The 288,358-nt window shown below is 37.4% G+C and overlaps 1 long non-coding RNA gene across 1 annotated transcript; it reads right to left on the bottom strand.

The window, feature by feature from the left end:
• Positions 1-57,221: 57,221 nt before the first annotated feature.
• LOC129011545 (uncharacterized) lies at positions 57,222-279,529 on the bottom strand. Its single transcript, XR_008493353.1, has 4 exons — positions 279,449-279,529; positions 238,128-238,180; positions 59,587-59,954; positions 57,222-57,591 (listed from the first exon to the last, which is right to left on the bottom strand). It is a non-coding gene; the product is annotated as an uncharacterized LOC129011545 (long non-coding RNA).
• Positions 279,530-288,358: the final 8,829 nt, after the last annotated feature.

The following is a 288,358-nucleotide window of genomic DNA, read 5'->3' as shown; positions in this document are numbered from 1 at the left end:
TCAGGTGTAATAGAGGAAGAAATCACTTGTGGCCTTCACCCAAAACTATGACAGTTACTGAAGAATAAAAAGTTTAAAAGTTAAATAGTAGTTTGTTCTGGAAGATTACACTTCTCTTTGGTGTTCTAAAGAAAATAGACCATCATTCAGTAGTGCCACCACTCGTTAAACAAACTTCAAGAAGCTAGGTACATTAAAAGGAAGCTGTCATTGCTATGTACTTTTATAAGTAATTCAACTTCTTTAAACTGTTTTCTAAAGTGAAGAATGCAAAGAGTAGGATTTTGTGCTGTGCTCTGAGTCTATTCTCTGTTAACCTTTCTCTGAAAAGACATGCCAGACATTATTTTCAGACAATTGTTCTGTTCAGAGAAACACTAGGAACAAATAAGCATTTACACTTGAAGTGTGAAGAACATTTTAATGGTATTAGAAATAATTTTGTTTTGTGAGCTGCAGGTCTAACAAAAATAACTAAAGAAAAATAGTCCAAAATGTGATGAAAAGATATTTAGATTTATCACTGAACTTCGTCTGCTGTGACTCAGACCTTTCCTTTCACCAACTGATAATAAATGTCATGTATCCTTCACAGTCGTGTCCCGAAAGAAAAAGTAGCTCTGCATTGAGGGGTAAGGTTCTTCATCTTTTCAAAAATGACAGACATTCCAAATAAAAGATTGAAGGTCTAAGATGTTTATCCTTCAATGTTGAAAAAGAAAGTTTCAGAAACTTGGATATTCTCTCGCAATGACAAATTATCTTAATGTAACCGAGATAGATAGTATCTTAGCTTCTCGAGTAATAAGTGAAATTACAAATCATATATATCAGGTAATATTAATTCATCCTACCAAGGATATGCTGAAAATCTGTAATGTAGGTTTCACTAGCTGCTTTAAAACAATAATAGACGATATTATTTAGGTTCACAGCAAAATTGAGCATACGCTGTAGAGATTTCCCATGCACCCCCGCCCCATCTCCATTGCCACCTCCCCAACTATCAACATCCCCCACCAGAGTGGTACATTTATGACAATTGATGAAACTATATTGACACATCATTATCACCCACATTCCATAGCTTATGTTAGGGTTCACCCTTGGTGTTGTACATTCTATGGGTTTTGACAAATATATAATGACATGTATCTACCATTACAGTATCACAGTCTGCACATTTACTGCCCTAAGAATCTTCAGTTCTTTACCTATTCATTCTTTCCTCCCACCAACCCCTATAAACCATGGATCTTTTTATTACCTCCATAGTTTAGCCTTTTCTAAAATATATCTTTCATATATATGGAATGATACTAGTCTTTTCAGATTAACTTCTTTCACTTAGTATTATCCTTTTAAGTTTTCTCCCTGTCTTTCTAAGGCTTAATAGCTTATTTCTTTTTAGCCTTAAATAATATTCCATTGCCTGGATATAGTGCCACTTATTCACTCACCCATGGAAGGACATCTTGGTTGCTTCCAAATTTTAGCAATTACATATAAAGCTGCTATAAATCTTCATGTGCAGGTTTTTGTGTAGACACAAATTTCAACTCCTTTGGGTAAATGACAAAGAGTACAATTGCTAGATCATATGGTTAGAATATATCTGGTTTTTTTTGTTTTTTTTTTTTTGTTTTTTTTTTTTTGAAATGGAGTCTCACTCGGTTGCCCAGGCTGGAGTGCAGTGGTGCGATCTCGGCTCACTGCAAGCTCCACCTCCTGGGTTCACATCATTCTCCTGCCTCAGCCTCCCGAGTAGCTGGGACTACAGGTGCCTGCCACCACGCCCGGCTAATTTTTTGTATTCTTAGTAGAAACAGAGTTTCACTCTGTTAGCCAGGATGGTCTCGATCTCCTGTCCCATGATCCGAATATATTTGGTTTTTGAAGAAACTTCCAATTGTATTCCAAAGTGGTGGTACCATTTTGCATCCCAACCAACAGTGAACAGACTTCTTGTTGCTCTATGTCCCTGTCAGCATTTGGTGTTGGCAGTGTTCTAGAGTTTAGCCACTCATATAGGAGTATAGTATTTCATAATTATTTTAATTTGTATTACTATTGTTTTGCTGTTTAAGTAAATAAACAATTAATGAACTTAAATTTTGTAATTGAAAAGACAAGCATACAGACATAAAATAATGATCTAATGTCCAAAAAGAATATGATTAAATGTCTTTCTTGGGGACATATTCCACCTAGGGAGGGTGATATAATGCAACAATAAAGAACATGTATTTCTTGTGGTGGCAGGTGCCTGTAGTCCCAGCTACTCGGGAGGCTGAGGCAGGAGAATGGCGTGAGCCCAGGAGGCGGAGCTTGCAGTGAGCCGAGATCGCGCCACTGCACTCCAGCCTGGCGACAAAAAAAAAAAAAAAAAAAAGAATATGTATTTCTTAAAATGGAGCTACCCTTTTTCCCAACAATCCCACTACTGGGTACCTACCCAAAGGAAAAGACATTGTTTTATCAAAAGGACACCTGCACTTGTATGTTTATTGCAGCACTATTCACAATAGCAAATTCATGGAATAAACCTAAGTGTCCATCAACAGCAGATTGGATAAGGCAAATGTGATACATATACACCATGGAATACTATGCAGCCATTAAAAGAATGAAATCATGCCCTTTTCTGCAACATGGATGCAGCCAGAAGTCATTAACCTAAATGACTATACACAGAGACAGAACATAAAATATTACATATTCTCACTTATAAGAGGGAGCAAAACAAAAGGTACTCATGGGCATTCAGATGGAAACAACAGACGCTGGACATTCCAAAAGGGAAGGAGACGGAGGGATTAAGGGTTGAAAAACTACCTATTGGGTACTGTATTCACTGTCTGGATGATGGGATGGATAGAAGCCCAAACCCCAGCATTATGCAATACACCCATGTAGCAAACCTGTATGTGTACCTCTGCACCCCTTGAATCTATAATCTTTAAAAAAGAATATGTGTCCTATGTTAAGATATTCTGGATTCAAATATATCCTCTCTCACCTGACTCTGTTTGGAAATGGACCTTACCTCAATGAGCTTCAGTTCTCTAATCTTTAAAATGCTTTTTAAACCAGTTTTTCACACCTATTTTCTGTAAGATGGTTTACAGTCTATGTCCCTGATGAAGAAACTTTCTTTTCCCTCCCTTCCTCTCTCCTTCCACCCATCATATCTTCCTCCTTCCTTTCTTCTACCTCTTTTAGAAAAAAACAAATATCTGATGCAGTATTCTGTAATCTTTTCTATTCAGGCTAAATATCTTAGAAATAACCCCTTCAGTTCAGTTTTGCAGCTGTATCCCTATGCTTTGTGCTTTCTGTTCTCTTGTTTTCTATCTGTATTTGCATACGCACACACACACACACACACACACACACACACACACACACACACCAGCCACTAGTGTTCCAAAATCAAATCGACTTCCCAAATAGGAGTACCTTAGAATCCCATTGGGTCTTTATTCTTAACTAAGAATCTTCTAGATATCCTGACAGACTATCATAAAGTTCACCCATGTAATAGGCTTTCTTGGGAGTGCATCTGTCCACCCAAAAAGAACACACTAAAAACCAAGGGTTATTTGGGAGATGGTGATAGCATTACATTCACTTTGTGGTAACTCACTGTGCTGTGCACTTACAACAAAATGCATCAAATTTAAAACATTTATAATCTGGCTCTGTCTCTTGATCTACCAAGCATCTTCCCAATTGTCCAAGTCAGAAGTTTGAAAACCACTTTGCCTTCTGCATGTACCTTTTCTCAGTTCTATTTTCCCTTGTGCCTCTGAAATGTCTTTTGACTCAGACACACTGCCCAATGCCAGCCTGCTCTGATGGGTCAAACTTACATAATCCCAGCAGCATCTCATTTCAATGCCCTCCCAACCAATTTTGTCCTTTGTCTCTCCCGCCTCTAATTTATCCTGTGCATTACCATTAGAATCATCTTCTCCCATCCCACAGCCAAATATGATTATCATGCCTCAGCTTTTCCATTGCCAAAATTCCAAAATGAGTTTGAGGCACTTCATTACCAGACCTCAATCAACTCTGCAGTCTCTTCTCCATCCCAGTGGAAAGTTCCTCCATTCCAATTTCCCCAAACATCCCCAATGCCTATCCTGTGTAATTTAAACTCTAGCCAAGTGAAATGACATCTTAGTTCTGTCCATGCAAAACTCAGTATTATTGCAATTAACTAAAATGCCCTGTGAGGAGGATGGGCTCCCACTCTTGCTCAAAGATCCTAGCAAAATTACTTGTCACATCTTGTGCAGTACCACACAACATACATATAAGTATTTCATCATTTTTATATGCCATTCTCTCCATTAAATTATAATAAGCTCTTTAAGACCAAGTCTCTGTCTTATCCATCATTAATATCTAGCAAACAACAAAGAGTTGGGTTTCACTGCACATCTACGCTTATCAGTGTTCCAGGAAAGGGATTGCCATCTCTCTTAAAACTACATTTTACATGTTAGTCTCTTTGTCTTCCCTGATATACTTTGTCTCCCTGCCCTCAACTTTTCTTTTCTATTTTGAAATCTGCTGGCTCTTCCTTGCTCCCCAAGACCCTTTCCAATCATTCTGAGCCAGAGTAGGCTCAGAAAACTTTGTCCAAGCTGTAGTCTTCCTGGTTTACCTCTTGTGGTCACCTGACTTTCCTTTTGTTTATTAGCGTAATTTTCTCTTTTTATTATGCTCATTTTTACTTCATTATAAAAGAGTTAAGGCACAGTAAGATTCCAAAAATGACACAATAAGTACTCAACCCAGCCTATAAAGTAAGTGCTCAACCCCAGCCTCTCAATAGCATTCCCAGTTTAAATGAAATCCCTTACCTGATCTAGACCTATTCTCCCTTCTGTCTACAACTAATCACCATCCTAACTTTAGTGATCATTACTATAAAATTATATAACTTATGTTTGAATATGTTATTTGTTCAATTATGTATAAATCTTATCATATAGCATGTCTTCTATAAACTCTGTCTTGCTGAATATTGTGTTCAATCATATTCACATGGGTAGCTCAAGTTTATTCTTATTGTCATGTAAGACATAACTTATGTTACATATCATACTTTACTCTTATTTTGATTAACATATTTTTAGTTTTCATTGTTTGCAAATATTCTTTTAAGAATATTCTTGTGGCTGGGCGTGGTGGCTCATGTCTGTAATCCCAGCACTTTGAGAGGCCGAGGCAGGAGAAATGCTTGAGCCCAGGAGTTTGAGACCAGCCTACACAACAAAGTGAAAACCCATCTCTACTAAATATAGAAAAATCCCGTAGTCCCAGCTACTCAGAGACTGAGGTGGGAGGATTACTGGAGCCCAGGAGGCGGGGGCTGCAGTAAGCTGTGATCACTCTGCTGCACTCCAGCCTGGGTATCAGAACAAGACCCTGTCTCAAAAAAATAAAAAAAATCTTGCCTGTTTTCCTTGGATACGTATGTAAAAGTTTCTCTGGCCTATAATATGTACATAGAATTGGTATTCTAAAGAAGTAGATATTCTTACAATTTTTCCCTATCACACAATAAATACTAAATATTTTATTGGAATTATATTGATTACATATTAATTCAAGAGAATTGACTTTTTTACAATATTAAGATTCAGTATTTCTTAATATAGTCTAATACAAAATGCTATAGTTTTCTTTCAAATATTGTACACAAGTTGGTTAAATCAAGCATGTCCTAAGTGACATAATTTTTGTTGCTCTTTAACATCTTTATATAAAATTACATTATACAAAGTTTCATATTTAAGATATAGAGATCAATCGATGCTTTTATATTGATCATATATTTAGCAAACTTGATCACCTTATTAAGTATATTAATTACATTAACTTAACTGATCACATTGAATATTTTATTAGATTTTCCTCCTAGGACAAAATTATATTGTCTGTGAAGATGGGCTATTTTCCCTTTGTTGTCAATTCATAAATATTTTGTTTTATTTATTTATTTTTCCTCTTGCTAGGATCTGCACAACAGCATTCAAGAGAAGCAGTGTTGCCAAGCATCCTGGTCTTCATCCAAATTTTAACCAGAATACTTCCAATGCTTCAACTTTAAGTAACACATTAGCTAGAAGATCTGCATAGGAACTGGTTATCACATTAAGAAATATTTTTGCAATTCTGAGTTGGTTAAAACTTGATTTTATGAAATCATAAATGTGTGACTGATTCCACAGAATCTAGTGACCTCATCAAATGTTTTTATTTTTATGGCAAAATATATTAATGTCTAGCTAATATTAATACATTATTGAACCTATGGAGCAAAATTAAATTTATTCATGAAGGATTATTTGTTTCATACACTGTCAGATTTTGATTGCTAATATTTGTCCTGGTATTCATATTTATGACAGTGAACGAGAATGCTTTATTATTCCTTTTTAAAAAATACCTCATCTGATTTGGGTATCAGGTATCTACTAGCTTCATGAAATAAATTTGAGATAGTTTCCCATAAAAAGTCACAAAAAGTGGGAAACCATATTTGTTAGAAATATCTATTTTAATGTATGTAATAACTTACTGTAAAAATACCTAAGTCCTTTTTTTACTTTGAATATTATGTGTTTAGTTGTGATCAAATTGATTAAACATTTTTAATATCAGTGGTATCAGGTACATTCACACTGTGCAAACATCACCAGCATCCATGTCCAGAAATTTTCATCTTCCCCAACTGAAACTCTGTCCCCATTAAATACTAACTGAAGATTACATTTTTAACTAATGATTTTCTATTGATTTTAGAATGTTGGTTTTAAGCCGGACATGAAAATATCAAGAGGAAAAATAATGGAGGACCTTTTATTTGAAATCATTTTATTTAAAACAGAGGTCAATTTATTTGTACGATGTTACGAAGATAACCAGAATCCAGAAAGTGTCTTCCACAAGTAAGCGTTTTGCTTATCTAAGATACAGAAACTACTGTAAAATCCTGAAGAAGAGAGGGTCCCTCAAGATGAGCACCCCCTAGAATGTCTATTATAAAATATTCTGCTGGAGCAGTCAGTGAACAATTCACAGGGCCTACGAACTGGAAATTAACTTGAGTTAGGAAAAAGAAATAATATTTCTTGTTAACCCAATTTAGAGTGCTGAGGTTCAAAACCACTGCATAAGAATTTTAAAAAATAGATTTCTCATGATAAGATATTCTCTCGAAGGCTGAGGCAAAATTCTTTCACAACATGGAAATTTCTACTCAAAATCCTAACAGGAATGGTGGGTCAGGAAAGAAGGTATTAATCTTGTAACAGCTACACTGGAAATACTTTCTTAAAACCAGTTCACAGGCTGATTACTTTGACACCCAAAGGTAGCCAATATGTGTTAAGAACATTAATATCAACCATAAGTCTCCAAAATTATTATCCATCTCTAAATATTGGTGTCTTCTCAAACAAGCTTCATCTTTTTGGGATGCAATCTTGCCTTTATATACCTACTCTGCTTGAAATTCTGGATGGTCTATAGGCTGGCCATGGGGGACTCAAAACAGAAACTTGCTGTGTTGATGCTGATAATGAAGCTGAAACTCAATCGTCTATTCCCAGCTTCAGGGGAAGAGACGTAGCTCAGAAATGTGTGGTAGAAGTTGGGTTATATGGCAGAACTGTACTTTTTTTTTTTTAATCTCTCCTTAACATATTTTTACCATGGGGCTTTAATAATTTGTTTGAAGTGAATTTACAGAGAATTAGTCATACCTCTATCTGAATAGCAGTAGAGGTTACATTCTAAAGACAAAACAATGTTAGCGTTACTCATTGGTACTATGATTAATATGAGTGCTTCTGTCTTTTTAGTTTCTGATATTTTCCTAGTTCACTTGTCTTTCTTCCAGGTCCAACATGATTGATAAATAGGCTCCTATAGTGCATAGTTCATGAAAGAGCACACACTTTTGTGCAGAGTCAGCAAATTTTTCCTGTAAAGTTTCAGATGGTGAATACTGAGGGCTGTATGTTTCTGTTGCAATTACTCAAGTCTACTGTTGTAGCTCAAAAGGAGCCCTATGAAATATTTAAAAGATTAACAGGGCTGGGTTCCAACAAAAATTTATTTATAAAGTGGGCAAAGGGTTGAATTTTGTCCAAGAAACAGTTTGTCCTCCTCTGCTTTCGTGTGAGGTGTACTCTTATGCTCTCACCTTCCTCTATGGGAAAGGAACGAGGAAAATTCATGTCTGCTAACTTCCATATTTTCCAACAAGCTTCTTGGGTTGACTACTTAAGTTTGACTTAATTCATTATTGAAGACAATGATGCTTGAGAGCTGTCTCATCCAAGTGACTTCTTTAAAGGTGTAATTTTGGCTGGGTGTGGTGGCTCACACCTGTAATCCCAACAATTTGGGAGGCTGAGGTGGGCAGATCACTTAAGTCCAGAAGTTTTAGACCAGCCTGGTCAAATGGGAAACCCCATCTCTACTAAAAATACAAAAAAATTGGCCAGGTTTGGTGGTACATACCTGTACTCCTAGCTACTCGAGAAGCTGAGGCAGGAGAATCTGTTGAACCTGGGAGGCAGAGGTTGCAGTGAACCAAGATCATGCCACTGCACTCTAGCCTGGGTGACAGAGTGATATTCTATCTCAAAATAAATAAATAAATATTTAATTTTTAAGTCTAAGTGGTTAGACCTTGGAGGACTGATTCTATTTTGATCTTTATTATTAGATTATTTTAGTTTTGCCTTAGGGTCAGAAAATCCAGGAGAAATATATTGTTGCAGAAGTCGCTGGTCATCCTGAAATGTTTATTACACCTGAGTGTTATTTGTAACATGAAGATAACACACGACACATTAGGGGACTAGGCATCATTGCAGAGTTGCAATGTGTCTACATTGAGTAATGTTTAGCTTATATGGTACTGTTTCCCCCATAGCCAGGATGCACGGGTCCAGGAATCAAGGGGTGGAAGTGGAAGTGGGACCACTCACCATCACCCCTAGTGAACTACTAGCAAAATGTTTGCTTCCTGTTCCCATGGCACAACATTCTGCTGGCCTAGACATTTTAGTTCCAGATGGAGGAATGCTGCCACCAGGAGACACAACAATGATTCCATTACACTGGAATGTAAGATTGCCACCTGGCCACTTTGTGCTCCTCCTGCCTGTAAGGCAACAGGCTCGGAAGGGAGTTACAGTGTTGGCTGGGGTGACTGACCTGAAATATCAAGATGAAATCAGTCTGCTACACCACAATGGAGGTAAGGAAGAGTACGCATGGAATACAGGAGATCCCTTAGGGCGTCTCTTAATATTACCATGCCCTGTGATTAAGGTCAATGGGAAACTACAACAGCCCAATCCAAGGAGAACTACAAATGGCCCAGACCTTCAGGAATGAAGGTTTGCATCACTCCACCAGGTGAAAACCATGACTTGCTGAGGTGCTTGCTGAAGACAAAGGGAATACTGAAGGGTTACTAGAAGAAGGTAGTCATTACTACCAGCTATAATCATGTGACCAGTTGCAGAAATGAGGCCTGTAATTGTCATGAGTATCTCCTTCTTATTTTGTTAAGAATATGGTTGTGCATGTATACACTTGTACTAAGAAAATATCTTCATTTTATTTCTTTTCTTTGTCCTTTATCACGTGACATAACATTTGACTTCATATCAGCATTTAAGTGTTGTTAACTCTATGTAACAGCATTTAGGTTAAGGATTAGTACACTTCTGGTTGTACTAAAGATAGCTATATTATGTTAGGTATAATCATACCTAACATAATATAAAGATAGCTATATTATGTTAGGCATAATCATACCTAACATAATATAAAGATAGCTATATTATGTTATTGTCTTTATTTAAAGATTATGTATGATTTCTGGAGATGTGTATGGGTTCAAGTTGACAAGGGGCAGCCTTTTGATGGTTAATATTGAGTGTCAACTTCATTGGATTGAAGGATGCAAAGTATTATTCCTAGGTGTGTCTGTGAGGGTGTTGCCAAAGGAGATTAACATTTGAATCAGTGGATTGGGAGAGGCAGACCTACCCTCAATCTGGGTGGGCACCATCTAATCAGCTGCCAGTGCAATTAGAATAAAACAGGCAGGAGAAGGTGGAAGAGCAGACTTGCTGAGTTTTTGAGCCTTCATCTTTCTCCCATGCTGGATGCTTCCTGCCCTCGAAAGTCAGACTCCAAGTTCTTCAGCTTTTGGACTCTTGGACTTACACCAGTGGTTTCCCAGGGGCTCTCGGACCTTTGGCCACAGACTGAAGGCTGCACTGTCAGCTTCCCTACTTTTGACGTTTTGGGACTCGGACTGATCCACCACTGGCTTCCTTGCTCCTCAACTTGCAGACAGCCTATTGTGAATTTTACCTTGTGATCATGTGAATCAATTCTCCTTTATAAACTCGCTTTCATATATACATATATCCCATTAGTTCTGTCCCTCGAGAGAACCCTGACTAATACACCTACGCCTTATTATCTAACTGGTCCACAAGTGATAATGGTGGACCAGTTAGATAATAAGTGATGGGTAGTGTTTTTAGAAAGCATACTCACAACCTAAATATTAAACTCAGATGACCTGACCTGCAGTCATTAGAGTTCATAGTTTCCAAACTGTATGCCAAGGGGCCTGGCAGGCTGAAGTAAACTCACAGGGTGCATGGGGTAGTTTTAAATTTTCAAAGAAAAAAATAGTGATTCTCAATACTTGTCTATCTCTATCTAACACTCTGTATTCCTGACTTGTCCTTTTGAAATCTTTTACACCCAAATGTAAGTCTTTTTATTTTTAGCTCAGTAAGATTTTCTCTGTTTATTTAATTATAGATATTTCTGTTAGCTATTCCTTTTTGTAGTCATGGAATTTTCATTATTTAGGTATTAGCTATTCTAAAGTTACCCATAATATTCTATTTTTTCTTCTTTTATCATTTCCATGTCTTTGTCCTTTGGCTTTTTCTGAAATAAATCAATGGGTTACTCTTTTATATAATTTAAATGCTGCTGCTTTCCTTTCTAATACTGCCTGCTTATTATTTGACTTATTTCACCTGTAACTTTTTCTTTGGGAATTTGAGAATAGCTTTTCTCAGAACCAGACCTTCAGTTTTTCCTAGAGCCAAGACTTCCATACAAAAGCAGAATTCCATGCCAATGTGGCGAGTAATCTTTTGGATGTAGCTGTCTGAAATTACGTGATCCCATCCATCTAGCCTACATACAACTGCTAAAATGGTCTTCATAAAACACCATTTTAATTACACCATTACCTTGTTCAACAAGTAGGTAGTGACTCATTGTAAATACATTTGGGTTGATGGTTATCCATGTTCCTGACGGTGATTCTTTGAGCACCACCTAGTTAAACTTCATTTCATCTTTCAATTTCATTTCTAATATATTTAGAAAAATAAATATTCTCTCAACAAAAAGGCTCTATAAACAAAAGTTATTAATGAAAGTAAAATTAAATGTATATATGTCTCAATAGGAATCTATTTTGTGGAAAAAAACATAATTTTAAAACTTGTTTTTCAACATAGAAATTATAATACTAAAAATCTCTCTAGATATAATACTATCAGTGCAACAAAAAAGAGAAAGGCATATTCGAACTTTGTCCTTAATTGTAGAAAATGTTTTCCATTCTAGAAGCAACAATTCCTGCTACTACTCTGGGATCCATCTAATTTATAGATCCTTTTACAGTCATAGCTTGTAAACTTTAGCAATTTTTTCTATAATGGTCCCTGTTCAAGAAAGCATCACTTCTAAACAGGATTGAAAAAGAAAAAAAACCGGGATGATATAAATTCCCCAGATAGCAAATTAACTAGCTCTGGTCCTGCCTAGTTTTGCTTCAGGATGAAAGCATGTGGGGGGAGAAGAATTTTGTTAAATGTTTCAGCTTCATATCAAACTAAATGCTGTCTTGAATGCCTTCACTGTGTAACATGGTATAGATCTGCTTCAGTATTCAAGAAGCATAAATTCTCCATCTGGATTATATTGTAGGTGTGAAAGTTTATAGTTGAAAGACATGTACTTGGCAAAAACTTAAAATTACAGGAAGCTTTTTGAGTAAGTGAAAGTTGAGAAATTACTAGTCAGAAGATCTGAATATCTGATTTCTTCATTTTGAGTTTTACAGTTTTCTTTACAGCACTTGGAAACTTAAATGAAACTAAAATCACTATGATTTTACATTTATTTTCAAAAACTCCTCTTAGGAAACATTTTCCTCAGAAATAAAAGACTATTTCTTTATAAGAATGCTATTAAATACACAGAAAAACTTGTACCTTACAATTTGGAAAATATTGAGAGTCAAGACCAAAAAGGAGGGGAAAATGAGAACATATGAAAAATCAGGCATTCACAGGAGTGTATGTTTCCCAAGCTACATTTCTGTAAGTTTCAAAACTTTAAAGCAGAATGGCTAGGGTAATATCCTAATGCCAGTATTGGAAGGTTCACCTGAAGACAAATTTCCCTCAAATCCTTGCACTAATTCAGAGCTAAGGGGAGCAGATCCCTGCACACAACAAAGTCAATCTCTCAGGCTTTATGCTGCTGACCTGTGATCATATCCACTTTTGTACAAATGATTCCACATGTATGACAACAATCCACTATACTCCTCCAACTTGTATTTCAACACCCTACTCATACATCTCCAATTGGATGTTTCAGAAACACCACAAACACAAGTATAGAAATTAACTAGTTATGTATTACATACAAATTTAATCTCTGTACCAATTCCTGTCCAGGCAAATTTATAGTTAACTTGGAAGTCATCTTGAATTCTTTTTCCCTGATCACCTAAAATAATTCACTCACCCAAAAAGTTCCCATATATCTCTCACATTTATCTTCTGCTATTTAAAACCTAGATCACTCCATTAACTTGCAGTCTTATAATTTCTTACCCAAGTAAATAGCCTGTAAATTAGTCTTCCTGCTGTCATGTTCCCTTTTACATTCTCACAGTGGCTTCAATGTTGTCCAACTTTTTTTTTTATTGTATTTTTATGGTACATGTGCACAATGTGCAGGTTAGTTACATACGTATACATGTGCCATGCTGGTGTGCTGCACCCATTAACTCGACATTTAGCATTAGGTATATCTCCTAAAGCTATGCCTCCCCCCTTCTCCCACCCCACAACAGCCCCAGAGTGTGATGTTCCCCCTTCCTGTGTCCATGTGTTCTCATTGTTCAGTTCCCATCTATGAGTGAGAATATGCGGTGTTTGGTTTTTTGTCCTTGCAATAGTTTACTGAGAATGATGATTTCCAATTTCATCCATGTCCCTACAAAAGACATGAACTCATCATTTTTTCTGGCTACATAGTGTTCCATGGTGTATATATGCCACATTTTCTTAATCCAGTCTATCATTGTTGGACATTTGGGTTGGTTCCAAACCTTTGCTATTGTGAACAGTGCCACAATAAACATACATGTGCATGTGTCTTTATAGCAGCATGATTTATAGTCCTTTGGGTACATACCCAGTAATGGGATGGCTGGGTCAAATGGTATTTCTAGTTCTAGATCCCTGAGGAATCGCCACACTGACTTCCACAAGGGTTGAACTAGTTTACAGTCCCACTAACAGTGTAAAAGTGTTCCTGTTTCTCCACATCCTCTCCAGCACCTGTTGTTTCCTGACTTTTGAATGATTGCCATTCTAACTGGTGTGAGATGGTATCTCATTGTGGTTTTGATTTGCATTTCTCTGATGGCCAGTGATGATGAGCATTTTTCATGTGTCTTTTGGCAGCATAAATGTCTTCTTTTGAGAGGTGTCTGTTCGTATCCTTTGCCCACTTTTTGATGGGGTTGTTTTCTTGTAAATTTGTTGGAGTTCATTGTAGATTCTGGATGTTAGCCCTTTGTCAGATGAGTAGGTTGCGAAAATTTTCTCCCATTTTGTAGGTTGCCTGTTCACTCAGATGGTAGTTTCTTTTGCTGTGCAGAAGCTCTTTAGTTGAATTAGATCCCATTTGTCAATTTTGGCTTTTCTTGCCATTGCTTTTGGTGTTTTAGACATGAAGTCCTTGCCCATGCCTATGTCCTGAATGGTAATGCCTAGGTTTTCTTCTAGGGTTTTTATGGTTTTAGGTGTAAGGTTTAAGTCTTTAATCCATTTTGAATTAATTTTTGTATAAGGTGTAAGGAAGGGATCCAGTTTCAGCTTTCTCCATATGGTTAGCCAGTTTTCCCAGCACCATTTATTAAATAGGGAATCCTTTCCCCATTTCTTGTTTTTGTCAGGTTTGTCAAAGATCAGATAGTTGTAGATATGCAGCATTATTTCTGAGGGTTCTGTTCTGTTCCATTGATCTATGTCTCTGTTTTGGTACCAGTACCATGCTGTTTTGGTTACTGTAGCCTTGTAGTATAGTTTGAAGTCAGGTAGCATGATGCCTCCAGCTTCATTCTTTTGGCTTAGGATTGACTTGGCGATGCGGGCTCTTTTTTGGTTCCATATGAACTTTAAAGTAGTTTTTTCCAATTCTGTGAAGAAAGTCATTCGTAGCTTGATGGGGATGGCATTGAATCTATAGATTACCTAGCGCAGTATGGCCATTTTCACGATATTGATTCTTCCTACCCATAAGCATGGAATGTTCTTCCATTTGTTTGTATCCTCTTTTATTTCATTAAGCAGTGGTTTGTAGTTCTCCTTGAAGAGGCCCTTCACGTCCCTTGTAAGTTGGATTCCTAAGTATTTTATTCTCTTTGAAGCGATTGTGAATTGGAGTTCACTCATGATTTGGCTCTCTGTTTGTCTGTTATTGGTGTATAAGAATGCTTGTGATTTTTCTACATTGATTTTGTATCCTGAGACTTTGCTGAAGTTGCTTATCAGCTTAAGGAGATTTTGGGCTGAGACAATGGGGTTTTCTAGATATACAATCATGTCGTCTGCAAACAGGGACAATTTGACTTCCTCTTTTCCTAATTGAATACCCTCTATTCCAAAATTGACCACACAGTTGGAAGTAAAGCTCTCCTCAGCAAATGTAAAAGAACAGAAATTATAACAAACTGTCTCTCAGACCACAGTGCAATCAAACTAGAACTCAGAATTAAGAAACTCACTCAAAACCGCTCAACTACATGGAAACTGAACAACCTGCTCCTGAATGACTACTGGGTACATACGAAATGAAGGCAGAAATAAAGACGTTCTTTGAAACCAACGAGAACAAAGACACAACATGCCAGAATCTCTAGGACACATTCAAAGCAGTGTGTACAGGGAAATTTATAGCACTAAATGCCCACAAGAGAAAACAGGAAAGATCCAGAATTGACACCCTAAAATTATGATTAAAAGAACTAGAAAAGCAAGAGCAAACACATTCAAAAGCTAGCCGAAGGCAAGAAATAACTAAAATCAGAGCAGAATTGAAGGAAATAGAGACAAAAAAAAAAAAACCCTCAAAAAATTAATTAATCCAGGAGCTGGTTTTTTGAAATGATCAACAAAATTGATAGAATGCTACCAAGACTAATAAAGAAAAAAAGAGAGAAGACTCAAATAGACGCAATAAAAAATGATAAAGGGGATATCACCACCGATCCCACAGAAATACAAACTACCATCAGAGAATACTACAAACACCTCTACGCAAATAAACTAGAATATCTAGAAGAAATGGATAAATTCCTCGACACAAACACTCTCCCAAGACTAAACCAGGAAGAAGTTGAATCTCTGAATAGACCAATAACAGGATCTGAAATTGTGGCAATAATCAATAGCTTACCAACCAAAAAGAGTCCAGGACCAGATGGATTCACAGCCGAATTCTACCAGAGGTACAAGGAGGAACTGGTACCATTCCTTCTGAAACTATTCCAATCAATAGAAAAAGAGGGAATCCTCCCTAACTCATTTTATGAGGCCAGCATCATCCTGATACCAAAGCCTGACAGAGACACAACCAAAAAAGAGAATTTTAGACCAATATCCTTGATGAACATTGATGCAAAAATCCTCAATAAAATACTGGCAAACCGAATCCAGCAGCACATCAAAAAGCTTATCCACTATCATCAAGTGGGCTTCATCCCTGGGATGCAAGGCTGGTTCAATATACGCAAATCAATAAATGTAATCCAGCATATAAACAGAACCAAAGACAAAAACCACATGATTATCTCAATAGATGCAGAAAAGGCCTTTGACAAAATTCAACAACCCTTCATGCTAAAAACTCTCAATAAATTAGGTATTGATGGGACGTATCTCAAAATAATAAGAGCTATCTATGACAGACCCACAGCCAATACTATACTGAATGGGCAAAAACTGGAAGCATTCCCTTTGAAAACTGGCACAAGACAGGGATGCCCTCTCTCACCACTCCTATTCAACATAGTGTTGGAAGTTCTGGCCAGGGCAATTAGGCAGGAGAAGGAAATGTTGTCCAACTTTAAAAATTGTCTGATTATGGCACTTTATGGTTAAAACCCCTGCAGTGGGCCCCCAATTACCACAATATTGAAGGTAAAGTCAATGACAAATACCTAGAAGACTTTAAATGTATGCCATTTATAAACATATAAATAATATACACAATAATTATATATAACAATGTTGCCTAACTTGTGCATATAACACAAAAAATAATATAAAGCCAAACTACTTGGCAATAGTATATAATGTGAGGAAAATCATCGAAATTGAAACAAAGAGGTTTTATGTTTTAAAACAGAATGAAATTATTAATTATGTATTATACTATCTAGGGTATCCACTACATGTGGAGATCGTGAGTAAAATTTTTTTCTTTCCCTGACCACCTAAAATAATTTTTCTGCTGAAAAAAACTTTTCAAGGACATTTTAGTTTCTATATCTGTCTCACTTTTGTGAGGAAAATTTCCAAACAAGTAGAGGAAAGAAAGATAAAGATAGTTATACTTGATTTAACAAACAATATCCTCTGAAGTATCAAGGAATAGAGAATAGAGAGGTCTAAGAATAAAGGATGGAAAAAATCTATTCCAGGTAAATGCTAAACAAGAGTCAGTTGTTACAGCTGTAATAATATCATATAAAATAGACTTCAGTAGAGGTGATGTGGTATAACTATATAATGATAAAAAATCCATTAATCAGAAAAAGAAAAAATATTTAACTTATACACTTGTAATATTATTGCCACAAAATATATTTAGCAGAAATTGAAAGAGGTATAAAGATGGTACAAATCTATCATTAGACTGGAAAATTGTAATTTCCCTTTCTAAGTAGTGGAAGCAAACCATAAAAAAAGATGCAGTAGAACAGCAATATTGTATTAGAGTCCAGTCAAGAGACAGAAATCACAGGCAACATGAACAAGGATATCCTAATATTACCAATTATTAACTATAACTGAAGGATTATGATGGATAAAGTTAACTTTGAAGATTATAGGAATAGCAGATACAGGAGCACCCCCTACTTCTATGACTGAGCTAGAGTAACTAAAGAAGGAAAAATTCAGAGGGCTAAGATTGAGACCTTGTCTGAGAGGGCAGAAACAGAGTCACACAATAGCAAAGGTCACTGGGTGCTGGCAGAATCCACTGGGAAACCTCCATCTGGGTGGCCAAGAAAAGCCAACTTTCAGGAGGTGTCATGGAACTGATCTTGTTGCGAAGCCGCATAAGGAGGTGGTGAGCTGGGTGAGCTGTCTCATGAGCAGGTGCCCCACACACAGCCCCACATACTGCAGGAGTCTGCTGAGAGGTACTCACCAGGACCAGAAGGAAGAGCCCTTCTTCCTTCCATGTCCCTCAGGCCTCTGCTAACATAGCTTACTACCAAGCGAATGTAGCTCCCAATGGAGCTTAAAACCATCTGATAATAAAAAGAATGTTCTAAGGGGGCCATGGAGCATGGATTTGGAGTAAAGAGGCAATATATTTGTAACTGGCACAACAAGCCTGATCTAATAAAGACATAAAGAAAACTGCACTTCATTTTCAGTCTTCCATGGAATATTTCTGAAAATATAATTATAAAAGTTTTATGATTTAGAAATTAAAAAAATGAAAATGCTTATGAGTCAGAGCAGGAATTATAATGGACAATTTAAAATATTTAGAATGGACAGATAATGGAAATAATATACATCAAGACTTCAGAATACAGCTAAAACAGTTCTTAAAAAGAGATTAATATCTTAGTTTAAAAAGAAAAAGGCTCATAATTAACAAGCTATGCATCTAAAATATAAAGCTAGAAAAAGACTATATAAAACCTGAACTAAGTGGAAAAGAAAATAAAAATAAAAGCAGAAATTATTGAAAATTTTAGAATAAAATAAATTTTGAATGAAATCAAAAATAATGTTGCTTCAGTAAAGCTAAACATTGGTTCTTTGAAATGCAATCCTACGGTTTGGGAGGCCAAGGTGGGTGGATCTCCTGAGGTCAGGAGTTTGAGACTAGCCTGGACAACATGGTGAAACCTCGTCTCTACTAAAAACACAAAAATTAGCCAGGTGTGATAGCACATACCTGTAATCTCAGCTACTAGGAGAATCACTTGAACCCAGGAGGCAGAGGTTGCAGTGAACTGAGATCACCCCACCGCACTCCAGCCTGGACAACAGAGCGAAACTCCATCTCAAAAAAAAAAAAAAAAAAAAATGCAACCCTATGGAAGGCTAATAAAATATATATTTTAAAAGAGCCAAAGAGATGAATAAATAATGTTATGAATGACACTCTAAGAAAAGGAAGGAGAAGAACTGGGAGAAACGAGGAGGAGGAGGAAAGTGAGGAAGAAAGAAGGAAAACTTAAAAGAAGAAGTTAGAGGAGGAGGAAAGAAGACATAGGATAAAAAGATATGATGGCATGATAATGTTTTTTTCTTCCTTTTTTAAATGAAGAGAAAAACAATAATATATTGTTAGAATTTGCCCTTTCAAATATCAAGACATCATAAAATTAAAACAATTTAGGTAAAGTGGAATTGGCACTGAAAATGGACAAATAAATTACTGAAATGGAATAAAAGGGGGTCTAGAGACTGATCAAATATGTGTAGAAACTTGATTTAGGATACAGTGACAGTTACAAATCCATGGGAGAATAAAAGACTATTTAATAAATGTTGATGTGGCCATTGTTTTATGTATGGAAAAAGATAAAATTCAATTCATCTATGACATAAACATTTCAAATCTAGAGAGATTAAATATATAAATATGAAAGCATAATTAAGATTTTGAGAAGGGGAATGATGTTTTAAGGCTATTTGCAAAGCACATTAAAACTAAGTTGTATTTTTTATTTTAATAAAAGAGAGACCATAAGAAGATATGAATGACAAACCACTGATTAGAAAATATTTGCAACCAAAGCAACAAAATAACCTCCAACAAATTAGTAATAATAACTTACAAAGAAATACATGTGGAAGACAATGTCTTGAATGATGGAATGAGGATCTCCATGGGCCTTCTCCCCAGTGAAACAACCATAATTGGTTACAACTACTTAAAAAGTAAAATAAAGTTTCTGAAAATTAACCTATACAACAAGTTTTTAAAAACATAATCAGGAAAATCTACTAAATCTTGATAAACACAATGAGGGAGTCTCTGGCACCTGTGCCACCATCCACTCCTTCTCCACCCCCTCCACACAGCAGGATGAAAACTCCATTCTGGTCACATTTGGCCCAAAACACGTGACTTACTCTCACTCCAGCTGCCAACCAAATGCCTCAGTGTCTCCCCAGGAGTAGAACGCCAGCATTTCTTATGCCCCCAACTCTGTGTTTCAGAGATGATATTCCAGATGACAGTCGCTAGGAGTTGAGCAAGCTCCTTCCTTCCTCCCAGCCCCTGCCCCCAGAGCAGCAGGCCAGGAACAGTGAGGCCTAGACCCCCATCATGCCAGCTCACATCAAAAGACACAGCAAGGGCCGGGCACGGTGGCTCACGCTTGTAATCCCTGCACTTTGGGAGGCCGAGGCGGGTGGATCACGAGGTCAGGAGATCGAGACCATCCTGGCTAACACGGTGAAACCCCGTCTCTACTAAAAATACCGAAAATTAGCCGGGCGCGATGGCTGGCGCCTGTAGTCCCAGGTACTCGGGAGGCTGAGGCAGGAGAATGGCCTGAACCCGGGAGGCGGAGCTTGCAGTGAGCCGAGATCGCGCCACTGCACTCCAGCCTGGGCGACAGCGAGACTCCGTCTCAAAAAAAAAAAAAAAAAAAAAAAAAAAAAAAGACACAGCAAGGAATGCCAGAGGCCGCTGGCCCCACACGTAAGAAAGAATGAAATAAAATAATCCTGTACCATATAGAAAAAATCTTTTGTACTATACAGAAAAATTAAATGGATCATAAACCTAAACATAAATGCTGTAACTTCCAACAACAAACAGAAGAAAATCATTTTGAGCCTGAAGAAGGCAAAGAGTTCTCATATAGAACACCAAGAGCAGAAAACATAGACTCGGCAACCTGGACTTTATCAAACTGAAAACTTCTGCACTCCAAAAGACACTGCTGACAGGATGAAAACAATAGCTACTCTAGAGAAAATATTTGCAATTCATATAGCTAGCAAAGGACTGATGTCCACAACGTATCGAAATAAAACACTGTATCTCAATAACAAGAAGGCAAATAACACAATTAAACTTAACCAGAAGATTTGAATGGCAATTTTAATAAAGAAGATATAAATGACCACAAGCTCATGAAAATGCCATTAGTCATCATATAAATGCAAATTAAATTCACAATGAGATACTTTCCATATTCATTGATTGCCTAAAATTGTAAATACTGATAACACCAAATTTTGGTGAGTATGTCTAGCAACTGGCACCCTCTTAAGAGTGTAAAATTGTACAAGTGTTTTAGAAAACTGTTTCTTATTAAGTTAAACATCCACTTACCATACAACCCAGTAATTCTCATTCTAGCTATTTTCCCAAAAGAATAAACACGTATATTCACCCAGACTGATATTCCAATATCCACAGCTTCATCTATCCATTAATACTTTCTATAAAAAGTAGCCAAACACTGGATACAAATTAAATCTCCACTAATGTGTTCATGGATAAAGACTTATGGTATGTACCTACATTGGAATACTATTCATCAATAAAAAAGGAATAAGCTACTGATACTTTTATCAACATATACATCAACAAAAATATGCTGAGAGAAAGAAGTACATGTTGTATGGTTATGTTCATGTGAATTCTAGAATAGACAAACTAAGCTTTAGTGACAGAAAGCAGAATAGAAGTTTCCAGTGATTAAGGTAAGATTAATTGCAAAGTGACATGAGAAAATGATTTGGGGTGATGGAAATATTCTATAACATGATTAGTGCTGGTTATCTGAGTATATTCATTTGTAAAACTACTCAAGCTATTCTCTAAAATAGATGCATTCGGTTGTGTGTAAATTGTATCCCCATGAAATATTTTTTAAAAAAGAAGAAATAAGCATGCAGACTGCATAGATAGCAAAGTTTGTTTCTTAGCATTCTCTACATCGCAAACATAAACCTTTGAAATTATTGAATTAAAAATTTTTAAATTGTGTGAAAAACATCCCTCAAGCTAAATAACATACCGCACAAAAAATAAAAAAGCTTAAAAAATCTTTTAAAACTTTGTTTTAGGAACATTCAATATCCTCCTTCTAGCTATTCAAATTTATATGATATATTATTGTTAACTACAGTTGACCTATGGTGCTATAGAATACTGGAATGTATTCCTCCTATCTAACTGTTCTGAATGTTCTCAACACAAAGAAATGATAAATGTTTGAGATGATGGATATACTGACTACCATGATCTGATCGCTATACCTTATATGTATTGAAACATTACTAAGTCCCCATAAACATGTACAATTCTTACGTGCTTAATTTTTTTAATTTAAAAATAAAATGAAGGGTACATCTAACCAAGCTTCTTCAGAAGAAAAAAAAAAATCTTTTAAGACTGCTGAAAAACGGCCGGGCGCGGTGGCTTACGCCTGTAATCCCAGCACTTTGGAAGGCCGAGGCTGGCGGATCACAAGGTCAGGAGATCGAGACCATCTTGGCTAACACGGTGAAACCCCGTCTCTACTAAAAATACAAAAAAATTAGCCGGGCGTGGTGGCGGGCGCCTGTAGTCCCAGCTACTCGGGAGGCTGAGGCAGGAGAATGGTGTGAACCCGGGAGGCGGAGCTTGCAGTGAGCCGAGATCGTGCCGCTGCACTCCAGCCTGGGCGACAGAGCGAGACTCCGTCTCAAAAAAAAAAAAAAAAAAAAATGCTGAAAAACAAAACAAATATTTTTCTGGACTAGAAATCGTGATAACTAAAAAGTGGGAGGTGCTTATTATTGTTCCTGACGTAAATGTTGCATAGAAATATTCAAAGGTTGTAACACGAAAAGTTGAAAGTCTGAAAAATACATTTTTAAAAAACTGGTAGTTATTTGTTAGTTGTATTGTTCAGTTAATGACAATAATCAATGTGAAAAAATTTTAATAAATGTCATAAACTAATTGTATAAAAAATCACATGGCATATCAAAATTAACCTCCCAAATCATGAAAAAACACCAGAAGCTAAACAGTTTGAGCATATATTACTAATACTTATGACAATGGTTACATCACAGTGAATTGAAAAACAAAACCATGTATATATCATATATAGTAATGTTTATACAAATAAACAAAAACAGGAAAAACAGAATGCAAGCTAATAAATATGTAAGGAAAATTAAAGTTGGAATATCATTCTATTACAAACTAAAATTTAGTAATTGATTCAGATAAGGATTATCCATTGGTGCTAAAGTCATTGGGGGAAATACAGTTGCAGAATATCCACATGGTTTGAAATTAACATCGCATAAATAACTCATGAATTGAAATGCATAAAGAAGGAAATTCAATCTTACAATAAATAGATCCATGATCGCCACTTTAACCTAGTGATCAAGTTTTACACCACTAATAAGTGCAATCACTAAAATGATACAATAATATTTACATTTTTATTTTGCAACTAATCTTTAACATGTTTCTACCACAAAGAAATACTCAGATAAATTCAGAATGCAGGGACTTTAATTTTATAGGGATATATTGCAGACAACTTGACTGGTCTTTCAAAACTTCAGTGTAAGAACAATGAAAAACCTAGGACTATTCATAGTCCAAAGTGAATAAAGAGACTAACAATCAAATATGTATGTAAACCTGGATTAAATCTGGATAAAGAAAAAAATTGCATATATATTTTGAGATAATTGGAGGATTTGGATATGAACTACAAATTACATATTTTTAAATTAATGTTAACAGTCTTAGAATAATGCTATTCTGGCTATGTAGGAGAATGTGATTACTCTTAGGAGACACAACTGAAAGCTCTGGGTGTGTGTGTGTGCGCGCGCGCCTGTGCATGTATGTATTTCTATGTGTATAAGAGAAACAAAACGTAACAAAGTTTAACAAATTGTGACTGAAGCATTTTATGTTCACTTTTCTACATTCCTTAAGTTTGAATTTTTTTGAAAGTAAAAGTTTTTTCAACTTTTAGTTTAGGTTCTGCGGGTACATGTGCAGGTTTGTTACGTGGGTAAATTGCATGTCACTGAGGTTTGGTGAACAAATGATCCCATTACCTAGGTAGTGAGAATAGTACCTAATAGGTAGTTTTCCAACCCTCCTCCCTCTAGCAGCCCCCATTGTCTATTGTTGCCGTCTTTATATTCATATGTATTCAATGTGTGTGGCTCCTGCTTATAAGTGAGGATATTTGGTTTCTGTCGCCACTTTAATTTGCTTAGGATTATGGTCTCCAGCTGCATACACATTGCTGCAAAGGACAGGATTTCATTCCTTTTTATGGCTGTTTAGTATTCCATAGTGTACTTTCCATGGTGCAGCAAATATTCCAGGTTGCTGCAAATACCATGGTGTACCACATTTTCTTTATCCAGTCCACCACTGATGAGCGTCTAGGTTGATTCCGTGTATTTGCTATTGTGAATAGTGCTGTGATGAACATATTAGTGCATGTGTCTTTTTAAAGACAATTTCCTTTTATGTATGTATGTATGTATGTATGTATGTATTTATTTATTTTATTTCCATAGTTTTTTGGGGAACAAGTGGTATTGGTTACATGATTAAGTTCTTTAGTGGTGATTTGTGAGATTTGGTGCACCCATCACCTGAGCAGTATACACTGAACCCAATTTGTAGTCTTTTATCCCCCTCCCGAATTCCACCATGTCCCCAGATTCCATTGTATCATTTTATGCCTTTGTATCCTCATAGCTTAGCTCCCACTTATGAGTGAGAACAAACAATGTTTGGTTTTCTGTTCCCGAGTTACTTTACTTAGAATAATAATCTCCAGTTCCATCCAGGTTGCTGCAAATGCCATTAATTCATTCCTTTTTATGGCTGATCGGAAAAACCGTTCTAGACATTGGCTTAAGCAAAGACTTCATGGCCAAGAACCCAAAAGCTAATGCAGTAAAAATAAAGATAAATAGGTAGGACTTAATTAAACTAAAGAGCTTCTGCACAGGAAAAGAAACAGTCAGCAGAGTAAACAGACAACCTACAGATAGGGAGAAAATATTCACAATCTATTAATCTGACAAAGGAATAACATTCAGAATCCACAAGGAAATCAAACAAATTAGCAAGAAAAAAACAGTACCGTCAAAAAGCAGGCTAAGGACATGAATAGAAAATCTTCAAAAGAACGAATACAAATGGCCAACAAACATATGAAAAAATGCTCAACATCACTAATGATTAGGGAAATGTAAATCAAAATCATAATGTAACACCACCTTACTCCTGGAAGAATGGCCATAATCAAAAATCAAAAAATAATAATGTTGGCATGGCTGCAGTGAAAAGGGAACACTTCTACACTGCTGGTGGGAATGTAAAGTAGTACAACCACTATGGAAAACAGTGTAGAGATTCCTTAAGGAACTAAAAGTAGAACCACCATTTGATCCAGCAATCCCACTACTCCTATCGACCCAGAGGAAAAGGAAAGGAAGTCATTATACGAAAAAGATACTTGCACACATGTTTATGGCAGCACAATTCTCAATTGCAAAAATATGGAAACAGCCCAAATGCCCATCAATCAATGAGTGGATAAATTCTGAGATAGATATATATATACACATATATATACATATATACACATATATACACATATATATACATATATACACATATATATACATATATACATATATACACATATATACATATATACATATACATATATACATGTATACATATATACATATACATATATACATGTATACATATATACATATACATATATACATGTATACATATATACATATATACATATATACATATATACATATATACATACATATATACACACACATATCATATGTATACATATATCATATATACACATATATATCATATATATCATGTATATCATAATATATATCATATATACTCATATATGTATATGAGTGTATATATACACATATATATGATATATATGCATATATATGATACATGTTATGATATATATGATATATATCTGATATATATGATATATATGTATATATGATATATGTATATATATATGATATATATATGTACACATATATATATATGATGTAACACTACAAAAGTTTTTTTTTGTTTTTTTTTTTTTTGAGACAGAGTCTCGCTCAGTCACCCAGGCTGGAGTGCAGTGGCTCGAGCTCAGCTCACTGCAAGCTCCGCCTCCTGGGCTCATGCCATTCTCCTGCCTCAGCCTCCTGAGTAGCTGGGACTACGGGCACCCGCCACCATGCCCAGCTAATTTTTTTGTATTTTTTTAGTAGAGACAGGGTTTCACATTCATTCAGGATGGTCTCGATCTCCTGACCTTGTGATCCGCCCTCCTCGGCCTCCCAAAGTGCTGGGATTACAGGCGTGAGCCACGGCGCCCGGCCAAAGTTTTTTAAATAAATAAACTATGTAGATAACACAAAGAAGATACAATGTTATCAGAATGCTATTATAGCACTATATTTTAAAGTATAAATCAAGACATAAAATATTTGAAGTAACTTAAAAATAATATTAATATAGTTCTATTATTGCCATATTAAGTTACGGTTACACTGGTGGCAAAGCATATCTACACAAACTCAAAAACAAATTCTCAGAAAGCAAATAGTGCAATAAAATGTATTATATATAAAATCTAACTTTTTTACGTAAAAATTTTAAACAAAACTCTAAGAGTTTGAGTATACTTTAAAGTATTTTTTTTTTCTAATTAAACTAAAGGAGCAGGAAAATATCTGAAATAATATATGAACCTTTATTAGCACTTGCAAATAATTTTAATAAAAAATATTACTATAAAACCATGAATTTTCTAAATTTTGCTGTTTAATGAGAAAGTCTGAAGTTTCAGTCAACATTTTTTAAAAATCTGGATGTTTTATTTAGCAGTATCTTTAATTACTATATGTAACTCTCTCTTAGAAGGCAATAACAAATAAAAAAACTAAACCTCTGCCAATATTTTCTTGATTAATTTAATATTTGATTTTACACATCAAAAGTCGGCCGGGCGCAGTGGCTCATGGCTGTAATCCCGGTATTTTAGGAGGCCGAGGCGGGCCGATCACCTGAGGTCAGGAGTTTGAGACCAGCCTGGCCAACATGGCGAAACCCGGTCTCTACTAAAAATACAAAAATTAGCCAGGCGTGGTGGCACGTGCCTGTAATCCCAGCTACTCGGGAGGCTGAGGCATGAGAATCCCTTGAACCTGGGAGGCGGTGGTTGCAGTGAACCCAGATCGCGCCACCGCATTTCAGCCTGGGGGAGAGAGCAAGACTGTCAAAAAAAAAAAAAAAAAAGAAAAGTCAGTCAGATAATTAAATAAAATCGCTGATGAGCTGGTAATTGAAGTGATACAATTTGAAAGAGTATTTGATAGATGAGCAGCCTGTAGTGTCAGAGTTTGGATATATATTTTTTTTCAAAAATTGTAAAATAAACATTTGGAAAAAGTTATAGTTCCGTCTCAATAAATGATCAGTAATAGAGGTTTTAATACTTTATTTGGCTTTATAAGAAAGACATGTTTCAGTTCTTAAAGCCGAGAGATAATTCAACTGCTGTTAATAGTGCTTGAACACATAAAATTAAAGGAAACTTTGAAAAAGAAGTAGTGACAGTACTAGAAAACAAAGAATTGAACTCATAATTTAATTAAACAACTGGCATCTGTATGGCCCTTTTTTCGTTTAGTGACAGTATAATGTTAGACCTCAATTTTATAAATATGAATGTAAATTAATTCAGCCCAAAGTAGTGGACTTCATTTCAAACAAAGGAAAATAATGCACATATGATTTCACTTTAAACTTAACCTAAAGCGGCTCAAATTTATACATAAAGGACATCAAACTGGTATGCAAAAAAGGTCTGTGAAATGAATTTAATCTATCAAGTTCTGAGAAGCTCAGGTATTGAACATGGAAAAAAATCTCATTAAATATTTCTCACAGTGGATCAGAATTTGTTTCTTTTTGATTCTACCTTCAGGTCCTGAAAGAGTGAGCAAGCTAATATATGAATGACGGCATAATAATAACATTTTTTATATCTCCCATCTCCAAGGAACTCAAATTCTTTATAGGAATGATCTCATTAATCCTAACAGCATCCCTGCAAGGGAGGCAGGTGATAAGAGCTATAATAACCACTTTATAAATGAAAATAGTGGGAAATTTTACAGTTTCATATAAACGAAAAAAGAGTGGTACATTTTGACTTGGAGTATGGCAGTTTAGCTTCCGGACTGCTGCTTTATTAACTTTGAGCATGGTTTTCTTTTGAAATAGTTAAACTCATTAAACAATGCCTCACTTAAAAAAATCTATATTTCCCTAAGTTTATAAGATTTCAGTAGTTATTATATTTAACTAGAATATTTAAATTGTAATCGTAAGATTGTTTACTAAAACTGTGAAAAATTAACAAGACCTAAAAGGGCGAAATAGCACATCACGTACACAACAGACCATCAGAAATGAATGTAAGAAAAGAATATTCCTGACAGTGCAGAGGCTCACGCCTGTAATCCCAGCATTTTGGGGGGCCAAGGCGGGCAGATCACCGGGGTCAGGAGTTCAAGACCAGCCTGGCCAACATGGTGAAACCCTATATCTACAAAAATACAAAACTTAGCCGGGCATGATGGTGGGTGCCTGTAATCCCAGCTACTCGGGAGGCTGAGGCAGGAGAATGGCTTGAATCTGGAAGGTGGAGATTGCAGTGAGCCAAGATCGCAAGATCGCACTCCAGCCTGGGCAACAGGGGGAGACTCTGTCTCAAAAAAAAGAAAGAAAAGAAAAGAAAAGAATATCCTTATACACAGCATGTTTTACCTCAAAATAACCCCAAATAGATCAAATAATTACTACATACATAATTTTTCATCTCAAAATAAATGAGATAAACGTTCATACAGTTGCCAAAGTAATAAACCTTATCAGATCACTTCTAGCTGTGCATTTTCTTGTCGATTATTGAAATAGTAAAGTTCATGGTGAACATTTTGAAAAACACTAAAAAACTACAAAAAGAATTTTATAATTACAGAAAGTATAAAAATGATTTTCCATTGTTAAACAATTCAAAATAAATGATTGTAAATATTGGCATGTTAAATTCCAACTCGACATCAACACACGTATTTCAGTCCATATTTTATAAAGGGTATATTTTGCAATCATGATGAACATGCAGAATACACACGGTAACCTAACATTGCAGGTATTTTTCAATTCTTTGAATATTATTGAAATGTTAATTCTAATGTCTATATACTGATATAACATAAATGCATAACATAATTTATTTAAAATATTTCTTTGGGGAATAATAGATTGCATCTACTTTTTGTATTATGTGTAACGCAAGGAAGAGTCTCTACAAGCCTCAATTCTTTTGTGTATTTCACTTTATTTCTGTAGATTGTTTCCTAAAGTGAAGTGCAGAGATAAAAGTCATAAACTGACCCCACATTTCAGAATTTTAAATTCCACACTGTTGTCAGAAATGTGATGGGTTTACACTCCCAGTACCCATCTGAGTTTGTCTTTATAGGCATTTATTACTTTAGTTCTTCTTTTAAAGATTGTTGAAATGGGAAAATAGTTATCTCCCCCTACTTTTTAAAAGAATTTTTGATGTCTTTATTTTGTTATCAGTGAAGTTAAACCTCCCCCACACCACCCTCTTATTTTCATTAAGTATTTGTGATGCTAATTTTTCCATTATCTGTTTAGTTTCTTTTATCTACTGTGGTGTGTTTTTAATACATTTTGGAAAAGAATGTATTGATTTATGAAAATAATATATACTCTTTAAAAAAGTCAGGATATAAAAAGGGAGACAAAAAAGAAAGCTATGAAACCTTACCACCTAGAAACAGCTTGAATGATGATCTGAAATCTATGATTCCATAAATAAGCACATGTGTGGATAGACACACATATTGATAATGAATGAGGAAGCTGTGAGCAAGAGCAAGAAATAATTTTAAAATAAAAAGATTACATTAAACATACTTAAAATATATTAGATTCAATTTTAATTGAATTTAAGAAAAGAAATGCAAACTCAATTGATACTGAAGAGATTCTATACTTGGATATAAATGTTTCTTTACCACAGGAGATATTATTTCCTTAAAAATCTGTTTAAGGTTGAGAAAAGAGATTCTAATATTTGTATTGAGTTTGAAGTCATTATGGTTTTAACTCATAGATTTTAACTACTATAATATTGATTTGATATTATGAAAATGAGATTTTTAGTAGTCGTATATTTCCTGCTACCTCCCTGTCTCCACTTGCCTATTTTATTGCTTGGATTATTTTCTCTTTGTCATGTTTTGTTGCGTTTATATTCTGTTCAGATATATGATTTTGTTTCTGTATCTGGATGAGTTGAAGTCTCAACACTGGTCACTTTACCCCATCTAATTTCATGACTTTTTAAAATGTCTTACTCCTTTATTGATTGACTAAATTGTTATTATAGGGTTGCTTATTTAGTTGGCATATAAACAGTATTATTTAATCCTGTTTGAAAATGCCTTCATACTTGATATTCAGACAACAGCTTTCTGTGGTATAAGATTTCGGGGTCACATGTCTTTCCCTCCAAATAATATAAGCTTTTGTGTATTGTCTTGTCTCCTCCTTGTGGAGACATTTCGCTAGCCTGATGCCTTCTGTTCCAAATGCTGTTTTATCTTCTAGTCCTAGGAATTCTTTCTGTATTGCTGCAGTTCATTACTTTGAGCTGGATACATTTCCATGCATTTGTGTGTTCATGATCTCTACTGTGACTTTCCAATGATCATATCCACTTCTTCACTTTATCTTTCTTCTTTGCGTCATTTCTTTTGAACTTCGCATTGTTCTTTGTCACTGATTCACATTTCCACGGTTGCTATTATATTTCTGTTGATTCAAATTCACATATTAGATCTGTAATGGCATGGTTTAGAATTTGTATTTATTGCTCATATCCATGTGCCTTTTCTTGTTATGCCTTTTCATCTCAATGTGAAGGGGTGGGTCGCCCCTCCACACCTGTGGGTGTTTCTCGTTAGGTGGAACGAGAGACTTGGAAAAGAAAAAGACACAGAGACAAAGTATAGAGAAAGAAATAAGGGGACTCAGGGGACCAGCGTTCAGCATATGGAGGATCCCCCTGGCTTCTGAGTTCCCTTAGTATTTATTGATTATTTGTCGGTGTTTCTCAGAAAGGGGGATGTGTCACGGTCACAAGACAATAGTGGGGAGAGGGTCAGCAGACAAACATGTGAACAAAGGTCTTTGCATCACAGACAAGGTAAAGAATCAAGTGCTGTGCTTCAGATATGCATACACATAAACATCTCAATGCTTTGCTAAGCAGTATTCCTGCCCGCATGTCTCACCTCCAGCCCTAAGGCGGTTTTTCCCTATCTCAGTAGATGGAACATACAATCAGGTTTTATACCGAGACATTCCATTGCCCAGGGACGGGCAGGAGGCAGATGCCTTCCTCTTGTCTCAACTGCAAGAGGCATGCCTTCCTCTTATACTAATCCTCCTCAGCACAGACCATTTACGGGTGTCAGGCTGGGGGACGGTCAGGTCTTTCCCTTCCCACGAGGCCATATTTCAGACTATCACATGGGGAGAAACCTTGGACAATACCTGGCTTTCCTAGGCAGAGGTCCCTGCGGCCCTCCGCAGTTTTTGTGTCCCTGGGTACTTGAGATTAGGGAGTGGTGATGACTCTTAAGGAGCTTGCTGCCTTTAAGCATTTGTTTAACAAAGCACATCTTGCACAACCCTTAATCCATTTAACCCTGAGTGTGACACAGCACATGTTTCAGAGAGCATGGGGTTGGGGGTAAGGTCACAGATTAACAGCATCTCCAGGCAGAAGAATTTTTCTTAGCACAGAACAAAATGGAGTCTCTTATGTCTACTTCTTTCTACACAGACATAGTAACAGTCTGATCTCTCTTGCTTTTCCCCACACAATGTTTCTCAGGCTGGGTATGGTGGCTCATGACTATAATCCTAGCAACCCAGCAGGCTGAGGTGGGAGGATGGATTGAGAATAGGAGTTCAAGACCAGTCTGGGCAACACAGCAAGACTTTATCTCTACTTTTGTTTTTTTTTAAATTAGCCTGGCGTGGTGGCTCAGGCCTTAGTTTTATCTACTTGGGAGCCTAAGGTGGGAGGATCGTTTAAGCTCAGGAGTTTGAGGCTGCAGTGAGCCATGATCGGGCCACTGCCCTCCAGCCTGAGTAGCTGAGACCCCATCTCTACAAAAGAAAAAAAAAGTCAAATAACATTTTAAGAACATTAAATACCCTAAACGTTCCCTAAAAGTATTGAGAAGTTAAATATATGAAGGAAATGTATTTCCATTACAGACTTCCAAAAACTATTTTAAAGAGAGCCCCTTTTCCTTCAATCTTTATTTCCTGTAGCATCTACTAAAATTTACCTCAGTTTTAAAGAGAGTTCACTTCTCTCCAATATTTATTTCCTGTAGTATCTGCCTGCTGAAATTTATCTGAATTTTCCCGTAGCATCTACTAAAATTTACCTGAATTATTATAAGTACCAAAAACCATAAAATAATGAGTAACTGATATACAAAGATCCTGACTACATGAAGATAGTGTGTGACATCTTGCTGTTTAAATACAATAATGAAAATAAAATAGATTAGTGCGGATAAACTAATTCTTATGGAAGAACTCTACTAATGAAAATGATTTCCTTTTTTGATTTATGATTTTGTATTTATCACCAGACGAGTTATAACAAGAATGCCAGAAAAAAAACGAGCTCTTTGCATTTTTAGATCCCTTAGCTACAATTTTAGAGCCTCTTTAAAGATAAAGACATAAGGACTATCACATATTTTATAATAAAAATATAATTGTTACAAAGCAACACCTTTGATAGATTCTGTTCATTTTAAATTTCTTTTATTTTACCATATTTATCTTAGCTATTTCCCTGAAATCTACATGATTTATTTTTTCTGTCTCACTGAATTTGTTTTAGAAAGCCTGAACGTAAATGCCTGGGTTTATATCCAACAGTATTTTTACAAGTTTTTGGAAAGTAACAATTGTGTCTGTTCTCTTTTAATTCAGCATTATTTGTGGTATCAAAGAGCTAAGTTTCAGAAGAAAACGATGATGTGTCCTACTCTGGGGATTTAGGGACTCCAAAATATAGTGAAGAATATGCTTTTGTATTAATTATGGCTTTGACATTGCTCCAGATGTACATAATACCTGATGTGTAAGCCAGATGCCCTATGCGTTCCTGCCTGCACCTGTCCACCGCTGCTAAGGAAATCAGAACCCCACTGCTGCAGGTGGGCCATGGCTGACTTCCAACATCTGTCTCATGATACTTTTGCTGCCCTCTGGGGAGACGTGTAGGATCACTCTACAGAAACATTTATGATTTCATTATAGAATGAATCACCAAGAGTCAATGGGGACCTGCTAATTGGCATTTAGAGATATGAATTTATTTTAACTGCAAATGAAGGTATTTCTGTCTCCTTCTCATATAACCATTTGCAGAAGCTATATATCCTCTCAAAACTTTCTCACTAGGGTTGCCACTTTTAAAGCTTCCTAATGGTTTTCCAACAAAAAAGGAAATTATTTTTGCTCAGGAATTTCTGAAAAGCATTTAAAGAAATGTACACATGCCTTCAATTTTTTAATTCCGCATAGCTTCTACTGAAATTTCAACCAATGGTTCAGTAAGTTTTATTGTCATGCTGCCCTCCAAGAATTCCAGAATTCAGACATTTTGCAGTCTTCTAATACATTGGTTACAGCAGCACATTTACCTTTAAACTAAATGTATTTTTCTGGTATTTATATAAGGTAAAAAATAATCTCTCTGACCTAAAGTTTTTTCCGTGGTAATTATTTCTGCAGCTGTTTCCCAAATACCTATAACCACTTAATAAATAAATATTTATGCACAGGATGTTTAAAATTATCATCATAAATATGGTTTTAGTTTGAATGGAAAGAATGGTTATCTGCCAACCTCTATAAATAAATAAATTATCTGTGTAAAGAAAATTCTGTAAAATGTATTGCTTCAAGCTATCTTCCCTTGTTGCTTTATAAAATTCTACAGCTTAAAACATGTATCTCTTTTTTTTTGGCTAAGATTCTATAATTCTGGTGATTTTTTATTCTAAGAAAATATGATAAATAAGCCTATAAATTCTGAAAGAGAACATCTTTAAGAACAAACAAGTTGATAAAGACCATTATTTTATGAAAAGAAAATACTAGAAAAAATAGACATTTTCCATTTTTTTGTTAACTAAATCTATTTTTTGAAACTAATAAAATCTAAAAAATCTTGAAACATTTATGATACAGTGTGATTTTGAACTGTATTTAATTGTATTAAGCAAACATTAAAAGAGCCAAAATTTTACACTACCAATGCCTCTAATTGTTCTGTGCATTATGAATATATAATACATCTTTACATCCTATAAAATTGATAGATCACCTTATTTTTAGCTTGTGAAGAGCTTTTGTTTACTGTTATTAAAATTGTAACCTTTATTCACACACAACCGTAAATGTATATACTTAAAAAGTAAACAAAAGAAAAGTTTTAAACAAAAATAAATATGGGTACAATTTCCCAAAAATGAAATGATTTTTGGCAGGCGTGGTGGTTCACACCTGTAATCTAAGCACTTTAGGGGGCCGGGGCAGGTGGATCACAAGGTCAGGAGTTCGAGACCAGCCTGACCAACATGGTGAAACCCTGTCTCTACTAAAAATACAACAATTAGCTGGGCGTGGTGGCACACGCCTGTAATTCCAGCTACTCAGGAGGCTAAGGCAGGAGAATCGCTTGAACCCAGGAGGCAGAGGTTGCAGTGAGCCAAGATTGCACCACTGCACCCCAGCCTAGGCGACAGAGTGAGACTCCATCTCAAAAAAAAAAAAAAAATGATTTTCGTAACAGATATACCTCAGGAAATAAATGTCTAGTTTACCACCATGGCTAAAATAGAAACACTAGCACAGTTATGGAGTTGTACAGTGAACTTTAGCTAGTTTCTATGTTTCTTATTGATAACTTAGTTTTATAAAATTTGAATTTAATATGGGGATTCTCAGCTGTTAGTATTACAATTCATTTTTCTCAATATCTTTCTGAAAGGTCTGGCTCCATTTATTAGAAGCAATGAAATTTTTACATCATTTCTTTCATTGTTCTGTAATAAACCCTAAATCACAGGATGTTAAAGTCCAATGTCTAGAATTCATCGTTTTTATTTAATCTGATGAATTGAATATATTGATTATCCAAACATCAATACATAAGCCATGTCCAGTATAAGAAAATCACAAAAGTAATGAACTATAGAATTAAAATAAACACTAAAAATCACATAATTCAAAAGTCATTTTAATATTTTAAAGTATTCCAAAGTCATCACTCTGAATACCAATTATATTAATAGCTCTATAGATATATATGTTATAATATGTTGGGCTAAATTTATACTGGCTGGCTGTATATCTTATTTTGAATAATTTTGAATATGATTTTATGCCTCTACTTTATTTATTTTGAAAAAACTTCAGGGAGAAAAAAAATTTGTTGTATTTCAATACTGGGCATGAGCTCACCAGAAAATATACATTTTACTTGAATCTCCACAAATTGGCTTCACCTTTTTGAGAAAAGATTGTTTCTGGTTAAGAGTATATAACAAAAGTGACTTTGCTTAGAACACCCCAATTGCTATGCACTATGTCTACTTAATAAATAGAGACAATAAATAAATTATAGCATTCTTTGTCACATTATATAATAAATGATGCTGATACTTCTTAATTCAATCTTTATATTTGTATATAGAAAACCTAACCTTATATACTGTATTAGTCCATTTTTATACTGCTGTGAAGAAATACCTGATATTGGGTAATTTATAAAGAAAAAGAGGTTTAATGGACTCACAGTTCCACATGGCCGGGGAAGCCTCACAATCATGGCAGAAGGCGAAGGAGGAGCAAAGGCACGTCTTACATGGGGGCAGGCAAGACAGCGTGTGCAGGGGAACTGCTCTTTATAAAACCAACAGATCTCATGAGACTTATTCACTATCACAAAAATAACACGGGAAAAACTCACCCCCTTGATTCAATTACCTCCCACTGGGTCTCTCCAATGACACATGGGAATTCTGGGAGCTACAATTCAAGTTGAGATTTGGGTAGGGGCACAGCAAAACCATATCACATACCAAAGTTTTATTTATATATTTCATAGACATGAATATCACAAATCACTTAACAGTATTCCTATATATCTAAAGATTGTCCTTTGGAAATTTGTGATCTAGATGAGATAATAGTACTAATGAAACAAACTTCATTTGAACTTCACTTCCGTAAACTATTTCAAAGGACTGAGCTTTATTAAAACTGTTGGGAGGGCGAATTTGTATAGATTTGAAAATAGTATATGTGCGTTCTATTGCTATTTTTATTTTTATGCTTCTATTCCTTTTATAAAGTTACTGTTTAACACTAAGCCTAAAGTCATATTTTCTATTTGAACTCATAATCATTAGATTCTCAGTGTTTTTGATTTTACAAATACTTCATTTCCAAAGGAATTGTTTTACTTTATCTTTCAAAGTGTTTTAGTTTCTTTCAGCACTCTTGTCAGCAACAGACAATTGAAATAAGAAACATTTTCATTGTCAATGATACTGATTTCAGCAGGAATTAAATAATGCACAAAATTATATTTTGTTAGAAGAGGAAGTCTGTGTTCATTTTATTGTTTCTTTGTAAGTATAGGTGATTTATAAACCTTACACTTCATTTATTTCTCTGTACACATGATGTTTCTTGACCATCTGTTTTGGTGTTTCCCACTGTGCTATATTCTGGTATAAATAAAGATGTCAATAAGGGCTTGACCTTGAGGGCTTCACACAATCTGTTAAGGAATCCAAAAATAAATATATAGATGAAATCCAATGGACAAAGTGTGACATTAGTGTTATACATGCTATCGGCTCACAAGAAAGAGAGTATCTCACTCTTCACAATAGAGCAGTAGAAGACTTCACAAAGAGTACATCTTCTGAGTTGGATTCTTAAGAGAGACTTGGAGGTTGACAGGTAAAGAAAATGGCAGATGGGGTCCAGGTGGAGAGAACTCAATTGTAAACATGCAGAAACATGAAGACCTTGGCCCCTTATAAGAACAGCAACAGATATGGATTGCTTGGCTTGAAAAGTGTAATCGTTAAAACACTATAGTAGGAGGGGCCATGTAGGTTTATGCCAGATGTCAAGCTAAAGAGTTAGCACTAGATTATATAGGAAATGTGGTAAAACTTTAATGATTTTATATCAAGAAGAAAAAGCTGAGATTTTTGTTTTAGAAAAATCAGTCTGAGCTGAGGAAAAGATGGCAAAGAAGAGAAAGGATAACTAAAAGTAATTTACACAGATAATTACAAAAAATCTAGATGAAAGAGAATATAACTTAAAATAGTAGATGATATTGAGAACAGGAGACTCCCAAGAGATTTGGGATACACTTTGGAAATAATAGCTATTAATTAGAGGGTTTATTTTTCTTGCATTATCAATCAGACTGAGGAAGGTAAATTTAATTACCGATCCAGCTAACACAGAGACATGTGTTTGGCAAATGTTCTATGGGTATTTAAAATATCTTACCAAGTTTATTCTCATAAAAATCCATAGTATATTGAGGGGATTCATAAAGAGAAACATAGAGGCATATGGGGATCTCATCTAGTAAGTCAATTTTCTGCTGCAACTTTAACTTTTTTTATGCTTATTAGCTCTTGAGTTTTGAAGATATTCAGTATCTATCCATTCTAGTCATCTTTCTCTCCCCTTTCAAACTGTAAACATCTAAATTTATATCTGATCTAAAACATTTTTCACAAGACTTGCTGAATTAGGAGGCACACTGATCCGACAGATGTATCAAATCAATTAGCCTGGAGGATTAGAAACAATATTTAACCATTCAAAGTCACCTGTCACAAGCCACTGTGATTCAGTCACCTGTCATAAGTGCCATCAAATGAAAAAGGGTAAATTTTGTCCTAATTATTCTACCTTGTAATAGTACTATTGTGGTACAAGTGAAGTACCAAAATGTTTTGTTTTGTTTGGTTTTGTTTTGTTTTCTTATCAGATAAGGGCTGGCTAGAGGTGGTGGGAAACTATTTACACCTGAAGTTTTTCTCTTGCGTAGCCAATAGATAATAAGGCCATTAACTCAGATTGAGATTAAACAGAGGGTTATTGCTTCGTTTACTTCCCTCCTTAGACTTGGGGACTTGGGGGCAAATATGTCCAATTTAGAGGACTATTTTGAGATGTTTGAGATGTATGAAAGACATGTACTTAAGTTGTTTAGCGGTAATTGTGTAGTTGAACAGCAGTCCGATATGACACCAAAAGCACAGGCAACAAGACAAAATATAGACAAACTGGAGTTAATGAAAATTTGTTTTTAATTGTGCATAAAAATATAGTATGAATACAATAAAAAAGCAGCCCACAAAATGGAAGAACATTTTTGCAAATCATATATCTGATAAAGGATTAATATCCAGAGTATATAGAGAACACCTCAAACTTCAAAACAAGAAAAGATGTAAAAAATGGACAAACGTATATACCCAGTACTGGGATTGCTGGATCGAATGGTAATTCTGCTTTTAGTTCTCTGAGAATTCACCATACTATTTTCCACAGTGGCTGAACTAATTTACACTTCCACCAACAGCATGTAAGTGTTCCCTTTTGTCTGCAACCTCACCAGCATCTGTTATTTTTTTACATTTTAATAATAGCCATTCTGACTGGTGTGAGATGGTATCTCATTGTGGTTTTGATTTGCATTTCTCTAATAATCAGTGGTAATTAGCTTTGTTCCATATGATTGTTAGCCACATGTATGTCTTCTTTTGAGAAGTCTCTATTCATTTCCTTTGCCCACTTTATAATGGGGTTTTCTCTTACAAATTTGTTTAAGTTCCTTATAAATGCTGGATATTAGACCTCTCTCAGAGGCATAGTTTGCAAATATTTTCCCCCATTCTATAGGTTGTCTGTTTACTCTGTTGATAGTTTATTTTGCTGTGCAGAAACTCTTAATTAGATCTTATTTGTCAATTTTTGCTTTTGCTGCGATTGCTTTGGTGCCTTTGTCATGAAATCTTTGCCCGTTCCTATGTCTATGTCCAGGATGGTAGTGCCTAGGTTGTCTTTCAGGGTTTTTATAGTTTGGGGTTTTAGATTTAAATCTTTAATCCATCTTAAGTTGATTTCTGTATATGGTGTAAGGAAGAGGTCCAGCTTCAGTCTTCTGCATATGGCTAGCCAGTTATCCCAGCATGATTTATTGAATAGTGAGTCATTTCCTTATTGCTAGTTTTTGTCAGTTTTGTTGAAGATCAGATGGTTGTAGATGTGCAGCCTTATTTCTTGGCTCTCTATTCTGTTCCCTTAGTCTATGTGCCTGTGTTTACACAAGCACAATGCTATTTTGGTTACTGTAGAATTGTAGTGTAGTTTGAAGTTGGGTAACGTGATGCCTCCAGCTTTGTTCTTTTTGCTTAGGATTACCTTGGCTATTCAGTCACTTTTTGGGTTCCATATGAATTTTAAATAGTTCTTTCTAGTTCTGTGCAGGATAACATTGGTAGTTTCATGGGAATAGTGTTTAATTTGTAAATTGCCTTGGGCAATATAGCCATTTTAATTATATTGATTTTTCCTAACCATGAGCATGGGATGTTTTCTATTTTTTTGTGTCTTCACTCTTTGCTTTGAGCAGTGTTTTGTAATTCTTATTGTAGATATCTTTCACCTCCCTGGTTAGCTGTATTCCTAGGTATTTTATTCTTTTTGTGGCATTTGTGAATGAGATTGCCTTTCTGATTTGGCTCTTGGTTTGACTGTCGTTGATGTATAGGAATGCTAGTGATTTTTGCACGTTGATTTTGTATCATGAAGCTTTGCTGAAGTTGTTTATCAGCTGGAGGAGCTTTAGGGCCAAGACTACGAGGTTTTCTAGATATATATTCATGTCATCTGCAAACAGAGATAGTTTGACTTCCTCTCTTCCTATTTGGATGCCTTTATTTCTTTATCTTGGCTGATTGCTCTGGCTAGGGCTTCCAATACTATGTTGAATAGAAGTGGTGAGAGAGGGCATCCTTGTCCTGTGCCAGTTTTCATTCTACCATAAAGACACATGCATGTAAATGTTCATTGCATCAGTATTCACAATAGCAAAGATGTGGAATCAACCTAAGTGCTCATCAATGACAGGTGAGGTGTCAGATGCCCACAAGCTAGAGAACCAGAAGCTGAAGCTGACCAAAGCAGCAGCTCGGGCTGAGATTGAACAGTTCTGCCTACAGAGGGAGGAAGAGTTCAAGGCCAAGGAAGCCATGGCACTAGTATCCCATGGCAGCTGCAGCAATGAAGTGGAGAGGGTGACCCAGGAAGAGAGACTTTACTCCAGATCTACTTCCCACTGGGCAGGTATGAAATCTCGATTAACCTCTTGGCCTTTGTCTGCAACATCTGGCCAGAAATCTATAAAACTACTGCATAAATGGATAGGAGAAGAAAGACTTGCCTGTTTCATGGATTGGCATTTTACATGAGCTCATAAAATATGAAGCTTTAGCAAAGCTTGAATTATATTCTTATGAAAAGTCATTAAATTATTTCTGTATGTTATGCAGTAGGTCCCTTCACACTTTGGAAAGTAACAAATCTAGCTTCTTTGTACCGACTTAGAAGATATCTAAAGATTTCATCTTTTAACCTCATATGCCTTAGAAATGTAATGGGTATATTGTCTGTTTCCTATGCCTTTTGGCTCAAGCAACATATATGTCAATGTTGCTTGAGCCAAAAGGCATATCTAGTAAAAGATTTATTTGAAGGAAGAAAGATGTTAAATATTTTTCCCCCTAATGCTCTCTTGAATTGCTGAAAAAGTAGTAGTTATTTGTAACATGTGTGAAATGGCAGCCAGCCTTCAAGTAGTTCATTCCTGCTGATGGTTAGAAAAATGAATACTAGTATAATTGTTTGGGTTCCTTTTAGTTTCTCTTAATCAAAATTATCAGATGACAGAATTTAAGAATTTGTTACATGTTATTAGTTGGTGTACCAGTAATCACTTGAAAGACTCTCTGTCACGCAAAAAAAATGGACAAAGACTTTAATAGACATATCTTTACAAAATACAAATGGCTAAAAAGAACATAAAATGATGTTCAACATCTCTAGTCACTAGGGAAATGCAAATAAAAACTACAACATACCACCTCACAACATTAGGGTGGCTACTATCAAAATAACAGAAAATAGCAGGTAATGGCAAGGATATGAAGTATTTGGAACACTTCTGCACTGTTGGCGGGAATGTAAAGTGTTATGGCTGCTGTGGAAAACAGTGTGGTGGCTCCTTAAAAAAGTTAAATACAGAATTACCATGTAATCCAGCAGTTTTACTTCCAGATATATATACCCAAAAGAAGTGAAAGCAGAGTCTGGAACAGATACGTGTACACCTATGTTCATTGCAGCATTATTTATAGTAGCTAAAACATGGAAACAACCCAAGTGTCCATTGACAGATGAATAAATAACAAATGTGGTATACACATACAATGCAATATCATTCAGCCTTAAAAAGGAAGAAAACTCTGATATATGCTAGAATGCGGAGGAAACTTGAGGGCATTATGCCAAGTGAAATAAGCCATATTCACACACAAAAATGACTGTATGATTCCACTTATATGAGGTCCCTGGAGTGGTCAGAATCATAGAGACAGAAAATAGAATAGTGGTTACCAGGGGCTGAGGGGAGAAGAAATAGGAATTGTTTAATGGGTATACAGTTTCACTTTCACATGACGGAAAGAGTGCTGCTGATGAATGCTGGTGATGGTTGCAGACATTACAAATGTATTTAATACTGCTGAACTGCACACTTAAAAATCACTAAGATGGCAAATTTCATGTGTATTTTGTCACAATTAAAAAATTTGGGAAAAAGTAGTCAGATATAAAGTCCATCAAAGGAACTAAGAAGAAAGTAATCAGAGAAGTAGAAGTGGAAGAAAAAGAAATCAGCCTTAAAACCAAAGAGAGAAAGAATTTGGATAAATGCCTATTGATCTGAGTCATATTAAAAATCAGAGATTCAACATTACTCATCTGAGGTGCATGGTGTTACCTCTCTGAATGAAAAGGAGGCAGCTATATTTTTTGATGTCGTAATTAACACACATATTTGTTTAATGAGATTTACTTGCAAAATTCTTGAATGATGGAAAATTGAAGCCTACATGAAAGTATGATAATCTTAATGACATAACATTTTTTTATTTTTAAAAGGATACAAGTGCAGAACGTGTAGGTTTGTTACATAGGTATACATGTGCCATGGTGGTTTGCTGCACCTATTAATCCTTCATCTAGGTTTTAAGCCCCTCATGCATTAGCTATTTGTCCTAATGCTCTCCATACATTTTGCTTAACCAATAGCTAACAGCCCAGTTAGAATGAAAAGTTGTGAGAGACAAAATGAGTTTGTTAAGTTCACCAGCAACCAAATCGCAAAGATTGTAATGGTAATAATAATTTTTTATAAATGAAAAAATAAGTGATATAAGCAAGATAGCTGGAACTGAGATGGGAATTTCTGTGGCCTCTGATTCACTACCAGGAAATGAATGATTCTCTAGTAATCAAAATGAAAAAGGAAATCGTTGGGTTTATAATATATACCACCACAGGTTCTATGATGCACAGCACTCACCAATTCAACCTTCTTGTGAATTAATTAGCAATGTGAATACTCAGCATATATTAATGGTTTACAAGTAAGAAGTTACAAACAATCTGCAGGTTCAAAGGATCTCAAAACAGCTCAAGGGACTAGCATAAAACATGGTGATCTTTTAGAAGAGCACACATGTTATAATTAGATGCTGTCAAAAGCAGTGATTAGAACAGAGAGCATTAAAAATCTATTGTGTTTGGGTTTTGAGGACATTACCATTAGAGAAAGTTAGGAAAAGAGCTCTTGAACTCTTCTGACCTCTTTTTTCCAGACAGAAGAAAAATATAAAAACAAATGCTTAGAACACACAGAATACTCACTGAACAAAACATTTTCCAGCCCAACTTCAAGTAAAAGCCCATTCAGATGAGTGCATAGCTAGCAACATTGAATAGAGTTATGAAGTATGCTCGGATAAGAACAGCACCAAGTATCCTCATGGAGTGAGATGGCAACTGAATTGCAGGTCTTGTGAGTCCAGTTCTCAGAGAAAAGTGGATTCATAATTCTAAATTGTTCCAGAAAAGAAAACTAATGAGAAGTTTGTTTTCCATGTAGGTCCTCATTGTCATACTTGTCAGAAGGAGAACTAGAGAAACACAGTATATTTCTCCTCTTCTGAAATTGCAGACATGCCTGTGTATGGGACCGTTCTGTGGCCAGCCAGCCCTGTGTACCCTCCTAAATCTTCCTAAGGTTCTCATAATCTAAAATTCATAAATTGTGACCTAATCAGAGCCCATTTACAACATTCACTGCTGGGGATTTGAACTCTTTTAATGAGAAAAGTGCCTCCTTCACATTAAAAGGCCAAGTTACAGTAATTTTCAACATCTCCTGCAAGCATACCTTGATGATGGCCATGTAATTTAGTTACCTCAATAAAAGTAATGGCAAAAAGCACAATTACTTTTGCATCCACCTAATACATGACTTTTTCTCTCTGAATCTCACTTGCTGGATTGTGGGGATAGCACTGTGGATTCAGTTCAGTCTTTGGGACATGAACATTAGGGTTCCTATTGAGGTTTCCTTATGTTGGCACATGAATAAGCAGAATGTGCCCTCTGACCCAAACTCCCATGGAAGAGTAGGCACCAACACAGGTGGCTCTCAGAGCAGTGTTTTTAGGGTAACAGAAGCTATCACAGCAGGCGTACCAACCTGAAGAGACTGAATTGCTGCCCTTGAGACCCTGAAGTTGGCCAGCCAGCTCTTTTCTGTCTAAATAGAACCTTCTATAAGAAGAGGCTATTTCCATTTGACCCAGTCATCCCATTACTGGGTATATACCCAAAGGATTATAAATTACGCTGCTATAAAGACACATGCACATGTAAGTTTATTGCAGCACTATTCACAATAGCAAAGACTTGGAACCAACCCAAATGTCCATCAATGATAGATTGGATTAAGAAAATGTGGCATATATACACCATAGAATACTATGCAGCCATAAAAAGGGATGAGTTCATGTCCTTTGTAGGGACATGGATGAAGCTGGAAACCATCATTCTGAGCAAACTATCACAAGGACAGAAAACCAAACACTGTATGTTCTCACTCATAGGTGGGAATTGAACAATGAGAACACTTGGACACAGGGTGGGGAACATCACACACTGGGGCCTGTCATGGGGTTGGGGGAGTGGGGAGGGATACCATTAGGCGATATACCTAATGTAAATATAGAGTTAATGGGTACAGCACACCAACATGGCACATGTATACATATGTAACAAACCTGCACATTGTGCACGTGTACCCTAGAACTTAAAGTATAAAAAAAAAAAAAAAGAACAGGCTATTTCCTTGTGAGGTCTCCAAAAGTTAGAATGCAACCAGAACATTATTTGGTGCACAAAACACTGGCGAGATATATATTTTTATTTGTATTTTTCACGTTTAGAAAATGAAATTAATAACATTTATCTCTTTCTAATATGTATGCCGTTGTGTATATGTATGTGTGTGTATGGTGTGTGTATTTTTGTGTACATATGCACATTCCAGCCAAAACCTCACCAGCTGCTGTTTTATTATCCCATATTTTGCCATTTGTTGACAACAAATAGTTTATCCATCTGGCCATAAGGAGAACTTTCATAAACATGAGCATCTGACCATAACATTAGTCACATTGCATTTGTGTTCAAAAACTGTCCCCCAAACCCTTCTTTCTTAATATTTCATGTTGTATTTTTTAAAAAGAGATTATATAATTATCTTCTACATGTCCAAAAGACCTATTACCACAGTTGCCAGGTGATTATTGATTTTGGAAGCAACTTTCACATTTTAAATGAAGAATGTCATTTAACTTCAGAATAGAAGGTAGGCTTAACGTTCATTATAAAACAGCCATGTTCCACTGTTTGAAAATAGCATAGAATGCTGGGTCAGCCTTCATCACTTCTGTGATTTGATGCAGTGAACTGTGGCATAAACTTCAAAGGAGCAGGGACAACTTGGAGGCAGTTCAACAGATAGCAATGGAATCGGAGTTTCAGAGCTGGAAGGGATACTCGGATCAATGCATTCTCCTAACTGCACAGAGGAGAAATAGACAGATTGGAAAGATAGCTAAAGAAAATATTCTCAGAAAAGGGGTTATTTTTTGTGTTGAAAGAGAAGGCAAAAGAGTATCTTCCAATTACAAATACGTAGATGAAAATAGAGTATAAGGATGTCTTTGCCACTACCCACCACACCACATACATACACACACACACACACACACAAAATCACAATCATAATCACATGTAACAGCAATATATACCCAAATCAAGATAAAAAGTGGAAAGGAATTATGCTGTAAGTTGAGCCAAATGCAAAATAAATGAGTAAATACCCAAGGATGTGAGCTGTTGTTCTGACTATCGGAAGAACTTAAGCATTGAAATCTTTACTTTTTAGTGGTGAAAATATTAGCAATTAGCAAATATTTTAGATTTTGAAACACTTTTTTTTCTTTTTTCTTTTTTTGAGACAGTCTTGCTCTGTTGCCCATGCTGGAGTGCAGTGGCGCGATCTCGGCTCACTACAACCTCCACCTCCCAGGTTCACCCCATTCTCCTGCCTCAGCCTCCCAAGTAGCTGGGACTACAGGCGCCCGCCATCACGCCCAGCTAATTTTTTGTATCTTTAGTAGAGAAGGGGTTTCACTGTGTTAGCCAGGATGGTCTTGATCTCCTGACCTCGTGATCCACCTGCCTCGGCCTCCCAAAGTGCTGGAATTACAGGTGTGAGTCACCATGCCCGGCTGATTTTGAAACACTTTTTTACATATTTCATTAAGTTGACACAATAAACATATGACACAGGTATTAATATTCACATTTGTCACACATGAAAACTGAAGGTCAGAGAATATGTAATTTAACAAAAACTGCACAGTTTGTAAATGACAGTATCAGAAATTAGGTGTTCTGATTTAAGATATTAGTCATTTCTTTGTGTCTAGTGAGCACTTCTTTGGAGGTAAAGAATAGTGATTTAAAATGATACTTTGGAAAAAACGGGGCCCTTTCATGCCTTTCTTAAAAACAGCAAATGTGGAAACAGGACAAACTAACTGGAAAAGGGGGTTCATCTAGCACTGCCTTTTCCTAGAACAGCCGGCAGAAGTGCTTTGGTATCCCTTGATGATAGCATTGCCCTGAGTGTGCGACAATAAAAGAGATAACAACAATATCAACATATCAAGAGATAACATGCATAACAACAACCCATCCTAAGCCAAGGCTGGGTTTTAGAAAGGTTGCGGAATCATTAAAAAAAAAAAAAAAAAAAGAAAAGAAAAAAATTTAGGTTTTCAAATGATAAATTCAGTTGTTTGGGAAAAAAGACTCAAGCCTACACAGTTAATTACAGGTAAATTAGTGTTGTCTAGTGGAGGGAACATAGGTTTGAGCACAGTCAGATTCATAATCAAATCCAGGCTTAACTCCTCACTCTTGGGTGCATTGCTCTATTTATTATTTGCTTTCATTGAACCTCAGTTACACCATCTATAAATGGTGGGAAGTGCCTGTTTCAAAGGGCTAGTCTGAGGCTCAAATGAGATTGCCTGTGTAAACTGCTTTCTACCAGCCCCTCCAGGAGTGCCATTCTGTTATTTTGTGTAGTTATGCACAAGACCTCAACCCCATGCAGACATACTTAGGGTTAGAGGGTTAGCGTTAGAAACAGAGTTAGGGTCAGCATTAAGGATTTAGAGATCTTTGTTTTCTTTTCTTAATAATTAGAATGCACAATTGCTTTATTTCTTTTGTGAGTGTCATATGACTTACATGCCTAGCAACAGTGACCAACACAACTAAGTTGTTTAAAAAATATTGTTTTTAATGTTAGTGAATTTTCTGCTGTCCAGATATTGTCTAGTGCCAAAAATTGCATGTCATAGCTTTTCTCTAGAACTCACTAAGTAAAAGATCAGCTACAAAGTATTATTTCTACATCTGGAGAATTCATGTGTGACATGAGATTTTCTTTTAAGTCCTGCATATATGAGTGAATAATGATCCTCCCACATCTGAACAAGCTGTGCAAAATGCTCCAACTCTATACCTCCTGTACTGCTATTTTTCTACAGGTAGTGATGTGCTATAAAATAACAAATTATTAAGAATTTGATTATGATTCTTATGGATCTTGAAAACAGCCTGAATTTAGATTATTTAAACTTTATTTCTATTATTTAAAACCTATGCATTTTCAAGTACCCTTTGGCTAAGCTACCAATGAGGGTAGGATTTAATATTTATTGAGCATCTACTGTGAATTAAATATTCTTTAGGTATTAGCATTGAATTCTCACTAGATCACATATCAGTATTCTAAGTTATAGATAGACCTAGTAATGGAATGGCCCAAACATAATGCAAGCTCATTTCTTGCTCACGTAAGCTACTGGGTGGGTTTTCATGATTACAGCTCTCATCCAGGCCATCATTTAGGGTGAGTTCCTTTCATCTGATGGCTCTGCCATCCCCTGCTGCCTCATTATCATTTGAATCCAGTTAGAAGAAGGGAGAATGTCATGTTGAAGATTTTTATGGCCAGGTTTAGAAGTGGCACACAGCCCTTCCACTCCCATTCTGTAGGACAGAATTAGTCACATGTCCATACCCAGTACAAGGGATGCTGGGAAATGTTTTCTACCTACGTCCAAAGAAAGAGTACCTTAGGCTCATAGTGTAAAATAAGCAATTTGTGGTAATGACCAGGTTATGGACCCAGGCTTATCTAACTCCAAAGTTCATGTTGTTTCTGCGATCATAAGCTGCCTATCAGATTTTAAGACTTAGGTTTCTACCACACTACAGCTCAAAATTTGTTGTACATTTTCTCCTGTTCATCCTGTTACTGAAGAAGCCATAATAAGTGACGCCTAAATTCAATATTCTTAGATGTAAACATTTCTATTGCAAGTGTCTACTTCTCTTTTGATCTTTTAAGTGTGCATTCTAGAAGGGGAACAAATCTACCAATGTTTGTATCAAATATCAAATGGGGGTTACCTAAGACCCAAAAGGCTTGGACCCTCATCTCTCACTCAGGAAAATGTGAGTGTGCCCTAAGAGTAGAAATGCAGGCATTCTACATGAAAATAAACACCACCAGCAGTTAACTACAAGAGTAATTTTGTGGAAGCCACGGAAATGCAGTTCTCAGCTCTGATTCAACAGATTCATTCCTGCAGGGAGCACAGCAGGCATGGCCAACAGGCAGCCCCAGCAGACCCCCTTCAGGATCTCCGCTGCAGGCACATGGAGACCACACTTCCCTCAGGATTCTCCCAGGCAGACACGGAAGGGACACGAAGGAAGTCCAATCCTGCAGATCCACAGAACCCTCTGATGGGAATCTTTGGCTCAGGAACTCCACATCACTGTGACCAAATGTTCTGAGAACAGCACTAGGGTCTGAGAGCCTTCTTGTCAGGTCTCCCTTCCTCCCATCTCTCATTTAACATTGTCGGTCTCAGGCCTGCAATGCTGTGCGCAGGCCTAACAACCCCTCCTCTTTTATTCTTATGTATTTGTCTCAATAAATCTCTTGCCTGTCTAATCCTTTTTGAACATTTATTTCTGGAGGACTTAAATTGACACAAATACTAAGTTGAACTTCATATTTGTAGATGCTAAAAGCACATCAATTTATAAATATACACACTCATATACATACATTTACAGCGAGAGAGAGGGATGTCTAAGCCTAAAGTAAGCAAAATGCTTGAAACAAACAAACAAAAAAATAGGAATAATCTCACTAAAGTCAGAACAAAACAAGCGTAACTACTATAAAAGCCGTCATGTAATGTTGTAAATGAAGAACTAAGCAAAAATAAAACAAAATAAAATGAAAAGGATTACAGTAATACAAATTCAAAGTAAAAAGACTGTTAATTTTACCTGATCTGATTATGCCTGAAAATCACAAATGGTAATAAAAATTACTGCAAACAGTAAGTTCATAAAAATTGCAGAAAACAAGAGTAATACTAATATTAAAAAATCAGTTGTTTTTACACGTGCAAACAATAGCCAGTTAGAAAGTATAATAGAAGGAAAGGTCCTATACTATAAAAGTAAATTATAAAGCCCCTAGGAATAAATTTAATAAGGCCTGTGTAAATCTATATGAAAACAATTTCAATTCGCAACTGAGAAACAAAACTTAAGAATTGAACAAAAGACACAGTATGTGTTCATGGAGAGGAAGATTTAACATCATACAATAATTATTTCTCTGTTAAGTTTATTTGCTTCTTTGAAATGTACCCAACAAAATACCACAATCATATTATTTAGAATTAGGACAGTGATTATAACATTAATATGGATAAATAAACAATGTAGTGAAGAAATATTTGAAACAGAAGAGCAATGAAGAATCACTGGTTTTACTAGATATCAAAATATTATAAGGCATTAATAATAAAAAATAATATGGTATTGATGCATACATAGGCCATCAAATGTAATTCAGAATCTAGAAAACCTAGCAAAATCCCAATTCAAAAAAAATTCCTTTTAAAAAAAAGGGAATTTAAGTATGAGGTAAAAGTTGTTTCTACCTTTTAAAATCAGTAGGGAAAAGAGGACTACTAAAATTGGCAAGAATAACTAAATAGACATTTGGAAAAAGCATGAAGTTAAGTTCATATGCCACACTCTATACCATGATAAATTTCCAATGATCAAAAATCTATATGTGAATTAATTAAGCTGTGAAACTACTAGAAGAAAACATGACTAAATTCTTCATAATATTGAAATAAGAAAAGTCTTCTTTTATTCAGACTCAAAACTCAAAAGCCATAAATCTGATAAACTTAACCACATGAGAATCAAAATTTCCTTCAGGTAGAGAGTTTATGCAAAACAAAATCAAGCTAAGTGCAGCTAACTGTCAGGGAACAGGGAAAGGGACTGAGGAGTGCTCAAATTTCCCACTAGGGTCAAGCCTGTCTAATTAAATTAATGAGAAACCAACCCAAATCCCAATAGGAAGGAAATGAACAGACAGTTCACAAAAAAGAAAATGGAAATGATGCCGAAACGCATGAAACAATGTTCATATTTACATATAATGAGTGAAATGCTAACTAAAATTGAATTCAAATATATTTTTCTCCAGATATTTTTTAAAAATCTAAGTTTTGATAACTGACTCTGGGCTATCGTTTGAATGATGTTGATTGCTCCAAAATTCATGAAACTTGACCCCCAATGCCACAGTATTAGGAGGTTTGGCTTTTGGGAGTTTACTGAGTCACAAGGGTACTGGCCTCACAGTGGGATTAGCTGTTCTCATCAAAGGACTTGATAGAGAAAGTTAACCCCTTTTTGCCCTTCCACTCTTCTGCCTCACGAGGATGCCACAAGAGAAGGTGCTATCTACGGAGCAGGCCCTCACCACACATCAAACCTGCTGGCACCTTGATCTCAGCCTTTGCAGCCTCCAGAACTGTGATAAATAAGTTTTTGCTCTGTATAAAGTACCTGGTCTCAGGTATTTTGTTATAACAGCAGACTCAGACACCCTCTTATGAGGTTATAGGGAAACAGGTGCTTTCATATATTGGCTGGGCTAAATTAGTACCATCCTTTCCGAGGGCAAGTTGGCAATGTCATCATTATGAAAATCGACCCAGAAATTACATCCTGGGAATTTAACTGCACAAATGTGACATGATGTAAGCCTCTTTACTGAAGCATCTTTTATGGCCACCAATAGGAAACAACTCAGATGGTTAATAAATGATGACAACTTCTCACAATGCAATGTGATACTACTTAAAGGAAAGGAATGAAAGAACTGTATCCAAACATGGAAATATTTCCTTCCAAAATACTTCAAATAAAGACCAAGATATACAGTAATGTGTGTAATATGATACACACACCTTCTAGATATAAAAAAGGAAATAAGAATGCACATGTGTGTATATGTGTACCTGCAAAATGAAACCCCGGAAGAAAACATAAGAAACTAGTGACCATGGTTACCAACAGGGGGAGCAGTAAGAGATGTGCAGATGAGGGATGAAAATGAAGGCAAGACCTTTTATTCTACACATTTTTATAACTTGATTCTGCATTCAAATTTTTTGATCATCTATTCAGTTTCTATAATCATAAGAAGAGTACCAGAGCAAGCAAAGGTTAAAATATATATATATTCATTCATTTCAAAAATGTTTATTCAACAACCACAGTGTAGCAAGAGCTGAACCAGGCAATGAAGAATAAAAGATGACAATTCCAGTATTTAAGGAGCATACAGTCTAGTGAAAGAAACTGACAAGCAATCATGACCTAGATTTAAAACTTGAATGATTGAGCAAAGGAAACTGCACCAGTAGAAACAGAAAAGTCAAAAGGGAAAGCCACTTTAAGAAATAATATAGCTGATAGGAGATATTCTACAATTTGATGAAATGAAGGATTTATGCAAATTGAAAATTCCATCAGTTAGTCGATAAAAGACTGGCATTTATAAAGGACTCCAAAACTGGATTTTGAGTGTTATTTTGAGGCTGAAAATATAGGAGAGAAAGCAAAAAGAGAAGGGAATTCATAGGAAATCCTAGCCAATGTCCACATGTATTGGGCTTAGGACATTTTTCCTTTCATTGAAGTTTCCATTCAAGATTCTGCCCTGAAAAAGTAGCCTCAATAAATACAGAATTGAAGTATTTTTCATATACAACTAAACAAAAGGCTTAAAACTCGTAACAGTCTCTGTCAAAACATCTATCTCTTTAAAATGATAATCATAATTTTAAAAACCCACAGTAAGATAATCTACGATATGATATTCCTGAAGTTGTACATCTGACATCTGGTGAGATGTCTAGTACCATTTTATGATTTATGATACAGGAAATCTGAAGATCCTTTGGATACGGTATGATTCATGTAAAAAAGACACTTTGATTCAAATCCATTTACTCTTATTTTTGATCATTCAGAGAAATTATTTCATGTCGAATATTAATTCTTCCAAGAAACATCTGGTAGGGCACGATGCTAATGAGGCCAAAGTTGCTGGTTCAATCCGTACACTGCAGACAGGCACCACGGAGGGAGAAGCTTTTTTTGTATGCACCTCTAATCAAGTCCAGCTGTCTTCCAATTTTGACACTGGGCACAAAGGGACCCAGGTGGGAGAAGGCAAATTCCTGATGAGGAATCATCATCCACAAAAAGTAGCAGAAATTTCTTAGTTAATCTTACATCTCACAACATGACAGGCTGTGGGCTCAGTCATCTACATTTGCCTTGAGGGATTTTTTTAATGTAAGACAGTATTATTCAAGTAAGTATATCACAAATGATTCATTCAACCAGGATAAAGGGAAAATGCAAGGTAACGCATGCTCAGTGCAACTGAATTCCTCCAATTTCTCCTAGGCACCGTTATTGTCAACCAGATAATGCTGTGTTGCTCCTGTTTTAAATCTGAACATAACTTTACCATGCAGGAAAATAAACTCACAAATAAAAATACATTTTCAGACTCCATCAAGAGTGCTGCCAAGCATAGAGTTTACAAGTATAACAATGGCAGCTGTTCCCACTAGTAAGAACAGCTGGGAAAAACAGAACTAGAGTCATTATCTCTCAGATTATGATCTGCTGGAACAATGCCCAAAATATCAACACTGACACTGAGTGACAGCATTTAGCCTCTGATAACCTCATTTAAATTTTCATTTCACCTCACTAAAATGCATTAACAGTGTCACATATTCAAGAATAAACAAAACATCTCAGAATTATTCCAACAATATATGTGGAAAGCTGTTTTCTTTTAGAGACTTTGAACTGCCTGTATTCAAGATTAGCAAATACCAAGTCACTTCATTCCGGAGAGACCACCATCTAAAGGAAGCACACTTTTTTGGAAGAGAAGTAATAGAATGGATACATATTGTTCAAGCTATCCATGAAATACAATCCAGGTTTGATTATTACAGTTAGAAAATCGGCACCACAATGTCCAGAAGATCAGGGACAGAGAAACATCCTGTCAATCTTATGCTCTATGGGCATGAATGAGGATTATGAATTCAGAAAGTAAGTTACATTTACAAACCACTCGTGTATACAAAATACATCTATGTGTGACTCTGCAAAAAGCAAGTAGAATATAAAATAATACAGAAATAATAACCTCTCTCTCTATGAAGGAGAAGCTATAGGAATGACAAAGATAGAAGGCAAACGAACAAGAGGATGTCCTAGAAGTCAAGTACAAAGAAACCCTGCTGAGGAGTCAGCAGTGGTCCGTGACATGTGATGGATGACTCTTCATTTGTACTGCATATGGCCTTAACATCTTTTTGGAAAGTATGAGCAAACAAATGTAAATACTATAATTGTGAGTGCACCATTATAGAAGATAAAACTCCAAAGAATGACTTAAAGGAATCAGAAAAGAACAATGCATTGTGTAAAAGAAACGATATTTATTGTTTCTTGTTATTGAGAATATCATAGAGCAAAGAACACTCCAGCCAATGTCAGGTAGCTGCAGAGATTATTTTACTACCTGCAGAACAGTTATAAAAGACTAGATTCTATAAGTATTTGATATTAAAAAATTAAAATCTATCTGGAAAATTGAGACAGAAAGAAACAGGTGGCATCTGTAAGCGTCATGCATCCCCTTCTGCTCCTGGAATTCCATGTTTAATAGAAAATTTTAATTCAAACACTCTAGGTGACTGACGAGGTTACAGTGACATAGATGATATCCTAAAGCGTGAGTTTCAGAATCAGGAAGAACATGGGTTTATCCCATAAGTCATAGTTGTCAATGTTTTTCAAGTGGTTCCTACATGCTCAGGAAGTTTTTGGTGGGCTGCACATGGATTGTTTTCTCACAAAATTCTCCTAGCCACACTAAGGTTTCATGTTATTGTTATCCTCATTATATAGATGAGGAAAATCTGCCACAGCCATGTTAAGTAACTTGGCTAAGGTCATGGAGTTGGTAAGTGGCAGAGGTAAACTATAAAGTATCTCACTTTCTCCAAAATGTCACTATCTGGATGACTACAAAAGTCACTACACTTCTTGGCCTCGCACTATGCTTTTCTGTACACTGTGAATGAATTTCATGCCCTACTCACAAGGGTGTTATGGGATAACATCAAAACCATTGCCTTCTATAAAACAGTGACTCAATGCCGCTGACATCTTTATGATCATCATTAAAGATTATCAAGCACTTGAAACAAAGAGAGAAACAATAACCTTCTTAAATGTCTAAAATGAGGGAACCCTCTTGATTGCAGGTGACTGATATCTGGGGACTCCTGTAAAGCCATCTTCTGTTTACACTGTATGGAAAAGCAGCTACTTGTCCTGAGTTCCTCACCTTCCTGCTGTAACCTCCCACTGTGACTTTTCCTTTCCTCCACATTGATCAAATAAACCAAGAAATTTCTACATATTAGAGGTGCTAAAGAGAGAAGGCAATAAGTCCAGATATGGGGAAGGGGCTGGATAGCTGCATATATAATTATTAATTAACTATATTTATTTCTGCAGGTACAAAGACAGCCTTAACGTTTCCCTCAGTTTAATTCAACTTTAGTCAGGTTTCTTCCTGACTCTATGCCCCTGACCTCCCTTTTCATAGAAAAACTTTAGAACACTTGCAATTGGAAACTCTCTCTCTGCCTCTTTAAGATATAAATCTTCTCCCAACCTCCTGCAAGTTTTACAACTAAGGAGTGTCTTTTTCAAGGACCTGGGAGCCGTCACTGAAATGGCATCATCAAGGAGGAGTCCCTATCTCCCAGTCTCTGTGAAAGGGCAGGAGCCAAACTTCCATCAGCACCAGTTGGGAAACACAGGTGGCCTGATCCCACTGACCAACCTCCTGTCATGTCATTCAGTACTTTTCCACTAGTTCACTCTGGTGTTTAAAACCTTGCCCACCTTTCATTTTAAGGGTGTGGAGTTTAGTCTCTCTCCCAATTGCAATAGTCCTGAATAAAGTCTTCCTTGCCTGTTTAACTCTGTCTGGTGCAAGTTTCTTTGACAGTGGTGGATTTTACATTCACTTGAGAGAGCAGAAACTAGGCAGGGAGAGGAAAGAAAATTATGTAGTGGATTTTCTGATGTGATAAAAAAATGGAGGCTGCCTTAGTGTGAGCTTTTTATGTAAAAGTGCCAGCACCTCCATGACATCTCAATTGGGTCATGAAAGAAGTCATCCCCGAGCATGCGGACATCATTGGAAGAGCTGAAAGTGGGATGGCGGGTGGACAAGGCATGAAAAATAAATGACAGCTTTAAATAAGAACAATTATAAAATTTATACTCTACAAGAATAGACTTTTATGTAGATTAAAATGCATTTAAATGCAAATTCAAGGCATATTTTTATGTAAATTTATATGTGGTCTTCTTGTCTATTTCATATATTTGGCTGTGACCTTATAAAGACCTTAGCAACAATTCCTCCCTACTGCTTTAGAACTGTTAGGCAAGGAGAGGTCTATTGTGAGTGCCTCTTCAAGTAACTGGGTGAGGTTTGGGGAGGAAGAAGGGTAACTTTCTAATGATCTGAAATTCTGAAATACTTAGGAGTATTTAGACCAGAGTAATATATTTAGGCCTAAATACTCAAAAGTTTCCCAGGATAGTTTCCATCCTGATGGGCTAGTATGGAATTCAGAGCTCTCAGTAAACATTAAAACCCAGTGCCTACCCAGGATCATTGATGGAACCTGGGGAACAGAGCTGACCTTTCTTGGGGCAGATGAATCCTTTGAAAGTGTCTGACACTCCTTGAAAGAACAACACGTGCCTATACCATGTCCCTTCCACCATGAAAGCTTTGGGTTAGAACTCAGATGAATTTATATTTAAAATCCTAGCTATGAGAGCTTGGGCAAACAAGAAAACTTATCGAAGCTTCAGGTCCCCAATATATAGATTGATTGATAGATGACTGATATAGATAGATAGATAGATAGATAGATAGATAGATAGATAGATAGATAGATAGATACATAGATAGATAGATAGATACATAGATAGAGTTCCTTTATTTGAGAGAAATAAAAATCTCTACTAAAGAGAGGTGTTGTGATATTTACTGCCATATCTGGCACAGAGAAGACACTCAATGTAGGCAGCTTCTATTGTCATTATTATTGTTACCATTATTGTGATTTTTCCCATTTTTAAAATTCCCATTTACCAATAATAAAAGCCCCACATCACTTGATTTTAGGTTCCTGGATATGTGTGTGTTCCTCAGATATCTAAAGTGTGATTTTACTTGTCAGAGAAGTGAATTTCAAGGAGCTTTGGGCCTAGATAAATTAATTTCTACTATGCAACATTTATGATAATGATATGTACAAATGATTTGCTCAGTAAATGCATTTGAATGACTTCCCAAGTTTGATGCTGTATTAGTCTGCCAGGGCTGCTATAACAAAGTACCATAGACTGAGTGGCTTAAACAAAAGAAATTTATTTCACAGTTCTGGAGACTAGAGCTCTAAAAGCTGGGTGCTGGCAGGGTTGGTTTCTTACAGAAAGGCCTCTCTCCTAGAGTGTTGGTTTCTTACGGACAGGCCTCTCTCCTGGTCTTGTAGATGGTCATCCTCTCCCCGTGTCTTTATATAATCTTCCCTCTGTATCCAAATTCCCTCTTCTTATCAGGATGCCTATCTTGTTGGATTAGAGCTGACCCTAGTGACCTCATTTTAATTTAATTATTTCTATAAAGACCCTGTCTCCAAATACAGACACATTCTGAGGTACTGACCCCAACATGAATTTTGTGGGGGACACGGTTTAGCCCATAACACATGACTTAATTTTATATATGCCTATTTTACCTAATTTTCTACTCAGTGGCTTTTTCTTTTCTTTTCCACCTCATCCATTATAGTTTCCCAATATTTATAACGTTTGATCGTTATTAACTATTGAAACACCTTTAAATTTAATCTGATACAGAAATGCCCTAGTCCAGGTACCAGGTAGAGCAGGCACCAGGTAGAGCAGGTTGGGATCTCACACAAGAATATATGGTAGAAAGAATTAGAATTTTATTTCATAGAGAGTAAGTCCCAAGTATTTTATTTCTTTATAACCTCCACAGTGTCATGCAGTACAGTAAACGCACAGCACATGCCTGTGGGAAAGATGAGTGAATCAATGAATGAATTAGCAGGATTCAAAGAGCAACAGCTGACATTTATAACCCCTCATCTTCTAAGCACACAGAGTAATCATGTTGCCTTGTCGAAGACTCTTTAGAGTGGCCTGGCTGGGGAATCTTTAGTTTGAGAGACAGCCTAGGGACTCACACTCATCATGGAGAAGGCTGAAGTGCATCTTGAGATTTGCCAGTGTTTCCAGAGCAATCCGAGCATTGCTCCAGCAGTGTGAAGTTGTGTCAGGGAAATAAAAAGCCAAGGTCTCCAGTAGACCCTGGGGAGAATGGAGACAAGAACATCGCACCATTTAAATGATTAAAGCAAGAAATTTAACAGTGAAAAGTGATAAGGCATTGCATTTTCCCTTTAAAAGGACGAATTCTGTTTACTTTGACCAAGAGTAGGCTTAATTTTAAAACAGGGAGGTGATCCAGCTTATACCAAAATACCAATATATTCAAATAATAAAATAAATTAGCCCTTCTGATTAAAAAAAAGATCTTATCAAAATGCTAACTACTGTGGCATATCTGCAAAGAGAACCTTGCATAAGTTCAAAATTGTCCAATTCATAGAGAAAGCTGTTATCTAGTTTTTTAAACACCTGTAGCTTCCCTAACTCCACAGTTTATCCCATCTATAATTTTCAAATCCCCACCTATTCATTTTCCACTATCTCATTTCCACTTGAAAACTGAATAATTAGGAAAGAAGATAGATACATACATACACGATATCTAGATAGACAGATATCCATAGATAAATAAAAATCCCAATCTCTAGCTAGATAAAGAGTATTGTTCCCAGTACACATTTCAGTTATCTTAAATGTTTGTTTTTTTGTGGGTTTGTTCTTTGGGTGGGAATATATTGGTTTTGGTTTTTATTTTTAACAAAGACAAAAGAGAAAGAGGAGAGAAAAGACAATTGCACATTTCTAAGTGTTTTATCAGAGCCTCAGTGTAGAGGTTGTGTTATGATCCCGAGTGGTAATTTGTTTTCGTCACAAACCACCTCACAGTATGATACAATTTATCATGATTGTCATCCTAGGCTCAAGGGAGAGCAGAAATAGAATTCTAGCAGCTCTGTGCATAAGGACCTATGTACTCAAGTGCATGGTTAATCCTCAGTGAAATCGTTGCCATCATTGGGTGCCAGCCACTGGCTACTGACCGTAATTGGCCCCAACTGCCCAACTTTTAAGTAGTTGGTTTGAATTCACATCAATTGATAAATATTTAGGGCAAAAATCACTCAAGTGCATAAACATACCACCCCAAACTCAACAACACATTACTGTATGCATTTCCGATTCTTTATATAGACAGGGCATTTTACAGTTAGTTCTCCCCTTTTCTTCTTTTTTTTTAACTGCATTTTAATGCCCCAGGTTTGTTTAAACTTCTGTCAGAATGTTGATTTGGACTGAGATTTTATTTTTAATTCAGGAAAGAAGAGGATATAATGTCTTTAAAAGAAGAAGGAAATTCGGTGAGTTTTCTGCAATTAGCACCATAGAAGTCAGTTAAGATGCCTTCTGGAAATTTCCAATAGATAGGGGGTAAGTTAGAATGACAGCAGGCAGCAAATGAAAACAGCACTTGGCAATTTGGGAATCCTTTTTTTGTGACAAACTATTTGGTAGGCAACAATTTTGGCTTTCTCTAAACTTGTATAACTCACTGTTATTTTGGCTGATTTTGATCATTAGCACAATTGCACATAGAGAACTGTCAGTAAAATTAACTTAAGGCTGAATTCACGCCTACTTTCCCACCTCATTCTACTTAAGTACTTTCAGAAATCCCATCTTTACTTCTAGAAACATTGAAGCAACAAGAGCTAGAAAGGAAGGTAGCCAGACTGCTACACCTCCCCTCCTTCCCATCATTATAGATCAAGCACTTAAAGTGAAGTTTAGACCTCAAGTCTCTCTCTCCAACTCATGCTTTACTATATAGACTGGATTTTTTACTTCAAGTTTATCTGGCTAAAATATAAGTACATATTCACATCACTAAATAGAAAGACAATGGTCCACAAACATGCTCCACTTTCTATGTTTACTACCTTAAAAAACTGTATCATTATCCACTTGCTCAATTCATAGCCTAGGTCCTTTTCTTCCTTCTCTTTTTCTATGGTAACACTTATCTAATCACCTTTTTTTTTTTTTTTTCAAATTTTCCTTCTTCCATATCTCTTGTATGTGCTCATCTTTTTCGTGTGCCAACACCATCCAATTCAGACCTCAGTCATTCCTCACCTGTTTATTGCAATAGCTGTGAAGAAACTTGCTTCCTTGGGCCACCCTTTCACGTTAATTCTACGATGCAGTTAGTCATCTTTCCAACATGAAAATCTCTTCACGTCACTTTTACAAAGACTCCCCATAAAATTCAAATGACATGGATAGTGAACAAACCCTTCATGGCTTGTCCTAGCAAACCTCTCCAGCGTCATTTGTCACTTCCTTAGCTAACCTTGAGCCCCAGTATTCGGCTACTCACAGGTCCCTGGACCAGCCATGATTTCTTTACCCTCTTGTCATTTTCCCTATGCCTGGAGATTCGACTCCTTCCCCTGCTTCAGTTCTTTCTCAGTTTCTTGTAGAAGTCAGTTCTTGCAGAAAACCTGTGACAGTAGAAAACTTGTGACTGTATCTCCAGCAGGGCATTGTGAATCCTGTGTGCTCTTTAAAGAATTTATCGCAAAGGGGGCTTACTTTTATATACCATCTCCCTCTATCTTAAAAGCTCCTTAAGAGGAGGAATTCTGTCTTTTTAATCATCATTTATTACTGAATCCTGAATATATAATGAAACACCAGGGCCATAGAAATTTCATGCTTTATAAATATTGCTCAAAGAATGAATGAAGAGATGGCAGATGAAGATGTCTTAGAAATCAATATTACAGTTGTGTTGCTGTTGCTGTTGCTCCAGTGAAGTCTTGGGGAAATTATTCAACCCGATTGGATAGCTTTAGCACTTTCATCTTTGGAGTGAATATTTAGGGAGGACAACCCACTCCTTAACTGAATGATATTGAGGTGGTAACAAGAATTCCATCCACATTTTTACTTTCCAGTGTTTGGGGCAAATTTAGTCATTTTGTAATCATAAGTAGAAATTCAATAACTTGTTTTCTAATCAAAACTAGAAATCCATATAAATGCAAACAGTGAATCCTTTACCAAAATTACATACAAGTCAGCATTGAAAATAAGAAGTGGTTTTTTAGACCCTAGGCCCTTAGGAAAAGATGGCTTTTATTTTTTAAATGGATTATGTTCTGCAATAAAGCATACGTTTTATATTTTCCTAGGCTACAAACATATGTCATAATGTACACTGTCTATTTGTACTATAAGTCGTTTGCTTTAAAAAAATAAAAAGGTTGATTTTTAAGCTTTCTATCTAAATATCTATTTGGTTCTCGGGCTTTTTGCTTTACTTCTGTGAAGAGATAGTTCATGCCACTTTGGTACTGTCTAATTTTCTTCCTGTGCTTCTGAAAGACAACTGTCTGTCTCCTTTTGTGAAGATATTCATCACGAAATTATAACATGGTATAGGTTGAGACATGCCAGGATATTTCACCGACTATGGGGACACTCAGTAACAGACCTCTTTATTATCCCAGCAGTCAAAGCCCGGTTTTAAAATGTGAAGTACCTCTGCAATGCCTACTTCCAATTTACTGGGGAAGAGGAAAGAAAGATTAGAAAGAGATTAAATGTACGGGTATTTAGTACCATAAAAAAGGAATTAGAAAAATTGAATTTCTTAGAATTAAAATTATTATAAGAAAGGACCAAACCATGGTAGTCCTTGGAATGCCGCCTTCTCATTTTGAACTTCTTGAGATGGAACATGAATTAGCGACAATCTAAGAAATTAGAAATTAGACATCCTGAGCCTTAGAAACTTTTGGTTTTTATATCTATAAAAAAAGGACACATCCCAAGTTGTACTTACATTCTTACTTAATCAAACATGTTTTTTAAGATATGCAAACACAATTAGAAGGTGAGTAGGTAATTTGGATGCCTAGTAATCAACATTTAGTTATAATTTATGATGTCTTAATTAGTTTCCTTATAATTTAATTGATGAAAATTATTTACATGTACAAATAGCCACTGACTGTGAAAGCTAGTGGAGCCAAGATCCAACTTAGATTATTTTCCCAACCAATAAACAAACAAACAAAACAAAACGCTTTTAGCAACCAAATTATTTTTGTGTCTATTGTTTAGGACATCCGTTCTGTTTACTATTACTGTGTAAGAATTCTGTACTAGGGAATTGAAAAACTGTTATTTTGAAGAACGGAGTTTCTCCCCCTCAGTACTATTGACATGTGGGACGAGAAGATTCTTTGTCCTGGGGAGCTGTCCTGTGCATTGTAAGAGGCTGAGCAGCATCTCGGCCCTGCTTCCGCCTACTGGATGCCAGGAACACACCCCTCCCAGTTACAACCAAAAACATTTCCAGGCACTGCCCCCAGTTGGGCCACTGCTCTAGTATCCTAGTGTTCTAAGTTGGGAATGTGCCATTTGTCATTATTTAAAGCACTCAGTGATAATACAACACTTAGTAAAAAAAAAAAAAAAAAAAAAAAAAAAAAAAAAGGGAAAGATATGCCTGTAATGCTGTGCTAGATGGTCCAAGAGAAATAGCAACCCAAAGTGTAGAAAGAAGCAGTCCTGGGTTGACCTAACAAATCTTGTCAGTCTCTACAGGCTCTTACGCCAGGCCCTTCACTTTTTTTTTTTTTTTTTTTTTTTTTTGAGATGGAGTCTCTGTTGCCCAGGCAGGTGTGCAGTGGCACCATCTCGGCTCATTGCAACCTCCGCCTTCCACGTTCAAGCGATTCTCCCATCTCAGCCTCCTGAGTAGCTGGTGTGCACCACCATGCCCTGCTACTTTTTGTATTTTTAGGAGAGACAGGGTTTCACCATATTGGCCGAGCTGGTCTCGAACTCCTGACCTTGCGATCCTCCTGCCTCAGCCTCCCAAAGTGCTGGGATTACAGGCGTGAGCGACCGCGCCTGGCCGCCCTTCACATTTTTATTCCTCAATTTGCTACCATAAAAATAAATAATACTAATAATCCTCTTATAAGGTCGGGGTCCCAATCAAGGGAGCTAAAACATTAGAAGGACCAATGGACTACACAGATGGACGAGCCTGGAGGGCGTCATGCTAAGTAAAATAGGCCAGGAACAGACACACAAATGCTGCATAGTCTCACTCATATGTGCAACCTAAATAGTCAAACTCACAGAAGCAGAGAACAGACTGGTGGTTACCAGGGCTGGTGGACTGAGGGGTCAGGGGAAGATATTCATCAAAGGGCAAAAAATTCAGTTAGACAGGAAGAATATGTTCAAGAGATCTATTGTACATTATGGTGACTGTAGTTAATAACGATGTATTTTATAATTTAAAATCGCAAAGATAATAGATTCTAAGTGTTTTCGCCATACACACAAAAATGAGTATGCAATTTAATGCAAATGTTTATTTGCTTAACTATTCTACAATGTATTCATGCAGCAAAACATGTTGTACACTATACACATATATTTTTATATGCCAGTTAAAAACTAAATAATAATCTTAACCAAAAAAAAAATGCCAGCAAAGATACTAGCACATAATGAGTATTCAATAATTGGTTTGTTATTAACAAAACACAATCCAAAAAGTAGTTCAAAAATATTTTTTGCAATGATGTTTGCAGGTAAAATTTCTCTTTTTATAATGGATCAAATGATTTTAGATAAACAGAGTCAAATTCTCCCACACAGCCCTTATAATTTCAGGAATTTATAATTAGTATAATAATTCCTCTTAGTCTTAGTTATTAAGAGGTAGTGTAAGCTAATGGTTAAGAACATGAATTTTAGAATCAGACAGATCTAGGCAAATAACCCTTCCTCCAGTGTGATTTTCTCTGCCTCACTTAGGCATAAAACTAAACAAATTATAAAGCTGTAGTTTTGTTTTTGAATTTACTTTCTACTGATATGGACTTGGAGGTAGCTCTAAGACAAAAAAAAATACTAATGCTTAAGAAACATTGAATTAATGGTGTTGCTTAAAAGTTAAGAAACAATAGAAAAGGAAACTAAAAGAAAAATGTGTTAGGAAAGTAAGGAGAAGGGAAGGAAATGTACATTTAGTGCCTACTACATACCAGGCACTGCAGAAGCTTCTTCTGCAAGGATGATCTATGGTGAGGTGGTAATCCTCACCATAATACATGGTTAGCTTCCTTTTACGGAAGAGCATCAGAGGGGTACTGTAACTTACTTGACAGTACACAGCAAGTAACCAACAGAATAAGAACCAGCACAGATGTCACTCTGACTCCAGAACAGCTGTTTTTATCTACCACCATGGGCTGTCTTGGTACACCCCAGCCCTGACAGCTACAGAACTGTTCTTTATGTCCAGCTCTTGCTGACACTACACAGAGAGAATACTGAATTTTAGCAGGTAACAAAAAGCAATAGTTATCCTCACAAATGTTATCATCTTAAGGGAAGTAACTGTATCATCACGATTATTTCATCAGTTGGCTTGAGATACTAGCCTATTTATGGAGATTAAATTCTATTTTAAAAAGGTTTCAGTGGGAGGTCGAGGCAGACAGATCACCAGGTCAGGAGATCGAGGCCATCCTGCCTAACACTGTGAAACCCCGTCTCTGCTAAAAACACAAAAAATTAGCCGGGCGTGGTGGCGGGCACCTGTAGTCCCAGCTACTCTGGAGGCTGAGGCAGAAGAATGGTGTGAACACGGGAGGTGGAGGTTGCAGTGAGCCGAGTCGTGCCACTTCACTCCAGCCTGGGCGACAGAGTGAGACTCCACCTCAAAAAAAACAAAACAAAAAAAAGTTTTAGAAGTATTATTGTCAATAATTATAAAAATAAAAAAGGAGATTGCAAGTTTCTAAAATCCAAAACATTTCTATAAATGAAAGAGTTAAGGGGTCAAAGTACCAAAGTGATGAATTTTTTGTGTGGTTGGGATAGACTCCTTAATGTTAATACAGTTTTGTTGGATTGCAGAAAAATTTATGACACCATTATCTTATACAAAATATCTGCCCATTTTATAGATACAGCAGTCCCCCTTATCCTCAGCTTTGCTTTCAAAAGTTTCATTTACTCGAGATTAACTAACTGCAGTCTGAAAATATTAAATGGAAAATTTCAGAAATAAACAATTCGTAAGTTTTAAACTGCATGCTGTTCTATGTAGCGTGATGAAATCTCACAGTGTTCAGTCCCGTTATGCCTGGAGCATGAATCCTCCCCTCTTCCAGAGTGTCCCCACTGTGGATGTTCCCTGCCCGCGAGTCACTTAGCTATCTCGGTTACCAGATTGACTGTCCAACGTCTCCATGCTTGTGGACACGTCATCCTTATTTTACTTAATAATGGCCCCAAAGTGAAAGAGTAGTATTAATTTTTTAAAGTTTCCTGAATTCACAATCCAGGAAAAAGATATTAATGTACTCAGAGAATTCGTTGAAAATGCCATTTGCAAACCCTAGTCCTATTCTCTGAGCATGGTTTCGCATAGACGCTCAGGGTACTTTTGAAATGAGCCACGCCACCAAAAGAAAAGTGACATTTGCTTTGTTATATTAAAACAACTTGAGAAGCATGCTGCAGCTCCTGAGATGAATTTCCTGGGATAGAATGGAGCAAGTTTTAATATTAGCTCACACATATATTTGCACTTTATGATATTTATTACATAGGCTCAACTAATAAAAAAGTAAAAAAAAAAAAAAAATAGAACCAACTGAGGCTTTGTAACTCAGCTAAAATGTAACATGTCATTATAAGTGGTTTGTGGAATGAACTGCTTTTAGACTGATACCCTTTAATGTTCATATTTGTTTCATAAATTTGTCACCCAGATCCCTTGGTGAAATCTCCGTAATGTACACTGAATAAATAAAAATGATTCAAGATGTAAGTAACTAATAAAATCTTGTCCTCATTATTTTAAGAGGATGTCACTAACTGACCAAGAATATGTCACTTCATCAGCTCTGAAATCTTTAACAGATCAGTAAAATAAATCATACCAAGTGCATGAACTGAGAGTGTGGTTTCTTAAAAAATGCATCAAGTAAATTTTATTTTCATCTACTCAGATGGGTGATGAGTACTCAATAGGAGTAAAGATTGTTTTGGAAGGTGCAGATAAATTTCAATAACAATATCTATGTGCCTGCAGTGTTGCTGGCAGTAGCTTATCCGAAGTATCTCCTCTTTTTTTTTTTCAAACTAAAGATCACGTTTGGGATGAAAACTTTTACAAAACACACCCAAGATTTATTTTATGTCAATGAATAATAAATTTATAAATAGGGATTTTTGTTTCATGCAGTATTCTAGAAACTTGGCCCTAGTTTGTTTGAATTTCTTCCCATCTAGAAGTGAATCTATGCTCCCACCCTTTGAACCTGGAGTCTCAGACTGGACATGAAGTACAGCAGAAGTGAGGCTGCGTTGGGTTTTGTACCCAGATCTTAAGACACTGGCAGCTCTTGAACAGAACGACCAGCACGTTGGTGGCTTTTCAAGGTGTATTTCAGGTTACCTCACTTTGCTAGATTACCCAGCCTGTGTCACATACAGTCTTTTTTTTTTTTATACTTTAAGTTCTAGGGTACATGTGCACAACTTGCAGGTTTGTTACATATGTATACATGTGCCATGTTCATGTGCTGCACCCATTAACTCATCATTTACATTAAGTATACCTCCAAATGCTATCCCTCCCCGCTCCCCCCACCCCATGACAGGCCCCAGTGTGTGATGTTCCCTACCCTGTGTCCAAGTGTTCTCACTGTTCAGTTCCCAACTATGAGTGAGAACATGCAGTGTTTGGTTTTCTGTCCTTGCAAAAGTTTGCTCAGAATGATGGTTTCCAGCTTCATCCATGTGCCTACAAATGACATGAACTCATCTCTTTTTATGGCTGCGTAGTATTCCATGGTGTATATGTGCCACATTTTCTTAATCCAGTCTATCATTGTTGGACATTTGGGTTGGTTCACAAGTCTTTGTTATTGTGAATAGTGCCGCAATAAACATACATGTGCATGTGTCTTTATAGCAGCATGATTTATAATCGTTTGGATATATACCCAGTAATGGGATGGCTGGGTCAAATGGTATTTCTGGTTCTAGATCCTTGAGGAATCGCCACACTGTCTTCCACAATGGTTGAATTTTTAAAGCAGAAAAGGGAACGTAAACATATTTTGGAACTCTCTTTCTCTCCCAATTCTAATATACATGTCTATACGTTAAATATACATATAAATTATAAAATCAAGTATTTGTTTCAGGTTCAGAATCAAGGTTTTCAGGTTCTACCATGGGACTCTGGATATTTACAGGGGCAGAAGAGATGACAAAGGTAATAAATTCCCTCATTCTTGGCCACAACACTGTAAGCACTGCCTTTCTCTTGAAAATAAGGAAGTCTTGGGTAGAGGCCCACATGTGGAGGACCCAAAAACCAGCACCAACTTGTAGCCATCCTGTGAAGGATGTCATCCTGGCTGTGGATCCTTCATCCATGTGAGCCGCCTGCCTTTGCCAGTATCCTGTAGAATGCATGTGAGCTGTCCCCACCAAGAGCTGACAAAGATGCAGATACAGAAGCAACATTAATTAATGTTGTTATTTTAAACATGAGTCTTGTGATAGTTTGTTGTCCAATGGTAGATTAAGAAGAATATTTGTAAAACCAACAGATACACTAAGCAGTTATTTTCAAGAGAAAGGCAATGCTTACAGTTTTGTGGTCAAGAACAAGGAAAATCATTACCTTCATCGTGTATTCTACCCATGTAAATATCCATGGTCCCTGGTGGAACCTGAAAACCCTGATTCTGAAGCCAAAACACAATACAAGATTTGATTTTACTATATATATATGTATATATGCACACACGTATACACAAATGTATGCACACTACCATATATATACTACTATATGTATACTATATATGTAATTAACGTGTATGCATATATATTAGAATTGAGTGAAAAAGAGATTCAAAAATATTGTTTTCTGCTTAAAAAGTAAATGTAGACTGTATATGGCATAAACTAGGTAACCCAGGCAAATGAGGTAACCTGAAAAACACTTTGAAAAGCCACCAACCTACCTAGGTGTCTACAGTAGGTCTATGTGAATCCTCCCAGTCCCCGGTTCTAACAAATTGACTGTCTGAGGTTTTGAGCAGAGACAAGAAAAATATATGGACTTCCCAAAAATAAGAGTTCTCAATACTAGCACGTAGGAAGTAAGAAAAAAGAAATTTCTCTAGCTCCGCCTCAGAACAATTAAGTTAACATCTCTGGTGGGGTAGATTAATATCGCTACTAAAACAAAGCTAAACAGAACCAGAAGGGCCTAATATAATATATAATTATATATATATAATATAATTATAATATGGGACCAAATCTAATAATCATTAGTCTAGGATTTCTAAAATATTAACTGCTTCCTTCTATTTTCCAAAAAAGTGAAAGCAGGGGAGGAGTAGAAAGTGTTAATTTTCCTTCCTTCTCTCTCACTTTTCTCTGAGCCTAAATGATTGCCTGTCTTAGCATAAACAGTTGAGCAAACGGAAAAAAAAGTAAAATGAAGAAAAGTAGTAAATGCTAAAGGAAAAAACAGTGGCATCTACTAACAGGTATGTGTGCTTTTAAACCTGTAAATTCCTCTAATGTCAAAGAATTTAAAATAAAGTACCCTGACATAACCGGAAATTGTTTTTTACTCCCCGTCAGATTGAGAACATTTAAAAGAATGGGTAATATCTAGTCTTGGGGAAAGAATGGGGAAACAGAAACTCAAACACAGGAGATTGAAACATAAAGTGGTGAAACATTCATGGAGGCGATTTAGCAGCAAGTATCAAATGTAAAATCCATATTCTGTGGACTCAGTAGTTCTGCTTCTCAAAGCTCCGGCCTATGGAAACACTAGCATATGCACACAAAATGTTCACTTCTGCATTATATCTAAACTCTAAAAACTGGAAGAACTCAAATATCAGCCAATACTACAAGAACCAATCAACTGTGGTATATTTCTTCTGTGGAATATTATATAGCCATTTTTGAGAATGAGATATAAGTGTATACACATTTTATGTACCCACAAAAATTAAAAATTAAGAAGCCTTAAAATAGAATGAGATAGATTCATAGGTAATGACAAATACATATCTCTAAAACATAGAATTAGGAAAAACAATACATCTGAACCAACACATACTATGTATTATATTTACTATATATAAAACATATACATGTGCATTTGTGTGGAGTACATACCTTTTTGTACACATATATATATGTAGATGTAAATGTATATAAAACTAATTAGGAGAGCCACTCTAAATAATACAAAGTGGTACTTCTGCATAAGGAAGAGAGATTCCAGAGAGGGATGAGAGAAAAAGTGGAGAGAGGATTAAGGAGGATTGTTTACGTACTGCTGGAGTGATTCATTGTAAGATTTCTTTTCAATGAAAAGTAAAAGCCTTCAAAACCGGGCTGTTGACAGAGGGTCTGTTCCTGCTCATCCTTACTGGGTCTAAGAAATTGTGCTTTTGATCTTCTCAGTTTTCACAGCTAACAGTTACCTTGCCCATTTGCCTCGCTTGGGATTCAATCAATCAACAGTGTTTGTGCATAGTTCCCATGTCCTGGCTGCCTCTTGGGTTTCTAGGATTATACAAATTTGACACAATTGTGACCCATTTCTCTACTGCTTTTTTAAAAATAATCAACTTTTGTTTCATCAATTTCCTAATTTTCACTACTTTCTTATTAATGTAATTTAGTTATCAATGCCTGCATTGAGAAAGTTGTCGAATAATTCGATGCAGTGTTTATAATTTCAAGCTATTTGCACCATTGTTTCTATCTACCAACAGTGCATATTGTCACGGTGACATTTCCATTGTTATAATTGCTAGTCAGTAAGAAACAGAAACATTGCGTCCTCCAAGATGACTTTGCCATGTGTATAAGTCTACTTCATTTGTATTCAATGTTCTGAAAATTGTGTGGAAAACACGACTTATAGAGAACTCCGCACTGAAATTAGCTTTGGAAGCATCATATTCATAAATGTGCATCATCTGGGAAGCATTTACTGAGCACCTTCTGCAGGAATAAATATGCTATAATTATTCTGATAAAGGTTATGAGCAAAAAAGTGAAATCCCTGACATCAAACAAGTTTGAATTCACTGAAAGACACTGATTACTCATATCTAAGAGGCAACTCTTTATAGACATTTAATTATTGTTTGCTTTGAAAATATTCACTGGACTCTTATTATGGGTTGGGTATGATTCTGAGTCCTGAAATAAATCAGGGAATAAAACAGGAAGGAATAAATAACTCCCTTCCTTCATTGAAGCTCATATTGTCCTGGGGGAGGCAGGCAATGAGAAACAACTAGATGATAATAATATGTAGATGATACATGAGAAGAAAATCAGTACTATAAAAATAGGGGGAAAGAGTTGATGATTGGGAGTACAGGCAAGAGAGGGAGAAGCAATGGGCATGGGTTACAGTTTCAGAGTGGTGAGGGTCACTCTCAGCAGGAAGGTGGAGTTCAGGAACTACCTGAAGGAGCTGAGGGAGTTAGCCGTGCAAATGTCACAAAAGAGATTCCAGGTGAAGGGGACAGATGAGGCGATGTCCAAGGGAAGCTTTGTTCCTGGAGTGTTTGGTGAACATTAGGAAGGCCGGTGTTTTGAACTGCAGGGGTAAATTGGGATTACAGATGATGAAGTAGGTAGAAAGCAGAGGTGAGGCCAGATCATGTAGGTCTTTGCAAGCCACTGAAAAAATGAATGCTTTTATTCTGCGGGGGAAGAAAATCGTTTGAGCAGTGGAGGTACACTACTGAACAAGATACTTAAAGGGATCACTGTGGATATTGTGTTAACAACAGAACATCAAGGAACAAGAGTAAAATTATGAATTCCTGTTACTTGGTTGCTGAAATATTCCAGAAAAATAAGTGATGCTGTTTGGTCCAGGGTGGTAGCAGTGGAAGTGGTAAGAAGTGGTTCAGATTCTGGACATATTTTGCAGACAGATTTGACAAGATTCCCTGGGGACTGAACAAGGGGTGTGAGAGAAAGGAATCAAGGATGTTGACCAGAAAAATTGGAAAGATGAAGTTGCTATTAACACCGATAAGAAGAAACAGAGGTGGAGTTGGTATAATAGGGAAGATCAAGAATTCAATTTTGCCTTGCTGAGTTTGTGCTGCCCATTTGGTACTCAAGTGGAGAATGTATAAGAAGAGCATGATATACAAGGCTGGAATTCAGAACTGACTCTGAGTTTTTGATATATGTTTGGGAATCCTTATCATGCAGATGGTATCACAGGAAATAATAATGAATAAAACCCTCAAGGAAGTAAGGATAGCTGTGTTAGTTCATTCTTGCACTGCTATAAAGAAATACCTGACACTGGGTAATGTATAACAAAAGAGGTTTAATTGGCTCATGGTCCTGCAAGCTATACAGGAAGCATAGTGGCTTCTGTCTCTGGGGAGGCCTTGGGAAACTTACAATCATGGTAGAAGGTAAAGGGTAAGCAGGCACATCTTGCGTGGCTGGAGCAGGAGGGAGAGGGAGAGCAGGGGGAGGTGACACACCTTTTTAAACAACCAGATCTCAGGACCACTCACTCACTCTCACGAGAACAGCACTGAGGGACTGTTGCTAATCCACTCATAAGAACTCCACCCAGATGATCCAATCACCTCCCACCAGGCCCCACTCCAAATTGCGAATACAATTTGACATGAGATTTTGGTGAGGACACAGATCCAAACCATATCAATAGCTATGGAAGAGAAAGATGATTTAGCATAAGCCCTGGGTACTCTAATACTGGAAAGCCAAGAAGAAGAGAAGGAACAAACAAGAGAATGAGAAGCAGCAACAAGTAAAGGAGAAAAACCAAAAGAAAAGGGAATCAGGAAACCAAGCAAAGTAAGTATTTCAGAGAGGAGGAAGTGATGAACAGCTATATATTCTGTCACTTGGCTGAGTAACATAAAGACTGAAGAGTTCCTATTGCATGTAGCCACAATGAGGTCAACTGGTGCCTTTGACAAGAGCAGTTTTGGTGTTATGGTGAAGGCATATGCCTGGCTGGAGTGAATGTCAGAGATGATGGGAAGAGTGTAAAGTACTTTTTAAGGAAGGTTTGCTAATCTGAGAGACAGAGGTCTGAGAAGCTAATGGCAAAGGGGACTAGGATCAACGGAATGGTGTTTTTAAGACATATTTCTATGCTAATGAGAATGATCCAGTAAAGGGGAAAAGAATGATGCCGATTGGAGAAGGTAGATGCCCTGGAGCAGCCTCTTCAAAGGCCAAGGGAGGTGGGCGCTCATGCACAGTGGAGGAATTGATTCTGGATAGGAGTAGGAGTAGCTCAGCTATTAACAGAAAAGAAAGCATACAAGCGGTACCACAACTGGCAGGGAGGCTCAAGACATGATACGGTCTGTGGACATTCTCTTGATTACTTCATTTGTCTCAGTATGGTAGAAATCAAGGTCATCAGTTCAGAGTAATGGTGAGAGAGAAGGTAGGAGAGGTTTAAAAAAAGGAAAGGAGGCAAGAAAGAGTAGTCTAGCTTGGAAGAAAGATACATCCATGAAATAGGGAAATAGAAGGTTGTCAGGCAGTATCGAAAGCTCACTTGGGGTTCCTGGTTATGGATTTAAAGTGAGACTATCAAGAGGATCTGTGTTTTACTTTGGCCACATTGAACTGCATAAGAGAAAGCACAGGTTAAAAACAGAGTCAGGTTTAGCTAAGGTGGTGGCTAAGCCAAGAGAACACACAGAACAGGAGAAGCAAGAAAGTTGAGGACAGGAGCCACAAATTAACAGGCAAAACAGATACGTAAGGATAAATAACCTCATACACACACATGTGACTCAGAAAAATTTGTGCAATAAGTTGTTCAAACTCAAACTAAACTCGAATAGTAATAATCCACCTTCAAAGTGATTATTTTCACTACCAGTATACCCAGTCTCTCAAGGTTCTGTGCCTCAAAAGCATATGAAGTCTCCCCTTTGCCATTCACCTCACAGCCTACGGCACAATCTTTCCACCTTAGGCAAAGGTGACAAATCTTCATCTTTTGAACATTGATTTTCATGTTGGAAATACTGGAAGTCTTTTTAAACCAAACCTAGTGAATTAAGCGAATGATCAAGCCACGGAATTCTACTTGGGGTCCCAAACGAGGTGTGATTCCAAAGTAATGAGACTTATTTCCTTGAATGACTCATCAACTGGCTCTGAAGAAAATTCCAAAACAAGAGTTACACAATTTGGAATTAGGGACAACTTAACTGAGAAAGTGCTTCTAGAAAGAATGAGTTTTAAGTTGGGCTTATGAAGGGATGGAAAGGTAACAGATTGGAAGATATTAGGAATGACCTGAACAGGTAGTGCTTACATTTCTACAGGCATTTTAACTGTAAACTTTTGATTTTATTTGCATGTATCACCATTTATCCTTAAAACAAATGAATAAAGTAGGTAGCAAAGATTCACTGCATTATAAAGAACATGGAACACTCTATTCTGTCAATACTTCTAACTTGTAAATGAGGAATCCAAAGTCTTCAGAGTTTTAGAAACTTGTTCAAATTCACAGAAATAGTGAGGAAAACAAAAGCCACTAAAAGATATGTCTCCTGGTCCTAACTAAAAGTAACTCAGAATACTCTCAAACGGGCATGGTCCTCAACATTTGGCAGAGGAAATGAGCAAAAGAGTTTCTGTTTCTTGATTTCCCACTGCCACTTGTTATAATGTATGCACAGAGTGAGGAAAGTGAAATATTTTCTTCCATGTAGGCTCTAGAACAATGGTTCTCAACTGGGAATAATTTTGCCCCCAAAGGGACATATGGAAACACAACTCTGGGAGTAGTGGAAAGGGTTGCTCCTGGCATCTGGTTTGCAGAGGCCAGTGATTTGCTATACATTCTACAACGCATGGGACAGCACCTTAATAAGGAATTATTTGTCCCCAAATGTCAGTCGTGCTGAAGCTGAGATGGATATATTTGAGAACATGAAGATATCTCATAAACATATAGTCCTTATATTTAACATATTAGAAACTAGGAAACACTCATGGAAACTAGCCCTAGGGTTCTGGGTTTTCAACAGGTATTTGAGCAGGAATATATTTGTAAATTTATCACTGAGCAGGCAAACTACCATCCATAAGTAGCCCATTATGTGTAGTTATTTTCCAAGGAATAAATTTCAACTTTGGAAATTAGGTTTCCTGGGTATAACAGTATTCTTCTTTAGAACCTAAGACAGCTGGCCCAAGGTGTGAAAAATGCTGATGAAAGATGGTGTTGGTGGAATCATCTACAGCAGACTGTGGTGAGAAAGGATAAAGGTAGGCAGGTCAATTGGGAGAAAAAAGTAGGTCTTCGCTCAAAGTCTAAAGAGGTTTACCAAGAAGAAAGGCACATTTGACAAAGTCAGGAGGCCCAATAAGGCATGACTCAGTCAAGCATCTATTGGAGAGATCAAATAACATATACAATGAAATCTCAAACTTAGTGAATATAAGATTACGTACATTACTGGGCAGGCTCCTAAATTGAAATTAGGCATCTTTTTCATCAAATTGTTCTTCTATGGATGCTAAAGAATATTTTAGAGAGGAACTTAATACAATGTGGATATAAATGACTTCCAAAAGGATAATTATGGATATTGACATTTAATATTTTCAAATTTTATTTTCTATTAATTAGGAAATAAGGTTTTGTCCCTTTCTAGGTGTACTGTAGTTAATTTTCAGTTTATGAATCCTTATTAGTATTGCTGTCTTTGGCTCTAAATTTCATAAATAGAATGTATTTATGTATGAAACCAGCAGCAAGAGAATTTGCTTCCCAAAGCCATATTTCAGAACTCAACAGATTGTGTGGCTGTTGAAAATCGATTTTCCCTCACCTCCTGGTATGAACATGCAGTTTTTATTTTCCAAGGGGAAACACCTGCAATCAATTGATGAACTGCTGTTTGTGGATCCAACTGTCACCGGGGCCATGCAGTGGCAAAAGCCTCATTAACATGATAGGAACTTGCCCACAAACGCATCACTGAGATGCGGGCTGTGAATACATATATTATTGTCTTTGCAGATTCTACTTTTTTTCAAAAAAAGCCTAACTTTTAGAACTAGATGTTCTGACTCTTTTGAAATAAACACCTTGATTTGGTAGTATGTTAATGGCTAAGACACACTGTTATTTTCCTTGTCAGCTAACAGTAATTTTCCAATTTCTTCTCCCCAAAGTAAGAGCAGAAAAATTTCACTGAATCTTACAAAAGGTATTGAGTCTGAGAGTCTGCTCAATTTAGGTACGGCTTTTGACAGTATTCTGCATTGTCACTAAGACAGTTTCTTTAAAAAAAAAAGAGAGAAAAGTTTTCATCTTATAACATTATGACTAATTGCGTAAGTGTACACAATTGCTGTTTTCACAAAGCTGCATGGGGCAGCTTTACAGCAAAATATTCCCACTTCTTGGAGCATCTGCATACCATTCTTACACATGAAAGCATAGAATTTTGGTGCTATAAGTGAACTAAGAAATAATCCTCTGTTTCACTAATTTTTGGAAGAAGACATGGGACCCAGAGATTACACAAACTACCACAGTTCACTTAATTAGTGACAGTGTAACTTGAATCTGGGTCCTTTTTTATGTCACATAGGGACTCAAATAAATCCCAGAATAGTTTGTCTTATTCAATGGCAAAGCTGAAGCTTCAGTTGATTAGACACCAAAAATTCCCTAACCTGGTCAATTTGGGAAATTACATAACTTCGTATACATCTACTTCATACATATTAAGTGCCCAACAACCTTTGAATGAACTGAAGTATTTTTATGATCTTTAAAGAATTTTTCAATGAATGTTTATTAAGCACTTCCATTTCCCTGATATTTTGCTTAACCCTCAGTATACTATGGTGAAGGCAGCAGCACTTCTACCCTTGAGAAATTTGAAGACTACTACAGAAAACACAAAATTGTGAAATGCAAAATAATAAGATAGATGTTAAAGGAGAAGGAGGTGATAGGCACAGAGGCCACAGACAGGACGGATGTTCAGTTTCATCTAGAGGGGTTGGAGAGGCCTTCACAGGTGAAACAATGATGTTAATGTATTTGAATGACTTTTCTAAGAAATGTGGAGACTTTTTTCTAATATACCACATTGTGTCAAGGTGTATTATTATGTAGGTTCCCTTAGAGTTAGGTTCCAAATACGAGATAAGAATAATGCTTTAAGAGGGCAATGTGAATTTGTTTCTCTTTTTATCATACAAATAAACAAAGATGTAAAAGAAATGAAAATGAAAATGTTTCCCTCTTTCCCATTCTCCACATTCCTGGTAGTATTTACAGAAAAAGTCTTTCCTGCTGTCTAAGAAAAACTCACTCGTTATAATTGTAGAAAAATTAGACCATCAAGTGCTATTATGAAAGAACATATGCGGAAGACGCAGGAAAAACGAAGGCAGTACCTCTAGGGGAGAGGAAGGATGATGAACTGGGGATCTGAGGGAACATGGAGCAGGAGTTGGGGATAAATCTGAGAAATGTGCTTTAAAAGGAAGAGTAGTCCCCATGAGACCAGTCCAGGACCACCAGTCAGAATACACACAGCCCACAGGAGCTGAGTCTTAGCATTCATCCTATGAGCTTTCCCACCACAGCTCCCAGGGACCAGAGAACTCTCACTACTCCTTGTTTTCTCAGCAAGTGAAGACTTGCCTTTGCGGGCTTCCAGCATCTCATCCACAATTTCCCACTAGAAGTGACGCCAGTCCAGGCCTCAAGACTTTTCTCTAAGACAGTATGACTTTCTGGTGTGGATGGTTCTGCTCTCCAACTTGGACATCATGTACCACAAGTATCTAAGACACTGTAAACCCAAGCGCGCATGGTGCCTTCTGTGGAGACACTATTTTTCCACACTTACACTTTCACCAAACAGAGGAGGATTGGAGGCTGGATTGAAACAGCTTGAGATGCCCTGGGGCAAGCTGGTGGTCTAAGAGTTACGGGGGAAAAAAAAAAAACTGTATTATCCATAGGCTGGGAAAATGAAAAGGGCTTTGACGCCTCACTGAGCCCCTCCTTTCCTTCTCCTTCCAGTAAGTGGGCTTCTCAAACCTCAGACCTGAGAGTGCATACATTTTGCATGTAAAACCCTGAAATTGTCATTAGGTTGAAACTCCTCTTCATTTCCATTCTTGCCCATGAAAATACTTTTTCAACATGTCAGATTCACGGCTACTGAGCAACTCATGGCGTAATACAATGCATGCCCTCTTGACATTTAAAAATGTGATTTCTGAATCCTTGAAACTGAATTGTCTAAGACCCAAATGTTCTAAAAAGGAATCACTAACTTAGAAACATTTGCTACCTGGGCAGTCACTCCTTGGCCTGGCTGAGTAGTCCCTTCATTGAGAGATTAGCTCCCGGGAAAGCGGTTAGAACTGTGCTGTGTTTCTACAGTGACCCAGAATCTAAGAAAAAAGTCTGGGACCCAGAATCTAAGAAAGGATCTGGGACCCAGAATCTCAGAATCTGGGTGCAAAAGGGAGAAAGCAAGTAGCTCCCGTAACCCACAAAAACTTGCAAGAGCAACTACAGTGCTTCCTTTCTATAAACTCAATTAAAACATTTATGGGAAGGTGCTAGGAAGTGGGCTTCATGTCTTCATTCTAAGGAAATGCTTTCTGAAATGCTGGCTTCGGAGCCAAAACTGTGTGGATTCAGAGTAACTTTGGCAAGTTTTCAGAATTTCTACACTTTAATCTAATTGTTTGTAAGAGGGAAATATTAATGCCTCAGGATAGCTGTGAATAAAATTTTTTTAAAACATCCTTGCAACAATATGGAAGAACCTGGAGAACGTTATGCTAGGAGAAATAAACCAGACACAGAAAAATAAACACTATATGATCTCACTTATATGTGAAATCGAAACTAGTCAAACTCACAGAAGCAGAGAGTAGAATGGAGGCTGCCAGCGATGAAGCAGAGGGGGAGATGAGGAGGTGATGGTTAAGGGTACAGTTTCAATTATGCAAGATACAGAAGTTTTAGATATCTGCTATCCAGCATAGCGCCTACAACTAAAAGTACTGTAGTGTATACTTAAAATTGCTAAGACTGGATGCTAAATGTTCTTACCATAAAAAAGAAAAATACATTTCTATGTATGTACTAATGTATTTATGTCTATTTTTCATGTCTATGTATATGTATGTTTGTGTAGATATGTGCATATGTGCCTATGTATACATGTACATATGTACCTATGCATGTACGTACATATGTACCTATGCATGTACGTACATATGTACCTATGCATGTACGTACATATGTACCTATGCATATATGTATATATGTATGTTGTTAGCTATAGGTGTTATGCTAAATACCAGATCTCCAGAATTCATTTGTCTTGCATAACTGAAACTTTGCATCCCTAACCATCACTTTGCCATAGCCCGCTGTCCTTCATCTCTGGCCACCCCGATCCTACTCTCTGCTTCTATGAGTTTAACTATTTTAGATTTCTTACATAAGTATTATGTGTCCTTATATCTGTAAGTATATCTATACATATATGTGTGTATATACATGGGTGGGTATTATGTGTGCATATGCTTGTTTATATATAATGTAGTTATAACAAGCTCAATATTCAGTAAATCCCACTTTCCTCTCCTCTATTATTGCACTTGCTGGTGTCCCCAGAAATCACAAAGCCCTTTGGAAGTACCATCTCCCACTGCTAACAAATGCAAGACCTGAAACCAAAAACCAGTTTCTCTGCATCAGTGGTTCTATTCCATGCCAGCAGGCATCCCACTGGACTGTGATTACCTGCTTATCTGCCACCCCACTAGAATGGGACTCTTCATAGGTAAGGGTGGCAGTTATACTATATCTCCCGCATTTCTCACCATGACCAGCACTTGGTAGGTGCTAGATAAGGCTGGCTGGCTAAAGTTAATAATCAAATAACTGAGTGAGTGAATCAATCAATCAAGAGTAAATTACTTAAAGGGGTTCATAATCATGTTGGAGAGGTATTAAAGAATGATTCAACACAAAATGATAAAGGACCCATGAGAGTCTATCCTCTAAGAAGTCTCTAGTCAGAGATGTCAGGTCAGCCCTTGGAAGGATTTGAATATCTTGCAAGTTCAAACCTCCAATGCCTGCAGGGCCTAAGAAAGTAACAAAAATAACAAAAGAGAAAGTTCTGGATACAGAGGCAAAGGAGAGCGCATGCATACATTCCAAATATTTTTTAATCGTTTGTTAATGTTGCATGTGCTTTTTGCTTTTCATTTGCTGGGCAGGCAAGTCCAGTACATCGGTAGGGACTGACTCTCAGGAGGTGACTTGCTAAAGGCCTTTTGCAATGTTAAAATAGAATTCATCTTGTTTGCAAGACAGCTAACAAAGCAAGTACCTCCACAGCTAATGTCACTCTCTACCCCTGCTCCCTAGGTTATGGCTTTGTTCTTTCATTACCATAAAATCATAAATGGCTATATTCAAAGCTCAGGCTGACACCATATGACGTCAGGCGGCCGTGTCAGTGTCCTCACGGACTACTCAACTGTACACCGTGGCCTCTCAACAGTTGACTTTGTCTGCATCCCCTATCGTCTTCCTACATGACAGCTTTGTGAAAAATACTAATTGATCTTGAGATAGCTGCAATACAGACACAAAACAGCTTGGGTTGCTCCATCACCAGGGATTCCTAGAGGCAGGGAAGAGGTAAGGTGATTAATGATACCAGCAAGGAAGGTTTTATCTCAAATGAGATGCTTATGTAAGACAATCTGGCTTTTGCAACTTTCCTTTTCTGCTTGTGTTTTATTGGAGGTCAGAAGAAAAGTGCATTTGTAGGTGAAGATTTTCCCCTTGTGCTTTAATTTGTTTTATGGCTCTGTTCTCTAGCCAAGTGCCCAAGCACAGAGGAGAGGAAAGGGCACTAGACTTAGAGTCAAAAGGTCTGTATTCAGGCCTCAGCTTTGCGAACTCGGGCAGATGAGTTGACATTTCAGAGCTTCAGTGTGTTCATCTTAAAAATGAGCTAGCAATCTATGCCTTGCCTTTTCCTGGGCACTACACCAGTTCTGCCTACACTCCTCATTTTGTTATTTTAGCATTAACCTCCTCATAAGTAAAAAGTTGAACACATACTCAAATATAGATATATAATTTTGTTAGTCTTATACATGTTTTATCACTTAAACATGTCGTGTTTGCTAAACATAAACAAAAATAGAAACTTTTGGACGTTAACATGAAAATAAAAGCTGTGATATGTCCTTCCCACGCCCACCTTGCGTGTCCCATGGGACACATACCCATCACTTTGGAAACAATGATCTGCATGTGATAGATTGTTTATATTTCTTTAAATGTGACTTTTTTGGAGTCTTGACACTCAAAGTATGGTTCATGGATGCATCCGCATCACCTAAGACCTATTAGAAATGCAAAATTGCAAATCCCACCCCAGATCTGCTGAATCAGAATGATCTGCATTTTAATGTAATCTCCCTGGGTGATTAGGTATGCACTGACATGGAGCCTCTTTCTTGAAATAATCTTCCTTACTTATTAAGAATGTTTGCTTACCTTTCAAGACTCCAGGTATACATCGTGTTAGTCTGCAAATCCTTCCTCCTGTCCCCCCCAATACTCCCTTACACCTCACAAAGTTAGATTCAGCCACGGTTTTGATTCAGCATACCTTTATGTGTCCAGAGTATACCGGCAACCTAGATGCCTACTTGATGTCAGAGACATTCTCTTAATTATATTTGTCAGCCTTCTTGGTGTTCAGTAGTACTCATTAAAATAAAATTCAAGGGAGCCTGTTGTGAGAATCAAATGAGACAATGTGTGTGGAAACGCAATCATGTATTTACTCTTTCATTTAAAAAAAAAACTTGCCTTAAGCAGCCACCAGGTGCAAGAAATATTCCCAGGCATGTGGTAAAAAAGAAGGCTGAGGCACAGTCCTACCTTTGGGACTTCAAGGTCTAATGTGTAAAAAGTCCTGATTTGTATCCTCTTTCCCTGGTCATTCCTGTGACTGTTGCAGCCCCAGGCATTTCAGAGAGTAACAAGCACTCCGTGGGAGTTCAGGTGTTCACCCTTGGGATGGCCTTTGGTCTGGAATGTCCAGGTACCTTTTTCAGGGAAACCAGTCTCTGAGATTCCCTAGGACCCCAGCATAGCTCACTATGCCCTGGACTCTTTCTTCATTCTCCTTCCCTCGGGGTGCAGCTCTTTCTTCTTGGCTGAACTATTTTCAGCTGCAAAACAAAGGCAAACTTACTTATATCTTTAGTGGGGAAACCCAATAAATAAACCCAAATGGATGTTTAAGAATTTAAAAGAGCGTAGTAGAGGAAAGGCAATCTCCGTAAAATGTTATTATTCTTTTCAGTTGATAGATCCTAATTATAAAGGCCTTTACATGTGGTTCAATGAAATTGCCTCCAATTACAAAAGAAAAATGCTTAAAATTAATTTGTTATACCACTAAGGAGTAAAATTTTAGAGCACCTGATATCATGGCCTAAATAAAAACCTGAAGCCCAGAAAGTATGCTCTAAGAAACAGACAATGCCATATTCGGTGCACCATCTGTCATGATGGAAGAATTAGTCTCTAAGTAAACACCTTAGTTAATTCCAATGGCTCAGAGCAATTGATGCACCTTGTCTGCTGCCCAAGCCTCAGCTATAAAGAAAATTTTTACTTCCTGGTTACAAATATAGGAATTAAAGTGTAGAAGAAAAAACTAATCCTCCTGTGAACTCTCACTCCTATATTATGCAAGGTAAACCTTCAGTCCATTAGTCATCAGCTTTTATATCACCTTTAGTAGCTGCTGTCCCTGCTTGAACTGTCATACCCAGTGTTCAACACAATAGATGAGTTTTCTTTAATACTTTACCTGTCATCTATAATTTTAATGCACTTTATTATTTATTTATTTATTTATTTATTGAGATGGCATCTCACTCTGTTGCCATGCTGGAGTGCAGTGGTGTGATCTTGGTTCACTGCAACCTCCTTCTCCTGGATTCAAGCAATTCTCCTGCCTCAGCCTCCCGAGTAGCTGGTACTACAGGCACGTGCCATCATACCCAGCTAATTTTTGTATTTTTAGCAGAGACGAGATTTCATCAGGTTGGCCAAGATGGTCTCGATCTCTTGACCTCATGATCTGCCCACCTCAGCCTCCTGAAGTGCTGGGATTACAGGCGTGAGCCACCACTCCCAGCCTATTTCTAAAGTATTTATTCATCAACTGAATTTTAGCCTATCACAACTGTAGTTTATTTCCTGAGTTACCTGTAAGTTGCTTAAACTAATTAGTAAAATGAAAATGATGATGTATAGTTCCATGTGAATCGCATTCTCTGGAACTGTTCAGTGTACAACCTGCACTACATGACATGGCTGCCCTGTTTTTACTGTTTCTCAATTTTACTTTCAAGCTTATAATATCAGTGTTATTGGTTTGTATCTCTTCTTTCTAATTTATATTTCTAGACTGATTTTATAGGTAAAATATTACTCTTGGAAAAAAGACTGGTTTTTCTCATGAAAATGCTTAACCACAGTAACATGAATGGTGTCACTGTAATTACCATTTAAAGAGGGAAGTGGAGAATGAGGCAGAGTGGTGGGCTCATTAATTTCACTGCCGCTCCAATATTCTGATCCAGCTCAGAGAGTGAGGCCAAAAGCCATATCAATCTGCGCTATGAACATTTAGCACAGTGAAATGGAATGTCACAAAGCAAAGAAAGGAACAGGCTGCTCTGCCACCATGTTGACCTCGAAGCAACAAAATTGAAAAGTTAATTACCATTTGGATTATCATTCTATAATGATGTCTTTATTATGGTAATGATTAAATTTTAAATAGAGTTATACACATTAAATCAGATTCTTAGCAGATTCCACTGCTTGAATTTGTAAAGATGCCCACTCAAACTTGTCCTTTGAGAGTAAAATGTATATAGTCAATTATTTTGGATTTGCTTATGAATAAATATTCTGCATAAAGAAGTCTATAATATTTGAAAGTTATAATTTTGGTGCTTTTGTAAAAAAACATTTTTAAAATCTCATGCCACATACTATATTTTAATAAAATAATATATTTAATAAATATATTTTACAACCTTTACATGAAAATTAAAGGAAATATATATGGAATGTATGGGGAATTATTTTAAATAGGGAAATATACAATCTGTTTATTATTTTCACCAAGTGGCACAGTTCTTAGGAGATAGAAACTACGATAAATTAGTGAATTAAACATTTCTATAATTTTCAACAAAGACCTAAACAAGGTGACAATAAAGCATATATCAATATGTTAAGCAACATTTGATGACAAAATTAGGATTCAATGAATATTGTCCCTGAAATTTTACTATTATGATTTTATAAACAAATGAAATAACCATCAGAAGCATATTCTTTGGTTAGTAGACAGATGTGCTTACATATTGTGCATTTTTGTCTTATACAGGTATCAAAATTTATACACATTCATTCACCCACAAGCACATGAAATATGGGTTAAATTCTAGGGTTTTTATGGTTTTAGGTCTAACATTTAAGTCTTTAATCCATCTTGAATTAATTTTTGTATAAGATGTAAGGAAGGGATCCAGTTTCAGCTTTCTACATATGGCTAGCCAGTTTTCCCAGCACCATTTGTTAAATAGGGAATCCTTTCCCCATTTCTTGTTTTTCTCAGGTTTGTCAAAGATCAGATAGTTGTAGATGTGTGGTATTATTTCTGAAGGCTCTGTTCTGTTCCATTGGTCTATATCTCTGTTTTGGTACCAGTACCATGCTGTTTTGGTTATTGTAGCCTTGTAGTATAGTTTGAAGTCAGGTAGCATGATGCCTCCAGCTTTGTTCTTCTGGCTTAGGATTGACTTGGCAATGCGGGCTATTTTTGGTTCCATATGAACTTTAAAGTAGTTTTTTCCAATTCTGTGAAGAAAGTCATTGGTAGCTTGATGGGGATGGCATTGAATCTATAAATTACCTTGGGCAGTATGGCTATTTTCACAATATTGATTCTTCCTATCCAGGAACATGGAATGTTCTTACATTTGTTTGTGTCCTCTTTTATTTCATCGAGCAGTGGTTTGTAGTTCTCCTTGAAGAGGTCTTTCACATCCCTTGTAAGTTGGATTCCTAGGTATTTTATTCTCTTTGAAGCAATTGTGAATGGGAGTTCACTCATGATTTGGCTCTCTGCTTGTCTGTCATTGGTGTATAAGAATGCTTGTGATTTTTGCACACTGATTTTGTATCCTGAGACTTTGCTGAAGTTGCCTATCAGCTTAAGGAGATTTTGAGCTGAGATGATGGAGTTTTCTAGATATACAATCATGCAAATCAAAACCACAATGTGATATCATCTTACACCAGTTAGAATGGCAATCATTAAAAAGTCAGGAAACAACAGGTGCTGGAGAGGATGTGGAGAAATAGGAACACTTTTTCACTGTTGGTGGGACTATAACCTAGTTCAACCATTGTGGAAGACAGTGTGGCAATTCCTCAGGGATCTAGAACTAGAAATACCATTTGACCCGGCCATCCCATTACTGGGTATATACCCAAAGGATTATAAATCATGCTGCTATAAAGACACATGCACATGTATGTTTATTGCAGCACTACTCACAATAGCAAAGACTTGGAACCAACCCAAATGTCCAACAATGGTAGACTGGATTAAGAAAATGTGGCACATATACACCATGGAATACTACGCAGTCATAAAAAATGATGAGTTCATGTCTTTGTAGGGACATGGATGAAGCTGGAAACCATTATTCTCAGCAATCTATCACAAGGACAAGAAACCAAACACTGCATGTTCTCACTCATCGGTGGGAATTGAACAATGTGAACACTTGGACACAGGAATGGGAACAACACACACCGGGGCCTGTTGTGGGATGGGGGGAGGTGGGAGAGATAGCATTAGGAGATATACCTAATGTAAATGATGAGTTAATGGGGGCAGCACACCAACATGGCAAATGTACACATATGTAACAAACCTACACATTGTGTACATGTACCCTAGAACTTAAAGTATAATAAAAATATATATATATTAAAAAAATAAAAAATACTTTATTTAATAAACAAAAAACCAACAAAAAAATAAAGTTCTTACTAAAAAGAAAAAGAAATATGGGTTAAATTATGAATTTTATAATAAAAAATAATGATTTGAATGTTCTGCAAATTTGTATTTCAATGGCCTTGGGCAGATTTTTAATCTCACTCTCCTTAATTGTCAACTATGACTAATGAAATCTACATCATGAGAGAGGGTTGAGAAGTAAATGTGTGCCTGTAGGTAAAGCTGGCAGTGCAGAAGTGCAAAACAAACCTCCCTGCTCTCTGTCTGTGGCCTTGCTTGCAGGATTGAGGTCTAGGCAACGTGACAAAGAATCCCTTTCTTCATATCAATGGCCCACAGATTTTCAATCTGTCTTTCCCTGTCACCCTCTTTTTTGCATTACTTCCTATAATGCTGAAGTACATGTGAGGTTCAATCTTCCCTTAGAATCACAAACTTGGGTTTTGCTTTATAGAGTAAAATATAGCAGGCCTCACAGCATGCTTTAGTCCAAACATATATATAAGCCTTGTTAATTTGACAAAAAGGAAAAATACTTGTGAAGAATTTTCCATGTGGATATTTGGACCATGTCCCCAAAACTATTTTCATCTTGCAAATTCAAAACTCTACACTCATTAAACAATATTGGCATTCTCTTAATTCTGCCTGAATATACAATGGTATAAAATAGATCTTATTTAAGTTAGATAATAAAGTGGTAAGACACTCAAAGCAAATATGCTATATGAGCTTTGAACTTGAGAAAGAGGATTTAGGGTATCTGGTGGAAGAATATTCTAAGCAGCAAAGCATTCAAAAGGAAGCAGAGCATAAAGGTTTGGAAAATTTGCAGCCTGATGATGCAATAAAAAAGAAAAACCCATTTTTGGAGGAGAAATTCAAGACAGCTGCAGAAATCTGCATAAGTAACAAGGAGCCAAATGTTAATCACCAACACAATTTGGAAAATGTCTCCAGGGCATGTCACAGACTTCACACCATCCCTTCCCATCACAGGCCTGGAGGCCTAGAAGGGAAAAATGGTTTTGTGGGCAGGGCCCAAGGCCCTGCTGCTTTGTGCACCCTCAGGACATGAGGTCCTGTATCCCAGCCATGGCTAAAAGAGGCCAACGTAGAGCTCAGGTGGTTGCTTTAGATGCAAGCCCCAAGCTTTGGTAGCTTCCACATGATGCTGAGCCTACAGATGCACAGAAGTCAAGAATTGGGGTTTGGGAACTTCTGCCTAGATTTCAGAGTATGTATGGAAATACCTGGATGTCTAGGCAGAAGTTTTCTGCAGGGGTACAGCCCTCATGGAGAACCTCTGCTAGGGCAGTGCAGAAGGCAATTGTGGGGTTGGTACCCCCCAAGAGTCCCCACTGGGGTACTGCCTAGTGGAGCTGTGAGATGAGTGCCACTCTCCTCTAGACCCCAGAATGGTAGATTCACCTATGGCTTGCACCATGTGCCTGGAAAAGCCACAGTCAATGCCAGCCTGTGAAAGCAGCTGGGATGGGGTGGGGCTGGGGTTGTATGCTAAATAGCCACAGGGGGTGGAGCTGCCCAAGGCTGTGGGACTCCACCCCTTGCATCAATGTGACCTGGATGTGAGACAGGGAGTCAAAGATCATTTCAGAGCTTTAAGATTTGACTAACCCACTGGATTTCAGACTTGCATGGGGCACAGAGCCCCGTTATTTTGGCCAATTTCTCCCATTTGGAATGGGTGTGTTTATCCAATGCCTGTACCCACATTGTATCTAGGAAGTAACTAACTTGCTTTTGATTTTACAGGTTCATAGGCAGAGAGACTTGCCTTGTTTCAGATGAGACTTTGAACTTGGACTTTTGAGATAATGCTGGAATGAGTTAAGAGTTTGGAGGACTGTTAGAAGAGCATGACTGTGTTTTGAAATGTGAGGACATGAGACTTGGGAGGGGTCAGGGTGAAGTAATATGGTTTGGCTGTGTCCCCACCCAAATATCATCTTGAATTGTAGTTCTCGTAATCTCCATGTGTTATGGGAAGAACCCAGTGGGAGGTAATTGAATAATGGGGGCAGTTACCCTCATGCTGTTCTTGTGATAGGGAGTTTTCACAAGATCTTTTGGTTTTATAAAGGGCTTTTCCCCCTTTGCTAAGCATTTCTCCTTGCTGCTACCATGTGTAGAGGGATATGTTTGCTTCCCCTTCCACCATGATTGTAAGTTTCCTGAGGCCTCCCCAGCCATGCTGATCTGTGAGTCAATTCAACCTCTTTTCTTTATAAACTCCCCAGTCTTAGGTAGGTATTTATTAGCGACATGAGAATGGACTAATACACCAGCCTTCAGAAGTGGCAGAAATAATTTCTGTTGTTAACAAGTCACCCAGTCTATGGTATTTTGTTATAGCAGCCTGAACAGACTAAGGCAGAAAATTGGTACCTGGAGTAGGCTGCTGTTTTCACATATACTTTAAAATGCAGAAGAGCTTTGGAACTGGGTAATGGGTAGAGGCTCGAAGAATTTTGATGTTCATGCTCAAAAAATCCTACATTGCCATGAACAGCCTCCAACTTGTGAGAACAGCAGCACAGGCTGCTCCCAGCAAAGCCAGGAGAGGAGGGGCACCCAGATACTTGGGGACCCAATTCCTGCACAGCAAAGCTGCAAAGGTGAAGCCTTCACCTTAGTGTGTACAGTAGACAGGACGTCTGTGCCAGTGGAGGGCAGAGCATTGAGCCAAGGGAGGTTATTCTTAAGCCTTAAGGTTTTGGGCATGCTTGGGACCAGTCACTCCATTCTTTCCTATGTGTTTCTTTTGAAATGGAAATGCCCATCCTATGCCTGTTTCACCACTGTGTTTCGGAAGCACGTAACATGCCTGAGATCACAGGTTCACAGCTGGAGAGGAATTTGCCTCAGGATACCTCCAGTCTCACTCATATACGATTAACGTGACATTTAGATGAGACTTTGGACTTTAGTCTTTCAAGTTGACCATGGAACAAGTTAGGACTTTGGGGGCTATTGGGATGGTATTTGGCATGCAAGTGGGACATGAATTTCAAAAGATCAGAGGTGGAATGATAAGGGCTGAATATTTATGCCCCCTCAAAATTCAAAAGTTAAAATCCTAATCTCAAGATAGTATGGTATTAGGAAGTGTGGCCTTTGGGAGATGACTAGATCATAAGGACAGGGTCTTTATGAATGAGATTAGTGCTTTTCTATAAGAGACTTCCAAAGACATCCCCCTCACCCGTCCATCATGTAAGGATACAAAAAGAAGCCAGCCATCTATGAGAAAGCAGTCCCTCACCACACATCAAATCTGTTCGTGTCTCCACTTGGACTTCAGGCTTCAAGAACTTTGAAAAATAGCTTTCTGTTGTTTATAAGCCACTCAGTCTATGATACTCTGTTACAGCAGCTACAACGGGCTAAGATGTTGATCTTTCCATGACCTACTTTCTGTAACTAAAAATCCTGAACGGGAGAGAGAGGAGAGAGAGAGAAAGACAGGAACCTCCAGAGAGGAGAGAGGAGACAGAAAAACAGCATCTTTATTATGGTATTCACCCTCTCGTCAGCTCTTGGAATATTTACTTTTAGTGTCTGCCCCTCACACTGAACTTAGTCTCCCAAAAGCAAAGACTGTTTTATGCAACTTCATATGTTCGATGAGCAGCACAAAGCATGATACATAGTGACGTTCAACACGTGCACATCTAACGCATACAATAATTGTAAAGCTGTACACAAATTTGTAATTAGAATTTCTACATAGTTTTCACTTGGCATTAAAAATTATGTCCCTAAAAGAAGGCAATAGCCTACTATTTTTATAAAGACCTGAAAAAATAATTTATTTATATTTGTCCACTTTTATTTTATAATACACTAATCTGAGATAAATTAGTATTCTGAAAATCTCTATAGCATGTTACTTCTGAACTGGTAAGCATGAGTTTCTCAAAGCAAGACTCCATTCTTAGTTTTGGGTCACAGAAGATTGCTTCTTTGCCCTGATTACTGCTGCAGACAAGAGCTGATGCCAACTGCTCTGCCACCATTCCTCAAATGCTGCAGTCAAAATTTCATTGTGGTCACATTTTTACTTCCAAGTGCCCACCTCTGCCCCCATCCTTTCTATTGTGTAACTAAGATGTACTCTAACATGCAAACATAAGTATACATTTATAGCTTAGTGTACTAGTTTCAGAATCCCAGCCAAACTTTTTTTTTCTTGATGAACTGTGACTGGGTCAGAAAAATGCAGACAGACAGTGACCCATTTGTCCACTTAATATATGTGGCAACTGATGTAATTGTAAATATAGCAGGTTAGTGTTTGAGGGAGGAAAATGCAGTATTGTCATAAGAAGGATCATGTCCACTTAAAGCTATACCAATTACCCAAGTCTGCGCACATCCAGTCTGCATCACTGAATTGCTGAATATATGTATAAGCAATTCAGAAAGGACTTAAAAGTTTTTAAATGTTTCTTCTCTTTCAATGAAATTCACTCACACATGATTCTTAAATGGTCTTCATAACCAGTTTGAAACTGAGCGCATGTTTGGGGTCAAGTTCAGTTTGGTATTTCGTGGTACTGAAAAACAAAATGAACTTTTAAAAGAAGAATAGGATTCTAGTTTCTGTTAATGGTGTGCAAAGTGCCAGCATGCAAGCATGTTACGTAAAATCTAAAAGATAAATTTAACTGATGCATTTTCCAGTTAAACATTAGCTTTAACATGGATACTGAGACTCTAATGTTTCACAAGGGTAAGTTTGTAATTGAGACACACAGTATTTAAAACAGGTGGAGACTATGCCTAGCTCCCCTTGGAAGTTTAATGCCACAGCAAATAATTAAATAGAATTTATTGGGCAAATAAGGAAAAGCCACTCCAAATTAAGTCTCGCAATTATTACTGTATAAGGCATTTATGCAGCGCTTCTTGTTTTTATAATAATTGCTATCACTGTCATAATGTTTCACAAATATCTATTCCTCTACTATGAGAAGTCTCATTTCATTGAAATATATCCAAGATCAGACAGTAAATCTGGATATCAAGCACACAGGGAGACAATGCCAAAACCCTGTGCTCATCAGGTTTACACAGAGGATGCTTTGAAACTGGGTTTCAATCCAAACAAGTTTCATGCATAGAGTAGAAACTGCTTCCTTAAAAGACCTGTATCCATGGCCCTGAATACAGATATGTCTGGTGTTTGCTTTCTTCGGCACAGAAGCCATGGTCCTGTGGAACACATGTTGGAATCTTAATGTTAGGGCATCAGCAAGTTGTAGTCAGGGCAATTAAAACAATGCATGGAGCACTGACCCAGACCCTGATGACACCTAAAGTTTCCACAACGCAGCAATTTCAAATATTTAATTCAATTTTCACAGCAGTTGTCTAAAATAGATGATGTCAGAGCACAGTCTGAATTCAAGGAACTCTCAGTTTAGGAGATCAGAAAGTCAAAATAAACATGTATTTAAGATGAATGTGTTCTGTGACCCTTCCCCAGAATGTGTCGGGTCGTGTGTAAAACTGTGTTAAGGTGGATAAAGTTTATAGAAACCCTACAGTAGAGTAAAAAAGTCAGGGTAAGCTTTCTGGAGGCGAGTCAGGTCAAATGAATTATATGAATGATGGGCTGCAACTTAGTAGAGAAAAGGAATGTGCAAGAGAACCGTCTCTAAAACTCTTGTCAACATCTGCTTCCAAATCCAGTGTTTTACATCACAGAGAATGGTTAATCAGTGATGTAGGCTCTGTAATGTTGCTACCTGAAACAGTCTAGGAAGTCTCCATTTACCAGGACCTTGCTGAGGAATACTTTGAGTGACTATAAAAAATGGGAATTTCATTCTTTTAAAAAGTCAACATTGGCCGGGCGCGGTGGCTCACACCTATAATTCCAGCACTTTGGGAGGCCGAGGTGGGTGGAACATGAGGTTAGGAGTTCAAGAACAGCATGGCCAAGATGGTGAAACCTCATCTCTACTAAAAATACAAAAATTATCCAGGCGCGGTGGCGGTTGCCTGTAATCCCAGCTATTTGGGAGACTGAGGCAAAAGAATCACTGGAACCCGGGAGGCAGAGATTGCACTGAGCTGAGCTCACGCCACTGCACTCCAGCCTGGGTGACAGAGTGAGGCTCTGTCTCAGAAAAACAAAACAAAAAAGTCAACACTACTGGTGAGAAAATCTTAGGTGGGCTTTGTTCATGAACAAAACACCAAGCACTCCCTTCCCAATTCTACAAGGCTGTCAAGATCATGAGCCTCATGGACACAGGTGGACTGGTGGAAGAAAAGTGAGAAAAACACAGCATCAATGAGTAAGCCTCTCTCCCAGCCAACACCCCTCCAACACAGGGCTGGACCCCATCACTGTGGCAGCACCTATGGCAGCTGTCAGCATCATTGGACCCACAGAAAAGGCCATGGACCCCTAGGACAGAAGCCCCTCCCAGGCCAGAAAGCAAGTGTTAGGCTGGATACCAGGGCCTTCCGAGAGAGAAGACCTCATGTAGCCTATCCCTTACTGTCATCCCTGTGTTTCCTTAACAAACTTACACTCTCCCCTCTCTCCCTAACCTGACTCATTGCACTCTGGACCTTCTTAGTCATCAGCCATTTGGCTACATCTTCAATATCTTCAACCCTTTTGCACAACAGTCCCTCCACTTCCCTTGTCTTACAGAAAACCTACGGATCTCTGAAGATAACATTTCCCTTCAGCACTTTTGTTCTTTTTTCTAAGGTCAGAAAGCAGGAACATAATTCTCGCTTTGTGCATTTTCTGTGCTTTTTATCCCATTGCTTTCTCCGTAAAGTGTTTGGTTTCTTTAGCGTAGGACCACCCTGCACTGCCCCCTCTCAACCTCCCCATCGCTGTCATCTCCAGCCCACTGAGGCATTCCTCAGTTGATGAAGATGCCTCCGCGTGGCTAGAGGCTTCCTCTGCATCTCTGGCTATAAATCCAGGCTGCATCAGCATCCATATGAAGTTGCCCTGACAATCTTACTTTCAGATTTAATGACTTCCTAGACTAAAATTATCTTCTCTTTATTCTGTCACAACCACCCTCCCCTACCATCCCACCCTGGACTGCTTCTGGTCTAAATCATAAATCAAAATATTCCACTTTTCAGCCACAGCTTCCCATCATTCCATCCTACATACAACGACCTCCACAGAACTGAGCTTCAGTCTCATAGAGAGAACTTCATTCTTAACCCTTCTGCTTTCTTTCTTTGCAAGAAAATATTGTCATTCCTTCTTTATCAACCAGCTAGCCCATCATTTAAATCACGCATTTGTAAGTATCCCAAACTCTTTGGTTTCTTGTGTTTTCTTTGTACCCACTTATCAAGCTCCCAGTTCTCCTTATGGGAAATTATACAACTGAGAAGACTGGTGTCACAGTCAATTTAGGTTCATCATTCACAACTGCAGTTCACTCTCGATGGTCAGCTCTCCCTCCCCTCTCCACAAAGACTGAAATCAATACCACTGCAATCTCAGCAACCCTCCAACCTTCTCACCCAGCCCTTCTTCAGGAAGTGATCTTGTATTCACTGAGAACTGCAGGCCATAAGCCGAGGATGCTCTTACCTGCCCATTGCCACACCTACAAACTACCAGGGTTTATATGCAGCTTTTTCCTCTGGGGAGAAAGTGTTCTTCCTATTAAAGCCCACTCTCTCCATAGGGCTCCTTTCAGAAATACTATGGTATCAACTATGGAGGTTCTCTCATGCATTTTCAACTTCCCCCTACAAATAGGATTAAATTATTCTCATCAGCATGAAAATATGTACCGGTTTTCTCCGTAAAACCACGATAAAAAAGTGTCTGTTTGGACACAACTTCTGTTTCCTTCTTTCATAACCAAGTTTCTGAAAAGTCTGTTTTATAAATGCTACCTATGCTTGATTTCTCTTTCACGTAGCCACTTACTGGAATAAGTTCTCTAGTGCTACCATTCAACAAAATCTAAAGTCAACAGTGATATCTCTGTTGCTATATCTAATGAACAACTTTTCCTCCTCATTTTACTTGTCATCAGCATTATAAAGAGCTTCCCACTTCCTATTTGGAGAAACATTCTCTTCTTTTGTCTCCCATGATGTATGATCTTGGCATTCCTCCCATCTCTCAGATAGCTCCTCGGGGGTTTTTTTGGCCAGCTTTTTTTCCCCCTCTCGATCTTAGAAAGTTGCAGTTTCTTAGGATTGTTCCTGAACTCCGGTGTCTTTTCTTGGTAGACCACCTTTTGGGAAATCTCCTGTATTCCTTTAAACACCGTTTTGTGCATTCAGACCAGACCACACTGCAGAGCTCCACATCGGTTTCCTCTGCTGCCTATTTGACATTTCTATTGGGTCTAGAATCATACCAAATTTATCCTTCACAAGACAGAAATTCTAATATTCTTCTGAATGCTGATTCCCCTTCAATATCCCCCGTCGACCCAGTTGCATATGCCAGAAACTTTGAGGAAATTTTGCTTGTCCCTTCTCCTTCAGTTTCTTATCAACTTTTATCAAATCTATAGCCTATATATCTCTCTAACCTGCAACTTCTCTCCATCTCTGTCATACAACCTAGTTCAGCCTACACTCTCCAGTCACCAAAAAAGAAGAGCTTATAAAAAAAATGATTTTAATAATGCCATTCCCTGCCTTAAACTTTCCATTGATTCCATTGCACTTCAGACAACATTCAAAATCCAAATCTGGCTCCTCCCTACCTTTCCAACAAAATTAGCCATGCTGCCTTTCTTTCTGATCCTTGAGCCTCCCAGTTCTGTCTATTTCAAGGACTTCTCACATAATCCTTCAACTTGGAAATCTTTCTCTTTCCTGCTTGCAACCCCACCTCTCCTATATACGACTAATCTTATTTTCTTTGGTCTTAATTCAAATGTCACATGGTCCCTGCATATATGCTTCCAGGTCATAGCAGCATCAGCATCAGCCTTAGAGGCCAGCAACCTTGGTTCTGGCCAGGGTTCTTGTAACGCAGAGGGCTCCACTCTTGTCCACCCCTTCTTTCTTCCCTGCGCATGGTGCATGGAATCCAGACAATCCCTGCCCAAATGACAAGAGACCCAGAGCCGGCTCTCAGGATTTCCCCCAGGTCACCTTCCATTCCAGAAGGTGAAATCATGCCTCTGGTGTGCATACCTCCAGGACAAAGGGCAGCCTAGTAACTGCTATTTTCAGTGCAGGGGAGAAGGTAAAGAAATGAGATTGAACTACTGCTGTTACTCCTGTTCAGTGGGTGTGATGCCTATACAGGTGTGCAGGAAGCCATTCATGGTGTGATGTCTACACAGGTAGATAGGAAGCCATTCATGGTGTGATGTCTACACAGGTAGATAGGAAGCCATTCATGGTGTGATGTCTACACAGGTAGATAGGAAGCCATTCATGGGTGGGTGCGCTGTCTACATACATGTTCAGGAAGCCCTTCATGTGCAACAGGAGGAAGCAGGAATCACGCAAGGGGCTGGTGCAGAACAAGGTGTCACCTTGTCACCTGGATGCGTATGGAAGAGTGAGGATTAGGCTAGATTGAGTGGCATGTAACATGTTATCATCCGTAATGTGAAGTTAAAGAAATGTCCTAGAGAAATACTTTTAATTGGCTTGTTCATAACTTTTCACGGAAGGAAAAGTAGTTATAAATCCTAAGTAAGAGACCATAGTCCAGATCTGTAATACATGGAAATGGTACGGAACAGTAGTAACAGAAAGGAGATGAAGTGGACAGATTTGGAGGACAATAAGAATAAAATGACTGGTCCCTAGCAACTGCTTAAATGTAGTAAACGCAATGCACAGCCGTGTGCTACTTTCCTGAATCATAAAGTACAATTCTTATTTTACTGGATGCTTTCTCATTACAGACCATATTCTTTAAATTAATCTAGTGCCCAGACTGTATATTAACTCTCAATTCTACAGATGGCTTGGAGGCCTATAAACAGTTACAGAAGTTGACTCCTCTAGCAAAGAAATACATAGATTAATGTTTCAGCAAACTAATTAAGGTAGGAGAGTTTTGAGCCAAAATGTTACCCTAGAGGTTTTTTAAGAAAAAGTCAGAAAAACTCATCACAATTGTTGCTTATAAGTTGCTTATAAACTTATAATCAGAAGCAATTCCAGGGTAGAAAATAGAGATTAAATGAAAAAAGTTAACATCCCTAAAGTAAACTTATCGCTGCTGATAACTACCATCATTACTCACAAGACAGAGACTTTGAATGCCCCAGCCACTCCAGGGAGGTCCATTTGCTGTTCTAGGAAGACAAGACACTAAAGCTTTGAATCACTAAATGGCAGACTAGTTAACTAAAAGAGCGATGCAACATCTAAAGTTATAACCACATATATGACAATTAAAGGAGGAAAAAAGATCTTGGCAAAAATATAAAACCTGGAATGACTCCAGCTTTCTCACTATTGGAAACCTCAATACATTCAGGTTTATGCTGCCTAAAAAATTCTACACGCTAAACTGATTTCAAGGAGATGCAAAGGTTTTGAAAAAGAAAATCCCAGATTATAGAGGAAATCAGTGCCAAGGGCTAATAACAGGGAAGCTAAAATAAGAATTAGAACCACGGCTATTTGAGAAACGTTTCAGGTTATTCCATAAAAGCAAATGTAAAAATATTACATAGGATAATAAAACAGCTTATAATAATTATGTTCATGCCATTGCTGTTGTGCTTAGATTAATATTCCTTGAAGAAAATAGCTGTGTTGCTATCAAATATGTTCAATCTTTAAAATGTTCTCTTTTTCTAACTAGTATGACGGGTTTTACTGTATTATGAATTGAACTTGGGAACAGCACCTCATTCCCTCTTCTGGAGGCTCTTGGTAATTCACCTATACCCATTCTAAATGTTACTGTCTTTTAACCTAGCCTGTTCTCCACGCAATTGTGCCTATAATGACCAATGGCAATGTGTCTGTGTCTCTGATAACTTTGATAACTATCACATACTGCAACAGATGGACTTAATCAAATTTATAAGTATTAAAAATACATCTAAAGTAGATTCTAGTGGCATGTGTAGGCAAACATTATGAATGAGTTTACACAGAGCAAGTGTGTAATGTTTCATCTTATTGAATGAACTCAGCCAGCCTAACTAACTGGTGTCCCATAAGAACCTTGTAAACCCGGTTCCTCCGTGGGTGGTGGCCTCCTGTTCTCTTACTAGACTCCAGTGCAGCATGATTCTTGACACCATCTACCCCATGTCCCTCAGCTAAATTGCAGCAGATGTGGCCCTAATCTCTTCCATGTGAAGGGAAATATCATTTATAAGTGTATTGGGGACTTCTGCATCTTATGCAACAGCAGCTGGAAACTTTAATTTTCTCCACACAAAATGCATGCAATATGGGTGTGAAATTACAGAAGGTTGTATAAGTCCCTAGTTCTGGCACCTCATTAAACACTTTGCAATGCATTCTCCATTTAAAATAAAATTTTAAAAAGTAGCCTACACACATGAGTTTGAATGTATGTGTGGATGATCCTAAAATATTTTGATGAGTATTCATTCACATGCAATTCCTCTTAATTTTAGTCACAGGCTATATTAAATAAGATAAACATGAGTTGGGGGATTAGGATAAAAAGTTTTGGAGTATAATAAATGTCCATAATATCAAATGTTTTTGCAAGAATGATGCTACTTTTTTGCAGTCTTGAATTCCAAAAGTTCACTTTTTATCCTGAAAAAAAAAAAAAGGTTATAATGTCTCTAAAAATGCATGCTCTCAACTAGCAGAGGCCAGCTCAACACATTTTTAACAAACTAAAACAGTGCCAAAAATATTGTCAAACCAATGCAGGTCTCACCTTAATGGAGCTTAGACTGTGAAAATAGCACAATGGAGTCAAAGCAAACATGGGTGTGACATTTGATGATTCTGCTCTATGTGCTTGATTAGAGACAGAGAATGAATAGAAATGATTCTGGTGACTCTCCCCTCCATTCTGCTCAGTAAGTGCTTGTGTTGAATGAGAGTGAAACAGGGGATTGAATCTGTTGCTGTCCCAGTTGCTGTCCCAGTTGATCCTTGCTATTTGCCTCTTAAATTATGCTCAGTTTACTACCCAATTGTCCCTAAACACAAGTGAATCAATTACTCAGCTGAAGAATGAGGATTTGATAGAATTTTGGAGAAAAAAGTGGTAAAAACTTTTTCTAGACAGCACTTTCCTAAGGGATTTTTGAGGGTAATTTTATAATATGCATGTTTTCCTTAAAGTGTTGATTTTAAAACCCAGTCCTCATGGAAATAAATCCAACTATGTAAAGATGCAATACCTGCAGTACAACTTGTTTATTATGATCTACGCTAAAATTGAATTCCTTGCACGACATGAAGAAAGCCTGAACACATAGCTCCTTAAAGCTTTTGTATTTTCTGAATGATATAAATTGGATGATACATGAAAGAGAAAGATAATTTGTAAATATTTTTGTTAGTTTTTTAAATCACAGAAGTAATAACTGCTCATTTTTTAAAACTTAGAAATCAAAAAATGGCTTACACAAACACAGAATAAAAACCATTAGTATCTTGATACATCTATTTCCAATAAGATAATATAATACACATATAACTTTTATATCTTTAATTTTTCAGACAACCATATAACTGGAAAATTTTCCATTTGGGATATTTAGGGATATTCAGACTCAACGTGATTTTAACAACTCTTTATTAGTATATCTTAAAAACATTACAATTTAACCAATATCCTACTGTATTTTTAGAGTGTTAGTATTTCTATAATTATATTTACAACGATGAAATTTTATCTATGTTTTAAAAAACGCTTTTATTTATCCATCATGTTAAAAATCTCTGGATATTTCTTAGGACAAATTCCTAGAACTGAAATTGCTGGTTCACAGGGAATGAACATTACTTAGTCTGTTGATTTTTGGATACCAATGCCTTCCAGAAAGTTAAGTAAAATTTAAACTTACAACGTTGATTGACTAAAGTGTCTCTTTTCCATCATCCTCACCAATTAGGGTATCTTAACTATTTTAAACCACTGTCAATAGGACAGGCTGCCATTCCCAGGAGGATGCTGACCACATTTAACAGAAAGGCAATCACATACATAGCTGTAGTCATCAAATAGGTTAACTGCTGTAACAAAAATACCCAAATCTCAGTGAGTTCAGCAATAACATTTTACCACACCAGTTCAGTGCACACGTTGGGTAGGTAGCCATGTAGTCCTTTAGGGACAACTCCAGCCTCTGTCCATCTTTCTTCTAATACCATCACCCAGCACTCTGGCCAGCTCTCATGGGAAGAGACTCACATAGGAGGAATTTCTATGCTCAAGGCCAGGAAATCAGCTGGCCACACTTGCTTACATATTCCATTAGGTATGACTCAGTCCCAGGGACACGCTCAGCTTCAAAGAGGCTCTGGACACAGTCTAGCTGTGAGCCAGAGAAGAAAAGGCAATTGATTTGTTGACTATCAAGCCATCTTTGCCACACATGTTAGCATTTGTTTACATTTCAATGTAATTAGAAAGTTTTTATATTTTAAAAAGATAATTTGGTCCATTCACATTTAGATTAATCACTGTATCACTGATATACATAAAATTGTATGCCTGCCATTCTGTATTTTTCTTTCCTTTTCTTGTTGCATACTTTTCCCCCCTTTACTTCTGCTAGTTGGATACGAACATTGTCCACTTCATTTTCCCTCATTCATTTGTAACTCTACTATACTTTTTTATTCCAGTAATGGTTAATATTAGCATATATTGAATTAATTTGAACAAGATAACCTCTAATTATTCACAATGGCTTTCTAAATTATCTACTTCACCACTGCCCCTACCAATACAATAAGACCTGCAGAATCCTCTTACTTTCTTTCTCCTACCCCCACCTCCACTCTTCATGAGATCTCAGAAATGTCTGTATCCTCACTTTCTCATTCACTACTTCCTCCTACTCCTAGATTTTGATTAAAAATTTCAGACATTATCAATATTTCTATGAAACAATGAACATTCACTTTCAAGAGCTTTTATGTTTATATGATGTCTATCGTTAGCTTTTATGTTTTAACTCTATATTGTAGATGGATTAAGAGATCTTGATCTCTGTTCTGGTCAATTTGTCATGTATTGATGTTATTTTCTTAGTACTTTCCTCAAATTAGGTACTAGGATGACACACTTTTGACTGGAAATAGAGTTCTTCTCTTGCAGTCCTTTGCTGTCAAATTATAGATTATATACCACTTCTTATAGTTATAGTTATCTCATTTCCTTTGTAAGAACCTGTTCTTTGTGCATCAACATTACTGACCTATTGGGTTGGATAATTCTTTGTCATGGGGGCTGTTCTGTGCATTGTAAGATGTTGAGTAGTATCCCTGCCCTCCTTGGCCACCCACTAGATGCCAAGAGCACCATACTCAATTGTGTCCATCAGAAATGTCTCCAGGCATTGCCCAGTGTTCCCTAGTGTCAAAATGCTCCCAGCTGAGAACCACCAACCAAGAAGCTTATAAAACTTGTTTCTATCTGAGAGTTTAAGAAGTTTTAGCACAACAAATATAATTGTTTGGGTTTTTATAAATTTGTCTATACATCTTTCAATGTTTATCCTTCAATAAAAGGTAAGTCTGTTTAAAATTATCTCTGCCTCTATGGATTGGGGCTTCAGGTCAACTCTGAGCCTCAGGTGAAGCCCTTAAATAAAAATACTCTGTTATCTTTCACATTACCTCAAACACAAACACATGGAACCTCAGCCTTCTAATTCAATCAAGTTTTGCTTTTGTGAGATCAGTAAAACCCTGGAAATTCACATGCACTGGAATCTAAAATAGTTGAACTCATAGACTTAGAGTAAATGGTTGCACCAAAGGCTGGGGGTGAAGGGATTGAGGGGATGTTGGTCAAAGAACACAAAATTTCAATTAGACAGGGAGAATAAGTTTAAGAGTTCTGTTGCACACCATGGTGACTATAGTTACTAAAAATACTTAAAAATTATTAAGAGAGTAAAATGTCCTCAGCCTCCAAATCGATAAGTATGTAAGGTAATGCAAATGTTTAAATACCTTAATCAATTGTGTACCTATACCAAAACATCGTGGTACTTACCATAACTCTATACAATTTTAACTTCTCAATTTTTAACAATTGTATAAACAAAAAAGAAAAGACAATTCACTTGAGGTCAAAGCTGACCTTCTCCCGATTGCCAAGGAGGAGGCGACTCTTTTCTCCATCTCCTAAAAATTCACCAAAACCAGTAGCTCTCTTCCACAGCAGCTACTTGTCTCAAGAAAAACAAAACAAATTGCTTCAGAATGAGTAGTAGAGTGCAAGCAAGTTATGTTCGAGTTGCCATGTTCCCAGAGTCACCTTCAGAATGTATTTTAAAAGACTTGTTCTTGAATTCAAGAATTTGGGAAAACTCGGGAAAGGCTTAGGAAAGAGAATATTCCACGTATGAAACTTGCTCCAATGTTATTATTATTATAATACCATAATAACATGATATGATAATAACAATAACATTAAACACAAAGAAAAATGAAATATAATTCACTTGCAACTGAACTCCAAAGAAATCAGTACTGACTTTAAGCCAGTATGAACATGGTGAGGATTTTTAACATTAGAAATAAGATATCTCTCCAGCATTCAAAATTCCTCCAGAGGAGTACATATCTATCTTAACATAAAAATATTCCACTGACACATCCTACCATCTCCACTACAGATAAAAAGAATGTACCATTACAAAATGGAGTAAGACCTTAAATAGAACCCAAAGAAATCACCAATGTAAAAAGTCCCATTCCTAAGGAATAATTTTCTTGGTTGATAAGTTAAATATATTCAAACAGGTGCTAAATGAAAGCGGAATGGTTTTATAATATAAAGTACAAGTCTAGGTACAAAGGACAGAATTTCTCATTTATCAGTGACAGAGGCAAATAGAAAATCTGACCTCAGTCTTATCAGATATGTCCTTATCAGAATAAGCAAGGAACTGCTACAAATACCAAAAGCAGAAACAACAAGGACAAAACTTGGTGCACTTGTTTGACTGATAATCTAATCAACCACACAAGATTTTTTTTTAAGTCAAGTAAATGAGCCAAAGGAACTGCATAAGTCTCACTGCTTAGCATGTCCTTATCGTTTTAGCAATAACTGTTACAAGTTTTCAAATGAGCAATAAAATATCTGCAACAAAACCCAGAGTAGACTTGAAATGGCTTGGCTCTGTGTTCCCACCCAAATCTCACCTTGAATTGTAATAATCCCCACATGTCAAGGGCAGGACCAGGTAGAGATAATTGAATCATGGGGGCAGTTTCCCCCATGCTGTTCTCATGATAGTGAGTGAGTTCTCATGAAATCTGATGGTTTTATAAGGGGCTTTTCCCCCTTTTTCTTGACACTTCTCTTTGTTGCCACTATGGGAAGAAGGATGTGTTTGCTTCACCTTCCACTATCTTTGTAAGTTTCCTGAAGCCCCCAGCCATACTGAACTGTGAGTCAATTAAGTCTCTTTTCTTTATAAATTACCAATCTTGGGTATGTCTTTATTAGCAGTGTGAAAACAGACTAATAGCGTAAATTGGTACCGGTAGAGTAGGGTGCTGCTGTGAAGATACCCAATAATGTACGAGCAACTTTGGAACTGGGTAGAGGATGGAACAGTTTGCAAGGCTTAGAAAAAGACAGGAAGATGTGGGAAAGTTTGGAACTTCCTAGAGACCTGTTGAATGGCTTTGTCCAAAATGCTGATAGTGACACGGACAGTAAAGTCCAGGCTAAGGTAGTCTCAGATGGAGATGAGGAACTCGTTGGGAAGTAGAATAAAGCTGATCTTGCTATGTTTTAGCAAAGAGAATGGTACCATTTTGCCTCTGCCCTAGAGATCTATGATGGTTTACAGTATCTGATGGAAGAAATTTTTAAGCAGCGAAGCATTCAAGAGGTGACTTGAGTGCTGTTAAAAGCACTCAGTTTTATGTATTCACAAAGATATGGTTTGGAATTGGGACTTATGTTTAAAAGGGAAGCAGGGCATCAAAGTTCAGAAGATTTTTCAGTCTGACAACGTGACAGAAAAGAAAAACTCATTTTCTTATGAGAAATTCAAGCCAGCTGCAGAAATTTGCATAAGTAAAGAGGAGCCAAATGTTAATCACCAAGATAATAGGGAAATGTCTCCAGGGCATGTCAGAGGTCTTCATAGCAGCCCCTCCCATCACAAGCCCTGAGGCCTAAGAAGAAAAATGGTTCTGTGGGCTGGGCCCAGGGCCTTGCTTTTTCATGCAGTATTAGGACTTGGTGACCCGTGTCCCAGCCATGGCTAAAAGGGGTTAATGTAGAACTCAGGCTGTTGCTTCAAAGTGTATAAGCCCCAAGCCTTAGCAGCTTCCATGTGGTGTTGAGCCTGCGGGTGCACCAAAGTCAAGAACTGAGGTTTGGTAACATCTGTCTAGTGTTCAGAGGGTATATGGAAACACTTGGATGTCCAGGCATAAGTCTGCTGCAGGGGCAGAGCCTTCATGGAGAACCTCTGTTAGGGCCATGCAGTAGGGAAATGTGAGGTTGGAGCCCTCACACAGAGTGCTCTCTGGGGCACTGCCTAGTGGAGCTGTGAGATAAAAGCCACTGTCCTCTAGACCCCAGAATGTTAGATCCACTGACAGCTTCCATCATGCACCTGGAAAAGCCACAGTGACTCAATGCCAGCCTGTGAAAGCAGCTGGGAGGGGACTGTGCTCTACAAAGCCACACGTGCAGAGCTACCCAAGGCCATAGGAGCCCACCTCTTGTATCAGCATGACCTGGATGTGAGACATTGAGTCAAAGGAGATTATTTCAGAGTTTTAAAATTTAAGTACTGCCTCCTTAGATTCGAACTTGCTTGGGGCTTGTAACCCCTTTGTTTTGACCAATTTCTCCCACTTGGAATGAGTGTATTTTCCCAATGCCTGCATCCCCATTGTCTCTATGAAGTAACCAACTTGCTTTTAATTTTACGGGCTCATAGGCTAAAAGGACTTGCCTTGGTTCAGATGAGACTTTGGACTGTGGACTTTTGGGTTAATGCTGAAATGAGTTAAGAATTTGGGGGATTGTTGGAAGGGCATGATTGTGTTTTTAAAAGTGAGGACATGAGATTCAGGAGGGGCCAGGTGAGGAATGATATGGTTTGGCTCTGTGTCCCCACCCAAATCTCACCTTGAATTGTAATAATTCCCACATGTTAAGGGTGGACCAGGTGGAGATAATTAAATCATGGGGGCAGTTTCCCCAATACTGTTCTGATGATAGTGAGTTTTCACGAGATTTGATGGTTTTAAAACGAGCCTTTCCCCATTTTGCTTGGCACTTTGCCGCTGCCATGTAAAGAACAACATTTTTGCTTACCCTTCCACCATGATTGTAAGTTTCCTGAAGCCCCCAGCCATGCTGAACTGTGAATCAATTAAACCTCTTTTCTTTATAAATTACCCAGTCTTGGGTATGTCTTTATCAGCAGTGTGAGAATGGACTAATGCAAGACTGTTTTCAACAACTCATGTAGTCATTGCTATATTCAAATAAGCCAGAAATTAGCCATAGAGGGGTAGAGCTTGCACAATGATAGGACGGAACAACAGAACATGCAGCTGTCATGGGCATAGCGTTAAAGCTTACACCTCAGGTGATCACGTGCACCTCAGGTGATCCACCTGCCTCAGCCTCCCAAAGTGCTGGAATTACAGGTGTGAGCCACTGCACCCAACCTGTTATTGTCACTATTAATAACAACTCCACTGTATGAATAATGAAACTAGGACACTCAATGACTCTCCTTCACCCATTGACAGTAAACAATGGAGCATTAAGTCAGGCTACACTTTCTCAACTTCAAGGCTTGTGTTGTGTCTACAGATAGCTAGATTATCATATAGGCTGTCATTGTTGAAATATTAAAAATAACTATGAATCTCAGTTTAATCAGTATACAGAGCCTAGCATTACTCCAATGACATTCAGGTGGTATATAATGTATGTTGCAAGGAGAATTAACAATCAAAATTATTCGACCACTTGAGGGGTTTCTCAGGGAAGTGTGGATGCGGGAAAACTGAAACCCACCTTGTGCTTTGACATAAAGAGCAAGTCTCAGCCCAAGCTTCCTTGATGAGCATCAATCAACACCAGTTATTTTGCAGTTCCTTGTTGACTTTGCTGCCTAAATGTGGCCTAATTTCTTTTAGCGTTTTCTATTGTGTAGGATTATCCTCTGTGTAGCATCTCAAATTTCTTGGTACACAAAAATATAATACAATTAGGAAAATGCAAGATTTGGTCAGAAAGAGGGAAAATAAGGGTTATACACTGTGTTTCCAATTGACTCCAACCTCATAAAAATGCTCTGCCATGGGAGTGCTCTAGGTTGCCCAGTCCCCATTATTCAATGAAATAAGCTCGCCAGCTGGGCTGACCTTCTTGCAAAAGGGCACAGTAAGTCGTTACTGACGGCAAGCAAAGACAAAAACAGGCATTTTCCTGAAAAGCAGACTGCTCTCTCCTGAGAATCTTCAGAGGAGAGGGCATCTGGGCATTTCCTGCTATTTTTATCTCCTGAGGCTAAACTTAGTACAAATGAATTAGAACTATCAATTAAAAAGGAGTGGGGCAGGAGAGAAAAACAGGGAAAATCTATTAAGCATTCATAGACACAAAATTGCAGAAATTATGAAGATGAGCGACCCTAAAGAAGTATTTTATGCAACCTGCATGCATTCTTCAAATTATGCAAATGAATTTAATAAAATCAGAATTCATTTAAAATGTACATAACCTCAGCACCCCATCTCTCCAAGCTCATAGCTCTCCAGGCACACATTTACTCATTTCTCTGTTAATCAGTGAAGGTAACTTTTTAACCTCCCAGGGTTTGGAAAATAGAGATCCTTAAACCAGAGCAAAAGCTGTCTTCCACTGAACTGTGACAGGAAACCAAAATGAATTGCCTTCCATTTGAAAGTTCATAGAGAAAGAAATAAGTTAAAATGCTTTTCCTCAAACAGAGAAGATTTGTACATAAAAACATAAGCCCATTGTGCCCCATTATCTAGATTCACAGCTTTGCAAAAGGAAACCACCTAATATATTAAAATATATTTTGTTTGTAATTCCTTGTGTAAGAAAAGAGGGGGGAAAAGAACCATAAAGGAATAAAGAAAAGAAGGAAGAGAAAAAAATTTAAAAAGAATTAGTAATATGTGCAACTATTTACTAATTTGCATGGAATCATAGCAAGGTGGTTTTGCCTAAGTGTTTTTGTAACAGGTAAATAATAAGGAAATATGTTTTAATTACTTTCATGTATTATAAATATCATAACTTTAGAATTCACATTCAAGCTGAAATTTTCCATGTTTTAAAATATACGTGTGGTTTATCATGAGTTTACAAAATTATAACCCATTACAACATTATAATCCACTTCTGTAAAATCATTCTATAAAATCTATAAAAACATTGTAGTCCACTTCTACAAAAGTGCACAGAGAGGTGAAACATGCCCCTGTGCCTTTGTTTATGCTATCCATTTCTTGGCTATAAATGTCCTCATTCCATGCAGAGTGCAGAGGTAAATACTATTCTGCTTTGGCTAATTATCACAAAACCCTAATTGGGAGAGTTCAAACCAAAATACCCAGTGTTTTACGATATATTCACGATATTGTTAATACAGATAATAAGTAATGTATATTCTAGGTATGATTTACAATCATGACCAAAACTTTCATTACAGTGGCCTATAAAATATTAGCTTATAGTCACTGGAATGCAGTTTTCATCATTTTCTTCCTATGACTGTAGATCAGTTATGTGAACACAGCATCATACTAAAAAAAAATAAAATGCAGTTAAGTAAAAATGACATGTTTAATACCCTTTGGGAGCTCATATTTAAAATGGAAATAGAAGCTTACCCCCCTGAGAAAGGACAAGAGGAAATGGGCTTAAATTTATAGAAAGAAGGGACAAAGCATTTTTCCTCCTGCTCTTTCCTCCCCCACTGACCCACAAGGTTGCTAACTGCCAGGTGACCCAGAGAATAGAATGAAAAAAACAAAGAAATTTTCTAACTGACCATGATCTTTTCCTGATGTAGAAAGGAAAAGGGTTGCACATCTGCCTGATCCTTCCTTTTTCTTTAGACTATTTTTTTTGTGATTGGGCCTGCATCAAGAGAGGCTTAAAGGGAAATATCCATTCTCTTTAAAACAAAATTGGAAAATTAATTGTTAGCAACAGTTAGAAGGCTCTGCTGGAGATCATAGCAATAGATCCCTAGATATTGTAGAAATTAAGAAAGTTGTTTGCTTAGAATAACACTCCAGCAGTTTCACAATCACTTCATTGGCTTCCAGACCCCACTTTCATCTTTCATCTCTCTAAATGCAATCATCAAACCAAACCAAACCAAATTAATTCCAACATAATTTGCTTGAAATACTCTCAATATGTCATGAAGCCAGACAAAATAATTATTACATAAAAAATAAACTGTTTGAAACCAACATGGTGATGGAGAACTATCACAGGGTAGATTGAATCTCATTCCCACCCATTTTAACACTAGCTGTGAGAAGTTCCTTGAGTTTCTTAATTAATTTGTAAAAGTTTCTCCTCATCTATAAAAGGAATATTGTATTTGAGGATTGGGGATAATGGATGAAAACCACTTAAGAGTTGTAATATATATAGCAAAGAAAAGTAATGAAAAAGGAGAAGAAAATAACTCAGAACAAAGCTTTGGGAGATAGAAACGGAACAAAGAGAAGAGAAAACAGCCAAGATAAATGATTCAAAGGGAGGAAAAGGTGTCAGAAAAGTAAAGAGTCAGAAAAGTAAAGAGTCAGAAGGTAAAAGAAAAACCAAAATTAAATAAAGCAGAGAATTTAAGGTTGAAAACCAAGCAACCTCCTTTATACTGGATTAGTAAATTCCCACATAACTTAGAGCAAATCTTTCTCTATGTATTTAGTTTACATTTCATATGAAAAAGCCTTTCTATCCATCCAGGAATTGACAAATATATTTTCATGTTTATTTGCATCCATGCCCGAAACAGCTTAGTCACCTAAAAGGTTTATAATAATTATTCCGTCAAGATATAGTGGAAAAGGATCACGAATACACATGAAGTAATGCAGTCTTCAGTGGGTATTTTTAAAGAAAAGCAAAGAAGACCACGAAGAGAGAAATACTGAGGTTTCCTTAGATAAGGGAAATAGATATGTACATCAGGTACGGGAGGGGCAGGTTTGAAATTCAGAATGTTCAGGAATGTGTTGAAAGAAAGGGATAAAATAGGGATATGAAGTCGTAAGGCCCAGTACAAACTAAATGAGCCTGGAACTGAGATAGATGTAGTCTCTGAATCAGCTTCACAGTCAGATTTCGAATAATGCTTTACTAAGCATAGCTTTCTGTAACTCTAAATTGGCCTAATAATTTTCATCTTGATGGGAGATGTGAGGTTAAAAGAGCTTTCTGAATATGAATGATTTGTCACAGTGGCTGGGACATAGTACATGCTCCATAGATGATAGACTCTCTTGCCATAATTATTTTTAGCATCAGCACAATAATTGATCCCCAGTCCAAAAGACGGGTAAGAAATAGAAAATGGATATATGAATGGAAAGGGGGCCACAGATAAAAGCTGTCTATCTTCAGATTCTAAGATGATCACTGCGGTGAGGAGGGTGGGACTTAAGGAGCTGTGGAAAGGTGTGGAGGAGATGAACACAGGAGAAGGGTAAAAGTGCTCCTTGAGCTTTGCACTTCACAGGGTCTGTGCACCAAACCCAGGCTTCTGGGGGCTCTGTGATGAGGTGAGGCCTGAGAAGTTGCCATGCAGCCAGTGAGAGCCCTTGACCAAGCAAAGTCAGAAAAACTGAGTCACAAGTCACTCGATAAGGCTGGTTCAACAGTACAGAGCTCAAGAGGGAAAGTGAGAAAGGGGAACAGCGGAGTTCAAAAATGGTAGACACACAGACTCAAAGGAGGTGGGAAATGTGGTTTTCACTCTGACATCACCCTGCTTCCTTTTAAAAATCTGTGAAAAATTGAGGGTTTTTTTTTTCCTGGACCATAGAACATTAGAGCAGGGAGGGATAAAGTTACTGTTCTATACATTAGAAACTTGAATTGTAAAAGTAAAATACTAAAATATTTCAAGGGAAAATGAAGAAATCTAATTTTTTTTGTTCAAAAGAGGAAAGATAATGCATAAATCTGATTTTACAAAGACAGAATTAGATAATATCCTCATATTTTTAATTTCTGAAAAGACTTTTCACATTTTGATTCACAAATGTGCAAACGTATAAAATGCACCTTATTTTAAATATAACTTTATTATATTATCTTTTTTCTATTTGCACTAAAAATTTTATTCACAAATAGAGTAATAACTTGAATGAAGTTAAATTTTAAAAACTAAATTCTTTTTTTTATTATACTTTAAGTTTTAGGGTACACGTGCACAACATGCAGGTTACATATGTGTACATGTGCCATGTTGGTGTGCTGCACCCAGTAACTCGTCATTTAACATTAGGTATCTCTCCTAATGCTATCCCTCCCACCTCCCCCCACCCCACAACAGGCCCCAGTGTGTGATGTTCCCCTTCCTGTGTCCATGTGTTCTCATTGTTGAATTCCCACCTATGAGTGAGAACATGCGGTGTTTGGTTTTTTGTCCTCGCAATAGTTTGCTGAGAATGATGGTTTCCAGCTTCATCCATGTCCCTACAAAGGACATGAACTCATCATTTTTTATGGCTGCATAGTATTCCATGGTGTATATGTACCACATTTTCTTGATCCAGTCTATCATTGTTGGACATTTGGGTTGGTTCCAAGTCTTTGCTATTGTGAGTAGTGCCACAATAAACATAAGTGTGCATGTGTCTTTATAGCAACATGTTTTGTAATCCTTTGGGTATATACCCAGTAATGGGATGGCTGGGTCAAATGGTATTTCTAGTTTTAGATCCCTGAGTAATCGCCACACTGACTTCCACAATGGTTGAACTAGTTTACAGTCCCACCAACAGTGTAAAAGTGTTCCTATTTCTCCACATCCTCTCCAGCACCTGTTGTTTCCTGACTTTTTAATGACTGCCATTCTAACTGGTGTGAGATGGTATCTCATTGTGGTTTTGATTTGCATTTCTCTGATGGCCAGTGATGATGAGCATTTTTTCATGTGTCTTTTGGCTGCAGAAATGTCTTCTTTTGAGAAGTGACTGTTCATATCCTTTGCCCACTTTTTGATGGGGTTGTTTTTTTCTTGTAAATTTGTTGGAGTTCATTGTAGATTCTGGATATTAGCCCTTTGTCAGATGAGTAGGTTGCAAAAATTTTCTCCCATTCTGTAGGTTGCCTGTTCACTCTGATGGTAGTTTCCTTTGCTGTGCAGAAGCTCTTTAGTTTAATTAGATCCCATTTGTCAATTTTGTCTTTTGTTGCCATTGCTTTTGGTGTTGTAGACATAAAGTCCTTGCCCATGCCTATGTCCTGAATGGAATTGCCTAGGTTTTCTTCTAGGGTTTTTATGGTTTTAGGTCTAACATTTAAGTCTTTAATCCATCTTGAATTAATTTTTGTATAAGGTGTAAGGAAGGGATCCAGTTTCAGCTTTCTACATATGGCTAGCCAGTTTTCCCAGCACCATTTATTAAATAGGGAATCCTTTCCCCATTTCTTCTTTTTCTCAGGTTTGTCAAAGATCAGATAGTTGTAGATATGTGGCATTATTTCTGAGGGCTCTGTTCTGTTCCATTGGTCTATATCTCTGTTTTGGTACCAATACCATGCTGTTTTGGATACTGTAGACTTGTAGTATAGTTTGAAGTCAGGTAGCGTGATACCTCCAGCTTTGTTCTTTTGGCTTAGGATTGACTTGGCGATGCGGGCTCTTTTTTGGTTCCATATGAACTTTAAAGTAGTTTTTTCCAATTCTGTGAAGAAAGTCATTGGTAGCTTGATGGGGATGACATTGAATCTATAAATTACCTTGGGCAGTATGGCTATTTTCACGATATTGATTCTTCCTATCCATGAGCATGGAATGTTCTTCCATTTGTTTGTATCCTCTTTTATTTCACTAAGCAGTGGTTTGTAGTTCTCCTTGAAGAGGTCCTTCACATTCCTTGTAAGTTGGATTCCTAGGTATTTTATTCTCTTTGAAGCAATTGTGAATGGGAGTTCACTCATGATTTGGCTGTTCGTCTGTTATTGGTATATAAGAATGCTTGTGATTTTTGCACATTGATTTTGTATCCTGAGACTTTGCTGAAGTTACCTATCAGCTTAAGGAGATTTTGGGCTGAGACGATGGGGTTTTCTAGATATACAATCATGTCATCTGCAAATGGGGACAATTTGACTTCCTCTTTTCCTAACTGAATACCTTTTATTTCCTTCTCCTGCCTGATTGTCCCGGCCAGAACTTCCAGCACTATGTTGAACAGGAGTGGTGAGAGAGTGTGCCAGTTTTCAAAGGGAATGCTTCCAGTTTTGCCCATTCAGTGTGGTATTGGCTATGGGTTTGTCATAGATAGCTCTTAATATTTTGAGATACGACCCATCAATACCTAATTTATTGAGAGTTTTTAGCATGAAGGTTGTTGAATTTTGTCAAGGGCCTTTTCTGCATCTATTGAGATAATCATGTGTTTTTTGTCATTGGTTCTGTTTATATGCTGGATTACATTTATTGATTTGCGTATGTTGAACCAGCCTTGCATCCCAGGGATGAAGCCCACTTGATCATGGTGGATAAGCTTTTTGATGTACTGCTGGATTTGGTTAGTCAGTATTTTATTGAGGATTTTTGCATCAATGTTCATCAGTGATATTGGTCTAAAATTCTCTTTTTTTGTTGAGTCTCTGCCAGGCTTTGGTATCAGGATGATGCTGGCCTCATAAAATGAGTTAGGGAGGATTCCCTCTTTTTCTATTGATTGGAATAGTTTCAGAAAGAATGGTACCAGCTCCTCCTTGTACCTCTGGTAGAATTCGGCTGTGAATCCATCGGGTCCTGGGGTTTTTTTGGTTGGTAAGCTATTAATTATTGCTTCAATTTCTGAGCCTGTTATTGGTCTATTCAGAGATTCAACTTCTTCCTGGTTTAGTCTTGGGAGGGTGTATATGTCGAGGAATTTATCCATTTCTTCTAGATTTTCTAGTTTATTTGCGTAGAGGTTTTTATAGTATTATCTGATGGTAGTTTGTATTTCTGTGGGATTGGCGGTGATATCCCCTTTATCATTTTTTATTGCGTCTATTTGATTCTTCTCTCTTTTCTTCTTTATTAGTCTTGCTAGCAGTCTATCAATTTTGTTGATCTTTTCAAAAAACCAACTCCTGGATTCATTGATTTTTTGAAGGGTTTTTTGTGTCTCTATTTCCTTCAGTTCTGCTCTGATTTTAGTTATTTCTTGCCTTCTGCTAGCTTTTGAATGTTTGCTCTTGCTTCTCTAGTTCTTTTAAATGTGATGTTAGGGTGTCAATTTTGGCTCTTTCCTGCTTTCTCTTGTGGGCATTTAGTGCTATAAATTTCCCTGTACACACTGCTTTGAATGTGTCCCAGAGATTCTGGTATGTTGTGTCTTTCTTCTCATTGGTTTCAAAGAACATCTTTATCTCTGCATTCATTTCGTTATGTACCCAGTAGTCATTCAGGAGCAGGTTGTTCAGTTCCCATGTAGTTGAACGGTTTTGAGTGAGTTTCTTAATCCTGAGTTCTAGTTTGATTGCACTGTGGTCTGAGAGACAGTTGCTTATAATTTCTGTTCTTTTACATTTGCCGAGGAGTGCTTTGCTTCCAACTATGTGGTCAATTTTGGAATAGGTGTGGTGTGGTGCTGAAAAGAATGTATATTCTGTTGATTTGGGGTGGAGAGTTCTGTAGATGTCTATTAGGTCCGCTTGGTGCAGAGCTGAGTTCAATTCCTGGATACCCTTGTAAACTTTCTGTCTCGTTGATCTGCCTAATGTTGACAGTGGGGTGTTAAGTCTCCCATTATTATTGTGTGGGATTCTAAGTCTCTCTCTAGGTCTCTAAGGACTTGCTTTATGAATCTGGGTGCTCCTGTATTGGGTGCATATATATTTAGGATAGTGAGCTCTTCTTGTTGAATTGATCCCTTTACCATTAAGTAATGACATTCTTTGTCTCTTTTGATCTTTGTTGGTTTAAAGTCTGTTTTATCAGAGACTAGGATTGCAACCCCTGCCTTTTTTTGTTTTCCATTTGCTTGGTAGGTATTCTTCCATCCCTTTATTTTGAGCCTCTGTGTGTCTCTGCACGTGAGATGGGTTTCCTGAATACAGCACACTGATGGGTCTTGAGTCTTTATCCAATTTGCCAGTCTGTGTCTTTTAATTGGAGCATTTAGCCCATTTACATTTAAGATTAATATTGTTATGTGTGAATTTGATCCTGTCATTATGATGTTAGCTGGTTATTTTGCTCGTTACTTGATGCAGTTTCTTCCTAGCCTCGATGGTCTTTACAATTTGGCATGTTTTTGTAGTGACTGGTACTGCTTGTTACTTTCCATGTCTAGCGCTTCCTTCAGGAGCTCTTTTAGGGCAGGCCTGGTGGTGACAAAATCTCTCAGCATTTGCTTGTCTCTAAAGTATTTTATTTCTCCTTCACTTATGAAGCTTAGTTTGGCTGGATACAAAATTCTGGGTTGATAATTCTTTTCTTTAAGAATGTTGAATATTGGCCCTCCCTCTCATCTGGCTTGTAGAGTTTCTGCCGAGAGATCAGTTGTTAGTCTGATGGGCTTCCCTTTGGTGGTAACCTGACCTTTCTCTCTGGCTGCCCTTAACATTTTTTCCTTCATTTCAACTTTGGTGAATCTGACAATTATGTGTCTTGGAGTTGCTCTTCTTGAGGAGTATCTTTGTGGCGTTCTCTGTAATTCCTGAATTTGAATGTTGGCCTGCCTTGCTAGATTGGGGAAGTTCTCCTGGATAATATCCTGCAGAGTGTTTTCCAACCTGGTTCCATTCTCCCCGTCACTTTCAGGTACACCAATCACACGTAGATTTGGTCTTTTCACATAGTCCCATATTTCTTAGAGGATTTGTTCATTTCTTTTTATTCTGTTTCTCTAAACTTCTCTTCTCACTTCATTTCATTGATTTCATCTTCCATCACTTATACCCTTTCTTCCAGTTGATCGAATCAGCTACTGAGGCTTGTGCATTTGTCACGTAGTTCTCGTGCCTTGGTTTTCAGCTCCATCAGGTTCTTTAAGGGCTTCTCTGCATTGGTTATTCTAGTTAGCCATTCGTCTAATTTTTTTTTCAAGGTTTTTAACTTCTTTGCCATGGGTTCGAACTTCCTCCTTTAGCTCGAAGTAGTTTGATCGTCTGAAGCCTTCTTCTCTCAACTTGTCAAAGTCATTCTCCATCCAGCTTTGTTCTGTTGCTGGTGAGGAGCTGCATTCCTTTGGAGGAGGAGAGGCACTCTCATTTTTAGAGTTTCCAGATTTTCTGCTCTGTTTTATCCCCATCTTTGTGGTTTTATCTACCTTTGGTCTTCAATGATGGTGACATACAGATGGGGTTTTGGTGTGGATGTCCTTTCTGTTTGTTAGTTTTCCTTCTAACAGTCAGGACCCTCAGCTGCAGGTCTGTTGGAGTTTGCTGGAGGTCCACTGCAGACCCTGTTTGCCTGGGTATCAGCAGTGGAGGCTGCAGAACAGTGGATATTGGCGAACAGCAAATGTTGCTGCCTGATCGTTCCTCTGGAAGATTTGTCTCAGAGGAGTACCCAGCCTTGTGAGGTGTCAGTCTGCCCCTGCTGGGGGGTGCCTCCCAGTTAGGCTACTTGTGGGTCAGGGACCCACTTGAGGAGGCAGTCTGTCCATTCTCAGATCTCCAGCTGCGTGCTAGGAGAACCACTTCTCTCTTCAAAGCTGTCAGACAGGGACATTTAAGTCTGCAGAGGATTCTGCTGCCTTTTGTTTGGCAATGCCCTGCCCCTAAAGGTGGAGTCTACAGAGGCAGGCAGGCAGGCCTCTTTGATCGGGGTGGGGTCCACCCAGTTCTAGCTTCCTGGCCACTTTGTTTACCTACTCAAGCCTCCACAATGGTGGGCACCCCTCCCCCAGCCTCACTGCTGCCTTGCAATTTGATCTCAGACTGCTGTGCTAGCAATGAGCGAGGTTCTGTGGGCATAGGAGCCTCCGAGCCAGGCGTGGGATATAATCTCCTGGTGTGCTGTTTGCTAAGACCATTGGAAAAGCACAGTATTAGGGTGTGAGTGACCCGATTTTCCAGGTGCTGTCAAATTCTTATTTGTTGCTATAAAACTCAAGGTATGGAGATTTCTGGAAAGTAGTTGGAAAACAGCAAGATCTTATGTCATTGTTTATTTGATGTTTTTTAGTGTCACAAATGGGATTATTTCAAAGCACACAAATTATTTGTTTTGTTAAGTAAGGGTTGAGCTGATCTATCAACACATCCTCTTCTGCTGTGTCTTTCAGTGCAAACAAAAGAACAAGCATGTTCACCAACTTGAGCCTCATTTGCATGATGTGCAACATTCATACACATCTTGTTAACTAGGGAAAATCTGTCTGAACTCACCTGCCTATGCACCCATATTACAATTACTATTTTTCACTTGTAATCTCTGGTATGCTGATACTATATTGGAACAAAAAGCGAACACTTTACATATGTCAAAGAGTTTAATGAGCAATATTTGAAGCACAATATAACTTAGAGACATTGTAATAAAACATGAAAGTTTCATGGAAAGAGGAAACTTAAAAAAAAAAACAGGTAGATTGTCTTTAGCAAGAAATGTCTCAGAAATCTCAAACAGTAACCTAGCTCAGAGAGCAGAGTCATGCTGTAGCCAAAACTCTGGGGAGAGGAGGAGGGTATTTGCCTTTCCCACAAGACTTATTTCCACCATGGAAACTTCCATGCCAGGGGGATTTGAACCAGTACAAACTTTAGGTGTGGGGGAAAAGTCTTGTATACGAAGCATCTTCTTTTTTATTGTTACTTTCCTTAACAGTATCCTCTGAGCAGAGACCAATGAGAGAAAGTGGGCAAGAACAGTTGATCTCCACCAGTTGGTTGTGAGTTATTGATGTAGACTGTGGACTCCTCGAGAATAGCAGTTGCCTTAGTTCCCTGCTCTACTCTCAGTGTACAGCCCAGGGAACGGCATTCAATAAGTCCTCAACACGTGCTTTGTCACTAAAAAGATGACAATAAAAAGGGATAGACAGCATAACACAGGCATCTGGGAACTTTTACTGTGAAGGACCAAAGAGTAAATATTCTAGGGTATTCTGACCATCTGGTCTCTGTTGCAACAACTCCATTCTGCCCTTTTAGTGTGAAAGAAGCTTTGAACAATATGTAAATAAATAAGTGTGGCTGCTTGAAAAAAAAATCCTTTTTAGACACAAGCAGGTTGACAGCTAAATTTGGCCTACAGGCTCTGGTCTGATGACGTCTCATTCAACATACACAAATGGTGGTCAGTTAGGTCAAGTCAGTCTAAATGCAGTGTCTGTATGTGGCTTAGGGTTGTGTTTATAGAATTGCAAGGTCAGGACAGGACTGAAAACAAAGGGTTAATGCAGCAGACTTCTATGGAATCTGAAAAGTAACTCCTTGCAGAGTTCCTCTGATATTTTCTCGAATAGCTCCAGAATTCATGAATGCTGCAGTCTCTGCCAAGTGTTGACAGAGGCCTCAGTACAATACCCTGGGATGGGTTCAGTGAGTGAGCCTTCGTTGGTGACTTGGATGGCTGACTTTCCAGTATATTTAGTTAACTTTTAGATTATAAAAACTGGAGAGTGGGACAAATTCAAGATAGAAGCCACAATCTCTTTTATATCTAACATATTATGTTTTAAACAATTCTGCACAAAAAAAAAAAAATAGAAAAGGAGTAGGAATGAGGGTGATGGAAAGGGAATTATATTTTGTAAGCAATAATCATGTGCTAGGATCTCAGTCATGTGGTATGTTTTTCATGTTGCTTTTACTTGATTCTCACTACAGCTGTGAGATAATCATTTCCCTGCCTTAGGTGAGAAGACTGAGATTCAAAAATGTTTCATAACTACACACATTGGTAAGAGGCAGAGTTAAACTTTAGGGTCAGATTTGACATGTTCAGGTATCCACACCTTTTTATTGCTCTCCAGACTTCCCAGCTGGAGGGAATGTTCCTTTCTCTAACCTCCCAAGGTAGCACAACTAAGTGAGCAGATAAAGGCCAGAATGATGCTTTAGATATGGCTATGGGGAAGCTGTATCCCAAGAGGTGATATTTGGGCTGAGACTAGAATGATGAGAAGAAAGCAGTTCTGAAAAACTCTGAGAAATGAGACAGAAGATTAGAGGCCCTAGGATAGCAAAGTGCTTTGCCTGCTTGGGGAGTACACAGAAGATCAGAAAGGACAGAAGGAAGGTCCATCTGGCTGGACCACAATGAGCAGCAGGATTTTCAAGGATGGTAGATCTTATATAGGGTTTTAGACACCATGGTAAGGAGTTTGGGTTTTATTATAGGGCCACTGGGAAGTTGTTAGAGGGTTTCAGGTCGGGAAATGATTTAAACAGAGTTAATTTTTTAAAATATAATTTATATGGCTGTGTGAAAACTAGACTGTAAGGCAGTGATCACAAAGGAGTAGGGGAGCATCTGTGATGGTTAATTTTATGTGTCAACTTGACTTGGTTACCAGATGCCCAGATGTTTGGTTCAACGTTATTTCTGCATGTGTCTATGAGGATGTTTCTTGATGAGATTAACATCTGAATCAGCAGGCTGAGTAAAGCAGATGTCCCTCCCCAGTGTGGATGTGCCTCATCCAATCTATTGAAGGCCAGAATAGAACAAAAAGTGGAGGAAGGGTGAACTGGCTCTCTCTGCCTGACTGTGTTCAAGACAGGACACTGATCTTCTCCTGCCTTTTGATTTAGACTCAACCAATTCCTGATTATGTATATGATCACACAGACACACAGAGAGAGAGAAGCAGAAAGAGACAGAAAGAGAGAGAGTAATATATACAGTTCTGTTGGTTCTGTTTCTCTGAAGAACTCTGACCAAGGTTACAGCATCTAAGTGACAGTTAATGTATCTTGGAGGAGATACATATTTGAATTAAGGATGTACTATTAAGAATTAGCTGATGTTTTAATGTTTGAGATAAGAGTAGAAGAAAATAAAAGATTATTGCTCAATTTTGGCTTACTCAGATGGCACCACTTGAGAAAAAACAGTTCAGAGAATGAGGACATTCAAAGTTGAGATGTTTATTGTGAGCCAAGTGCAGAATGCAAGTAGGTAGCTGGATATAAATGTTAGATCTCAAGATGATGACAGATGATGGATGGCTAGACAGACAGATGGAAAGATAGATAGATGATAGATAATAGATAGATGGGTAATAGATAGATGAGCCCTGGGGCACTAAAAAATGGAAAGCATATAAGATGGAAAGAACCATGCTTCTTTTGTAAGGATCTACCTTTGCAAATATTATCCTGATTTAATCTATGTTTGCCACCATATACGTAGCAGAAGATGTGATATTTGTAGAGGACCACAAGTTAAACAATAGTGGAAAGGCATAAATAACATTTAAACATACTAGATTACACAGAAGAAACCATTCTGACTTAAAATGTTTACTATGGCATCAAAGATGGAAATGGATTTGAGAACAGAAAGACCTAAAGCACAATAATAATGTATGAGGCTGCTACAGTGATTCAGGCAAGACACAGCAGTACCTCCAATGACAGCCTGCTCTCCTGAGACTATTCATCTCTCTGGCCCTCATCAGTCTCTCTTGGAGCTGTTCTTCTTCCATCTGCCCACCTAAAGTGTCACTATCCCTTGGGAGGCCATCTTTGGCTTTCTTCTAACTCCTGATGCTCTCACTGTAGGAATCTCATATAAGTCCAAAGCCACGACAACCACAGGTATGCAATGATGACCAATTCTCAATCCAAGGCATAATTTCTTTCCTTAAGCTCCAGGCTCATATTTCAGATTGTCTATTCTATCACAGCTATTGCATTTCAGATGGAATGTATCCAAAGCCAATCTCATTCTTTTCCTCCCACAGCCTACTCCATCTCTAACATTCTCTCCATTTGCCAGCGGCATCCCCTACTACTCAGGCAACCGTGAGAGAAACAGGAGAACCATCTTTAAATTTTCAATTTCCCTTACATCCCACATCCAATTTGAGACCAAGTCCTGTTGATTATCCACCTATCTCATTCTCCAATCTGTTTTTCCCTCTTTGTTCCCATGGCTGCTACAAATTTTTTTTTTTATCATCTTTTGCCTAGACTGTGTTCAGTTTTCTATCTGTTCACAGTGAATTTTCCAAAAGAAAATTCATACGTATTTCTTCCTTACTTTCAGCCCTTCAGCGCACCCTTTATTGTTTCTGGAAGTGTTTTTCAAAGATATGTTTATGGCCATGGCCTCAGGGCTTCTGGACTTCTTTACGCATTGGCAAAGTATGCATTGCTTAATGCTAATCCAAAACATAAATATAAGCCTATTCTGTATGATAAAGATGGCATAGCACCACTACAGGATTTCAGTACCCGAAAGTCTCATTAGCAACCAATGACATTAGTTTATTGTTGTGGCTAAGATAAAAACATAAATAACATAGGGAAAGTTAATGTCTTTGACCCATATGTCATCCCAGCATGGTATATAAACAAGTAAAGATTCCACTATAGTTAAAATAGAGAGACGTGAAGACTGAATTAAGCCATAACACAGTGCACGTTACTATTAGCATGGGCAAATGAAAGTCAAAAAAACTGCACCAAAACATGTTCATTTCTGAGCAGCAACTTAATCAAAAAGAAAAATAGCATTCTTTCAACTTTGAATTCTCATTGTTGTATGATTCTATTTGTTTTTAATTTATAAGTTTGTTTTGGTTATGTAAGAGCTTTCTATGTAAAGAGTTTGTACTTTGTTTTATATATGTTTTATACATATGTAAGAAAGAATATGATAAAAATAATTGAAGTGAACAATGGAAGTCATAAGCGTTATTTTCCTTAAAAGGCATCCATATGTTACCCACGTCTGAGAAATGCTGGCATGCTAGCTCAAGTCCAAATGCTTCAGTATGTTGTTGACAAGTTCCTCCATGATCCAGCTACCCTCATCTCCCACTGCTAAAATATACCCTGTAGTTCAGCCATTTCAAAAAGCTGAACTAAATTACCCCTGCCTTCTCATGTCTATGTTTTTCATATTAGGATCTCCATGTCCCTATAGTCCCTCATTCCCTACGATCACGAGTTTACTTTGAAAACCGTTTAAGATATCAACTATATTCTGATTTTTTTCTCATTGCTTCCATCTTCCACCCCAATCAACTAGGTAAATTTATGTGCTTTTTCCATAATCTTCCCCAAAGATAGCACATTTATTGATGGCACTACAAATTAATAAATTGAGGTATGGTAAAGTTATGTAACTTTTTCACAGTCATATAGCTAATAAGGTACAGAGGTATGATTTATACCTCATTATTTTTTTTTAATACTCAGCATCTAGTATTAACTGCTATGTTTTAGGTACCAGCATGTTTGTCTTTTTTTCATGAGGTCCTAAGCAACTTAAATTTAAGGATTTTATTTCATTCATTCTTGTATTTCTAGTACCTGGTTTATTTCCCATCATACAGTAGCCTCTCAATAGACAATTGTCATACAGATAGATGAATAGAAAGATGAATATATGTCTGGATGGATGGATGGATGCATGACAAAACCAATATGGGGGATGGATATTATCACTTTTGAGTACAATATATTTTAGACGAAAGACAAGTGAGAAATCAATGCCCCTCCTAATAACACTTATACATGTTTTTCAGACTTCAAATCATGCTGTAACAGTATTCTTATTCCCACAATAGCTCCATATGTGGGATATAATCTATAATCCACCAAGAAGACATTTTGACATATAGATTAACATGACTGGAAGGTTGTGATATTTTAACCTGCACAGGTCTCTGTTGCTTGATACACAGAAAAGAAAACTCTTCATATCAATTTAAATCCTAAAGAGTTTGCCATTGAAAGATTTATATTGTCCTCTAGTCAAAATACTAGTAACCCTTTTATTGTGTTTGCTATTGATCAATCTTCTGATGAACTTACAAGGGGAAGAGTTAGCTATGTATTCGATGTCCTACTCTGAACAGAATTCATGAAAGCTGATGCATTAAAATAACCATTCGAAAGAGCAATATGGTGCAATTTGAATAAGGAACCCTATGGTTAACTGGATTTTCATTCTCAGGCTCATAAACACACATAGATGAGCTCTTCATTATGAATGGAAGACATATGAATATTATTTATTCTCTGTTTAACCTGTGCTCTAAAACTACCGAGTTTTGCAATTTTTGTATAGTTTTAGCTCCTTGTTGTGTTTGTCATTTGAGAAATCTTAGCCTATAGACAATAGCTTCACGCAAGTAAATTTATATTTTCAGTCATAAGTTTCTAATACTCTTCCTTCTTTTGCATTTTAACACAATACCAAATATATATTATTTATGATGCATAAAATAATGTCACTAAAAATATGTATTTTATATTATTTTGCTATTTTCCCTTTATGTAATATATACTTCTTCCTTGATGTATTATTCAGAAAACTTTAAGCATAGAAACCAAATGAATGTAGAAAAGAACAAAGAATACCCCAGCAGTACCCAGTAAAATTTCTCCAAGCATAACAAATGATGTAATAAGGAATACAAGTTATACCAAGGTGTATTCTTAGCAATATAAGATTGTTAGTAAAGGCAAAAATTATTTATATGTAAATAAACTTTTATTCTTTGTTCTCTTCACCCACTGGCTTCGTTTCCTGAAGAAATAAACTCAATGACTATGAGTTTTGGAAGCAATGGAATATATTCAGGAGCAATTCTGATTAATCCCTTTGGGTGTTCTGATAAATTGTGAAATTGATACAGTAGAATTTACCTGTATATTTATTCTGAACAGTAACTGAATTGGTTTGCTGGCTGCAATTTTTCCAGGCAAGAAGTTTACTTAAACATTGGCTAGAGTAAATTGAAGAAGGAGGCAATCTAGTGTCATAGAGAAGGAAATCATGCAGTTATTCTTCGTTTGCCAAAGAAAAATGGAATGGAAATATCACAAACATATCTCTTGTGGCAATTTATGAAAGTTACACAATTAGTAACTTATTGAATTGAAGTTCAGCTGAGATCTGTCTGACTACCATATTCAGGCAATTTCCACCAGGCTACCCTATGATTTACATTCTCATGAACAAACAATCTATACATGTAACCCTTGGTTTGAAGATGCCCCTATCGAGAGAAATGCTAATTTTATTTGCATGAAAGCTGACAAGAAATGATGTCAGAATCCTGTTTATCTTTGTCTAGACTCCAGCTAAGAATCGTAGCAAATTTACTTTTCTGGGCATCACAGAGCTATTCAATTAGAAAGATTTCTGGAAGAAAAATTTAAATATTAGAAAATGAATTAGAAAATTTTGATCTTCAAAATGAATTTGTAGAGACTCATAACATTGTTGAGTGGTCCATAAATATTATTTTAAATTATTTGAAAAAAGACAAAAAGCAGAGAATCCTCCAATTTAAGCCTATGAGGCCTCTGAAGCTGCCTGGGCCAACCTCTCCACTATCAAATGTCATCTGACTTGAGCTATTTGTGCACCGGTTTCCTCAGGTGTCTGCATTTGTCATTTACCCTATATCTTTTTCCTGGGGGAGCCTCTGTTACTGAGAGTCTATTCATTTCCTCATCAATGTTCTATACAGCAAAAACTGGTTTTATCTTTCCATAAAATCAGAGAAAATATAAATCTTCATCCTCATCCTCTCTAAATTTGCCAATTGAGATTTCTCTACCCCCTAACCCCTCACCCACAGTTCAGTCATATCACTGCCCTGCCCTGTACGAACAAGCTATTCCACAGAACTTTTAAACATTAATGTCCTGTTTGGGAAATAGAAGTAGGGAGAGACTTAGCATATCTCTCTCTTTTCAAGTGTCAGCTTTTTCTATCTTCCGGAATTCTCTGTCTTAAAAAATGGCCCATATACATGATAATCTCACTCCAATTTAAACTTAAAACAAATGTGGCTCATTTTTCAAATCAAAGCAAGACCACAGAGAACTAAGAGTTCCAACAATCGTCATGGATTACTTGTGCATAGGATATTTCTTTAAGATGAATATTCTTGTTATTTATACCTAGGACTACTTAAATCTGATTTACTTAATAGGATGTAATATGGGTTTTTGAATAATAAATCTAGTAGTAGTAGGTTTTGCTATCTAAATACCTTTTGAAGACAAATTTGCTGTCTTAATCACCTTTATATTCCCAATCAATTTTATTAAGTTAAATAAAATATCAATCATACTTATTTACATAGTAAATCTGAATTAGACAGAACTTTGGCTATACATGGTTATTAGTTCCTTTAACTGGGTGATATTAGAATGATAAAGGAGGAAAGTATTTTTACAGGTTCTAAGTTACATTCTAGAAATTGGTGTTGATACTTTTATAGGCAGATATAGTCCTCTCCCTTATGACATTCTAACTTCCACTTACTTTTTTTAAAAGTCATTTTAAGTGAAATCTTATACCATTCACATAAAGTGTAATGTGTAACTTATATAAAATGTCCAAAAAGAGAACATAATCTGAAAGAGGCAAACAAGGCTAATCTGACACTACCCTCCAACTACTCCCTGTCTGACACTACCCTCCCACCACTCCCTACCCAACAATCACTGTGTGGTTTTCTTTCCTTCCCTTGTTGAAACTTGCTATTAGAGATCTATTTTGTAAGCAGAAGTTCTTTCAGAAGGCCAAATAAATATTGATATATTGAAAAGGAGGCTGTCTTCCTACTTCCTATCCATTAATACGTTAGAGGGCACTCATTCATGAAGTCAGCTCTGAGAAGGTAAAATAGAAAGAGTTTAGTTTCAACAAGGTTATTAAGGAAGATAAAGGGTGTGGTTGAGTAGACACTGAGCATCAGGGGAAACCTAATTACTTTTGCCTGAGGCTGAGGTGACCCATCCCAAGTGATAGATGAGGCCAGTAGATTGTAAGGATGAAGCAAGCAGCAGAGGTCGGTGACAATGACCAAGGGAGAGTCAACCTTCCCAATGGTGGTTTTTAAGAGCTGTCATATTGCTGAGACTTGTATTCAGAAAACAAAACTTAAGTTACCATGTATATTTCAAATGATGGCTTTAGAAGGAGAATAAAATCAGTTATGAGAAAGGCTCAATAATGAGGAATAATCTCTTAGACTCCATAGCACTATATGACATTAAACCCTGGGAAAGGTGTGTTAAATGGTTAAAACCAAAAGGACTATTACAAAGAGTTTTTCAGTACAACAAACAACAAACCTACTTCTTCCTTAGAATAGAACCTTTTTCTTCAGCCTAGAGCAAATGTTTCAGCTGAATTACTTTCTGGACTTTATAAGGTGTTGACACAACTTCTACTTGCACATCATAAATGTGCCACCCTAATAATCCGTGTTTAATTACTGTTTATTGTAAATGAATTTTCTCAGCAATCCAATGTGGTGCTTTTCATTTTTCTGTCAGTGAAGTTTCCTCTCTCAGAATCTTTGCCCCCAGCTACCAACGATATGACAATCCAAAGTACGCACCCATCCAGAGACTGAGGGGGAACCGCACCTGGAATGCTGGAGGCAACCTCTTTGTTGAAATTCAAGTACATAAAAACTAAATCAGCCTTTTAAAATAATAGGAAAAGCCACTGTGCCTTCAAAGCAAATGTTTTCTAAAGATGGGATTATATATTCATGAGTTATTACCACTCCCATTCAGACCAAAACACCCTTTCCTTGGAAGACTGACAGCTAATTAGAATTAACAGAAACAATAATTTTCCCCATCCAGTTGTTCACATCTAATGCACCCTAGATTGACAACATGGAAATACAAAGAAAAGATATGAAACAATTTGTTAGTACCTTCTATGTGGCAAAATATTCTAGAGGTCAGTCCAAAATTGAGGCAGTTTTTATAAACAATCATTCTATAAAGTAACAGCTGGATTTAATGGAATGCCAAGGGATGAATGTTAGAGTAACACAGTATGCAGGAATTAGAAAAAAAAACAAGTCAATTAATACTGTTTTCTCTGCAAAGATCAGATATATCAAATACTGTGAAAGAAATACTTGTGATAAGTACAGCTCATGGTAAGACAGTGGTAATATTCATTATCACCAGAGAAGGACATTACCAACAATATGAGAAGCTGAGGTTTTCAAACTTTGGGTAATTAATTTCAATCAGAGCTGGATTCAAGGTCAGTTGTGTAATACCAGCCATTATTTTCCCTTTGCTACCTTTGGCAGGCATTTCACATGGCTCATCCATAAATAATTAAAACCAAAGTATCTGCTGCATCAGCTTAACTACTGCAGGGAAACGCAGAGGTCCAAGATTTTATTTCATTTGGAACTTCTAATAAAAAAGGAAACAACCTTCTCTGTGTATTAAGAAATGAGACTTACTTCCTGCATAAACAATACAAACATTTCTTTTTAAGTGTTCAATATGTTCATTTCCATCTGGACCTTTCTAAACTGCTTAAGTTGAGAAAAATTACGAAAGCAAAAGCCTCATACATGCGCTGCCAGCATGAAAATAATTTAAATCTGAGGTAACCTCCAACTGACAATAGTGAGTCATGGGATAAGGTAATATTTTGTGAGACACATGATGAAATAACAATTTGAAATTTAGCAACATGAATCATGTTTCCAAAGCATGAGGTGTCCAAAAGGACCCTTGGGACCCCCAGTTAGGACTGATCTGGGAGGGCTACAATCTCTAGAGTGTTTGTAAAATGAGAAGTAGAATACATGAGGGTAAAGTTGGTTTATGGATAGGTCAAAAAGTTCAGTTGGTAATATTTTAATTTCTTAAGGGGAAATGATTTTTACTTTTCTTCATTCTTATGAATGTATCACTTAATTTACAGCAGATGCACCTCAGAAATATATACATTAAAGCAAAGAGATTGTTACAACCAAAAACACTATATCTCAATTTAATAAGTGTTCATGTATGCATAGACAGAAGTCTAGACCAGTACCATTGTACAGAAATAAAGAACAACAGATTAGATATTAGGCATTTTAAGTAACTTCCTAACCAAGACTTAAACAGAAGTAAAATATGTAGCTTACTCAATCCAAAATTGAGAAGTACACTATGGTAAAGTGGAAATAATTCTGTATTTGAATCACAATTTGAGTTACAACTGTGTGAACTTGGCCAAATGTACTGAGTGGCTGAGATCACATGGAATTACATATACTAAAGGTATTTGAAAATCACTGTACAAATTTAGAGAAATAAAAGGGCAGAAGAAAAAGGGACAAAGTCATGAAGACAAAATGAGGAACTAGAGAGTTATACTTACATGACCTTTGACATGGTTTTGCTCTGTGTCCCCACCCAAATCTCACCTCCAATTGTAATCCCCCCATGTCAAGGGAGGGAAGTGATTGGATTATGGCAGTGTTTTCCCATCATGCTCTTGTGATAGTGAGTGAATTCTCATGAGATCTGATGGGTTCATAGAAGGTCATTTCTCCTGCGTTCACACATGCTCTCTTTCTCACCTGCCACCATGTAAGATGTGCCTGCTTCTCCTTCCACCATGATTCTAAGTTTTCTGAGGCCTCCCCTGCCATGCAGAACTGTGAGTCAATTAAACCTCATTTTTTTGTAAACTACCCAGTCTCAGGAAGCTCTTTATAGAAGTATGAAAATGAACTAATACAACTTTATATGTGATTAAGGAATAACCATGGTATGGGAACAGTCACCACTTTGACCTCAGAATATATGATTCCCTCTTTTGTATCAGTGGTTTAGTGCTACACACTGATAATGACAATGTCTGTCAGGGTTCCCAGATAAACCTACTCACATGGCTTGACTAGTTTTTCTTTTAGGTATTCTCTGTACAGTCCTCAAACCCAAACCAATTATTTGAGAGTCCACAGCAAAATTAAAATACCTTTATAGTCATCATCATCAAAATCATCATCATTATCAGTCTCATCATTACTATGATCATCTACTAGCTTTGCTACACAAATAATGCTTTAATATTATATTAAGGGCATTAGTCATAAGGAGAAAGGGAAATATAATCATTATTCAGCCAGATAATATTAAAATGAAGTTATTCTTTCCCTTCCCTTCTCACAGACTTAGCCATGTACAGTGATGAAGAAATCAGCCCCTTTATATTACATGTTGATATTTAAAAGGAAGAAAGTAAAAGCCTTCAGAAAATGATAGGTCTTTAATTGTTGTCCAGATGGATACTCAGGACTTTAATTGTTGTCCAAATAGATACTCTGACACCCTTCAATTATATGTCATTAGCCCCAATAATATTTGCTAACTACAGATCACAAAGGCCTGCCCTCCTCCACCATCAAAACTTTAAGGTCTCATCTCTCTACCTGAGTATCTTAAGGTCCTGCTGACTAAAGGCAATTCTCAGAAGAGCCTGTGTTTGAATTTAGGTATAAAGTAATTCTGTAATTTTAAGACTATCCTTATAAAAGGAATCCCATAATGTCAATGTGTTCAAGAAGATGGTGTGGTTGTTCCTTAGCTACTTTTCTTCCTTCTTGTAGTAAAGTTCTTGATGAATAACAAATTCTTTTTGCAGCAGTTTTATTAAATATAATTGATACACAAAAACTACAAATTTATATGATTTGATGGGTTTGAACATATGCATATATACTTAACACCATCACTACAATCAAGGTAAAAATAAATATTCTAATGTCCACTCTTGCTACTTGTCTTCTATTTGATGCGGTACTAGATATTGTAGCCGCAACAGTTAGACAAGAGAAAGATATAAATGTCATCCAAATTGAAAAGGAAGAAGTTAACGAATCACCCCTGTTTGGAGACAACATCATCTTACATATAGAAAACCCTAAAAACATCACCAAAAAACTATTAAGACTAATAAATTAAGTGAAGTGGCAAGATATAAAATCAACATATAAAAATCAATAGTTTATATACACTAACAATAAACTATTTGAAAAAGAAATCAAGAAAACTACATTTAAGAATTACAAAAAAAATACTTAGGAATAAATTCAACCAAGAAGGTGAAAAATCTGTACAATAAAAACTAAAAACATAGATGAAAGAAATTGAAGAAGACAAAAATAAATGGAAATATATCCCATGTTCATGAACTACAAGAATTAATATTGTGAAAATTTTCATACCAGCCAAAGCAATGTACAGATTCAATGCAATCTCTATCAAAATTCAAGTGACATTTTCACAGAAATAGAGAAAACAATTCTAAAACTTGTATAGAACCACAAAACATCCTGAATATTCAAAGCAATCTTGAGCAAAAAGATCAAAGCTAGAAACATCACACTACTTAACTTCAAAATATACTAAAAAAAGCTATAGTAACCCAAACAGCATAGTATTGGCATAAAAACATAACATGGGCCAATGGAATAGGATAAATAGTCCAGAAATAAGTCCACAAATTTATGATGAATTGATTTTTGACAAAGGTGCCAAGACTACTCTATAGGAAAAGGACATTCTTCAATAAATGGTGTTGAAGCAACTGAATATCCACCTGCAGAAGGATGAAATTAGACCTTTATCTCACATCATATACGAAAATCAACTCAAAATATATTAAAGCCTAAATCTAAGAGTTGAAAGTATAAAATGACTAAAATAAAAGCTACAGGAAAATTCTACACGACACTGGTCAGGGCAATGGTTTTTGAATATGACTCCAAAAGCACAGGCAAAACATATGAAATAAACAGAATTACATCAAACTGAAAAAGCTTCTGCATAGCAATAAACAAAACAAAATTTAAAAAGCAATCAAGAGGGAAGAGCTGAAGAGACAACTTATGGAATGGGAGAAAATATTTACAAACCATACATCTGATGAGAGGTTAATATTCCAAATATAAAAGAAACTCAAACAACTCAATAGTGAGAAAAAAAAGAAACCCAATGTAAAAACAGGAAGTTCCTGAATAGATATTTATCAGAAGAAAACATACAAATGGCCAACAGGCATAGGAAAAAATGCTTAATATCACTAATCATTAGGGAAATGCAAATCAAAACCACAAATGAAGTATCATTTCATTCCAGTTAGAATGGCTATTATCAAAAAGACAAAAAATAATAGATGCTGGCAAAGATGCAGAGAAAAGGAAACTCTTATACACTGTTGGTGGGAACGTAAGTTTGTATAGCCATTAAGGAAAACAGTATGAAGCTTTCTGAAAAAAATTAAAAATAGAACTACCATATAATCCAGGAGTCCCACTGCTTGATCTATATCAAAAAGAATTGAAATCAGGATCTCAAAAAGACATCTGCACTTCTGTGTTCATTGTAGCATTATTCACAATAGCCAAGATATGGAAACCTCTTGAATGCCTATTGGCAGATAATTTTTTTAATGTGTTGCATATATATAATTGGATGCTATTCATCCTTAAATTAAAAGGATATTCTGCCATATGCAACAACATATATCAACTTGGGGACATTGCATTCAGTGAAATAAGCCAGGCACAGAAAGACAAATACCACATGATCTCACTTAAATGTGGAATCTAAAACAGTTGAATCCATAGAAGCAGAGTCTAGAAATGGTAGTTACCAGGGCCTAGGGGTAGGAGAGGTTGGGAATATGTTGGCCAAAGGAAAAATCATACCTATCACTTCCAACAGTTCCCTCTTGCCCCTTTGTAAGTGTATGAGTGTTTGTGTGTGGGTGTTAAGAACACTTAACATAAGATCTACCCTCAACAATTTGAAATGCACAATAAGGCATTATTAACTATAGACACTATGTTGTACAGCAGATCTCTGAAACCTATTCATTTTTCATAACTAGAACTTTATACCCATTGAACTACAACTCTCATTTCCTTCCTTACCAGCCCTGGTAACCACCATTCTACTCTCTGCTTCTATGAGTTCAACTATTTTAGATTCTACATATAAGTGAGATCCGGAGGTATTATTCTTCTTTCTGTTCCTGGCTTATTTCACTTAACATAATGTCTCCAAATTCATCTATCTTGTTGCATATGACAGGATATCCTTTTTAAAGGATGAATAGTATTCCATTGTATAAATACACCACTTTTTCTTTATCCATTCATCTATTAAATGCCATTTAGGTAGGTTCCATATCTTGGCTATTGTGAATAATGCTGCAATGAATATAGGAGTGCAGATATATCTTTGAGCTCCTGATTTCAATTATTTTGGATATAGATCCAGTAGTGGGATTGCTAGATCATTGGGCAGTTCTATTTTTGATTTTTTGAGGGAAGTCCATCCTGTTTTCCATAATAAATGAACTAATTTACATTCCTACTCACAACATGCAAGGGTTCCCTTTTCTCCACATTCAGGCCAACACTTGTTATTTTTGTATTGATAACAGTCATTCTAACAAATGTGAGCTGATATTGCATTGTAGTTTTAATTTGCATTTTCCTGATTATTAGCGATGTTGAGCATTTATTCCTATACCTGTTGGCTATTTGTATGTCTTCTTTGGAAAAATGTCTATTTGAGTCCATTGTTCATTTTTAAATTAGGTTTTTTGGTTTTTTGCTATTTAGTTGAGTTCCTTATGTATTCTGGATACTAATCCCTTAGCGGATATATGGTTTTCAAATATTATCTCCCATTGAGGTTTCCTTTTCATTCTGTTGATTTTTTTGCTGTGCAGAAGCGTTTTAGTTAGATGTAGCCCCACTTACTCATTTTGCTTTTGTTCCCTGTGGTTCTGCTGTTATACAAGAAATCATCACCAGGAACAATGTCCTAAAGCTTCCTTTCCTCCTGTGTTTTCTTCTAGGAGTTTCACATTTTCGGGTGTTATATTTGCCTTTAATCCATTTTGAGTTGATTTTTGCATATGTCGTAAAATAAAGAGAAAATAAATTCTTATTTTACGTTCTGGATCTGGGTTTTAATATTCTAGAAAAATAGCAGAAAATGATCCTCAAATTATCCTGAAAAGGAGAAACGTATAGAACCTTAAAATGAATTTATACACATGCATACAAATTTACTTGTATCTTTATGTCAATGCTTGTGATCTACTCTGAGCATTTAGCATTGTTAGGCATAAAGGAATTTTAAGATGTCTGTAGCTTAAGAAGGACAGCTCAACTCACAAGTCCATCAAATGTAACATTTTTGTGCTTATATTTAAAAATGTAAAGTATTGGTTCCACACAGACATATTTAAAATCTCGTGTAACAACTACAAAGAGACAAAACAAATGAAAGGACTGAAATTATAATAATAAAAGGGGGCCTTTAGTTTCGTATTTCTCTAAGGCAGAAATTTTTCTTTAAAAGCTTTTGAGAATATAAGATTGCTTATTTTAAATTGAGCTACATGATTTAAGTTTGCTTTAACTTACTCTTTAAGCAGCAATCAGAAAAAAATAGCAAGAGAGTTGGTAAGGAAAACAGAACGTAGAAACAGAAAGCAAAGAAAATTTGCCCTCCTGAGGGTTGATGCCTGAGGGGCTGCCATCTATACCAGAATGGGGAATGCAGTTTCATAGTGGAGCAAATCTATTGTACACCCAGCAGGAAGCTCACTATGTGGTTTCCAAAAGGGGACTCCTAGAGGTAGCAGATTTATAATAAAAATAATTCTGCATTTTTACATATTCCAGTTTTAAAATCTGGTAAAACATTATTTTTCACAAAGAATTTGTTATTACACCTGGTTGTATCAAACCACTTTTTATCTTTAAAATTCTAGCTTTTTCTTTCTTTCATTTGTATTGTTCTTATCTGTGGACTTTGGCTGTTAACAACCTGCTAAGATGTTGGTGATAAGAACTTCCCTTTTATCTTGGCTCCTCCCAGATATTTCGGAGCCTGTAAATTTAAAGGTAACAGTAAATACATTGGGTACTTGCCAACACTGGACCCATGGTTCTTGGCAGCTGGAAAAGGGGGCCTGGATATGTATATACAGTTCCACCTGATGGGCGCTACCCTCTTCCATTGGGCCTCGTTCTACCACTTACTAGGTCTATGTACCCTTAACTTATTTCTTAACATTTCCATGCCCGAGATGCCTGGTCTCAAAAATGGCCATAAGATTTCATCTAAATCTACTGGGTTGTATTAAGATAGTCAGCTCTCCCCAGAATGAAGTTTGCGGTAGGTATGAACAAATCAGTTGCCAGTCTATTAGAGCACAGGTTGTCTGATATTCTACCCATTCTCCAGATTCAGGACCAATTTGGGAGCAACCTGAGTCCAAGGTGCTTAGGTTCCAGTACCAGCTCAGTCCTAAGCCGCATCCGGTTCTAGATTAGCTAAAGGTAAAGTCCATACCCAGTTGTTGAGGGAAATTAATAAGAAGAGTGAATGCACGTTTATGAAAGCCTAAATGAATAATTCTGTTATGAACACAAGCATGACCAGGGTGCCGAGCCTTATCATTAAGAAACTGAATTCATAACTCCCAATCTGGGGGAACAGAAAACATGACTGAGGTGGAACACATTGACCCATCCAGTTCTGAAATGCATGTCCAACACGTAGGTGGAGCCCTGAGCAAGAATTGCTACTGTGTTGAAGTCACAGAGCCAGAGTGCTTCCATGTAGCCAGAGAAAATCTTCCAGAGCAAGTCATTGCTGTGGTGAGCCATTGTTGGGAGAGGTTGTGGGTACCTGAGGCATACAAACATTTGTGAATCCACCAAAAAGAGGTTAGTTTTTATTCCTAAAGTGGATAGACAGGTTATGTTAGAATTCCTTCTTTACCACTGAAGGGGACACCAGATACTAAGCTTGCAACATAGTAAGACTCTGTCTCTAAAAAATTATTTAAAAATTAGTTGGGCATGGCAGTGCACCTGTAATTTCAGATACTAGGGAGACTGAGGCAGTATGATTGCTTGAGCCCAGGAGTTTGAGGCTGCAGTGAGCCATGATCACACCACTGCACTCCAGCCTGGGTGATAGAGCAATATCCTATCTCTAAAAATAATAATAATCAGGGGTAACTTAGTTTTGATATTTACCTACATACTACTTGAAGAAGCTCTTTAAGAATTTACAAAGTATTCCAAAAGAATAACCAGAAAAATCTATAAAATGAGAACTGTAGTTTGCTGAATTAGTTAATCCTAATCACTCAAATATGCATCACAAACTACAAATAATATACAGCTTGGTTTATATGCTCATTTCCAATTTTTTATTACTGGGAACTGGTAAATGTTGTAGTGTGGTGGAGGGAGAACCCATATTCAGAACCATGTGGATATTCTTTATTCCTTATCAGAGTTCCGCGTAATTAGTGACCAGTGTTTACAAGCTCATCTTGAAGCCCTGTGACCTCTGTTCTAGAATTGCAATATCCTCACATCTGAACTTTTAAACCAAATTAGAGAATCATTAGATTCTCCACCAATAATTCTTCAGAGTTTAGAAATTCTGTGCAACCTGTTTTATTACTTACAAAATGTCTTCCTATGTATGATCTCTGGAAGTGCTGGCTCCCTTCACATGGGAAACCCCCTCTGTGGGGACGTGGTATGGAAGCTCTTTATCTCTCCATCATTACCATAATGGGAGGGTATTTGCTGCCACTGGTTTTTCTTGTTTTTGTTTTTTGTTTTTTTTTTTGTTTTTGAGATGGAGTCTCGCTCTGTCACCCAGTCTAGAGTGCAATGGCATGATCTTGGCTCACTGCAACATCCGCCTCCAAGGTTCAAGCGATTCTCCTGCCTCAGCCTCCAGAGTAGCTGGATTACAGGCGTGTGCCACCACGCCCAGTTAATTTTTTGTATTTTTGTAGAGACGGGGTTTCACCATGTTGGTCAGACTGGTCTTGAACTCCTGACCTCAAGTGATTCAACCACCTTGGCCTCCCAAAGTGCTTGGATTCCAGGCGTGAGCCACCACGCCTGGCCCATTGGTTTTTAAATGCAAGAAAACGGATCTTGGGGAAATTTGTGGGCTGAATACTCCCTATACCCACAAATCCTCCATCTTATCTGACCCACAGTTGGAACCAACTTAATCTTACTGTTTAAAGATGTTTCAGATATACACACCTCTCTTTAACTTCCTTAAGTATAGAAATGGGTGACAACAGTAAATGCAACAAACACTTTGTACATATACCCAAACCAGGGACTTACTGTGAACATGTTGAACCAATATCAGAGGTTAAATAGTGGAGCAGAAACATACGGATATAAAGGAGGAAGTCCTGGAAAGCTTTGGGACATAACGAGGAGAGCAAGTTCAAAGGTCTCAAGATGAGACTAAGCTTTGGAATGAAAAGGAAGCCAGGGTGGCATCACGGCGTGAGTGCAGGGGTGGGATGAGGCAAGGACAGCAGGCAGCTGTGTTAGCTTCCTAGGGCTGCCATTATGAATTAATACAAACTGCAAGTCCTAAAACAACAGACATTTTTTGGCTCACAGTTTAGGAGGTGTTAGTAGAGTTGGTTCCTTCCAGAGGCTCTGAGAGAGTGTCTGGTCTCTATACCTCTCTTGTAGCTGCTGGTGGCTGGCAACATTCTTTGGTGTTTCTTATCTTATAGCAGCATCACTCTGATCTCTGCCTCCATCTTCACATGACTTTCTTCCCTGTGTATCTTCTCAGTATCTTTGTGTCTTTTCTCTTCTTAAGGACACCCATCACATTGGATTTAGGGCTCATGCTAATCCAGTATGACCTTATCATAACGAATGACATCTCAAAGGATCCTATTTCCAAATAGGGTCATGTTCTGAGGTTCCAGGTAGACATAATTTTTTATTTTTTAATTTTTTTTGAGACAGAGTCTCGCTGTGTCACCCAGGCTGGAGTGCAGTGGCACAATCTTGGCTCACTGCAAGCCCCACCTCCCAGGTTCATGCCATTCTCCTGCCTCAGCCTCCAGAGTAGCTGGGACTACAGGTGCCTGCCACCACGCCTGGCTAATTTTTTGTATTTTTAGTAGAGACGGGGTTTCACCATGTTAGCCAGGATGGTCTCGATCTCCTAACCTCGTGATCCGCCCACCTCAGCCTCCCAAAGTCCTGGGATTACCGCCCCCGGCCGGTAGACATAAAGTTTTCGGGGGACACTCTTGAACTCAATTGCCAGATTATTAAGGGCCTTGCAGTCTATGACCTGGACCTTGGACCTTTTTTTCCAAATGCAATGTTAATTCTTTAGAAGGTTTTTAGCAAAGGAAAAAGCTTAACCTCATTTGTACTTTTGTAAGACCTTTCTGACTACTATGTGAAACATGAGTTATAGGGAGAAAAGAAAAAGAGTATAGAAGTCAGTTAACTACTTCAGTAATCAAGGTGAGAAATGAGAGAGGCTTGTGTTAGTGTGTTGGCATTTACAATCAGAGGACATGGGCATTTTGAGGAATTACCTGAAATATATAAATAACATGTGTGGTTGATGGATTTGAGGTAGGAGTGAGGAAAAGGGAGGGAGCCTAGATTTCTCCTTTGAGTCATTGGGTGGTGGCTGGTACCATTTACTACAACAGGGAAGATTGCCAGCTGGGGTAGGGATGGATACGAATCAGAAGTTCAATTTTGGACATATTACATTTGACCTGCATATGAGAATTTCAAGTGGAGATAACATAAGACAGTTGGACCCTAGAGAGGTCAGGATTTGAAAGATAAATTAGACAGTCATCAGCATATTGATGGTAATTAAAGCCACACTGGATGAGGTCATCAAGAGTTGGAGTATAGAGAAGGAGTGCCTGAAATGCATTATAGGACTCTCTTGTGTTTAGAGATCAGTTAGAGAAAGAGGAAGAGTCAATAAGAGAAACTTAGATAGAGGAGCTGCCAAAGCATGAGAAGTCCAGGAAAGCATGGTATCACAAACCCTACCGTGTGCACTGTAAGGCAGAAATCACATGTGGTAGATTGATTATTCGTTTAAAGTATTCACTGTATTTTCTAACATTCCCCACCCGAGGGACTACCCCTATGGGATGAATGTAAGTCATATAACACTGACTAAGGTTTGGCCATGTGACCAGATGTGGCCAATGGAATGCGAACAGAAGTGATGTGTTTTACTGTAAGAAGCTTTAAGAGCCACTGTATTGTCCTGTCTTTGCTCTATTCCTCCAGCATCAACCCAAAATAAATGTGACATGGAGTATATCTATATCAACAATTAATATAAGAATAAACTTTTGTTGACATAAAGCACTGAGGTTTGGCAACTGTCCATTAGCCACAGCATAACCTAGAAAAAAATGGATGAAACCATCACATCTTATGTAGCATGGTCATAAAATGAGACGTTCTTCATAGGTCTGGAGCTGGTGGTAGTCCTGGAATAACAGGAGCTTTTGCATCACACTTATCTAAGATCAGACACCAAATTTGTCACTTGCTACCTATATGCTCTTCACCAAATTGGCCTCTCTGAGCCTTGATCTTTCCATCTGGACTAAAGGATACCTATCGTACAGGGCTGTGGTAAGGATTAAATGTGACATATTTGCAGAGCACTCAGTATCGTTCTGGCCCCTCCACAAAATCCTTTTCTATTTATGTTAATTTCTTTCTTTTATTGCCGTAGATTACTCTAGTCATCACTATGTTGTTAGAAAAAGGACAGAGAATAAGCAAAGTATCTATAGAGTCCAGGCTTAGAGAAATGTTCCCTGCTGCAGGGCTGGCTTCAGAGGGACAGCTGGGTGCCTGCGACACGAAGGGCACATCACTGTCAGAATCAGGCTTCATTCACACAACAACAGCCCTTATGGAATTCAATTCACAAAATACCTTAGACCAGCATTAATAAGGGAGGTCAACTAAGGGAATCCCATGCAGACGGGACGATTTTCTTGGCAGAGCAAGTGGTAGAGCCTCTCGTCTCTGGACTATATTTGGGCAAGAGACAGCTAAAACTCTGGGTGGTTAAACTGGTGGAAACTAAGGCTAAAGAATAGAGAATTTATATTTATTAAATAGAGAATTAACGTCTCACCTAAGCCACACTGTCTTTATAAAGTAGCTATACTCAAATACTCATTTTACAGATGAGGATACTGAGGCTGAGAGATAAAATATCAGAAATTATACTCAAGTATATATGTCCCCCAAAGTCCATATTCTTTCCACTAAGGACAATGAATCTCTGAAATAATTAATTAAGAAGGTAGAGAACTAGCCTTATGACCTAAGCCCTCAAAAGAAATGAAAAGGGAAAAGAACATGGAAAACATATAATCATATCAAACTTGTACCCAAAAAAAAAAAAAAAAAGTTTGTAGCAGATTTACTTTTTTTTTTTTTTTTTTTTGAGATGGAGTTTTCACTCTTGTTGCCCAGGCTGGAGTCCAGTGGCGCGATCTCAGCTCACTGCAACCTCTGCCTCCCAGGTTCAAGGGATTCTCTTGCCTCTGCCTCCTGAGTAGCTGGGATTACAGGCGCCCACCACCATTTTTAGTAGATACAGGGTTTCACCATGTTGGCCAGGCTGGTCTCGAACTCCTGACCTCAGGTGATCCACCCTCCTAGGCCTCCCAAAGTGCTGGGATTACAAGTGTGAGCCACTGTGCCTGACCAGCAGCATTACTCTTAATAGCCAAAAAGTAGAAATAGCTAATATCTATCAACAGATGAATGAATGGACAGAATGTGATATATAAATAACAATGGAATATGATTCAGCCATAAACAGAAAGACATTCTGACACATGCTATAACATGGATGAACCTTGAAAACATTATGTTATACAAAAGAAAAAAAATGCAGAGGCCACACGTTATATGACTCCATCTATATGGAATGCCCAAAATAGGCAAATCCACAAAGACAGAAGACAGAAGGCAGATTAGTGGTTACCAGGGGAATGGGATGAAGGGGAACAGGGAGTAACATTTAATGGCTATGGGACTTCTTTGCCAGGTGATAAAAACTTTCTGGATTAGTGACTGTAGTGCAACCTTGTAATTGTACTAAAAACTACTAAATTGTATACTTTAAAATAATCATTTGTATCATGTGCAAATTAAGCCTCAATAAAAATAAAAGAGAGAGGGAGATATAGCATTCATGTTTATGTTACTGGTAGTATACAGTGCTATGACTTGTAAACCACTGACTCCACTCCCAGTTTGATAACATATCTCAAAGTTCAAACCCCCCAGTCGTAGAGGTAGAAAGAAAGGCTATTCATATAAGCCAACCCTTCGTCCAGACTGGCTTAGGGACTGAGGCAGGTAGCCCAGAGCTGGCCTGCTAACAGAGCAGCAATAAAGACAGCTTCCAGGAGCCTGGGATCAAGGGCAAAAGAAACAGAAGTGCACTCTCAACAGGCAGCCACAGGTCAGTTTCATAGGACTCTCCATGTGCCCTGCTGGGTGCTCTTTGGATACCCTTCTACTTCAACCCCAGAGAGTATGTCACCCTCTTCTTTCATTCTGAGTATCCCCTGAGGAAAGAAGGAAAATATTAAGTGCAGGAGAACAAAGACAAGAGCAGCCACATCTAAGGGAGGGCAGGAAAATCTCACTGCAAAACATGCTCATTAAATCCCACAGCTTCCCGAGTCTGTAGCAGAAAGTGCTGCATCTCTGTAATACCAAAGTGGCTGCGGGGTTAGGAGGCTCTTTGTGATACAATTCTGTAGAATTACTAATGGAAAGTACAAACCACCCTGGTGCCTGGATCCCTTCCCGACCCCGGTGATCATGCCCATAAATTCCAGAAGCATGCAGTCATTCTCTAGACTACTGGAATGGAAATTATTCTGAGTCTGAGGAAAGTAATGAATGATAAAGCCCAGTGGTGTGGGTGACAGTTAATTTGCCAGGAAGAGCTAATGGGGAGGAGCCGGGAGACCTGCCCTCTAGGCTGGGTTCCTCTATTGCCTCATTGATCCTGGTAGTTCTGTTAACCTCTCCGAGCAGTGACTTCCTCATGTGAAAAATGAAAATGCAGAAGCCTGTGTTCCCTGTCCATTCTGAGATGGGCTCCCAACATGCCGGCTCCCGACAAGGGAGGACGCACACTGATCTCTTCCTCCCAGATAATCTGCCTGTATATTCCCTTGAGAAAGGTGCTCCAAGGCAGGCAGACGGAGACTCGCAGCAATTTGTAATGCAACATTGAATAAGGATGGGTGTGCACGGGGAACACAGGGCAGGCAGAAGGAAGCTTATGGCATTTAATCTTGGCGGCCACCACCACTTACCTAAAAACAAAAAAATGGGAATATCGCGCTCCCTGCCCAAGTCACAAAAATCTGTTCCCTGTTACCATCATGCAGAGCTTCATAAAAGCATTGGAGTGGATGGTTTTCATCATTTAGATGACTAATTAAGCAATATTCACCCTAATTTTCCCTAAATGGGCAATAGAGCTTTTGATATCCAAACTTCTTAAAGCTTAGGGATTTTTTCACCCCTGTGAAAAAATTGCTACTGCAATTTCCAACTTTTGGAAGTTGCACTGGCCATTAATAGTGCCTGAATCTTCACAAAAATTCAGTGCTAAGAGATGAGAAAAGAAATTTTCTTTAAATGTGATCTGCTCTCTTTTCTTTAAAAAATAAATAAATGAATAAATAAATAAATAAGCTTCTGAAATTGCACAGTGGCCCTGTCTGGATGCATGTATTCTTTTTGTCAGTGACTCAATATCTTTTAGATTACGGTGTATTAAAATAAACCAAGAGAGCCTAGAGGGAAAAAATAAACATGACATTTGTCTTGAACTCATAAAGGGATTCATACAACAAAGAATTTAATAAAAATCATTACCAGCTAAAAGCAATGCCAAAATTTAATTATACATTTTTCAACCCCCAAAGTAAATGCTCTAACATCTAAACCCACTGAAAAGCTGCCAGCTTGATTACTGCCATACCTATAGTATTTTCTGAAGCAGTCTCATTTAATTCTTGAATGCATGACCACCTAGCACTGCAGGTAGAGAAAATCTTTCTGTTGCGTTAAAATAGCTTCTATTCTCAAAGGCCCGTAGCAATCCATCAATCTTATCCTCTTGGGTAATTAGGCCCCTTCCCCGTTTCCAGGCAGACATTGTGGAGGATGCTGCTAAGCTCACAGGCAAGTCTGGCTGAATTACAACAATGTCCAGGGCTGGATTGTCAGCCACTGTGTTGTTCTCAGTCCCTATCAGCCATGGCATTTTTTCAGAAGAGAAATTAGTCCCTCTGCCAACTCCTATATTTTGTATAAGCCCAGATGTCACACTTTGCTAATGTCATACTAGACTGTAATATTTTTATAACTTAGTGTAGAAAACCAAAGCTGAGCCAAATAGACACATTGCTGCCAGATGGGTGACCTTTATTTACTGATAAAAGTTTTTTAAATCATAAAACTTGAACTTATTAGAAAATGAGCTGAGTTTTCAAATTCACATGTGAGCCTAATCCTCTCTCCCACTGAGAATAGGAGAGAAGATGAGCTCCTAGAAATACAAAGTGTATAGAAATCCCATCTTCATGGAGCAGGGACAGGGGAGATGAATCTCTCCCTGGTGCATGGATTTGCTGAGCACAGGAATGACTAAAATCGTCTCACGAAAGGAACTGTGGTGCAACCCCGGCAAGCCTGTGAGTTAAAACACACAGCCACCTGCCTTCAAAGCAGGATGAGAATGCTTATTGTGAAGAACTGGCTTGTCTTCCTCCCATGTGTCTAGCCTGGAGAGGAGGATGAAGTAGACTGTGAGGTTTCCCAGGCATCAAAGCCATTCCTGAACAGTAATGAAATTTCTAATTGATCTAATCATGTTATTTTTGCCTATAAGCAAGGGCAATTATCCCTTCTTCATATTTCCCTGTAGATGTATTTTCTTTGAAAATGTTTTTTTATCCTGACCCAAGTGTTATTTTCTTCGTTGGGATTGGCTCTGAATATGGCTAGGATTGTAATGGGACCTTTTCCCATTCTAATTCTTTCTTCCCCAAATTATTCTCCCTACATATTTACTGATATTGAACTCTGAATACTCCATATATTCATGACCTTGAAAGCAGAAATTGACCTCTTCTGTCATCAATAGTCCACTTATTACTTTAATAATGATAAATGGCTTTGCCAATATGCTTACACCATTATACTCTCCAGAATGTTACTTTTAAATATGTTACTTTTATGTTTGTTAATAATTTGCACCCTAACTCATCTGAACTGTATCACCTTTTGATTACACTATTTTTAGTTAAAAAACAATCACATTTTCCCACAACTCATATTCTTCAGGCAGTCTAATTTTTTATCAAATCAAATTATAATATATTCAGAAACCAAATATTCTGCTCTAATGACCCCCGATTCAGATATATTGAGACATCTATCCACCTTTTTTCTTTTCTCTCCTTGTTTCCCTTCTAATATTGAGGGTCACATGAACTCAATTTTAATCGTGGGTTGTACCACAAAATTATGGTTCTCCACCACCAAATTATCCCCTCAACCAGCTAGTCAGAATTCTTCCCACTTATGACTAATATCTAAATGGTTAGGCATTGTGTGCCACAATTTTTAAGATGAGCACATCACTGGGAGGGTTAATATATTTGGGCTTGCAGTCAAGGGACTTGGGTTCAACTCCAAGCTCTACCTCTTGCTATTCATGTGATTGATATTAGACATCTCATGTAAATGTTCTATACCACTACAAAGGGAAGATGGCCATAACTGCCTGGAATTATCCCTATTCTTGCAAACATTAAACTACATACATATAAAAATATTTTGTAACTAAATATCATAAGATGTACTATTAGCATCAATATTTGTCATCCTTTGCTTACCACAATCCGTTACCACAAATTTCTCCTCCTGGGAATTTTGGCTCAGCCAGGCTCACTCTACCAATTTACCAACTCACAGTTGTGTCCACTGTCTTCACGAAAGGACTAGCACAGGTTTTACAGCTGTCCGTAGAGTGAGGGCCTTAAGTTCCTCAGTTCATTTTTCTCTCATTACTTACAATGATGAGGTTCACTGAAACGTGCCTAAAATCACGCCTTAAATAAAGTGAGAGCTCAGTCGTTGTTGTTGAATACGTAGATGAAGGAAAAAAATCTGAATTTTAGACTAACAGAGAGGCAATGGCAGTATATCAATGTACATGCGACTATACTTGTAAGGTCAAAAGAAAAAAAAAAGAGAAGAAAAGACATTTTCTCAATCAGGGTGTGCAGCATAATGCTCACAAATCTTATATTTCTCTCCTTTCGTTAATACTGAAAATAGAATTATGAAACTCCTAACAGCCTATTATTAAGAGTAACATTTTCTGAGCAATTACTATGTGCCAGACAGAACCTGAGTATGCAAAGATGACTAAACCTCCCTAGAGTGATTTATATGCATCATTATCCTATCTGGATCTAACCTGTGCTTCTTTGGAAATTACTTTTTTTGTGCCTAACTGAAAGCATTTGTTTAAAGCACCTATACTTAAAAACAAAATCCAAGCAGTAATTTATCTAGCAAACTGCTTTCACCAAAAACTTACCTGTTTTTTCCCATCAAGTATCCTGAATTAAGGCTGTAAAATCAATTGACCGTAGACAGTATCCTCTTAAGAATTACAACAAAAACCTTTGCTAGTAACTTCTTTTAACTAACAGTTTTGTAAGATAAATAATGCTAGGGATGCAAGTACCAGCAGCAATCAGGGCATCAGGTTCTGCACCAGCCATTCCTCAGGTTTATCTTCGGCCTCGGTTCCCATTATCTTGGTGCTCTGAAAGCGGACTTTTCTCATTTGTTCTTTAATCCGTTATTCAGGTAATTTCTCTGTCCCTTGTGTACCTCTAAAGAGTTTTCCCCAGCTGCAAGGACTGATTTTGTTTCTAAATAGTCTTGCTTTGTTTTCATCCCTTACTGTCTTTCCCAAATATTTCTCCCACCATTGACACTCTGTTCTTTTCACCTTCAATGACCTACCTCACCCTGGGATTGTTTATCTTTCTTTAAATTTCCTCCTTCCAAAGCAAACTGCCACCTTTAAGAAGTTCCTTAATTCTTATGCCACTATCGCAACAATTTGTTTTTTTCTTGGTGACGAATAATTTTTCCCCAATTTAGTTTGTTGTGTATCTTTTCCTCTAAGTGAATTCTCATGGCATATGGCGGGGATATTATCTGTGCCTTTCCGCAGAAAGACTCTAGATACTTTATCTCCTATTTCATCGTGACATTCCCTGCTGGGGCCATCTTTTCCCATCATGCAGCAGAGTTCTCCTCAGAACATTAATCTGGTAGTGCCCGGAAATGGAGATAACCCTTAGGCATATTTTCTCATGCGTATGTGTGGCACAGCAGGGACTTCATAAGTTTCATACTCCATCTTCCCATGACTTTTCATAATAATATTTGAAGGGGACTCTTAAGGCATCCACCAGCCTGGTGGTGAAAGGAAAGATTGCAGGTTCTAATGCTGGCTGTGCTCAGAGATGCCCCTGGTCACTCTGTTATGGTAGAACAGCAAAGGAGTGTGAAAACATCTACATCAGTGTAACTTTCTTTTCCTAGTAGCCAGAGAAATGAAACCAACTCAAAGCCTGACCTCCCTTGGTAATTCCTATCGATATCAAATCTGCCTTGAAATGCACTTAAAATCATGACTTGAATAAAGTGAGAGCTCAGTCGTTGTTGTTGAATACATAGATGAAAGGAAAAAAATCTGATTTTTAGATAAATATAAAGGCAATGGCAGCAATACTGTATGACTGGTAAACCTCTGCCATTCTCTAGAGTAGTGAATAGATAATCACACTTCAGAGAGAACTGTGGAATTTGGCAGAAAAATGATGGGAAACACCTAAAGCAAGGAAGGAGAGGAAAGTGAGGCAAGCTGTTTGGCCAGAATCATCAGCTGGGAGCTTGGAGAGAGATTCCTCAACATGGGGAAAGGGTATATGGGAGACCCCCAGCATTCCACATTCCCACTGTAAACTCCTGCAATCCTAGCCAAAGGCAAGCCCTTCAAGCCTCACAGGCTCTCAAATTAGCAGAGAGCTGTCTGAAAACTGTGCGATGGCACTGATTGAAGGAGGGAGCTCATGCTAGGTCCCATACACTCCTCAAGACTTAAATAGCTACCACCATAAACCATATCGTGCTAAATGTCCAGGGACTGGAGAAGTTGCCCACCTGCCAGGCCCACTGCTGCCACTACCAGCATCAGAGCAAGCCACCTAGAGGCCTATGATCTGGCCCGCCTGGACCTGCTAACGCTGGTGCTGATATGTTTTGGCTCTGGGTCCTCACCCAAATCTCATCTTGAATTGTACTCCCATAATTCCAACATGTAGGAGGGACCCAGTGGGAGATAATGGAATCATGGGGTGGTTTCTCTCATACTGTTCTCATGGTAGTGAATAAGTCTCAGGAAAACTGGTTTAGTAAGGGGAAACCAATTTTGCTTGATATTTCATTCTGTCTCTTGCCTGCTGTGACGTAAAACATGCCTTTCACCTTCTGCCTTGATTTTGAGGCCCTCTCCAGCCACATGGAACTGTGAGTCGAATTCAACCTCTTTTTTTTTTTGGAAATTACCCAGTCTCAGGTATGTCTTTATCAGCAGCATGAAAATGAATACAGGTTCCAGTGTATGCCAACCCCAGGGTCCAAGTACAAGTATAGTCAGCCCACTGCTGCTACCACTGATGCCCAAAAACTGGCCCCTTGGCAACCCAAGCCACAGCAAAACTTCACCACACTTTCCACTAACCACCACATCATTACCACTGAGGAAATTACGGACATCACTGAGCTGTTACAGCTGAGGAAATCATACAGAGACTGCACTACTGCACACACTCAGAATCAAGGCCAAAGTTCTCTATTCAGCCAACACCATAAATACATCTTCAGGAAAGTTTCCTCCCCTAAAAAGGAAGTTCAAATAATTTAAATAAGCTACTATTACTTCAGATGTGTATGTATTAAAGTAAAAACATAGAAAATATGACAAAGCAAGGAAACACACCTCCAAAGGGACACAGTAACTCTCCAGCAACAGATCTCGATTAAAAAATTATGACATCCCAGAAAGTACATTCAAAGTATCAATTTAAAAGAAGCTCAGTGAGATATAAAAAGTCCTGAAAAACAATACAAAGAAAACAGAAACAATTTGGAATATGAATGAAAAATCTACCAAAGAGATAGGTGTCATAAAAAAGAACCAAACAGTAATTCTGGAGCTGAAGAACTCATTAAATGAAACAGAAAACACATTTGAAGGCTCCAACAATACACTAAACAGAAGAAAGAATCTCATAACTTGAAGGCAATTCTCTTTAAATAGCCCCATCAGGCAAAAATAAGGAAACGATAAATTTAAAAGATAAAAAAGATAAAATAAAGAAAAGATAAAAGATAAATTTAAAAAGATAAATTTAAAGATAAATTTAAAACAGTGAGCAAAGACTACGTGACATATGAGAGAACATAAGGCAACAAAATATTTGAATTTTTAGAGTCCCAATTCTAGCAAGATATTTAGACATTTAAATAAAAGAGCCTCAGAGATCCCCAGATACATTGCAAAAACATCTCCACAGCACATTATAGTCAAACTGTCAAAAGTCAACAACAAAAAGAAAATACGAAAAACAGTAAGAGAAAAGGGTCTAATTACTTATAAGGATTCCCCAATCAGACTACAGTAGCGGACTTCTCAGTAGAAACTTTATCAGCCAGAGAGACTGAGATGTTAGTTTCAAGGCACTAAAAAAAAAAAAATGCCATCCAAGGAATATTTGGCCTGCAAAATTATCCTTCATAAATGAAGAAAAAAACAAAGTTTTTCCCTATCAAACAAAAGCTGAGGAATTCATCATCACTAGATCAGCTCTACAAGAAATGCTTAAGGGAGTCCTATATCTGGAAGCAAAAAAAGAGATATCTTCCATTATGAAAACACATGAAAATATAAAATCCACTACTAGAGAAAATATACAAACAGGAGAAGTTTCAAATATTACCACCGCAGAAAACCACTAAACCACAATGATAAACAGTAAGAGAGAAAGAAAGAAAGAAAAGATATATCAAACAACTAGAAATCATTTGATAAAATGACAAGCACCTCACACATCAATAATAGACTTGAATTAAACAGATTAAACTTTCCACTTAAAATATATAGACTGGCTGAATGGATACAAAAAATATATAAAATAAAGTAAACATTACCTCACTGTATGCTGCCTACCAGAAACACATCTCACCTCTGGAGATACATATAGGCTGAAAGTAAAGGGAAGGGAAAATATATTTTATGCAAATGGAAACCAAAAATAAACAGGAGTAATTATATCAGATAAAACAGACTTCAACTCAAGAACAGCAAAAGGAGGGGAAAAAGCTCATTATATAATGATACAGGGATCAAGTCAGCAAAAGGTTAAAACAAATATTAATATATATGCACCCACCACTGGGGCATCCAGATATATAAAGCAAATATTAATAGATTTAAAGAAAGAGACAAACTCCAATTCAGTAATAGTTATAGACTTAGACACCACACTCTCAGTATTAAACAGATTACTGAGACAGGAAATTAAGAAGAAACATTGGATTTAAACTGCACGTTAGGCTACATTGATTTAACAGATATTTACAGAACATCTATCCAGTGTCTACATAATGCACATCATTCTCATCAGCACATGTTACATTCTCAAGGACGGACCACATATTAGTTCACAAAATAAGTCCTGACAAATTTTTTCAAAATTGACATTATGTCAAGTATCTTTTCAAACCACAATGAAATAAAATTAGAAAGCAATACGAAGAAGAGCTTTGAAAATTGTACAAATCCATGGAAATTTAAAAACTTGTTCCTAAATGACCATTGGGTCAAAGGAGAAATTAAGAAAAAAAGTTTTTAAGAATTGAAACAAATGAAAATGAATATAGAACATATGAAAACCCATAGGATATAATACAAGTAGTGCTAATAGGGAACTTTATAGCAATAAGTGCCTACATCAAAAAAGTAAAAAGATTTCAAGATTGGTACAGTTTTCAAAGTTCCTCTTGCCATTGATTTAATCTTATTTCACTGTGGTTTGAGAAGATACCTGATACAATGTTAATTTTGAAAAAATTTGTCAAGACTTATATGTGGTCCATCCTGGAGTATGTTACATGTGCTAATGGGAATGATGTGCATTCTGTAGACATTAGATAAATGTTCTGTAAATATCTGTTAAATCTATTTAGTCTAATGTACAGTTTAAATCCAATGTTCCTTTCTTAATTTTCTGTCTCAGTAACCTGTTTAATGCTGAGAATGGGGTGTCAAAGTCTACAACTATTACTGAACAACCTGCTCGTAAGTGACCACTGGGTCAAAGAAAAAATTATGAAAAAATTTCTTTAAAAAATTGAAACAAATGAGAATGAAAACACAACATACAAAAACCCATGGTATATAATAAAAGTAGTGCTAAGAGGGAAGTTTATAGCAATAAGTGCCTACATTAAAAGAGTAGAAAGATTTCAAATAATGATGCACCTCAAGGAACTAAAAAAGCAAGAGCAAACTAAACACAAAATTAGTGCAAAGGAAAAATGACAAAAATCAGAGAAGAATTAAATAAACTAGAGACTAACAAAATACAAAATATTAATTAAAGGAAAACTTGTTTTCTGAAAAGATTCATAAAATTAATAAACCACTTGCTAGATTAACCGTGTAAAAAAGAGAGATAAACCAAATAACAAAACCAGAAAAGAGAAAACATTTCAATCAATACCACAGAAATACAAAAGATTATCCAAGACTATTATGAACAAGTATACACTAAAAAATTAGAAAATCTAAAGAAAATTGATAAATTCCTGGAAACATACCACCTATCAAGATAAATCAGGAAGAGAAAGAAAACCTGAAGAGACCAATTATAAGTAACAAGATCAAAACATTAATAAAAAGTCTTCCAACAATAAAAAGTCCAGAACTAGATGGCTTCACTGCCAAATTTTATCAATCTTTCAAAGAATGACTAACACCAATTCTTATCAAACTATTCCAAAACACTAAAGAGGAGGGAATTCTCCCTAATGCATTCTATGAGGCCAGCATTACCCTGAAACCACCAGCTCAGGACACACAAAGAAAACCAGAGAGCAATGTTGCTAATGAACATAGACACAAAAATCCTCAACAAAATACTAGCAAACCAAATCTGACAGCACATCAAGAAAAATAATAATACATCATGATCAAGTGAAAATTTTCCCAGGGATGTACAAATAATCCAACAAACACAAATCAATAAACATGACACATCACATCATAGAATGAAGGACAAAAACTATATGATTTTCTTAATTGACACAGAAAGCATTTTATAAAATTCAACATTTCTTCATGATAAAAATGCACAGAAAGAACATAGGCATAGAAAGAACATATATCAAAATAATAAAAGTCATGGGTGACACACCCACAGCTAACATCAAACTTAATATTATGGAATGAAAACTGGAATAAGACAAGATGTCCACTCTCACCACTTATATATAACATACTACTGGAAGCCCTAGCCACAGCAATCAGGCAAGAAAAAGAAATAAAAGTATTCTGTATTGGAAAAGAGGAAATTAAATTGTCCCTCTTGCTGATATGATCTCATATGTAGAGATCCTAAAGACTTCACCAAAAAACTCTTAGATCTGATAAATAAACTTATTAAAGTTGTAGGATACAAAATCAACATATAAAAATCAGTAGCATTTCTGTATACCAATAATAAACTAGCCAAGAAAAAAATCAAGAAGGCAATCCCATTTACAAAAGCTATTAAACAATACCTAGCGATATGGTTTGGCTGTGCCCCCACCCAAATCTCAACTTGAGTTGTATATCTCAGAATTCCCACGTGTTGTGGTAGGGACCCAGGGGGAGGTAATTGAATCATGGAGGCCAGTCTTTCCCATGCTATTCTCATGATAGTGAATAAGTCTCATGAGGTTTGATGGGCTTATCAGAGGTTTCCACTTTTGCTTCCACCTCAGTCTCAGGTATGTCTTTACCAGCAGCATGGAAACAGACTAATACATCTAGAAATAAATTTAACCAAGAAGGTGAATGATCTCTACAAGGAAGCTATAATGTGCTGATGAAAGTAATTGAAGATGACACAAACAAATGGAAAGGCATACCATGCTCATGGATCAAAAGAGTCAATATTGTTAAAATAATCATAATCATATTTCTCACAGCAATCTGCAGATTTAATGTAATCCCTACCAAAATACCAAAATCACTTTTTCATAGAATTAGAACAAACAAGCCTAAAATGTGTATGGAACCAACAAAGAACCCAAATACTTAAAACAATCCTGAGCAAGGAAAAAAAAAGGAAAAAATCTGGAGGCATCATACCACATAACTTCAAACTATACTACAAGGATATCATAACCAAAATAGCATGGTATTCGTATAAAAAAAAAAACATAAACCCATGAAACAGAAGAAAATCTAGAAATAAATCAGCATATTTATACCCAACTAATTTTTGTCAGATGTGCCAAGAACGTACACTGGGGACAGGACACCCACTTCAATAAATGGTGCTGGGAAAATTGGACATCTATATGCAGAATAACAAAACTGGACCCCTATCTCTTGCCATATACAAAAATGAACACAAGATAGATGAAATACTTAAATGAAAGACCCGAAACTGCAAAATTACTAGAAGAAAACATAGGGAAAATACTTCAGGACATTGGTCTAGGCAAAAGCACAGACAACTAAAACTAAAGTAGACAAATGGGGCTATATGCAACTAAACAGCTTCTGCACAGCAAAGAAAACAATCCAAAAACTGAAAAGAAAACCCGATGAACGGGAGAACATATTTGCAAACTATTATTCCAAAAAAGCATAATATTCAGTAATATATAAGGAAGTCAAATAACTCATCAGTTAGAAATACAAATAATCCCATTGAAAAGTAGGCAAAGGATATGAATAGACATTTCTCAAGAGAAGACATACAAATAGCCAACAGATGTACGAAAAAATGCTCAACACCACTAATCATCAGGGAAATACGAATCAAAGCCACAGTTAGGTATCGGCTTACATCTGTTAGAATGGCTATTCCTAAAATAAGGATGCAGAGAAAAGGAATATCTTATACAGTTGTGGTGCGAATGTAAATTAGTACAACTACGATGGAGAACAGTATGGCTATTTCTCAAAGAACTATAGAACTACCACACAATCCAGCAGTACCACTTCTGGGTATTTACCCCAAGGATAAGAAATCAGTATATCAAAGAGATACTAGCAATAGTGCTGTGTTTTATCATAGCACTATCAAAATAGCAAAGATATGGAATCAACCTAAGTGTCTATCTATGGAAGAATAAAGTAAATGTGATACACATACACACACACGTGAAATAATGGTGTTGTGTCCCCAGTGTATGTTCTTAGCATGTTTGTCAAAAATTAGTTGGGTACAAATACATGGATTTCTGGATTTTCTTCTGTTTCGTTGGTCTATGTTTCTGTTGTATACCAATACCATGCTATTTTGGTTATGATAGGTACCTTGTAGTACAGTTTGAAGTCAGGTGGTATAATGCCTCCAGCTCTTTTGCTTCTTATATTTAATGTGGAATATATATGCCACATCATATATATAAGATAAACTATTGTGTTGAATATAGTCCCATTTGTCTATTTTTGTCTGTGCTTTTGCCTAGACCAATGTCCTGAAGTATTTTCCCTATATATATAAAATGGAAAACTATTTGACCATAGGAAAAACAAAGGAAACATGTTACTTGCAGCAACGTGGATAGAACTGGAGGTCATTAGACTAAGTGAAATAAACCAGGCACAGGAAGACAAATATCTCATGTTCTCACTCATATGTGGGAGCCAAGAAACTGGATCTCATGAAGGTAAAGAATAGAATGGTGATTACCAGAGTCTAGGAAGGGTGGCATGGTGGAGGGATGAAGGGGGAAAAGAGAATACAAATATATTTATTACTACTGAACTGTACACTTAAAACTGGTTAGAAATAGTAAAAAAAAAAAAAAAAAAAAAAAAAAAAAAGTACGTCAACACTAAAAGAAATCATAATAAAATCAATAGAAACGTGAAAAACCATGTTGATTACAGTTTCTTTTTCCATATCTCACTGCTACTGTTTTCCTCTCGAGCCTCAGACCCTCCATGTAACACTCTCCTTTCTCCTCTTCTCTGAGGGGAAAATTTACATGATCCTAAGAAGTCTCCCTTCATATCCCCACTTTGTAGTATCATGCATTAAGCATATGGTGACCATGTCTTTCCTCTAATAATCATTTTAATCAGGAGAGAACTCCTTTGGAAACTACTTTACAGATAAGAAAATTAAGATACAGAAGAGTTAATTAATTTTTCAAAGGTTAAAAATTGCTCTGGTTTGAACATTTGTGTGCCCCCAAAATTCATATGTTGAAATCCTCACCCTTAAAGGGATGGTATTAAGAGATGGGACCTTTAGGAAGTGATGAGGTAGTCCTCATAATGGGATTAGTGCACTTGTAAAATAGACCCCAGACAGCTGCCTTGCCTCTTCCACCATGTGAGCACGCAGTGAGATGGCGTGATTGATGAGCCAGGAAATTAGTCCTCACCAGACACCAAATCTGCCTGCACCTTGATCACAGACTTTCCAGCCTCTAGAACTGTGATAAATAAATTGTAATGTTATAAGCTATCCAGTCTATGGCATTTTGTTATAGGAGCCCCAGTGAACTAAGACCAAAAATTAAATCAAATATGAAATGTAACTCTTTGAACTTGAGCTATTTATGGCAGCCTGGTTCTATGCTATCTTGACCTTGGATGGAAAGGGGAACAAATTAGAGTAAACTGTCATTCTGTCTCTCTGGAGTGTCATTTTGTACCTTCATTTAAATAGATACCTGCAATCATATAATTTTTCAAGAAGAGTCTAACATTTTCTTTCAGAGTATAGCTACTAGTTCATATTTTAAGTAACATGAGAAACACTCAAGGTAAACCAAATAACATCAGGTTTGCTCTCAACCACACTCAATTCTGGGCCTGTTTGTCCTATGAACTTGCTTGATGTCTATAGAAAGTCATTTAACTCTGATAGGTCTCAGTTTCCTTATTCATAAAATAAATGGACTATATTTTCCTCAGGGTCTATTCCAGATCTAACTGTTTTTAATTTATGCTATAAGACAAAAACAGTCATTGCCAACTTTCTCAATATTCTAGACATGTCCCCTGAGATATCACATGCTGGGAGAATTTTATCTGCAAAATCCTAGGCATAAAAGTATGTAAGTAAAACATGAAAGGCTTATTAAACAAGCCATACCACTTAAACTGGGGTATGACAAGTGTACCCTCCACTAATAAAGTGATACAGCTTTCTAATCCACTGAGAATACAAACCAAGACTGGCAATACAGATGTCAGATATGTTCTGTACTGCACCAATACATCGATATGTCACTTTTCAGTTGAAATTACAATTTTTGACAGGCTACATCCTTCTTCCTACAGAGAAAATAATTCTATAGCCTTTTAATATTTTTATAGTTTCTGCAGCATTGCAAGCTCAAATCAGAATAACTTAAGTAGTTTAATGTCACTTCCTTAAGACCACTTTTTCTGCAGAAGTAAATTTCTGTACACAAATCTGAATTTAATCCATATGAGCATGGTGTGCAACTAGGTCAATTCAGGTGTTGTCAATGCAAAGAATGAAAGCTGGTTTCAAGATTTAGTGTCTCTAGAAATCTTTTTAGAAAATATTCATTAAACAAATGAAATTTTAAAAAACAATTCTTCTCCCTTATTATATGCATATTAATTACCTGGGGATATTTAAAATGCAGGTTCTGAATTAGTAGTTCAGAGACAGGAACTGTGATTGGGGGCTAAACCATCTGGGGTTGTCTGAAACTGAAGAGTTTCCTGGGACAAAGGACTTTTCTTGCTAAAACTGGGTATATTCTTAGCAAACCACCACCGCGAATCTGTCACTCTACCTGAGATTCTGCACTACCAAGAAGCACTCAGATACTGCTGCTGATGTTGGTCCTTGGATCAAATTTTGAGGAACAAAAGCGGGGGGCTGGTTTTAGAACCTGTGGTACGGGTAGCTGGTTTCAAAATTTTCTTTCTCCCTTAGTACTTGTGTGATCTTATGCAAGTTTCTTTACTTATCAAGTCTCAAATCACCAACTGAAAATTAGGATAGTAATAAATACCCACTTCGCAGAGCTGTGAGCTTTAGAAAAGATAAAGAGCATAAAGTTCCTGGTCTACTAGGAATTCTTGACAATTGTTAGCTTTTGGTGTCATCGTCTTAATATTTTCTCCGATAAAATATCAGTTAAATGAATATCATTATAGTATACAACTGTTGAAATAAAACTTGATTAGATATGATCTTGACACTTGGCTGAATTGAAAGAAGATTTTATTTCACTTTTATCAAGTCTGGGCCAATATGTCTTTAGAAAGTCAAGTACATATGGCAAAATAACTAATATATGTACAATTTCATGCTTTACAAATACATGTGCAAATGGTGATAACCTGCATCTGCATCAAGTTAAATGTACCAGAATAATTGTCTTCCCGTTCAATATTGAGTCAATTCAAGGAAGAGAAATTCCAATTTAACCGCATCAATTCATAAGTAAAATAATCGAAGAAGAAAGAAATCAAAATCCTATTTAGTCAATGATTGAGTCAAACCATATAGAGAACTTCCTTGGAATTCATTTTTAAAGTGCAGTTTTCAGGAGGTGATTCATCCTTTTGGATGTTAAAATCATGTCACCAAATACTATAATGGTAAGTAAAATAATGTAACATGTTATTCGGACCTGAGGTGAGAAAGGCTTGAAGTAGGAGACAAGTAAAGAAATGGGACAGAAGTGCAGAGTCCTGAGAAGAAAAAAATGATGGGATACAGAACGTGGCCTGAAACACAAAGTACAGGACACCAAGGTCAAAGACAACTCTATGGTTCTAAGCTTTATATACTAAGTGTTAAAATATACCAAAAAAACCTACAAAACCTCATAAGGATGGTAATTTAAACCTAAATCAATTATTACTCAATTCTACTAACATTATTAGTCATATTTTTAATTTCCTATTATAACTATCTTTGAGAAAATAATTTCCATATTGAAATAAATTAAAAGCTGATGATCATTAATGTGGATTTATTTTGCTTCCTCTGACTTCCAATGTTTCTACCATATAGCCTAGCATCTGAAATTTATTGAAAAAAAAATTGCGAGCATACCAGACAGGTTCATGATTATTAAGCCCTTAGGGCCACTGTTAACTTGCTCACTCGCTGGGCCTGCAGGAGCTGTGGCTTTGATTCATGATGTGGAAAGGATCGTTATCTAATCAATCAGCAAGCCAAATGACACCGAATAATTTATTTCACATTAACATCATTTACTAGCCTGGGCATATGTAACTTCTTAATAATGCTTAAGACATTGGTTTTACAATAAAAAATCTTAAATCACGTATTTTATATTTCCTATGACAGATGAGAAAAAAGGAGGAAACCAAAGCTTTTGGAGAAGGGCTGCAACTAGCACTTAGTTCTTCTAACTCCTCATGTTAGCCTGTTTTCCTTACGCCAATATTGACAGAATAAAGAAGAAAAATTGCATCAGTGCTTGAGCATTGATCATCTACTTTGTGATTTGTCAATGCTTTTAAAAGGAAAAAATGCTTTATCCTTGCCATGCGCTTTTATAGACACTTGTTTCTTCTTCCTCCTCTGTTGATTCTGTTCACAGTTTTCTAAACTTCATCTTCCTATGAACTTTAATGATAACATATTCAAGAGCATTCATTAATGCAGCACAGAATCATCATAAAGGAAACACAAAACTTGGGGCACAAATGAAGGCTTAATACACCCACAATGTCTTAGATGAAGCACATCCCCAAGGCAAGTATGGTCTGTAAGCATCTTACATCATACCCAAGTGTCTTCAATGTGGACATCAGTCGGTTACCGATTTGAATATTTAATTTTCTAAGCTCCTATGTGTTCAAATTTTTGCAATCTGTCGTTAATTTACTCTTTAAGCAACACACACTTCTATGAATAAAGTAGGTTTATGTAAGTATACCATCCTTTGGTGTCCTAGAATCTTCAATATGTCCCGGATCATCTAGTGTAAAAAACTTCCTGTCTTACAGAACTACTTAAAAAAAACCCTGATGTTTCCAGGACAATTTCATCTGACCTTTATGTGAAAACCACCATCCTCCCTCCGACCCTCACACTTGACAACTGATTTTAAACCATCTCCCAGGTGCCTAAGTAAGCAAAGTCACACATGTGCACATACAAAATTTGTGTTCTTTATCAAAACTTAGCTCGGGAGGGGAAATTCTGTGGCTGTTACCTGCAGATGTTTTATTTGAACAGATATTATAAATGGATTTTAATTGTGCTTTCGGATGTAAAACACCCACTAAGGAATAGCCCTAATAGACCTGTAGGAACTCAATAAAATAAATCAATAGCATATGTCCTGGAAGAGTATTGCACTTTCTAACATTTTGATCAATACTGACATTTGACCCATAAAATGTGTCATCTATTAATTTTGTTTTGTGAAAATTTGCTGATACAAGTGCAACTACATACAAGAAAATGTATTAAGGAGAACTTTATTTTCCCCTGCTCTTGCCAGCGTTTTTCTGACACATCACCATGCTATCACCTCTCTCTCTTGTTCATGCAGCTCTTGTTGCAGGAAATAATAATAATCATCTTTCTTTGTGTCAGATCCTCATTCTCCTCTCAATCTCAAATGTCCACATTGGACCATCACCTACCAGGTCATTATATTAGCTCACTGCATGCAATTACATGTACCAGTGGCACAGCAAATCACAGGATTAAATCTGAGTTCTTTTTAAAACACAGTACAAGGTAACGCAGCCAAATAGTTCTAAATTCAGATTCACAGCAACTTCTAGACTGCTGTGAGTAGCAGGGAGGCATATGATCAGGCTCCTTGTAGGCCCTTGGTCGAAGCAGAATCAATCTGACTATTGGCTCATTTGTCCTTCCTCATGTTGCTTTATTTGTCCAGCTTTAGCTGAAGTACACAGACTAGAAAACTTATAGTTGCCTGTTACTAATGACACAGAGAAAGCTAAAATTTTATTTTTGAGAAACAGCAAAAATGCCAAAAAAAAGACCAAGCTAAGAGGCCAGATGACAGGGTAACCTAAAAATCTAAGATTTGGGGTAAATTTTGCAGAAGACAGAACCGGATAAAATTACCATACTGTGGTCTGGCAGTGCAAATACTTAAACACAATAAATTCAAGATAAAAAGTGTAACATATTTTTAAAATATATGGAGAATGCAGAGAAGCAATGATTGGAATTTTAGGTTTAAGTGGGTATTATACAGAGAGAGGAAAATATAATATTTATTGAAGCCTTACGAGGTGCCAGGTCTTTACAACCTGTGAGAGAAGCATTCCCAGTTCCATTCCCCAGTGAGGAAATCATGGTTCAGAAAGGTGAATTAATGTCTCTGGGTCACCCAACTACTGAATTAAAAAGCTGAGATTCAAACCTGGGCCTGTCTAAATTATAGAGCCTTCATGATTTTTCACCAAGCCATTCTGCTGATCACTTTTATTATCTTAGCAGCCAAACCTCTGAAATATTAAAGTTTATGATCTCTTGCTCCTTCCATGTGCTTTGTAAACTTTTGCACTATTGTATGTTCTGTGTTTATGCAGAATGCTGAGCAGACTCTCACAGTTTCCCTTTTCTAAATCACACTGCCTATTTTTAAAGACTAAGATGTAGCATCATCTTAGGTCATGATATGGTTTGGCTGTGTCCCTATCAAATCTCATCTTGAATTCCCATGTGTTGTGGGAGGGACCCAGTAGAAGGTAATTTAATCATGGGGGCAGGTCTTTCCCGTGCTGTTCTCATGATAGTAAAAAAGTCTCACCAGATCAGATGATTTTAAAAAGGAGAGTTTCCCTGCACATGCTCTCTTCTCTTGTCTGCTGCCATGTGAGACATGCCTTTCACCTTCCTCCATGATTGTGAGGCCTCTGCAGCCATGTGGAACTGTAAGTCCAATAGATCTCTTTCTTTTGTAAATTGTCCAGTCTCAGGTATATCTTTATCAGCTGTGTGAAAATGGGCTAATACAGGTCACCTGTTCTCTGAGACTGGGCGATGGACAAGTATTGAGGGAAAGGAAAAAAGCTACACAAGTCTCCCACAAAACCAAACAGAGCTAAGTTAGAGTTTGTGGGGAGTGATAAGTAGTGAAACTTTTTAAGCAAGAGAAGAATAAAGAAAACATTCAGTGTTGTAGTTACCTCAAGGGAAAGGCAGAAAGATGTGATTGTGGATGGAAACTTACACAGACTCAATGCCATTTTGTATTGATTGAGTGCTTACATTGGTGGAGAGATTACAGGCATAGAATCTATTATTAAGCCTTGTAAATAATACATATGTTTATCTACTACTTTGTTGTCTCATATATTTTACTTAAAATAAGAAAGTAATTGGTCCAAGCACAGGGCAGCAGTACAGTCTGGGTACTCTGCACACGCCTGAGGCTCTAAGAGAAGGCCCTGCTCAGCCCCTCCTCCATCTTAACCAAGCAGGGCACACAGCAGCCCATCACTGGTCCAAAGCCTGCTTTACTGAGAGCTGAATCTGTGTCTCTTACGAAGGATTAATACACCATGAGGCAAGTCCTTCTTTTTTATAAATAATTGCAGCTCAGGGACTCCCATCGTGATAAATTCTGAAATGTCTCTCCCTGCTCTCTGTTCTCCTATGCCCCGCTCTATTCTTGCTGGCGTGAAAACTTTAATCTTTAAAATTAATTAAGCAAGAATACCAACATATTTGATTGGATATTTGTCAATATGAGGCTGAAAAGAAAAAAATAGTGTTTTATAATACCAGCTGGTAACATACAAAATAAAACAAAGAACACTCATTTCTGTGAAGCCAGAATGTGTTATTTCCTGTGTCTAAGCAGTTGAGAAGCAGCAGTGTTCTTCTTTCAGTATTTACAGCAATTACAATTTTGCATTCATTTGTCTGAATATTTGGCTTAATGTCTGCTCCCACGTGAGATTATAAGTTTTATGAGGGCAGGCTCTGTCTGTTCATCATGGTCCTCCCAATGCCAAGCCACAGCTCTGAGGACAATTTAGTCGTCATAAGTGAGTGGCCACGTGAGTACATAAATGAACAAAGATTTTAGTATTAAAAAATCTTATACATCCACTGTGATAACGTCATAAGAATAAGACAAGAAATATTTGCTTTAATAAGGGCAATTTTCAATGTACAGAAAGTTGAGTCACTAAATCAAGCCATCAGATACATAACAAATCCTGTAGCCCATTCTTATGGTAATATCTTAGATATTAGGTATGGCTGCCATCAGGATTCATATTCATGTTATTAGCCGATTGGTATAATATAGTTAGAAATAATGCTTCTAGGCAGTAATGAATAGAAAAATTATTAGTATGTACTTACAGTTTATATACCCACTCTCCTAGAAAAAAATGAGAAATAAGAGTGATTATAGGAAAGTAAATCTCAAATATATATATGCGTGTGTAATATGTATATTTTTAAAAAATTTAGTTGTAATTTCTTACTGTAATTGTTTACACCTAACACATATCCTTCACATACTTTTCATAGTTATTAAACCATTGGTTATATGATAATTCACTCTCCTATTTTGTTTTCAAATATGTATATCTAATAGGAAGATATTGGTACACGGTTATGAAAAATAATTTTTTCTGAATATCAGTTAAGAAAACTATCGTTTCATTTGTATACAAAGCAACTAATTATAGCTACATCCCAGATTTTACCAAAAATTTTTGACAATCACTTGAGAATAATATATATGTGTAAACACCGAGTGCAAAGTAAAGCAATGTGGAGAAAATAAAATATTGGGTGACAAATTTTATATTTAAAACAAATTGTAATTTAAGTAGTATAAAGTGGAAATGGGAGCATATTAGAGGCTGCTGACAAGGGAGCAGGATTGGGAACTGAGTCAGGAATGCAAGAGTGAGTGCACGGGGTGGGTGGTGCTTCTGGTAGGATGTGGTTGGCCCCTTAAACCATCTCCAGGCCGCAGTGAAGAGAGTGACCGGACTGTGAGAAAAACTGAGCAAACGTTCCACATCTGTTTCAGAAAAATGAGCCCTAATTCAGAATTCACAAAACAAGAACCAAACTCATGATTCTGTTAAAACATTTTTAAAAAGTAAACAAAGTGACTCACTTTTCGTGAGAGGAGCTAGGAAAAAAATAAATGCCCAGTGGATTTTTGAAAATAATTTTTTAACCTGCTCTCAGTCATTCTACTGGAATCATTTCGATTTTGTGGGTCTTAACAAAGTTGAAAGTTTAAAACTAACCTTGACTAGTCAGAAACGGCCACACATTGCATCATTCTAGTTATATGAAATGTCCAGATTTATATACAAATTCAAAGATGCATAAAGTAGGTTCGTGGGGCCCAGGCTGGTGCAGAGGGAGAGTTGAGAGGAAATGTGGAGTGACTGTAACAGGCACAGGGTTTCGTTCTGGGGGAATGAAAATGTCCTGAAATTGATGACATCGATGGTTGTAAAACTCTTTGAAAATGATAAGAGCCATTTACTTACTCACTTTAAGTGAATTATTTGTAGGATATGTGAATTATACAATAAAAACTGCTTTTAAAAAAAACAAGCTAAACCTAGGAGCTTAAAACCACATCACAAGGCACATGCAGGACCGTTCATATCATGCAGAAATAATCTGTTAGAGGATTATTTTAAAAGTTGTTTATAGAATCATATCAATTTAATAGGAATTATATAAGGAGTCTAATTAGTATCCTTTTCTACTACAGAAAAGTGTAAGGACAGTAGATTTAAAAATTAAACTTGGCAGGGTGTGATGGCCCATGCCTGTAATCCCAGCACTTTGGGAGGCCGAGGCGGGAGGATCACCTGAGGCCAGGAGTTCAGGACCAGCATGACCAACATGGTGAAACCTCATCTCTACCAAAAATACAAAATGAGCTGGGTGTGGTGGTGCACCCCTGTAATTCCAGCTACTCGGGAGGCTGTGGCAGGAGGATCGCTTGAACCTGGGAGGCAGAGTTTGCAGTGAACCGAGATCGAGCCACAGCACTCCAGCCTGGACAACAGAGTGAGACTCTGCCTTTAAACAAACAGACAAACAAACAAACAAACTTTAGGACAAATATTTAAAAGGGAATTTTCATTCAATTTGAAATTCAAGAAAGTCTATGGCACACTTTCTCAGCAAAGATTTTAAAGACTGAACAGATATCTCTAGGGTGGTTTAAACACAGCCCTATATAAAGTCCGGGGTGGTTTAAACACAGCCCTATATAAAATCCAGTGTGATGGTTAATTTTTTGTGTCAACTTACCTAGGTTATGGTTGTCAGTATTTGGTCAAACCCCAGTCTAGATTTCTCAGTGAAGGCATTTTTTTAGATGTGATTAACATTTAAATCAGTGGACTCTGAGTAAAGCAAATGATTCTTCCTGGTAGTTCAATCAGTTTAAGGACTTTAAGAGAAAAGACTGAGGTTCTTGGATGTACAAGGACTCTTTCACAAGACTGCAATATAGAAGCACTGCCTGCGTTTCCTGTCTGCCACTCTGTAGAATTCCAACTCAAGACGGCAGCATAACCTCTTCCCTGAATTTTCAGCCTACCAGCCTGCCCTATAGATTTAAGGCTTGCCAGCCCCCACAATCATATCTGCTAATTCCTAAATGTCTTTCTTTCTCTCTTTCTCATGCTGACTAATACAGCCAGCATCAGGAGTCACCCCTTATTCCTTCCTGATGAAAAAACATAATAATGATACCAAGAATATGGAAATTCCTCTTGAGCAGGTGTTTTTCTCAAGCAGACATTTAGGCTTTGAATTTTCAATGCTGAAGCTTAACTGATATCAGCACTGGCCAGGCTAATTTTTGCAAAAGAAAAGTGGACACCAGATACCACAATGTCTAGACATTGTCTTGTGACCAACGCCTCTCTTCCTCATAAGATGGAACAAGTGACTGCCAACCAAAACTCAGCTGGTGGTGACATCTATGCCAGGAGGAGACAGAAAAAAAAATAGAATATGTGATGCATCTGATATATTTGTGCATATTTTATGGTTTAAACGCATAGAGAGTTATGTGAGGATGAAAACAAAAAGGTGATATCCTGGATCCCTCCTGCATTATTATACATAACGTTTAGGATTCTGTAAATAATTTATATGTAAAAGAGGATATCCAATATGACGATTTTGTGGGGTTAATCTTAATAAAGTTTACATTATCATTTTCATCAATGAAAAGAGCCTTGGGGCAGGATAAGAACCTTATTCACCAACTCCCTATACTATTTCATTGAAGTCTATGGAGCGGGCTTTGTAGTAATTAAGAATCTACAGCATCTTTAGGAATAAAGAAAAGTTTATTTTTATTAGAAAACCCTACGCACATTTTATTTTTCAAAGCCATGGACATGCCAACAGTAATGAAGCAAAACCGGAAGGAAAACAAACAAAACAAAAACCTTTTAGCTGAAGAACCAAGACCTCACTTAATATTAAGTAAAAGCAAGGAGAGGATTGGAATGGACAAATGATTAAGAAGAGTTAAGAGACAGCTCAATGGGGAGTTTCCATTTTTACTTCTATGATTTTGTTTTACTGTAAAAGGAAAAGGGATAGTACTAAGAATTGGGAAATTATGAAGAGAATTACTGATCTATATCCCTAGAGTGAAGAGGCATTGATTTTCATTTACAGTTAATTGCAGCGCTATTTTTTAGTACTGAGAGGATGGTGTCTCTTCTCTTGTAATTACAAGTAATGCTCAAGGACACAGATCATTACATGCAATGGCCTCAGAAGTTGAAGATGTTCCCATAGTTTCAGATGGGGTCACTAACGACTGGTCCACTCCACCAAAGCAAGGGCCACTCCACTGCCATCTACAAAACTGAAAGGTAAAATGACCTTCTCCCACACAAATTTCCAAATAGTCAACCATAAGTTGTTATTCTATTTGTTTTGCCTAAAATCCTATAGTTTTCTGATTATTGTCTTTTGAGACAGAAAAGTTATTTACTTGCATTTAAAAAGTGCAACCAGAATTATTCTCAAATGCAACTCATGATTTGTAAATAAAAATAACAAAATCAAAGCACGAAAGAGTTAAGGGCTTCTAACTTAGCTCCTAAGTGAATTCAGGGTCTGAACAGGAATTTTAACCACATCTTCTCTGACATGAAGTCAAAAAATACGCTTTTGTGATATGTAGGCAATTCTTGATATATGAATGTACACTGATGAGTCATTGTGGATTCAAATGGTCAACAGAATAACTGGAATGCATAAGTCCTGATTTTTTGAGGTGATACCAATTTTTGTCCCTCAGTTTTATATATCTGCAAGGAATTTTTAAAAAATCTCTCTTCTGTTCAAATTTAGAGGCATCTGTAACAGAAAGAAAAAACAATATTACAAGGAAAAAAAGGGGAAGAGAAAGGAACAGAATGGGAGAAAAGGGGAGCTATGCCGCTAGGAGAGAAGGCATATTCAGAAGTTAAAACTGGTTCATTGAGGGCAAGACATTTAAGAACCTTTCTGAAAGAGATATAAAGGGTTTCGCTGGGCATAGTCTAGAAGAGAGAGATTTAAACAAAACCAATTAAATGTCTTTGCATAATAAAGTGCTCCAGTTATCTACTGCTGTATAACAAATCACTTAAAACAATAACTAAACAATTTAAAATATCATTTATTTTGCTTACAAATGTGAGGTTGATTGGACTTATCAAGAAAGTTCTCCTTAGAAGCCTCTCATGCTATTGGAGTCAGATGGTGGCTGGGTTGGGGCCATCTTAAAACCATCTCAGTTCACATGTTTTCCAGAGCTAGGAAGATTGATACAGCTGTGAGGTGAAATAGTTGGGGCTCCCTGACATTGTTCTCAGGAGTGCACGCTTCTGGTGTGTGTTTTGGGGGGCAGAGGTGTAGGTGTGTGTTTGTATAGTCTCCCCATGAATTTCCCCAAATGATGGCTCCAGGATAAACAGACTACTATAAATAAGCAGCTAAAGGCTTTCACATCAGTATCCCAAGAGTACTAGCAGAAGCTTCATGGTCTTTTCTTACCTACTCTCAAAAGTCAAGCAGCATCACTTTTGCAACATTCCTTGTCTCTGAAGCAATAAAGTCCCATGGAGATTCAAGGGGAAGGGTCATAAACTCTACTTCCTGAAGAGAAAATTCCAAAGAATTTGTGAAAATATTTTAAAACAATGACATAAAAGAACAAGCATTAATCAGTGTCTAGTATGGAGTTGAAAAAAGAGGAGAGAAAAAGAAAAGATGGTGGGAAAGGATTTCAATTTTGTAACTTTTAGACAAAAAAGAAAGGTTAGAAACTAGAATGTGCAATAAGAGAAGAACAAAAAATAATAACAAGTAATGCCTTTGGTTTTCTTCCATTGAGTTCTGGGAAAGATAAATTTATTGTTCTTTTTCATTTTATTTTCCTACGTGATAATTTCCTTAGTACCCAAATCTTCAATAAAATGCTGCCACACTAATATAGTACAGGATATTAGCACTTTGTAGCAGGAATGGTAAGGTTTCTAGGGACAGGAGAAAAATCATGCTGAAAAGAACAGCGGCCTTAAGAATCTAGAGCAAACATTAGAAACCAGGTAACATTAGAAGAAGAAAAAAATCCTACTACTTCTACAAACTCAGGAGAGGAGCTAAGGAAACTTTTTTCTCTCCAAAATACTAGAGAAAAGTGACCCAAAGAAGTGAGAAAACCAAGACATCTGTCCCATGGATTAAGGCTTGTGGGCATGATTCCTGGAGCCCTCTCATTTGCATCTCAAAGGATGGGTGAGGACAGAAGACTGTAGGATGAAGACACCTTTTGCAACCAAATGACTTTTGCTATGTGGTCACAGAAGTTTCAAAAAGATCCACTAATTTTACTTTTCAATTGAATTTCTCCCTTGGATTGTCACTTAGTAACTCTAAGTGAAACAAAGAATTTTATCATGTGGAATTTATTTTAAATTCTGACTAGCTATAGCAGATAGAGTGCACTAAGTCACTAGTTATTATATGTATTTTTAATAATTTTATCTATATACAAAAACAGTAAATAAAGATCTACAGTGAAGAAAGACTTCACCACCAGGCTGTGCACTGTGCTTGCTAGCTTGCTCGCTCCCTCTCACTTTCTCTCTCTCTCTCTTTTTGTGTATTTGAAGAATTAAAAGAGAGACTTATTTCTTCAGGTTTGTGAAACTAGACAGGCGCAGATATCATGATTTAGAGTTATGATTTAGAATTTTCTGATGAGAATATTTTAATGTCATCATCTAATAAACTTTTCTTTTTTATGTAGAAAGTTTTAAGTTAGAACTTGATTAAAAACCTGCCAAGTCAGTGTTTCAATACAGCTGTGCCTCAGTGGCAGAGAAAAGGTTCATTTGAAAAGAGATGATATTATGCTATCAAAATTGCTGAACAACAACAAAAAAGATATTTTTCTTCCACGCCTAGACACCACTTTCAAAGATAGAATGAATATAAAAATAAATTGATGAGGGTGTTGAAAAAACAAGTAATATTTTACCAGCAGACCACAAATGTAAATCATTTTTGAAAGACATAAAGCAAATGGAAACCAAGATAATGTTTAAAAAAAGAGCCTTGTCTGACAAAACCTTGGAATACTCCCCAAAACTGGGATAACAAAGCTATGAGAAGGAGTGTGTCATATGCAATGAAGTGGTAGTTAATTAAAGGGTATGACAGGTGAGCCAGTACCAACACTCTCCTGACAGATAACTCTAACGTTTGTATAAATGGAATGCTGCTTCCAGGTCCTTACGGCTATCTGCAACCACCCTCTCCAGAAAACAAACTACGAAGAAACTCCACTTGATCACAACCATCACAAATCCACCGGCCATTCACAGTAGAGAAACTGCTGCAATCTCAGCTGCTTTTACTGCCAGGCAAGAGTAATTGTCCTTTAGTCTGAGAAAATACATTTTCAGTTGTTAATTTAAACCAGACTCTCATTTAAAGTATGATCAGAAACAAGGAAAAAAATGAAAAACTCAATATGTAACACATCTAAAAATTAAAATATAAGGACAGAAGAAAATTTAAGGTAATTATAATTAGTATCTTCAGAGACATTTCAAAGGGCATAAAGGCCACTGAAAGAAGGTTGCTATGGAAAGAAAAAAAACAGAACTCTTGGTAATATAAAATATGAAAGATAAAATACAAACTTCTTACACAGACAGAATAGCAACTCAAACAGAGGAGAAGATCAGACACCAGAGTAGAATTGGGATCACAGGATAGGATAAAGAGATGCAAAGTCTGAGAAAAATAAAGAAAGAAAGAAACAACAGAAAGGTTTTTAAAGATGTCTAACATGTGTCTCTAAAGAGATTCCCAGACAAGACAGCAAAAAGAGCAGGTAAGCATACCCCAACTTATGAAGAAGAGAAAAATGTATGAGAACTGAGGTAATATTCAAGCTTTGAAATGTCTAGGTACCCACGGAGTGAAAGAAGATTGATTTTAAAACACACACACACACACACACACACACACACACTTTAAATACATGCTGCTAAATTGTCAAAGCTATAAAGGAAACCAAAAATGCCTGTAAAAGTTCCCAACTAGCAAAGGCAATTAAATAAGAAAAAGAAATGAGTCATACAAATTGAAAATAAGGAAATAAAATTATATTTGCAGATTACTTGACCTTGTGTTTAGAAAATCTTAATGAATCCACAAAATAATATTGAGCTAAGAAACAAATTCAACAGTGTTACAGAATATAAAATCAATATAAAAAAATCAGTAGTATGTATACCCAATTGAGTAATCTGAAAGTAAAAGTAAGAAAACTATTCCCTTACAATTGCATTAAAAACATGTAGGAGTAAATTAACAAAAGTGGTAAATGACTTATATACTTAAAATTAAATAAATAGACATCCCATGTCCATAGATTGGAAAACTTAATAACAGTCCTCAAAATTACTTGCAGATTTAATGTAATCCCTATATAAATAATGGCTGGGTGTTGTTGGGGATTTTTTGGTTTCAGTTGACTAGCTGGTTCTGATATTTATATTAAAAGTCTATGGACCCCAAACTGCCAGAAACAATCTTAAAAAAGAAGTATAATGTGAGGGACACACACTCCTTGATTTTGAAACAACACAAAATTATAGCAATAAAGACTGTGTGGTACTGTCACAAGAATTAATGCAATAGACTTTAGAGTCCAGAAATAAATCCTGACATTTATTGTCAATTAATTTTTATAAGGATACCAACACAATTGGAAAAGAATCATCTTTTCAATAAATCGTGCTCAAACAACCAGACAGCCAAAGGTAAAAGAGAGAAATTGGACCTTTACCTCACATAATATAAAAAAATTAACTTAAAATATATCAAAGATCTACATGCAAAAGCTAAAACTATAAAACTCTTAGAAGAAAACATGGAGGTAAACCTTTATGACCTCACACTTGGCAATGATTTATCAGATATGATGCCAAAACCACAAAAAAAGGAGAGAAAAAAGATAAATTACACTTAATCAAAATTAAAAAAAAAAAACTTTTGTTCGTCAAGTGACGTTACCACAGAATGGGAGAAAATATTTGCAAATCATATGACTTTTAAAGGTCCAATATCCAGAATATATAGAGAACTCCTACATGTCAACAACAAAAAGACAAATAATTTTAAAAGGGGAAAGGATTTGAATAATTATTCAAATATACAAATGACCAATAAGCATCTAAAAAGATGCTCAGTATTATTAATCATCATGAAAATGCAAATAGAATTCACAATGTGATGCCACTTCACACACAAAAGATAGCTACAATTAAAAATGGATAACAACAAGTGTGGGCAAGAATGTGGGGAGTTAGAATATACATGGATTGCTGAAAAAACGGTTAAAAAAAACTTTGGAAAACAGTTTGGTAGTACTTCAAAAAGTTAAACATGTTATCAAAATGACCTAGCAATGCTAGTCCTGTATATAAGCTCAAGAACATTGAAAACACACCTCTACACAAAACTTACTCGTAAACATTTATACCAGCATTATTCATACTAGCCAAAAAGTGAAAACAATGTAAATGTCCATAAATGAACAAATAGATAAGCAAAAGTGGTATATTCACACAATGGAATATTACTCATCGGTGAAAAGAATGAAGAACTGACATATGCTACACATAGAGGAACCCTGAACACATTATTCTAAGTGAAAGAAGCCAGGCATACATGGCAACACTTGTACGATCCCACTTATATGGCAAACCCAGAATGTTTCTGTATAGAGAAACAGAAACTACATTAGTGGTTTCCAGGGTCTGGAGGCAGAGAACAGGAGTGACTGCTAATGGTACAGGGTTTCTTTTTTTTCTTTCCTTTTGTTTTGATCTACTACTTTTATTTTTTAATTGACAAATTATAACTGTACATATTCATGGACTATATAGTGATATTTCAATAAATATAATGTATAGTGATCAGATCAGGGTAATTAGGATAACCATCATCTCAAACACTTATTATTTCTTTATATTGGGAATATTCAATATCCTCCTCCCAGCTATTTGAAGCTCTCTATTATTGTCAAGTATAGTTATCCTACAGTGACATAGTACACTAGAAGTTATATAATCCCAGCACTTTGGGAGGCCGAGGCGGGTGGATTGCTTGAGGTCAGGAGTTCAAAACCAACCTGACCAACATGGTGAAACCCCATCTCTACTAAAAAAAAATACAAAAGTTAGCTGGGCGCGGTAGCGGGCACCCATAATCCTAGCTACTCCAGAGGCTGAGGCAGGAGAATTGCTTGAACCTGGGAGATGGAGGTTGCAGTGAGCCGAGATCACGCCACTGTACTCCAGCCTGGGCGACAGAGTGAGACTCCGTCTCAAAAAAACAAACAAACAAACAAGAAAACACTTTTGCATCCTTTAACAAATCTTTCCCTGTCCCTCCCTTCCCTCCCCAACTTCCCAGCCTACAGTATTCTCTGTTTGACTTTTTACTTCAGTGAGATCAACTTTTTTTTTGGCTTCTACATATGAGAATGTAACATCCTCTATTTCCATCCATGTTTCCAGAAATAAAATGATTTTATTCTTTTTATGGCTTATAGCATTTCATTGTGTATATTTACCACATTTTCTGTATCCTTTCATCTATTATTGGACAGCTTGATATAGTCGATTCTATATCTTGGCTATTATGAATAGTGCTGCAAGAAACATGGGGGCACAGATGTCTCCTAGATACACTGATTTTCTTTCCTTTGAATAAATGTCCAGTAGTGGGATTGTTGAGTCATATTCTAGCTCTATTTGTAGTTTTTTTTAGAAACTTCTATACTATCCATCATAGTGTTCAGGGTTTCTTTTTGGAGGAAAAGATTCTGGAAATAGAGAGTAGTGATGGTTGAACAATCTTGTGAATATGCTAAATACTCTACAAATATTATAAAGATATTTTGTATATACATAATTTAAGTTATATGTACTAAAACATACTAAACACATTGAATTGTATACTTTAAAAAGAATTTTGTAGTATGTAAATTATATGTTGCGAATTTTAAGAAATTTAAGCTTCCCAAATTGGAAAACAAATAGTACCTACAAGGGGACAAGAGTGAAATTAGAATTAAACTTCTCATCAATAACATATACTGAGGAAAATGTAACAATATTTTCAAACTTATGGAGTAAAAGCATTTTGAATAAAAATTCTATACCCATCTAAACTAAGATTCAACTGTGACAATATTAAAATTTTTGTACGTACAAGAACTCGGAGATTTTCAACCCATAACCATTTCTGGAAAAAACACTAGCAAAACAGAAAAGAAAATCAAAGAAAGAAAATGATAGATAAAAAAAGGAAAAAGTTATGGCAATATAAGGAGAAATATACATGTTTATGTGTAACTATGTCATAAAGCTTCAGGAAATTCTAAAATAAAAAGTTTCAAGAAAGAAAAGATATAATGGGGAGAAGATCATATTTTGAAAGTAAATATTACATTCATACATGGAAATTAGCAAAAATTGTGTAAATATCTTAAAGCAGGAAGGGATTATATGGATTAATTCTAGATACTGATATATCCATATATATAAAAAGTAAGTACAAGCTATTTCTTCAAGGTGTCATCCAATACTTCACAGCAGACTAATCTTGCCTCTGAAAACTAGAAAAGCTGCATAAAGTTTTTTAAAGTCTCTTTGATAGCATTAGACTTTTAAGGATAGCCAGGATTTGAGGGGCCAAGATCCAGCAGAAAACTTCTGCTGTCAGGCTAAAGATCTAAGAAGGATCAGTTTCCAAATGCTGAGGAAGTAGAAATTGGAATTTAAGACCAGCCAAGGTGGAAGAGACCTGGTAAACACCACAGGGTTTCAACTAAATCTCCTAAAGTATTATACTTTAGGAATTAAGACTAACAGGAAATAGAATAGACCTTACAAAGATTGAAAGCCAGACTTAAAATCAGCTCAATTCATCATTTAATTAAAGAAATTTTCTCCTACATTGCCTGCCTGCCAGAAGCTAAGGGAAACCATTTCTAGAATAGGATAACATCATTCAGAACTCTGACAGTTTAAAATTAACAACTTCCAGCAATAATAAAACCCTATTAATCAAGACAGAACCAAGAGAAAACATAAGCATTAGAAATGCATCCACAGGTTTTCCAGATATTGGAATTATCAGACATGAGCTTAAACTGTGATTAATACACTCAAGAGGATAAAACGGAAATGGAGAAGTTCACCAGGAACTAAAATATTTAAAAAGGAATCAATTTAAAATCGTAATGCTGATAATACCAGAACTAAAACTAAAATCTCAAAATATAGACTTCATTAGACACAGCTGAAAGGTGAACTGATAATCTGAATTGTAGATCAAAAGCTGATGATCAAAGACATAAAAGAATACAAAATTCAGGAAAGAAGCTTAGAAACAAATGGGGCATGCTAAAATGTCTACATAATTAGAGCCTTAGAAGGAGAAAAGAGACAGATATGAGGCAGAATCAATATTTGAAGAGGTAATAAATGAACACTTTCTAAAACTAATGAAGACATCAACCCACGAATTCAAGAAATGCAGCAAGCCACAAGAAGAATAAATATGAAGAAATCACCTTTAACATTCAAAGACAAAGAGAAATACTAGGAGCACCAAGAACAACAAAAACAGTCTTTATCTTAAAAGGAGGAAAAATAATGCTGAAACCTGAGTTCTTCAGAAGAAAAAAGGAGGAGGGATGGAATAGTGCGGATTCTTCAGAGAAATAGAAACAATGGGAGATACAGAGAAATAGACAAAGATATTTACAATGTGAGATTGGCTCAAGCAATTTTGGAGGCTGAGATGTCCCATAATCTGCCACCTACAAGCTGGGGACCCAGGAAGTCTAGGGCATAGTTTCAGTCCAAATGAAAAGAACTGAGAACCAGGGAAGCCAATGGCATAAGTGTCAGTTTGAATCTGAAAGCCCAAGAACCACGAGTGCTGATGTCTGAGGACGGAAGGAGATGGATGTTTCAGCTTAAGCAGAAAGAGCACATGTGTCTTTCTCTGCCTTTTTGTTCTGTCCGGGCCCTCAGCGGATTGGATGACATCTGCCCACATTGGTGAGGGTGATCTTGTTCACTCAGACAATTGATTCCAATGCTGACCTCTGTCAAAGACACCCTCACTGACACACCCATAACCTATTGTTTTACCAGCCATCTGGGCATCCTTTAGCCCAGTCAAGGTGGCACACAAAATCATCCACCATGCGGATAATCCAGAAGAAAAGAGAATAATATATTTACACTTTAAGAAAAAAAGTGAATGCCTACCTTGACTCATACCTTTGGAAATATCTATCAAAAAATGAAGGCTAAGTAAAGACATTTGCACCCTAAATTGAGAGAATCCATTTCCAGCAGATCCACAATGAAAGACACACAAAAAGCAGTTTTCCATGCAAAAATAATATAATATTGGAGTAAAGCATAAAAATGAAGGAAAAATAAAGATCAATGGAAAATCAAAAGGTAAATATGCAGAAAATTAATATAAATATTGACCATATAAAATAGTAATATATGATTTAGGGAATTCAATGCTTAGAAATAAAATACATGATAGGAAAACAAAAATAGAGAGGTTAAATGACTTGAAACTGTACTCAGTTTCACTTGGGAAGTGGCAAATGTACTAATTTATATTAAGCATTAATGATCAAGATTAATGTCAACTCTAGGATAACGACTAAAAAACAGTAAAATAATGTAACTAGCTATCTAATAGAAAAAAATAAAATGAAAAAGAAGAAATCCTGATTAATCTTTATTAAAAGACAAGAAGAGGATTAAAAATATAGAACATATGAGAAAAATAGAATATAAATAGTAAAATGACAGATTTAAGTCCAAATGTATTATGATCCACATTAAATTTTTTAATTAAAAATAGTCCAAAGGTTATCAGACTGGGATATAAAACAAACTTTAAATATGTTCTGCATACAAAAAAATGCCTTAAATTTAAGGATACAGGTAATGTAAAAGTAAAAGGATGAGAACATATAATCCATGCAAACATTAATCAAAAGAAAACTGATATCGTTATGCCAACATCAAAGTAGACTTTAAGGCAACAAACATTACTAGAAATAAAGAAAAAAATAATAAAGTGTCATTCAGTCAGGAAGACATAAAACTCGTAAATGCCTATGCAACCAATAACTTCAAAATGTTTTAAAATGGTGGAAAGTGTTAAAAGGGAAAAATAGAGAAATTCATTAAGTGAGATATGATAACATACTTCTCTGACTGCTAGCAAAGCAAACAAAAAACAACTTCATAAGGATATAAAATATTTAACAACATAGTTAATCTAGTCAACTTATACAAAACACTGCATACAGCAAATGCAATCTGTACATAATTTCCAGGTGCACATGAAACATATACAAAAATTAAACACATGCAGAGCACAAGGTTAGTCTCTACAGAACTTAAAATATTAAATCATATACAGAATATATTTGGACCAGTGTGGAATTAAGAAAAAAAGAAAAGTAGGAAAAAAAGCAAATACATTAGAAATGAAACAATGTATTTCCAAATAACCTATGGGTTAAATAGAAAATATCAATAAAAATTTGAAAAATATTCTAACTGAAAGGGAATGAAAAGACCACAGGTCGTAAATGAATGAAAGAGAAAAGTCAACATTTATAGGTTGAAATGAATGTATTAGAAAACAAATAGCTTTTCATTCTCAAGATCTATTGATGTGTACAAGGTGACTAATTTTATTAAAAGGAGAAATCTTTACCTCCAAATATATCTGGACATTTTACTCTTCTTCTGGTAGTGGGGTGAAGGATGAGGGAGGAAGATGAGAGTATTATTACTTGGGAAACATGCTTTGCTTCGTTTTTTAATCAGGAAAGGATTTTTGCTACTTTATGCTTTCTCTTTCAATGATTATTCTCATTTTTACCATTTTGGCAATTGGGAAAACATAACCAGAAGCAGTCTTTTTTGTTAGATTTTTGCTTGTCTTTTGGGAGTTAGTGTTCTTCACTAACACAAGAGCATCTAGCATTTACTTTTCTTCTAGTTTTTTGAGACAGTGGATCCAACAACAGCACTTCAGTTAGAGTAGCTGGCTTGAAAGACCCACTCCACATTCCCCATAAATGAGTACCCAATGAAGGAGCCACACTGCGCCATTTTCATTTTCCTCACAGTTTTTCAGGAGATAAAAATCTTAAGCTTATTGCTCTTGGACTGTTTCTTTTGGGGAGTAGTGTAGGACTTCATTCTTGTCTTGGAATCACAACATCGAGCTTTAACATAGGATGAAATAGGAGCTCCTTCTAACGGCCAAAGCCAGAGAGAATGCAACCAACTCTCGGAACTTGCCAGTAAAACCTGATCTGCTGATCAGTATAATCTCTTTTTTAATCCTGAACTTGGCCTCCACGTTGTCCATTATATCCAAAGGTTCCTACTCAAGAATGATATTTTTTCCCTTTACATTTTGTGTGAATATTTCCGTCCTTCTGGGGGTTCCACTTGCAGAGAGGGGAAAAGGTGAGTTTTACTCGGTGGAACAGTAGGGCATATGGCAGAAAGGTTTCTAGCCAACATGCTGCAAAAGAGTACACGCCAATACTGTACTTACTAAAAACTTAAAGTTTTTAATGATAAACAACTTTGAAAATCTGAGAAATGTTATTTCCCTTATCTCTGGAACAAATTTACATATGCAAATACAAACGTTGCATTCAAGGCATTCATAGAATGTGTGGTGCCCATGTATGGGCACGGATTTCAAGATCCCTAGATCAAACACTCTCAAAAAAAAAAATAGAATACAATTTTGAAAATTAAAACTCTCATGGGAAAGTAAATAGAAATACATATTTTAAAAATACGCCAACCTACTCAAAAGTTCAGACTTAGCACTCAATACATGAGTGCCATGCATTGTTCTTCCTCCACTTAAGGAATTGTCATCTACAATGCATTTCGCTTTTCCAGGTAGCATATTCACTGAAGCAAGACAGTGCAAAGAGAAACCAACACAAAAAAAGAAAAAACAAGAAAAAAAAAGAAATCTCAGCACGTTTAAGATCATGCACTTGATAAAACTGTTTTCTTAGCTAGACACAGTGTGAAATTCTTTTCACAGTTTTTAGTCTAAGTAATTTGATAAGATCACTATTCCGCTTCAGCATGTCACCCAGTGCTGCTCACTTACTCTGAGTGCCTCCTTGAACATGTTTCCTCTCATTCAAGTTCCTTTCCACTGATGGAACAAGAAGATTAACAGGATTAGGTATCTCTTGTTTTTTCTTATTCAGACTGGGAAAAACTTTGTGTCTGATTTTTTTAAATGTTTTATTTTATTGGTCTACTTTTGATAGGTTCAAGATTTTCCTTACCCACTCCTATCCCTTTGTAAAAGTCTACATAATTTAAAAAGATTGTCTTCTAAACTTTCTTTGCTGTTAAACTTGCTCAAGAAAATACCATCTGACCCTATTTATTAGCATGTATTTTCATTCTCTAAAATGGGAAATAAGGGACCCTAGTATGATGTCCTCTGAACAATGTATCTTTAATTAAGAAAATATATCTTCCTCTGATTCTCGATTTTTCTACTTGATTCTTTCTGAATTGTTGTTAAGTTACTGACTTGGAGATAAGGCAAGGAAATATGGAGAAAGGGAGTAAAAACAAAACAATGAAATAGTTTAAGTACCTGCTAAGTTTCAAGAGGTAAATGAGAAAATGTCATTTTCTCTCATTTTGTCCTCATGTGAATTCTGATATAGGGACTTGTACTCCAAATGGTCTCTATCTTTCCTAGCCTGTGGGTAGATTAGTCATCGATGACATCGTTGCTAAGATCTGGCTGTTTCATAGTCCCCACTCCATAACCACAGCACTCAATGCCCTTCTTCCCCTCCGCTCCACCCACTTGGGCCTCCCAGTTTGCAGCTGCAGGGCATCTTGGGAAATTCAGCTCCCCCTTGTTTAGTTGACCACCTTCTCCAAGCCACCTGAGGATGAACCCACAGATGCTTGTTCCTCTGTGAAAATTGGGTTTCTTGCTCAGCATCCTGGCTCTCGACTCCCAAAGCTGTAAAACCTTCCAGCTGTGAAACACCATCACATTACCCTTTAGCTCACTGTGCCACACCTACCTAGACCCTCCCTCAACTCCTATATTCCGAATAGGATTTTTTTTTTTTTTTGAGAATGAAACAGGGCATTATTAATGATTGCATGAGGACAATGGGAATAAATTGAGACTGCCGCACACAAACCAAGACCAATGGTTATCTTGGGGCAACACTGCTTGTCCCACTAGAACCAAAAAAGGCTTTATGAAAACAGTTTTGCTTCCTTCTTTCCTTTTCCTTTGGATTTACTGTGTTGTGTTCCTTTCCCAGAAGGAAAAAACAACAACAACAAAAAAAAAAAACCGTGTTTCCAGTTGGCTTAATCAACCACTGAGTTTTTTCACTCAATAGTCATATTTTTTTATTTATAGAAGTTCAATTTGGTTCTTTTGCAAATTTACTCATGATTTTTATTAGTCTCCTGTTCCTGAACCACCTTTTCTACTCCATATTTTGCTTCTTTTAAACAGTTATCTATGTGTGTACTTTATAATATCTTGCTGAGCTTATGCTGTTGTTTGCAGTTTCTGCTGGACTCATTTATGGTGGCTCCTTGTAATAATGTGTTGTATAATTTAGGATCATAAAGTTATAGCTCACTGGTTTTAACTGGTGACTGATTTTAATTGGTGGTCATCTTTGGGCCCCTAGGTTGAGGGCATATTCTTCCAGAGAGTCTCGCTTGCTCATGTTGAGTGTCCTAGGGCACTGCCATCCTCGAGGTCATTTAAATTAGTGGTTGGTTTAGGATTTCCTAACCCATGCAATTATGTAGATTCAAACCCCATACATGAAAAAAAGAAATTTTCATTAATACGTTAATTTTTCACTTGGTGCCAAGACTTAGGCAGCCAAGTTTGCCTATTTGGTCTCTCTCCTAGAGATCAGTTATTTCATTCCTAACCCACCTTTTCCTAAGTATATAGTTCATGAGAAAATCCGAGTTCATTTCTTCATCTTCTACAGGGTCAGTGTTTTATTTTCTATCTCTGTGTAGCCAACCCAAGACAGCTGAAGCATCACTGCTTGCATACCACCCGCTTTTCAGCTCTGTCTTAGCTTTTGGTCCCAGGTTATATCTCTTATCTTGTTTATATATTTACAGATTTGTTTACACACAAATTTGTGAACTCAACTATGTGCTTTAAAGTGTTTCTCTATTTTATTCAATATTTCTAGGTATTCTATAAGGAGAGAATATTTGGAACATTTTATAGTTTTACCACATTGACAGAAGCAGAACTCTGAAATAATATTTGTTGTATGGTAAGCTTTCTAAGTTTTAGAAATTTCTTTTACTCTTACAGATCTTTTACTTGGTAAATCATCAAGATCCAGGAGGAAGACATGTAGAGTTAAAAATAAAGCCCCTCCTCAGTTGTCATGAGAAGCCATGGTCTCTAATCTTTAGTAAAACCCTTGGTGAATAAGATGGCAGACATTGCATGAGTTAATAACTTACTATGTGAAGAAAATCATATACCATCCTGAGGAAACTAGAGTCTCCAAATTATGAATGAGTCAAAATGCAGGATACAGGCAAACTTTTATCAACTATTAATGTAATTGCTTCTCTTCATCTCCTTTTTTTTTTTTTTTAACTCTTGTTCTTTTTTGTTTTGATTATAACTCCAGTCAGGGGACTTTTTCTGCACTTAAGTGAACCTGTTCCACTACCAATATTTTATGTAACTCAGTGGCATGTCTGGGTTCAGAAAATGAGAGTCCCTTTCGACATGTTGAAAAAAAATGGTCTATATGCTTCCTTCTCTTTCCACCTTTCTTCCACTGACTGACATAGTGCGCAATTCCTTAATCTTATAGTGTGGATTGATCAGCACTGGGCCACTTATGTTAAGGATTGAAACAGTAAGAAAATTGTAATTTTTCCTAAATCCTTAATTCTAAGAATGGTAAGACACATTGGGTTATATCTACAATATTACCTATAATGCTGGCTCCAAGAATAGAGATGTAGCAAAAATTATTTCCAGACTTATTACACCCAACACAATGTAATACTACCATGAATGTATGTAAATGGGTTTATTGATAGCTTTTTTTAATGTGTCTATTTCTACTATTATATGCTGAAAAGAAAGCATTCCATTCATTCTTCAACAGCTCTTACTAGAGTTTCATCATATTGCTACTAATTTTATAGTTCAGTTCTCTGCAAAAATTAGCTCTGCAGTTTGGAACACAGACCACATAATTTTAAAAGGTCATAGAATTGAGACTATGTGCTGAAATGTACCATGCACCTTAGCGAGAGGAGTATAAGCATTAAGATGAACTACATCTTGTTTGCCAGGGAATGGAATAAAGTCTTTCAAGAAGAGATTCCTCCCACTTGCATCAGACAGCTCAGGAGAGATTCCCAAAGGCCAAGAAAGATAAGGGTGAGTAATCCGTTTTTACTTCTACCAAAGTAAGAAAGCAAGAGAAAGAATTAATACGTTTGAACATAGACAAATATTTGTACTAAAATCCAGATTTCTCAAAAACAAAAAAATTTGAAACATTTCACAGGATCATTCGACAGTATAATTCTTAACTTCAAAGCCCCTCAAACCAGAAAAGGAGACTTCTGAATATATCGTAACCTACCAGCTCTGAAAATAGATATCCATTAACTTGGCTGTTAAGTATGCCACCAGTACATCCAGCATCTATCAGGTGGTTTCTTCTAGGCCAAAGCAGACCATTCCCAAAATAGTCCATACCAGCAAGTGTGTCTATGGGTTCTCAGATCCAGGTGATCTAAGATGTGTTGGAGCTAAATTATAAGACAGTCAAGGAAGAATTTTTAAGAACAAGGACAGCAAAGAGGAAAGACAAATGAGGAGTTTTTGAACCTCTCTGGGGAACCCATTTGGGCTGGGCACTTTTTGAACTGCTTCAATGTCTCAAGTGTGAATTATCCCTCCCCTTTTTTCCAATAGCAGATTGAGACTAGCTTATAGTCAGTTTTAAATTGCAAACACAGACAGAAATTTCCTAACACCTAGTCTGACTTGTCGATTACACAGCCAACAAATTCTGAAAAGATTAATAAGGTGCTATGTAAAACAAAATTTGGAAGTATCCACCCAAGACCTTTTGAAATCTAAGTGTATTATAGGTTTTACTAACACTGAGGGAGAACATTAGCCAGGCTGATAGATTCTATAATGGGTAAATTTAGGGGAAAATTGTCATTTGAAAACTCAATTTGTTGAATTTGGTGGTGGAAGTCTGAAAACCAGGTCTTCAGAAGAAAGATCAACTTCCATTTTTTTAACATAGCAACTATTTTATGAGTGGTGAATGTTTACCTTAATACAATGTTGATTTAAATATTTCAAGCAGAAAAAATACTTTGAAAATATTATTTGTTTCTTCAGGAAACATTATTAATTCCACAAGCATATAGACCCAGGGTTTACTGTATCTTTGGAAAGGTCAATTATCTTTCACCCCAAGATTATTGACCTGTTATTTCATTTGATAAATCAACTGAATTTGACATATAAGAGTTACCTGATATTTATCTTTCAATGAAATGGCTCCACTCTCAAAATCAATGATTTAATCATCTCACTAGCTTTTATCCTTAAAATTTCTTGTATAAGCATGCCTATGAAAATACCTTGTAAACATCATGAAGACCTGCAATCTGCTGGCCTCTAGACTGTCCCCTCCCTTATTCCCTTCTTTATTCTTTAAGCTAGAATTCATGATCCACCATTATGGTCAATTCCTTGTAAACACATTCACTCTCTCTTTGTTCCTCCACCACACTCACTTGGAAAATTAAAAACAGTCATTCAGTTAGTGAACATCTGACTTCCCCATGTTGGCCATTTGTACAGCTGGAAATTGCTGGATAAAATCACATAGAGGATGATTCAACACCAGCCAAGATTTCAAATGCATTTCCAAATAGCATCGATAATCTCTTTCTCTCTCTCTCTCTCTCTCTCTCTCTCTCTCTCTCTCTCTCTCTCTTCCCTTCCCCTCCCCCTCCCCCTTTCTTTCCCCAGCCCTCTCATCTCTTTGATACATCTTTGGTATTTAGAAAAGGATGCATGTTTTGTTCCAATGGTTACATTTATAAACCTGCTTCAACAATTATTTATCCATGATGAAATTTCATTAACTCCTTAGAAAGCCTGTCTCATATCATGGTCTCACTCCTCAAACCCTACTTTCTCCTTTCATCTGCACACATTAACCAGTATTTCACTGAGGCAATCCTCAGACAGGATCTGATCTTCCTGTTTCTTATAATTTTACCCATATTTATTTTCTTTTGTAAAGAGGAAGGTTTTTGTTTTCTAGCTAATGAAGAATCTATCCATCCATCTCAGTCTTTCAAGGACTTTCTTGGAGTGGCCCCTCTCTCTCTTTTGCATTCTCAATCTCTCTCTTATTACTGGGCTTTTGTCTTCACACAAAAAAGCTCTAGAATCTACCATTATATACAATAAAAAGAAAGAGAAAGAAACCCTCCCTTGGATTCTTATCCTTCTCCAGGTACTCTCACATTACTCTGCTTCTCTTAAAGGGCACATTTTAAAATATTGCCTACTGATTATCTCTGCTCTTGAATTTCTGTGCACTGGTTGACTTATTTCAATCTGGATTTTTTGCTCACTATTGCAATGAAAATGATTGTGCCAAGGTCACTAGTCATCTAAATGTTGCCAAATCCAACAGACAGTGCTAATTTTACTATGCTATGTGCAGGGAGCAAATGGAACAGTTGACTACTCTTTGCTTCCTGAAATGCTTTTCTATTAAGGCTTTCCCTATGCCACCTGCCATGGACTGAATATTTATGAATTCCCCCCAAAATCGTATGTTGAAGCCTCAACAAGCAATGTGGATGTACTTGGAGATGGGTCCTCTAAGGAAGTAACTAAGGTTAAGTAAGTTCATATGGGTGGGACTTGATCAAATTTTCATGTCCCTATAAGAAGAGATAGCACAAAAGCACTCTCCTGCTCTCCTTTGTACCACACTCTCTCTCCACACCTTCCTTCAGAGAAAAGGCCATGTAAGGACAAATCAGACATCTGCAAGTAAGAAAGAGAGGCTTCACCAGAAACCAACCATGCTGGCACCTTGATCTTTGACTTCCAGCCTCGAGATTCTGAGAACATAAATTTCTGTTGTTTACCCAGTATGTGGTATTTTGCTATGGCAGCCTTAACAGACTAACACGCCATCTTCTCCAGATTGTCTTCCAACTCTTTCACTGCTCCTTTACAATTCCAGCTGGTCTACCCTGGTGTAAATATAGGAGCCTCTTACAGCTGAATCTTTCTCTTCTATTTCTTCTGCCAAAGCAGTCTCCAACTTTTTCATAGTTCTAACTACCATCTGAATGCTGCTGACTCCCATGATTATATTTCCAGTTTAAATTTTTTCTGGAGTTTCCAGAATTTTATATCAACTGGTTATTGATAGAAAAAAAAAGTTAAAACATTTTGCTGCTCCTAAAGCTTCTGCCCAGAAGGGACACACTTTAATTCCCATTTCCATAGCCATGCCATTCATCAAAGCAGGTCACCTGGCCATATGTGACTTTGATGTACTGGTGATATGCAAACATAACATGTACCTGGAAGAACAGATGGGATCATAATTTGTGATCACTCCCAGTACTATCACAACCCCAAGATGTATTTATTTTCCATATGGCCAAGGTGTCTTCTACATATTATCCATTGACAGCACCATTCACTCCGTTGTTACAAGTATATTAGCACACTTGATTCCTTCTTATCCTCATCTCCCACACACAATCCTTTGTTAATTCTATACGTGTGGCCTTCAACAAATACCTAGAATGCATCTCTTGCCATACACATGCCAACTATGGAGTCCAGATCACTGCTATCAATTACCTGAACGAATATGACATCATTATAACTGAAGTCCCCACTGCCTTTCTTTCTCTTGCCCTGCATTTTCTACTTTGCCATATTTCAAGTAGAATGGTATATTGGAAGTTAAAAAAAAGAAAGTCCACTTTTTCCCAACATGATTTGAACCACTTTTCTCATTCACTGTGCTTCAGCCAGGCTGGCTTTGCACCTGCTTTGTCTTCTTCCTGTTCACCCCCAGCTGTTCACATGGCTGTATCCTCAGCCTTAACTATCAGCTTAAATACTATTCTCAGGCAGGACTTTCCCAATAATCTTATTTTAGCAGTGACTCACATACACACCACCCCCACTTTATTTCCATTGCAGAACACTGTTCCTAACACTTGAGTAAATTTGCAATTGGGTATGCATTTACATTTACTTATCTGTTATTTGTCTCCTCCAGCTGGCATGACCTTTATCTTTCTTATTTTTTAGTATATCCCTGGCATGAGCATAATGCCTTAGTAGATGACAAACACTAAGCCTGCAAAGCTCAGGCCATTGTTTACTGGAGCAAAAGACAGGCTTCAAATTCACTTTTCTGATTCTCTTACTATTTTGTTCACAGTGTATGCTCAGTAAGTACAATGGGACCTTGTCTATAATATGCATGAAATAAATATTTGTTCAATCAATGAATGACTGAATATGGCAAAATATATCAGAAACAAATATTAGATTATTTGCAGTTTTTATTGGCTTCATTTTTATTGGCCTTTGACCTTGTGAATAGGAAGGAATCATTTGTGGTTCATGCTATGTTATTTTTGCCTAGACCCTGGTAACTAACATGTAAAGGGCATGTACTCCTCAACTTCCTGCTGAGGGCCCAAACTGGAAAGAAGGAAGACCTTTTGACACAGCAATTAAAATGTCTAATTGGAGAGTTCAGGATCATCCTCAGACTCCATTCTTTTAAACCTACTACTTTTGAATATGCACAAACTTCTCATGCTATAAAGAAAACAAATTTGTTATATCATATTTTAGCACATCTATTATTATTTATAACCAGAATGTTTGGAACATATAAATTATCCTGCTACCAAATTAATTACAAATTAAAATAGCTAAGCATCAAATATTCTAGGAATAAAATTATTGGTAAACATTCCCCACTTCAGACAGCTTATAAATAAGGATCCCACTTAATGAGGGAACATTTTGTTACTTTAGTATTAATTTTTCAACCATTTTCAAAGTAGCATTGAAGATATTTGGTGGGGCCATAAGGAGTATCAGTTTGCAGGTGCCTTGAAGTGTTTCAAGCTAAAACTATTTTATCCATGCCATGTAGAGTAAAATCTTTGGACTTCTGCCACTAATTTATCTGTTCAATAGAGCAAGTTTCAAATAAACACTTAATCAGAATCCTGAGCTAGTTAGAAGACTATGAGATAACCTCGAACAATCATGGATAACTTTCTAACTAGACTTGTGTCCTTAAGTGAGCTCCTCAGTTTTATGAAAATACAGCAACTACGTTCATTCCCCACTTCCTGCCAGGGCAACATGAAAATGTACAGAGTTAATCTATGAACCTTAATAATTCAGTCAGCAAAAAATTTATGCAAGATAGATTTCTCAGAAGACATCTGGTCTACCCATTCTTCCAGGTAGTTCTCAACAAAAATGACAGTGACTGAATAATGGATCAGCAAAGACTTCAGAACCTCCCTAACACCACAATGGCCCTGTGCAGAATTGCTTTTGAGTGAGTTGCTCTTGCTATGGCCTCATCAGCCTAGATGGAAAGCCACTTGAAAAGCCCAGTGATGCACAATTGTTATGTCTTGTGGGAACTTGTTGTCAAGAATGGTGTTAATTGCATCACAATGTTTTCTTCTTTTTTAAATGAAAAACCTCAGGAGGTATTTCTATTATTTTGAAGATCTTGAGTAATTAACCAAATTTACTTTGATTTCCATCTTCTTTTACCTCATTTTTAATTTGTGTTTGTGTTCCTTTGTCATGTATATACTATAATAAATATTTTTTGGAATAAGGATATATATACACACACATACATATATGTGTGTACACATATATACACAAATATGCACACACACATACATGCACACATATATCCAAATATATACCCAGATATGCATATGAATATATAATATACTTTACATATATATAAAATATATGACTCCCTCCTCTAACAACCCCTTCTAACCAAGTTATTAACCTTCCTTTTTTTTGGACAATCTCTTAAGCTAAAGAAATAAATCTATAATAATGCAATTCCCCCCAGTGGAAACGACAGGGGAGAGATTAGTGAGTAGGCTGAAAGATATCCAAGTGACACTCAAATTACAAGTTAGCAGTTACCTATCTTATCTAACCACTCGACGATTCCAATGTACATACAACTTATAAAATCAATTTCAGTCCAGATTTCAAACAGAAAATCAGAGCTGAGCCTCCTGACTTTCATTCTCTTTTTGATTGATCTTTGGTCATCATTAAGCTATTTAATAGCGTTCCTTTTCCATAATGCTTCCTCCTGTATTTCTCCTTACAGACAAGAAAAAAACACCCAGAAAATCTCCTAAATATCAAAAAGTAATTTATTCATATCATCGCTTGAGCCTGGGAGGCGGAGGTCACAATGAGCCAAGATTATGCCACTGCACTCCACCCTGGGCAGCAGAGCTAGACTCGGTCTCATCAATCAATCAATCAATCAATCAATCAGTCAATTTCCCCAAGATCACACAGCCAGACCAATCATTCTGGCCCTGAGACCACCTGACAAAGACTAACATTTCAGCTCTGCTGTGCACTACCTGTGTCTCTCTAGGTGAGTTATATAATTTCTCTAGGGTTGAGTTTCCTGAGCTATAAAATGGAATAATATGAAACTACCTGATATTAAAAAAACACTTACATGGTTGCTAAATATTTATTGGTAAGTGCTAAACACTACTTATTTTTACTGTTATTCCCATTTTAGTTATAGTTTTGTTGCTGTTATAAGTAATGTCAGGTTTTTTACTTAGAAATGTAAGTTATGGCTGAAATAGGGGTTTAGCATAAACATTACAATACCAATGCCTGGTATCATTCATGCGAAAGTGGATACTAGTGTCTATAAAATACCTGAGGACAACAGCCAGCTTTATACTTCTTTGTGGTGGGTAATTGAACACAGTAAATGCTTACTAGATGCTGAGTGAACTAAGGGGTTCACTCATACTCTCCACCCCTATCAATGCATACTGGAATGTTCATGGATTGTTATGGGACCTAGTGCCATAACGTAGTAATAGTGCCTATGCCTGAGCACTCAATGCAATATGAGACTAGAGAGCATTACTGTGGTTATAAAAGGCAACACGGAGGAATGGGGAATTCAGCCTCCTCCCTCAGCTACCCAACGCATTCACTATGGGGAAACTCTCAAAATCCTTAATACTTACAGGGAAGTTCAGAAAAATATCACTGCAAAGTGGTTTTGCTCTTTGTTCCTGTAGGGCTTTCATCTGTAAGACACCTTTGCTGATAGGATTAAGCCCTATAGGGAGAGTCATTCTGAAGACAAAATTGCCAGCTTCATTCCCTGAGGATTTGAGATTTCACTACAGCGTGCTCACTCTGTTTCCTGTATTTCTAGCTATGTGTTGCAAACTGGCCTCTCACTTTTGTAAACCCTATTCTTGGTTGAGATTTTTTAAAGTAAAAACTTTAAGAGAACAAAATGTAAACACTTTTAAAATTTGTATGTAATATATCTCTAGATTTAAAAAAAATAAAGGAATAGTAAAGGCAAATCCTAGACAAACAATTTGAATCACAAAATTATGTTTCCTTGACAAATACAGTAAAAGGAAATCTGAGTCCAGTGACGTTGTCATAGACTAAATTATTTTAAAGAAATCCAGTTTTGGTCTCTAAATATGTAGTCCTCTAGAATAATTTCCAGGAGCACTGAAACAGTCAAAAGAAAGAAGGCAGTTAGTTAAATGTCATGAGACACAGTACAGAAAAGCAATGTTATTGCAACCATAATCATTTGCTAACGTCTTGAACTTGTAACAGCTACCTTAAACATATGCTTCCTCACCATCATGGCATGCTCAATATCTTTGCACACTTGGAAGCATAAAACACTAATTTCCATGACCCTGTTATTACAGGAGCCGAGGAATAGAGAAGATTGGTGGGGTGGTAACTTAAAAGCCATTCAGAAAGATGATGGCTTTTAAGGTGGTATGATGTCAGGCTAAGAAGTTATGCTAAGCATGGGACATTAACACTTTAAGGAATTGTGTATGTCCATTAGAAAAAAAAAAAAAACTCTTGCTGAATTTTGGCCTCTTTTTTCTTAAAAATGCACTACTATTACTTATAATAGTTTGAGATAGATTTTTTTAAATGCATATGCTACTTCTAGGAATGAGATTTATTCCTTTAGGCACTCTATTACCCGACATAGGAAACTTTTTATAAAACAATGTTTTACATGATTCCCAATGACTTTTTGTTTGTTTGTAGAAAAATCCCCCTCAATTTTTTGGGCACAATGCATTTCATTCATTTAGTCAATCAATCAGTCATTATTTCAAGAAATGTTTCTATGTGTTTGTGTGTGTGTGTGTGTGTGTGTGTTATGTGTTGGGTTAATAATGGTTAGCAAAATGGGACACAGCTCTCCACTCATTGATTTTTCATTGTAATGAACAAAATGAGTATAACATAATTAAATGCATATTTGTAATATAAAAATATAATTTTATATAACATAAAAATTATAGTATCATGTAGCAACTGTGATAATTGCTACAAATAAAAAGGATGTGTCTTTGTTAATGTCTAAAAGGTAGAGACAGTAGGGACTTTTATTTAGACATGGATAGAGACTATTATAATAGTCAATGACAGCCTCATTGCAGACTAGATCACAAGAATAATGGGAAATTGCCACCTCATTTAGAATCTGAAATCTAAAGCTGGATGAAATATTTCCTTGTAATAAACAAACAAAAACAGTTCCCTTTGTCTTCTAAAATCTCTTAAAAAATGCAGACTTCTGCTCTCTCTCTAGTTACCCTCTTAACAATACTGAGAAATCAGAACCTGATTATTATAAAAGCTGAAACTGCAATTTATCAAAATAATGGGAAATCTAATACGTATCTTAAAAATACCTATGAAAATTTTTCCATTAAATCCAGATTCATTTTTAAGTGAAGACTAGAGGCACGTTCCAAATTTCATGTTTTGCTTGCTTGTCCCAACTTAGTCCTCTCTATTGAAAATCATAAAAGAACAGAGAAATGAAGTAAAAAAATATGAAACATCATTCTAATAACGTCACTTATTTCAGACAACATCTCTGTTTATCAGTGGGGTGATTGGGTGATTAGGTGATAAAAGAAACCCTTCTCGTTTTTCTTAATGGATATCACCAATGAAGATACACATTCCTAAATGATCATTGTAAATGCCTGTTCTACAATTACAAGCCAGACACAATATGCAGAAAACAACCCCTTACTCCTGAAATCACTTTCATGATATGACACATTTCAGTACCTGGATTTATAGAGCTGTTCAAATTCCCATGGTAATCATGGGATAATGAATCCCTTTGGTCGGATAGCCACAGGCTCTAAAATGGATTATTTGTTTTAGAAGAAAAAAAAATGAATAGACACAAACACTATATTAATGGCTAGCTTAATGCACTTTTTGTTTTTCTTTTCCTTTATGAAAATGTTCTGATTGTATCTATGTAAAAACTCATAGTTTTTATACCGGAAGATAAAACTCACAATATAATGGCACACTTGCATCTCTGCTTTTCAGTTGTTGAAGAAAAATATATGAGCTTTGTATTAAAAGTCTTTACATTATTATGTGTTTCCGAAAACTAAAATGCATTTATTTTACCCTGAAATGCACATGGTAAGCATAATTCATTTTCTTCCCCCACTTATACATAGCAGAGATTCATCAGGAACAAGGTGGCAAATAAGGCCCCTTCCTAACTTGCCAGAAGCTCACGCTCTCAACCGCAAACTCATCACTGCCTACTTTATTTATTTACTTATTTATACAATTTTAGTCTTGTCTGGATCACTTATCCAAAAATATCAGCTCATTCTGGCACACTATGGAATTTTCTGTTATTTGGAAATAGCAGAGACAAAAATTCTGCCATACAGAACACTGCTGAGCTGTAAAGCTGGATGAACAGTTAAATTTGCTAACTGCTTTTACTGTATATATAGTAAGAGTAAAAAACACTTATGTCATGTTTATGATGTGCCAGGCATGTAATAATTCATTTAAACCTTACTGCACCAATAAGATGGTAGTTTTCCCATCCCCATTTTACAGATGAAAGAACTGAAGCCTAGAGATGCTAATAAATCACCAGAGTCCCAGAGCTGGTGGTGACAAGGCTAGAAGGAACATCAGAAGCAGAGGGCCTCTGTGAGAACTCATTTGAGGCTGCCATAGAGCCACCGCAAACAAACAGCTTCTGCCAGCAATTTTTGTCTTGCTTTATTCATTCAATTTTCAGGTTTATTCTAATCAGAGTTATCCCAAAAATTTCAGAGGAGAAATAAAGTGTTTTCTTTCTCTCTTTCTCTGTCCAGGGCCTATTTTTATCATATATATAGTACTATAGAATTACACTTTTGAAAAGTGGCTGAGGACCCCAGATGCCCCTAAGAAACTACAGTGGTTTGAATCTTGATTTATAGCAAACTGTCATAATTTTTAAGACCCCTTTACACCCTACAAACAGAATGTGAGCACCATTTCAAAACAGTGATTTAAACAGATGCAACTATATTAAGATTTTCACATAGCCATGGTCAGGATATATTTTATCCTGAAGCCTACACACAGTCAGCCCAGTCGTGACTATACTTTTCTTTCTATTTCTTCAATTCATAGCAACCTATTTATTGCCCCATCTCTGCTTGCTGTACCTAAGGTTGATCTGTTTGATTCTTTTGTTTTGTAACAGCCAAGGGCTCTGCTGCATTGCAGGCAATTCACTTCTGGAATATCCTTAGAGAATTTCTTTGCTGCCCTGTTTGCAGTCACCCTGTACATCCCATAACAGAGCTCTACCATTTAGACCGTGCACATTTCCAGCTCGGCAAAAACGGAATTACATGAGATATAGCTTCAAAGTTGTATTCATTCAATGTTACAAATGGTTCTTGGCTGACATTGATGAAACTCCTCAAGTGTCTGATGGGACATAGGTGACAAAGATAAATCTTAGGCATGTGCACGGGCAGGTGTTTGTTTGAGTCCAGAAAAAGTGAGTCAGTTTAAAACTTTAGCATTATAGGTCACCTCTAGATGAATATTTATTACATTTATTTCAATTGTTATCAGCCTTTAATTCTTGTCCCTTTAAATAATGGCAGCTATCTATATGGCATGTTTTATTAAGCAAATGCCAATTGCTGTAATGATATAGGAACATGTTTACTTATTAAACAAGATCCCATGTAGAACCTTTTAAAGCATCTGTTATGTAAGGGTTACTTCTCTGTGATCTTACAGAATCTTGGTATAAATGTTTTGTAATTTTAAATGTGTTGTAATAACTAATCCACTTTTCAGTCTCCCTCACTAGATCATAAGCTCGAAATGACAAAACAAATGAACAGATAAATAAGTAAATGAACGAATAAAGAAACACATGTATTCTCCACTTCATCCCGTTTATTCTGGAGCTTAAAAAAAAGCAAATTATTCTCAGCTATCATTGTTAATACGATCATTAATTAATATTCCTTTCTCCTACCCAGCCTCTACTCAATGGCAGGACTTGTTGTTACCACCTAGTTTTGTTTTTTTTTTTTTTTTAATAAAACACGTCAGGACCTCTTCCTTCATTATGCTACTGAAATTCAAGCCTTCTTCACTTGAACCCTAACTCCACATTTTTCCCCCCCTTTGAAGCTCGGCTTTTCTAAAAACACCAGCAATACTTTTTTTCCAAAATACAAATCTAATCATGTCACACTCCTCCATGGAGTTCATCAGCTGCTCGCAGATGGCACACAGGGACCTTCACCGGCTGACACACGCTTCAGTCTAGCCTCATCTGCTACTTCCGCACTCGTGATTTCAAAAGCAGAGTCCTCCCGTTCCCATGGGCCATGGCTCTTGGTCCTGTGCCTTTCCCATCGCGCTTTCTTCCTCTAGGTCTTAATGTGCTCCCCAGCTTTCAGATGCTGCTCAGGATTCCTCCTCCAGAGGTCCCTCCACCCATCTTGAAATCATCCTTCAGAGGAGGCTAAGGGTGCCCTCATCCTATCACACCTGGGATCTTAGCACTCCTGCCTCTTTCCATTTGCTATATACATTTCTATTGCTAGTTCCATTTCTCTGATAAAACTGTTAGCCTCTTGAGAAAAACATAAAATATTCATTGCTTTTATTCCCTTCACTCGACCAGGTGCCTGACTCACGGGAAACACAGATGAATGGAGGTTGACCTCAGCGGAATTTTCAGGAAGTTGTTCTATCCCTGTTCAACCAGATTAAAAATCAGTTTCTCTAAGACAATGCTTCTCAGCAGTCAATCTTGTAAAAAAGTGTTAACTCTTTTGTTAATTTTTTTAAAATGATAATCAAAATAATCCCTCATTTTGAATTTGCCCAGTTGTACTAAACAACAAACTGAATGGAGGGCATTTAAGCCACCTTCCATCATGAGGGGGTCATTGAATTTTCCTGGAAGTTGTACAGGTAATAATTTCCTAACCAAATCTGACTATATAATTGGGCTGGCTTTGCCTCAGAAGGAAAAAAATCAATTAAATCACATTTTCAATTTTTTTTTTTTTTTTTGCTGTGGATATTTCAGTTTCCACACATGTTTAAAATTAAACATATTTATTACCTCATAACTCAACTTATTAATAGTACAAAATGCAAAATCTCCAAAAACAGAAAATTGGTAGCCAGTCCAGAGTTCTCTTTCCATTTTTGGTCAGCAAAATCTACACCCGTACCAAGGAGGAAAGTTCATGTGAGTGTTCCTACTAATGAGGACAGACCTGCTCCCTCTCAAATCTTGCCTTAGTCACAAAAGACTGGATCGAAATAAAAACTACACTGCACTTTGATCAGAGTTGCAATGGTAAAACGTCAGCCAGAACATATCCAAAAGCAGGCTTTCCTCACAGATTCGAGAGAAAATTGGATTAGAATCCAGCCGCCTTTTGCATGTTAGAGGCAATAAGTGTATATTGTATAAAAATCATCAGCATAACAAATAGATCATAATCACGCAGCATATGAACATTTAAATCTATCTTAAGATAGTGGATTAAAATGAGTCATTGGGTATCAAAAAAGATGGTGGGTCTGAAACATAAAACAATAAAACAACATGAAGAGCCATTTATTCAATCCAACCTAGACATAAAAGGGGACACCATAATAACCATTGAATATGACTGAGATCATGCTTTTGTGATAAGTCACTGAGATCTGAAATGAAAAACTGAATTATTACTAAATAAAAGGATTTGGTTTCATTGTTGAATTTATTCACATATTTCAGAAAATTTATTTTGCGGTTATATTTGAAGGTCAAAGAATAAAACTGAAGCATCTTGCCTATTGCAAAGATCCCCCTAGGAGCTGGGGAGGTAGGTATCTTCTAGGTTTTGAAGTTTAGCTCTCTTCTTCAGGCTTATAAAAGAGTAGCCATTCCCAGGACGTAGAGAGTGCCAGATGGCACACCTGGAACAGGAAAGGCAGAGTAGTGTCCCAAGTACTCCCACGCCCCCTACAGCCAGCCTACTGCAGACTTCCCTAATCCACCCAGCGCTTGCCCTGGGAATTTGCCCTGTGGACTCTGCTATCTTTTCCCTGGACTACAAAGTGTGCCCCACCAGCCAGGTTTCTCTGCCTCCTGACACTATCATGACTGCTTCATTTCTCTCTCTCCATTCCAGTTCTATAGTTTTATGTTCACTAACTCTGAAAATGAACTATTATTATTTCCTACCTAATATCTAGAACAGAGCCCTGATGTTTTGCACTTCATTTCTGTTGTGGGAACAGCTCAAAGATGAATCAGATCCCATGAATTGTCTCGCTTCGATTGACAACCCACGATGCACTGTTCTCTTATATATCACATAATGTAGCACGATATGCAATATAGAGTACATATAATCCTACCTCATCAACCACCAGCTGGCTTTATTGTTTGCTTATTAATTCTTGTTTTCCTCATTTTATTTTAGGGTTATTGACATTTTTCTGATTATATCAACTGCAATGCACATTATTATAAATCCAACTACTAAGATACATTACATGGAAAGAGATTTTTTTAAACAAAGCACCGGAAACACATCATGGTCTGCATTATCACTATCATTATCTGTGCTTAAAATTGGAATGTCATGAATGAATATGCAGTTCTGTGTGACTCTGAACAACTGGCATTGCACATAAGAATCGTTCTAGATTTCAAGGCGCCCTTTTCTAAGAATTTCCTTTTTCTCATTGTCTAAGAAATTTAGTAGAGGCTTGAAAATGTCTTATTTCATCAGCTTTTATTTTTTCCATATTATCATAGTGCAAATATAACTATAAATGCCTATTCACAGGCAGTTCTCTTCTCCTAAATAAAAGATTAATAAAGAAGAAAAGATGGAAAATATAATGTTCAGATGTATGCTTTCTTGTCAATGACATCAAATAGTTCTGGCTAAAGTCATTTTCCTTTCTACCTATTCACTTAATTAGAAAGAAAATCTTTTCCAAATAAATAATTTTGAAAGTTACTTGATATGTCTTCACCATTGTCCATAATATAAGGAATGTCTTCATCATAGCTTGGCCTCTTCTACAGATGGTTAATTGAAATCATTTATTTAAATCTAAAACCAGAAAAAAGCTCTGTATCCACTGACATTTTCAATGGAGTCCCTATGATAGAAATACTTTATAGTTACACTGCAATTATTAAATATCTACTTAAGTCTTGTTCATAGAGTGACAATCCAAGAACAAAGTGGGAAAATTAAGAAGGTTTAAGGAATGTAACATTTTAAAATTCACCTAAGCTTCTAATTTCTATTCTGTTCTCAGCACTCAATGAGATGTCTACTTGATTATATTGCTGAAGGTACATGGAATCACAGTTTGGACTACCATTCAAAGTTTCCTTTTTTTTTAAACTATCTTGACTCAGAGGTATGTACTATCTCATTAACGTGACATTAGCAAATCTCTTTTTGAATACTCACCTTTTGAATAACACATACAAAAAAGTCAGCAGTTATTAGTTTGCTCTCCTTTTTTTGCATTCCCACAGCACATTCTATAACCTGGATTACAGCATTTAGCCTTCTGTACTACAGCCACGTAAGTATGTGTGTCACTAAAATAAGAGCTCCTTAATGTCAGGGAATCTTTCTGTTTACAGCATTAACCAAGAGCCTCACACACTGCAGGTGTCTGATAAATATTTATTGAATAAGTAAATGTACATCAAAAATGAAAATACATTTTCCTTACAAGAATTCTGCAATTTCTCCCTGACCAGTTGATTCATATAAGCCCTCTCTGCGGTAGTTCTCTGAATGGCCTTGGGCCAACTCAGTTCTCTGCCTATTTCTCTCTCATAGTTCTCCAGAATAACTGTAGCATGTGCTGGGAACACAGCACCCTGAGATAGCAGGAGCTGGCTGGAACAGCCTGGGTTCTGCCCTGATACCCCCTAGAATAGGATGTTCTTTAACACTTTAGCTCAGTGAGTCCTGTGACCCCCAGGTATGTAACTGGGAGCAGGCCGCCTTCAGAGTCCCTTGTCTGTGGTACAAGTGGGGCACATAAAGTTGAGGTTTCAAGACTCCCGGGCAGATTTCTGAGCTTTTGGGGACCTGTTGCCAGTGGAATCTAGGCTTCTACTGTCCCTTGCTACCTACCTGTAAGTAATAAAACCCGCTTCATGTAATGTGTTCTGTATAAGCACTTTTGCTCTCAATGGACTCAAACAAGTTGGTAAGTAGTACACAGGGAACCTGCTTCACATCCTGCATTCAAGACCTGTAAATATCATTGAAACATCAACATTATGTTTCAGATTTATGAGCATGCAATATTCTAACTGTAAAGAATTGAATCCATACATCTAGTGAAACAAATAAGAACCTAATTAAAGAAGTGCTTACTTTGGGCAAAAAACAAGACTCCTGTCAAAATGCCTTTTAAATTTTTTGTTTAAAGTCCACACTTAAAGCTTTTAATCTCTATTAAGAAGGGACATCATTATGCATTGATTGATTAACACAATTATGGACATGTTCTGTTTTATCAAATATATTTTATTAAACAATCAACTTCAATTTTTTCTTCCATAGCTAAGTTATAGATAACGCCATTCTGAAACATCTTTAAAAGCCATCTTTTCTAACTCCAAAATAGTCATTACTATTCACTCTTGGTCATCTTCGTTGAAATAGTACTCTGTGGATCAGTACTGAACAGCCAGGTAACAGCTACAAGCTCCAAACCACCTGTAAACATCAGTTCATCTTATACCTATAACGAGTCACTTAATATCCCAAATGCCCACACAGATAAGTGAAGCCTCAATCATATAAGTGTTGTAAGAGGAGGGAATTTAGATTTTTCATTATTTCACTATTTTATGTTTTATTTATAATAAGTTAATATTCCTTAGGTTTGAATTGAGAAAAGACAATAATATAGCTATATAAGTTTTGAGACTATATTATTGTCTTTTCTCAATTCTTTCCAAAGTTTAGGTTTCTTATTTTTAAAAAAATATTACTGGCCGGATGCAGTGGCTCACACCTGTAATCCCAGCACTTTGGGGGGCCAAGACAGGCAGATCACTTGAGGTCAGGAGTTCGAGACCAGCCTGGGTAATATGGCAAAACCCCATCTCTACAAAAAACACAAAAATTAGCCAGGTGTAGTGGCACGCACCTGTAGTCCCAGCTACTGGGGAGGCTGAGGCATGAGAATCACTTGAACCTAGGAAGGGGAGGTTTCAGTGAACTAAGATCACGTCACTGCACTCCAGCCTGAGCAACAGAGTGAGACTCTGTCTCAAAGAAAAAATAAAACTAAAATATATTATCAGTAAATAATCATCTTCCATAAGAAAGAGTTTTGCACTGAAGGGGGAATAAATTCCGTATCAAAATTAAGTCTGCTAGTCTCAGAGAATGTGTTCAACATATGCGAAGTGAAAGTAGTAAATGCCTACTATTTCATCTGCTCTAAACAGCACTCACTTCTTCTCAGCCATATAATTTTCCCCATCTTTAACCATGAGTTTGGATTGGGAGTTGTCTTCTTTCTTAAATTTTCTCATCCCCAGCCACAGGGACTAATCTAGGGACGGGTTATTGGCCAGTCTGGTCTTATAAAAGAACCCATTCCCAGGTAAAAATTTGTTGGTTCAGGAATATGCACTCAATTCAGTCCCAGCCAATCAACCCTTCTCTGTGACTTTTGAATTTAGAAACAAAAATTAGGAGTTCCATTCTATCTGGTGATAACACTGGGAAATGTCAGGCATCTCTGCTTCTATTCACCACAGAAGAGGCTAAATCCGAGAAAAGCCATCATGCAGAAAGAAGCCAAATGAGAGCCAGAGATTGAATCTTCAGGGTGCTCATGACCCTGTTGTCACTGGAGACTGAGGCTCTGCTACACGTTTTTAATTCTGCTAGCCAACACTTCCCCAAAAAATATTTGCCTAAGTTAATTCCAGTTTGATTTCCAGCCAATCCACTGACTAATTCACTCACTGATGACAGTAATAATGCATACAGGTATCTGACCACACTTTTTCCTCTGGTTTATTAGACATCTTCTAACCTCATTTTATTAATCATGTATAACTTCTCATTTTTCTGACATATATGTTTAACTTACTTTCAAAAAACCTTTCATCCATCACTGAAACACAACTAAAAAACTACTCCCTGTTTAAGATTTTCTAAATCCAACTAAAAAACAACAAGAAAAGGCTAACTTTCTTCATTATAGAGTTCTAGGCACAATTTCTCCAGATTCTTTTCTTTGTAAGAGTCCCACAGTAGTACACACTTGAGTAATTTATGTTATAGCAAATATGTATAAATCTTTTCTAGTCCTTTATTTTCTACTGGAAGAGTGAATTTACAAGCAATGATCTTACAATCTTCTGGAAACTGTAACTGTTGACAGCAATGGCTCTGACAGTAGTCCAATATTTGTGCAATGTTAATTTATTGTACTTTTCCTATAAAATGTCATCCTCTCACAAGCAAACATTTTTTCATGAGCCAAAAGATATGGAAAAGAGACACTGTATTTTGTTACTAGGAAACTGAAAGATTATTGATCATAGGCAAAATCAAAGCTTTTCTCTACCTAGGTATATTTCCCCACATAGCCTTCATTTAAAGTCCTGTAGTCATGTGTTTCAAGCTTCCAGTGATTCAAAATAAATTCTTTCAGCATCTGTGGAACTTGGAGAATCTTACTTGATATTTAGCTGCCATGTTGCCTATTAATCTAGTACTAGAGTAAATAGTGAGAAGACACTAGTCAATTTGGCCTTCTTCCTGAGCAAGCTTCTCTGCTAGGCAACATGTCTGGATCTTTGATTTCTATTCATGCTCAAGAATTTAAAGAAGGTAAGGAAAGATCCTGTTTCCAAAGGAATCTAAAGCTATTTGTACTTAAGTTACCCATCCTTAGTGCATTTCCAAATAGGAAAAACATGCAATTCAAAGTGTCTTACAGCTGCAAAAAACCATGCAATTAAAGTATGAAAATAAAAGTCTAAACTGCAGGCTATTAAAGTCGTCAACATAATGGTACCTGAGCCTATAAGGAGTGATTGTTCAAATATATGTGGTACATTCTTGGTAATTACACACCTTAGAACATGCTTTCATTTTCTTTCCATTGGTGTTTTTAAAGAATACGCCAGTAAACCACTGCTGCCTAAAAAGTTTTCAGCTCAAAAACCCATGTATCCCATTACAGCTTCAAATTTCCCATCTCAGTGTGCCTGTGTACATCAGACCAAAGTATACCCGACAGTTCAGCTGAATTCCAAATAGAATTGAAAATAGATTTTACTCGCCAACTGTCATGGGTGGGTGTGTGTGTGTGTGTTTGTGTGTGTGTTTGTGTAGGTATCTCAGCTTGGAAAAAAAGTCTATTAAGTATTTATGAAAATCATTTTTTTGGTCTCCAAACAGCACAGTTAAAATTAAACAGCCATCACAAGAAAGCGTCATCACAGGTAACTTCATACTACTGTTTGGGCTTCCAGACTCTTTTCAAGTGTGCACTGAACAGATGGAGAATGTTAGCGGCCTTTCAGACTAGCATTGAAGGCAAACTGTCCAGCAATCTATCATGATTTGGAGATTCTCAATGACCTTTTAAGGCTTTGCAGAGGAACCTGCTAAATTATGTTTACCAACCTATGGATTCTTTCAAAAAAATACACGTTTTTAATCCAAAACATGCTTCAGCAGTTAAAAGGATAATAACATCAGTCGCGTAAAGATTATGCTGTTTTGTTATTGTTGTTCTTTTATTCTAATTTGTTTTACCTTGTTTTAAAAATGACCTCCCTTCATGTGAGAGGGACCGAATGATAGAACTGCCCGTGACACTTCTGGAGAACAATTGTATATTTCCTTCCAATTAATGCTTTGACTTGTTAAATTCCACCATAAAATCGTGTGCAAAATTTCAAATCCTCTCCCCTGCTGCTTAGTGGATGAGAATGTTCCCTGCACCAGCTGAAATGTTCATTACTTCTAAATTATGCAGGCTGGGTCCAGGGTGGGCTGCCAGGCTGGGGAGGGATTGTTGTCTCCTAATTATCAGTGGCTGCAATTTGCCCCTGCTACATTTTCAGAGTTACACTCGAGGTCCCCATCTTTGTTTCAGGAAGAAAATGTATTCAATTCTCTTTTTCATAGGAAAAATCAAGAAAACAATTACATAGTCTGTATTTAAACTTTGAAATGGCTCAGTTCTTTCTCATGTAGAATAAAAAGTGATAAGAATATTGAAGTTTGACTTGGAGAACAGTGTCTAACTCAAATAATCTATTGTTTTACTTTTGTGCAATACCACTTTAAATATGATACAAGATTTCCAGGGGCTGTTTTCCACGTGGCTCCAGGAATGTTTTGTGACTCTTTATCTAGAAACTGCAGTCTATCTGATGTGCAAAAGTCCTTATTCCTGGTTGCAAAACAGGGAGACACCACGACATAGGCTTAATTTTGCTGTCATGAAAAGGGACCATAGCTGGATGGCTTGATCATAAGAGGACCAAGGATAGATATAGTTCTCCTGGATAAACATATGCAATCTATGCACATTTTCACAAAATGTTTCCAAAGATCATAGCAGTCATTAATGGGAGCATATTTTTTTCTTAGAAAGTCACCTTTGAACATCCTTTCCTTGAAAATATTCCATTATACGTTAAAGAAAAAATTGTTTTATTGCCTTTGTTGAAGGCTTAGGAGGTGAAGATTTATGTTGATCTGATAATTTTTATATTTTCATCTGTGTTCTTAGAAAAGGGAAAAGCTAAGTGCAAGTCCAAAAATAAAGTATTTAATTCTACTCACTTCCAGTGTCTTGGTAATAAATGCATCTGAGGGCTCAGGTTTCAGACCAAGCCCAGAGAAAAAGTGTGTTGTTGCAGGGTGTGGGGGTAGGGTAATATTCACTTATTCCTGTACATAGTTGATTAGAAAAACACAAATCAACTTCGATTATTTACTTCAAGTTAATCTAATACCCAGGGTGATTTTAGTTAGGATGATAGGTATATTTTGAAATTACAAAATAAAGCAACTCCACTTAACATATCAAACAGGTGGTGAAGATTACATTTTCTCATCTCTTCCTTCTATGCTCATGGGAGCTGTGGGTGTTTGAGTGACAGACTATCACCCAGCAGACTCCTTCTTCACCCAATGTAAATCCTTTTGTTAACCCTGTAGTGGAAAACGGAGGGAAACAGCTTGTGTGGTCTGGACAGTCTTTCAACTCCTAGCACTCCCACAAGGCCAAGTGATTGACTCTTTGGTCTTTGAAATTCTCCATGTATATTAGAGTAAGCAATGCAGCTCAGTCCCCGGAATCTCACTGTGCTTACATGTGGAAGTTACAGAAATGAAAGTGGCCTTCTAGTTAAGAAACCATAAAAATAAGCAGGGAGACTTGAAAGCTAGCACTGCCTTTCCCCATAACTAGTAGTTACCAAAAAATTTGAAATTTATGACAAATGAACAATCATCTCTTTAAAAGACCCAGCTGCACTTGAGAAGTAAAGATAATCTGATCTCAAAATGAAGAAAGATCTTAGAAAACTGGAAGCAGTTTGGTGAGCATATTTGGATCCAGGCCAGCAGAGGTGACCTGAAAGGGACAAGTGGGGAAAAAGAAGAGTTCCTGCTTCCTCCTTCAACCAGATAACTAATGGCACAGAGGAACAGAGGAAAACAGTGTAGACGAGAAGGCAGAGAACATCCCTGAAGCCAGGAGCAGGAGCTGCTCCTTGAGCATCTCTTGATAGAAAATATCAAGTCAGTGATCTCAGTCAGAAAATGGCACCAAGGAACACCTAGAATGCTGAGTTCATGGGCATACCTGTCATTCTAGTGCCATTCCAGTGCATGGCCACACAAGGGCTGCCAAACCTTCATGCTCTAACCATTAGGTACTTCTCTAGCCTCATTTCTTTCCCCTCAGTGACTTCACTTTCCCTTGCAATTTCTAGAAAGGCCAAGCTCATGCCCATTTCATACCATAAGGTCTTGCCATTTCTTCCACTGGAGTGCTCATTCTTAAGCTATGCATGTGAGTTAGCACCCCAATTAATGTTTGTGCTCGTACATGAACTCTTCAGACAGATTTCCCCCAATTATTCTGTTTAAAAGCATCTGGGACTCCACCACTCTGACCTCCCTATCTGTCACGGGTTGCATAGTGGACCCTCAAAAGATGCGTCCATATCCAGGCATCCTTAATTAAGTATATTTGCAAAGATCCTTGTCCCAAATAAGGTAGACTCTTTCTTCCTCACCCGGGGTTCTTTTTGTTAACCCTGCAGTATAAAACAGAGGGAAATGGCTTGTGTGGCCTTATTTGGAAATAGGGTACTCACAAAAATAATTATGCTGAAAGGAGATCATCCCAGATCAACTAAGTGGGCCCTAAATTCAATGACAAATGTCCTTATAAGAGACAGGAGAAGAAATCTGTGCAAAGACCAGGCAAAGATTAGAGTTATGTAGTCACAAGCCAAGGACTGCCTGGAGCCACTAGATAGGGGGGGCTGCAAAAAAGGAGTCTCCCTTCCAGACTTCAGCTGGACCATGGCTCTCTTGACATCTTTATTTTTATATTTTTTCTAATTTTTAATTGACATAATTGTACATATGTATAGAGTATGTTTTAATACATATGTATGTTGCATAATGATCTAATCAGGGTCGTGTTTCCATAATCTCATGCATTTATCATTTCTTTGAGGTGAGATTGTTTAAAAGCTTCCCTTCTAGCTAATTTGTAATAGATAATATTTGACTGTTAACCATAGTTACCCACTGTGATTATGGTTATAATAGAACACCAGAATTCTTCTTCCTAGGTAATTGTAACTTTATACCCATTAACCATCCCCTTCCCATTATCTCCTCCTCCCTCCCAGTCACAATCTCTAGTAACCACTGTGCTACTCTCCACTTCTATGATATCAACCTTTTAAAAATTATTCCACAAATGAGATCATGTGCTATTTATCATTATGTGTCTGACTTATTTCACTTAACAAGTCCTCCAGGTTCCCAGGTACACTCATGTTGTACAAACAATGGGATTTTGTTCTTATGGCTGAATAGTATTCCATTGTGGTCTATACCGCATTGTCTGTATCCATTCATCTATTGTCAGACACTTAGGTTGATTCCATATCTTGGCTATTGTGAACAGTGCTGCAATAAACACTGGAATGCCAATATCTCTTTGAGATTCTGATTTTTCTTTTGGACATATACCCAGTAGTGGGATTGCTGAATCATACGGTAGTTCTATTTTGAATTTTTGACAAACCTCCATCTGCTTTCCAGAATGGCTATAGTCATTACCAGGAGTGTGTAAGTCTTCTCTTTTCTCCACATCTTTGCCAACACTTGTTTTCTTTTTGATAACAGCCACTCTGAGTGAGGTGGTATTTCATTGTGGTTTTGATTTGCATTTCCCTAATGAGTGATATTAAACATTTTTTCATATAGCTTTTGGCCATTTGTATTTCTTAAGAAATGTTTATTAAGCTCTTTTGCCTACTTTTTAATTGGTTTATTTGTATTTTTGCTGTTAAGTTCCTTGTATATTTTGGATATTATCCCCTTGTCAGATACACAGTTTGTAAATATTTTCTCTCATTCTGTAGGTTGTCTCTTGACTCTGTTAATAGTTTTCTCTGCTGTGCTAAAGCTTTTTAGTTTGATATAATCTTATTTGCCTGTTTTTGCTGTCATTGCCTGTGCTTTTGAGGTGTTATTTTGAAAAAATTCTTGCCCAGTCCAATGTCATCAAGTGTTTCCCTTACATTTCCTTCTAGTAGTTTCATGTTTTACATTTAAGTCTTAAATCTATTTTGAGTTAATTTTTGTAAACAGTGAGTTAGGGATCTAGTCTTATTCTTCTGCATTGTGGATATTCAATTTTCCAGCACCATTTATTGAGGAGACTGTCTTTTCCCCAATGTGTGTTCTTAAAATCTTTGTGGAAAATCAGTGGGTTGTGGGTGCATTCATTTTTGTTGACATCTTGATTTGGGACTCTGGGCCCCCAGAACTGTGAGAAAATAAATTTCTGTTTTAAGCCACCAAGTTTGTGGCAATTTGTTATAGCAGCCGTAGAAAACTAGTGTACTTCCCCTTCCTTTCCTTTTCTTTCTAGCAATTACCACTATATATCATATATTGTTTATTTGCTCATTTGTCTCCTCCTCTAGAATGTGAGAGCAGAGAGTTTATCTGTTTTGTTCACTGATGTTTCCCAGTGCCTAGAAGTATGTCCAGCACACAGTAGTCACTTAATAAGAATATGTTGAACTATGAATGAATGTGAGCTGCTCAGGTAACCTTTCAGATGTTTTGTTTAGGCGTGATCTTGTGGGTGGACTCTAGATTTTTCACTTCACTGCATGCTCAGGGTGGTCTGAGAATATGCTTCTGCTAACACATTTATTTAGGCCTCCCTATCGCCATGCTATTACAGGAAATAATATGGGTCCTTCAGGAATAATCTCACTTTGAGATATTGCCATTCAAGAAATACCACTGTAATTACAATATTCAAAACTTTTTAATTTGGCATGAAAAAGTATACAGGCAAAAAGTGACTGGCCTCTAGGAAGAAGACACTCACTGTATTTGTAAAAGAAATGCACTGCTTAAAATGTTCTAATTTAATGTTATAATGTTGATTTGGGTATGGGCTTGTTTGATTCCTGGGCAGAACCAGCACACAGAAACTGAAGGACACTCTCACGATAGCTAATGCTGCCAGAGAGACACTGTCAAGGTTAACAAGTTTCCGTTCACTAGAACTGTAAAGACAGGAAGAGCGATGGGAAAGCTAACTCCGTCAGATGATAAGCAGAGAGACAGTGCAGCGTGTACAGAGGCATTCACTCATGTCACCATGGGCTGCTGAGAGAACACAAAGACCTGTCTTAGATATGGGAGTTGAAGGAGATGAGCAGGCTGGATTTTCCTTGGGCTATAGGTCAAACTCAGGCCCCACCCAGCATTACAGCATGGAAGAAACAATAAGGGAGAAAGCAGCTCGAACCATTTTAACTATACAGGAAACTGGACAAAGAACAGGAAGAAATAAATAAAAGCATAATAGCCCAAGGTGGAATGCGTATTAAGTGTACGAGAAATAGATCCCTTTACTTTCAGAAGACACGAACGACCCACTAGGGGACATGGGATGGGACGTAGATAAGAAGGAAGTCAATGCTTATGTTCATTAATGACAGGCATTTGACAGCCATGTTCTTGAGTAATTCTCATACTGACGTGTTTATTTCTATTTTAGAAGTTAGGATATTGAGGTTCAGATAAGTTGTTTTCTCAAAACCACAAGGAAAGACCTCTGTGACTCAAAGCCATGAATTTCCATTGCATCAAACTGCCTAGCTGTACAAAATTACAAATGTGAATTGTTTATTCTTTGTAGTATGACTTGGCTCAATATCCTAAAATAATTCTGATCTTGTGACTAAGATACAAAAAAAATTGCAAGTATCTCTCCTTCATGCATATATTGACAAATACATAGAAATGAATGATTATTCACAGATTTAGATGCCTTGGAAAGAACCAGAAAGGGAACTATGATGTATTAGAGAAAATATCTGACCTACAGCCAGGATTTCTGGATTCAAACCTTAGCCCTAACTCTGATCAATTATATGACTTTGAATAAGACACTCAGGTACACAAAGATGCTGTTTCTTCATCAGATTAAACATATTTAATAAGCTGGGTGTGGTGGCTCACTCCTGTAATCCCAGCACTTTGGGAGGCCGAGGCGGGTGGATCACGACGTCAGCAGATCGAGACCATCCTGGCTAACACAGTGAAACCCCATCTCTACTAAAAATAAAAAAAAATTAGCCAGGTGTGGTGGCACGCCCCTGTAATCTCAGCTACTCGGGAGGCTGAGGCAGGAGAATTGCTTGAACCCGGAAGACAGAGGTTGCAGTGAGCCAAGATCACGCCACTGCACCCTAGCCTGGGCAACAGAGTGAGACTGCATGTCAAAAAAAAAAAAAAAATGCAATAACATACATTAGTAAAGCAACTAGCACCTACGGGTGTTCAGAATTGCCTGTAGGTATTATTACTGGTATTACCATTGTCTAAGAAAAGAGATGGTCCTCCTGCAACTGTGTAGTAAATGTGTGCACTTCAGGCTCATCAGTCTGGATAATAGTGACTCTTGGAGAAAAAAAGGAAGCACTCAGGAATGGGACAGCCAGTTGGGTTGCCAGGCAGATGGCTAAGGAGACTAGAAGCCAAGAACTGGTAAAGAGTTGAAGATGCAAATTTGTTATTGGTTCCTTAGGTCAACATAGCTAGGACGTGTTTTTTGAGACAATTGGAAGAACACATGGGATTTGATTTGATAGCTGTTATATTCATATACATCCTTCATCTCTTATCAAAAAATGTGTGATGAACTGAGAAGTCCTTTTTAGATTAAAAAAATTTTAAAACATAGGCCTACATGCCCACTGAAAAGGCAGTATCTCTGAGTTTTTTAGGACTTGAAATATTTATAGTAAAACTCTTTAAATTTAATGATGTGAACAGAAATTAAACCATTAATCTGGCCTATAGCACATGAGTTAAAAGTAAGCTTTATTGCTTATCTTTATGTAAACTTCTTGCTCATTTATAATTTCATTTATTGACACACCTTTTATAATACTCAAGTATCAAGGTCATTTTAATTGACTAAATTCTTTTTTTTTTTTTTCTGAGATGGAGTCTTGCTCTGTTGCCCAGGCTGGAGTTCAGTGGCATGACCTCCGCTCACTGCAAGCTCGGCCTCCCAAGTTCACGCCGTTCTCCTGCCTCAGCCTCCCGAGTAGCTGAGACTACAGGCGCCCGCCTCTATGCCTGGCTAATTTTCTGTATTTTTAGTAGAGACAGGGTTTCCCCGTGTTAGCCAAGATCGTCTCGATCTCCTGACCTCGTGATCCACCCGCCTCAGCCTCCCAAAGTGCTGGGATTACAAGTGTGAGCCACCGCGCCCGGCCTTAATTGACTAAATTCTCTAAGACCTCTGCAGATTTTTTTATTTCAGCCCCACTATTTTCTCAGATAGTTAAAATTTATTCAATGATTTCAAATGTTCTGTAAAAGTTGAATGTGCCCAGATTGTTTTCTTATTTTAATCAAAGTAATATGCATACATGGTTAAAGAAAAACCAATAGAAGGCCCTGTAATGAACAGCAACACTTTCCTTTTCTTTAACTTTTGTATTAAGTTCAGGAGTACATGAGCAGTTTGTTATACAGGCAAATTTGAGCAAAGCTTTCTTAACCCACTTCATTTTACCCTTTCTTGCTCTGCTTCACTTCTGAGACTCAAAATTGCTCTTAATGGGTTTCGTATTTTTTTGTCAGTATTTTCATAAATGTAAATAGTAGACCACTATTTCTACTTAGGCATTACCTACTGACACCAGAGCATAGAAGCTGTGAATTTTGCTCACTGATCACTGTTCACAATCATTTTTTTCTCTCTCTCCAGCTATTTAAAGCTATATTACAATATTATATCTCTGGTAACTCCATTTATAAAATCAAATGATATGCTTACACTCTATTTGCTGTTACACCAGTGGTGAGCACTATTGCTTGAGAGTTTAGCCTATAAGTAGGATATTATTGGCAGTTTTTACCTCCATCTTCCAACTCCCCACTCCCATCTTCTGTTAACCATAAACTTTTACATTATGAAGATTAATATTTATGTCTTGAAATCATAATTTGTGAGCTCTGACTGTAGATTAAGCCCTAACATTAAAAATCAGTAATATGTATTTACACTTTCTAGTAAATATTGGTCCCTGTGGAGCCATGCTAGACAGACATCAACATATACCCTTCCCAAGTCAAAGGTCACGACACATCAATAATTCAAAAGTGAGTGTTCCCAGCTTAGAAGTCAGGGATTCATCAGGTATTCAATGCGTACCAGATTTTACTTTTCACCCTATTTGGACAATGGCATTCTCATGGTATTTTATGCTTCATTCATTCTTCCAGTACTGCTTTGTAATATTAATTTAAAGATTTGGGTTATACTTGACCTCCATGAAATATTTTTTGTTATTTAATTTTCTCCTCGCCATTTTTTCTGTTCTTTCTTTCTGGAACTCCTATGTATCAGACATTGGTCTTTTTATGTTGTTCCTCTATGCTTTTGATCTTTCTCTGATATTATGTGTTGCTTTGTATTTTGTGGAATTTTTACTCAACTATAATCACTCATCTTTCATTTATTAACATTTATTTTTATTTCATCAAGCATATTTTTAATTTTCAAGATATGTTCTTTGTCCTTGATTGTTCATATTTCATAGCAGCCTGCATTTATCCTTTATATTTGACATTTCTTTGGTTTCTCCGAGGATAATTAAAGGCTTTATAAAATAATGATAGCAATAATATTTTTCAAAATGTTAATTCATCTCCATATTTTCTTGGCTTCCTCCTGAATTTTTTGTGCTTTTTATCTTCCTTTCACATGCTGACAGTCCTCAGCACGTTGGGAACCGTCCATCTCCATTTCCTCTATTACAAATCTTTGTGTGTTTTCTTGCTGGGCTTCTCCTTGAATGAAAGCCAGTCTGGGGGCTCTGTTTGTGTGGGTGCACTTGCAGGCTGAGTGGACAGGCAGGGAGCACAGGCCTGTCTGGGGTCTTCCAGAGCTGGTTCAATGAAGCTTCTATTCTGGACTCTCCACCTTCCACCAGCAATCCTCATTCTCAGAAAACTTGTCCAACTAAGAGAGAGGGTTTGCATAAACACGCTCTGGGTTTTGTCCAAAGATCAATTCTGAATTGCCTATCTCTGTTCTGTGGTGAGGTTTCTACCTAGGGAAACGTGCAATTTGATGCCGTTTGAATTAATTCCTTATTTTCCACCCATCTCACTCCCATCTTTGATAACTGTTGGAGGACACATCTTTTTTTTTATCAAGAGATTTACAAGAAAATGATCTTTAACTTCCACTACTATCCAACTCTGGCCCATAGCTTCTTTAACCCTCTTTTTCCATCAATATGTTCCCATATGTTTTCAGAATTCAGAAAAATTTGAAATTCAGCATCTAGTAACTGCTGCCCTGCCTCCCGTGAGCTCTGCTACTGTAAATGTATCCTCATCACTAATTCTATATTATGTTTGCAGTGTTTTGGAGGAGAAGGGGGGAAAAAAGCATGGGGAAAGAGAAGGGAAGACGAAACCAACATTTAGTCCACCACCTTCAATTGGCAACCAGTGTAGTCTTGCAAATAAAAGACATTCATGTTTGGACAAAAATTAACATAATATCATTTTAGTGTTTTCAACAGTCCACCTGCAGCTTGTATGATTTTAAAACAACCATGGACTTAAATGAAACCTAAACTCTAGAATTACACTGTCCAAACATACAGCTATTTAAATTTAAATGAAATCAAGTGAAATTAAATTTAAAATCCATTTCCTCAGTCATTCTAGTCAGGTTTCAAATGCTTAATGCTGCATGTGGCTAGTGCCTACAGGACTGGACAGTGAAGCTGGAGGGCATTCTTTTTTTTTTTATTTTTTTTTTTTATTTTTTTATTTTTTTTTATTTTATTATTATTATTATTATTATTATTATTATTATACTTTAGGCTCTATGGTACATGTGCGCAACGTGCAGGTAAGTTACATATGTATACATGTGCCATGCATTCTTAACACAGCATAAAGTGCTGGTGGACAGTGCTTCTATAGAGCAAACTCAGAGCTCATCGGTAAAGAATTAACTCATTGAAAATCAGGTGTAACTGATGAGGAATGGGGAAGGGGCCTTCTCTTTCCTCTTTATTTCTGTCATGTTGTGTTAAAATGCTGCTGCATGTGTTTCAGGAAGGAAATCTGTTTCCCACAGGTCCTTTGTTTTCTGTTGGGAGCAGCAGCATGGGTCCACCCTACTGTAGGAGCTGACTGAGGGCATGCCAGCAGCAGTCGTGGTGAACAGGTGAGAACTTTGAATGCTTGCATTGCTTCCTGAGAGGAAGGGGGCAGGCGCCTCAGTGTTTATGCTATACAGGCAGGCTTACACATTTGGAGGGTCTTAAATTACCTCTGACAACAGTACATGAGAACAGTACGTGAGAACAGCCAAGGAAAGAAGACAGGAATTTGACAAGGACTTTGTGCTCATTTCCAGTTCACAGACCATCGTGAGCCAGTGATGGTGACAGCTCATCTCACCTCCCTGGAATCTGTCCCTGAATAGCTCACTGTAAACTTTTAAACTGAACTCTGATATGGAAGAACTACCTCTAGCCTGCCGTAAATTGTGGAGTTTTATCTACTTTGTGGTCTTTTGTGATGAATTGGATTACAGTTTCGGAAGTGAGAAGTAACGTAGAAACCAAAATTTTGCATTGATTCACGATGCTAGGGCATGAGGAGGGACAGGTTTATGCAATTTAAAGGAAATTCAGCACCCTGGGAACTTACGCCACCTGGTTTTATGCCTAAGAAGTAGGTACAGGGTGGAAAAAAAAGAGAAACTATAAGCCAAAATAAAGCTAACCCTTTGAGGCTAGTCAGTGATTCACTCTGGAATTTCAAAACTGCAGAAATTGCATAGGACTTCCATGCCTCACGAAAAGCACTCCCTGTGGGAAAGAGCCAACGGACTGTTGCATTTGTAAAAAAATGATATACGATGTGCTCTCAGCAACCCTCCATAGGATCCAATAGATTATCTAAAAGTCAACATCTTCTCATGTTAGAAATTAAGTCTTAAATATTATTTTCATCTTTAGGCTTAAAAATTGTATCTGTGTATACCCATGCTCTCTAAAATATTTTTCTTTCTTTAGTGTACTAGTATACATTTTTAATGGTAAAACCCACATAAGGCATTTTTCTCTGTTTTTCCTTTTTTTCTCTAAACCTAATTAGGGCACACAGTTTTGATTTGTAGTTTTTTATGGAGACAATAAATAACAAGTCATAATATATTTTTATACAAAAATGACCAAGATTTCATAGATTTAACAATTTGTTTCAATACAGGCAAACTGAATGACATGAAAAAAATCTGTATTCAAGTCTGATTTTCAGTTTGAATGTCTGCATGGATCACATTAATTGGGTGTTTTAATTTCCATTTTGTATGTGTTCTATATGAACACACACTAATTCATGTCATATAATCTATGCTGTATTGCCCCATATCTATCCATTAAACACGTATTGAGAGCCTAATAAAAGAAGGACACTGCAGCAAAGAGAGCAATGAATCAAACACAGATTCCTTCTCAGAAGTTGGATACTTTGCAGAGATGATAAGGCCCAATAACTAGCATCAAGTGAAGTCCTGAATCCCTGTTTGGGCCAAATTTTCAATTTGCCCTAGAGCCTTAGAATGGGCAAAAGACAGCCCTGAGTTATCTTCACCCATGCTACCCCTGCCTGCTCAGCGCACTACCAAGTGGGGGCAGTCGTGGCTCCATGTGATCACTAGGGAGAAGGATCTGGAAATGAAAGAAGGATAGGGGACGGGGAACATTTCATTACAGCCCTCTTTATTTCATTGGTATTTTCCCCTACAAAGCCCCAACAACTTAACCAATGAGGGTAGAGAAATTTCAATTCCATGTATGTGGATTTCTACAGCCAAGTAGAAAGTGATGCATTCTTCATGCTGCTTTAGGAAGATAGCAGTCAATAAAGAAGAGTCTGAACAAAAGCAGTGCCATCTCTGGATGGGCAAAGCTTCTGCAGCAATGGTTTACAGATGCCCCAGCAGGAGCACTAGAAAGGGAGCCAATCGCATTACTGAGAGAGCTGGGGTCAGAGAGCTGGGACCTGAGAGCAGGTAATATGTGAACTAGGAAGCTGATTGAAAATGGCACCTAGCATGTGAGGAAAGGGTCTAGCTGAGCTGGGAATCATTCCATGTGACTTGTAGCAGCTGCACCCAGTCAGAGACAATCACAGGACTGCAATCAGGAAGCCTAGTTTGTGTCCTCAGTCAGCACCTTCTCCCCGACTTCTCAATGACTACTCCAAATTGTAGCTATTCTTAAGCCTTCACCCTAATCCACACCTCAGTCTTTATTGAAAACCTACTTTCTACCACATCAAGAAAATCTGAAATCATCAAACAGGAACTCCTTCAAACTCTAACACCTGCCCCTTAAGATGAGTCTGTCTCCATCATCAGTCTTATCTTTTCAGTCTCATAGGAAGAGTTATCTCTTTTTGTTCAACACCAACTTGCAAATGAGATGTCTTTCTTAGTCCTCCTTTAAAATGTCTGCTCCCCTAACCTGGAATTTTATGTTTTCACTTTCTCAAGGCTCAATCCTCATCAACTATAACCGGGTCTAATCTCTGTCATTTTGAAAGTTACCCTTCTTTTATTTTATATCCCTCTCAAGTGTTCTTAAGCAGGTTTTGCTGTGGACCCTTTGAGATCTGGTGAAGCCTATTGATCCTTTCTTGGAATAATGTGTGTAAATAAGATATGTAGGTTTACTAAAGAATCCAGTTATATTGGTAAAGTCATCAAAATAATATTAACAATGATATGTGATTCATTAATTCTCCAATGGACAAATCTAGAGTCAGATCTAGTATCTACCATAATTTTAGAATCATGAGTGTAACAATAATATATAGTACCAACAATAACCTTAAGGTAATATATGTGATTTCTGAGCAAGCTGGGGTTACTGCTAATACTATCGAGCTTGTTTTCTAAGTTTCATTATTAAAAGAAATCCAAAATTACAATTAGAAGATTAGTGAAAATAAAGATGTTCGCATTCAAGTTCCCGGAATTCCATCCTTGGATATCATGGAGGGAGCATGAACTCTCTGCTCCTCTCCTCACCATCACCATTCTTTTTTTTTTTCTTTTAAATTATACTTTAAGTTCTAGGGTACATGTGCACAATGTGCAGGTTTGTTACATATGTATGCATGCGCCACGGTGGTGTGCTGCATCCATTAACTCGTCATTAACATTCGGTATATCTCCTAATGCTATCCTTCCCCCCTCCCCCACAGCATGACAGGCCCCAGTGTGTGATGTTCCCCACCCTGTGTCCAAGTGTTCTCATTGTTCAGTTCCCACCTATGAGTGAGAACATGTGGTGTTTGGTTTTTTTTATAATTCTCGAATTCGTTTTCTGCCTTGCTGGGATCTTGCTTCTGCCCTATCTCTCTTTTGACCTTGTCTTGGGAAGGACCCCCAGTGGTATCCCATGTGTTGTGTGACTGCACTCCAATCAGTTCACATCTGATTTGATCTTTGGAATACAGACTGTGAACATTCTCACACATGCTGAAAACCTCTCCTTTCCCCTCCTTCCTCAATTGGCTGATGGCTAAAACTTACTGTTTCCTAATCATTGTGTCTGGTTACCTGGGCTCTGCTCATCTTAATTGTTTAGTTTACACACGGCTCTAAACTGCTTGCATCAAAGATAGCATGTCCTAATTACCTATTCTTTGAGGATAAAAGGGCTTAGATGAACCTAAAAAGGGAAGGGAAATTAATGTTAACAGAGGACTTATCATGATAGCATCATGCAAAGTACTTACCACATGATTTTATTCACATCTTCCAGTGATTCATGAAGGTTATTCCTACTTTGGAGAATATACTTGAGTAAATTGATATTCAGAATCATAAGTAAATTTCTTAAAGTCACATCACTGGGAGGTGGTAGAACGAGGATTTAAATCCTGGTTTACTGAAATTAGGTTTTCTATATGTAGTAATGTTCTCTCCATCTAAGGTCACACCTGCTTTGTTTAGGTGAAGCGTGGCTTGGGAAGGGAACAGGGGAGAAGAGCAGAGGTACAGGAAGCATAGTTCTGACAATGCTGCTCCTAGCTCACCTGTCACTGTTCTCAACCCCAGAGCCACCTTACTGCAATACCTAGAAAGTGTCTGTTCCAGCCTTATGGGGACAGCTCAAAACCATGGCAACAAACAAGTCTCTTTGAGAGCCTGACATAAGCCCAACAGACATGTTTTGATGAAGGTAATTTCATCAGTGCAGACAGGCAACCTGGAAAACTTAGTCTCATTTCCACTAAAACAACTTTCTTTGCAAAAGGATATTTCTGCCAGATGATGACCTAAATGACCCTCCTTGGCTCATTGTGGAAGGTACAGGCTTGCCATGTCTATCCTTGCTCAGGACACTTAACAAGATGGCCAAACTAAGGGTACAGTTCTGACACCATCTGGGTGGCCTGGCAGTCCTCCTTCAGGTCAACCTGCTGGAAAGTGAGCTCTGCAAGCTCCGCTCACCACAATGGCCTTCGTGACCTATCTTCTGCTTGCTGGTTGATGACGTTGGGGAGCCTCATCTTTCGCAGAGAATGGAAGTTGGGGGGATAAAAGCTCAGGCTGTGGAGTTCATGCAGGACAGGTGAGCCCAAGAACTGAGGTTTAGCCCAGGAGGGTTCTTCACTTTGCCCCGAAAAGAATTCAAGTGCCAGCCAGTGGTGTTAAACAGCAACTTTATTAAACTAACTTTTACTGAAGCGGCAGTGTACAGTAGCAGCAGAGGTACTTACGCTTTTTGCAGCAGGGCTACCTCATAGGCAGTGAGCCCACAGTGGCAGCTCAGAGGCAATGCTGAACTCTTATCTCCACCAACTTTTAATTATATGCAAATTAAGAGGCAGTTTATACAGAAATTTCCAGGATCACAGTGGTAACTCCCGGTTGGTTGGGTCATTGCCATGGAAAGAAGAGGTAACTTCCAGGTGCTGCCATGGCAATGGTAAGCTGACATGGCGTGCTGGTGGGTGTGTCTTATAGAAAGCTGCTTCCACTAGGGACCTGTTTCAGCTAGTCCTCAATTTGGTCCAGTGTCAGAACCTGGCCTTCTGAGTCCAGTCCCGCTTCTTACATAAGAATCAGCCACATCCAATTGGAAGCTGCCCTCTACTGTGTGGAACTGGACTGTGCTATGTACTCTCTCTGCACTTTAGATCCTCAACTATAGAGAACAGCTAATAAAGCCTGTTTTCACAAAGTCATTTTGCAGTAGAGTAAAGCAACAAACCTGAAGTGCCCATAGCTGATGGCAGGCAGAAGGCACTGGGTGAAGCTCTGATTATTTCCCCTCTAGTCCCTTGACATTTTTTTCATATAATTAAGAGTCAGTGAAAATTGTCATAGACAGATAAATAGATGATAGATACACACACATATGCATATATAGCTCTCAGTATTTATATCTCACATACAACTCTAATTTCAATATAGAAAATAACTTTGATTCTTGGACAAAAATAATATTTTTTATTAATGCATGACATTCTTTTTAATATACTGACTTCAGTCAAGCTTTTATCTCTTTTGGTATAATCTGGAAGTTTCTCCTTTTTTCCCACATCCCAGTGCCATGCAAAGTGAGGCGCTTAGCAAATGCTTTTGATGATGATAATAGGTTTGCCATCTTAAAGGATGGATAATTTGAGTCATAGGTTAAATAGCTTGCTTGAAACTATTCCATGCTTCTTTTCAGCCTGGAAGCCAGGACTCTAAGTGCATTCCTCTTTCCCTGCATCCTACTCTTTGATACTTCATAGATAATTGATAAACAAAGTCATTTCTTTTCTCAACAAAAGCTGTGTCTTCTTAGCTAAATTAAAGTTTTGGTAATCCAATTTATTCTCTTAACCCAACAGAGCAAGCAATTGATTTCATTTTCATTTTCAATCATGAAAACCTTGTCACATTTCATTCTTGCTCTCTGAATTATTAGGTTTCAGTTCTTGTTTCCACATGCTTTATATGCACAAGTCAAGTGTAACCTGAAAGATATTAAAGTGGATTTGCAGTGAAATGGCACATATCTAGGAAATTTGTCTTATTGCCTCTTAACTCCTCTTTTGTTTAATGTGCTTATTGGTATTTTCCTAGGACTGTGCTGGTGCTGCATGACGGCACATTTCTGCTGACGGCCCTGAACTTTCAGACAGATTGTCTGTGAATCAGGTGAGAGGGAGTCTTTAATTAACGCCCTAAGACTGGGAATGGAAACAAAGAACAGGAAGGTTGTAAGATGGATCTGGCTGTCAAAACAAAATGAAATAAAAATCCCAACGTGCTCTGCCCCAACAAGCATCACTCTGTCCTGCACTGGGCTCTCACCCGCTCTCATGCAGAAATAAGGGCCTGGACCTGGAGACCACAGAGGACAATTTAATATGGAAGAAAGCAATGAAACAACTTTCCACAGAAATTCTCTACCCAGAGCACCCTAGTGCCTCATTCCTGCCTCTATCATTAGAGCTGCTTTCAAATCCCCAATGATCTTAGAGTCCCTTGGAAGGGCTTGAAAGCTTCTCAGGTAATTATGGCCTTGTGAGAAACAATCAAGCTGGAAAAAAGGTATTTCTAAAAGAATCCCTAAAGTAAGCCCCCGCCATTGTATCTGTTCTTTAGAGCTATAAGAGAAATTCATGTTACACTTTAGGGAAACCTCTTTGGTAAAATAGCTTGAATGTCACAGCCCAAGGCTAGAATTCTCTTTCTTTAGGAAATAATATATTTCAGAATCAGAATACGACTTTGAACACAGCCTGGTAAATCCAGTTCTGTACAACAGAGAAATGTTAGCACCTGAGTTCAAGGACAGCTGAGACTTTAGTGCTTTTTTTGTACATCCCTCCTTATCCAGATTGCTTGCTGCCCTTCCTTCTGATACACTGTGTTCTATTCCTGTTCTGAAAACTCATCTAAAACTTGATTGTTTAAGGCAAATATGTATTGAACACTTACTATCTGCAAGGTATTGTCCTAGTTGCTGGAGATACAGATATAACTTCAAAAAGCAAAATCCCTGTCTTCATAATAGAAAATTTGCTATTTTAATTTCTCAAAACCCAATTGCTCCATTAAAGGTGCACATTTACACAAAAAGAATATGCACTTGGCTCTGTCTTACTTCTCTGCTCCTTCCAGGTATGCTGTCCCGTGTGCCCCTGACTGTCCATTCCCTGTGGTGCAAAGACTGCAGCCTCTTTTGATTTCTCTCAGTGTCAAATGCAAAGCCCTGCTCACCACAGTTACTCAAAATCCAGGCATTCAGATATTACCTAATCTCCCTAAATGACATTTTTGTGACACACAGAGTGAGTGCTGTTGGCTTGCTATTTTATACGCTTGAAACTTGAGTTGGCGTTCTTAAATTGATTGGCCAAGAAAACAAAGTGGTCAAGCTGAGACAAGATCATGAATCTTTGGTTTTCCATTCAAATTACAGAGCTAAAGAAAAAAAGAAATGGAGATTTTCCTTCCAAACTTACAAAAACTGCTATAACTAAGTATGATTTTATAAGATCCCAAGCCAATTGAAATATTGTCATTTGTAATAATAAAACCTATATATGATTAGCACTTTGCATTTTTCATTTATTCATTCAACAACAAATACCTCCACATGCCAGACTCTCAAGATATGAGGCTGCAGTGGTAAGCAAGAGAGACACAATGCCTGCCTTCAGGGACCTGGTCTGTTTTCCTATCTGATTGTCTAAGATCTTTTCAGGAAGTTTGGTAACCTCTGTGATCCCTAGACAGTGTAGCTTCAACTCAAGGCTCTGAAGTTTATTAACTGCAAAACACAAGGTAACATAATAAACTCTTTGAGCTTCCTTATATGCATAATAGTGTTGGAAATATTATCCACCTGATGGGGTGTAGCAATCAGGGTTCAGCATAAAGAGGTTTATTACAGGAACTGGCTCACACTATTGTGGCAGCGAAGGAAGCCCAAAGTCCTTGAGTGGCAGTCAGGAAGGTGATGAGCAGCTGAACCCCAACGGCAGGAGCTGAAGCTTGCTATCCACCCACAGGTTCAGTTAAGAAGGAAGATATGGGGGAAGGAAGGAGCGCAGTCACAGGTCTAGCCATTGTTGGGAATCTTTTAGCTCAAGAAGAAGGCCTACACCCTCTTTTACTAAAGTCCTTTCAACTGTTTTCAGTCCTACCTAATAGAATCTCCCTTTTGATTAGCATAAAGTCAGTTGACTAGGGACTTTAATTATAACTGCAAAATCCCTTCACCATAGCACCTAGACTAGTCTTTGAATAGCAGAGAGAAGATATGTGTGCTACAAAATAGCTGTGCCTCCCTCAACCTTCCAGCTCCAAGGGGAAAAGAGGATGTTACTCATGGCCCACCCTAACCAAAACACGTGAGAAAAGGAATTCCGGGTGACACAGGATCAATAAAACCCTAGCCAAGACGACACATCAAAAACCCATTATATGGGGTTATTGTGAGGATTAAGGAGACCCTGTATGTAAAACATCTGGAGTACACATAGTAACGAATTACCCCTTAGCAGATGACAAAATTGAGCTCAGGGGAAAAAAAAAATAGTGCTTCTGTAACAGTTGGTGTGCAGAGTTGAAATGACAATCTGGTTTTCCTCAGTCAGAAACCTTATTTCTTGCCATGGTTTCTGTGCAACTTGTGTTCCTTTTCTAGGCTGGGTCAGAATACAGGTGCACACGTTAGAAGAAAAAAAATGTGCGACAGCTCTAAGTATAGGCAGGTTTGCAGTGAGATGGTCAAACACATCTAAGGTTCCCAGGCAAGTAAGTTAAGGCAGAGAGATCCCTGGCCTAAGATGTAGCAGGGGATTATTACACAGGTGAAACCTCAGGTCATCTTACCCTGCAGGCTGTGTGCACCATACTTCTTCCCTAATAGTCCATCTCTATGTGAGCTTCTAGAAACTTGACTCTCATGTAAATCTGTTTGCATTTTTCTCTCTCTCTTGATCTGCTTTATAAACAGGATTTCACACTGGAAATGTTGTATTACTTCCTTTCAGGTGACTATTGTTATTCTACACATTTAAAATTCATAACATACTTTCAATGATTCAAGGGAAATTTTGCTTGGGTAGGTTAGGGTAACATTTGTATGGTTAAAAATGAAAAATGAACACTATTTCTCCACCCACCATTCTTAAAGTAAATAAAAATAGACATAAAAGCACTTAGAACTTAAATTGTCAACACAAATTAATTAACTTGCTCTAACTTTGGCAGTGAAACAGAAGCAGGAATTCACCTTGACTAGGCTCAGTCTCCTCCCTAGACATTATCCCAGGATGTGGATCTGCCAGAACATCGCTGACACTGGCCAGACATCTGCTTTGAACCGATCTCATCCTGTCTTCTCCTGGCTGCATAAGCCTTGAGCAACTCAACTTTAAAATATTCACATTCTAGAATGTCAATCAAAATGGTATCCCAAAGGTATAAGCGATCCAGTTTTGCATTTATAAACTTTAAGTCTTTAAAATATGTCTGAATCCAATCATCTGCAGGTCACTGGACAAATATTTATTAGGCTCTTCTTATGTGTCAGAAAGTCTTTTTGATTCTGAGAACAGCACAGACACAGGGTTCCTGCTCTCAGGAGGGTTATACTCCAGTGAAGCTCCATAGACATTAAACTAGTAAACAAATGTTGAACAATTCAAACTGGGGTGACTGCTACTAAGGAAAGGAATAGGAAAGGAAAGGAATAGGCTGACACAATTAGATAAGTTAGATAAGTTATAACTTAAAACACTGAGGAGACTCGTTATGCAAACAAGCATGATTGTATATCCTTCCATAAGTAAATAATTTGTTAGTAATATCAAGAATTCTACATATTTGATGCATTTTGCTCAGAAGCTAAGTCCCTATATAACCATACTTTTTATTTGATGAAAAATTGTACATATTAACTGTGTACATGTTTTGAAGTATATATGCATTATGAAAGTTAAATCTAGTTAATTAACAAATGCAATACCTCACAGAGTTATTGTTTTTGTGGTGAGAACACTTGACATCTGCTCTCTGCCTTTTTAAAATTAACTATACATATTTTTCATTTAATTGTGGTAGGAACATATGAGATCTGTCCTCTTAACAAAATGTTAAGTGTACAGTATTGTAAACTACAGTCACTACTGCTATGCAGATTCTAGGACTTACTCATGTTGAATCACTGAAACTTTGTACACTTTGACTAATACCTATTTCCCTTCCTCCAACTTCTGGCAATCACCATACTCTGCTCCTGTGAATTTCACTATTTTAGATTCCTCATATAGGAGGTATCATGAGATATTTATCCTTGTGACTGGCTTATTTAACATCATGTTCTCAAGGCTCATCCATGTTGTTGGATCTAGCAGTATATCTTTATTTTTTTAAGGCTGAATAATAGTCCATTGTGTGTATGTACTATATTTTCTTCATTCATTCATCTGTTGATGGGCATTTAGGTTGTTTTCTTTCCTTGGCTATTGTGAACAGTACTGTAATAAACAAGGGAGTGCAGATATCTCCTTGAGACCCTGATTTCATTTCCTTTGGAGATATAACCAATAGTGGGATTGCTGGATCATATGGTAGTTCTATTTTTAATTTTTTTGAGAAACCTTCATACTCTTTTCCCTAATGGCCATACGAATTTACATTCCCACCAACAGTATGCAAAGGTTTCCTTTTCTCCACATCCTCATCAACACTTGTTATCTTTTTTTGTTTGTTTGTTTGTTTTCTGCAACATGGTCTCCCTAGGTTGTCCAGACTGGAGTGCAGGGGTACAATAATGGCTCAGTGTAGCCTCAAACTCCTGGGCTCAAGCAATCCTCACTCCTCAGCCTCCTAAGTAGCTGGGACAATAGATGCATGCCACCACTCCCAGTTATTTTTAATTTTTTGTAGAGACAGGGTCTCACTTTTTTACTCAGGCTGGTCCTGAACTCCTGATTTTAAGTGACCCTCCTTCCTCAGCCTCCCAAAGTGCTGGGATTGCGGGTGTGAGCCACCACACCTGGCCATATCTTTTGTATTTTTTGATAATAGCCATTCTGACAGGTATGAGGTAATATCTCATTGTAGTTTTGGTTTATGGTTTTTTGATAATTAGTTTGGTTTACAGCTCCTGATAATTATAGACATATAAAACGGTCAATGGGTACATCAAAAGATGTTAAGATCAAAAGATGTTCTTCTTTTTAGAAATGTCTATTCAGGTCCTTTGCCCATTTTTAAATTATTTTTTTTCTTGTTATTGAGATTTTTATATACTTTGGATATTAAGTTCTTATCAAATAAGTGGTTTGCAAGTATTTTCTTCCATTCCATATGTTGCCTTTTTACTATGTTAATTTCCTTTGCTGTGCAGAAAATTTTAGTTTGATGTAGTTTCAGTTATCTATTTTTTTATTTTGTTGCCTAAACTTTTAATGTCCTGTCTAAAAAAGAATTGCCAAGACCAGTGTTTTCTTAGTTTGTGCCACTATAACAAGATACCTAAGACTGGGTAATTATAAACAACAGGCATTTATTGATCACAGTTCTGGAGGCAGGGAAGTCTAAGATTAAGGCACCAATACATTTGGTTTCTAGAGACGGCTCCTTTCTGCTTCTAAGGTGGTGCCTTGTTGCTGCATCCTCTGGAGGGGAAGAACGCGGTGTCCTCACATGGTAGATGGGACAGAAGGGCAAAAAGGGTGCACATTGTATGAAGCCTCTTATAAGGGCCTTAATCCATTCACAATGGAGGAGCCCTCATGACCTAATCACCTCCTGAAGGCCCTACCTTTTAATACTATTATATTGGAGATAAAATTTTAACATAAATTTTGAAGGAAAAAAACCATTCAAACCAGAGTAGCCATCCTAAAACTTTTTCCCTTATGTTTTCTTCTAGGAATTTTACAGTTTCTGGTCTTACATTTAGGTGTTTAATCCATTTTGAATTTTCATATACAAGATAAGAATCCAATTGTATTTTTTGCATATCAATATTTAGTTTTCCCAGTGCCATTTGTTGAAGACAATATCCTTTTTCCATTATGTATTCTTGACACCTTTGTCTAAAATCTGTTGACTGTATATGCATGCGTTTATTTCTGTATTCTCTATTATGTTTCTGATTATAGTCAATTATTCTCTGTTATGGTCTATATATCTGTTTTTGTGCCATTATTATATCATTTTAATTATAGCTTTGTAATATATTTTTGAATCAGGCAGTGAAATGTCTTCACTTCTGTTCTTCTTTCTCAAAATAATTTTTGCTACTCACTGTTCTTGTAGTTCTATATCTATTTTAGGATTCTTTTTCCATTTCTGTAAAAAAATGCCATTGAGATGTTGGTAAAATTTGCATTGAGTCTATAATAATCACTTTTAGTGACAGAGATATTTTACAGTGTTAAACCTTCCAATCCATGAGCATGGGATACCTTTCATTTGTGTCCTTAATTTTTTTCAGCAATGTGTTGTAGTTTTCAGTGTACAGGGCTTTCACTTTCTTAGTTCAAGTTATCTCTAAGTATTTTCTTCACTTTGACACTATTGTAAATGAATTGTTTTCTTAATTTTATTTTCAGACAGTTTATTGCTCATGTATATAAATGCAACTGATTTTTGTTATCTTTGTATCTTATAATTTTTCTGAATTGGTTTTTTAGTTCCAACAGTTTTTGTTTTCAGAGTTATTTGTGGAATATTTAGGGTTCTCTACACAAATGATCATGTCATCTGCAACAGAGATAATTTTGCTTCTTCCTTTCTGATGTGAATGCCTTTTTTTTCTTGCCTACTTGCTCTGGATAGAACTTCTAGTACCATGTTAAATAGAAGTGGAAATAATGGTCTTTTTTGCCTTGTTTCTGATTTCTGATTCTAGAGAAAAAGCTCCCCAATTTTTATCTTTGAATATCTGTTAGATGTGAGATTTTTATATTACTAGGTTGTGGTAATTTCCTTTCACTCATAGTTGGTTGAGAGTTTTTATCATGAAGTAAAGTTGAATTTTGTCAAATGCTTTTTCTAAATCTATTGATATAGATTTACTTTCTGTCAGTGGCTAGTAGATATTAATAGTCAGATAATTTTATTTAAAACAAGCTTGATTGTATATTTTCAACCTTGTGTATTAGCCCATTTATCAAAATATACATAAAATGCAGCCTTCCCAGTCAATATTGTGATTTATATCCTTCATTCTGTTAACATGAACATCATACATTTTAAAAATATATATACCTTCCTCAGAAAGAATATAGTATAGAATAAATGTTAGGATTTAAAACAATTATCTAGTACAACACTTCCTTTACCAGAATAAGTGTTTAAAAGAGAGGTGACTATCTTATAATCTTTGAAGGGAAACTAAATTATCTAGAAATCAAAAAATTAGAATAAACACCAAGGTTTAGTCAAAAGTGGAGATGCATCTGTTGAAAAAATAGAAAAGAGCATGCCTGTGGTTTCTAGTAAATAAAATTCATCAAGACCCAGCAAAAATAATTCAGACTATGAAAACTAATTTTTTAAACAGGGATAAGGACACTTTCTAAAGGGTTAGTTAGAAAAGAAGTGGCTTGCATTGTTTCAGTGGCTGATGGGAGACTGATAATTTTATAGCAGATTAAGGAGCTTGTATTAAGTCCATTTCTACACTGCTGCTAAAGACATACCCGAGACGGCACAATTTACAAAAGAAAGAGGTTTAATGGACTTACAGTTCCACATGGCTGGGGAGGCCTCACAATTATGATGGAAGGCAAGGAGGAGCAAGTCGTATCTTACATGGATGGCAGCAGGCAAGACAGCTTGTGCAGAGAAACGCCCACTTATAAAACCATCAGATCTCATGAGACTTATTCGGTATCACAAGAACAGCACAGGAAAGACCCACCCCCATGATACAATTACCTCCCACTGGATCCCTCCCATAACACATGGGAATTGTGGGAGCTACATTTCAAGATGAGATTTGGGTGGGAACACAGCCAAACCATATCACTCTACCCCAACCCCTCCAAAATCTCATGTCCTCACATTTCAAAATCACTCATGCCTTCCCAACAGTCCCCCAAAGTCTTAAATCATATTAACATTAATTCAAAAGTCCACAGTCCAAAGCCTTATCTGAGACAAGACAAGTCACTTCTGCCTATGAGCCTGTAAAATCAAAAGCAAGTCACTTACTTCCTAGATACAATGGTGGTACAGGCATTGGATAAATACACCCATTCCAAATGGGAGAAATGAGCAAAAACAAGGGGGCTTGTAGCCCTATGCAAGTCTGAAATCTAACAGGGCAGTCAAATTTTAAAGCTTCAAAATGATCTCCTTTAACTCCATGTCTCACATTCATGTCACACTGATGTAAGATGTGAGTTCCTGTGGTCTTGTGCAGCTCAACCCCTGTAGCTTTGCAGGGTACAGCCTCCCTCCTCGTTGCTTTCACAAGCTGGCACTGAGTGTCTGCAGCTTTTCCAGGTGCACAGTGCATGCTGTCAGTGGATCTACCATTCTAAGATCTGAAGAACAGCAGCCCTCTTTTCACAGCTCTACTAGGCAGTGCCCCAGTGGGGCCACTGTGTGGGGGCTTCAGCCATACATTTTCCTTCTGCATTGCCCTAGCAGAGGTTCTCCATGGGGGCCTTGCCCCTGCAGCAAACTTCTGCCTGGACATCCAGGAGCTTCCATATGTCCTCTGAAATCTAGGCCAAAGTTCTCAAACCTCAATTCTTGACTTCTGTGCACCCGCAGGCTCAACACTACATGGAAGCTGCCAAAGTTTGGAGCTTGCACCCTGTGAAGCCATGGCCTGAGCTATTATCTTGGCCTCTTTTAGCCATGGCTAGAGCAGCTGGGACACAGGGCACCAAGTTGTTAGGTGGCACACAGCAGGGAGGCCCTGAGCTCAGCCTACAAAACCACATTTTCCTCCTAGACCTCTAGGTATGTGATGGGAAGGGCTGCCATGAAGACCTCTGACATTCCCTGGAGACATTTTTTTCCATTGTCTTGGGGATTAACATTTAGTTCCTTGTTACTGATGCAAATTTCTGCAGCTGGCTTCAATTTCTCCTTAGCAAATGGGATTTTCTTTTTTATCACATTGTCACGCTGCAAATTTTCTGAACTTTTATGCTCCGCTTCTCTTATAAAACGGAATGCCTTTAACAGTACCTAAGTCACATCTTGAATGCTCTGCTGCTGAGAAATCTCTTCCACCAGATACCTTAAATCATCTTTCTCAAGTTGAAAGTTCCACAAATCCCTAGGGAAGGGGCAAAATGCCACCAGTCTTTTTGCTAAAACATAGAGTCAGCTTTATTCTAGTTCCCAACAAGTTCCTCATCTCCATCTGAGACCATCTCAGCCTGTATTTCATTGTCCATATCATTATCAGCATTTTGGTCAAAGCCATTCAGCAAGTTTCTAGGAAGTTTAAAATACATATTCAAAAATAAAAATTTTATCAGGTATCATTTCAGGCCATAATAGAATAAAAATCAACAACAAGAGGAAATTTGTGAACATACGAATATGTGGAAATTAAATAAACATGCTCCTGAATGACCACTGGGTAAATAAAGAGATTAAGAATAAAATTTAAAAACTACTTGAAAGAAATAAAAATGGAAACACCACATTCCAAACTCTATAGGATACAGCAAAAGCAGTACTAAGAAAAGTTTTTAGCAATAAATGGCTACATCAAAAAAGTAGAAATATTTTAAACAAACTAATGATTAACCCCTAATTATCAGAAATTGGAAAAGCAAAAATAAATCAAACCCCTAATTAGTGGAAGAAGAGAAATAATAAAAGTCATAGCAAAACTAAATAAAATCAAGGCTTAAAAATACAAAAAAATCAACAAAATGAAAGGTTTTTCTGAAAGAACAAACAAAATTAACAAACAGGTAGACTGAGAAAGAGTAAAGATTCAAATAAGTAAAACCAGAAACAAACAAAAAGACATTAAAAGTAATACCACAGAAATAAAAAGGATCATTAGAGACTGTTATGAATAACTATACATCAACAAATTTAAAAACTTGGAGAAAATGGAAAAATTCCTAGACACATATAACACACCAAGATTGAACCAGGAAGAGATAGAAAACCTAAGCAGAACAGTAACAAGTACAAGATCTATTAGTAATAAGTCTCCAACCAAGGAAAAGTCCAGGACTGGATAGTTTTAGTGCTGAATTTCACCAAACTTTAAAAAAAAAAAAAAAAAAAAAAAAACTACAACCAATTATTCTCAAACTATTTCAAAAATTGAATAGGAGGGTATTTTTTCTTACTCATTCTACAAGGTAAGCGTTACTTTGTTACCAAAACCAGAAAAGGATACAACAACCAACTGTAGGCCAATATCCCTGATGAGCATAGATGGAAAATATTCTTATCAAAATACTAGCTAATTAAATCAAACATCAAAAAAAACAACATGATCGAGTGGAATTTATCCAAGAAATGCAAAGATGGCTCAACATATGCAAATCAATAAATGTGATACACCATATCAACAAATGAAAAAAAATCATATGATCATCTCAATAGATGCAGAAAAAGCATTTGATAAAATTCAACATCCATTCACGATAAACACTCTCAACAAAATAAACAATCTCAACAAACACTCTCAAAAACACTCAACAAACACTCTCAACAAAAACATCCATTCATGATAAACACTCTCAACATGCATTCATGATAAACACTCAACAAAGAGGGTACAGAAGGAACAAACTTCAAAATAATGAAGGCCATATATGACAAGACCACAACTAACATCTACTGAGTAGCGGCAAATTAAAAGTCTTTCCTCTGAGATCTGGCGCAAGACAAGGATGATTACCTTCACTGCTTTTATTCAACATCGTAGTGAAAGTCAGCCAGAGCAATTAGGCAAGAGAAAATAAAGGAAACTCAAATTGGAAAGAATGAAGTCAAATTGTTCTTGTTTTCAGACAACATGAACTTACACTTAGAACAATATAATGACTCCAGCAAAAAAACTATTAGAAATAATAAATGAGTTTAGCAAAGTTGCAGGAAACAAAATCAAAGTGCAAAAATCAGTAGGATTTCTATACACCAATAGTAAACAATCTGAAAAAGCAATCAATAAAGCAATTCCATTTGCAATAGCTACAGAAAAAAACTAAGGAATAAATTTAAGGAAGTGAAAGAACTCTGAAAATGATGAGACACTAGCAAAAGAAATTTAATAGGACAAAAAAATTGAAAGATATCCCACATTCATGAATTGGAATAATATTGTTAAAATGTCCATACTACCCAAAGTGATCTACAAATTGAATACAATTCCTATCAAAATACCAATGGCATTCTTCACAGAAATAGAAAAGGCAATCCTAAAATTTGTGTGAAACCACAAAAGACCCCAAATAGCGAAAGCAATCCTAAGCAAAAAGAACAAAGCTGAAGGCATCACACTGCCTGATTTCAAAATATACAACAAAGCTAAAGTAACCAAGTGAGCATGGTACTGGCCTAAAAACAGACATGTAGGCCAATGAAACAGAATAAAGAACCCAAAAATAAATCCATGCATTTACAACCAATTCGTTTTTCACAAAGGCACAAAGAGCATACATAGAAGAAAGAACAGTCTCTTCAATAAATGGTACCAAAAGCTGAGTATCCATACACAGAAGAATAAAATTGGACCCCTATCTTTTATCATATAAAAATATCAAGTCAAGATGAGTTAAAGACTTCACTGTAAAACCTAAACTACAAAACTACTAAGGAAAACACACACACACACACACAATTCAGGATATTGGTCTTGGCAAAGATTTTTGAGTAAGACCTCAAAAGCACAAGCAACAATAGCAAAAGTAGAGAAATGGGATTACACCAATCTAAAAAGCTTCTACACAGCAAAGCAAACAGTGGAGTGAAGAGAGAACCTGCAGAATGGCAAAAAGGATTTGCAAACTATACATCTGACAGGGGATTAATAATCAAAATATATAAGGAGCTCAAACAATTCAACAGCAAAAGTACAAATAATCAAATTAAGAAATGGGCAAAGGACTTCTATACAGACTTCTCAAAAGAAGACATACAATGAGACAATAAGTATATGAAAAAATGTTCAATGTCACTAATCATCAGGGAAACTCAGATCAAAACCACAATGAAGTATCATCTCGCCCCAGTTAAAATGGCTATTATAAAAAAGACATAAAATAACAGATGCTGGTGAGCATGTGAAGAAGGGGGAACCCTTGTACACTGTTGGTGAAAATATAAATTAATACAGCCATTAAAAAAAACCATGTAAAAGTTTCCCAATCCAATCTGTAGTCTTTTTTGTTTTTTGTTTTGTTTTGTTTTGAGACCGAGTCTTGCTCTGTTGCTAGGCTGGAGTGCAGTGGTGCGATCTCAGCTCACTTCAACCTCTGCCTCCTGGGTTCATGCAGTTCCCCTGCCTCAGCCTCCCTAGTAGCTGAGACTACAGGTGCATGCCACCATGCCTGGCTATTTTTTTCTTTTTCTTTTTTTTTTTTTTTTTTTTTGGTATTTTAGTAGAAACTGGGTTTTACCATGTTGGCCAGGATGGTCTCAATCTCCTGACCTCGTGATCTGCCCGCCTCGGCCTCCCAGAGTGCTGGGATTACAGGCATGAGCCACTGCACCCAGCCAATTTGTAGTCTTTATGTATACTGTTCGGGTGATGGGTGCACCAAAATCTCACAAATCACCACTAAAGAACTTACTGGTGTAACCAAATACCGTCTGTTCCCCAAAAACCTATAGAAATTTTAAAAAACCCAATCCAGCTATCCCACTGCTGGGTACATATCCAAAAGAAAGAAAGAATATATATATATATACACACACACACACACATATTAGTATATATACTGATATATATATAGTATATATGTGTGTGTGTATATATATATATTAGTATATCAAAGAGATATCCACACTGCTATGTTTATCACAATACTATTCATAACAGGCAAGAAATTGAATCGACCTAAGTGTCAATCAATGAGTGAATGAATAAAGAAAATGTGGTATATTTGCATAATAGAAGACTGTTAAGCCATAAAAAGGAATGAAATTCTATCATTTTTCAGCAACATGGATGAACCTGGAAAATATTATGTTAAGTGAAATAAGCCAGGCACAGAAAGATAAATTTTATACGTTCTTACTTATATATGAGAGATAAAAAGGTTGATCATGGAGGTAGAGAGTAGAATGGTGGTTATTTGGGGCTGGGAAAATAAAGAGGAAGGAGGGGAAACAGAAAGACTGGTTAATGGGTACAAAATACAGTTACATAGAATAAGTTCTAGTGTTTGATAGTACTGTAGAGTGACTACAGTTATCAATAATTTATTGTATATTTCAAAAATAGCTAGAAAAGAAGCTTTGGAATGTTCTCAACACAAATACATGATAAACATTTGAGGTAATAGATACCCTAATTACCCTGATTTAACCATTAACCCATTGTATTAATGTATCCAAATATCATATTGTACTCCATAAATATGTATAATTGTGTATGAATTTTACTAAAACAGAAATACAATAAATTTCTGATATTTATAAGCCACCTAGTCTCTGATACTCTTTTGTAGTTGCTCAAAGACATTGGGTATAAAATAATTTTTATACCTTTTTTTTGGTCTTGAGTAACTGAAAGGATGGAGTTGCTATTAACTCAGACGGGAAAGACTGCACAGTGGGGTCCTGGAGGGAGAATAGTTCAGTTTAGAACTAAGTGTGAGACCCCTATTGAACAATGAATACGGCAGTTAAAGAGCCAGAACTTTGGGGGGACACATTGAGACTGGACAGAAAAATCAGGGAGCCTTCACTATATGGATTATTGACACCCATAAGGCTGAATGAGTTTACAAAAAGAGCAAACATAAATAATGAGAGACCCAAGGACTGAGTACTAAGACTCTCCCAAATTTAAAGGTAAGCAGGATGGGAAGCGTAGTAAAAAAGACAAGAGAAGGAGAGGTTAGTTGTGGAAGAGAAAAACCAGGAGTGTGTGTTCCTGGAAGCCAGGTGAACAAGTTCCAAAAAGGAGGAAGTGATGAACTGTACCCGACACTGCTGATAGGGCTACTAAGGCATGAAAGTGAAAACTGACATAGAATTTGGCACTAGTGTGGTCACTGGAAACTCTGACGAGACCAGCTTTACTGGAGTGAGGAGGACAACGAATATTTATTGGCCATTCGGGTAAAGTGTCCCAGTTCACTGGGGGCCTTGGAGTTTTTCCCCTCTTATTAGTACTGCAAAAGTAGCTTGCTGGAGGGAAAGATCAATCTTTCTAATTGCAGATTTTTGTGCTCTATGAAAGGAGTTCATCCGGTTTCAATTATTGTGCCTTTTTTCATTAGATGTTTATTCTGTATTGATGTGTGATTGTGTGTACATGTGTGTGGGTGTTTTAATTTCCAGTCCAGAGCTGCTTTGATCCTAGAAACAGAATACTCAGCATTCCATCTCAGTGAGCACTGCTTCGCAGTCCCATATTTGCTTTTCTCCTCCCCTGCTAGCTCAATTCTAGGGAGGCCAATTAAACTGCCTACACTAGCATCAAACATAGCATACACTATCTCGACACATCGGTGATTATAAACACCCCAGTATATTTTAGAATAAGTACTGAGCTGCACTTGGGGTGTTTTCACTTTGCATGAACTGTCTTTTGAGTAGAAACACATTGTAACTTGCAATGCACTCATGTTCTCAGGGGTATTGTCATTAACTGCAGGAAGACACCTGCACTAAGCTTCCTCCTCATAATTAGTGAGGTCAAATCATTCCCGTTGTATGTGTTTTTCAGTTCTTGTCCATTTTCTGAGGCTTGATAATTAAATTTGATGTATGAGTCACTCACTAAAGTCATTGTAAGAAAAGTAAATAAAACATTTTAGCAATGTCTGAAAACTCAGAGGAAAGTAATTTTTGCTAGGGGGGATAAAATTGAGGCCAGAACATTCTTAAGTTTGTATACCTCAGAGGGATACCTGTCTCAACCTACACTGAATAAACACATTGAAAAATTATGTTTTCATTGAAAAATTGCCTCTATTTAAAATGCTGAAAATGGCTGGTATGTTAAATAAAGAAATCATATTATTCCCAAGTTACATCTGAATCTACATCACTTTTCTTCTTTGTTATTTAGAAAAAAATATGTTAATCTTATATATATATGCAAAAATCAGCATGTAAGAATTCTAAAAGAACTATGTACCTAACCAGGAGACACTCACAGACTGGGGGGATGTTGCTAATTTTCTCAACCAGGTAATATATTTGTTAGCTGGTCATAATAATGGTCTGCTGGTGGCCATAAAGAAAACCCAGCAGTTCCCTTTTCTCTACTTTCTATAAGTGAAAATTAGATAATCTGATAAACTGGGTTATTAGATTATCAGAAAATTAGATAATCAGATAATCTGATAAAGAGAAATTGTGTTGATGATGCGTTACTGGGTGATAATATGTGCTTGGAAGAGCCTCAGGTACGCCCTCTACTTCCAAACAACATAATGCATTTAAACAGTAGTTTTGTGAAGAATATCCATTCATTTAATGATTCATTGATTCACTTGCTTTCTCAACTTCTATGCATTGAACATTGGTAGATGAGCCAGGACCTGTATTTGTTTACTTCCAACAGAAAGATAACAGTGGAGACCAGCAGACAAAATTGTAGGTTGATGACATGATAGACCAGGGGTTGAAGGAGAGATTTTATGCCCTTCTACTCTTTTCCTCACACATTCACCATAGGCGCTCACAGGATACATGGACAGAGTGTGCTCACAAGCCTGATTTTATTAATCCTTATCCCAAACGTCACTTCTTCTCTGGTCCTTCCAATCTAAATTGTTCACCCTGGTTTTTCTTTTTCATTCTCTATTATGGTCCTTCATAGCATTATCACATATTGACATTTTTATATAACATTTGTGTTAAGTCCATGTTTTCCCTCTTGGAAGGTCACATCCATGAGAACAGAGAGCTCATTAGATTTTTTTTACTACTATTATAGACCATAGATTTGTTATACTCTATGCAAAGTGTAGCATTTATCACAAATATTTAATTGAATGTTTTAAAAAACTATTAGTAACAAATACAACAAAATTCCTTCCTAGGCATCACCCCCTTGCTTGCTAGAAAATTTTCAGTATCTAACTCAAGAATGACATATAACAAAAATAAAACAAAAAATAAGAATAAAATAAACAAAAGGAACCAAAATAAATAAATAAAACTGTCAGTACCTTTATCTCCAGGAGCTCAAAAAATGTATTTTCTATTTGTATTTAATCCAGATAATGTGCATTGTAATAAAAAATGTTTTTCAGTACTCTATCCAAATTTCCAATACCTTCGTGAAATAATTTGATGTCTAAAATTGTTTTGTCTATTTTGTGTGTGTCTGATGGAGTGTCCCTCTGTCACCCAGGCTAGACTTCAGTGGTGCCATCTCAGCTCACTGCAGCCTCTGCCTCCCTGGTTCAAGGGATTCTCCTGTCTCAGCCTCCCTGTAGCTGAGATTTCAGGCATGCCACCATGCCTGGATAATTTTTATGTTGTTTTAGTAGAGATGAGGTTTTGCCATGTTTGCCAGGCTGGTCTCGAACTCCTAACCTCAAGCGATCTGCCCATCTCGGCCTCCCAAAGTGATGGGATTACAGGCGTGAGCCACTGCACCTGGCCGTCAACTTCTTGTTATAGCCTGTTATAGCCTATTATATCCCCAGGTGCAAAGTCACCTAAATGCCTGAGTCAGGAAAATCTGGAGTAGAAGTGTCTTTATTTAAACTACCCAGAACTGCCACTTACAATCTCATGCCATTGAACATCTGCACACAGCAGAGGGCTCAGCCCAAATCATGTCAGTCCCTCTTCACATCTTTCAGTTTTCCCCTTCTGCCAAGAGCCTCAAGGCCCAGATTTACTTTGTCTTATGATGCTGTGTCCTTATTGTTATTCAGAGTTACACTGTAATATCCTCCCCTTTAACTCCACCTGCTGCTTTACCTTCTTCTGAAATATACAACACCCAGTTGCCTTGTTTTTCAGTTACTATTCCTATAGGTCATTCCCATTTCAAGACTCATGCATACTAAAGTTAAATTGTTCATGGCTAAAAAAAAGTATACATAACAAAATCTCTGAATATTTGAAGTTCTACTAATGGGGAAATCAAATTTTCTAACAGTTGAAGAGATCTATATGCTGTATGTTAGCAAACTATGGACTCAAATGTCTCTTCAAAAATGACCGTTCTTTCTTATCACTTATTTGGACTACTATAACTTACCATAGCAACAATGCAGTATCTACTAGATGCCAGGCACTATAGTAGGCACTCTAGGGTTGATACATTGACAGACATTGACCTTCAGTTTTCATGTTACCACACTGTCCTGGTTTTCTACCTACCAGCTGCTTCTATTCACATATTTTTTTTTTTTTTTTTTTGAGACAGAGTCTTGCTCTGTCACCCAGGCTGGAGTGCAGTGGCATGATCTCGGCTCACTGCAATATCCACCTCCCAGGTTCAAGCGATTCTCCTGCCTCAGCCTCCAGAGTAGCTGGGATTACAAGTGCAAGCCACTGTGCCCAGCTAATTTTTGTATTTTTTTTTTTAGTAGAGACAGGGTTTCGCCATGTTGGCCAGGCTGGTCTTGAACTCCTGACCTCAGGTGATCCACCTGCCTCAGCCTCCCAAAGTTCTGGGATTACAGGCGTGAGCCACCACGCCCAGCAATCTATTCACATATTTTAATTGACCTCTAAATGTTTAGTAGTTCAGGGATTGGCCCTAGTCCCTCTTTATTACTCTCTTGTCCTGAATGATTTCCATTTATAACAACAGCTTTACATTCAATATAGTGCCAAAGTATACCTCCAATCCTTAAATGCCAACTCTGATCTCCAAGTGCCTACAATGTTCTTCCAAATGGATATCCAATAGGCATCTCAAAGTGATCATGAAACCACCTTTGCAAAATTATGACAGTGAAAGAGATCTGACCTAATCAACTCCATCTTGCTTCTAACCTCCAAGCTGATATGGGAAAAGGGCAGGGAAGTGCTGAGAGGAAAAGGGTAGGTCTCTGGCAAAGGCTCCACCCATAGGCCTGTGTCCACAGACCTAGGTGAGGACAGGCACTCCTGCCTTCATGCCCAAATATTATATTTCCCAAGACCACCCTGGCCCACCACTCTCCAATCCTGTGCTTATAAAAACTCCAAGACCCTAGCAGGCAGACACACAAGTGGGTGGACGTCAAGAGAAGTGGATTGGCGGAAGACGACACAAGCGCCAGGACATCAAGAGGAACATACTGGCAGAAGAGCACACCGACAGAGCCAGCAGGCCATTGACCATCAGAATGATGTGGAGTTTGGCCTGGGGAGTTGGAGGAGAACCTAGGACACCGAGCAGCCCGACTCCAGGGAAAAACCATCTCCCTTCTTGCTCCCTCATCTACTGAGAGCTACTTCTACTCCATAAAACTGTGTACTCATTCTCCAAGCCTAGATGTGATCCAATTCTTCTGGTACACCAAGGCAAGAACCCAGTGATACAGAAAGCCCTCTGTCCTTGCAATAAGGCAGGGGTCTAATTGAGCTACCTATAGATGACTAAACTAAAAGAGCACCCTGTAACACAAACCCACTGAGGCTTCAGCTGTAAACATTCAGCCCTAGACACTGCCATGGTGTTGAAGCCCCACAGCCTATCTGTCTATGTGCTTCCCTAGAGGTTTGAGCAGTAGGGCACTGTAGAAGCGAGCTATACCATCATCACATACCCTGTGAAGGGGATGAGGGAAATTTCCCCTTTCAACTGGGGGCTCGTCCAGGACTGCAGAAGGTGTGAGTGTGAGTGAATGTGAAACTGTTGAGCCTGCCTGTCTTCCAAAACCCTGCCACTTCTCCCTTTTTCCTGTAAGAGGCTCTGTTTCCCTTCATGGAGTTTTAAAAGTCTGCCCTAACTGGGCTGGTCAAAAACCTCCAGACTTTGTTTCTTTTCTCTCTTTCACATGATTTGCAATGACTCTTATCTCTTCCTTTATAATGTTAAGAGTTTTTCTACAGGCTGTGACAATGTTACTAAGTAAAATGAGCATTAGGCTCAGCTGCCAAAGGTCCAAATCAGACCAGTTGTTCCTAGAGGTGCCATATATGCCTCCATGTCGACAGCTGCAGGCATGCATGGCTCAGGGCACCTCCTGTTACACTTTCCCTTTTCAGCTTGAGTACCTGGGTGTGCCTGCAGCAGGCAAAGTGGAGTCCAACAGCCACGAGGTGGGGCATGGGAGAAAGCCTCAGTAGTAGCTGCGACCCCATAGAGCCAAAGGATGGGTGCTTTTTGCCTGCTGTACCAATGGAAACCTTTCCTCTCCTGGCCAAGGAATTCAACTCAGTCTGATCCAGGGGAAAGATATAAGGATTGGAAATGCCCAGTTGCACTAAGCAAGGGGTTCTTCCCCCAGAACCTCCTGCTTTTTGCCCCTTAAACTGTTTTTCTTTTTTCTTTTCCTAAGTGAGAGGCCTCCCCCACCCCCCACCAGCTGTTTCTGGAAGGAAAGTTAATGGAGGAAAAACTCCTGCTGGCTGATAACTGCAAATTCAGCAGGGCACATTTGAGATACTCTAAACAAACAGCCTCTGAAATACCTTTTCAGTTCCGAACTCAATTCCAAGCTTCAGGCTGAGGCCTTAGAAAGAAAGACCAGGTCTGAGGGCCTCAAAGCCAAGCAACAGGCAAAATGTAAATGTGCAGGACCAATTCCTGCTGACTTAACCCCACCCCACAAAATGAGGCCATGCTTCATGGCATAAATAGGCCCAGGGAACTCCAAGTTTGCTGACAGCAGGGAGAAAGGGAAGTATAATTGAGGGTAGTTAATTCCTATTCTCCAGGTTTTCCCTGCTTCATGGGTATTATTACCTATGGCCAGTACCTGCCAAGGTCACCAAGGCTCAGCGACACCAGGTGGAAAGTGAAGCCAAGCACTTGCTTGCTTTCTCCATCACACCCTGAATTTTTCCTGAAAGAAAGAAGGGAAATGAGGGATGCCTCTATTCCCTGTCTTTCAAAATGGACAACCAGTTCTCTTTACTGCCCCCAGCTTATACTACTCTGGAGTGTATCTTGAACCACTGGGACTGCTTTGACCCTCAGAATCTGGAGGAAAAATGCCTCATAGCCCTCTGCATAAAGGTTTGGCCAAATTATGAAGGACTGGATTGGGCCCAGAAAATAACCATGCATTTCAATACCATTCAGCAGCTGGAACTTTTCTGTAGACATGGGGACAGATGGTCTGAGGCCCCATATGTGCAGGCTTTCTATTCCTTGCAAAGCGATCCAGACCTTTGCTGACAGTATAGGATTGATGCAGCCCTCCTGTTTGCCATCTCAGGGAAGGCTGCAAGGGATAAGCTCAGGAAATTAAAGATATGAGTCCCAGAGGCACCCCCAGCAGAGGTGCCAGCTCACTCCAGCCCTGCTCCTCCAGGTCCACCCTGACCTCTCTATACAGCTTCAGCCTCTCACTTGCCCCCTCCTAGAAATCTTACCCTAAACAAGCCCCAGTCTCACTCTTGCACCTTCAACAGATGTCCAGAGAATTTAGTCCCAATAGGGTCCAGGTTCTCCTCTCTCTACAAGACTTAAAGCAAATTAAGGGGGAATCTTGGCAAGTTTTCAGGTGACCCTGATAGATATATAGAGGCTTTCCAGAATTTCACCCAAACATTTAAACTTTCCTGGAGAGATGTTATGTTACTTTCAAATTGACTCTGATGAACACTGAGAAACAGGCTGCTCTGCAAGCAGCAGAGAGATTTGGGGATGAGCTTTGTATCACATGTAGCATCAGGAAAGGGAGTGAATATTATCCAACTGGAAGAGAAGCAGTACCAGTGAATGACCCTAAATGGGATCCCAATATCGAGGCAGAAGACTGGAAAAAGAGACACTTTCAGTTGTGCATAATGGAGGGCTTAGGTAGGACTAAGACCAAGCCTCTCAACTATACTAAGTTGTCCATGATCGACCAGGGATTTGATGAAAATCCCACTGCCTTACTGGAGAGACTGAGAGAGGCCTTGGTAAAGCACACCTCCCTATCTCCTCCTTAAAAAACCCTGGACTCCCAAGTTTGAGGTAGGCAGATTTGAGTACTAATAAACTCATGTTATTCCACTGAGATGTTTCTGCCTTTATTAAACTCCCTATTGCAAAAAAACTGCTGTGAGTGCATCACTTCTCTGGACATCATAACAAACTCTTTTTCCCTTTGTATTTTCCATATCCCTCCAAGGTACCACAAATCACTCACTTGCTCAAACCAAAAATCCCCAATCCATTTTTAACTTTTCCCTTTTCTACCCTTCCTGTATCTAACCACTGGCAAATTTTGTTTCAAGTTGTGTCTTGAGTCTGCCCACTTTCTCCATCTTACATCCAACCACCATACCATATGTGGCCACCTTGCATATATTTTAAGGTCTACTTAACTAAGTCTCTGTTTCCACAATTGACCAGCAGAATTTATTCTCCATACAAGTAGCTGAACAGATCTTATTTAAAAAGAGAAAACACATCGTTCTCTTGTGTATGGGATACAGAAAGCCCTCTGTCCTTGCAAAAAGGCACGAGTCTAATTGAGCTAACACAAGCCCCGTATGGATGGCTAAACTAAATCAAGCGCTTTTCATTGTTTTTAAAATTAGGTCTAAACACCTCGCTGTGACTTTTAAACCACCAGATCTGGCCTCACCTCCATCCCTCACCTCACCTGCTGCTGCTCTCACCTGACCTCACTGCGCTTTAGCCCCCTGGCTCCATTCCAGTTCCTTGGCAAATCAAGATCCATTCTCCCCTCAGGCTTGGCAAGATGCTGATGGTGAACAATGTTGCTTCATTGTAGCATAATGCCTCTAAGATGAAAACACACTTAAACTTAGTGTTGAACCCGAAACTCCATCTCCTTATCCTGTGCATTTTCATGTCTTGTCTGTAATGAATAATTGCTTCAATGTTTGCCTTGGACACTAGAGCTTCCTCAAAGTCAGAGTTGGAGTCATCTTATTCTCTGTTCTTCCATGGCACCTTGAGAGCTTACTAGATGAATGAATAAACAAATAATGAATGAATCAATGCAGAATGCCAAGCACTCATTCATCAGGTCTTTCCCTGCCATTAAAGGAACAACAAGCATCATTTACCCTCCTTCCCCAACACTTTTACTTAGTTGAGTTGGTACTGAAATAAGAATTACTGGATCTGGATTCTACCCATCCACTATTCTCATGATCTTGAAAACTACCTCTCTTGAATCCTTGAATCCTCAATTGTAAAACAAAGGCTTTGGAGTAGATTGGTGGTTTGCTAACTTTCTAAGTGAAAGAAACATTTTAAAATAAAATTATATACATTTTAATATATGAATCATTTTTAAATTATGCTGGGCCTGGTGCAGTGGTGCACACCTGTACTCCCAAGGCACTCGGGAGGCTGAGGCAGAAGGACTGCTTCAGTCCAGGAATTTGAGGCTGGAGTAAGCTATGATTGTGACATTGCACTCCATCCTGGGTGACACACAAGACATTGTCTCTTAAAAAATTTTTAAAAATGTAATAAAATAAATAATGTTGCTTTGGTTGAATGGGCTGGTGTTCTTGAAACTCTGCCAATCAGCAAACCCATCTGTCCCTGCCTGTGGGAACCCCAGAGGCACCTCCATAGATTTCCAGGGCTCTGCCAAGCCCAGTTCAAAAACCACTGGACTCAAAAGTCTCTAAGGCCCCTGATAGATCTAACATTTCATGATTCCAACTCTGAAATAAACAACAGATGTCGCCAACTAAAGCCGAATATTTATTCATGTACTCCTTTAAAAATTAAATGGAAGGCTTTCCTCCCCCTTAGAAAGCAAGCAAAATTCATTGCTTGGAATTCTGACAGAGTATACTAAATGACTTTGTCACAAAGTGTTATAAGATTTTGCAAAATTGAACTTATGTAGTTTTTTGCTGACTTGAAGTGTTATTGATTAGAAAATACCTCTACCCTCCGGGCCATGCGTGCCTCAGAAGGTTTCAGATCCAGGAACTCGACTCACCTCACCTATGTACTGGAAAGGTCAAGCCACCATGGAAACCCATTAAAACACAAACGCACATTTACTCCGCTTGGAGGTTGAGAGTGACAGATCCAATCTCACCCAGAGCCACATTGCAGCCTCCAGGAGGCTGATGTAATTCTCCTGCGAGTCTGTGGTTTAAATGGAATTGATTATTTAAAAATATTAGATATGGCATTGCTTGCTTTTTCACATTGCATTAAGAACTCTCATACGTGAAGCTAGAAGCTAAGTAGACATACAGTCATAGTGTCCTCATACCTATGTATATGCACACACCTGCACATGGGTACACACACGTACATAGAGGAGACAATATTAATAGTTTATATATGTGTAAGCATTTACATTTATAAAGCACTTTACTATATAGCAGGTCATTCAATTCTCCTAAGAACTCTGTAAGCTCGGTATTTATCTTATTGACATAGAATAGTTATACATATTTGGGAGGTATATGTGATATTTTGATACCTGTATACAATGTGTGACAATTATATCAAGATAACTGGGATAGCCATCAATTTATCTTTTCTTTGTGTTGGGAACATTACAATTCTTTTCCTCTAGCTATTTTCAAATATACAATTATTGTTAACTGTAATTTTTCTACTGTACTATAGAATATTACAACCTATTCTTCCTAACTTTTGTATTTCTATAAGCTAGGTGTCTTTAAGAAGCTGCTAAGCACACAAAAAAAAATGCACTAAGGGATTTTCATACATTTACCACTTTTAATTGTCCCAATATTTCAAATAAAAACATGAAGGCTCTGAGAATTCAAGCGGCTTATTCAGTGTCACAATGCCAATGGGCGTATTTGTGAATGAAAACTGGTACTATCAACTATCAAGGGCAATGTTGTTTCTCTACAACATAGTTTCATCTAATCCCAAAATAAAATGTGGGCTGACTTTTGTAAAAAAAAAAAAAAAAAAGTTTGTTCTACCAGGGCAGCTTTTGGTAAAACATTTGTTCTCGATTGCTTTTCTAATGTTAGAACTAGATTTTGTATAAATTCTTGCATGTTCAATAGCCAGGATCTCTCTTTCATTGGGCAGCACCATTTACAAAAAGCTGGGTGAAGAAGTCAGAGCTGTGAGTTAAGTCACCTAAGGTTTGATATAGAGCCTTGACTTCATTCAAGATGCTTTTTGATAGAGGAATGAGACTGGGGTAATATTTTACATCCTCCTCCAAACATTCCACCTTCTCAGTAGAATGGTGTCCTCGGTCCCTTGCTTTCTCCCCATTTTCTCTATTGCCATTGACATTATTTTTTCCTTCAGTGTGATAAGATGTGTGATTTTCCTTGGCTCCTTCATTTACAGCTGGCAGCATTAGCCAGCCAGTCTTGCAGAAACAAGAGAAATGTGATGATTAGCTTTAGTGGTTTAGGAACTTTATACTGCTGGGTCTCATTAGTCGGACATCAGCCAAGAAACTTCATTCACATATAGCTTAAGCATGTTGTGCACGATCTCAAGAGCCTGCCACAACCTGAAAGCTGTGCAAACCATCCTGGATTAAGCTGTTCTGTGAGGAAGGAACGAGAGCTGCCCAAGATTAACTACCAGTCCTGTAACTAAATGGCACAGAGCTTCTAAGGGAGAAAGAAAGATAAACGATTTCCTTGATTACAAATCTCTCACTCATGTGGAAAACATATTCCCCAACTCCGAGACCATGTTACTGGAGGAGCACCATCTGCCACTGGCTCAACTCTAATGAAGAAAGAGTTCAATAGAGGAGTGATGGATCCTCTCAGTGGCCCCATTCATCCTGGGGAAAGCCGTTCTGACCACTACGTGCCACAGCGTGCCTCTCCCCTGTTGCTGCTGTGTGTCTGTGAGGATGGAGATTTTTCCTTGGAAATAAGAGAAAGAATCCAATGATGGGGTGCCACAGTCTGGCTGTTATCCCCACTGCCCATTGTGTAGCTCTTGACATACCTGACAATTACCTTGAGCCTCATTTTATCTGTAAGGTGGAATTCATCACATAAGTCTCCCAGCAGTCCTTAGTACAAAGTCTAATGTGTAGTGGCAATAAATTTCTGTACATTCCAAGAAGAATCTGATACTATTATTGTGGTTTTTTCTCAAGAAAGATGCCTTCTTGTATTCAATTCTTTTTGTTGAAAGAGAAGACTTGACTTCTAAAGTATTGTATTGACTTCTAAAGTATTGTATTGGCTTCTAAAGTAAATTTGAATTGTGCATCCATTACCCCAGTAGAGACTCACAGCTCTGTAGGGTACTAACAGGGACGCTCTTTCTAGATGAATGTAATACCCTCCACATGTGTGAATTATTGCTCACATTGTAGGTCTAACCCCTCTTTAGTAAGTCTAATGCCTGTATTTCTCAGCCTAACTCATTACAGTACCTCCCTAATTCCTGGCCATCGTTTCAACAGAGATAAGCAAAGTCCCCCTAGTAGAAAACAGAGGCAGTGACCAGAAAGTGTAAAGTCAATGAAGAGGGCACGAGGATGCCAAGGAGAGCAAGATTAAAGGTGCCAGGAAAATAACAAAAACACCTTGAGAAAGAAAATTATGATTCATCTTTCTCCATTGGACCGGAAACAAGCATACTCAATCATGGTTATGGTGAACGTATTTTCCATACCAAAAGCTGTTGGAACAAACAGTCTGACCAGAAATCTTTGTGCCATTTAAGAGAGTGAAATATGATATGAGAGATATAATTTGAGTTCTGAAATATGAGTGTCCAGAACACATCAATAGGTTTGGAGTCAACAGATTTAAAAAGTGCAAAGTGCAAAGATATATGTTCACTGAAGTCATTCTGTCAACATAAAAATTACTATTTCTTATTGATGCCATGGTGTGTAGAACTGACTTGGGTAGAACTGACTGAAAGACCTTGAACACTCAGTATCTCTAGGCATCAGTTTCCTCAAGTGAAGGAATTGTATTAGGTAGTCTCAAAAGCCCTTTTATGCACCAATATTCTATAATCCTTTAATTTAGTCTCTATGCTGTAATGGTCCTGCTTCACAAACAGTGCATGCACAGGCACACAAATACACACACTGTCACTCACACATTCATGAACTTAGCATCTGCCATTACTAACCTCTGGGACGGCAACACGGTTTTTTCACTTTCACTTGTTCTTTCAATTAGAAACATACTTTCCACGTGTCTTTCCAATGAGATCATAAGATAATGTCTAAATATTTTATAAATGACCAGAATTTACACTTCCTCATACCTCTGGGTTCTTTGATCATCACAAGTCTCCGTCTTCCATGTCAGTTACTATCCCTACAAAAAAACGGCCACAGTCATTCTCAGAACTTCCCAGCTCCCAGAAGTTGAGCCAATGCCTGGTTTCACCACCCTCTCCCCACTTTCTGGCAATAAATAACACTATTACATTTTGGGGCCAATAAATAATATCCAACAGCCAGATTGCTCAAGTTCCTTAACTTCTCTATGCCACATTTTCTCTAACAATAAGTAGATTTAATAGTGTCTATCTCATAAGAGTGTTTTTGGAAACAAATATAATAATGAATGTAAAACACAGTATCTAGTACAAATAGTTCTCCAAATCCATAAAGCAAGCCCAAGACTCCAAAAGCATCCTCTGCCATGAAGAGAAATTGATGTTTATATTAACTTATTTTCAGACAGACAGCCTCTGGCTTCCCATTCTTGAATTATCTGGTTTCACAGTTAGATGCTATCACACCAATGACTGTGCAGAAAATGGCTAAAATAGAGGCAGAGTGGAGCCCCCATGAGCTGGAACCTATGCCCCAGAGATAGATCATTGCGCATGTCATGATATCTTCATAATTAGTATATGTGTTGGATAAATGAACCAGTGACTCCTCTTCTTATAAATTTAATAAACTCATTAAATATATAGAGACCTATTTACCTGAATAATTATCGTAGTAAAAACCAGGATGCAGAACCGTTTATCAGGAATGTGATCATTAATTCTGTGTGTCAACTTGGCTAGTCTATGATGCCTATTTGGTCAACTGTTGCTATAATCTATTTCTTAGAGGTGATCAACACTTAAGTCAGTAGACTTTGAATTAATCAGGTTGCCTTCCATAATGTAGGTGTGCTTCATCCAAACAGCTGAAGGCCTTAGCAGCAGAGACTGAGGTTTCCTGAAGGAGAAGCAATTCTGCCTCAAGAGTGCAACACAGAAATTCTGCAAATTTTGGACTCAAAATTGCAACATCAACTCTTCCTTGAATTTTCAGCTTTACAGATTTGGGACATGACAGCCCCCAACAGTTGCATGAGTCAGTTCCTTAATCTCTCTCTCTCAATCTTTCTCTCTCCCCACCCCCCACATACATGCATATATGTGTGTGTATGTGTCACACATATATCTCCTATTTGTTCCTAATACAAGGAATGATCACAAATATAACATTGAACTGTATGAAATTGCTGTTTGTATAGATCAAAATTTGCTATTGGTGTCCCATGAATTTTGACTAATTATACACACATGAGTGCTAAAGTGAGAAAAATTGACTGGTTTATCCATAGTTGGTGAGATTATCAGTGATTTTTTATCATTTTCTTAGTTTTTAGTTTTTTTAATACATAACATTCGTAAGTCAGATAAATGTTTTTAAATATTAATCACCCTAAACTCACTTCTGCAGCACCATTAAGCTCAAAATAAGCCAAGCCATCCTAAATCATTAAAAAGATGACTGCTATGTGGTAACCAATGAATTAACATCTTCGCAAAATCACAAGTTTTCAGGAATGTGAGAGTATGAAACAGACTAGAGAATATCAACGAGTAAAGAAATGGTGAACGCATTTCCTGTGCAAAATGCTTTGCCTTGAGGGAAAGAGTTTCTGGGAGGCGCTGAGCAAAACGCCTTGCCTTTGGGGAAACAGTTTCAAGGAGGCACTGTGGAGGCACTGACAAGGAACTCTTAGGAGTCTTCCAGGGGAGGGAAAGAAGAAAGAGGAGCCACTGCTGGAAGAAATATAGGACTTTGAAATCCCGTGTGGCTTAGAACCAGCCATGCACTGGTGCCAAATGGAGCATGGTCCCAGTGACAGTTTCCTAGGAAGAAAAGGCAGCATGTGCTAGCTTCCCTCAGACTCACATGGCTTGGTTTTTTTGGTGTGGTTTTTTTAAATGAATAATCTTCAAGACCAATGTGTGCAAAAGACAAATAGTACTTTCAATAGGATTCTTAAAAAAGCACATAATAATTGCAAATTTTGCGAAGCATTAGAGTGTTACATCACATAATAGAAAAACACTTGCCTGGATATCAAAATTACTGTAACTCTCCTAAAATGATAAAAACACTTTGGGATTTTCCTTCTTAATGGAAAGTTTTGTCAAAAACTATAGATGGCTGTTGTATATAAGAATTATAATTCTGCGAGATTATGAAAAATGTCAAATGATTTGGCCTGAGGAATCCTGTTCTAAGACTGCGCAATTCCTGTTTGGAAATGACTCTTTCTTGTCCCCTTGCTAGTACATGAAGCAATCCACTGAAGCGCCCTTGCATACCTGCCTTACTTGGTGTGTACTAACTGCACTCATGGCCCCAAGGTTGTATGTCTCCCATTGCAGCAATCTTCCACATTGCCTCTGGACTTTGTGAGACTCGCTTTGACCAATGGAACATCAGCAAACTTGATACAAGCAAAAACACATCTTGATTTCTCTCTTTTGCTCCACTGCCTTCACCTTGAGATCATGCCCGGACTACCCTGCTGAAGAAGTTACATAGAATAGACACATGTCTCCTTCCTGCTAGCATAGGTTCAAACATGGGAAAGAGGGCAGACAAGATCAGCAAAGCCATCCAACCACCTATGATGCTTGAAAGCAAAAAATAAGTATCTACCGAGCAAAACTAAATATCTGTAGTTGATTCCCACTGAAGTGCTGTGGTTGTTTGTTATGCAGCGTTATTGAGGCCTTAGAAAATGGATACATTTAGGTCTAGGGAAGACCTACATTCTTTAGGAGGCTTTCTTTAGCTCTTTCTTCTCACCAAGATCTACCAGTTGTAAGCTGTATTCCATCAAAATTCTGCTTGATACTAGGTAACGTGTGTGTGTGTGTGTCTTATAAGAATGGATCAAATTATGTCATTTTTGGTTGTTTTATTAGGAACAGAAAGCCAAACACTGCATGTTCTCACTTATAAGTGGGAGCTAAATAATAACAACTTACGACCATAAAGAAGAAAGCAATAGACACTGGGGTCTACCTGAGTGGAGAAAGTGGGAGGAGGGAGAGAAGCAGGAAAGATAACTATAGGGTACTGGGCTTAATACCAGGGTGATGATATAATCTGTACAACAAACCCCCATGATACATGTTTACCTATGTAACGAACCTTCACATGTACCCCCAAACCAAAAATAAAAGCTAAAATAAGGAACTTGAATGATATCAGGAGAGTAGAATATACACATTCCCCACATGACAATACAGAACAGGCTGCAAGGAGATAAAACCAGAAAATAACTCTGCAATACTGGGATTGTGAGTAGGAAGGAACTTTCCTGGGCAAGAGGAGTGGCCCAGTCAAAGCTTTGGAGGACAAGTGTCAGATAAAGGCTGGTGTCAGGGAGGCCAATCTAAACGCGGAGGTGTCCTGAGAGGTCCGCAGATACTGCATGATGGCAAGATCTAAGTGCAAACTATCTCCACAGAGCTGGGAAGGCTGAGGGCATCACAAAGAATGAAAACAAGTCATGAGACTGTTTCCAGGAATACCAGCCCAATAAGAACACATTCAAATCCTCAACCTCAGAGAGATGAAAGCCAGAGACTCCATTTTAAGGAAACAAAAAATGGAAAACTTAGCTTGAAGTGGCATATTATTGGCATCAAGGTAGAAACTAAATAATTAGAACATTTGGAAAGTCAGAGCCTGGCCAAAAAAAAAAAAAAAAAAAAAAGGTGGATTTAATACAGAGTGCCCCGAGTATTGAAGTCAAGTGACTTTTCTTTCTTTTGTCCTTGTAAGTTTTGAAGCATGAAAAAAATTATAAAAACTGTTTCTTGTATTGGGTTTGAAAACGTAAATAAGTATGCCAGTTCAGTATGATTTAGATAATAAATTTGCTTTTTTACATTTAAAAAAGTATTGATTTTAAATGTCTACCAATTTTGTAAGAAAAGTAAAGTCTCCATAGGAATTAAAACATTTTCTAAATTGTATGTAACTTGAAGCAGTACCTATACAGGCACTATCTGAAGACAGTTAAAACAATTATTCAGAAAATTAAGACTCTTGAAAAACATTAATAAAGCTGTTTCTGCCTGAATTATTCCAGTTGACTGTCTAAATTGATCAAATTCATCAATCACTGTTCCACTTTATACCTCACTTTGCCTAGGTACAAACACAATCTTCCTAATGGTTACTCTAATTGCAGACAATAAGCTCTGAAAACCAACTATAGAGTCCTGGCATGCAGATCTCAATTATTTAATACCCTCCAGCCTCCCAAAAGTGGACACAAATTTAAATCTAAAGTAGCTCCCAGTAGGCCTCAATTGCTAGGTCTGTGTGTGTAAATGGGCGGGTGGGGGTGGGTGGGTGGGTAGGTGTGTGTGTGTACTCTTTATTGCAATTTATTATAATAGGTATATACAGTGTAGTTTACATTAAAATTCCCTGAAAACTATACATCTGATTCATAATTAGTTTTCCTTCACAAACTCAGCTATAGATTAATCTAATTACATTGCATGTATTTGAATATTGGCTTTTATTTGCTTCTGTTTGTTTTACTCTGAAGTCTCCAACACATTTGTCAGCTTTATCGCTGCAGGCAGTTAGAACTTGAGGCAATTGTTCAGTAGTTTAGAATGCAAGAGAAGCCAAACCCTAAGCTCACTAATACAGATGAAAGTAACAAAATCAGAGAGAGTTTGCTTCATTCCATAAGAAGAAATTCATTTTAACTTCCTTGGCACTCTTGAGGTCGATACTTTTTCTATGAAATTATAGGAAGGCTCAAGGAAAATCTAATGCCACGTATACTAAAATAGACAACATGGAATTCAGAGAAGCATTTCTGCTTCAACTAGTTTCTAGTGAAGGATTTGTCTTTACCTTTTATGTAGGCAGATTGATTACATGGAAATAGCACCCCAGAAAATATTAGAGGAGCTAAATTAAATTGTCAATTAAATATAATTTCCTTGGTGATTCATGATATCCATATTTGGAGATGGTAAAATTATCCTCTTCCATGACTATCGTCTTCTTCTATCAGTCCTTGTTCTTTAAGAAGTCATGTTTCTGGTACATTTCCAAGATGCAGATGATCTTGATCATCATTATTGCCCATGGCTCCAAAGTCATGCTCTGGCCAGCTTCAGCTTAGACCTTCGTTTTTCGTCTGTGATACCCAGACATAGACTGAATAATCCAGATATTTGTTACTGACTTTTGATGGCCAACCCTTCAAAGCCTATATTGCTTGGACTTTTAAAATTTTCACTCCCCCATCACTAGCTCCTTTTAACTACCAACATACAATACTACTAGTGTCACTCAGGGGGCTGTTGGAGTTACCTCACAGGAATCAAAGCTAGCAATGTCTGAAACTTTGAAAAAAACACAGTCTGGAAAAAATCCACACCACCAAAATGTTTACAACCATGAAATCAAGTTTGAATAGAGTGAAGGAAGGCAGAAAAGATGTGGCAAAATTATCACATGATACCCAAGACAGACCAATTTTTTTGTGAAATGGAGTGGGATAATACACAACTCTTTGCCTTAGAGACTACAGACTATGTTAATATCTGTGTAGGAATATAGAGACTCTATAGCAGTCTTTAAGCCACTCCTATCCCTGTGCGATTGGTCATACCCAATATTCCTGGAAAGCATCACAACTGTGTGCTGGCATTCTGTAAAAAGCAGCAAATAGTAGAAGTTCAATAAATATCTGTTGAATCAACCCTTTCCCTTAGAAAATCCATCACCATGTTCATATTAAGTGCGAGGTTAACAGCTTGAGAGGCTTTTTGTGTGTTGTTTGGAAATACGGTCTATTATTTTGTTTCTACTATTAGAATACTCCTATGACTTCATTATAGAACACTTACAAAGTAAAGGTAAACATCGAAAGGTATGTCATTTTTTATTGCCTAAGTTTTCACTAATATGGCGTCAGCATCTTGCCATGTCATTGACTATTCTTATACAGCACTGCTAATGGCTGTATAGTATTTCACTCCATGAGTTATCATTAATATTTGTTTCAATCTAACATTGATTAGCAAATAGAATAGTATGTGACTCAAAGCACTAGCTCAACATGTATTTTTAAATAAGTGAATTAAATAGACATTTACTTTTCCTCTATTAATAATAACACTGCCGTGAACATGTTTGTGGTTAAATCTCTGTGCACATACATAATTCACCCTTTGGATGAATTCCTAGAAGTTAAGATCCTGGACAAAGAGTACATATTTGAACTTTAATCTCATCAATATAAACTTCTCTAGAGACTGCTAAGGAACCATACATAAAAATGATTTGCATTACTCAAAGCTGACAGCTATTTGCTTCCCCAAGCTTGGCCTTTCAACTAAAATAGAAAGAGAGAAAGAAAAGGTTCTAGTTTCCTCTTCTCTTGCTCCAGAAAAAGAGCCTACATCTAACTAACTAGGTCATATGCATTACAAGGACATCTAGCTATTAGGTGTGAAATAAAATAGGTCAGGAAAAGATATCCTTTAGTTTCATTCACTGGAGACCAAATAGGAATGATTATAGGGTGTGCAATACTATCTAGTCACATGAATGACCAAATTGGGTGCTAATAAATGTTTTGCCTCAGTCCAATTTGGCCATCTGGCCAGTGGTTTGTTTCAGCTCCTGCCAAAAAAGATTGACTCTAACTGCAATGTCAACATCATCCTCTATTCCACAGACTGCCAGGAATCAGAGAACATCATCTACTTCATCAGCCTGCCTTCAGACAGGACTGCATTTAAAATTTGCTGAACAAGACCTATCCTCCTTTAAAATGCTTTCCTGCAAGGAACTGCAGGAGACCTCTCCTATAACCACCAACTGAAAGACAAAAGACAAATCTAGTAACATTTAAATGGCCTAAACATTATTGAGTGATATTTGCAAATATGATACTTAATTGTAAGCTTTTACTTTCATAGGGTGTTCACATAATTTAAAAATACAATCCTAAACACCTGGAAGTTCCATTAGGAAATTGTCTCACAATACCACAGAAAATCCCTGTTACTAACTCGAGCTCAAGTGGATTTTCATACAATTTCATAAAGTATTTCAAGTGTATATTACAGCTTCTCCCTAACATTGTTTTCTAAACTTGGGCATGACCACTTAGATTATTCACTTCAATTTGACACAGTTTGTAAAATGAGTTATTTAATACACATAAAAAGTGATCGTTTTCAACTTACGTTGACTGAGACTGTGCATTTAGGGAAGTGAAGTAAGGCTCCCACTATCCGGAACCAAAAGTAATTTAACACATTCTCATTCCTTCCCTACTTCTGTCACAATGCTACTTTGGCACACGATGACTTGTTGACCTAGAATTTTTTTGTTTTTAGTACAGAAAATCTTAACAAAAATAATTATTCTAAAATTACCAAATGTAATTATGGGAATTATTTGATTTTACCATGGGAGAGACACATCAAAGGATCATGATTCAGGCTTCAATGTAGTGACTTCTGGGAACAATTATTTAGTTGTTAAAAATGGGGAGAAGGTATTTGGCAAATTGTTGGAGAAAAAGGGCAGGAGAAGGAGAAAAAGGAAAAGAAGGGTAAAAGAATTACCTTACTCTTTCAATTATATATTACTCATAACTGTGTGAATTGAAAAATATTTTTAAATGCTCAAAACTATACAACTAAAAGGACATTCTATCATTTAGTAAATTGGATTTAATAAATATGGTCTGATAATTTAAAACATCTATTGCTACAATAAAAAACAGTGTGTTACTGAAATGTTACAAGATAGCAACTGTGGACCGCACATTTCATCTAGGGAATAGCCACATCACCAATGGAAATGTGACGTTCATTTCTTACATATTCGAAAATACCCTCTTTTGACATATAAATGTGTTGTCAAACAAGCCAGTTCAGAAGACAGGATAGATTAAAAATCAAACAAGATTTGTACTAGTTTCCAGATTTTTTATTATAAATCCGGAAGGGAAATTGAGGCATGGCACAACTAAATAAATTGCCCAAAGTGGTGGAGAAAGATTTGAACCTGGGCTATGGGATTCCTAACCACCTGATAATTACATCAAAAACTGATTTGTAATGTTTGATCTTTTTTCCATTTGCCAGTTGTTAAAAGAAATCTCTCTTACTATCTTACTAATGTTGCAGAGATTAAAGCATCCATTATGACCCTGGACAAGTAACCTTATTTTTGGCCTTTAGTAACCTTATTTTTAAATGGAAGTTTTAGATATTTAGGTGTAAGGACTACCAGATGGTCTTAAAAGTATTTTCCAGGTCTGGAATTCTCTGGTTTGATAATACTACAGGATAGCAATTATTTTAATAGTCAGTTTATACAGCTCAATTATTGAATCTGTCTACATATTATTGTTTTTCCATCATGTTGGTGTATGATTTCAAATAATATAAAGCTTTATAGGTTACCATTAGCTACTGTCACAACAAAGTATTAGTATATTATATCATCTTATGGAGATGCCAAATTAAGTCAATAAAATGAATTTGAGCCACAATGAAAGGAATCATTAAATACAGAGAGACTAAAATATAGTCCAGTGATTATAGATTTTGCCAGTAAGAGATTGTGCCTCAAAGTGAAACCATGATATTTATAAGACTCTATAAACCCCCCTTCAAAATCTAATGGAAAGATTTCTTTTGCCAGAATTGTCTTGTGCAATATTTTCTAATTAAGGGAATTATTGTATTAGTCTGTTTCAAATGAATTATTTTCCCATGGAAGTAGGTGATACCAAAGGCAAAGTGATATTTGTTCTCCAGAGCAGGGGCCCATCTCCCCACCGCCATCTCCTCGGGGTGGAAAAGCAGAGAGAGGAGATCTGTTCCATTGTTCAATGCCTTGTGAAAGCCCTATGGCACATGAGTGAGAAAATTGCAAAATAGAATTTTGGAACCTCTTGCTCATTCTCAGCAATTACTACCAGTACTATTTTCCCCAATTACCTTTTAAGACTAGATACTCTTCCACATTATTACTATTGCTCCCCACCACTCCTATATGAAAATACATTTCCTGAAAGGTTAAAAGTATAAAGTTTCAAAACTAACAAAATGTTTCATATGTCAAACACTTGTGTGGGTCACCTGAAGATCTTAGTTAAGTTGCAATAACATGGAATAATCTTCCAGTTCTTTTGGACATGGTTTCTTCTCATTCATTCCATATCAGAGAAGGAAAGTGATTTTACTACTGCTTTTCCTTCCCTTCCCTCTCCCTTCTGATTCACTGCAATTGGCCCACAGGGTAAGAGGACGGGAAGCAAAGAATCAGAAAAGAGAAAGATTATATACTTTCTTTTTCACATGTCAAGACTATAATTCTGAAGCCATCATAGATAGAGACTGAATTAATCAGGATTCTCTAGAGAGAGAGAACCAATGGGATATATACAGACACGTAATAAAAGGGATTTATTATGGGAATTGACTCATACAATTAGGGAGCCACGATGTCCCATAGTGCCATAGTGTGCTGTTTTGCCAGCTGGAGAACCAGGAAAGCTGGGGGTGTTATTTAGTCTAAGTACAAATGTATAAGAATCACAGGAGACAGTGGTATTACTCTCAGCTCAAGGCCAAAGACCTGATAATTGAGAAAGTCTGAGAGTGTAAGTCTCAAAGTCCAAAAGCTCAAGAACCAGGAGCTCCAATATCCAAGGACAAGAGGTGAATGTCCCAGCTCAAAAAGAAAAAGCAGATTTGCCCTTTCTCCACCATTTTGTCCTATTCCATCCCTCAACAGATTGGCTAATACCCCCCCACAGTCTACCAATTCATGTGTCAATCTCTTCTGAAAACACTCTCACAAGCACACCCAGACATAATGCTTTACCAGCTATCTGGGCATCCCTTAGCCCAGCTGAGTTGACATGTGAAATTAACCAGTACAAGTCTATTTCATGGATCAGACTGATTCTTGAATGCTGTTTTTCCACTGCCCCTTTTCCTAGCTGTTTGGCTCCAGGCAAGATTTTTAACATCTTTAAGTCGCAGCTTCCTCATTTGTGAAAAAGAAATAATTATAGAACCCTCACAGGTTTGACTAGCACAGTGTCTGGCACAGATGCCATAGATATTACTAATGAAGTTACTTAATGTTTTCATTGCCATGGGTATTCTGCATCATTGTCCATTTGATTTATTTTGATTACATCACAGTGATTTTGATTAAAGAGATTTGTCTAGAAAGGCAGATACCCACAATAAGGAATTAATCTTAAAGACCTGCCTGGTGTTAGCACTGTAACATAATATCTGTATTAATTTACTCAGACTGTCAAAAACAAAGTATCACAAACTGAGTGACTTAAAACAAAGTCTTTTTTTTTTTTTTTGTAGTTATAGAGGCTAGAAATTTGAAGAAACTGCCCCCTGATTCAATTATCTCCTACCAGCTCCATTCTACAACACATGGGAATTATGGGAGCTACAATTCAAGATGAGATTTGGGTTGGGACACAGCCAAACCAAATCATTCTGACCCGGCCCCTCCCAAATCTCATGTTCTCACATTTCAAAACCAATCATGCCTTCCCAACAGTCCCCCAAAGTCTTAAATCATTTCAGCATTAACTCAAAAGTCCACAGCCAAAAGTCTCATCTGAGACAGGGCAAGTCCCTTCTGCCTATGAGCCTGTAAAATCAAAAGCAATTACTTACTTCCTAGATACAATGGGGGTACAGGTATTGGATAAATACACCCATTCCAAATGGGAGAAATGAGCCAAAACAAAGGGATTAAAGGTCCCCTGCAAGTCTGAAATCCAGCACGGCAGTCAAATCTTAGAGCTTCAAAATGATCTCCTTTGACTCCATGTCTCACATCCAGGTCACGCCAATGCAAGAGGTGGGTTCCCATGCTCTTGTGCAACTCCACCCCTGTGGCTTTGGAAGGTACAGCCTCCCTCTTGGCTGCTTTTACGGGCTGGCATTGAGTGCCTGTGGCTTTTCCAGGTGCATAGTGCAAGCTGTTGGTGGATTTACCACTCTGGGGTTTGGAGGATGGCAGCTCTCTTCTCAGAGCTCCAGTAGGCAGTGCCCCAGTGGGGACTCTGTGTGGGGGCTTCAATCCCACATTTCCCTTCAGCACTGCCCTAGCAGAGGTTTACCATGAGGACCTTGGCCCTGCAGCAAACTTCTGCCTAGACATCCAGGAATTTCCATAGATCCTCCAAAATCTAGGCGGAGATTCCCAAACCTCAGTTCTTAACTTCTGTACACCTGCAGGCTCAACACTAACTGAAAGTTGCCATGGCTTGGGGCTTGCACCCTCTGAAGCCATGGCACAATCTGTACCTTTGTCCCTTTTAGCCATGGCTGGAGTGACTGGGACACAGGGCACCAAGTCCCTAGGCTGCACACAGTAGGGGAGCCCTGGTCCTGGCCCATGAAACCATTTTTTATCTCCTAAGCCTCCAGGCCTGTGATGGGAGGGGCTGCCATCAAGACCTCCGACAAGCCCTGGAGACATTTTCCCTATTGTCTTGGCAATTAACATTTGGCTTCTCATTACCTATGCAAATTTCTTCAGCCTGCTTGAGTTTCTCAGAAAATGGGTTTTTCTTTTGTATTGCTTCTTCAGGCTGCAACTTTTTCAAACTTTTATGCTGTTTCCCTTTTAAAACAATGTTTTTAACAGCACTCAAGTCACTTCTTGAATGCTTTGCTTTAAAACAATGTTTTTAACAGCACTCAAGTCACTTCTTGAATGCTTTGCTGCTGAGAAATCTCTTCTACCAGATACCCTAAATCATCTCCCTCAAGTTCAAAATTTCACAAATCTCTAGGGCAGGGGCAAAATGCTGCCAATGTCTTTGCTAAACCAGCAAAAGTCACCTTTACTCCAGTTCTCAACAAATTCCTCATCTCCATCTGAGACCACCTAAGCCTGGATTTCATTGTCCATATTATTAACAGCATTTTGGTCAAAGCCATTCAACAAGTCTCTAAGAAGTTCCAGACTTTCCCACATTTTCCTGTCTACCTCTGAGCCCTCCAAACTATTCCAACCTCTGCCTGTTACCCAGTTCCAAAGTTGCTTCCACATTTTTGGGTATCTTTACAGCAGTGCCCCACTCTACCAGTACCAATTTGCTGTATTAGTCTGTTTTCAAACTGCTGATAAAGACATACCTGAGACTGGGTAATTTATAAAGAAAAGCTCTTAAAACCATGTGTATTACAACAGGTATTGCAAATCTATTTTTAAATACTCTCTTAAAAGCAATTTAATTTAGTCAAGCTGTATTCAGCAATTTGGGGCCTTTCTCTTGGTCTTGTTGATTTCATTGTCAGTCTTCATACTCTGATTGATTCATTTGACAACCAGCTATGATGCTATTTTGAAGCAAGTAAGGTAACAAGCCCTTATCAAAACTTTTACTGTGCATATGACCATTTGTGGGGACAATTACATTGCATAAAAAGAATTTTACCAATTCTTCTATTTTGAGAACACTTGGAAAAATTCTTAATATTTTCATATTTAAAATTCACAAGGATAACCAATTATCTGGCAACCAAATACATACATGGGGCCCTGAAATATTGGGACTTTCTGGTGGAAATATTGCACCAACCTAAAATAACAGAAAGAGTGGCTCTCAAAATAAATGAGTTTAATCACTTTGGGATAGATTGACATGGTGTAACTATAAATGTGATGCATTAAGAAGAGCACAGAATAATTCTCTAGCATTCTTGCCATGGACACATGGCTTAGGTCTGGTCATAAGGAAACAATGGATAGACCATGTTTAGGGTAGTCTTATAGGATAAAAGTTATATATTCTTTAGACTGTCAAGCCTATAAGAGTCAGGAAAACACTAAAGAACTTTTCTAGACTTAAGGAAACTGGTGAGACATGATAAATAAAAGCAATGTGTGTTTGTGATAGGATTCTAGACAGGAAAGGAAAAGGAGCTATTAAGACAGATGGCAAAATATGAATGGTGTCTGAGAACGGAATTGTTGTACTGTATCAGTGTTTATTTTCTGACTGGAGGAGTGTATGATAGTAACATAAGAAGGTACCCTTGTTTTAGGTGAAAAGGAGTTATACACTGCAGTATTTAAAGGTGATGGGTCAACACATACCTCTCTAAAGAAAGAAAGTAAAAGAGAAATAGGGAAAATGCAGTAAAATTTAACAATTGAAGAACTTGTGTGAAGGGCATGCACTTTTTTTACAACTTTTTCTCGTAACTTTGTACTTTTCTTACAACTTTTTCTGTAGGTTTGACAGTATTTCAAAATAAAAAAGTGTGTATATAGAAAATATTTTGTAAATTATAAAAAAACAAATAAATGTATATGTGAATAAATGTACATGTAAACAAATAAATGTATATGTGTATATGTGAATAAATTATGGATTACCATCTGGAAATATCCATGACATGGCATCCCATGGAAGGCCATAGGCATACCCAGGGAGACACAGGAAGGTAAGGATTTTTAAAAACAAAATGTAGAGGGTTACATAAGTTATTTTGAAGTCATTATCCTTGGCTACAAGAATCAATGACAAGATTGGTGTCAGTCCAAGGTTGAAAAGGCAGTTGCTGGGCAGATGTCCTGGCAGAAGTATTCCTTGTGAAAGCTTGTCATGGTCTTCGTACGTGGTCATGGTTTTGAAGAGTCCTTGTAGTAGTTTTTATCATAGGTATGTGTGTGTGTGAGAGCCTTCCATTGTAGCCTCCCAACTCCATTTTGTTAGAGTTTGGCATAAGTGACTTCATTTTCAGTTGACAACTGTTGCATTTGTCCCTTCTGATCAAGGTCTTTCTCTAAAAGCATTACTGATAATTCTGTAGTCAGATTTTGATTGTCTCTTAATGCTGGGATGGACCTATCCTGATTGGTCTTGCTCCACATCATGGGGAAGAGATTGGCAACTAGGAGTCAGTGGTAAAAACCCTCTTAATTACATTGCAGCAACAAAAGGGTTTGAAGAGAGTGGCTCTCAGGCTAAGTTTTCCTGGAGTTCACTGTTAAATTCAATTTTATCCATTTTATAGATGTGGGAAGTGTTCCTTTGAAGGGCTGGATCAGCATTATTCTGTTAGGAGGTGTGATTCTGTAGTAATTTGACAGGCAACAGGTACAAAGTTTTAAAAGAATCATGCAGCGTAAAAACAGCAATATGGTAACCCCAAGTTTATGTGACTATTCTCAGCTGTGAACCTAGGCCTGAAGGTAGTAGCCAACTAAACGATCAAAAGATAGTGGGGGAAAATTGGATTGAGGGAACCTAGAAGAATTCAAGGTTCAGTCCAGATTGTAGGTAAATAATAAAAACTTGAAGATAATGAACAGGGGTACAACGTGATAGCCAGTGTAAGACAGTTTTCTTTTTTTTTTTTTTTTTGAGATGGAGCCTCGCCCTGCTGTCACCCAGGCTGGAGTGCAGTGGTACAGCTCACTGCAACCTCTGCCTCCCAGGTTCAAGCAATTTTCCTGCCTCAGCCTCTTGAGTAGCTGGGACTACAGGTGCCCATCACCACACCCAGCTAATTTTTTGTATTTTTAGTAGAGACAGGGTTTCACCATATTGGCCAGGCTGGTCTTGAACTCCTGTCCTTGTGATCTGCCTGCCTTGGCCTCCCAAAGTGCTGGGATTACAGGCATGAGACACAGAAACATAATTGTTTTCTCCACAGTTACTCCTATTTTTACCAAAGATAATCAAAGTAAGCCCAACTTGTTTATAACAAGTTTAGCTTCATCAGATTTGGCCTTACTTTTTATATAAGTGCACCAAAGATGTCAACTGACTACATAGGAATATGAGACTTAAAATCTCTCAAGGGCAGAAAGACAAACCAAGGCTGACTTTAGATTCTGCTTGTAGTACCTACAGACAATTTAAATATAGTATAACATCTCATTCAAAACCTTGTTAATATAACCAATTGTATCCTGTTATAAGAAAAATAGATTTTTCTTGTATAATTTGCAAACAAAATTACATATATTAATGAGAATTTTTAACTCTTAGTAATCTTAATTTTTAACAAAAAACCTAAAAAGTAAAGCAAATTTATTTTCTTTGTGCATTCTCCTCAGATTGAATTTATAGTTTTATGATCTTAAAAATGTAGCAGAGACATATATAAACCTATCTGACCAGCAAACCCAGGTTAAAAAAAAAGTATGCAGACAAATCTGAAGACATTCTATTTTATTTTTATCAATAATTAAAAAACAGCTTATTTATCAAAGATCTCCCTAATTCCCATGAACTTGCAATGTATTTAATTATCACGTTTCTAGAAGCTTTAGGTATGCTCATTTATCTCTGAACCAATTTAAATAAAGCATTTTACTAATATTAGTATGAAAGACATTTAAGATTTTTCATTTGCTCAATTTTCAAATGTCAAAAACTATGCCAATAAGAAAAGTGGTCAGAGGAAGCAGGGCATATAGTTCATATGAATTTGAAAAACAAAAAGGAGTTTTAGGTAACTGAGAAGCTCCCATGGGAGAAGCAGGAACCAATACAGAAACAGAGAGAGCTAAAAAAAAATTACAGCCTAAATATCAGCTGACTTCTAATCAGAGATCTCTGAAAAACAAATTCTTTTCAAATATCTTATTACCAGGTTTTAGCCAGAAGAAACACCAACCATTCCTGAAAGTATTAAACTTTTTTTAAAGTCAATTCTCTCATAGGTTCCAATACAACAGTTGTTTAGAATGTGAGCTCAAAAAAAAAAATACTTTTAGATACAAAATTCCAAATCTCCAGAGGTATACCCACTTCAATTTCAATTCAAAACCAATAAGTCTTCTATGGCTTAACAATGGAAGAGGTGTCCTCAAGAGGGTACAAAAGAGTCCCTCTCAAGATCCAAAATTTCTCCCACAGAGAGAGTAAAGTACTCTCCTAAGAGAGAAAAGACCTTCATTGCTAACGAGGCAACAAAAGTTGAGAAAATTAAGATAAATTCTCCTTATCATGAATAACGCAAAAGACAGAAACAAACAACCAAACAAAAAACCAGGAACTATTTCTGGGAGGCTGTGGGTCAATAGTCAATGAGCACTCAAAACCACATTTACAAAAGTCACAACTCAAAGAACAAATTATTACAAATGCTTTTCTTTTCTACCAATCCACATTTAGAAAAAAAATAAGAAGGGACAAAGAAATATCTTCCTCTCCCAACTAGACAATACAGATACAGATCTAAGAGAGCTCACCTTGATAAGAATTTCTACTTTCTGCTGGGTTTTGTCATATCTCTCAGGATCTCACCCACAGGCTCCAAAGTGAATGTGTATCGCAACCTTTAGGGTCTTAGCTGAGTCTAAGAATTCAATTAACCTAAGATAGTTTAACAAGAGAAATGCACAAGTCTTACATAGCATAGAAACATAAGGAAATGAAGAAACAAAATACAACTGCTGTGAACTATGTTTTCTCTGATCACAGATTCAGGGATGAAACATAGATTCTGCAAGAGAAAAGGCCCATCATGTAAAAAAATATGACTCAAAATTCATAGAAAAGAAGTTGACAAATTGTTAGTCTTGGGTAACTTTGATTTGTAACATGTCAATGCAGCTGAGAATTGTTCTCCATTCAGCAGTCCAAAGTCACCCTCATTGCAGCAAAGGCACTCCTAAATATTGGCAAATGAAGAGTTGTTTTTCAAACTATTTCCCTACAAGACTCAACTGTAGAGTAATTTTGGAAGACACAATATGGATTTTAATTTTTATGGGCTCTAACTTGATATTTGTGTGTTAAGAATGGACAATTTTATGTCTGCACAAAAGTCATCTCACTAGGTCAGCTCCAAAATTTCTTGGTAATATCAATAAGGCTACCATTAAAATTATACAACATGTATTAGGTGCTTGGTATGTGCTAGACAATGTTCTAGGGCTTTATAACTATTCATCATTTGATCCTTAAAACAATTTAATGAGATAGGTATTATCTTCATTTTACAGATGGGCAACCTGAGCTTCCTGAACCCAAGCATTCTGGCTTTGGAATCTGTATAAGTTTAAATACTATGCTATCTGCCTCTTAGAATCATTTTTCACAGCATGGATACACTTACAATATCTAATAGGCACACCCAGTGGCTGACCTCAGCTGAAACCCTCCAAAAGTTCCCCTTCCATTGTAATGAATGACATCTATGTGCCCCTGTAGAGAGCCAAACCTCCTCTTATTCCTTGGGTCTAATTTTCCTGAACTCACTCAGAGGTCTTGTTCCTCTAATTTTCCTCTCATATATTGTCATTTTCTCATACTCATATTAAATATTGTCACCTGGTCACTCTCTAATTTCTCTTTCTTATTTTCATGGAAAATATTCCTATCTAAAATGTAATTATATAATGATATTTGTCAGCTTGCTTATTGTTTGCCTCCTTCAGTAGATTATAACCTCCATAAAACAAGGCTTCTTTCTCAGAGTTATTCCCTGGGTGTCTAGAACAGTGTCTTGCATACACTAGAAGAAAAATAAACATTTCAGAATAAATTACTGAATAAGGAAATAAATGAGTAGATCCTGCTACTGTTTCCACATCTTTTCATTGCTACAAGAAAAATCATCTGAAATAAGCCCTGGCTTGTATTAAACATAGTTTTTGCACCCTGCATATAACATTTTTATTATAATGTATGTTTGTATATTTTATTAGTTTATTAGACACCATAACAGCTATATATGCCTATTACTATTTAACATAAATGAACCATCAACTCTATTGTATTATTCCACTTGTCCCTATGAATTTGTCACATACACCCAAATAGTTAGATCCAGGCTCTCCAATGTCTCCTGCAATCAGTTGGAAAACATCCTGGTTTCCTTGCCTCTTTCCATTATCTTTGAAACCACTTTAAATTCAGGTTTTATTATCTACATTGGTGTAAGCCCAAAGGTTTGTAATAAACAAATTCACAAATCTATTATCTACTATGCCTTTTAAAAAAATCTCACTATTCTTAATCTTTCAAACCTGCTTAACAATTATATACATCTCTAAATTTAGCTTTGTGCCCCTTTCTTCCTTAGACTACAAAAGCAATTACGCTTTTAAAACTCTACGGCAAAAAAATAATCACAATAAACAGAATGAAATGTCATTCTGAATGGCAAGCTCTTCCCAAGCTGCCAGGAGAGAGCTTTTGAAGACATCAGTATTCACAAGACAAACCCCAATTTGCTGAGTCCACCAACAGGTTGCATAGTTCTCCCTACCACATTGACAAATACAATTGTTGAGGCTTCTGTGCAATAATAATGAAAGCTTGAAAAGAGGCTGGGAGAAGGCTGTATTGATAGTATTTGGAATTGATTGCCTTCCAATAAAAAGAATCTCTGGCTCTGCCTGCAAAGTCACAGCTGACAAAGTCATGTTGCCCCATATGGCTTCACTCTGTGAAGCCTCATTGAGTGTCATCCCAAGAGTGGCAGAGAGAGTTCTGCCTTTCTCTCCTGTTCTACAGAAAAATGGTATCGTGATTTATAAGGAAAGATGTGCCTGTCTATTACTTTGGATCTGTTCGAGAGCCATGTAGAAAATATCAGGACAGCAAAGCATCCGTGCACTAGACAGCAAAGCATCCATGCACTAGACAGAAGCAGCTGGGGTATTTCTTTTAAATTTGTGTTTCCACTTGAATGAAAAGCACTGTTTCTAGACGCTGTCTCTCTATCTGATAGAAGAGTCGGTAACAGGACCTCAGGACTCTGAATGTCAGTGTGCTCATAAACGGAGCCCAGTAAGGAGAAGATTCCATCCCTCCCCAGCCCAGCAGGTTCTAGACTCAAATGATACAGAAAGGCTAACGGGAAGCATGAAAAACAGAGACACTCATCTGTCACCCATTAAGTGGCAGAGAAGCCCTGAAGATGAGTTCAGGCTGCCAAGAGCATTGGACTTGCTCTTCTCTTCCCAGAAGTGTTCACACCTTGAAGGTGAGAATTTGTTTACAGAACGAATATGGCTTCTCTCTCTTAACATCTTATTGTACTGTACTCACCCTTCTTCTTGTGATTGAGAAAGGAATGGCACTGGGTGGTCGCAGGAGGATGGAAAAACCCAAACAGCTAAAACAAGAACTAGGCAAAGAAATCACAGAATAACAGAAAACCCAAAATAAGGGAGAGAAAATGGCCAACACTTCAGTTAAGGTGACATACCCATGACTCTTCAGGCAAACCCAAGTGAGAGAGAAAGGCGGCAGTAACCACGGTCTCCTTCATCCCTTCCTTTTCCAGAACACCTAATTATTTAGGTATTCTTCAATACTGACAATGTGTCAACTCACTACTGCAACTCCGGAAGAGAAAGAAACATGCTCACTCTTAGTCAGGAAGTGACATGACTCAATATTCCAGTTCTCAGAAGTATTCAATGGCTGAAATACATATCTTTAGAAACCAGTGCAGCAACTTTCATCCTATGTTCCCCAGGGATCAAGGGCCCAGGAGGCTTCCTCCTAGGCTGCCTTAGGGATAGGAGGTCATCACAGAGGTATGGCTCAGGAGGCTCCTTCATTCCAACTCCCTCCCTCTGAGCAGCCCTGTTTTATATGGTTTATATATTAGGGCTCTGGAGTATAGTAGTCCCCTCTTGTCCATGGTTTCACTTGCCATGGTTTCTGTTACCGACTGTCAACCACAGCTCAAAAATATTAAATGGAATAATCCAGAAACAAGCAATTCATAAACATTAAGTTGTGATTGTACTGAGTAGTGGAATGAAATCTCGCTCTGCCCTACTGCATCCTACCCAGGATATGACTCAACCCTTCATCCAGTGTCTCCACACCACACATACCCCTGCCCATGAGTCTCTTAATAGCCATCTGAGTGATCAGATCAGCTGATGAGGCATCACGCTGCTTGTGTTCAAGTCACTGTTATTTTACCTCATAATGGCCCCAAAAGCAGAAGAGTAGTGATGCTGGCAATTTGGAGATGCCAAAGAAGCTGTAAAGTGCTCCGTTTAAGTGAAAAGTTGGAAGTTCTTGACTTAAGAAATAAAAATTATGTGCTGAGCTTGCTAAGATCTACAGTAAGAATGAATCTTCTACCTATGAAGTTGTGAGGAAGGAAAAAGAAGTTTGTGCTAGTTTTGTTGTAGCACCTCAAACTGGAAGTTTTGGCCAGGGTGTGTGCAAAGTACTTAGGATGGAAAAGGCATTCAATTTGTGGACAAACAGAAAACATGCTTCAATTGACAGCAACATGTTGCACTGAAAAGCATTGAACCTGAAAGATGATTTCAGCAGGAAATTCCCTGAACGGAGTGATGCCTTTGACTACAAGTGAGGGATGGTTACATGGATTCAGGAAGAGGGAAGGTCACTGGTAGCCCACTGCCTGCATCATTCACCTAGCTTCCTCTCATCATATAGGTGTTGCACCATCTCACATCAACGGGTTGCCAGAGGGCTCGCGAGGCTCTCCAGATGCCAGGGACACCCCAGCCCCAGCCAGTGTCCAGGTTCTGGACACCATCATGAGAAAGAATTCAGGGATGAATCAGAATGAAGTGAAAGCCAAGAAGCTTTTATCACAAAGGGGAAGTTCACACTTAAGAGAGAAGTGCAGGCATGCTAGCGAGAAAGTTGTGCCCAGCAGACTTTGGGTTTCTAATTTTATGGGTGTTTCTTTAGAGGGTGGAATAATGATTAAGTGTTCTGGAAAAGAGGGGATTGGGGGGAACGATGGTTACCGCCCCTTTCTCTCTCACTTGGGTTTGCCTGAAGAGTCATGGACATGTCACCCTGATGGGAGCTTTCGCCATTTTCTCTCGCTCATTTTGGATTTTCTGTTAGCCTGTGATTTATCTTGCTCCTGTTTTAGCTGCTTTTTGGGTTTTTCCATCCTCCTATGACCATCCAGTGCCATTCCTATCTCAATCACAAGAAGAAGGGTGAATACAGTACCATAAGATATTTAGAGAGAAGCTATATTTGTATAACTTTGTTATAGTTTATTGTTCTAATTGTTCTATTTTAGCTATTGTTAATCTCTTACTGTGCTTAATTTATAAATTAAACTTCATCATAGATAAGAATGGGAAAAATACAGTATGCATACGATTTGGTACTAGCTGTGGTTTCAGTCACCCAGTGGGGGCCTTGGAACATATTCCGTGCAGATAAGGGAGGAAATACCATACGGTATTTTATTGTTGTCGTTTTCACATGAAAACTACTATCTGGTAATTTGTACAGGTACTAGTAAAATCTTAGCCCTTTATATGCACACTACCTTGTTTACCTCAAGGAGCTCTGTGGAGATGAATATATTTAGCTATATGGACAACTGTGAGATCTTAAGAGGAAACACACTATTGAAAATATTTATGATTTTTTTTATATCAGACACTGTGTTTTGTTCCTGTGCTAAGTATACAGTTAGAATTGAATAAAGACAACCAGAATTCTTGGAACAGACTGGGTTATCTTAGACATTAACTTCATGGAGAAAGGATACATTTGATAACATGGAATGTTACCGGTCAGCAAGTCAGTTACCTGGAGGTAAACTGAAAGGATCTGATGCCCTGTACAGTCATCTCTAAGTCAAGCACTTGGAAGTCAAGTCAGGTCTTCCCCACCAGCAGGGCATGTCCAACACCACAGCCTGGTCCCTGGAGTTCTGATCCCAGTGGGAGTTCCAGGCATGGCTGGCCTTGGGTCTTGGAAACTTTTCCTTTTCTTATCCTACCTGTGTTTCTACTTCTTTTAGGCCTCCTTTATGGACTGTCTTCCCTGCTGCCTGTAAAAGATTGGTACTGTCCACCAGGCAGAAAGGGTGGACAGGGTTTAGCTAGATACAGGAGCATCTTTTATCCACAGCTGTAAGTGTTTGGAGCCCTGAAGGAAAATTCCAAGGCCTGACTTAGAGACATGGGTCCAAATGAGGACCTAAGAGTCTGCCTGTAAGGCCGGGGAAGGGGGATGAGGGAAATGAAAGCAAGAAGAGCAGGGACAGTGGGCACCTGTGTGAACTGGAGTATTCAAAAGATCTCTCCAGAGAAACAACCAATGGGATCTCTGTTTCTACATCCCAAAGTCTGTAAGCTACACACCTGAGGATCATCCTAGGTGCTTTCCCCTCAACTCCCAAATCAAATGGATTAGGTCCCATTAATATTACCCTCCATATACCTCCAGTCCCACTGCTCTTCTCAAGGTCTATTATGAGTGTGTCAGTCTAGCTCCTTTTTTCTTGACTCCGCTCTTACAATGGCTCCCAACTTATTTCACATTTCTCCTTTTAATTCATCTTTTTCTCTTCCACCAAATTTTTTATGAAATTTTCATATCACTGCCTCAGTTCACAACAGCCAACAATACCATTGTAGCTTCCAGGATAAACACTAAACCCTTTCCATGGCACAGAGAGCCCTCTGTGGTCAGGAACCTCAGCTTCATGCCCTGACATGTGCCACACTGCATCATGCATACATCTATCCCAAACGTACACGTGGTTTTCAATCCAGTGTTCTGATTCACACACTTGTGTCTTTGCTAGACTATTCACACTATTTCCTCACCAGTGTTCTTCCGCGTTCCCCACACAGGTCCACCTGGTGCATTCCTACCAGTTCTGTAAGAGCCAGCATAGGCAGCATCCTGTTTGGAAACTCCACCATCTGGCAGAGCTGATCTTTCCTATTTTTCCTGCTGTTGCTCCTAATGCATGTCTCTCTCAGAGCATTTATCTCATTTTATCACAAGCATTTTATGTGTATCTTACATCTTCGCCACTAAGCACTTCAAACAATCCTTGTCACAAAGTACATGCTCATTAAATACACGCTGATTTAGTAAATCAATCAATACACTAATCAGTGTTGGTATCCCAAAGCATACTCATAATGCCTTTAAACTGATACCTAATAAAATTTTGTTCACTTTGAAATTGATCTTTGTAGGATATAATTCATTTTGAAATTCCTTAGGTACCTTAAATATCTTTCCCTCATTTTCTCCTTCTAGTTTTTAAAGCTGTATCTAGAATACAGTCTCAATATAATTCATTTACTACAAACTTATCTCACTAGAAGATTTGGTATAAAAATATTATTACTATAGTTATTTAGAAACAAACTAAAAGTATTTGAGCAGGCATTATTTGTGTATACTACTCCCCACCCCTGCATAAGAACTTTTAAAATCAACTTTCTAGGTCGGGTACAGTGACTCATGCCTGTAATCCCAGCACTTTGGGATGCCAAGGCTGTCAGATCACCTGAGGTCAGGAGTTTGAGAGCAGCCTGGCCAACATGGTGAAATCCTGTCTCTATTAAAAATACAAAATTAGCTGGGCATGGTGGCACATGCCTGTAATCTCAGCTACCTGGGAGGCTGAGGCAGGAGGATCACTTGAACCTGGGAGGCAGAGGTTGCAATGAGCTGAGATGGCACCATTGCACTCCAGCCTGGGCAAAAAGAGCAAAACTCCATCTCAGAAAAACTAAAACTAAAAAATAATAAAATCAACTTTCTAAATTGTTTATAAAACTTGGTAATAAGTATCAGGTAACAACTTATTTTGGGAAATTTAGCTGCTTATTCCACTGCAACAGGACCACAAACTTTACTGTGAAAAGTGAGAGGATAAATATTTTAGTCTTTGTAGGCCATATCACATATTATCCCTGTTAAATATGCTTGTGTTTATGTGTGTGTGTGTGTGTGTGTGTGTGTGCGCATGCATTCATGCCTGAGCTCTATAACCCTTAAAAGGTGTAAAAATCGACCAGGCGCAGTGGCTCACGCCGGTAATCCCAGCACTGTGGGAGGCCGAGGCAGGGGGGATCACAAGGTCAGGAGTTCGAGACCAGCCTGGTCAACATGGTGAAGCCCCGTGTCTACTATAGAAAATACAAAAAAGGCCAGGCGCGGTGGCTCACGTCTGTAATCCCAGCACTTTGGAAGGCCGAGGCGGGCTGATCACGAGGTCAGGAGATTGAGACCATCCTGGCTAACACGGTGAAACCCCGTCTCTACTAAAAACACAAAAAATTAGCTGGGTGTAGTGGTAGGCGCCTGTAGTCTCAGCTACTAGGGAGGCTGAGGCAAGAGAATGGCGTGAACCTGGGAGGCGGAGCTTGCAGTGAGCCGAGATTGCGCCACTGCACTCCAGCCTGGGCGACAAAGCGAGACTCCGTCTCAAAAAAAAAAAAAAAAAAAAATTAGCTGGGCATGGTGGTGTACGCCTGTAATCCCAGCTACTCCGGAGGCTGAGGCAGGAGAATTGTTTGAACCGGGGAGGCGGAGGTTGCAGTGAGCAGAGATCATGCCACTACACTCCAGCCTGGGCGACAGAGCAAGACTGTCCCCTCCCGTGCTGCAAAAAAAAAAAAAAAAAAAGTGTAAAAATTATTCTTAGCTTGCAGGCTGTTAAAAATTATATATATATATAGACCAGAAAGGATTTTACCCACAAGGCATGTTTTGTTGATCTTTGTTCTATAACAGTTCTTCGTATTCCACTAATTATTTTGTTTTAATCCATTTTTATCAAGTTAATTTTTGGGTGAGTATTAAATAGTCCATTCTTACATGCACATCAAGTAATGTGAATTCAATTATTTGAGTCTCAACAATCATTAATTAATGTACAACTTTCCGTATTTATTCTACTATTAAAAGCTTCTAAAGGTAAAATCAGCAAGCTGAAGGGGAAGATGTAGTCTCAACGAACCCCAGTTTTTAAATGGAAGAGATTTGGGGAAAAGAGGAATTATATATCTGAAGTGGTCAACACACATTTCTTATTTACCATAAAATATCTCTATCTTCCTTCCCAAATGTTCCTTTGTTACCTAAAATTGTACTGAAATTAAAAAACAATGAAAGAAGATCAAGTTTTCTGGAGGAGAGAGAATTCATTTGAGTGTCCTATGACACACTGGGGTGGAGACATGCAGGCGATAGATGAATGTCACAATCTTTAGACAAAAGAGTGCTGTCACTGAAGATATGATCTTGGGAATCATAAGATAGAGGTGGTATTTTAAACCAAGAGAGTAAATGACCCAGAAAAAGGATGTAAGAGGAAAAGGAAAATAATAAGCATGAAGACAATCTTGGAAGAATATGTGAGTGGTCTATTTTTGGCACTGCCATGCAAGATGTCACCCAGAATCCAATAAGACAGTCATGGAGGCAATGACTTGCTCTCCACAATTAGGAAAAGCTCAACTGGCCCATATGTCTCCAGCATACGCTCTAAAAGGCCGATTAGTAAGGGGAACGTGAAAGTAGGAGCAAAATCATCCAACATTTGTTTATCTAAATGTCATCGGCATTTAAGAAAGCTGAATGAAATGACAACTGCTATTCTCTGTGGACACCTATTGCAAAGTTTTAGTTTATCTAGATAGAATGTCACTGGTTAATTATATTGCTTTGTGTCCACTTATAGCTATGCACAGTATGCAAAATAAACATTCATTGAATAAGAGTACTACACCTTGATTTCTACTGGTACTATGAGAACTGGTTCAGCTCTTTGTTTTTTGTTTTTTCTTTTTGTGGCCATATAAAAATACAACTGGTAGTCTTCAAGTAATTTTTATTAAGATTCTCTATACAGTGGTTTCTTTTACACCCAAGTGAATGTTCTTCATAATCACTAGTCGTTAATAACTAATTGTTAACTTTTTGATGTTCTCCAGGGTTAGCTGCTTTTGTCACCTTAGTAGGCACAGTTCAAAAATATAGAATATAAAGTATATTTTAAAGAAACAATTGTTTAATGGAGAATTACCCAAATAGATTTTTTATAATTGCTGAACTCACACCTTCTTTTCCAAAAGTGTATTTTATTCAGGCATGAAAGAATGCTTCAGGTTAAGACTGAATGAAAATGTAAGAGGTGATTCGATTCATGTTCATCTTTGACCGAAGCTGACAATTTCACAATTAAAATTTGAATCTGTCTTTGCTTTCAAGTTTGGTCCTAATACTGCATAATTTTGTAGGCTAGCTTTTTTTTCCCTTTCAAACTACAAAATGGAATGTTGGCATGCAAAGGTCACCTCAGCCAGCCAGTTTTTCACAAAACATAGCGCAGTGACATTTGAATTCAACCTCGTGTCTACTGAGCTGCCCACCAGACTTACTTTGACAGATCTGAGTATGATGGATGCAGATTTCCATCCAAAAGGTTTGGCTAGGCCTCAGCAGTAATATAACCTTTCTTAAAGGTTATTTTTAACCACTTGCTAAAAATTCCTTGAGGAAGAAAAAGTGACATACCCTTTAGTAAAATGAGTACAATAATATACCTACAATTGATACTGCTGCAGTAGAGTTTGGCCAGTTGCCGGAGTGAGAAACTACTCTTTAATAACCAGGGGCTGTCCAGTCCTGGCCCAGCACTTGAATGAGACTATGTGGAAACTAAGCCTAACTCTAATTCTGAAACAAAGAAAAAGGGGGAGGGGGGACAAAAAAAAAACCCTCTAAGGTAGTTCTTGAAAACCCTCTATTATATTGTCAATTAGCTCTGATACTGTTTTTATAAAGTCAAATCAAATATAATGCAATGGATTTATTCATTAGGAATATAATTGACTCAGTGAAGGTTAATCTAACAGTTAAACAATGTTTGGTTCTATTTTCAAAGGATTTTCATATGACTCCATCTCTGAAAAATAAAGCCGAAGTACTGCCATCAGTACATTGACTGGACCAACAAAATTAGCAGCACTCCATTTGAGATAATAACTCAAAATTATTTCCTAAATAAGACTCCATGTACTTTTACAATTTATTACTAAGAAAACAAAAAAAGATTGCACAAATATAATTAATCTTCTGACTCACAGAATTTTGGTAATGCTGATTTCATTCTGACAGCACCAAAGCCAATGCATTGCCATTTTTCATTCACAAGTAAAAAATGTATTATTCCAGGGTTCTCTAGTTATTAAGGTAATAAGAGTAATTAACAGCACCCTGCTGGCTACACATGGCTTGGATTGTGTGTTTCCGGGTTTGGGTAAATAGGTGGCACTGATCAAAACCTTCTTCCTGAATCCCTGTTGCCTCACATTGTGGTAGCTGTGGCTATAGAGAATCCCCAAAGACAACTTTGGAAAAGACATAAGTATCTAGGAAGATTTTGCCCACTCTTTCACAGCAGAATTTGAAACCTAAGTGATGGCTCTATGGCAATGCTCAGAGAGACATAAACGGCTCAAAGTGAAACTGAATATCGTTTTTTCTGAGATTAAGGTAATGCCTTCATCTAATAGTCATTTAAATTTTTCAATATTTCTACTCTAAAAAGTAAATCTATTTCATTCATTTCGTTTTTTAAAAACATTAGGTGTGATTTGTTTGTTATTTTACATAAAAAAGAATATTCCTTCAATCCATTTAGCTAGTGTAAAAAGCTAGAGGACGAAATGCCCATGTTTTGAGATACTCATGACTCAAAAAAAAAAAAAAAAAAAAAAAAACCCTACTACACTCTTTTCCTTAAGCTACTTATGCAAATGTTAAATGTTTTTAAATAAATCTATTTGCGTCCATGAAGATGCTAAGCTTAGGTCCACCTCAGGAAAATTGTTATTGTAAAACACATGATGTGTGAAAACCTAATATTTTGGTTTTTAAATCAGTGCTCCCAGCTTTATTGCTTACACAATGATATCTCAAAGAAAAGTACATAAAGGCAGAAGCCCCTCATTGGAGGTTAAGTTTGTTTCCTGCCTCATTCTTTAGCTGTATGAATGTAGAACATTCAACAATCAGGATGGGGTGGGTGTCTGATATGTTTTCACATATAGAGATGCAGTGTGAGTAAACTTCCCATTTTATGGATTTTTCTAAAAAGCACAGAGCATGACTTCAAATGCATTAAACTCTGTTAACACGACTGTTGGGATGTCCCCACTGGTCCACGAGCATTGAGAGATGTTGCTGAGCTTAGGGCTCTGAGGATTCCCACGTGCGCAGCATTGCCAGAGGGGATAAATACCCCTGGCTCCAAACTGATAAGTTCTGACTGTATAGCTGCTGTGTCTTCCAACTATGAAAATTATTTTAGGTCCAAGAAACCTAGGCACTCAAGAAATGAGTTGGATTAAAACAATGCTTCTAAAAATAACATTTAAGAAATACTATATTTAAAATCTTTAAGGTAAAACTTTGTAGATTTTGATGTAGTATAAAATTGCTTATTTTGTATATTAAAATTTCCCCATTTGGCATTCAACCTTATAGGATTTATGATAGATATGGGTGGATAGATGGGTGGGTGGATAGAATGATTGGATGGTGAATACCTCATATATATAAGGCAGGATATTGTTTGAAGTGAAAATGCCAGGCCCTTCTCAAAGGCGAGACTTGAAATAGCAGGAGAATGATGAAGGCAGAAACGTTTTCTCTTGAGGGAAAATCTTACAACTTTAAGCCTTTGTTAGATAGAAGAGACCCTTCTTGATCACGGACTATTAGCCAATGAAGAGTTCTAGACAAAACTTTCTAAGGGACAGGATGGCACAAAAAATAAAATTCATTGAGAAAAGATGGGAAATTAGTTTGGAGAATGGGGATGGGCCCAAATATTTCAGTCCGTTTTGTAATGCAGCAATCTGAAGAAAATTGAGGTTCGTGATGGGGGATCCTATTTGCATTTTAGGGAGATGTTAGCAGTGATACCAAGAAAATTTAGACAGAAAATGCTGAAACATTATGCAGAGATAACAGTAAAAATAGATAGTAAGGGACAGACCTAAGGGACAGTCCTTAAGTCCAATGGAAGGTCTTGATGGATGATTGAAGGAAAGGGATGGAGGAGGGGAAGGAGTCAACGAGGAGGAGCACAGCCAGAGTGGGAAGCTGGGTGCACAGTGAGATCCTTGCCTGAGTGAATTCAGGAGAAAGGACAAGAAATTTAGCTGGAGGGGAGGCAGTCTGTATAATTTAGAAAGTGCTAATATTGAAGTCGCTGTGAAATATTCAAGCAAAGAAATGTCATATAAATTTTTGGAAATATAGATCTGCCATTTCAGAGAGAGGCCGCTGTTGTATATTTATGAGGCACCCGCAAAGTCAACAGCCTGAAGAATGGGTGAAGAGAAAAAGGGATCATTAATATTTAAAGCATCAGTGAAGGAAGCAGATCCAAAGAAGGGGAGCAAAAAGGATTGTCGGAATCCTATTAGAGGGGTCAGGTTAGGCTGGTGCTCTGGAAGCCCAAGGAAAAGCGGATGTTTAAGAAATGGGAGAGAAAATATTGGATCAAATGTTACAGAAAACAATTATCACCGTAGCCAAAAAAAGTAGCATACACTTTTCCAAATAAAAAGTCCGCATTATCAAATAAGGCAGCATCAACACATTTAGGGAGAAAAGTTTGTGATATGCCAGACAGTGGATGAGAGCAGTTGAAAGAGTGGCTTCTAGCAATTCATTCATTCATTCAGTGATTCCACACATATTTACTGATCACCTACTGCATGCCACATACTGTTAAAGACATTGGAGATATTGCAGTGGATAAAGTCAGCTCCTCTCTTGTATCCTTGAGGGGAGGAATCCTAAATTGAGGCATTTGGAGAGAATTTCATAAGTTTCATCATGAGAAGAAAGAAGGCATTGCCTGAACAGGGAGGTATAGTGAAGAGGAGGCATTTTAGGATGAGGGAAATGACTGCATATAGGGCCTAAAGGAAGAAAAGATAGAAAATAGAGAAGGGATCTCTAAGGAACCTAAGAATAAACAGAAGCCTAGTGACTGAGGGAGTGACAGCTGTTCCCTCCCCACACATGACAAACGTGCGCACAGCTCTGATGATCCTCTACCTGCAGTCACAGAAATTCCCAAATACACAAAGGCACTGGGATCTCAGGGAGGACACTGTAGGTGTCCTGTAAGCCTAACATTGTTGAGTGGGAGAGCAGCCTGGAAAAACACCGGGGGTCTGCGTGATGGGCTGCCACACACCTCAGGAAAGAAAGTATTCTTGCACTCAGGGAGAGCCCACACATCCTGCCTCAGTTGACCCATGTCTTCAGAAGCAGACACCATCACTGGGCCCTGAATCTCACACTGAAGGAAACCACATCCCAGAAAGCATCCACAGCTTAATTTTAAAGCCCTTCATTGGAATTTCAAGCACGGAGTTTAGCATATAGACGACAATGAAATCTTGAACTGATTTGAATGGACTAGAAAACTCTGATTAGCGATAACCACTACACAAGCAGGCGACGATCGAGTTAGCCACATTGTATGTAAACTTCTGTTTTTGGTACCTTATCATAAACAGACATATTTTGCTGCTGTTCTCAGAGCAGTTGCAGTAATTACGCTCCCTCATACGTGGTGCATTGTGTTCAGCAATGGTTGCTAGATTTCTCCTTTCTTGTATAGCTTTGTTTGTGTTCTCTTTTCTGTGTCTTCATCTCAATTTCTCTCCCTCCCAATAGACATCTACCTCTTCTAATAATGTATTTGAAATAGATCCTCCAATATGTGTGTGTCCTTGTAAGATATGTAGTGTTCTGCTTGTTTTTAATTTACATAAGTAATATTGTACAAAAAAATTCCGTGCTGTTTCTTACCTTTTCATCTCAGCACTATGTTTCTAAAATCCATCCATGTTGCTGAATGTACAGTCTGTCACTACAAGGCAAATTAGCTCAGATATAAATGGTAAAGAGGGGAATGATGTCAAGATAACAAAGAATTTACATTGCTTCATAAGCAATTTTCCCAGCTTTCTCTCATTTATGGCCATCAAATAGGTGCTACTGAGCACAAAACATACAAATCCAGCTGAAAGACACAAGCACTGAAGACCACAGTAGTGTTCTCAACATCCATATACCTCACATGCGTCTAGTCTTGGCTTAACCACCTACTCCATGGGTGCGTTGATAGGTGCTTCTCTTCAATCTTTGTGCCTTTTATTCCATCTCCAAATTCAGCAGGCTAAGCACTCATACTCTCTTCTACCATTTTACATTTAATTATTAAGATAAATCCTTATGTGGACCTTAATAGTTTTGTATGCATTCAAAATTTGATGTTTCTTCTCGATAGTAAATACAACACATATAGTTGTACAAACTGGGGGGCAAAATGTGCAATATACATAAAAAGCAAGTGATTTATAATTACAACGTGAATATGGATCTTAATCCAAATTAATATGAAAAATTGGAAAAGTAGACTAAAGAAACAATACAAAAAGAAAAAATAACAATGGCTAAAGAATATAAAAACATGATCAAATTCACTAGCAATAAAAAAGAAGGAAATTAAAACAATAAGAACATTTTTTAACCTTCAGATGGCCTAAAACAATCTGGAAAAGAACCTGATAAAATTACAGTATTAATAGTGGTTACTTCTAATGGGAGGGAAGTCAGAAAAGAGATGTGGGGACCATAATTCTCTTATTGTTACTCTCTACAGTTCTATGCTGTTTCATTTTTTTCACCACGAGTAGATGTTTAGGCCACTGAGTTTTTTAATATACATTTAGTAGAAAAGTCATGGAATAGTATGTATGATCAAGAAAGGTTTCATAACAGGTGTGGCTTGGGCTTAAGGGATAAAAAGGACTTGTTCCCTAGAGCACATTTGGCATTGTCCAGAGGCATTTTCAGGTATACAAGGGAGGGGTGCTCCTGACATCTAGCGGAGAGGAAACCCAGGGATGCTGCTAAACATCCTACGGTGTACAGGACAGCCACCAACACTAGAAAACCATGTGGTCCAAAATATCAACAGCCCCATGGTTGAGAACCCTTATTTCGAAAAAGGAAAGGGATGCCTGCCTCAAAGGAGAATGGCCTGAACAGAGGCAGCAAGGAAAGAATGCTGACAGTGTGAACAGTCGGCAGTGATTACACCAGTGACTCTGGAGAGGAGGGCTCAGGTGCTCTCAGGGGGGCACTCAGCACTCCATTAACACACTCCTAAGAATTTTATACTCTTCAGGGCACAAAGCAGAGGGAAATGAGGAAAACAGCGTTGAAGCTGTTTTGGTTGACTTGCATTACTTCAGACTTATTCCATTTAATTTTATACCCTGTGATTATTTAAAAGGTTTCCATTTTAATCAAGACTATTTTCTGCATTTTAGAAGTCTGTTCTGCATAAAATATCACATGTATACAATGACATTTGAGTGTCCAGTTTGATGCTGTTTTTAAAAATGGGTTACACACAAAAAGATTAGTAAATATCAAGTTCTATCTGATAAGCTGGATTAGTGAGGCCTGGCATGAGGGGGAAAATGATTAAGAGAAAAAAACATTCATTTCCAGTAAAATTCCTGCCATGAAGCGTCAAGATATGCTCTGATAAGGGATTTCCTTGCAGAAGGTGAACCTGGGAATCACTAGATCTCAAAGATTGATCAGGTTGATCATATGTCTTCCTATTTAAACCCAAATAGATATTCCTGTCATTGCAGCTCTCTTGCAGAATAAAATTTTGGTCCAGGAAGCTCTGCTAGGTTAACTGTGAAAAGGAAATGGATGTGACTTCCTTTGTCAAACACTTTTGCAGATGCTGCTGTACATGGATAATTTGATAGTGAAAAAGGTTTGCTCTGACCAAAATCACATTTTTTAATGATTTAGCCTGGGTTTTCAGTATACGGAGGATGGTACACAATCATCTACATTTTACAAAGATACTCCTCGGCTGTACCGTGACTCTCCCAAGATTTCAATTCCCAATTATCTAGTTTACTGGCAATACTGTCCAGAAAGCCTCTTTGATTTAGCAAGGTAAGCCTTGTACTTTGACAAGATGCACCAAGAAATTTCGATGTTGAGCCTAACCTGGCAGATACTCCAAGCAAATGCATCTCAATAGTCCATTGGGACCATTTGAAACATCTTCAGTAACTGGAGAAAGAAGGAAGAGGCATTCATCTCCCTTAGCATGGCAGCTACAAATGTGCAGGTTGTTAGCTCAGTTGAGCAGAGAATTGTGTTAATGAGACCAAGGTCACAGGTCTAATTCCTGGGTGGCCCACTTAATTCTCATCCGGTATGTGGCCAGAGTATCTATGTAGGTAAAACTCCGTGGGCTCAACGTGATCCAATGGGAAATTGCAGATGAAACAATTTGCAGATGAAACAAGGAAGATTACAATCTTTTCAGATGGGTTAAGAATGATGTATACAGGACTCCATTAACTAATTATTTTTTACATAGCATTTCTTGAAAGTTGTTCTAAAAATCTACCTTTAAATGGTTAATCACTTCGTGGAAATAGGATATTTTTGTAAAAATAGACAATCGAATGAAAATTAAATATCCAACATATGTACTGGACTTTTGAATTATTTTCTTTTACTTATCTGCTTTTCTAGTCTTCATAGACATAGCCCAGATTGAAAAGTATTAGAAAGTAGTGCAAGAAATTCCAAATATTACACATATGTCACATTCGTTTATAGTTTTTATTTTTCATGTGTTATTTTTAAGACAGAGTCACACTCTCTCACCCAGGCTGGAGTGCAGTGGCACAATCTTGGCTCACTGCATCCTCTGCCTCGTGAGTTCAAGTGATTCTAGTGCCTCAGACTCCCAAGTAGCTGGGATTACAGGCACATACCACCATGCCTGGCTAATTTTTGTATTTTTAGTAAGACTTTCACCATATTGGCCAGATTGGTTATTGTCTTCTTAATAATGAGATGGTTCGTAGACACATTTAATCCACCATAATCTCCCCAACCAAAATTCCGTAAATAGCATACCTTGATGTAGTCCATGAACTTACATCACCTTGTAACATGTTAGAAATGCAGAGCCTCGGGCTTCACCTGAGACAAATTAATTTAAAGATCTGTATTTTGACAAGATGCCCAGGTGAGCCAGGTACATGAAAGTTTGGGAAGCACTGCTCTAATATCTAGTGAATGCTGCAATCCACGTTACATCTATAGAGTCACCTGTCCTCAGTAACCATTCTTTGATGTACCAGCCACCTGTTTTACAAGGTTGATAACAATACCTGTTATCAGCTGTTGAGTTGTTTCATGAAAAGGTTCAGAGCTTACTGGAATTTCATGTGGTATCATAGTTATCCAGATGTCTAAACCATCAGCAGGAGACAGTAACCAACAAAGGTTTTCCAGTTCAACATATTCCTTTACCTGTGAGTGAAAATCAAAGCCTGCCATTGAATATAAATAGAACATATGATGTATTTGTTGACTAACCAGGTAAAATTTAATGGCTTATTTGTAGTATCATTTTAACGGCTGACAGTCTGTAAATGTGCCGTTTGGATCTGCTACACTGTGGACTGAACATTGGAAAATATTTTGTGAATGTACTCATTAGTTAATAAAAGTAGTTAATATTGAAATACTGTAGTTTTGGTAGTTTCATGCACAAGTAGCCCTTTTCAAAAGTTTAGAACCAGTGATTTCCCATAGGACAGAGACCACTGAATACATCACCTTTTAAATAAACTATTATTCAAAGATATGTTAAAAAATAATGTACCAAATATTTTAACTGTATTAGCCAAGAATGAAACAACTCTTCAGAAGAATAGAGGTTTTATTTCAATGTATCAAAAGCACTGAACAAAGAATTGAGTATTTTTAGCTCAGTACTTTTGTTTCAATATCTAACGAAATAAATGTATATGATTAAAATCTCACTCGTATTTGAGACATACAATTTTCTTTGAAATGCTGACTGTGCAGAACACATTTCTAACCTAAATTATAACTCTCTTGCTCTGTTGTCCAATTTTCAAAAATTACCTGATAGGCTTCGAAGTGTTATGCTGTGTGTGCTATGTCTTTTCAGAGATGGAAAAATACAAAACAAAGGCCATGAAAAGTAACAAGAGTGATTTCTTTGATCTAATAAAAATCAATCAAGCTGATTTTTGTTTTTCTTCTTGGGTGGTTTGTCCATTGCAAACCGTCCTTTTATCACAGGCTGGGAAGACAGCCTACTCCTTGTTTAATCTTCTATGACCAGGTTTAGCCACACCTTCTGTCCAGACCTCTGACTCCTTGTATACTGGGATATTGATAGGCAGGAGCTAATGCTACAAACTTCCAGGGCCTGGATAAGTCCCTAAAGGGTCAACGTGGAAGTGCTTACCAAATACAAGCCAGTGAGTTACCAGGAAAGCAGACTAACAGTTAAACTGGCAGGCTAACAGTTGAGACCAGCCAGACACACCCTGCGCCGCCTTCATCTTTCTTACCACAGGCAACCACCACACTCCACAGTCATTTTCAAAAACATTGTTAGAGCAGGTTTATGCCTCTTCTGATTTGGCAAATGCTCCATATATTTACTGTGATAAAAGAACATTGTCATTAAATCCACAACAGTTGAAGATAGAAAAAAGAACTTTAGAATAAAAATGTATGACCCTTTCTCATCACAAACACAAGAACTCTGACCAATTCTCTTAGGAAAATGAAGGCAAGAGAGGGAAACCCGGACTGAGTTTCTGTGCTGATTCCAGCAAACTGTCAAGCCACGGTGGATGAGAAGTCCTGAAAACAGCCCAGCAGACTCTGACTCCTGACACACAAATGCATTTACACAACTTGAAAGAGGTTAATTTTTGGTCTTGGACCTCTGATAGGATTTGAATTTTCTTAAATCAATGTTTTTCTATACACCCTGTTCTAGACCTCATATCAGAAATTTAGAGGGTGGCCAGGCATGGCAGCTCATGCCTGAAGTCCCAGCACTTTGGGAGGCCAAGGTGGACGGACAGTTTGAGCCCAGAAGTTTGAGACCAGCCTGTACAACATAGTGAGACCCCGTCTCTAAAAAAAGAAAAAAGAAAAAAATTATCTGGGCGTGGTGCCATGCGCTAGTAGTCCCAGCTGCTCAGGAGGCTGAGACGAGACAATTACTTGAGCTCAGGAGGCTGAGGCTGCAGTGAGCCGAGATCACATGACTGACTACACCACTGCAATCCAGCCTGGGTGACAGGTAGATCCCGTCTCAAATAAATAAATAATAATAAAAAAAAGAAACTTAGAGGACAAGTTTACATCTCCCTGAGGTTCATCTTTTTTCAATATACAGACAAAATCCTCTACCAAGTTTAGGCCTTTGGAATTTACCATGACTGTTTACAATTTTAATAGCTACAGGTTGTGTGAAAGTTAGCAACTGAAAAATCACCTTTCAACAGGCTCTCAAAGTGCATTGACAAACTAACTTAATATAATTGCTAAAGATAAACCTATTCCCCTCACTTACTTTTCTCCCCAGACTAAGTGTTAGAACATTCCAAGTCTACCCCAGTGGAAACTCAACTGAAGGTGAAAACAAAAAAGTCAAGATAAAGTTTATAAAAAGATTATTCATAATACCTACTACAGTGAAAATGCTATGTAAATAGTTGTTATACAGTATTGTTTAGGGAATAATGACAAGAAAAACGTTTGTACATGTTCAGTACAGTTGCAACTATCGAAAATTTTTTCCAAATATTTTTGACCTATAGTTAGTTGGTTGAATCCATGGATATGGAGAGCTGATTGTATTGAGAGGGGATACTGTTTGTGGGAATCTTTATAATCCCATGATTCAGAGCTCAGACACTAGAGGCAGATAACACTGGGTTTATGGCTTGGCCTCTACTAAGGATGTGACTTCAAATGCCTCTCCAAATCTCAGTTTCAGCATTTGTAAAATGTGGAATAATCGTATTATTTACCCAGATGATTTTGTGAGGATTAAATGAGATAATGCCTAGAAAATGCTCAATGAACAAAATTTATTGTTATTATTATAAGGCAGTAGGCTAAAGGGATCAGAGAAAAGGAGACAAATAAGATGTTACTTCTACTCTCAAAGAATCAGTAGGCAAATATGTAAACAATTAGCCATAATTGGAATAAAAAAATAAGCTATAATAAAAGAATAAGCAAAGTGTTTTCAGAATACAGATCTGCCTAGGAATATTCACATAAATTTTATTAAAGAGGAAATATTTTAGCTAAGGCTTGAGAATGAGTTAGGTTCCAATAATCAGGGCTGAAAAGTCAAGTCTACTGAAAGTCTAACCTCATAAACTTGCTGGCTACCCAGAGCCCCCAGTGAAGGTCCCTTCCATCACATTCCTACTGAACAGTGCTTTCTAAAACATACTAATCTCTCATTACCCCAATGTCAGGTCTGGGATTTTATTTTACCCTATTTACAAGCTAATAGTCTATTACTGTATCATGAAAATTGGCAGAAGAGATGAAATGTCTAGCCCAGTGACAAAAATTGTATTAATCACAACAGCACAAACAGCATGAGTATCATGTTTGCATTGATTCCCCTCGTCCCTAAGCCCTACAGGGGCAACAGAGATGGCTAAGATGGATATTTGCACACACAGCAGGTTGCATTACTGGAGAGAACAATGAGCTTGGGGAACTGCCATTTTATAGGAACTAATAATCAAACCTGCTCTTTGTCCAAAAAGGAGACTTTATCTCATCTCTTAAAGTTGCTTGCTGCAAACAGAACTCTAAGAAATGGCCTGGGTAAAAAGCAGTTGGAGCTTTGCAATCTTGGCATATGGCAAGACATGTGAGAGTGTGAGAGACTGAGAAGGACAATCTTCCAGCTGTCACTATTTTCTGAGTGCGATTTCAAATCATACTTCCTCATCGGTGTGTGCCCCAACTGTATCAGTCCACAGTAACTTTCTCCTCTGAATCCTATGACTTCACCTCTCAAACTTACTGTAACACTTGACCATAAACCTTGTTGTATTATAATAAAACTGTATGTTTCCTCTTTCCAGCAAAAAAAAAAAAAGTTTATAAAATGCATCTGTTACAGTTTTGACATAAATAAGTACTTCCAAGGACAAATGAGGTGTAATTAATATTGCTGTTTTAGTCTTTAAAATTTTTCCTTGGGAAACAAAAAGTGTTTTAAGACTTCTGATGGATCCTACTCATCACCTTTAGTCAAGAGTGACAGCACAACTTTCACAAATACATTTATTCTTTAGATTTATATCACCAAAGCCTCTGGAGAAATGCACAGACAGAAAGTTCATGCACTGCCTTTCTGACTTTTTCAGTGACATTCCAGAAAGCACCGTGGTAAAACAGAGCCTTGTACACAAATTGGAGCATCAATGTTTAATTTACATCAAAACCATCCATTGTCACTTGGTTTCACCTAATACCATTTGCTAATCTTAGTATTGGATGAGAATATAGTGCTCTAAAAACTGTGGGAAACAATGTGTCTATTTCCTAACAATGTAGAAAATCTAACATTTACTATTATACATATTTAAATACATGTATGTCAAATTGCAGAATCAACACAAAAACCTTCAATCCTACAATTTTTAATCCAATAATTAAAAGATTTTGTACGTAGAAATATGTATGTTTTATACATATAATGGACAAAATCTAGCAAATATTTTTTACCATCCTCTTTGGCATGACTAAAATATTGATCTATAAGGTAGATAGTACAAAGCTTTGTATTTGTTATTAACCAATCTTCTTACTTTAACTGGAAATTTTTAAATCAATCACCTTTGAATTATGATGTAAGCATCAAAGATGATGTGCCACGGAACAGATGTTTATAAAATGAAACTATCTTTTAAACATCAATAAAAAGTAAATTTAAGTTCTTACAATATTTGTGATGCCTCAAAAACATGGAATCATAAAATTTTAGAGCTAGAAGACATATTCGAGTTCAATGTCATCATTTTAAAAATGAGGAATCTGAGAGCTGGAAAGGTTAATTGACTTTCTCATTCTCAAGGTCACAGAAGTTGTTAGTGGCAGAGTGGGAATTAAACATCCCAGACAATCCACATGGCCTTCCTTTCACAAGGGGTTTGGCGTTTTAACTCTGCTGCAATGATAGTCTTACAGATACACACACCTGGTTCCAATTCCGTGCTTCTACTGAGAGGAAAATAAATTGCACATAGGCCCTTTCATTATTCCAGGTCCATACTTCTGACATAACTTGGTGCCCCCATAAACCAGCAGGGCTAAGTCTGCCCCTGTAATGGACTAGAAGTCAGTCTATGAACATTGACATAAAATCGCTCTGAGGAAATATTGAAACATAGAAATCTTCCTGGGCAAGTGTCAAGGAGCTTCTAAGGTCTTCTAGTAGCATAGTGTCTGTGGGAACATCTCAGAAGCTGGGTAAAGTTACAAAGTTATCCAGCAATCCAGTTAATAGGCAAATAATAATAATTAATTAACCAACACTTTTAAGTAAAAAGAAATTCCTCAAAACCTCCCTCAGAACATCTCTGTATCTCTAGTATCTAAAAGAATGCCTGGCATTTGGTAGATTTGTTATTATACATGAAATACACATTGATGTTCATTAGCAGATTAATAAATCCAAGAATTAAAATAGGTCCACACACTAACCTACTGAAACCAGTGTGACTGGAGGCAAAGGCTGGAAGCCTTCTGGGATCTATAGCTTGGTTTATGCCTGGTAACTCAGCTGAGATAAGAAAGCCCAGATCCAGGCACCAGCAGGATTGGAAGGCTTCCTGGGATGTGTATATTGAGGAATCGTCTAAAACGGAGCACCATTAATGAGCTAAACACAACTCAAAACCAGAAGAAAAGAAAAGAACTTTCAGCCAATTGTTACTGACGTATGAAAAAGGAACGGATGCTTGGAGATCTTGACTGGCAGGAAATAAAGACATTATTTTCAATGTTCTGCATTCACATGCGTTTAGAAATAGATGTGTGAAATGTTCTAGATGCTGCACTCACCCTTCTTTCCTGCCACTACTGAATACTACTATAGCTAAGTTGTAATTTGCACAGACCATTAAATTTCTTCTTGCTCTTATGCCATATCCAGATATGGCATAAGAACAAAAAACACAGACGAGTACGAGGTAAGAAGTGAAGCTCTAGACCAGGTCTCCAAGGTTTTCGGCCACGAATCCTTTTGGCAGTCAAACGGACTCATGGTTCATGGACTCATACTTTATGGACTCTTTGCAGAATAATGTTTATAAATATATAAAATATAAATTTAAAATTAAAAATATAAAATATTTAATATAAAGATAATGCAAATAATAAAGACAAATATAATAGTAAATATAAAAATAAAACAGACTACAAAGGAAAACATTATATTGAAACACATATCAATATATTTGAAATATGCATATCAATATATTAATGAGAATCTGCTATAATTTCTCAGTAAGTGAATGATATTTTAATATATCTACCACAACTGTGTCATGATAAAATCCTAAGGCTTTTTGCAGGAGTACCATTTCTTTCATAGTTAAAAAAAAAAAATGCGGGGGGTAATTAAAAAAAAAAAAGAAAAACTTTGTGATATTTACAGGTGATAAAGTCAACAGTTACTGCTGATGCTTCTGTGGTGGGTCCGCACTGATAATTAGAGAAAATGTTCCATTTTGGTAGGAAGTAAATGAAAACAAATGTACACAATTTTTTTCAGGTTCATGGAATCCCTTAATTCTTTCCACACACTCCCCAGGAGGTGTGTCTCCAGGTTAAGAACCACTAATTTGGAGTGAGACCGACCCCGAGTTGGAAATTTAGCTCTGTCACAGGTGATCTGCGATGCTGGATAGGTTGCTTATCTTCCATGAGCTCTTCAGAATGGGGGAGAATTACGTATGACATAGAATTGTTGAAAGGAATGATGTCAGCAGCATGGTTAGCACACTGTCTAGCACATATTAAACTCTCAATGTATTATGCTTTTGATATGCAGTGGGATAATTTTTCCTCCTTGATATTTAGTCTTTCAGGATAATTTGTTTACTTTCAAGTAAGCAAGTAATATTTCTTCTTTATTGCTGAGGATTCAATTCTTCTTCATTTTAGCAACTTAATTCACAAAAACAAAACCATATCAAAGTGCTAATGGGATCAAGGTCACATGTGATTCTATCTGAGCCCTAATACAAACATTTCTTACACTAAAATTTAAAAAAAAACTTCATAAAATAAACAAAATATCAAAGCATGCTGATACACCCAAATGCATACTACTGGGGAGGAGTTGGGCATTGAATTTGAGAGCCTAAGTCCATGAAAGCAATGAGAAAACATAGTGCCTTCAGCAATAGATACCAAATGTGATGTTGCCGTTCATAAGAACTGGATGTTTGCACTTAATTCATCTAAAATTCTTAAGTCTCAGAAAAACTAAACAGAATAAAAATATCTGAGGATATGATTAAAGTTCAGCACAACAAAAGTCAGGTCAGACATACCCACCTCAAAAGCAGGTGAGAGGCTCTCTGATACCTCCAGCAGGGTGCTTAGGTGGTTCATCTGTAACCCCATTTCAAAGCATTAACGAAATTTTCACTCAACCTCGCCCCCTGCCAAAAGAGATGAAATGGGAAAGGAGGCATCATGTTGGTCGGGAGGAAAATCAGAGACTTAGAAAATAAGATTTGCTGCCTTTTTGCCTATTTAGAATATTAGCAAATACCAAATTTCCCAGACTAACTGGTATTTTTCATCAGTATTTTCATTTAGCTATTGGCTTACCCTTCTCTACACGAGTGATTCAGTTCATTTAATCAAGCACATTTTGAAGACGATTATCTGTCATTCATCTTCAACAATTGCTTATTGGTGTCAGCAACAGCATGAGATTCTGGAGGCTACAACCATGAATAAAAACTCATCTCTATTTTAGGAGCTTGTAGTTTAATGTGCATGATATGAAGCATATTCAGGATTCTAAAAATGAGCCCTAGTTTATCAACACCTAAATGTAGCCTTCTGGGACTGAAAGTACATGCTTCTGCTTAAAAAGATAATAATGTTTCTGTGAATGAATGAGTGAATGAATGAACACATGTAGAAAGAGTATTCCCAGAGATGTATGACTTGAATATATTTATGCTAAATAGATGTCTGATAAATGTATACAAAGATCTTTGCTCTGCACCAAAGAAGTGTTCCCAACATCAAAGACTCATCCAAGACCAGAGAAAGGTAATAAATTGATTAGTTGCCAGGAGAACACAAAAACAGTTTGAAAAGGAATGTTTCATTTAATTTTTATTTAGAAGACCCTCACAAATTAAAATTACCAGAGGAACATTAACTTTATTTGGGAGAATTAAAGAAGAAAATTAATAGCTTTAAAAAAAAAAGACTTAAAATGAATTGCAGATACTAGCAAAGAAAGAAATAAAGGGGAGAATGTTGGCAACCTGTGAAGTGACCTGTATCTTTGGAAACAAAACAGGAGATGGGAATTAAAAGTGTAAAGAAGGAAAGATGGCATACGGTTCCAGCATGTGGCTACCTTGTAACAGAAAGGTAAGGAAAAAAAAAAATTGAAATCAGAACCTGGGAAGAGAAACTAGGAAAATAATGGAGATATGTTACTACCCATAAAAAGAGAAGACTGCTTTATGAGGTAATAAATCCCCATCTTTGAAAGTATTGAAACAGGAGATGAGTAAACAAGGAGAAGGTAGAGGTGATTGATTTATCAAGTGTGGAGTGGGATAAGTGACATTGAGCACTTGAGGTTTATTCTTATGCCTAGAAAAGCCTATAATCCTATGAACACTTCAAAACAAAAGTAGTGTGAGGGCACACCTTGAAAGCAAAAGAGAGGAGGGAGACTCAAAAGTAAAAAGAAAGTGGAAGAGAGAGAGAGGGAAGGAGGGAGGGAAGGACAAAGGAGAGAGGGTAGGAGGGAAAAAAATAATGAAGGAAGGAGCCATCCCAAGTCCCCAGTGCCAAAGTAAACCTAGTTCCCCTTTGAAAAGACACCTGTATAAGGTCAAGAAAATTGCCAGCTGAAGTAGCACTACTAGGGAAATGGGAAATGGCCCATAAGTTGGTTTGGTGGAAGTTATTTCAGGGATAGAGAATAAGCGGAGGTTCTGATTATTATGCCACCAGAACTGCAGGAGAGCTCCAGGAACAAATTCCCCCCAGAGCCCCACCCTCAGGCTTCATAACACTAGTTTTCAACAAAAGGTTTATGGATCCCCCCGCAGCACACTAGTAAATCACACCACACCACTAACTAGTCCAATAAATGCCTTTCCTTTGCTTGAGAAAATTCACTCCTGCTGTGATTTGAACCATAGACCCTTAGATGCAGAGGAACTAGAATCAAAATGGTGATGACCAGCCCTAGAAATAGCCATTTAATCAGCTCCCTGTGTGTTTATAAAGTTGCCAAGCGGGAAAAGGTTCGTGCTTACTGAATGCATCGGCTTGAACTAATGGAATCAACCATAGTTGTGTGACTAAGCAGCTGACAGTGGAGCCAAGTATTCTGGTTTTTCCCATTTTCCATTGTCCGATGACTTCATTCAGCAACAACAGTGGATGCAGGGAGTTAACACTTTTATTTTTCTTTCATGGGGAATCCAAATTTAAAGTTTTGTTAACCTTCGAAACAATTTTTCTTTCTAGTAAGGTAATTTTTAAAAATAAAAACAGTATTTATTATAGAAACTCTTTGGAAAATGGTTCTTTAATGTTTTAGAACTTCATTCATTTTCATCAAGGATTCAAGTTCCTTTAAGAAAGATCAACACTTGCAAAATTAACATTATAAATTATACGAAAAGAGACAGGCTTGACACTCAACCAAGTAACATAGAAGCCCCTATTTCCTTATAAACTTCCATCATTTATTTTCTTTTCTCTAATTTTATTACTCTAAAGTTCTCTTTAATGTAGCTGTATTAGGACCAAGAAAATTAATATTAAACTACTGGAAGTGAAAATCAAGGTACCTCTGATTTAAGGACATTTTTTTTTTTTTTTTTTTTTTGTAACTTTTTTTTTTTTCTTTTATTATTATTATTATTATCATCATTATTATACTTTAGGTTTTATGGTACATGTGCGCAATGTGCAGGTAAGTTACATATGTATACATGTGCCATGCTGGTGCGCTGCACCCACCAACTTGTCATCTAGCATTAGGTATATCTCCCAATGCTATCCCTCCCCCCTCCCCCCACCCCACAACAGTCCCCAAAGTGTGATGTTCCCCTTCCTGTGTCCATGTGTTCTCATTGTTCAATTCCCACCTATGAGTGAGAATATGCAGTGTTTGGTTTTTTGTTCTTGCGATAGTTTACTGAGAATGATGATTTCCAGTTTCATCCATGTCCCTACAAAGGACGTGAACTCATCATTTTTTATGGCTGCATAGTATTCCATGGTGTATATGTGCCACATTTTCTTAATCCAGTCTATCATTGTTGGACATTTGGGTTGGTTCCAAGTCTTTGCTATTGTGAATAATGCGGCAATAAACATATGTGTGCATGTGTCTTTATAGCAGCATGATTTATAGTCCTTTGGGTATATACCCAGTAATGGGATGGCTGGGTCGAATGGAATTTCTAGTTCTAGATCCCTGAGGAATCGCCACACTGACTTCCACAAGGGTTGAACTAGTTTACAGTCCCACCAACAGTGTAAAAGTGTTCCTATTTCTCCACATCCTCTCCAGCACCTGTTGTTTCCTGACTCCAAAATTGACAAATGGGATCTAATTAAACTAAAGAGCTTCTGCACAGCAAAGGAAACTACCATCAGAGTGAACAGGCAACCTACAAAATGGGAGAAAATTTTCGCAACCTACTCATCTGACAAAGGGCTAATATCCAGAATCTACAATGAACTCCAACAAATTTACAAGAAAAAAACAAACAACCCCATCAACAAGTGGGCGAAGGACATGAACAGACACTTCTCAAAAGAAGACATTTATGCAGCCAAAAAACACATGAAAAAATGCTCACCATCACTGGCCATCAGAGAAATGCAAATCAAAACCACAATGAGATACCATCTCACACCAGTTAGAATGGCAATCATGAAAAAGTAAGGACATTTTTTAAAAAAACTTTTTTGAATCAGTTTCCTGGCTGTTTATTATATATATATATATATCTTAACAAGAGCTAAACTTTCTTTCAACCATTTTTAGATAATTCAGAGGTTGGAACATACCAAATGAGAATGATAATATTCTTAGTTAATATAATTTATCCTATCTCCCCAGGCCCACAATGTTTTAAAATATTTATTATTGCAATAGCAAAACAGTCAATGTAGAAGGCACTGAAGTGCACCATTGCCTTCAGTCACCAACACAGAAAGTGTGATCTCTCTCTCTCCAAATCTTTCTCTCACTGCTTTTTCCCCAAGGTCTGGTTTCTCTGCTAAGTTTAACACCAAGAACTTTACATTTGTGACACTGTTTTGATTTTTAAGCAAGCTACAAGAACTCTACAATTCGCAACTTGGATAAGTTACTGATTTTAAAGTACCAATTAGTATCCCTCAACTTCTTTGAGAATAAAAAGATTTGAAGAAAAAATGACAGTTTTTAATTGTTTCCCTTATCTGTGAAAGTCCTTTGTTTTGAAGTACAATATGAGGCTTCTAAGCATAAAAGTACTATTTCTGCCAAGGAGGAGATCTAGGTAGATGTGGAAATAGCATCAACAAGCAAATTTTGTACATTATGCGCATTTTCCATTTGCCTGGTCTTCTACTAGATTTTTAGAAAAGAATTCTGCATTAAGGAGAGACTATATGTTCACATACATTTATTAAGAATAGTAGTAAAAACTGTCAGAAGAGTCCAAAGAGATGGCACGGAAATTTGGAGAAATAAGCAGGAAAAGTTTTCCTGGGGAGGTCACGTTCCTGGGTAAGGAAGGCCAATAACTCAGATGTGACACACATGGAGGATGAGAAGGGAGTTCTCACTAATCTTGAGAATATAGTGAGACAGTGTAAGGGATCAGCCACCAGTGAATGCTCAAGCAGATTCTTCCCTAATAAAGAAAACAAGTAAGTTATGATGGTACTCGGAATGTAAAATGCCATGGTGCTTGATAGAAAAGGGTTATTCAGAAACACATGATCCTTACAGCCAGGTAGAGGTCAAAAGCAGTACCCAATAAAAGAAATGCCCCACAGAAAAAAAGAAAAATCATTTTCTCTTTAAAAAAATTAAACTGGAAATTTCAAATGCCCAAAGTGTATCCCTGTGTAGAAGTCATTGTAAGATACATGTTATCTCTAAAAGAAGCAAAAAATCAGGGATTTCTGGTCATCTGAAGATGGATTTTTGAGTATAATCTATAGAAAGCAAAAATCTCACTAGTGGCAATAACTCAATAAAAAAGAACGTGTGAGCAGAAGAAATGTTGTTTTATGTGACAAGAGAAAAAGGGTTTTCTGAGATCCTGGCAGATTTCATTTTATACAGACCAAAGGATAGAGATGCTGAGCCTTTTGTCTGGGAGGGCAACATAATCCTTAAGGTAAAGATACTGTTTACGTGTCCTGGCCAGAGGGGATAGGTTTGAGATTCTCCATCTCCCTAGGTCAAATTGTACCCCTGGTTAACTTCTTTAATTTAAATTGGCGTCCTTGGGAAAGGATATTTGAACTGCAGGTAACAGTACCAACTTGTAAAGCTTGCCACTGAAAATTTATGAATTTGCATTCTCATGTATTCATCAGCTTCTCATAAATGGTATTGCTAGTCCCTAAAGGCTGATCAATACTTGGGACACCAAAAATTAAAACTGGGTCTCACTAAGGTACTTTTTCCACCATAAGGCTTGTCTAGGTCACCTGTCCACTCCAGTCTCTGCCATCTTTGTAATATCATTCTTTAACTTCAGCAAAGGCTTGGAGAGGCAAAGCCTATTAATGCTGCGTGTGCATGTGCTAGGTAGAATGATGCTCCTATCCCCTGCAAGATCCTCACCTTCTAATCCCTGGAATCTGTGACTGTGTTAGATTACATTGCAATGGGAATTTGAACTTCGGATTGAATTAAGGTTGCTAATCAGATGACCTTAAGATAGTGAGCTTATCTTGCATTATCCAGGTGGCCCAAGGTAATCCCAAGGATCCTTAAAAGTGGAATGGAAAGGCAGATAAAGAGAGTCTGAAGATGTGGCAAGGGAAACAGAAATGTTATCTTGCTAACTTTGAAGATGGAGCAAAAAGCCATGAACTAAGAAATGTGGGTGACTTCCAAAAGCTGAAAAAAGCAGAGAAACAAATTCTTCCTAAGACCCCAGAGGCAATGCAGCCCTGCCCACACATTGATTTTTAGCTCAGTAAGATTCCTACTGAGCTTCTAGCCTGCTGGAAGATAATAAAGTTGTACTCTCTTGAGCTACCCTACTGTGTTTGTAGTAACTTGTTACTGCAGCAATATAAAACTGATACACCCTGTATCCAAGTAAAACTGCATTATGATTCCACCTAATATGAGATGTGAAGAGATTGCTCTAGCTACTGTTGGTGATTAAAACCATAAGCATTCAAAGTAGACAAACACTAATTCATATCCTAATGTGGGCCATGTAACGGTGTGAAGAGTAAATTATTTACTCTCCAACCCTCAACTTCATTATCCATTAAATAAAGTGAGAATCTACTTCACAGATTGTTGTGAGGATTTAATAAAGTTTTCCAGTCCAGTAAAAATGTGTTTCACACTCATACATGGCAAAATATTTGATAACAGGAAGGTATGCAACCATTTAAAATACTAGTTAGAGCTTCTATTACACGTGGGAGCTATAACAATGAACAAGGCAGACACGTAAAAATAACCATCTCGCAGTAATATCCTGTGATAAACCCTTAACGAGAGTACATGAAGCTCTGTTACCACATAGAGGGCACTTTGGCTGGATTTAGGGGTCAGAGAACCCTTCTTAGTCGAAGTAAATTCTAAATGGAGGCCTAAACAATAAAGAGAAAGTAGACAAAAATGGGTGAAGGAATAGTGATAGCAACAGGAGACAGACAAATGCTTAGGCAGACAGGGACAGGTCCCTGGTCAAACCCCACCTTCAAGCCAAGGACAGTTTAAAGCCTGAAAACTGAGCTGCCAGTTCACAATACAGTCCAAAACTGGAGTGAGAACTTCCATCCCTTCTTGCCCACTCTCTCTTGATTGGTTCCCTGTAATGATACCTTTTAACTAATCTAATGGTGACTTTTCCAAGACTACCCACGGACCAGTCAGCACACACTCCTCCATTCCAAGCCCATAAAAACCCCAGACTCAGCCTCACAGATTGCTACCAGCTTTTGGGTCCCCTCTCAATGCTGAGAACTTTCTTTCTGTGCTTAATAAAAATCTCCTCTGACTTACTCACTCTCTGGTGTCCACATACCTTATTCCTCTTGGTCACAGGACAAGAACCTGGAACTAGCTGAACTATGGAATGAAACAGCTGTAGCACTCCTGCTCACGAAGCTGCAGGTGGAGGGAATAAAAGAGCTGTAACACTCCCTCCTGCTCGCTGAACAATGGGAGAGAAGCAGCCACTGGGTGCCACTCCCTCCCGCTTGCCCATCTACGGAGTGAAAAAGCTGCCACAATAGTGGAAGTGCATTCTAGATAGAGAAAGCAATATGATGAAGAGCATGGTAGCTTGGCACTCAAGAGAATTTAAAATAACAATAAAACAGGTGCATTTATGAAGAATGCAAAGACCAAAACATGAAGTGTCTTTTATCATTATAGCCATGTGGGTTTATTGCAAAGTTTTAAGTGAAGAACAGATACTGATCATATTTGTATTCTAGAAAGAGCATTCTAGCCACAGGTTAAAAAACAAATTTGAAAACCTAGAAGGATGTAAAGGCAATAGAAACCAGTTGGGATACTGTTGTTACAATGCAGACAAACTACTTACTATTATTACTTTTGTCATCAAGCATATAAGAAACAGGAATGAATATGAAAGAATAAAATGAGATGAGCACATAAAAGCAAATCCACCTACATGTGTTTTATCTCAAAAAATCATTGTGCAGCTGCACAGAATAGCAAGTGTAGAGAGACAAGAAGAGTCTATCTGCCATTTACAGGCAAGGGAGGGAGCAGGGCCGGATGAAGGCACACTGTGGTGCAGGGCAAGATTTCTGACCCAACAAAAGATGAGACCATCCTGGTTAATTGTAAACTCTAAGTCTTACATTACTGAGTTCTCCCAGGAGAATTCTAATGGAAAGTAGACAACTACTGGGTCTCACCAAGGTTACCTGTTCTTCCATAAGGCTCGTCTAGGTCATCAGCTTACTCCAGTCTCTGCCATCTTTGTAATATCATTCAACTTAAGCCAAGGCTTGGAGAGGCAAAGCCTATTAATGCTGTATGTGCATGTGGTAGGTAGAATGATGCTCCTATCCCCTGCAAGATGCTCATCATCTAATCCCTGGAACCTGTGAATGTGTTAGATTACATGAATAAGGAATTAGGACTACAGATTGAATTAAGGTTGCTAATCAGATGATTAGATGCAGGATGTGATTGATCACAAAAATATTCCTGGAGAAATTTTGGCCTTATAGGAGAGAGAGCCATCTTAGGAAATATCACTCACTCAAACCCACAAATATCTCAAAACCCTGCCTTATTCTGAGCCAATGTGGAGGAGTGAAGGCTCTGTCTCATTGGGCGTCTCTCCACACACAGTAACCTAAGACCTAGTGGGAAAATGAGTGTGATGGATGAAGGATCTAGGAGAGGCAGTAGAAGCTATGTATGTCCAAGTGCCCAGAAGAATGGGAGCAGGAAGAGATAGGACCAGGGCATTGCACATGACAGTGCAGGGCTTGCCAGACTGCCTATGCAGGGAATTTGGCAGAAAAAGTCCTCAGACTTCCAACAAGAAAACCTTGATGCATCAGTGCAACCTTTCTACATCTGTAGAAATGAAAAAGAACAAGTTATTTACAGCAAACTATGAACCAACACTATAGAATACAGTAAAGGGTAATTTTCATTGTAAGAGTAAAATTGTGACTGTCAGATATAAAAATGAACACATTAAATATATTATTTATGAAGAAAGTGGTGAGGTGTTACCACCAATTCAAAGGAGAAACAAAAAAGACAAATGTATAGATTAGGAATATTAAAATGAATGTACAAATGAAGACAAATCTGTTCTCTTCCGGTCAGGGGAGGGAAATCAATTGAAATGTCTCCACTGGACAGAATTTGTCTACAGACAGGAGTCAGGGTTTCATGTTGTTTTAGCGGTTTTCTGTCAGTTACTGACATGCTACAGTGTTATAAAATAGCTCCCATGGAATATGCTTTAGGCAATGCATAGTTTTTCACTGGAGCTTAAA

Source organism: Pongo pygmaeus, chromosome 14 (genome assembly GCF_028885625.2).
Source record: "Pongo pygmaeus isolate AG05252 chromosome 14, NHGRI_mPonPyg2-v2.0_pri, whole genome shotgun sequence".
Classification (NCBI taxonomy): Eukaryota; Metazoa; Chordata; class Mammalia; order Primates; family Hominidae; genus Pongo; species Pongo pygmaeus.
Note: the sequence above shows the minus strand (reverse complement) of the source record. Positions and strands in the feature narration are given on the sequence as shown.